Source organism: Mustela putorius, unplaced genomic scaffold (assembly GCF_011764305.1).
Source record: "Mustela putorius furo isolate JIRA1106 unplaced genomic scaffold, ASM1176430v1.1 tig00000640_pilon_pilon_pilon, whole genome shotgun sequence".
In the NCBI taxonomy this organism is placed as follows: domain Eukaryota; kingdom Metazoa; phylum Chordata; class Mammalia; order Carnivora; family Mustelidae; genus Mustela; species Mustela putorius.
In genome coordinates, this window is record NW_025421432.1 from 8,658,342 (window position 1) to 8,946,699 (window position 288,358).

Genomic DNA, 288,358 nt, shown 5'->3' on the forward strand with positions numbered 1-288,358 from the left:
ATTCTGTTATAAATTATACATGTGAAAATTATAAAATGTTATATATTCAAGACTACATTCTGTATATGTTATTAGCACTGAAAATAGATGCCTTTCATCTTCTCAGGTTAATTTTTCAGTTTGTTAAGCATTTCACCAGTGCTATAAGGCTGCTACCCACCTGTCAAAAATATAGTTTTATAAATTGACATCTTTGGATGAGCTCCCTCTGATGACAGAGGATTGCCAAGTTTCTAGCATCGCCTCCCTCCTCCACAAACAGTAATGGCATTATTGTTCCAAGGTGAGATTAAAATGGTATTGTTGCAGTTTGAAATCTAAGTATTCTGTTGAATTCGGTAGCATGTTAAGAAGTAACCTGGTGTGGTAGAAGGCACCTTCCTGCAGAGGCCCAGGCAGGGATGAAAATAAAAACACTTACTAGTTAGATGGCACAAATCATACAATCAGAAAGGAAATGGCTAAAATGCTGATGCCCCACTGCTGCACCAGCTATTACCTGTTCCTAGTAGGCAAGAAAGCCTACTGGGTCCTAACAGAAGGACCAAGGGCATAGAGGGGACTCAGGACAGCAGCTATTTCCCAACCAGTACAGAAAATTACGATATTTTAACAACTAGTATTGATATATTGGTGTCTCTGTCTGCATATCAGCCCAAGTCATACTGATTGGAATTTCTCTCATAGCCAGTTTCTTTCAGTGTGATCCCGGTACAGTTCCTTAACCTCTCTGGGCTTAGTTTCTTCATCTGTTCTAACAGGCTACATTGAAAGAGCTGTAGCTCCCCTGTGTCGTTTTGCAACTCCTATCCAGATTTTCTAGGTGTGTGTTGGATGGACAGACTCTCTAAACCTCTGTGTTCTGGGAAGGAAGATAAACTATGGAACTGGACTAGTAAGGGAATTGCAACTCTGCCCTGGGCTGGATACTGCTTGTGAAATAAAGAAGCCACTTCTACAGGTATCAGCTCTAGAGCCCAAGAGCCATTCCTGAACTCAGGGAGCCTCCTCTGCCAAATCTGGTAGCCACTGGAAATGTTACTAGGGTATGCTACCTCTGCTTTGATCTGCATGTGAAAAATGGATGCCTTACCTTTCCCCCCAAATAACCCAGTTCTGAATTCAGTTCAAATCTTGTACCAATACATCTGAATCTAAGAAGCTAAATCCCACTTGGAGTGCTGGCTACAAAGGAATGAGTAAATTTGTTAGCTTTCTAGTTTCTGCAGTATAAGAAGACAACTGAAAGGCATAAGTGAGTTTTGAAAAATCTAGTCCATGGTGCCTGTCATACAAACTCAGGTCTTTGGGGCCCCAGAGGCAAAGCTCTTATCTAATATATCATCTTCAATGCCTTAACGACCCTATGATGGCTTGTAAGGTATTTGAATTCAAATTTGCAAAATAATGTTGGCCAGAGTTTTCAAACACTTGCAAAACACGACTACATTGTTTATGCTGACAATTTACTGATTATGAATGACTATGACAGATGTAAAATATGAAAAGCAAAGGACTAAAAGAAAAGTTGCTCCAAACACACAAGCTAGAATTTATACCTAGGTTTTCAAAGCCAGATGATTTATTGTTCAGATTATACCCTTTTAAAATACCTAAATTTATTTTACCAAAACTCAATTTCTCTATCATTTTAATAATGGGGTGATATAGTATTTACTTTGGTTAGTTAGCTTGCAAGTAATTTTGTCTGTGATACATTTGAAATAACTTCATGGGTTACGTATCCTTGTAAAGACAATGAGCTATATGGACAGGCTTAAATGAATACGAATTTTTTTATACATATTAACCATGGAACTCACCTCCCTATGTATGAAAGGGTAAAACTATGTTCCAGAAAGAAACTCAAATCACTTTTTTATGCATTTACTCAGGATTATGTTGATTATGCTAAAATTGAAACTCTTATTATATACATAAATTGCCAAGATTTCCTATTAAGTGAATTTCATTCTTTATTGACATAATATAAGCTATAATCAATGGAAGCCATATGTCAGCTGAACAGTGGGATCTTGGCAATATTCACAGCAGTTACTAATGTATTCAATTTACAGAATTGGGTTAAATTTCTGATATAAAACTGTCATTTCTTATTTTAAACATACGTACTATCTAATAATCTTACTGCTTTTAAAGTAGAGCATCAGAAAATCAGGTTGGTTAGGAAAGACTACAGAAAAGAGAGCTAGAAAATATGATCTGTTATCTAGAAATATTATTACTAAGAATCAAAAAGTGATTGGGGTCATTTGTAGATAGTTATAGCCTGGAATTGCTGATGTGCTTTCAAAGGAAGTAGGACTGAACTAGAAAATTTCTCGAGAATTATAAGAGGAATGTTAAGTCTTCACATTTTTCAAATCCAGGATATCCCTCGAGGTAACAGTGGGTATCACAGGGGTTATGGAGGCGGAGTGGGGGTTTGGGATTCAAAGAAGAGTTGTGAGTAATCTGGGTAAGTTTTTATAAAATGTGTGCATGTGTGCAAAATTAATAGCAACAAAATTATTGGGAAAAAAGGAAAAATAATTCTTATTTTATGATAAAATAATTTGTCCTTTCTCCTTTGCCTATCTCTCAGTGTTATACATTACTTTTTATTTTTTTCTGTAATTCCTGCCAAAACACAGGTGATTTAAAACAACTGCACTATTGCTCCACTTTCTCATTTTTTTACAACTGGCCCAACATACTTCATTTTCAGAGACTTTAAGCAAATGGCTTTATTTGCAAGAGTGAGGTAAATTAAAAACCAATTTGGAAGTTATATATAATTTAAGAAATCATGTAAGAAATATGAAAAGGATGGATATACATGACATTAGGGAAATGAAGAGAAAATAATTGACCTTTTAGATCTGCCTATTACTAGAGGAATTTGAATCACGAAGTTGAGAGCTTAAATAGGAGGTTAGCTTAGGTCTCCGTGAATTAAGTCCCTGTGTGTGCTGCTAGGCTATAAATTAATGGAATAAACCCAGAAATGAAATGATAGTTGATTCCCAGGCAATTAGAACAAAAAGGAAAAGCTTATCTTAGACAAATTGAAAAGCTTTCTTTCCTTGTCAACAGCATTCTCAGCAAAAACCTTTTTTTTTTTTTTTTTTTTAATTCGAGTGGGCTGATAGTGGTAACAATGGAAGGCATTTTCTTCAGTAAACCTGATTGGCTGTTAGTTTATTTTTATACCTTTGTCTTCCTGTTTTGATGTTCATGAAAACCCAGTTTTTCCCAGATTGTTGATAATCGTTTCTTAATATGCGTTTGTACATGCCGTGTTCTCACACTGCTTTCGTGAGGAATATATGTGCAGTCTTATCCTGATTTCCATCAAAATGTCAAATTCCTTCAGGAAACTTGCAACAGAGTTTTTATCAAGACTCAGAACAGTACAGAGAAAATTTTTTTTTAAGAGTATGACTTAAAAGCTAAGATCACAGGAAAGCAGATTAGCAAAGTATTGCCATGCTTTGTAAGAAGTTGAAAAGGGCTTCAAGGAAAAATCATGATGTAAATAATCATTTTTTTTAACCCCCTCCCTGAGCCAGGCCCATTTGAACCACTGACCCCAGCACATACATTGTCAAACTTTGTGTTTTCTGCCCAATGTTAGTTTTTCCTGTTTGTATGAAATGCACAGAAAAACCCAACTACTAAGTACTAACTATGATTGCTTTGAACCTAATTGATAAAAGAATTGATATGATTGCTGAATCCTGTACTTCTCATTTTTTATGTAGATAACAGACCAAACTAGAAAGGCATGGAGTATGGTTGATGAGAGCCTGAGCTAAGGGTCAGAATGTTTATATTGTTCCAGGTACTCATATTACAAAGCAGTAAATTTTAGAACTTTAGGACTTTAGGACTCCTGGTAATAATGAGACATAAGTGGAAATCCAATCATGTTTTCTGAGTCTCAAAATTTTTTCCCTTAAAATAGAGGGTTTTGAATTGCAAAAAGCAAGTGACTTTCAACACATGGCCAGCTTTTCACATGATACTTCTAACATTCACTTTGATTTGTATTGCCTTTTTTTTTTTTTTCTATTTCTTTACATAACCAAGAGCCTATAAAAAGCCCCTGAGTTTGCTATGTTTGTGCAGTTGGGTCAAAGGCATTGCAATTGCATGCAGGAGAAATAGCAGTAGGAAAGAATTAAGTCAAAACATATCACTAGGAGAAATAAGGCATATTTCTAATCATATTTCAGCTAAGGTATTTGAAGACTTGAGCTACACAGATGAGCCAATTTTCATCTTGGTCTGTCTTATAAGGAAAGTCTAAATCTTCACCATCACCTCATTCCTGGATCTGATTTTATACCCCACTTCCAACACTTTCTAAATATAATTCAAACCACAGTACAGGATATATATGTGTGGGGATAACTATATAAATATAAATATGTATTTTTATGTATTGTATATAAATTTTTTGAAGTCACATACTGCTGGATACTCTCCAAGAAAACAGAAAATTAAACTACTTGATGAATCATTGTTTTCACATATAAGATTCTTCTATAAGAAGAGATATATTAAGCAAAATTTCCAAAGTGAAGAACACCTAACCCTATATCTTTATATATTTCAAGGTTATGAGTTAAAGCCAACATTGGATCTTGTTTATAATTAAATTATCTCTTCATAACTCAAAAATGAACATTTTAGAAACCAATCTTTGGATCATTCTTTTCTTTGTAAAACAAGACCTATGAGACAGTGATGTATGAGGGGATCTACTAATGCTTAATATGTGAGTCTTGTGTTAAATGGTTTGACTCTTCAAATTATATTATTTGTGGTTGCAATATCAGTCTGGTCTCTCTAAAAAGTCAATTATTTGCCTGTGTTGCCTCAACTGAGTCAAATATGACGATGTGATGATATGATGGTGGGGTTCACAGTAGTGAGACAGAATAGTGAAGACCCAGAACCAGCCGCCAGGCTGGGGGCAGAGAGGCCCACCTGCAGTAAAAAATGGTATTTTATGGGTTTAAATGTTTTGATAGGAAAAATATCTGAAAATATAGAAAGAGTATATGTAGAGTGTGAGAGCAAGAGAAACTAGAACTCCCATATGTCAGAGGAGAAGCTGATTAGCAATTGTTAGTCTACTTCTTCCTCCTAGAAGAACGGGGTACCAGGCAGATGACTCAGAGACTGATGCATCAGGAGAAAGGCAGGGTTAGGGTTAACTCATGAACCATGAGGCAGAGAATGTGATCTTTTTCTTCCCTAAAGATTTTATTTATTTATTTGACACAGAGAGAGAGATCACAAATAGGCAGAGAAGCAGGCAGAGAGAGAGGGGGAAGCAGGCTCCCCGCTTGAGCAAAGAGCCCAATGTGGGGTTCGAGCCCAGGACCCAGAGATCATGACCTGAGCTGAAGGCAGAGGCTTAACCCACTGAGTCACCAGGCGCCCCAGAGAATGTGATCTTGCGGGGATGCCTGGGCAGTTCAGTCAGTTGAGCATCTGCCTTCAGCTTGGGTCATGATCCCAGGATCCTGGGATCGAGTCCTGAATCAGGCTCCCTGATTAACAGGGAGCCCATTTCTCCCTCTGCCTGCCACTCCCTCTGTTCCCTCTCATTCTCTCTCTCTCTAAAATAAAAAAAAAATATTTAAAAGAAAAAAAAAGAATGTGACCTTGGGAAGAATGTGGAAATCCCCTAATATAATTGGAACCCAGAATTAAGGATGAGACCAAATTAGCTGGAGCCAACAACCTGCTGTTAGTTGCTTGTACAGAGAACCTTTATTTGAGTCCTCCTGCCTTGCACTGCCTTTGATAGAAACTAATGTAGGTCTGAACCTAAAATAAGAGTGGCAAAGTTCTAGTTGAGGAGAAAGAAGAAAATCAGAGGATGGGAAATAGTATGACCCAACAATACAAAGGAATGCTAGCACATACACATTTAACTTACAGAAATAAGTTGCTTTGCTTGTCTAAAAAATTGCTTATAGGAAATTTTTTTCATTTTTGTTTGTTTGTTCATTTTCATTGACCCAGTGAAAATAAGGTTGCAAAAGAGAGATAAAGGGCTACTGGAGGCCTTTTCAAAAAACAATTCTGACTATACGTAATTCTTGCTTCACATGCTTTTCTCGAACATAAATTCCATGTGCTCTGTGACTTCATTCTAGTCTACTAATAAACTAAAAGAACAGCCAGGAAAAGTTTCTTTGGTTTCTGGGGGATGCCGCTTCAGGAAAACTAGAGAAACAAAGAACTCTTAGTAGATGTTCTTGGAACCAAGAAGTAACTATTTGTCTTTTCAGCACATACTTATTGAAGCCCAAATATGTGCCACGGGCACTGGGAACACAAAGAAAAGTGACGTAAGCTGCCTGTCTTGAGAAAAGAGTGGTGGGATGAAAAGCTGTGTAACTAGATAATTGCAACACAAAACCATAAAGGCTGCAATAGAGGCGTTAACAATATACAGAGGGAGTTAGTTATAGTAGGTAATGGCTTTTTCTGTCTGTAGTCCAGAAGGCAGGCTATGAGTTTTGAGTTCATTGAAATAAGGAACAGACAAGCATCCTTGACAATAAAAGCACCTTGTATATATGCAGAGCAAATTAGAGTTTTCAAGGCATTTTCAGTCTACCGCTTCATGTGCTACAGAGTCCAATAAGGCAGGTATAGTCCCTATTTTGCAGATGAGTAAACTATCCCTGAGCAGAGAACTGCCTTACCCAAGCCACCCACGGAGGTAAATGGGTGGGCCTGGTACACTGAATATGACTGCCTTCCTAATCAAATTAATTAAGTTTAAGACAGTCTCTCAATAATTTAGCAAAGTAGCATCAAAAGACAGACTCTCCTTTTGACCAGCTTTTAGATAGTCTGCTCTGAATCCCACCCTTTGACCGCCCCCCCCCCCCAAACCTCCGACTGTCAATAATTTAGCAAAGCAGCTAAATAGAGAAAGACTATCGTTTTTGACCAAACTTTAGATAGGCCCCTCTGAATCCTCTTTTTGCCTAAGCCTCGTCCAGAATAGCAAAATACCTGCTTAAATCAGGTTACTGAGAATCCCTCTACCCTTGATATCTGATCAAATTCCTTATCCCGTACCTTTGATATCTGATAATCCCGGCTTCCCTTCAGTAAGAATTCTGTTAAGGCAGGTTAGTTAGCAAGACTCCCCCTGCCCTTGATTTCTCTTAGTAATTTTCCATACACTAACCCCTTCATTCTGCTTGTTGGCTATAAATCCCCAGCTGTCTTTGCTATATTTGGATTTAAGCCTGATTTCTCTCCTCTGTTGCAATAATTTTCTAGTTCTTAACAATTATGCTTAGTGAAATTTTCATGAGATGTTAAACAGCTAACCATCACCTTAAGTTACCTTTCTTACCATATTCTACAATAGAGAGAAAATAGTTGACTTTTAGTAAACCTAGATAGAATAAAAAATATTATAATTAATGCTGATAACTCTGAAGACATGCCTGTTTTAATTAAACCAAAAAACTTCAACTAATTTTCATTTAATGAAGATTACTTACCTGGATTACATGAACTTGAGATGCATTTGGATTAATTTTCTATATTTTCAGAGTATACTTAGTTTGTGAAAACACTTGTTTGTCTTTAAGCCAATTAAATAGAGCTCTTTATAAATTAGTTTTGGCAATGTCATTCAGACGCAGAAAAAAAATCACACATTTGTAATATACATGCATAGACATACATACACATACAGAAGCCAAGAAAGATATTATGGTTTCTGTATTAAAATTTTACCATCTTACTAATATTTGTGGAAGAGATGTTTAACATTTTTCAGAGGCCTAGTTTTCAAAATAGCCTTCCCCCCCCCCCCCCCCCCCCGCTTCTGATAAGATTACCTTAATTTCTGGAGAAGACCAGTTACATCTGAAAAGGCACAGAGAAAGAATGTAAACTCCAACAAGAAGGACTGTTGTTGGCTAAGTCCTGATATTTTACAATACCTGCAAGCCTCCTGAGATGAACAGGGGAGGTCTCGGGATTAGCAAAAAAGATAGGTGGTTTTGAATTGTTTCTAGAGCCACATTTCTGTTCTTGTAAAAACTAGATTTGTAAGACAAGTACCATTGTTTTTAATTCCTCAAAGAATTGGGTTGCAACCTGAATAATACTAAGACATTGCCCCACCCGCCCAATACATTAACCTCAATTTGCCTGTTTAATATATCATGGAGATCTTCAATAAAATGACAATATAAAGATTCCTATGTGCTAGATTTAGAAATGTGTATTTTTGGAATGTCTTTGTAAATCCTTCCACAAAGCCTTCAAAAGCTTTTTCTCCCTTCTAGGTACATAGTTCTATTTTAGTTTTGGGAGGAAGGCCTAAAAACAAGTTCCTATCAGGCTATAAACACCAGTTTCCAATGTGGCCAATTTCTGACCATAGAGTTATTTACAAAAAACCCTTTTTTTAATTATCAGGGAAATGCAAATTAAAACCATAATAAGATATCACTGTACACCTGTTAGAGTGGCTATTATCAAACATAAGAGAAATAGCAAGTGTTAGTGAGTATGGAACAAAAAGGAATCCTTGTGCACTGTTGGTAGGTATGTAAAGTGGTACAACCAATATGGAAAACAGTATGAGGGGTCCTCAAAAAATTAAATATATGATCCAGCAATTCCATTTCTGGGTATCTATCTGAAGAAAATAGAAACACTAACTCAGAAAGATATCTGTAATCCCCTGTTCATTCTGGCATTATTTGTAATAGCCAAGATTTGGAAAAAACCTGTGACCGCTAATGGATAAATGGATAAAGAAGATGTGATGTGGGGGGTGTGTGTAAGAGTGTATGGAATATTACTCAGCCATAAAAAATAATGAAATCTTGCCATATGGGACAGAAGGGATAAATTTTTAGGGCATTATATGAAGTGGAGTAAGATGGAGAAAGACAAATACCAGATGATTTCACTAATATGTGGAATCTAAGAAAAAAAGTTAGCTCACAGATAGAGAGAACATACACTGGTGGTTGCCAGAAGCATGGATTGAGGGGGGATGGGTGAAATGGGTGAAGGGGGTCGAAAAGTATAAATTTCCAGTTACAAAATAAGTCAGGTGTATGTAATGTTCAGCACGGTGACTACAGTTAATAATACTTATTTCAAAGTATTTGAAATAAGTATTATTAACTGTAGTCACCGTGCTGAACATTACATACACCTGACTTATTCACAAGAAGAAAAACTGTAACTAGGCATGGAGATAGATGCTATCCAGATTTACTGCATTGATATTTCCCAATGCAAACAAATACCGAATCAGCAGGGTGTGCACCTGAAGATAATGTAATGTTATGTCAATTATATGTCAATTAAAAAAAAATGTCAGAATTGATACCTCTCCATCATCAAGTGCTTACCATGGAAGAGTTTTTTGCATTTAAGCCTCACAAAAATCATGCAAGGCTGAGATTATTCCCTATTTTTAGGTGATAAAACTGGTTCTCAAAGAGTAACTTGCTCACACTCACTTACCTGGAAATTGAATCCCCTGACTTATCCCAAAGTTTATGATCTTTCCTATACTAACGGAAAAGTGGGATTTAGTCCTTTGTAAAGTCAGATATATAAGATGATAAATGACTGTAGGCTTTAACTGATATAGATATTAAAACTGGGGGTGGGTGGGAGTGGTCTGAAATCGGGTATTGAGAATACTGATGAATTTTTGCTTCTATCTCTCTGACCAGCACCTCCCTTGCTTCACCATGGGAATAAACCTAAAGACAATGACTTGGTCATTGGCCTGTCTCTCCAACTATCCACCAAGGGTGGGTCATGCCATCTATATTGATTTGCCTATATTAAGGAGTCAAAGTAAATTGATCAATATGTTTTCTCTCAAAAAAATTCTTTGGCATATCTTGTTGGGATTTAGCAGAAACAAACAGTAAATAGGCCTGACTGTATTCAACAACCCTACGGAGGCAAGAGGCATTTCTAAAGAAGGTGCAAGGGACACTGCTCTCCAAAGACCCAGAGCCACTTCCAACGCTAACCCAAAGAAAGAAAGATTTAGAGTATGCCCCCGAGAGCGGCTACAATCATTAAGACCCTGGCTGCAGATGGAGTGTAATCCGAATTTCCCTCCCACAGTATTTTGGGGTCGCTAATGGGACGCTTGAGCTGCGGACACACATGAACCTGGAGGTCCCAGTCGGGCAGAAAACCAAAAGTTCTCAGGACACAAAATGAGACAACAAGAAGGCAACAGCTGTCCTTGGGAGAGAAGAAGGATCAACAAGTAATGGGTACCGGAAAGTACTGTCAGTCTGAAAGGAAGGGGCGACAGGACTCTCGACCTTCCTCTCCGGACCTTCTATCTTTGTTACCAGAGACAGAGACCTGCGAGAGCCGACTTGGATCACAATTCTTACCTTGGGCTGGCTTCCGCCGTGTCCCAGGATTCCGTGGGGCCTGGAGCGAGTCTCGTGTGCCAGGGGGTCTTCTCCTGGTCACCAGAAACTGTAGAGGAGGGAAAATAATTTTCCCTCAACCCTTTATAGTGAGTACTTGGCCGAGATCCCTTTCTCTCTAGGGCACCTCATCAATGGTTAGGTTTATCTGGGTTAAAAGTTCTCCACTGTGGACGCTGTAATTCAAGATTGTTTTTGGTAACGTTAACCTGCTTGTTCAGCCTTTAAATGCAATTTTATGCACCTAAGGCCTCACAGCGGGCCCGGCCCAGCTTAAGTCGGACAGGGTCTGACCTGGAGCTGCTCTGGTTTCTAAGGAGGACCCAGTCGGACCCTGGACCTGGTCCGGTTTCCATGTCGGACCCATTCCGGCCCTGGACCGAGTCCGGTTTCCAAGCAGATGCAGTCGGACTCCGCCAGCTTCCGCTCCCAGTCCCGAGAAGGAAACGCTCGGAAGAGTCTGGAAGCTCCTCGTGCAGAAGCTGTGGAGATCCGAGAGGGACTTCCGCTCGGCGTGGCGTCCTGAGGCGGCGGGAAAGCAGTGGACGACGGGGACTCGTCAGGTACGACGTTTGCTTCCTCCCGCGCGCGCGCGCGCGCGCGGTCCCGGGGCGTCTGGGGTCCGTCTTCTTACACGAGTAGCGCTGAAAGATAAACTGAGGCGGGTGGAAAATGTCGCCGAGTCAGGGGTGCCTGGGCGGCACAGTCGGTGAAGCTCAGACTTTTGGTTTCAGTTTAGATGGTGATCGGGGGGTCATGGGGTTGAGCCCCGTGGCTTCAGCTCACTGTGGAGTCGGAGGAAGATGCTCGCTCTCTCTCGATCTCTCTCTGCCCTTCCCCCATCCAGTCTAGCAGATAGAAGGGTGTTCTGAGGGGTCGTAAACATGGTTTTTAGAGGCAGAAGGAAGCAGGCATCACAACAATCACCTGGGCCAAAATTTCGAGTTGGTTATTGTAGATTTACTTCCTTCGGGGAATGTGTGGGGTGGAGGGGGCAGAGTGCATCACTGGTATTGATTAGGTGATTCCTGATTGACTGGTTTAAGGTTCCGTGTCTGGGAGAACAGAAACTAAAATTAAGTCTTGGTTTGGTGACGTGGGGCTTAGCACTGGGCCTCCTGTGTTTAACGGTATCTGAAATTGAAATTCTGCTGAGACTAGAATAATAGAGCGAGAGTAAATATTTTCCTCCCATGAAAACACACTAATTGGTTTTAAGCTTTCTTGAGAGTAGAAATGTCTTCTTTTTAAACTGTATACCCACTAAATATGGTACATTTATATGTTTAATAAATATTTAGCAAACCCATGTGTCTGTATTTGACAGATATTAATTTATATTTGTCTTATTACCAACAATTTTCTTTTCATGAACAGTACATGTCTTGAACAGATAGTCTTAATTAATGATTTGATATTGATTTGGTAAATCCCTAATTATAGTCTTAAAATTATTCGTGACCAATCCATATGGTTCATTTTGTCATACAAATGAAAGGCAACATCCACCTCCTGGAGGGAATGGCCAGACACTAAAAGAGTAAATGGCCAATCCCATTCAGTCTGCTCTTAGGTGTTTCAAACCTGGACTGGAGCATCACATAGGACCTTGGATGGAATAAAAACACTTTTACCTCTGCAGCTTTTTTCTAAGATGTGGTTATTTACTGATGGTAAGCATGTAAGACCTGAGTTCAACTCAAAAATTGAAAAGAAAAAACAATTCACAATTTCCAAAGCAACAACTCTTTAATCTTCTATGTGCATAATAGCTGAAAAGATTTATTTATTTCTCTCTCTGGCTTTAGACCTGTTTTAATAAATGTGGGAAATTACATGAAAAATTGTAGATCTAATGCCTGCCCTGGAGAAGCTTGTAATCTGAAAGTAGAGAGTTAACAAAAATGAAAGATACATAGAAGCAAATCCAGTTTATACTTTATTATTTTTAGAGGCTGCAGGGAGAGCAGAAATTTTCATTATATCTTGCAGTCATAACTTTTGGAAAAAAAAAGTTCAATGCTTTTTATATGTTGCCTGCTTGGTAAGTTCTATGATAAGAGCAGTAAAGAATGTATTTATGAAGTGAATCACAAAGAACTAACAAGTTTAGAGTAGATTTTTGGTTGAGATTTCCAAAAGGAAAATAAAAGAGACAGACACAAACATTACATTGGTGTATTTTTGAGAACCAGGAAATGTACAAGTATTGTTCCCTTGGCAACCTTTGTGTAGCATGGACAGCAGTTTCTCCTGTTTTTATATTGCAATCAAGAACTGGATTGTTTTGTTAATGTGATTATTTTGCGTTTCTTCTCTTTTTTTTTCCTTTCCCTTGTGCTTATTTTACATCAAGATCTAAAATCTGGTTGTTGTTCTTAATTTGTCAGAAGTGCAAATTCTTGAAAGCAAAGTAAGAACTGAAGCAAAATGTAAAGGAAGTTATAAATATTTAAATTCTAGAAAGTGAAATGTGTGTTTGCAAAATCAAATTTTCAGAGGGAGCCCAAAGAGGAACTTCTGAATAATAACAAGAACATTATCCAAATCCTATTATCTAAAAAGGTAGTTAAAATTATAGGCAGCCTAACTATGGGCACATAAACTAAACTGCAAGTAAGCAGAGTCCTGTCTGGTTATAAGATTAAAAAATGCAGTCACTGTGCTTTTGTTGTCAGTAATATCACACGATTAGTCTAATCGGTATTTCTTCCAATGGACTAAAAGTGAAAGTTTACCCACTAAGCTCTTCTTGGCTTTTCTTGCCTCCCTTTGAACTTTTACCTGGGTTCTGGTTATGGCCTTTCTAGTACCTTTGGATCCCATGATTTTTTAATGTCCCATAATTCACAGTTTAGTTAAGCCTTACCACTTTTGTTTTGTTTTGCTTTGCTTTGTTTTCTTTTAACAAAGATCTTGTTCTGCTAAGCACTGCTGGAGAAATTCAGGAGAGCTTGCCAATTGAGTTCTGTGCAATTAGGCCCTCCATGCTGTTATGCTACCCTTTATTCACCATTAACTAACTTCCTAAAGCATTTGCTTCAGCAGTTATTCTAACCGTTTTCAGTTTCCTCTGGCCTCTAACCACACTCTTGTCTTCTTCAGTCCAAGTGAAGACTTTTCACTTGGTTGATAAGACAGACCTTAAGGAGTTACTTTCCAGTCCCATCCTTCTTATCTAAAAATTCTCCGTGAGCTTTTAGCAGATGGTCCCAGCATGGGGCAGGGGGCGGGGGTAGTGAGCATACTCTAAGTAGGTTGGATAATTCTAGGAGGAGGATTAATAAAGAGATTCTTTACAAATGTGGGGGCTGTGTAGTTCCTTGGGGCTAGGAACTTTTAGGCTCAGAGGGACAAACAGCAGTTACTGAGTTTTAAAGAGGGGATCCTATAGATTTGACCACCATAAGTGGAGCAGTGACCTTCACTCGAGGGGTACAGCCAGCTCAACGTGACTCTTGAGAGGGCCAGAACCTGACTTCTCTCTCCTTCCTTCCTCTGATCTTTTGCCTATTCCTTCTATTGTCTGCTAATGACGTCCATGGATCAGCTTGTCAGCACAGACAGCAGGATGGAATTTGGAGGGACAAATGGAAATTATCTAGCAGAGATCTCAACAAATGTTTTTGCTGTGTCTATTATACATTAAAAAATCATTTTAGATTTTATACAAGATAAAGAATTGGTCCTGCCCAAAACTTTTACAGAAGCTTAGAGCCTAGAAGTTAAGAAAGGTATATACATTTCAGTATATAAGCCATGGGTATAAGGCATGTAAACAAACATGTAAAAGTAAAATTCAAGGGGTGTCTGGGTGGCTCAGTGGGTTAAGCCTCAGGTCATGATCTCAGGGTCCTGGGATGGAGCAGGGAGCCTGCTTCTCCCTTTCTCTCTGCCTGCCTCTCTGCCTACTTGTGATCTCTCTCCCTGTCAAATAAATAATAAATTAAAAAATAAAATAAAATAAAAATAAAAGTAAAATTCAAGATGAAGTTTAAGTGTTATACAGTAGCTACATATAAAATTCTGTGGCAGTTGAGGTAGGTGAGAGATTCCTGTTAAATAGGAAAAACAGCAATATTTTCATGTGAGTGGAACCGATAAATGTGAGGAGAATTTACATGTATGGAGATAGAGATATCAAGCAAGGCATATGGGTTAAAGCAGTGATATATGAAAACATGAATACAGAATATATAATGGGTAAGAAAGTTGTGATGTTGGGCAGGGTGCAGAGGCAGTTTTGTGTATGGTTAAGCACTCATGTGAATGAATGCTATCTTTCTTGTGTTTGCTGTATGACACTATCACACTAAGGAGTTAACATTTGTTATACTTTATGTGCAACAGGTGCATGAAACAGATGCTATACCCCCATTTTCTAGGAGAGGAAACTGACTCATAGGGCAAAGTTGAATAATTTCACCAAACTCACATGGACAGAAAGTGGCTATTTGTGAAGATTCATTGACAGAACAACATGTGTTTAAGGCAAACCCAGCAGCTGACACATAGCAGATGTACAGTATATACTAGTGAGCATTTGCCACATGAACCGTCTTGACTTTGACAGCAGTGTTGTAGGAAGTCGAAAGAGAGCTGTGCAAGAAGGGGATATTAGGGTATTAATGGGATAGTGATGGCAGAAATAGATAAAACTAGGTGGGTTTGGGAAATACTGCCCTCAGGTTCATATAGCATGCAACTGGGAAGAAGGTGGGGAATTAGAAAACAAGAGTGAGAGATAAGAAACTTCCTCAATAAACTGTTTTTTGCTTCCTTCTGTTCAGTTTCTCTAGAGGCACCTTCCTGATCTCTTTAGTCATCCACAGGGGGCCTTTCTTCTCTTAGTTCTTTCTTGTTCCCACCTTGTAAAAAAGATAATTACAAACTTTTTTTTTAAATTAATTAACTGACATCTTTTAGAGTCTCAATTCAAATTCTCATTATTAGAATTTACTGAGAATATTGTTATAATCTCCTGAGTGCTTTCTTTACCTCCTATTTCTCTTCTGAAAATTTATCAACTCAATTTTATTCAGATTTTGAAAACATAATCCTTTTCTTTTCCCACTGAAAAGTTTCAATGGCTCTTAGTTAGCTGAAGAATAGGTCAATAACATACAAAATGAAGTATCATGCTACAATTGAAAAAAAAAAAAAAAAGATGAAATAGAGGGTGCTTGAGTGGCCCAGTCAAAACTGAAGAAAATTAACCTGTAGGAAATATATCTACTCCAACATGCCCAAAATACATGTAATACAGGATTTAGAAGTCTTTACAGTGTTAAAAGCTAGAATAATAAATTATAGACATATGAAGAAGGGGTAAGTGCAGTTAAAAGAACTTATTTTTAAACTACAGTGAAATATCTAGACAGATAAATTGCAATCTGATCTGAAATACCATTCTTGATATATAGTAGTTTCATTTGTAATATGTAGATTTCATTCATAAATATGATACTGCTTGATGTTGTGAATATCTCTATTTACTTCCTAGCACACAGCCTTGAAGATGAATTACATGTTTATTAGTTTGTGACATTCTTGTATATTACCTTCTCACTACTCTCTGCTTCCTATATATCATGTTAATACTTCTATTTCTTACTGTCTCTACCTATGGGTAAGGAACACATGATCATGGGAATGGTATTCTAAAGTATTTCAGATTTTTGTTTTTATAACAGAGTAGTAGTTTCTAGGAGCCAAGAACATATGTGAAGCAGAAAAAAATTATCAAATGTCAGCTGATGAATAGGGATTGATGTTCTTAAACTAAAGATTATTAAAATTTAACTCATTACAAACTCACGGGATTCAAGAAGGAGCATATATAGAATATATGTAACACTTATTTGGAAATTATAAGCAATTATGATTTATTATTTCACCAGTCTTATAAATATTGATGAACGATGTGACACTATATCCTATTAATTTGTATATATGAGTATGTCCATTTGGGGGGCCATCTGAAGAACAAGGGGCTCTATCTTTTGCTCTGCATTCCCAGTGCCTTTCATGGTGCCTGCCACATGACAATTTCCCAAATGTTTGTTGAATGAATATTTGCTAGACATACTAGGCATTGGTTAAATTAAATAACCTCAACTTAAGAACATCAGTGTAAGCAGGAAGGCTTTTTCTTATTTTCTAATGGCTATTGATTCATTAGGTGTTATTCTTATAGCATGTATGTTTAAAGACATGTCCTTCAAGAAATCTTCCTTTGAACAAGAATTTTTATACCTACCAGAGTCCTTTGCTTATGACACATGAGGTTTGATACCTTAGAAAAGCACATTCATATTTTTTCATCAATTTTCAAGATAGCCCTCTGGCTTTCACTCAAATTCAGATAATTTGGAGGAGGAAAGATCTGAAAAACCTGTCAAACATAATTATAGAGTGCAGCAGTCCTCCCAGTAATGGGATTGCTTCAGTGGTTATTTTTGAAACATGCCTGTACTCATATACAGAGCTTGAGTTCTTCAAGTATTTCAAGATATTTGCTTTTTATGAACATGGGTGAAAATTTTCCACTTATGTTTTATATTAGATGAGCACAAAGTTACTGACTGAAAGCCAGAACAATGTGAGATTCTAATTATAATCCAAAGACACTCCACATGCATTTAAATGAATGCTGTAACCCTTTCTCCATTGCTTACTGCAATTGTTTTTCCATGTTCCTCCTGAAAAAATACTGCTATCACAGAGAGCTATGTTTGACCAATTCCTTTGTAAAATGAGAGAAAGATGCAGTTGCAAATCATGATTATTTCATGATGTACTCACTAATGTTTTAGTGTCATATCATGATGAATTCATTGTGTTATGTCATTATTTCCAGCTCCAACTTAAATTCCAAGACATACCAGAGCATTAATGACTTTTGCAATAACAGCATGTGCAAAATAGTCCTTATTGAAGGAGGCTACATATTCACAGCATAGTTCTACACTTCTTCCTATCTAAAATTTCTGATTTTCCCCTTCTCTCTCCTTTGTTTTTACATTGTGTTTGCACAAGCTACAGTCCTAAGCTTCAAAGACAGCTTGCCTCCTGATAGGATCACACCTGATTCATTTAAGGGAAGAGACCTGTTGATGCTATTTTTAAATACCTTTAAGACCCTCAGGATAGAGTTCATTATTATATTTTCCAATCATGAAAGTTATTTCACAATGACAATATTATCTCAGATGCCTTTCTTTTCACTTCCATATGGCCTAGAAAATTTGGTGCAGTGCTACACTTCCTGGCTTTTACGAAGGTACACTGCTATTAAAATGCTGCCCCCCCCCTTTTTTTCTATGTGGAGCTTACAGATTTTTAAGTTTTAAAAAGTTTCATTTGTACAAATCGCGTAGTATTATTCAGAAGAATTAGGAAGCAATGTTACAACACTTCAGAAACAAATGAAGGGGTGTACTCTACCTCATTTTATATTTAATACTGTGATTGAGTTACTCTGTATATAAAGAAAATGAAAAACAATTGGAGCATTCTAATACCAATAGTTGCAAGGAAGTTTGGGTGATTGCCTCAAAAATGGTTTGTGTGAGGGGTGCCTGGGTGGCTTAGTGGTTTAAGCCTCTGCCTTCAGCTCGGGTCGTGATCTCAGGGTCCTGGGATCGAGCCCCGCATCGGGCTCTCTGCTCAGCGGGGAGCCTGCTTCCCCCTCTCTCTCTGCCTGCCTCTCTGCCTGCTTGTGATCTCTCTCTATCAAGTAAATGGATAAAAATCTTTAAAAAAAAAAAAAATGGTTTGTGTGAGTGGTAGGCTGTTACTTGGAGAAGTGTATGTTTGAAGGGTAGTGAAGTACCTCCCGATGAGATTTAAACCTGCAGTATATTCTCACAATGTTTCTCACATTACTCAGCTCCTGAGATTAAGGCAATGATGACTTCTGATAAAACATACATGAGTCAGGGAAGGGATACGATCAAGCAATTATGAGTCATTAATATCACTTTCTTTTATTTATTTATCAGATTAGCTAGTCAGGCTGCAGAGAAAGAGCAAAGCAAATAGTGTTCCTTGAGGAGGAAAGGAATTCACAGCACAGCTGAATAGTCAGTTCTTAAGCTCTTTTCATTGTGACAAACTTGATGGATAATGTCCAAAAGCAAAGTGCTGTTGTGTACCCACAACCACAGTTGTGTGCATTTCCCTCCGTATTAGCAGCGATTCCATCCCTCCCTCAGAAAGGTGGCAGAATGTGGTGGTTCTGATCTAAGCTTTGGAATTAGATGGCAGAGTAATTGCACCTTCCTCATGTATTTATCGAGAGCATTAAATGAGTTAATCTCTGTAACACACATAGCACAATTCAGTAAGCCCTCAACCAATACTTGCTATTATTATTATCACCATCATTTTCCATGGAAAGATGTAAATTGGAATGTAGGTCAGAGAGATTAATATGATGTTCATGCAATATCAGTATAATACAGTGTCAGCTGTAAAATGCAATTGCTTTGTAAGTAGTAAATGTGGTGCCAGAATTCAGCAGAAGTAAAGTCTAGTGTAAAATCACATTCAATGCCCTAAGCATCACTGGGTTTTGTGTTGGAATTTCTGAATGAATATTTTTCACTCCTAGAATTCTCTTCCTTTTAAAATTTTGCTTGGTGTTTAAATTTTGGTGTTGGATATAGTATGTTCATACTCATAACATGAAGTCTCTTGAAGAAAAGATAAAGCAAATGTAATCTCATTCCCCTTCCTGCCCTCCCCTGACAATTCTGTCTCTTCAGTTCAGGTGCAAAGTTGGCACAGGGTTTGAGGAAATAGCTGATATCGCCCCCCCACTTTGATGAAGTCCCTGCATGAAAGAGTGATGAGACCTTTAGCCTATAGTTTTGCTAGTCCCTCAACCTTTACATCCACAAACATTCACTCCAAAATTTTCCAAAATAATAACAACATTCAAAAAAAGGAAGACTGTTCAAACACTGAATTATCTGTGAGACTCAGCCAAGTTACACCAGCTGCACTGGCTTGGTTCCTACATCTGGGTTCCAAGGCGGGTAACAACAAAAAAAAAATCTCCATGAACAGTATTTTAAGAATTTTGGCAACATACAGGACAGGGGAATTAAAAGGGATTCTTTGCTGAAAACAGAATTGGTGGAAAACAATTCTGTATGCTCACCATAGTTCACCATGCAATCTAATAGCCAGCCGTTAGGATACAAACAAGTGTGCCCAGAGCTCTGTCCAAAGCTACCATGTCCCTCTGGTAAAAGCCAGCGGGCTCAGCTGCTGAATCCTGGGAATGAGGAACAGTAGTGGGCTTAATAACAATACAAAGCATAAAATGGATTCTCCATATTACTATTCTTTAACCTAAGAGGTAACATTTTCCAATAGCTAGTATGCTTTAGGATATATATACACCTTCAGGGCAACTTGCATTTCTATTATCTCTGAATTTCTTGTCCTTTCTTTTAAATCATTAGGTATGGCTGATTAGTTTCTTTCCTTGGTTCTCTAAAGAACTTTATTTCTTCTTATATTGCTACATTCATTTTGCAAAAAAAGGCAAAGGAGGAACAGTTTAACAGAGCTGCACTCTATTGTATATAAAGAAGACTCTGTCTTTGGAAGTAGACCTAGAGTTATAACACTCAAAATTAATGGTAGATTTAAATATTGAAGAGGAGGAGGTTTGCACAACAGTATGTGGAAGGCTTCGATAGGGTGGCCTAATTTTCTAAATTAGAAAGGACAGATAAGCAGTATTATTCCTAAGTAATTATTACTTAATTCCATTTTAATATGGTGCTGTATCACTCTGTTTTAAGAACAAATTCAGCAGAACTTGACTTTGCCATCAGGAAGATTATAATTTAAAAAGATCAAATAACAGAAAATTGACAAAACAGAATGCTACATGAAGGCATTGCTTAGTGTATTTAAAGCATTTAGAAAGTATGGGACAAAAAAATTTAAGTGTGAAGGTGCATGTCATCTGAGGAGATAATTGTTTGAATCCCATGTGGATGGAAAGGCCTACGAGAGAATGTGAGGAAGGAGAGGTCTTTTTGGCTCAGAAGGACACATGGGATAAATGGCTTATAAAAAGCAGGTAGATTACTTTATTTACTTTTCAATAGATAAAAGTGCTGGAGCCTTATCTAGTATGAACATGGCAACCATTAGATTAAAATGTGATAGTTTGTGGATGGGGTGACTTCAATGAAGTCTTTGTCTCGTTAGCCCAATGGCACAATGAGGAGGGAAAGAAAAGCTCAGAAGTATATTTTTAAAAGGTGTTTTGTAAAGGTTACACAATGAGGTTATGCAACTGCGGCAAAACAAGAAATCATAAATCTGGAATCCAGTCTTGGTTCCAGGTGACATAGCTTAAGAGAAACTTTATTATGATAATGATGAAGATGCTCAAATGTTGACATTTCCCCCACTGACTGTTGCCCAGATTTAAGGGGAATGAGAAGCAGTAAGCCCACAGCTCTGGGGCCTAGCATTTTGCATACTATATGAAGGCTTCTTAAACTTGACTTTATAGCATACCACCAGGAGGGGAGAGGAGGGCATGAGAAAATGCACTTCTATACCATCCTTTTCCTGGATTGACAAATACTTTTTGTGTTACTTGTCTGCTATCACTATAGTAACATGAGATCAAAGAACTATTCTTCTAGTTGGAGATGCATGAACAGCATCTCAGACCAGAGGAGCCTCTAATGCTATTTATTGGCACAAATAACACCTCAGACTAAAGAAATATTTTTCTTTCCTTCCTTCTTTCCTTCCCTTCCCTTTTCTATTCATTCATTCATTCATTCATTCACTCATGCCAGTTCTGAAACCTGGAAATGGCTTTTGAGGTTTGGTTTATCTCAAAATAAATTTGGGTCTTCTGGTCCAATTAGGAATTTGTTTTCTCAATCTAAAGTAATTGGAGTCGTTCAAGCAGCAATTCTAAACACTTCTTCCATGAACATTTTTAGGCCAATCAGAAAGAATCTTTTGCTGTTTTGCTCTTTGAATCCATTTCTGTCCTGGCAGAAGAAATGCACTGTGGTCTGTTTCACTTTTCATTGCCATGAGGCAAAGCAGCCTAATCTTAATGGCATTAAACAAGAATTATTACTGTCATGGCTCAGCTGGTGGATCTCCCTCAGAGTTTCCCATGCAGATGGTATCGGGCTAGACTCATTTTGAGGGCATCCTCTTTTGAATGTCCAGCACTTGGGCTAAGTGAGTTGGAGTTACTTGGGCATCTTTCTTTTTCGGTGCTCTCCATGAAGTCTCTCCATCCTCACAGTTGTAGGATAGTCATGGTGAGTCAGTGCTCCATAGTGTGAGTCCCAAGAGAGAGAGATCCAGACACCAACTCTGTTATCTTCCATCATGACCTTATCTTGGAAGTCAAGCAGTAACACTTCCTCAGTAATGTATTTGTTAGAAGCAAATAAATAAGGTGAACCCATATTCAAAGGGAAGAGAATTAGACTCCATCTTTTGAGAGGAGTGTCAGAGGATTGGTTACCATTTGTTAAAACCTCAGCAGTTTCCATCAGTCTGTGCACCTGCCTGTTCTTCATGGAGACACTAAATCTTTCTCTAGTTCACAATTAACAACCACACTATTTCTTCATCTCCCATTACAAAAATTTTATTAAGCATCTAACTGCAAATGTAAATGTTTTGGAATGTGTAAGACATAGTTCAAAGAGAAATGCATAGGTGCTATTTCTGCTATTTAGAGTTTCACCATCTGTGGCAGACAACACAAAATAAAGCACTGGTCAAAGCCAATAGTCAACATTCAACAAGTATTTACTGAGGAGCTGTTATATGTCAGACACTCTTCTCAGCATAAGGAATACAGAGACGAACAAGACACGTTCATCATTCTGTGCACCTGTAATCTAATCTGTATGATGACTATAATGAAGCATTTAAATTAAAAGGTGTGCACCATTTTACTGAAAATGCTTTCTTCAGGCCCCCTAGCAATTTCCATTCTGCTAAATCAAGTAGAACCCAATAGTCCCTCTTATTAGTCCACTTTACACAGTTGGACACAGTTAACCTTCTTGATATACTTTGTTCAACTGATTTCTGAGCCACTACTTTCTTGATTATCTTCTTATTTCATGACCTCTTTCTTATTGTCCTCTTGCTGCCTCCTTTGTCCCAGGGCTCAGTTCTGGATCCTCATCTCTTCCCTCTCTACATTCTCTACTTACCACCCTGTGGCTTTTAACGTTCTCTACAGGCATACAACTCCCACATTAATTTTTCTAACCCTAACTGTTCTGTTAGCCCCTTAGTCATCTCTCTGACTGCCCACTCAACAAACATTACAGGACAAGTTTAGCAGGTCCAAAACAAAACTTTTGATTTCCAAACCCATTTTTTTCTGTCATTCTTCCCTTGATTTAATGAGACCCTCATCTAACCCTCATGCAAAATGCCTAGAAGTTATCCTTAGTGACTCTCTTTTTCCTTAGTCACCTTATAAAATCTGTTATCAGGTCCTGCTAGCTCTATAGTCAAAATATATATGATAAGGGCACTATTTCTATAGCTACAAGCATCGTCTGCTTACTGTGTGCAGCAACTAGAACATAGCAGTTGCTCAATAAGACTGATTGAAAAATTAATATAAGCGTGAAGTATAAGAATAACTTTAGTAACTTCCACATTTGGACACAGTATTATGGAAAAGGGAAGGCTACAGGAAAAAAATTCCAAGTAAAGCAGGATTATAGAAGACATCTAGTCTCCTTTTGTCAATACCTAAGACCTTGTGAGGAATATTGGCATGGCTACTCATCTAAATCCCAAAAGGAATCTCTCAATACAAACCCTTAATCAAGAATAGTAGACATTCTTCTATGAAACAGCTCATTTCAAAAAGTTATAAGAAAAGCAGGAAAGTTGATGTTAAGAAGTTAACATTGTTTTTTCCTCCTTTGACAAATTTAAAATGACTTTAAGATTTAAACTCCTCTTTTGTCTGACAAATTCAAAATGACTTGAAGATTTAAACTCTTGCGCCATCCTTCCTCATTGTGAATTTCATTTCTGTTAAAAGTTATTTTCCTTCTTTCTTGGGTATTTTGAAGGAACGTTATTTTTACTCTCATTTGCCAGGGAAAAGGCTTTTTTTTTTTTTTTTTTCAAAAAGTAAATATGGTTTTTAGTTTTAAAATATCTTTTTAGAAAATTTTCCTGGAAGCTTAGTATACTGATACTAAAACCAAATATCTTTATGAGTCTTGTTACTTTCACAGGAAATAATAAAACTCCCCCATTTCTTAGAAGCATATGATTTCGTGTCCAATATCCAATATTTTATTTTGAAGGAAATCATGTATCCAGGTTATTTTTATTTCCTGTGTAGTGCTACAGTTTTCAAGCTGTGCTGGTAAGAACTTTCTCTCTTTTTTACTTCTTTTTTTTTTTTTAATTTTCTTTTATGTTTTTGTTATGAGACATTTTGGTATACTTATATTTGCTTTGTTTACCTGGTTGGAGCTTTCAAGAGCACTTTATAAACATGTATTAAAATTAGTTAGAGAGCAAGATTTCACTTAGAAGGGTTCTCTTAATTTGCCTCCCCCAAGTGACCTACTTAAATTGCTTAAAAACAAAAACAAAAACAAAAACAAAAACAAAAACAAAAAAGAAAGAAAAAGTTCTGGGCATGCCTGGCAACTATCTGATTGGAAATACTTCTTTGGGAGTGCCTGTTGGGAAGATTAGTCCTAGGGCAAGTTGCTCAACCTTTCCTGTACCTAATAGCTCCTTTACTTCTTAACCTGAAAAATCTAAATTAAAGAGGGTTAAGAGAGGTGAAGTGAGGTGCGTTAGAGACGACAGAAAGAAACAGGGCATCTGTAAAGCCTCATAGAAAATACACCATTTTATCTGTATTTCCTCTTTCATAGATGGCATAACAAAAGTCATAATAGCACCAGCAACAATAAGTAACATTTGAGTGTTTCTTATCTGCCAGCCACTGAAAAAACACTCTGTGAAGTAGTTACTACTCTATACACATTCTGCAACTAAAGAATCTGAGTTTCAGATTAGGGATATAATTTAATTAAAGGAAACCAACTATTAGGCAGTGCAACTGGAGTTGTAACTCTAGTCTGTTTGACTCCCAACCCCACGGATGCAAATAGAGCCCCCTTCCTTCCTCCCTTTCTTCCCCTCCTCATTGCCCTTTCTCTTGGCTCCAGTGCCAACACCCAACTCCCAGTGGTTTTTCTTTCAGATGTCTGTAGGGGCATAGGCCAGAGTAATTTTGCTATCTAATGGGCTTAGGTAAGCCATCTAAATACAGAATGTGCTAAGGACAGGCCTGGCTACCCAATTATAGTCTCCTTTTAGCTTTGGCTAGAGAGAAATCCCCAGAGCAAGTGTTAAACTTTGTCACCCACGCTACTTCCTTTCTTGGCTAGGAGTCAGACAGAGTGAATTCTGGATCCGGTATAAAGTCGTATTCAGGAAATCATAACTGACACAACCCAAGCACTCAGTGTGTCAGCTTTGAAACTGAGTTCATGATCATTGCCCAATTATTTTGGCTTTGATAGGGTGTAGGCTTGGCTTCAAAATAAACATACCACTTTTTTTTTTTTTGCGCTATATTGGTAATTTATGGCATGCTGCCTTTTAAACAACTTATAAATTAGAAGCTTTTATTTCCAAATTAACCCTCTCCCTGAGATATGTAATGAATTTGCAATTAAAAAAAATCAGTTATGAAATAGTGTCTCTGCCATCAGCCATATCTACATGATAATTCTTTTAAAGAGTGGTATTCTCTTCTGAAAAACATAAAAATAGTTCATTTGGAAAAAAAAATGTTTCAATAACTGTATTTATTTCCCCCAGTCTAGTTTGTTATCACTTGGCATTTTATTAAGAGATGTAAAGTAAATTTCTTGAAAAAGGAAATTTTGATTCTTGATGCTTCTTAAACTAAGTACAGTACTTTGTGATATACTCAATAGTTGCAAAAATAAAGATGGCACAATGTGAATATGTTTAATTTGAAAAGCAACAGATAAAGAAAGACAAAACAACAAATTTTAAAGACTTAATGCCCAAGTTATTATTATTTTTTTAAGATTTTATTTGTTTATTTGACAGAGAGAGACACAGTGAGAGAGGGAATACAAGCAGGGGAGCAGGGGAGGGAGAAGCAGGCTTTCCGCTGAGCAGGGAGTCCAATGCAGGGATCCATCCCAGAATCCCAGGATCATGACCTGAGCCAAAGACAGACACTTAATGACTGAGTCACCCAGGCACCCCAATGCCCAAGTTATTTGAAAACAAAATATCTTGAGAAATACATCATTCTTTAAAAACAAAAAAATTATTTGAGAGAGAGAGAGAGAGAGAGAGAGAGAGCAGGCACAGGGAGAGGGGCAAAAGGAGAGGGAAAGAGAGTCCCAAGCAGACTCTGTGCTGAGAGGGAGCCCGATGTGGGCCTGGTGTCACAGCCCCAAGATCATGACCTGAGCTGAAGCCAAGAGTTGGAGACTTAACTGACTGCACCACCCAGGTGCCGCGAGAACTATGTCATCTTACTATAGTTTACATATTAAGTGTAAACACTATCAGATGTCTCTGTACACATAATTATGCCTTGAAGGATAGGAGGAAATAATATCCACCACTAGTTCTACTCTTCCATGAAACTTTAATGAAATAAATATTGTTGATTCAGTGGTCTCAGTGATCTCTCTTATTTCTAACATCGTAATTTTCCTGATTCTTTACATGCCTGCATTCCTTCTTCATTCCCTAACTGCTAAAAATAAATCAAATCTCTGTTATTACTTTAACTTTGTAATGATCTTACATTTTTCAATTATATAATTTTGCAGTTTAATTTTCTTAATAGTGATCTTTTGCACTGTGAGCTCCATGTGGTCAGTCATCATGTGCATTTTACTTCTCTAGCCACATCTCCAAGGACAGTGTTGACATAGTTGGTACTCAGTGAACACTTGTTGGATAAATTAATCAGTGAAAGAAATAATGTAATTATGATCTGTTTATTTTTCAATTTTTCTTCTAGACAGTGAATACAGTATATTTTAAAAATCAATTCAACAAATATTTAGTGACTACCTACTATATTTCATAGTGTTTAGGTCCTGGATAAAGCAATGAATAAAATCATATGTAGCTCCTGTCCTCCTGGAGCTCATAGGCTTGTGAGTGTGTGGAGACACAGATATTAAAGGAATCTATAAATAAATACATATAGACAGTGACTGAAGCTAAAAGAAAAAGTATAAGGCATTATGTTAGAGAATAGTGGGGTCTCCTTTAGATTGGAGAGTCAAGGTACCTTTTCTTTGGCACATTTCATATAAGTTATTTTTATATTTTTATGCATAATTTATATCTGGCTTATCTAGTATCTGTGTACATAAGAGATTACATTGTATGCTTTCTTTGCCATTTCCAGAGCTCTAAATTCAATGTTGACTATATGGTGATCACTCATTATATCTTTAGTAACTGTTTGGAAATGCATTCTGTTTAAATTCTTTAAAACTTAAGGCATAAATAAGAGGCTAGAGAAGTTTCTACTCATAGACTTCGGTAATAACCAAATTTGGTGAATAATGCAATTCACACACCAAATAAAAGAAATCCAATTCACAAAATGTCATTGTAAAACTGGACCCTTTGGAACCTAAGGATAGCTCCACTGGATTTATTTCAAGTCAGCACATTATAGATTGTCTAAATAAAATGGGTTATTTCCTGTTATTGATGTCTATGAGCTATTAAAAGCACTAACTTTTCCTTTATATTAATGTAAATTGGTTCTTGGAAGTAGAATTTTTTTTTTTTTAATTTTTTATTTTTTATAAACATATATTTTTATCCCCAGGGGTACAGGTCTGTGAATCACCAGGTTTACACACTTCACAGCACTCACCAAATCACATACCCTAACCCAATGTCCATAATCCCACCCCCTTCTCCCAAACCCCCTCCCCCCGGCAACCCTCAGTTTGTTGTGAGATTAAGAGTCACTTATGGTTTTTTTAAAGAGTTTTTTTTTGTTTTGTTTTGTTGTTGTTGTTGTTGTTGTTGTTTTTAGAGAACCGTATTTCAAGGCAGGATTGGTGTAAAGAATTGAAACATTTATTCTATTTTCTTTCCTTCTGTCCTCTCTCATGGGTCCAGCTGAGATTCACTACTAAACCAATACTAGCCCAGACCAATGGTAGACTGAGAGAGATTAAACAGACTGATAAGAAGAGGTGATTGGATGCTGAGAGAATATGGGTAGGGAGTTCAGGGACAAGTTTTCTTGATTAGAGATTGAATTAAAGTTTTTTTCTTCCCCTCTCTTGGGGGGAACACACACAAAGATATACATATATCCATATGTGTATATGTGTATTTCACCACCTCTTCAAGTCATATCCTAGATTCAGGTGCTATGATGCAAGTATCTTTTAAGTAAGTAGCAGATGTAAAATATAACTATTTGCCCTTTATAGTTTGACTGCCCGGAAGTCAAGAAAATTGCATCTCAAATCAGCATCATTAGCTGATCAACAAAGACTGAAGTTGCATAGATTTTGCACATTTTTCTTGAAATTAAATGTATTAGATATTTTTCCCTTTAGAAGGTTTTGGTTGGATAACAATTGTGGTATTCTTGCATATAAATATAATAATGTAAGGTCTACAAAATCCTGTATTCATTGTTAACATATAATTTGTTATTAATGTATTATCTATTAACTGTACTTTCTCCATTAGAAGGATTAGAGTGAAACTATTTCTCTGCGTAGTTTGAACGATTTAAGATGGAAGAAAATTTCCATCCTTAAGGTTGGGAATAGATGTCAACAATTCCAGATAGACTTCCAAACTCAGATGACCTAGTTAATTTTATTTCAGGGCAATGAACAGATGGTGAGTGTTCTCTGTCTATCTGGCATTAACGTACACTCTGTCACCATCAGACTTAACGGTGGCAGATGGCAGTTGTATTAGCAAACATTCAGTTCTCTCCCCTTGATTCTTCCCCTAGGACTGAGGAAGGCCCAGCCATGGCTCACATCTGAGTCATACTGTGGCCACCTCTCCAGTAAGGCCTGAGCAGAGAATGTCAAACCACTGGAAGCCCTCAGTAATGCGGGCTTTCTGGTTCACTCATGGCAACAGGCACAGCTGGGGCCTCTTCAAAGGCTTATGGTAGATATTATGGTCTCAGTGTTAAATCCTGCTGGGGTTCAGTGCCACTCCAGGGCCAGGTTGAGTGTTTCTGTAGGATGAATGGGTTTTTCTGAGCCTCTTGTGGAAAAGTGCCTGGATATATATAAATAATGGGCTCTGGTGAACTCCTCTGGATACAAAAGTAATCAGCCATATTTAGCAGAGTTTTGTCTAGCAACATGAGTCAGTTAACTCCCTTAGCTGATCAGTGGAGCAACAAGGTGTCACTATGAAAAAGAAACTTTTTTTTTTTAAGTAAAATCTTCTTTTTTCCAAATTCAGATGGGACTATGTTACAGATGCACTTATGTATTTGGATTTATACAAAGGAGTCAGTGATTAATTACTGCACATTTAAGATAAAACTAGTGCTTAATTTATGAATTAACTGTCTCTAAAGTCATCATACCAGAGTCAGTTGAGATTGTAAAGATGCTAGCCTAAGAAATAATAGGAAATTTCAGAGAATCTGAAAGATAACCTTTGCTTTCTAGAATTTATAGGACCAAAGAAATAATGCAAAGAAAAGAATATGGTTCAGTGATTTATTAAATCATTTGTTTCTGTTTTACGGGCACATATTTTTCAACATACAAGATGTTAAATACTTAAGTTTTTAAACATTCCCTTTCAATTAAAAGAATATATTTTTAAAGTTTTAAGTACACATAAAAATTAAGAGGAAAATACAGAACTTTGCCTTGTAACCCCTGTTCCCTTGCATGCATAGCTTCCCCCACTGTGAACATTCTTCAGCAGGAATTGAGCACATCATAATCACCCAAAGTTCATAGTTTACGTAGGGTTCACTCTCAGTGATGTATATTCTATGGGTTTGGACAAATGAATGATGACATATATCCATCATTATAGTATCACACAGAATATTGTCCATTGCCTAAAAATTCTCTGTGTTCTGCTTATTCACCCCTCCCTCACTCCTAACCTCTGTCAACCATTGACCTTTTTATGGTCTCTATAGTTTTGCCTTAGAATGTCATGTAGTGGGAATAATACAGTATGTAGCCTTTTCAAATTGGCCTCCTTCACCCTTTTAATTTTGGTAACTTATTCCCAAACTGACTATAGATGTGCAAATTCCAATCAAGAAAAATGTAACTGATAATTTAAATTGCACATATTTTATAATGCAAATTTGCTATCATCAGGGCTGTAAAACATGCCAGAAAAGATATTTTATAATTTATCTCTAAGTTAGGAATTGGTGATACCAAGCATTGATGGTTTATTATTTATTGCTATGTGAAATATGTATTAAAGACAAAATTTTCTTTGATATTTATGGTGATTATTCACTAATTGCTATAAAATGTTTAATAATAAACCCCACATCACTGAAGAGTGATACACAACTACTTTAGCAATACAAATAGTGGTCTCATTGGTTATACTGCTCAGGGTACATTATAGTCTGCATATTAGCTTTCAGGAACTAATAAATAATTGCCTTAAGTGTATTGGCAACATACCAAAATAATTCACTATCTCTGAGCTAAAGTAATTGGGGTACATTGGATATATACTTTAGGGGAGATATTCTAAGATGTTGACTCATAAATATATTAATTAGGGCATAATACATTGAAAGGAATGATAAAATAGAGTCATCTAATCTGATGAATGAATTCTTTATTTCCAGTGATTTAAAAATACCTTTTTAAATTTGACTAGGACACAAGTAATTCTCTCCAGGTTGCTTTTTACATATATTTGACTTGATATTGACCTAGAATATTCTGTTAAGCAGGATTTTTATATGGGATATCTGAAAAACATGAATTTAAAGGAAAATGCAGCTTTGATGATTTCTTAAATATAAATCAGAATGAGCTGCAGTTCCAGTGATTTCTGAATAAGACTATAAATTGTGTATTCTGAAAGCTTTAGAACCATAAGTTCTTGTTTTGCTTTATTTTTTTCTGAATTATCCATACAATTGACTCAGTACTCTGCTTTGATTTGCTATAAAATCTAATTTTATTTATGTTAATCTCACAAGAATGGTGTCAAATGTATTTTTTCTGTTAGCTTTGGACGTGCTTTTGGAATTTATAAATATTTAGATGTGTAGAATCATTGAATTTTAGAGAGGTATAGACTCTGAATTCATTCTAATGTGGTAAATCTCAGAGAGTTGGGGACTTAAACAAGGTCACAAAGGTAAAATGGGACTGTCACTAGAACCTACATCTTTAATAGTCAATGAATAAAGCTATTCTTAGTGTCGGTACAACTAAACATGAAGATGAGTGTCCATAGAATTCCTCTGAATAAAAACTGACAGGTAGAGGCTCAGACTTAGTTATCGACCTCAATTTGCTGCCTGTACATTTACAAAATTTACAAAATTTACAAAATTTTTAATTTACAAAATTTACAAAATTTTTCTGTAGCATCAATAAAATACTGTGGCAAGGAACTTCTGCCATCAGCGTCTTGCAGTTTTTCCTATTATCAGGAAACTCTATTACAAAATAGATATTGTTACTTTAAGCCACTATTTATTCTTATATCATATATAAGATACATATCATTAAGTAGGTCCTTTAGGCTATGAGAGAAAAAGATCCTGGAAAGCATCTTAGAGGTGGAGAAAACTAGGCAGGAGACCTAACTCAAAAGACGGGCTATTGAAGGACAAACTTCACAAACTTTGTAGCTTACCCCAGCTTCTAGCTCAGTAGGTAAGTAGATGAGTAAAATAAATTTTCTAAAGAAGTACTTAACATTCCTGGTACTCTGCTAAGTGCTTTTTGTTATATTATTTCATTTGATTCTTGTAATAATACTTTGAATTAGGGACCGTTATCATATCCATGTTATCAATAACAGAGATTTAGAGAATCTAAGAATTTTTCCTAAGAACATGTGTTTGATTTACAAAGCTAAGATTTCAATCCAAGTCCATCTGAAGCCACAGGTTTTTCTCTTAGCCATAGCCCTACAGTGGTTAAATTTTACAGGCAAGGGGAACAGAATGTAGGAAAGTCATACCATGTAAGGATCTGGTGAGTTCAAAAGGTGAAAATATTTGGGGTATAGGTATGGAACTGGCTGTGAAGCAGTGATTCTTAAATATTCAGGAATTTTGAAAGCTGATTGTTAAATTGTTGATAGGATAAGATCAACTACTGTGGAAGTATTTACACAGAGGTAGGCAAATAATACAAATCAGGGCTTTATTTCCACAGAATTGTTTTTCTAGCACAACGATAGTTCCTAGAATTTTGGTCAGATCACAGGATGTATGAAGGTAGAAATATACCTTAAGGTCAGTTTATAAAGAGCCCTGGTAAATGTAAACATCACCATGGTTTTTGAAACGCACATCAAATTATGTGCCCCTCTCAGGCTCTAACGCTCCACTGGCTGCCAGCTGTCATGAAATGGAAACTCTATACCCTGGAGTGTGGCTTGTGCTTTTTCTTCGGTCTCCCCTCTCCAGTTTCCCTACTCTCCTTTTCACTCTCCATCAAGCTACCATCTCACTAGTCAACTCATTTGGGATTTTTAATAAACAAGCTCTTTCCAAATTTAGTCCTTTACATGAGTTGCTCCCTTTGCCTACTTCTCTAGTTTTTGCATAGATGTATTCTTCAGATCTCAGCTTAAATGTCACTTCCAGAAAGTCTATTCTTGACTTCCAAATCTAAAGTCGCTGCCCAATGCCTCTGTCACATCAGCCCATTTTAACACTCTGCTTAGTACTTAATGGTGTGGCGCAGGGGTTAAATGCCTTGCTTCTGAAGTCAGACTGCTGGAGCTGATTATTACTTCTCCACTTACTAGCTGTGGGACTTTATACAAGTTGCTTATTTCCATGACTCAATTTCCTATTTGAAAAATGGGATGCAATTATTTCCTTTTCATGGGGTTTCTATGGGAATTCATGTGTGTAAAGGAATACAAACCACATGAGAGAAAGAACAGTGACTGTTCCATGATAGCATTAAAAATATTTTCGATAGTATCACTGAGAACTGCATTACTAATGTGTTTTCCAATTTTCTCAACTAGGATATAAGTTCATTGTGAACACGTATCTCATCTGTTCGGTTTGCTTTTAATTATTCCCATCATTGATCCCTGGAACAAGGACCTTGCCCATGGTAGGCAGTGGGGCAGGAAGAGGGTCTATGGGGATGTGATTCAGGCTGTCTTGTTTGTTTGTCTCCTTGGCTTCTCTCAGAATTCTAGGTCCTTCCAAGATCTCTGAACCCAGAACAGTAAAAACAGTGAAGATGTGTGAAACAGTCTATGCGGAGGTAATATGAAAGTGAGAGAATCTACCCTCTCTTCCAAGGAACACAATTCATCTCCAGCCCATGGTGGCTATTTGGGAATACTGACCCAATGCTGTTAGATCTCTTAGAAATGTGGACTTTTTTTTTTTTTTCCGGTGTGAAATCTCCCAAGCTTTAAATATTTACTTCAAAATTTTACAAATGACTTATGGCTGAGCAAATCATATCTGTAGGCTAGACTAGGCCAGGGCCGCCTGTTTACTACCTATTGAAATTGATGTCTCGGTTTCCACTGTAAGAAAAGTGTCCTTGTCCTCTTCCCACTATCTGATACCTTGCTGACAACGTACTTGATGACAAACTCTGTAGCTGCATTTCCTTGACTCTCTCTACTCTGTTGGTATCCTCCAATCACTAAGACACATCCTTCCTCAAATGGTACCTTTTGCTCTGGATTCTATTCCTTGGCTTTAACAGATTATTAACTGGAGAGTTATGTGACTCACACCAAAGCAAGCATGGTATGCCATGGAGGTGAGTATGAAGAAGGTGAGCAGTCTGAGTCTTTTGTTTACAGATTTATTATGGAAAAAAGATATCACCTGAGGAAAGAGACTATCATTTCTCATTTCTCTCCTCCCTCCTTTTTAATTCCTTCTGTTCAATGGTGATATTAGTCGGATCAATATCTTAAGCCCTTAAAGGTTTTAATCTGAATGACTTTTATAAAGTTACGGTAACAGCAATGCCTTCGCAATCTACCTTATTTTCTTCTTTTTTAATTAACATATAATGTATTATTTGTTTCAGGAGTACAGATCTGTGATTCATCAATCTTATATAATACCCAGTGGTCATTGCAACACATTCCCTCCCCAGTGTCCATCACCAAGATACCCTATCCCTCCATCCCCCTACCCTCCAGCAACCCTCAGTTTGTTTCCTATGATTAAAAGTCTCTTATGATTTGTCTCCCTCTCTGGTTTCATCTTGTTTTGTTTTTCCTTCCCTTCCCCTATGATCCTCTGCCTTGTTTCTTAATTCCACACTTCAGTGAGATCATAAAATTGTCTTCTCTGATTGACTTAGTTTGCTTAGCATAGTACCCTCTAATTCCATCCATGTTAATTGCAAATAGCAAGATTTCATTTTTGTTGGCTGCATTATATTCGTGTGTGTGTGTGTGTGTGTGTGTATACATACATACATACCACATCTTCTTTATCCATTCATCTGTTGATAGACATCTGGACTCTTTCCATAGTTTGACTGTTGCAGACATTGCTGCTGTAAATATTGAGGAGTTGTTACCTCCTCGGATCACTACATTTTTATCTTTGGGGTAAATACCCAACTGTGCAACTGCTGGGTCATGGAGTAGCTCTATTTTCAACTTTTTGAGGAACCTCCATTTTCCAGAGTAGCTGCACCAGCTTGCATTCCCACCAACAGTGTAGGAGGGTTCCCCTTTCTCTGCTTCCTTGCTCCCATTTGGTGGGAAGGGAATAATAATAATGTCTTCAACATTTTTTGATTGTATGCTCCCCTGTCTATAAAAATAAATAAATAAATGTGTGTTTTGTCTGAATGTTTGTCAGCTGCCCTCCTCCATCTATATGTTGAAGTCCTAACCCCTAAGTTGATGGTATTAAAAGGCGGGTCCTCTGGGAGGTGATTAGGTCATTAGGACAGAGCCCGCATGAATGGGATTAGTGCTTTGTAAAAGAAGCCAAAGAAGTTTACCTTGCTTCTTTTATCATGTAAGGATCCAACAAAAAGATGGCCATCTAAGAGGAGATTTTACAAGCCAGCCCTTACTAGAAATCAGATCCTTGATCTTGGATTTTCCAGCTCCAGCACTGTGAGAAATAAATGCTTATTGATAATAAGCCATCCAGTTTACTGTATTTTGTTATAGCATCCTGAGCAGACATATATCTCCTGAATTTACATTTGTTTAATATTTTATATGCAATTTAGTATTTAAGTGTATTTACCTCTTAAAATGCACATAAAATATCAATTTATAATAATGAGATAAAAATTATGAGGTAAATCCCATCTCTTTATACTCCACACGGCATTAACAAGTACACTTTTTGTTGTTGTTGTTGTTTTTTTTTTAGATGTATTTTTTAGAGAGAGTTCACAAGCATGGGGAGGAGCAGAGTGAGAGGGAGAGAGACTCTCAAACGGATTCTGTGCTGAGTATGGAGCATGACCAGGGCTCAACCTCAGGACCCTGAAATCATGACCTGAGCGAAAATCACGAGTTGGACCTTGACAATTAACTGAATTTGCCACCCAGGCACTCCACCAAGTATACTTTATGGGGTGGATTCACCTGTAGTCTAAAGACACATCAGCCTCTGAAAGTGATGCTATACCGAACTGGGGAATGAGTGGCTATCCTGATCTACCCTTTTTGTCAGTTTTGTGTTGGAATGCTGTCCAGGATGGAAGTGCCCTGGTATGGACACGGCTTGGAGCTTCCATTCTTCAGCACAGCTGCTGGGAATCTCAGCAGACTCCTTGGGTTAAAGGGCTGGTTGTTGAGGCTTTGTCTCAAAAACCAGGAGCTTATATCTCTCTTCACTTTGAATTTCCTTTCTTCATTTTATTAGGGTTGTACAGATCACCCCAAAACAAAATAAAATGATGGGAGCTATATAGAAGTCTCAATTGGGACTGAAAATGTACATATCAATCCTAAAACACAAAATCTACAGGCACCAGGTAATCATGGGCTCACTGCACCATTTAATTACAATACTTCTCCCATTTCTACCACCCTCTCTGGGAAGAAGGGTGTTTAATTAGTTTTTCTCAGCACTATCAGTGTTTGTCATAGTCTCTGGATTATTGAGTTTATAATCTCTGACCTAAACCATGATGCCAGGAATGAAGTCAGAGGCTACAGTGTCTGAGGCCTCATCTTCCTCTCTCCAAGCTCAAGGACAGATTTATTTTAACAGCTGTTTACTACCTGATCTGAATTACGGGACTTCTGGAAAGGTCAAGGAGAAAGCTAAACAGAACAGCTGTTCCTATCATAGGACCATATTTCTAGGAAGCTGGAAAAACAAAACACTCTATTGTAGAATATCTCAACAGTCATTTTAAGCATGATTTCACTGTGATTGTAAATGAAAGTATCTTCCTTCTTAAAATTCCTTTTTCTGGGAATACAGTTGATAGAGTGAAGCCATTGTATCTTGCAAGATACTCTTTTAAACACTGGCAAAAAGCTAACCTGATTTTTTGAACTTATCAACATCATTTTTTTCCTACTGTCTGTTTCAGTGTTAATCATTGAATATATTATTTGTTTTATGTGCTTTTTGATTGAAAAGCAATGATCAGCAATCACGAGTGGACTCCTGTCTTGTCATTCAAAATGCTGTCCACATTTCTTTATCCTTAGCTCTTTTCAAAGTAAATTTCATTAACTGAAATCATCCTCTTTCTAAAATAGGAAGGCATCCTGACTTGGACAAAGCTAAACTATGCATTCCTCTTACTGAACTGTCGAACCTAATCCTTAATGTCCCCGCTGTTATAGTCTTAATTCCTCACCAACAACTGTGCATGAATGTGCTGTGAGAAGAGACAGCTGGTTGGAGTGTCTCATTTTGACAAATATTATCAATGGTTCAGTGTCAGCCTGGGGAGACACAACAAATGGCATTCCATAGAGGCTACTTTGTGGGCCCGTTAACATTTTAATCAGTGGCTTGGATACTAGAATAAAAATATGCTTAGAATGTCTGTTCATGATGGGAATAGACCAAGTTCCTAAACTGCTCTCTACCTTATAATCTTGCGATAGCTTGGAGAAGCTCTGGGTGATTTTATATGTAAAGAAATGGAAATCCCAACAGTACCAACCTTTGTCACCTACATTGAATAATTTTTTTTTAAGGCAGGCCAGGTTCTCCTATTAGTTTCTACCTACATCCTAGACTGATCCCTTCATCTTCTCTTTGCTTCCATGGGATTGAAGCATCTGATTGTTTTTTCTCATTCCTGGTTGCTGTTGCTTGTGACTCAACCTGGACCCTCACAGCTGTTCTTTCTGATACACTGAAAATGTTAAGGCTTTAACTGCGAACATACAAAGAAATAGAAGGGATTTTTAAAATTCCAAATAATAAGGATTATCAAAAGCTAGAAAAGCTCTTAAAAGTAATACCAATTGGGGCTTCTGGGTGGCTCAGTGGGTTAAAGCCTCTGCTTTCGGCTCAGGTTATGATCCCAGGGTCCTGGGGCAGGGTTCTGGGATCATGCCCCACATCAGGCTCTCTGCTCCGCGGAGAGCCTGCTTCCTCCTCTCTCTCCCTGCCCGCCTCTCTTTGCCTACTTGTGATCTCTGTCTGTCAAATAAATAAATAAAATCTTAAAAAAAAAAAAGTAATACCGGTCATAGCTTTGCTGGTCTACATTAAAATGCAAATGAAGCTAGGTCAAAGAGTCCCTTTCCTGAGTCATTCACTCTGTCTGAATCTAGAGTCTAGACCAAGCCCTGGATCCAAGTTCAGCAGACTCCCATTGGTGCAGTGGGATTGCTAATTCTTTTCAGATTGGGCTTCTGAGTCTTCTCTGTTTATTTTCTCTTTTTCTCTGGCTCTCAAGCCTGTTACCCTTTCATCACAATTATTCTTGGTTTGTTCTCCTCGTCCTTTTTCTTTCTAGCAACTTGAAAGAGAAGGACCATTAAGGACCCCTTCTCTAAACTTTAAGAAGTCTCTACTGACCTAAAAATTAACCTTTTTGCTCTTTGGAGTTCCTGCATTCTCTATCAGTATTTATTTGAAATCAATTTACTAGGAATCGTTGAGGCTCATTCTTTCAGCTCTGAACATGTGAGTAAGCTTAATTCTCTACCGAGACCCCATTAGTTTGCTCCATCCAGAGGTTATCCTTTGTATGTTATCTCTGGTCTCACTCGTTTCCAGAGGGCATAATCCCATACTACCTTGTTTTTGTTTTTGTTTTTTTTTAATCCTACCTTTGATAAACTCAATTACTTTTTTTTTCTTTTTGTTTCTGAGGGAAACATCATTGTGCAGTAGCTGTACATTTATGGATTACTTGAAACACCCTAATTTCAAATTACTGTTAAGATCCTTTGGTTGTTCCTTCTTGATTATGTACATGCCCCTCATTTTGTGTCGTATGTTTTTTTTTCTTCTTGTGTCCTCTTTTCTCCAAAAGGTGGTTTTCCAGGGTCTTATGATTATTTATTTTTTTTATAAGGTCTTATGATTATTTTAAAAAATATTATACATGGTAACCATTACTAGTATTCACAAATACCCAATTCTCCTTCCCATTATACTTTCCAAGCTTCTTTAGTTAGGTGAGAGCAGTAGACTGGCTCTGGCCAATGAAATGTACATGGGTGTGATGTGTGAACATTAAGCTGAGACAATGAAAAACCTCTGAATTTCTCTAATCCGTTTTGTCCCCTATGATGATGACCAGCTATACCCTGGGAAAACGACTCTGTCAGCCTCTCCTTATGATTATAAGGAACAGAACTGCTGTTTTGTTGACTCTCATTGGGCATGTAGTGTGAGGAAGAAATAAACTTGCTGTGTTAGAAACTGATATTTCAGGGCTAATTTGTTACTGAGGTATAGCCCATTCTGATTAATACATTATGTTATGAGCAGGGTCTAGCAATAACAAGCATTACCTCCTCTAGCAGAAGAGGCTCAAGATTCCCTAGAATGTAACTGATGATAAATCCATTTTGATGTTCATAAACTGTGGAAGGAATGATTTATTTTAAATAAGGAATGATTTTTTTTTAAAGATAAGACAACACTTTGGTTTTTTAAACATGGACAAATTCAGAGATGATTTTAGCATCTAGAGGTGCAAATTCTTTGTTTTTGTCTGAAAATTAGATTTCTTTTCAGAGTACAGTTTTCTGTAAAACTATTTTTTAATTCCTACATTGTATTTCTAAAACTTTCTTATCGAAGGAGGCCATCAGATATTTAGAGCTGTAAGAACAGGTCAGCTTCATGATTCCCACACCACTCATGGGATCAACTGTGGCACAGTACAAAGAATTCCAGTGCCATGGATTCCATTATGTCCAGAATCTGTCTTGTGTTTTGCTTTCCAAACCTGCCTTGACCACCTTACTTGTTCATTCCTGAGGCTTTTCTTGATGTCTTGTCTCTGGACTTCACCCTTCAGTTAGACCTAATTTTTCGAAGTTACTTGTTTCTCACACTCTCAGCTGGGACCCGAGCATCAGTCCCACTTTGTTCTTTAGCTAAAAGCTTATTTCCCCTCCCCCATTCTCACACTCACTCTCAACTCCTGGAACTGCTAAGCCCAGGCTCCCCACATTCCCAGGAAAAGAAGTCAGCAACAGGAGGTCAGACAAAAAAGTCTGAAGCTCATACAGGTAGCGATAGAAATTATTTTTGTAGTAATTTTAAGAAATCAGTCTCATTTGCATCAAACTTTTTCACAATCTTAATTATTTCTGGGCTCACTGGTTGTAGTTTACTTCTTAAAGGCACTGTAATCCATCAGTGTGCACGTGTATTGATATTCTGATGGTGATATAGAAAAGAGGGAAGGATCAGGCTGCAAAGTGCTTTATAAAGGACCGTTTCCTTATTTTCCAGATGGGTCAGGGAGGCACAGCTGGAAAGAGAATGTGGATTTTTAGCCAAATCCTGTGCTTTCATTTGTCTTGGCAGCTGCATTCTGAAGAGTGTAAGTCATTAAGAGGACGCAGCACTCTGAGCTGAGGTTTTGTGCAAGGTAGCACTGCAACATAGCGCTGTGAACATCTTAGACACACCTTATGCATTGTCTAGTTTACATAAACCGGTACATAATTCCTACACACAGACCGGGACACTTTATATAAAATGTAGTTCAACATTTCTTACATATCCATCTTAATCAGTATAATTTTGCTGAACTGAATGCTCTCATTTTCAGAGCTTACATGATTATGGCTGCCAATATTATCATAAGAAGAAAAAAATTGATCAAAGTAATTTCCCTGAACATGTAATGACTTGTTCTATCTTCTTTCCTGTCCCAAGTATTGAAAAAAAAAAATCAAGAATTACTATTTTATTATTCACTTATTATTATTAATTACAAGTTACTGATTCTTTACATGTTCTCTTTCTCTGGTCATATACAGTCAGTGATAAATTCTAGCAAAGGCTGCTGATGATTTAAAAAATGTTCACGTTTCATAGCTTAATTCATGTTTCATTAACATTAAAGCATTTCCTGAAATAGGGAATAATTATGCAAAGTGCAGTAGATTTAATGTGATCCAGGATCCAAGACATCCTGTTCTTGCTACAGTTGGGAAGACTGTTAAATTGGAAAGGGGAAGTCTTCTTTTGATAGTCCTCTAGCCTCTGTCTGCTTCTTCTTATCTTTTCCAACTTCTTCATTTTGTTTTCCTTGGTGCTCCTTAGTTGACATTAACCTATTGACTCAGGAAAGATATTGTTATCTCCTTGGTATTTATTTGAAACCTTAATGTATCGGAAATCTTCATTTCAACATAGAATGTTAAGTTGGGGCTGCAGTATCTATGAAATTTTTTGGTACGCAGACCACAAACGTTAAGCATTAAAACTCAATCTTGAAAGGAAGGGAAAAATTTAAAACCATGTTTTAATAATAATGTCAATAACTTAGCTATTTTCATGTATTCCCTCTTTTATTTACAAAGTATGATTATATGTATTTCTCTTTCTGTTACCCAGCTTTTTCTTTTATAATGATTGGAATACTGGAGAAATGAAAGATGTTAAAAAAAGCAAGAAGCTGGGGTGCCTGGGTGGCTCAGGGGGTTAAGCCTCTGCCTTCAACTCAAGTCCTGGTCTCAGGGCCCTGGGATCTAGGCCTGCATCAGGCTCTCTGCTCAGCTTCCCCCTCTCTCTCAGTCTGCCTCTCTCCCTGCTTATAATCTCTCTGTAAAATAAAAAAGATCTTAAAAAAAAAAAAAGGCAAGAAGCTGTATTTGTGTCCTTATAGCTATTGGCATATTCCAGTATCAATGAGATGGTAGAGTTTTAGGAACTATTCTAAGCAATTTTACCCACTTAGGGCATCTAATACTGACTACCAAAAAAAAAAAAAAAATCAGTAAAGTCCATGCTGTTCACTTTTCTTCCTACTCAAAACTAAGAGTTTTTTGTTTTGTTTTTTCTTTTCTACTCAAGACATACAAGATTTAATTAAGAATGACATCTTACACTATGAGACAAACTGTATGTAGTTTCTTAAATAATTCATACATACAGCAGCTAAAATAAAAAGGCAAATGAAAACTGTGAGGGCAAGAAGCACATGCCTCTGTTCATTTTGGACCTTCAACATCCAGCCTGTTTTTTGGAACATGGTAAACAGGAAGTAGATATTTGTAAATTTTAAAATAGATTGGTAATACATTATCAATATATGAGATGGTTCTGGTTTAACTACCAATTCCTCCTCACTGCATCTCTTCGTTGAGAATGGTTCTGGAATCATTAAAGGAATAAGGGTGCTGTTCACCTTAGGGTCAGCCTCTCTTCTGTGGTGCTGGTTCTGCATTATCATACTGGTTTTTTATTTATTCTCCACTCATCTATTTTTGCTTTCATTTCTAGTCCCTGTCACAGTATGAGTCAGGCCACATCTTCTCTCCTTCTCTTTTCTTTTCTCCTTTCTCTTCTCTTCTCTTCTCTTCTCTTCTCTTCTCTTCTCTTCCCTTTTCCTTTCCTTTCCTTTCTTTTCTTCTTTCTTTCTTTCTTTCTTTCTTTCTTTCTTTCTTTCTTTCGGAACACTTCACAAATTTGCATGTCATCCTTGCCCAGGGACCTTGCTAATCTTCTCTGTAACATTCCAATTTTAGTATATGTGCTGTCAAGCAAGCACAGACTGTTTCTTTCTAGATGGGGTGTTTTCATGTATTACTCCTGCTCTCCTAATTGGGAACTAGAGCTTTCATTTGTATGTTGCAATAGCTCAGGCTCCGGTCCTATAATTTTTCTTCATCCATCATCTTCTTCTCTTTTATTCTTTCTCCTCTCTTTCCATTGGCTCTCTTCCCACCAGCATATATTTGATATTTAAACATACTTAAGATGCATCCATTTAAGAACAACTAAGTAAAAGTAAATAAAGTATCTTGACATTTATGCCTTTTAGGTAAGATTTCTTCCTCCTTTTCTTGGCCAGGTCATTTGAAATACCAGTCTACCTGGAATATTTCTCTTTCCTTTGCTCCTGCTCTTTTCAACACAAGGTAATATCTCTTCTGCCTATCACACTTCACAAGAAGTATCCTTTATAAGGCCTTAATTCTCGGGATGATCTCCTGTGATAAGGAAAGAAAATGCTATGATTTTAATTACATTTTAATTAATATTCATGTCCTCATTGACACTGAAACCTCACTTGGTCACATGTTAGGTCAAATGATGGATCCTGAGGGAAGAGTCAGAGCCACACTGTGGAGATGTTTCTGTGTAACTGCTATGTGTTGTAGTTTTCAATTATAATGATGACACTTTTAATCCTTGTATAAGCTCTTAACCTGGCATATTAGTAGTTAAAAACAGTAACAGTCTAACCGGCCACTATGGAAAATATGTTAAAAGTTAAAATCATCAGTATCTATTTAAAATATATATTTACTGGGCACCTGAGTGGCTCAGTTGGTTAAGTGTTTGCCTTTGGCTTAGGTTATGATCCCAGAGTTCAGGGATCAAGCCCCGCATCAGGCTTCCTGCTCAGGGGGTTCTCATTCTCCCTCTCCTTCAGCCCCCCACCGCTCCTTCTCTCTCTCTTGCTTACTCTTTCTCAAATAAATAGGTAAAATCTTTATTTAATAAAATCTATACTTACAACAACTACCATAAAGATGAAGTTTATCCTCCATGCCTTGAAATAATTGTTAATATTAGCAAAATATTAATAATAGCTATTAATATCAGCAGGGTCTTCAAAATACATTAACTCATTCATACTTTTTTCTATTTTTTGTATTGTATAATACACACAATCCATTGGAACAATAGAATGTGCATATAATCTATAAATAAGTGATTATACATACATGGTTGGTTTGTGTTCAAATTGTGTTCCCTTATGGAGTATGCAATCAAAAAACAGATCACTGTATTATATTGCTTTACCTATTTATGGTAGATGGTAATTGGTAATTACCCAATTAATTTTGGGTAATGAAACAATCTGTATGTTTCACTGGGTAATTACAATATGCATAAGCATACTAAATGTCCTGAAATGCCCTTCAGTAAGTATAGTTTTCATTTTACTGTGTTTACAAAGCATCTCCCAAACTTACTTGTTCAGAGACAGTTCTTTTGTTTTGGTGGCACCACTCTTAAAATGCTTTGGATTAGGGTTTCACAGATTGAGAAATATTGATTGCTGATTTAAAAAAATGTCTATGATGCATTTTTCACTGAGAAAAGAAGATTCCAAGCCAATATGAATTGTATGATTTGATTTAACATTATATGGACATATAAAGATCTTAGTTGACATATATACTAAGATGCAAGAAGTACTAGATGATGAATTTATTAATGATTCTTTGTTTTACCATTTGATCAGCATAGCAATGCTTCGATTCTGTCTCTTTCACTGTCTATGTGCCTGTGGTAAAATTATTTAAAATCTTTGTGTTCTAATTTCAATCATAAAATATGTTTTAAGTCTTTTACTTGGAATAAGCTGTACTATCTGTTCTAATATTATTTATATCAGCAGGTACTTAATGTGTGAGATAAGCACAATGAAAGTGACTTGTTTATATGATTTAAAGCATTTTTTTAAAAAAAAACCTTCAGAATTCAGATATATTAAAATTGAAATAAAACTTACTATGACAGGTGCCTGGTTGGCTCAGTGGGTTAAAGCCTCCGTCTTTGGCTCAGGCCATGATCTCAGGGTCCTGGAATCAAGCCCCGCATCGGGTTCTCTGCTCGACGGGCAGCCTGCTTCCCTCTCTCTCTGCTTGTCTCTCTGCCTATTTGTAATCTCTGTCTGTCAAATAAATAAATAAAATCTTTTAAACAAAAACAAAACAAAACAAAACAAAACTTACTACATCATTCAGACCCATGATCCCTTCAGTATAGCAAGGTTTCTAACCTGGGACCACAATGGGACAAGCAACAATGTCAAAGTGCTTATCATGATCCTTGCTGTTGATGTTAAAGTCCAAGAATGTGACCTGAATCTTTTCCCTTAATAATTCTTTATTCATAAATGTAATCTTCTTTTTTCTCTGATTTTTTTTTTTTGTATATTGCCTTAGTGTGGCAAACCTTATTTGAAGCTGTTCATATTTTTACTTTTTACTACTTCTTAGGAGGTTACAAATCCTCTGAATTCCTTACATAATAAATTAGATATTAATTATTTGTATTTATTTTAACTATGTCTATAGGAGTGTTGCAACACTGACTCTGTCTTTGGCCCTCCATCTTGTTCTTCCCTCTGGTGCACAGGGACGCCAATTTAGATAACTGCCTTGTGACCTTACCATCATGCCCCTCACTCCAGTCCCATGGGGATTAAGGTCTGGTTGGGGACACAGAATATGGGACAGAGAACAGCAGCCAACAATAGCTGCATAATGCCCTGGGTTGTCCCTCCATCTGCCTACCTGCCCAATTGCTCCTGCCAGTAAGTTTTCCTGAGTAAGACTATGTAAATGATGTGGAGTGGCTTACTTTGTTCTTTGGTATTAAAGTGCCCTTCTCAGTCTGGAGGATACATTACTGACCCTCCAACACTTTGTACCAATGTCTTACTCAAGCTTTGTGCTTTGAGCACCCAATAGGACAGCTGATCATGTATTTTGTTGCCATATTTATAAAGTGACACATTGGTTGAAGGGCTTTAGAGCATACTGTGTGTATAATCCAAGAATGAATCAGTCTCAGAAGAATCTTTTTGGAGTAACTATGAATCAGATTTGTTTAGGATTTGCTTCTGGAGTATTCTGTGCTCTAAAGTACCTGAAAGACTACTTTGCCTTCTGAGCCTTTATACTGTAGAACAGTGCCTAATTACATGAAGAAAAATGAGAATAAAAACCGCAGTGCAGCCTTTAACTTGATTTATGTATTGCTTTAACTTTCTTTCTATATTGCTAAACATATGCTGTTATTATCATGAACACTAAATCCCAAATCTCTTTCCCTTACAGTTAAAAAATAGTCATTCTTAATTTGGAATATTTTCTAGTCTGGTTTCTTGTTCTGAAGGTGACAGCTTAGAAGGAGTGGACTCTTCAGAAGCACTCATCTTTGGTTTATACTTTAAATCACAGTTTTTCAACCCTGCTATTATTGATACTTGGAGCTGCATAATTCTCAGTGGGGAGCATTGTTCCATGCATTTTTGAAAATTCAGCAGCATCCCTGGCCTCTACCCACTCAATGCCAGTAGCAAGCCCTCTTTGCCACCAACTGTGATAACAAAAAATGTCTCCAGTTATAAAAAATCATCTCCAGTTGAGAAGCACTGCTTTAAATATCGACATTATTTCTTTCTTTTGTACATTTGGGATAAAACAGATTGAACATTTGATGTCTAGTGGGGGGGGTCTCTGAAAGAAACACGTGTTTTCCCCTCTGAGTTGTTTTAGAAAAGACTTTTAATAATTTTCGTTTAATGTGTAAATCTAATCCTAGAGACCAGAGAAAAGGGTCTCGGTATAGATATAGGAGTTATTTATTCAAGGCTTCATACCAGATATGAATATATCATAAGACGTATTTCTTTTAATGTCTTCCTTATTTGTGTAATGATTGGCCCCAGTCATTCCCAAATGAAGATATTATCATTTGGATTTGATCGTGTTGTGTCTGGGACCAAGTGTTTTTCTGAACTGTTAGTATGCATACTACTTGTCGATAGTTTATAGATGTTTTATTCAGTTTGTTCTTCCAGAAGAAAACTAAACTCAACACCCAAAAAACAAATAATCAAGTCAAGAAATGGGCAGAAGACATGAACAGACACTTCTCTAAAGAAGACATATAAATGGCTAACAGACACATGAAGAAAGTTCGACATCGTTAGCCATCAGGGAAATTCAAACCACATTGAGATACCACCTTATACCAGTTAGAATGGTCAAAATTAACAAGGCATAAACAACAAATGTTGGGGAGGCTGTGGAGAAACAGGAACCTTCTTATGCTATTGGTGGGAATGCAAGTTGGTGCAGCCACTTTGAAAAACAGTGTGGAGTTTCCTCAAAAAGTTAAAAATAGAGCTACCCCATGACCCAGCAATTACACCACTGGGTATTTACCCCAAAGATACAGATGTAGTGAAAAGAAGGGTCATATGTACCTCAGTGTTCATAGCAGCAATGTCCACAATAGCCGAATTGTGGAAGGAACTGAGATGCCCTTCACTGGAAGAATGGATAAAGATGTGGTCCATATGGACAATGGAATATTACTCAGCCACCAGAAAGGATGAATACCCAATATTTGCAGTAGCATGGATGGAACTGGAGGAGATTATGCTAAGTGAAATAAGTCAAACGGAGAAAGACAATTATCATATGGTTTCACTTATTCATGGAATATAAGGAATATCATGGAGGACATTAGGAGAAGGAAGAGGAAAATGAAGGGGGGGAAATCAAAGGGGAGATGAACCATGAGAGACTGTGGACTCCAGGAATCAAACGGAGGGTTTTGGCAGGGCACGGGGGAGATGGGTGAACCTGATGATGGGTATTAAGAAGGGCATGTATTGTATGGAGCACTGGGTATTATATACAAACAATGAATCATGGAACACTACATCAAAAACTTGTGTACTCTATGGTGACTAACATAACATAATAAAAAATCATGATAAAAATCATAATAAAGGAAAGAAAACTACCATAGACTGGGTGGCTTAAACAACAGAAATTTATTTTTCACAGTTCTGGAGGCTGGGAATTCAAGATCAAGATGTAGGCAGGTTCCGTTTCTGGTGAGAGCTCCTTACTGGTTATGTCCTCACATGGCAGAGAAGTGGAAAGTGGAGAGGGGGAGAGAGAACATACAAGCAAACTCCTGTTCCTTCTTTTACTTTCTATAAGAGAACAAATCCTATCATGAAGACTCCACCCTCATGGTCTAATTACCTCCCAAAGACTCCATCTCTGTATACCACCCATTGGGAATTAGTGTTTTAACATACGGATTTTAGAGGGATACAGACACTCAGTCCATAGCAATGGGAGAATTTCATTATATGAAAAAGCTGAAAGACTGATACTTTCTTCTGAATCCTTATAAAACACAAGAAAGAGGGGTGCCTGGGTGGCTCAGTGGGTTAAAGCCTCTGCCTTCAGCTCAGGTCATGATCCCAGAGTCCTGGGATCGAACCCTGCATCGGGTTGTCTGCTCAGCATAGAGCCTGCTTCCTCATCTTTCTGCTTGCTTGTGATCTTTGTCAAATAAATAAATAAAATCTTTAAAAAAATAAAAAAAAAACAAGAAAGAAAAGTTAAAATATTAAGAGAATAAAAGTAAAGTATAACTGTGAAAATACAAATATATAAAATGAGATAATTAGGTTTCACTATAGTCTCTTCACTTTACCTTGAAAGGATTACAGTATAAACTGAACATTTATCCTTCTTAGAAAGATTTAAAAACTTAAAATTGTTTTAAACATCACCCTTACCGGGACAGCAAAGGACTTCAAATGTAGTTTTCTACCACAGGAAAATCATTTCAATTACATAGATCAGCAATATATAAGAGAGGAATTTGAAATAGAAAAGTGACATCAGACATTGAGATAAATGGCTTTAATCTCATAAATGATTTTTAAAGAAATAACCCCCATATGTAAATTCAAAAACAGAGTGAATACATGTCAATTCACTTTCTTTAAAAATCGCATAGAAAGGGGCGCCTGGGTGGCTCAGTAGGTTAAAGCCTCCGCTTTCGGCTCAGGTCATGATCCCAGGGTCCTGGGATCGAGCCCTGCATCAGGCTCTCTGCTCAGCGGGGAGCCTGCTTCCTCCTCTCTCTGAAAGCCTCTCTGCCTACTTGTGATCTCTGTCTGTCAAATAAATAAATAAAATCTTTAAAAAAAATCGCATAGAAGATAAGCCTGAATCAATCTTTTTTTTTTTTTAAGATTTATTTATTTATTTGACAGAGAGAGATAGCAAGTAGGAAGAGAGGCAGGAAGAGGAGGGGGGAGCAGGCTCCCCGCTGAGCCGAGAGCCCGACACGGGGCTCAATCCCAGGACCCTGGGATCATGACGTGAGCTGAAGGCAGAGGGCTGACCCACTGAGCCATCCAGGCGGCCCAAGCCTGATCAATCTTATTTGTTTCTCCTAGACAGGGTTTTTCAATATTGACCCTATTGACTAGATAAATCTTTGTTGTGGGAGCTGTCCTGTGCAATGCGGGATGTTTAGCAGCATCTCTAGCCTCTACCCACCACCCAGTAGCAATGCTTGCACAGTTGGGACAATCTGAACTACTTCTAAACGCTGCCATATATCCCCTGGAGAGATAAATCTCCCCAGCTGAGAACCATCCTATAGAAGAATAAAGCAAGACTATACCTGTGAATCCTCATAAAAAGAAGGAAAAGAGAAAGGAAAGAATGAAAGAAGGAAGAAAGAAAGAAAGAAAGACCAACAATCTTTTGAGCCTCTTGGTGCTTTACTTGACACCTTTTGTTATTACAGAGAAACACACTTAGAGATAATAGGGATTTAAAACAGCAGCAGACAAAAGTACATCATTTCAGTGTAATTGAGGAGAAACTAAACCCTTGCAATGGTCTCAGTAGGACAGATAACAGTTGAAAAGTGAATCTTTAGCAACTTATGTGCTTTTGAATGAATGGGAAAAAGCACTCTTATCATTGTGACTGCTACTTATATGACTTCTGCACAGTTGGAGGGTTTATTTTAGGCAACTATAAATATGATTTAAATGCAAACTCTATTATGAGCCAAATGTATTCACTAAGGTTTGGACCAATCAATTTCTATTTGATGCTCTAAAAGGAATAGCTAGGACACATACTAAAATAACCCCATCACTCCAGTACAACAGAAACTAAATGAGTCAACCTGTTCCCTTTGTTGTTTAACTATAGCAATTCCAAATAAAGTTGTAGCTTGTATATGCTGCTGTTTGCTAGTTCCACCGTTTCATCTTTTTCTGAGTTACTGTGATGTCAAACCTCCCACTCAGACCCCTGTGAATATCTACAGATACCATTATTTTATCTCAGCTAAAGCAACATCAGGTCAGTGGCTCCGAGATAAAAGGCAGGAACAAAGGAAGTACAACTGACAACAAGACTGTGGGGGGTCTCTGCTAACAATGGAAGTTCTAGAGGTGGCAGTCACTAAAGGCCCAAGCTCCTGGCTCTTCTAGAATGGAGACAAAGCTAACCTAAATAGAATAGAACCTCTGTGTCTGATTCCAAGGAACCCAAATAGGAAAACTGATGCCAAATCTCTTGTTTTGTTTCTGAGTGGTCTTTCCCCTACATTCAAGCATTCCAGCCAATGAAATTTTTATCTAGTTAAAAATATCTGTTTGGTCATTGTGAAGTCAAGAGAATACTTTTTCCTTTAAAAGCGTGGAATTTTCCCAGAACACTTCTTCTGACTCAGGTAGTTACAATAAAGAAGTTATTTGCTAGATCCTTCCAGATGTTAAAGGCTGACCAGTTACCTGGGCCCGAGTTAACTCTCTCAAAGGGAGACATAGCATTTTCAGTCTGACCTATAGATGAATGGCTGACCTGCTGGAAGCATTTTGTTACTTGTGCTGTGCACCACAAATTATAGTTCATGGTTTCAGGGCACTGTTTGGAAACTGTTACAATATATAATCTTGTTTAATTGATTTTTGTGAGCACAGATACTGTTAATCAATACACTGTAAGTAATGCATATTTATGGCATTGTTTGTTTTGTTTCAGTGCACACTGTCATTCTTAGGCCCATGTGGAAGAAAGCACTATGACTGCAAGCTAAAAATGTACCATGTCATTAAAGCAGGCAGAATCAAAAGCATTGATCTGTGTGCCCGGGGACAGAAAGGAAAGAGGGCAAGTTGAGCATAAACCAGGAAGTGGTCTTAAATAAAATATGAGAACCAACTAAAAAGCCGGTAACAATCTACTTGTAAAATTGTTAGGACTAGTAAAAGTTCTGCAAATGACCATTCATATACAAATATACAACAAATTAATATAGTTCCTACATACTAGTACAAATTCATTGTAAAATGAATGACAGATAATATCTTATAATTATTATCTTAAAAAGAAGCATGTGCGACCTGTAATGTGAAAACCAAACCAAACCAAACCACTAACAAAAACTCAGGTATATGCAAAATAAAATACATTAATGTAGAGATATGCCACACTCTGGATGAGGAAAAGCAATTAATGCACATATTTAATGCAATCCTGGTTAAAATATCAGTGACATTTTCTTTTTAAATCTTGACAAGGTGATTTCAAAATTCATCATAATAAAAAGTGGAAAAGAGCTAAGAACAATGATAAAGAACAATGTTGAACAAGATTAGCTCTCCCAGATACTAAAACATACTCTGAAACTATAATTATTAAATCAGTAGAGAAAATGTGCACAATTAGTCTAACTAAAAATAAATTCTGTTATATAATTTAATACATAATAAACTGGAAACATTAATCAGTGAGACAAGGATTAATTATTCAGTAGAAGGAGATGGCATAATTTGTTAGGATTTTGGAAAAATGTTAGATCTTCTCAAAACAACAAAACTGTAGATTATTTTAAGTTTTAATGTAAAAATTCAGACTAGAGAGAGACAGAAGAAATTACCTTGGCAAGAGATATGTAAAGCATCTGTTAAAATGGATGTTTACAAATAGTTTTAATAAAATGGAAAATGATTTTTATAACATGAAAAAACAGGGTCAAATTTTACATATAAAATAAAACTTTGGTTTTGTTTCGTTAGCACAACATGCAGAAACAAATTGAAACATTTATTTTTCTATAACTGATATCATGTTCCTGGCACTCCATTATGGCAAGAAATTACAACCTTGCCAATTAAACATAATTCAGTTTCTTAGGGCTTAAAAGTTTAAAAGCTCCTTTACGTCATTGTAGAGCCTTCAGTCCTGATCAGGCCTTTCTCATTTCCTTTAAAAATCAGGCTCTCTTTCCCTGGTTCTTCCTCAGTAGTGCTTGGGTATAGAGGAAGGCTTAAATATGCTCTGGTCTCAGAGAGAAGGAATTTGATCCATCTGCTATCTGTGTTTCTCTGCTGGTCTCAGCTGCAGGTGGGTAGATTTCTCTTAATCCAGTGGCCTGCATTGGTTATATGTTTACTTTTTATAGCCTCTGAGAATTTAGAACATGTTATAATGGCAGATATTTCAGAATTCTGACTTGCAGTAGTTTCTGATCTCAAGGTCATCACATTATGAGACTTCTTTTCCCCAAGTCCAGGCGTCTGGTACACCACTGTCTCTGCTCTTATGTACTGGACTTCTGGAAACTTCTGGCATTCCTTCTTGTTCCACTAATTATAGAGAACTAGAAGTCCTATCGTAGACCCACATGCTGTATGTTCTTAGCCATTTTTAATTTGCTGTTGGAGTTTCTCCTCATTGCTATAATACTAGGTTAATCATGAGGCTCTACAAGAAGCTTGCAATTTTTGTGAGATAGACCTTGCATGTTCCTATGCAAGGAAAACTTAATAGACATAAACATCTGTCTTGATGTTTCTATCACCTATTGCAACTTTCCTCCGTATTTTGATCACAAGGCAGAGCACCTGGATTCTCACAACCTATAATCCTGCCATTCCCTCTCTCTCTCACTTCTTTCTATGTAAAGCTACTATACGTACCATATGTTATGCCGTGTATTTTATACTCCCAAACTATAGTGAAAAGGAAAAACTGCAGTCAGAGCCACAAATTTTGTTTGGCATATCTTAAAGAAGATTTTTATTATTTATTAGTTTATTTTCTTTTACAAGAGAGCATAAATATGGAGTCTTTTATCTCACAAGAACTTTATGAAAGCCAGATTTGAGACACAAACCTGAGCAGTTAAAATTTTTAATATTCTAGGTAACATTTTCTCTCCCTCCCTGAAGTGATAAATACCATTAGTTCAATGTATAGAGAGAATCAGAAAAGTATAATTAAGATAAAGAGTGAAAGTACATTGTTAATGGTTTCAAAATTTTATCCCCAATGCATTGTGTATAAAATTGAATAGAAAACTTGTGATTTTAAAATACTGGAGTAGGCAGCTCTACCTCTTTCTCTTCTTGGGGATTACCCTAAACAATAAAAAGAAAGAAAAACAAAAAAGGCAGTCTCCATCTTTGATAAAATTAGAAAGCATATTAACACAAAGCACTATATGAGAGGATGAATTTCCAAATACCACAAATGTTAATCAGAGGTGCAGACTTCAGGGCAGGCTGGAAGAGCACTTGTAGAGCAAAGTAGAAGAGACCTCCAAGAGAAGAAAACCATCTAATCCTTATTTTTTTTTTTAACAATGGGAATAAGGTGTGTATAGTTAGGAGCCTCCCCTCTACTTAGTTGGAGTTCAAGAAGAAGAGCTGCCCAGTGCAGATGTACAAGACATGACTATGTTCCGGAAGTAAATGGAGGCTGTGCAACAGAAGTGAGTAGTGCTTACTTTCAGTCAAGAAGAAACCAAGTCCCTCGCCCACGTAAGCTTTTTGCGATGAGGGACTTCACATGAACCAGGAAAAGTTCCTCCTTGTCTGGAACATGACTCAACTTTTCTCTGACTCTTCACTGAAAGCTGAATAATAATTAAAGAAATAAGTTCTATGCAACAATATTATAAAAAGGATAAAATGAAGAGAAAACCCTTTATTGGAGAAGAGTCATCAGGAAAATAGTCATATTTAAAAGATAAAATTGGTCACCAGAAGTATCACCATAAAGTCTAGTAAGTTAATGAATTAATATATCCTTATTAACAAAACCTCAAAGCAAAACATAAGATCCCGGAGAAAAAAATCTGATAAAATAATAGGAGATGAAATTGGAGTATGTCAAAAGGGAGGAGAAAAATAAGCCACTGAAGAAATGAAGTCCACATTGGTAATATGGAGCATAGGATTGAGAAAAGCAAAAAAACAAAACAAATAAAAAGCAAAGATAATTGACTTTCGCCTTGAGCACACAGCAAACTAGATACCGTTCAAAGCTCTTTACCTGCTACTTACTTTGATGACAAATAAACTTTAAAAAATATAGTTTTACCACATTTTGAGTTCTGTGTTAATTAGAACCTATAGGAAACATATTGAAACAGAATTAAGGGTGAAATGATTCCCTGGAAGTGAAATGATTCCCTTCTATGAAAGATAAAAACAAGAAGGGTGAAAAATGGGTTGAAGGTCTTTAGATCTGATGCTTTGAGAAGAGAGTGGGGAGGACATAAAAGAGTCAGAGAGAGCCTCAGACCATGACACAGAGGAGTAAGTCTCAGCCAAACCAGTGGGGACTTCGGAACAAACAGGAGTCCTGCTTGAGGAATCCTGTATTGGGCAGAAATGATTAAACCTAGTATCCCTTCTGTGCTGTCTTGGATAAGAATGGCTTGGAAAAATCATAGCCTCAACTTGAAAGCTGAGGCTGATCCTAAATGCATTGAGGCTGATACTGTTCTCCTAACTGCATTCCTTATAGCAGAATAGTAAATTCTTTTTTTTTTTTTTTTTTTTGGTGGGTGGGGGGAGATCTGACAGGTACAACTAGACAGCTGCTGTAGTTCACCTCTTCAGTCATATTAATACACTTCTTCATACAAATTTTTGGAAGGAGATCTCATCAAGGTTCTGGTGGGACTCTCTTTTTTGGGGGGAAATGTGGAAGAGAGAGGTTAGTGAAATGAACTAACACCATTTATTCTAGATTCCTTTTGTCCTCAGCTGACACCTCTGCCACTCTTGGTGGCTTACCTAGTGGTATGTCCCAAACCTGCTTTTCCAAGTCTGAGTTCCTGGTAACTACACTGTTCTTAGGTGGGACTGCCGCATTTGTGCAGTCACAAGTGAGCAAGGGAGTACCAAAAAATGTCCAAGTTGATCACTTGAGTCCACATATGTGTTTCCAAACCCCGTCTTGTCCTTCCGATTAGGGTCAATTACCACTGTATATATGGTGACTCCTCTTTTCACCTGCCAGTTTCTGTACAAAAGGACTCCTAAGTGCAGGTGGACAGCCATAACTAGTAGTTCCAATGGGATCTTTTTTTTTTTCTTCTGGAGAGGTCACCCCCCCTTTAGAATTAGGACCTCGAATCCTGCAGGGGCAGTACGTGCAAAATCATATGGTATGCCATTGAGAATGATGGTGAGTGGCATCATATTTTTTTCCAGTTTTTGGTACCTAGCTGATATATACGTTCTATCAGAGCAATAGCATCACATAGAGTTCTCTGATTCAGAGATGCACACTGCATGTATGCACACTGTATGCACACTGCATGCTGGGAGGTAGTTTCCCATCCTTGCAGAGTATTGCCCCTTCAGGTACACCATCTTAGGTGTAGCCCCAGTAGTCTGTTCTAATACTTTTAGCAGGATGGCAGCTTCCAGATAGGAGGGGGTGGCATGCAGACAGTTTATCCCGTTGTAGTGGTCTCACTCCTTTATCGCCTTTGCTGTCAAGTGGTCCCCATATTCGCATCACATTCCACTTCTGTGGGAACAGGAACTCTATAAGCCCCAAAGATAGTGCTGGCTGAGGTTCTGTGGGCAAGAAAGGCAAACACATACTCAGAATAAGTCACTGGTCCTTCCAAGATACAGGGTCCAGTAGAATTAATTTTCTACCAAATGATCTCCTGGAGAAATAATACCTTATCAGGGCCTCAGCATTGGTCTTTGTTGTTGAAAAGTCAGACATTCAAAGGCAGCCATTACTATTTGGCCTTAGTAGTATGAGTGTATGTTGTTGTACTCATGCACAACCTCCATCACTGCACTGTTCCCTATTGTGTCAGATTGGGAGAGGTCAGTGACAAAGACTCTAATGTCATCTTACCAAGTTATTTTGTCTGATTTCTGATAAATGTTAATTGTGCCTCTTCTCATATGTTAATCCATCATCCAGATACTATCTCCTAGAGGTACTTGCATTCAATTATCTATTCTTTTTTCTTACAGGATCCTGACTAGTCAGTCAGGTCATTAGTCATTTCATATTGTGCTTGAGTCTATATATATTTACATCTCAGAGCCCTTCTCTTCATATACAAAGAGGATGACTTGGTGTTCCAATGTACAGCTCTGTCTGCTAAGAAGATATTATTTTGCCACTATCTTTTGAGGCCACCAATGGATTTCAACCACATACTGAGCCTACCTATTCTTTTCTTTCAGAGTCATAGCTCCCTACTGTCATAGGTGAAACCTAAGGGAGTGGTGCTAAGACAACTGTGACAGGTCATATGGGGGCTTGGGTTATCTGTTATGGAAGATGATCATGCATCCTGGTATTTATTTTTATCCTAATTGTACTATTTATACCTTATAAAGGTTGCTGCTTGGCTTTCTGAACTTAATGGCTTGGTAGTTTGAACGGAAACAGGCTCATGATCGCAGTTCCAGATGCATGGTCACTGAGAATCCTGTAGTCAAGGGTTTTTCTCCACCAGGGCCCAGTAGCTTACTAACAGCTGTTTTAAGAAGGTGTATTAATTCTCTGCTGCACATAGAATGGCCTTGCTTTACAACTTCAGGGTCCGCATAATGATTTTCCCACTGTGGCTTGGGATAAACTCTGCATTGCATCCTTTTCCACCACTGACAACTTTAACACTGTAGGGTCTTCTGGATGTCGTGGCCCAGCATGTAATTGATTGCGTCATATCCTGGACCTGCTACAGAGCCCTTTTGTACTCAAGATCCACTCAAAATCGATAGTCTTTCATGTCACCCATCTTATGAGCTGGAGGAGCAGTCTGAGATGTGTAATATATCTTCTTCAGAATGCAAAAAGACATCAAGCATCAGACTTGCTTCTTTTCAATATAAGATGCAAGATGCAGCAATTTATCTTTTATTCAAGAGGGGTTGTCCTGACACACATCTGACCTCTATACCTCTAAATGCTTTGCTGAAATCATAAGTTTCTCTGCATCTCTATAGAAATTTATCTTCCATTATCTGGAGAGCATGTGTCTTTCCACATTCTCTGCATGCTAGCCACCAATTAGTGATGCTGCCCAATAAATACGATGTTATTTCTATGATGGAAAAATGTGAAATTCTGTGGGATGTCCAAATATCTATGAACTATGTCATAACAAAGACCAGGAGAATTAACATATCCCTGGAGCAAAATTATGGATGGTTATTGTTGTCCATTACATTTTAGTGCAGTCTGTTTATGATATTCTTTTTAAATTGAGATAGAGTAGAATACAGTCACCATTGATTTAATGGCCATATATCATATATATGTGTTTGCTAGGGCTGCTATAACAAATAACGATGGACTGGGTGAGTTAGGGAACAGAAATTTATTTTTTCACAGTTCTTGAGGCTGGAAGTCCAAGATCAATGTGACAAGTTTAGTTTCTTTTGAGGCCTCTCTCCTTGGTATGCAGATGGCTACAGCTTGCTGTGTCCTCACATAGTCTTTTCTCTATGAATGCACATGTCTGTGCATGTCCTAATCTCCTAATCTCCTCTTCTTTTTTTTTTTTGAATTATTAATTTTTTATTTTTTATAAACATATATTTTTATCCCCAGGGGTACAGGTCTGTGAATCACCAGGTTTACACACTTCACAGCACTCACCAAAGCACATACCCTCCCCAATGTCCATAATCCCACCCCCTTCTCCCAAACCCCCTCCCCCCAGCAACCCTCAGTTTGTTTTGTGAGCTAATCTCCTCTTCTTTTAAGGACATTCATCATTTGGATTAGGGCCACTCTTATGATCGTATTTAACTTAATTACCTCTTTAAAGACCCTATCTCCAAATATCGTCTCATAGGCTCTGGAGGTTGGGGCTTTAACATATGAATTTATAGGGACACCATTTAGGCCATAAGACCATGTATCTGAAGTCATATTATTCTGTTATAATAAAAATTCCATGCTTCATATGGTATGATTAGGGTTACTACTGATCAAGTCAGCTTGCTGTGGTCTAAAATCATTCTCCAGGGTCCCTATAGTTTCTGTAAGGGGTATATCTTTTGAGGTGTGGTAATTTTTAATTCCCTATTAATTCATTGGCCAGGATAGGGATGTAGTTTTCGAGGCTTCCATTTGGCTCCTCTCCCTGTTAGATTTTACCCTACCAGTGTGTGTTAAATCCAGTATAGGGCTTAACTCAATCCACTGTGCATTAAATCCACAGTTAATGTTAAATCTTGAGTTAAATGTTAACTCAACATCCAAATATATTGATCACAATATTACATTAAGGAATAGCAGAAGTGAACAATGGTATGTCAGCAGACCCAACAGACTCAGTGTAAGTCAGATTTTGACCAGGACTCCATTTACTACTGCCCCTCACATACCTCTTGCTAACAATGGAGCCCTACTAATGCTTCCAGTCTCCAGATATCAGGGTCAACTCCAACGACAGAATTAATAGTCTTTGAACAGTTTAAGAATTCCCTTTTTCCCACTGTATAACATCCAAATAAATAGATTGACTAAGATGTCTCCAAATTGATGAAGATTTAAATAACATAATGTATCCTAAGCCATGTATGTAAAAGAAATGCATATGTAGATACATTAAGGTTGAAACTACAGAACATCAAAAATAGAGAAAATATTTTAATAACGACTAAAGAGAAAAAGACAAGATCATCTATAAATGAACAAAAATCAGTATGAAAACAAACTTCTCAACAGGAACAATGGAATGTGGTGGATTCAAAGCCCTGCAGTAAAATAACTTGTCAACCTAATTTTTGTATCTAACTGGACTCTTTTGAGCATGGGGGTGAAATGTATTAGATTAATAAGTGGAGAAAAATTGCCATGAACAGACCTTCAATAAAAGAGGTATTGAAGTGGTATTTCAAAAAAAGAAAGTGGCCCAAAAAATAAAAAGAGATCAGAAAGAAATAATTAAGCAAAGAAATTAGTAAAGATGTGAGTAAACCTAAGTGAAAATGGATAATCTTAGGTAAAATGAATCATGTCTAATATGTAAGCTAAAAATAAGCAAAATAAAGCTAAAACATTAGATAACGTAAAAGTTAGGGATGTGATACTAATTTAAACAGAATCTATTCAGGTTGTATATAAAGTTTGTATCTTTCTCAGTCTCTTCCAGGTTATAAGAACAAAAGATTTTTAAACATGGACTTAAATAATGTCATACTATGATTTAATACATTTAATTTCTTGTATTGTTCAGAGAATGCATTTTCATTTTAAACATACAGAGAACATAAAAATATTATTGTTTTCTTAGCCAAAACCACATTTCCCATTGTATCTCCATATCATAAATAATAGAAGAAACAATTTCACCAATTAACATCAAATTAATAGTTAAATTTTTAACATGAAATTTTCTCTGAGTAACTATTGGGGTAAAAGTGAAAACGAGGACACAGGAAAGTACAAATTAAGTAAGGTCATCACACTCATAGATGTTTTTCGTACCTTTTTGTGCTCTTTGTGGGATAATTTTGATATAATCATTTAAACAAATCATTACTAAGATGTTATAATTGACATTCTGTACAATTCACCTACTTAACCTATAATGTAGTTACTTCCAGTATATATTTACAGAGTTGTGCAACCACTACTACAATTTAAGTTTAGGAGATTTCCATCATCCCATCAAGAATATCCTTTACAATCTTTCTCCAGGCCCTCCCATTCCCAAGCCCTAGACAACTATTAATCAGGTTCCTTTTTTCTCTCTATAGATTAATTTTTTGGACATTTCAGCCCATAAGTGAAACCGTATCATATGTAGTACAAATGTCTATCCAACACTTTGCCTACTTTAAAATTGAGTTATTTTTGTTGTTGATTTCTAAACATTCTTTATATTCTGAGCACAGTCTCTGTCAAAAACTTACAAATATTTTTACTATTCTACCATTTTTTGATAATGTTTTATGAAATTAAAAAGTTTTTTGTTTTAATTTTGATGGAGTCCAATTAGCCTTTTTTTTTCTTTTATAACTTTTGCTTTTGGTGTCATTAAATGAACCATTACATAATCCAAGTTATGAAGATTTATTCCTGTGTTTCTCTCTAAGAGTTTTAGTTTTAGCCTTCCATTTCAGTCTGTGATCAAATTTGAGTTAATTTTTGAGTTAATGTAGAGATCCAATTTTACTGTTTTACATATGGGTGTCCAGTTGTCCCTGAACTATTTGATGAAAAGACTCTTCTTTTCCCCATTGAATTGTCCTGACGCCCTTTTAAAATATCATTAGACCATAAATGTATGAGTTTAGTTCTGAATCTTAATCTTATTATGTTGAACAGTCTGTCTGCTCTTACACCACTACCATACTTGCTTGATTAATGTAACTTTAAAGTAAGTTTTGAAATTCAGAAATGTGGTTCCTCCAACTTTGATCTTTTTTTCCAACATTATTTTTATATTTATGGTTATTATGTCTTCTTGGATAACAGCTCTTTTGCTGTTATAGAATACTTCTTCTTTTGGCTTAAAGTGGATTTTATATTATTTATTATATTATTTATCTTTTTTGGTTTTCTTGTTTCTTATTTTTTTATCTTTTAAAATTTAAATTCAGTTAATTAACATATAGTGTATTATTAATTTTAGAGGTAGAGTTCAGTGATTCATCAGTCTTATATAATACAGTGCTCATTACATCACGTTCCCTGCTTAATGTCTGTCACCCAGTTACCGCATCCCCCACTACCTGCCCTCCAGGAACTCTCCATTTGTTTCCTGTGATTAAAAGTCTCTTATGGTTTATCTGCCTTTCTGATTTCATTTTGTTTTCTTTTTCTCTCCCTTCCCTTTTGATCTTCTGTTTTGTTTCTTAAATTCCACATATTAGTGAGATCATAAATTGTCTTTCTCTGATTGACTTATTTTGCTTAGCATAATACCCCCTACTTTCATCCACATCATTGCAGGTAGTAAGATTTCATATATTTGATGGCTGAGTAGTATTCCATTGCATATATATATACCACATCTTTTCCACTCGTCTATTGATGGACATCTGGGCTCTTCCCATAGTTTGGCTCCTGTAAACATTGCTGCTATGAATATTGGGGTGCATGTGCCCCTTCAGATCACTATATTTGTATCTTTGGGTGTATACCTAGTGGTGCAGTTGCTGAGTCGTGAGGTAGCTCTATTTTCAACTTTTTGAGGAACCAAAAAACCATACTGTTTTCCAGAGTGACTGCACCAGCTTGCATTCCCATCAACAGTGTAAGAGGGTGTCCTTTTCTCCATATCCTCATCAATATCTGTCATTTCTTTACTCATTAATATTAGCCATTCTGACTAGTGTGAGGTCGTATCTCATTGGCATCCCTGATGCCAAGTGATATGGAGCACTTTTTCATGTGTCTGTTGGCCATTTTTATGTCTTCTTTGGAGAAATGTCTATTTATGTCTTCTGCCCATTTCTTGACTGGATTATTTGTTCTTTGGATGTTGAGTTTGATAAGTTCTTCATAGCCCTTTATCTGATATGTCATTTTCAAATATCTTCTTCCATTTTGTTGGTTGTCTTTTGGCTTTGTTGACTGTTTCCTTTGCTATGCAGAAGTCTTTTTTGTTGATGAAGTCCCCATAAGTTCATTTTTGCCTTTGTTCCCTTGCCTTTGGGAAGATGTGTCTAGCAAGCAGTTGCTGTGGCTGGGGTTGAAGAGGTTGCTGCCTGTGTTCTTCTTCAGGATTTTGATGGATTCCTGTCTCACATTTAGGTCTTTCATCCATTTTGAGTCTTTTTATGTATGGTGTAAAGAAATGGTCCAGTGTCATTCTTCTGCACATGACTGTCCAGTTTCCCTAATACCACTTATTGAAGAGACTGTCTTTATTTCCATTGGATATTCTTTCCTGATTTGTCAAAGATTAGTTAAGAGTTCAGACTCCATATCTGGGTTCTCTCTTCTGTTCCATTGATCTATGTGTCTGTTTTTGTGCCAGTACCATACTGTCTTGATGATCACAACTTTGTAACACAGCTTGAAGTCCAGATTTGTGATGCCTCCAGCTTTGGTTTTCTTTTTCAACATTTCTTTGGCTACTTGGGGTCTTTTCTAGTTCTATACAAATTTTAGGATGATTTGTTCCAGCTCTGTGAAAAAAGTAGATGGTATTTTGATAGGGATTGCATTGAATGTATAGATTACTCTAGGTAACATAGGCAATTTAACAATATTTGTTCTTCCAATCCAAGAGCATAGAACATCTTTTCAATTATTTTGTCTTCTTCAATTTCTTTCATGAGTGTTCTACAGTTTCTGAGTATAGATCCTTTGCCTCCTTGGTTAGGTTTAATCCTAGGTATCTTATGGGTTTTGGTGCAACTTTAAATGGTATAGGTTCCTTAATTTCTCTTTCTTCTGTCTTATTTTTAGTGACTAGAAACGCAACTGATTTCTGTGCATTAGTTTTATATCCTACCACATTGCTGAATTCCTGTGTGAGTTCTAGCAATTTTGGGGTGGAGTCTTTTGGGTTTTCCACATAGATTGTCATGTTATCTGCAAAGAGTTAGAGTTTCACTTCTTCTTTGCTGATCCAGATGCCTTTTATTTCTTTTTGATGTCTGATGGCTGAGTCTAGGACTTCTAGTACTATGCTGAATAACAGTGGTGATAGTGACATCCTTGCTGTGTTCCTGACCTTAGGGGAAAAGTTTTTCTCCACTGAGAATTATATTTGCTGTGGGCTCTTATGGTATTGAAGTGTGTTCCTTCTATCCCTACACTGAAGACTTTTAATCAAGAAAGGATGCTGTTGGGGTACCTGGGTGACTCAGTCGTTAAGTATCTGCTTTTGGGTTTGGTCATGACCCCAAGATCCTGGATTGAGGCCCACATCAAGCACCCTGCTCAGGAAGAAGCCTGCCTCTCCTTCTCTCTCCCACTTGCTCTGTTTGTGTTCCCTCTCTCACTGTTTCTGTCTCTTTGTCAATTAAATAAATAAAATCTTAAAAAAAAAAAAAGAAAGGATGCTGTACTTTGTCAAATGCGTTTTCTGCACCTATCGAGAGGATCATATGGTTTTTGTCCTTTCTTTTATTTATGTTTTGTATCACACTGATTGATTTGCAGATATTGAACCACACTTGCAGCCCAGGAATAAATTACACTTGGTCGTGATGAATGATCCTTTTAATGTACTGTTGGATCCTATTGGCTAGTATCTTGGTGAGAATTTTTGCATCCATGTTCATCAGGGATATTGGTCTGTAATTCCCCTTTTAGGTGGGGTCTTTGTTTGGATTTGGGATCAGGGTAATGCTGTCATCATAGAAAGAGTTTTGAAATTTTCCTTACATTTTTCTTTTTTTAAATAGCTTCAGATGAATGGTTGTTAATTCTTCTTCAAATGTTTGGTAGCAGTCCCTTGGGAAGCCATCTGACCCTGGACTCATTTGTTGGGAGATCTGTGCTTACCTTGTTGGCTATAGGTCTTTTCAGGTTTTCTATTTCTTCTGTTACAGTTTTGGTAGTCTGTAGCCCTCTAGGAATGCATCCATTTCTTCCAGATTGTCTAATTTGTTGGCATATAGTTGCTATATGTTCTTATAATTGTTTGTATTTTTTTGGTGTTGGTTGTGATCTCTCCTCTTTCCTTTATGATTTTATTAATTTGGGTTCTTTCTCTTTTCTCTTTGGTAAGTCTGGCCAAGGGTTTATTGATCTTATTAATCCTTTGAAAGAATCTAGTTTGATCATTTGAAAGCTTCTAGTTTAATTGATCTGTTCTACTGTTCTTTTGGTTTCTATCTCATTGATTTCTGCTCTGATCTTTCTTAATTTCCTTCTCATGTTGTGTTTAGGCTTTATTTGCTTTAATCTCCAGCTCCTTTAGGAGTCAGATTGTGTATTTAAGACCTTTCTTGTTTCTTGAGAAAGGCTTATATTGCTATATGTTTCTCCCTCTTAGGACTGTCTTTGCTACATTCCAAAGTTTTGAACAATTGTGTTTTCATTTTCACTTGTTTCCATGAATTTTTAAAATTATTTTTAAATTTCCTGTTTGACCCATTCATTCTTTAGTAAGATGCTCTGTAACCTCCATGTATTTTGAGTTCTTTCCAAATTTCCTTCTGTGATTGAGTTCCAATTTCAAAGCACTGTGGTCTGGAAAATATGCAGGGAATGATCTCGGTCTTTTGGTACTGGATCAGGACCTGATTTGTGACCAGAATGTAATCTGTTTTGGAGAATTTTCCATATGCACTCCAGAAGAATGTGTATTCTGTTGCTTTAAGGTGGAATGCTCTGAATATATCTGTGAAGTCCATCTAGTCCAGTGTGTCATTCAAAGCCATGTTTCCTTGTTGATCTTCTGCTAGATGATCTGTCCATTACAGTGAGTAGGGTGTTAAAACCCCCTACTATTATTATATTATTATCACTGTGTTTCTTTAACTTTGTTATTAACTGGTTTATATAATTGTTTGTTCCCATGTTAAGACATACACATTTACAATTTTTAGATTTTCTTGTTGGATAGACCCTTCAGTTATGATACAGTGTCCTTCGTCATCTCTTACTACAGTCTTTGGTTTAAAATCTAATATTTCTGATATGAGGGTTGCTACCCCAGCTTTCTTTTGATGTCCATTAGCATGACAAATGGTTTTCCACCCTCTCACTTTCAATCTAGAGGTGTTTGGGTCTAAAATGAGTCTTTTACAGACAGCTTATTAATAGGTCTTGTTGTTTTTTTGTTTGTTAGGTTTTTTATTTTTTGTTTGTTTGTTTGTTTTTTCCCCCAATCTAATACCTTGTGTCTTTTTTTTTTTTACCCTTTACAGACTTTATTTCGTATCTTTCTTTTTTTTTTAAAATTAAATTTATTTATTTTCAGCATAACAGTATTCATTATTTTGCACCACACCCAGTGCTCCATGCAATCTGTGCCCTCTATAATACCCACCCCCTGGTACCCCAACCTCCCACCCCCCCACCACTTCATTCCCCTCAGATTGTTTTTCAGAGTCCATAGTCTCTCATGGTTCACCTCCCCTTCCAATTTCCCCCAACTCCCTTCTCCTCTCCAACTCCCCATGTCCTCCATGATATTTGTTTTGCTCCACAAGTAAGTGAAACCATATGAAAATTGACTCTCTCTGCTTGACTTATTTCACTCAGCATAATCTTTTCCAGTCCCATCCATGTTACTACAAAAGTTGGGTATTCATCCTTTCTGATGGAGGCATAATACTCCATAGTGTATATGCATCACATCTTCCTTATCCATTCATCTGTTGAAGGGCAGAAAGATTCCCTTCTTCACAGCACTCACCAAAGCACATACCCTCCCCAATGTCCATAATCCCACCCCCTTCTCCCAAATCCCCTCCCCTCAGGAACCCTCAGTTTGTTTTGTGAGATTAAGAGTCACTTATGGCTTGTCTCCCTCCCATCCCATCTTGTTTCATTTATTCTTCTCCTACCCACTTAAGCCCCCATGTTGCATCACCACTTCCTCATATCAGGGAGATCATATGATAGTTGTCTTTCTCTGCTTGACTTATTTCACTAAGCATGATATGCTCTAGTTCCATCCATGTTGTCGCAAATGGCAAGATTTCATTTCTTTTGATGGCTGCATAGTATTCCATTGTGTATATATACCACATCTTCATGATCCATTCATCTGTTGATGGACATCTAGGTTCTTTCCATAGTTTGGCTATTGTGGACATTGCTGCTATAAATATTCGGTTGCACATGCCCCTTTGGATCACTACGTTTGTATCTTTAGGGTAAATACCCAATAGTGCAATTGCTGGGTCATAGGGAAGTTCTATTTTCAACATTTTGAGGAACCTCCATGCTGTTTTCCAGAGTGGCTGCACCAGCTTGCATTCCCACCAACAGTGTAGGAGGGTTCCCCTTTCTCCGCATCCTCGCCAGCATCTGTCATTTCCTGACTTGTTGATTTTAGCCATTCTGACTGGTGTGAGGTGATATCTCATTGTGGTTTTGATTGATATTTCCCTGATGCCGAGTGATATGGAGCACTTTTTCATGTGTCTGTTGGCCATCTGGATGTCTTCTTTGCAGAAATGTCTGTTCATGTCCTCTGCCCATTTCTTGACTGGATTATTTGTTCCTTGGGTGTTGAGTTTGCGAAGTTCTTTATAGATTCTGGACACTAGTCCTTTATCTGATATGTCGTTTGCGAATATCTTCTCCCATTCTGTCAGTTGTCTTTTGATTTTGTTAACTGTTTCCTTTGCTGTGCAAAAGCTTTCGATCTTGATGAAATCCCAATAGTTCATTTTTGCCCTTACTTCCCTTGCCTTTGGCGTTGTTCCTAGGAAGATGTTGCTGCAGCTGAGGTCGAAGAGGTTGCTGCCTGTGTTCTCCTCAAGGATTTTGATGGATTCCTTTCACACATTGAGGTCCTTCATCCATTTTGAGTCTATTTTTGTGTGTGGTGTAAGGAAATGGTCCAATTTCATTTTTCTGCATGTGGCTGTCCAATTTTCCCAACACCATTTATTGAAGAGGCTGTCTTTTTTCCATTGGACATTCTTTCCTGCTTTGTCGAAGATGAGTTGACTGTAGAGTTGAGGGTCTATTTCTGGGCTCTCTATTCTGTTCCATTGATCTATGTGCCTGTTTTTGTGCCAGTACCATGCTGTCTTGATGATGACAGCTTTGTAATAGAGTTTGAAGTCCGGAATTGTGATGCCACCAACGTTGGCTTTCTTTTTCAATATCCCTTTGGCTATTCGAGGTCTTTTCTGGTTCCATATAAATTTTAGAATTATTTGTTCCATTTCTTTGAAAAAGATGGATGGTACTTTGATAGGAATTGCATTAAATGTGTAGATTACTTTAGGTAGCATAGACATTTTCACAATATTTATTCTTCCAATCCAGGAGCATGGAACATTTTTCCATTTCTTTGTGTCTTCCTCAATTTCTTTCATGAGTACTTTATAGTTTTCTGAGTATAGATTCTGTGCCTCTTTGGTTAGGTTTATTCCTAGGTATCTTATGGTTTTGGGTGCAATTGTAAATGGGATTGACTCCTTAATTTCTCTTTCTTCTGTCCTGCTGTTGGTGTAGAGAAATGCAACTGATTTCTGTGCATTGATTTTATATCCTGACACTTTACTGAATTCCTGTATAAGTTCTAGCAGTTTTGGAGGGGAGTCTTTTGGGTTTTCCCCATATAGTATCATATCATCTGGGAAGGGTGATAATTTGACTTCTTCTTTGCCGATTTGGATGCCTTTAATTTCCTTTTGTTGTCTGATTGCTGAGGCTAGGACCTCTAGTACTATGTTGAATAGCAGTGGTGATAATGGACATCCCTGCCGTGTTCCTGACCTTAGCGGAAAAGCTTTCAGTTTTTCTCCATTGAGAATGATATTTGTGGTGGGTTTTTCATAGATGGCTTTGATGATATTGAGGTATGTGCACTCTATCCCTACACTTTGAAGAGTTTTGATCAGGAAGGGATGCTGTACGTCAAATGCTTTTTCAGCATCTATTGAGAGTATCATATGGTTCTTGTTCTTTCTTTTATTGATGTATTGTATCACATTGACTGATTTGCGGATGTTGAACCAACCTTGCAGCCCTGGAATAAATCCCACTTGGTCGTGGTGAATAATCCTTTTAATGTACTGTTGAATCCTATTGGCTAGTATTTTGTTGAGTATTTTCGCATCTGTGTTCATCAAGGATATTGGTCTATAGCTCTCTTTTTTGATGGGATCCTTGTCTGGTTTTGGGATCAAGGTGATGCTGGCCTCATAAAATGAGTTTGGAAGTTTTCCTTCCATTGCTATTTTTTGGAACAATTTCAGGAGAATAGGAATTAGTTCTTCTTTAAATGTTTGGTAGAATTCCCCTGGGAAGCCGTCTGGCCCTGGGCTTTTGTTTGTTTGGAGATTTTTAATGACTGTTTCAATCTCCTTACTGGTTATGGGTCTATTCACGCTTTCTATTTCTTCCTGGTTCAGTTGTGGTAGTTTATATGTTTCTAGGAATGCATCCATTTCTTCCAGATTGTCAAATTTATTGGTGTAGAGTTGCTCATAGTATGTTCTTATAATAGTTTGTATTTCTTTGGTGTTAGTTGTGATCTCTCCTCTTTCATTCATGATTTTATTTATTTGGGTCTTTTCTCTTTTCTTTTTGATAAGTCGGGCCAGGGGTTTATCAATTTTATTAATTCTTTCAAAGAACCAGCTCCTAGTTTCGTTGATTTGTTCTATTGTTTTTTTGGTTTCTATTTCATTGATTTCTGCTCTGATCTTTATGATTTCTCTTCTCCTGATGGGCTTAGGGTTTCTTTCTTGTTCTTTCTCCAGCTCCTTTAGGTGTAGGGTTAGGTTGTGTACCTGAGACCTTTCTTGTTTCTTGAGAAAGGCTTGTACCGCTATATATTTTCCTCTCAGGACTGCCTTTGTTGTGTCCCTCAGATTTTGAACCATTGTATTTTCATTATCATTTGTTTCCATGATTTTTTTCAATTCTTCTTTAATTTCCCGGTTGACCCATTCATTCTTTAGAAGGATGCTGTTTAGTCTCCATTTATTTGGGTTCTTTCCAAACTTCCTTTTGTGGTTGAGTTCTAGCTTTAGAGCATTGTGGTCTGAAAATATGCAGGGAATGATCCCAATCTTTGGATACCGGTTGAGTCCTGATTTAGGACCGAGGATGTGATCTATTCTGGAGAATGTTCCATGTGCACTAGAGAAGAATGTGTATTCTGTTGCTTTGGGATGAAATGTTCTGAATATATCTGTGATGTCCATCTGGTCCAGTGTGTCGTTTAAGGCCTTTATTTCCTTGCTGATCTTTTGCTTGGATGATCTGTCCATTTCAGTGAGGGAGTCCCCTACTATTATTGTATTATTGTTGATGTGTTTCTTTGATTTTGTTATTAATTGGTTTATATAGTTGGCTGCTCCCACGTTGGGGGCATAGATATTTAAAATTGTTAGATCTTCTTGTTGGACAGACCCTTTGAGTATGATATAGTGTCCTTCCTCATCTCTTATTATAGTCTTTGGCTTAAAATCTAATTGATCTGATATAAGGATTGCCACTCCTGCTTTCTTCTGATGTCCATTAGCATAGTAAATTCTTTTCCACCCCCTCACTTTAAATCCGGAGGTGTCTTCAGGCTTAAAATGAGTTTCTTGGAGGCAACATATAGATGGGTTTTGTTTTTTTATCCATTCTGATACCCTGTGTCTTTTGACAGGGGCATTTAGCCCATTAACATTCAGGGTAACTATTGAGAGATATGAATTTAGTGCCATTGTATTGCCTGTAAGGTGACTGTTACTGTATATGGTCTCTGTTCCTTTCTGATCTACCACTTGTAGGCTCTCTCTTTGCTTAGAGGACCCCTTTCAATATTTCCTGTAGAGCTGGTTTGGTGTTTTCAAATTCTTTCAGTTTTTGTTTGTCCTGGAAGCTTTTAATCTCTCCTTCTATTTTCAATGATAGCCTAGCTGGATATAGTATTCTTGGCTGCATGTTTTTCTCGTTTAGTGCTCTGAAAATATCATGCCAGCTCTTTCTGGCCTGCCAGGTCTCTGTGGATAAGTCAGCTGCCAACCTAATATTTTTACCATTGTATGTTACAGACTTCTTTTCCCGGGCTGCTTTCAGAATTTTCTCTTTGTCACTGAGACTTGTAAATTTTACTATTAGGTGACGGGGTGTAGGTCTATTCTTATTGATTTTGAGGGGCGTTCTCTGAACCTCCTGAATTTTGATGCTCGTTCCCTTTGCCATATTGGGGAAAGTCTCCCCAATAATTCTCTCCAGTATACCTTCTGCTCCCCTCTCTCTTTCTTCTTCTTCTGGAATCCCAATTATTCTAATGTTGTTTCGTCTTATGGTGTCACTTATCTCTCGAATTCTCCCCTCGTGGTCCAGTAGCTGTTTGTCCCTCTTTTGCTCAGCTTCTTTATTCTCTGTCATTTGGTCTTCTATATCACTAATTCTTTCTCTGCCTCATTTATCCTAGCAGTGAGAGCCTCCATTTTTGATTGCACCTCATTAATAGCTTTTTTTATTTCAACTTGGTTAGATTTTAGTTCTTTTATTTCTCCAGAAAGGGCTTTTATATCTCTCGAGAGGGTTTCTCTAATATCTTCCATGCCTTTTTTGAGCCCGGCTAGAATCTTGAGAATTGTCATTCTGAACTCTAGATCTGACATATTACCAATGTCTGTATTGATTAGGTCCCTAGCCTTCGGTACTGCCTCTTGTTCTTTTTTTTGTGTTGAATTTTTCCGCCTTGTCATTTTGTCCAGATAAGAGTATATGAAGGAGCAAGTAAAATACTAAAAGGGTGGCAACAACCCCAGGAAAACATGCTTTAACCAAATTAGAAGAGTTCCCAGATCGTGAAGGGGGAGAAAGGGGATAAAAAGAGGTTCAAAAAGGAAGAAAGAAAAAAAAAGAAAAACGAAAAAAAAAAGAAAAGAAAAGAATTAAAAAAAATAAAACAAATAAGAAAAATAAAAAAAGAAAAAATATATAATTAGATAAACTAGTTTAAAAACGTTAAAAAAGAAAAAGGTAAAAGTTAAAAAAAAATTTAACCAGAAAGCGAGAAAAAAAAAAAAACAAAAAATGAAAAAGAAAAAAATTAAATTAACTGCAAGACTAAAAAAAATCAGAGGGAAAAAGCCATGAGTTCCGTGCTTTGCTTTCTCCTCCTCTGGAATTCTGCTGCTCTCCTTGGTATTGAAACCGCATTCCTTGGTAGGTGAACTTGGTGTCGGCTGGATTTCTTGTTGATCTTCTGGGGGAGGGGCCTGTAGTAGTGATTCTCAAGTGTCTTTGCCCCAGGCGGAATTGCACTGCCCTTATCAGGGGCCCGGGTGAGTAATCCGCTCGGGTTTGCTTTCAGGAGCTTTTGTTCCCTGAGCGCTTTCCGTAGAGTTCCGGAGGCGGGAATACAAATGGCGGCCTCCTGGTCTCCGGCCCGGAGGAGCCGAGAGCCCAGGGCCCCACTCCTCAGTGCACCCTCAGAGAACAGTGCCCAGTTACTCCCGTCTGCCTGACCTCCGGCCGCGCTCCGAGTTCACAGAGCCTGCGACCGGTTCAAGGTAACGCCGAGCTGTGAGCTTACTGTCGGCTCTGTCTCTGTAGCTGGCTTTCCCGTTCCAATACCCGCAAGCTCTGCGACACTCAGACACCCCCGATCCTTCTGTGACCCTGCGGGACCTGAGGCCACGCTGTCCCCGCGTGGGCTTCACCCTTGGTATCCTCTGGAGCGATGTCCCTCAGCGGAACAGACTTTTAAAAGTCCTGATTTTGTGCGTTGCTCCGCCGCTTGCCGGGAGCCGGCCCCTCCCCCCCGGGGTCTATATTCCCGTTGCTTTGGATTCACTTCTCCGCCGGTCCTACCTTTCAGAAAGTGGTTGTTTTTCTGTTTCCAGAATTGCTGTTCTTCTTCTCTTCGATCTGCCGATGGATTTTCAGGTGTTTGCAATCTTTACATAAGCTATCTAGCTGATCTCCGGCTAGCTGAAGTAGTCTCAGCCTGCTACTTCTCCGCCATCTTGACTCCTCCCTCACCTTGTGTCTTTGACTGGAGATTTTAGTCCATTTACATTCAGAGTAACTATTGAACGATATGAATTTAGTGCCATTGTATTACCTGTGAATTCACTGTTTCTGTAAATTGTCTCTGTATCTTTCTGGTATATGTTACTTTTGAGCTCTCTCTTCAATTCAAGATCTCCTTTAATTTTCTGCAGGGTTGGTTTAGTGTTCACAGATTCTTTTAGTTTCTGTTTGTCCTGGAAGCTTTTTATTTCTCCTTCTATTTTGAATGACAGCCTTGCTAGATGAAGTATTCTTGCCTGCATATTTTTCTCACTCAGCACCTTGAATATATCATGCCAATCTTTTCTGGCCTGCCAGGACTCTGTGGATAGGTCTGCTGCCTGTCTAATTTTTCTACCCTTGTATGTTACAGACCTCCTGTCCTGAGTTGCTTTCAGGATTTTCTCTTTGTCTCTTGAGGTTTACAAGCTTCTCTATTATAAGTTTAGGTTTTGACCTATTTTTATTGATTTTGAGGGGGATTCTCTGTACCTCCTGGATTTGAATGCCTGTTTTCTTCCCCATATTAAGGAAATCTCAGCTATAATTTGCTCCAGTATACTTTCTGCCCCTATCTCTCTTTCCTCTTCTCCTGGAGTCCCAGTTATTCCAATATAGTTTTGTTTATCGTGTCACTTATCTCTCAAATTCTCCCTTCATGATCCAGTAGTTGTTTATCTCTTTTTCTCATCCTCTTTTTTCCTCTATCATTTTGTTTCTTATGTCACTAATTCTGCTTCATTTATCCTAGTCATTAGAGCCTTCTTTTTTTTATTGCATCTCATTAATAGCTTTTTTGATTTTGACTTGATTATAGTTCTTTTATTTCTCCATAAAGGGATTCTCTAGTACCTTCTATGCTTTATTCAAGCCCAGGTAGTATCTTTATAATCATTATTTTGATCTCTAGTTCTGGCATCTTATTTATAACCATATTGATTACATCCCTGACAATCAGTACTGCCTCTTGTTCTCTTTTCCGAGGGTAAGTTTTTCTGTCTTGTCATTCTTGCAGAAAGTGGTTGCTTTTCTATTTGTAGAATTGCAGCAATTCTTTTCTTAGCTCTCCTGTTCAGTTTGCAGGTGTTCTCAATTATTTGATAGCTGTCTAGCTGAATGCCTGGGACCAGACAAAACTAAGGCCTCCTACTTTTCTGCCATCTCAGATTCCTCTCCCTATAATACTTCTTTTTATCCTTGGACATTTTTCTGTCCTGAAATTAGCTTTATGAAATTAATATAACTATTCAGCTTTCTTTTGATCAAAGTTAGCACTCTTATATTCATTATTTTTTTCTTTGCTTTTCCTTCCCTCCCCATTCCCTTTTCTTTCTTTTCAGATTTTAATTAAGCATTTTATATGATAAGGTTTTATCTCCTCTTGTATTGCATTATGCTTCTTTTAAAATATTTAATTGTTTCCCAAGAGTTTGTAATATACATTCACAAATAGTATTAACTTCAAATACTACTACACTGTTTCACATTTAATGCAAGTATCTTATCATAGTGTATTACCAGTTCTTTCCTGCCATCATGTATGACATTGTGGTCATTCGTTTTATTTATCTATGTTATTAATCACCCCATCCCTGGTTACTATTTTTACTTTGAACAGTTATATTTTGCACTAGTTAAGAATAAACAATAAATGCTTGATTATTTAGACATTGTTTCCTTTAGTTCTTTGAACATAGTTACAGTTGTTAGTGAAGTCTTTGTTTAACCTACTAGTTGTGTCCCTCAAAGACAGTTTTATTATAAGCTTGTTCTTTGAACTGTATATGGGTTGCACTTTCTCTGTCTTTATTTTGTAATTTTTGTTACAAAGTGGACATTTTATTTTTATTTTTTTTTTAATTTTTATTTATTTGACAGAGAGAGCACAAGCAGGAGGAGTGAAAGGGGAAAAGGGGAAGCAGACTCCTTACTGAGCAAGGAACCCAAGGTGTAGGGTTCAATCCCAGGACCCTGAGATCATGACCTGAACTGAAGGCAGCTGCTTTAGCCAATTGAGCCACCCAGTTATCCCCAAAGTGGACATTTTATTTTATTTTTTTAAATTTTTTATTTTTTTTTCAAAGTGGACATTTTATATAACATACTGTGGTAACACTGGTTATTGTTCCCATTGGGACTAATGTTATGTTGCTTTTGCCTTGTCATTTATTAGCTCCTGTCACATATGAGCTCCTGTCTTCCTTGGCTTTCCTTTTGGTCATGGAACCTTTATCCTATAGGTGATCTAGGGTAGGTATGGAGGTATGGTCAGGGCCCCCATTTTCCTGGACTTTTTTTTTTTTTTTGTCTGAAGTAGAGCTTCTTTTATAATAAGTAGGGTCTGGGTGGGTGTGGAAACAGAGTTTTAGTTTTCTTAGCTGTTCCCACATCAAATAGAGTTTTGGAGTTAGGAGGCCTGAGAAATACCAGTGAAGCTATGGCCTTAGACCTAGAAGTGGAGGGAGAGTGGACTTCTTAGTTCCATGTGCCAAGAGTAAAGTTTCCATAATCTGAGCTGGTATAGGTTATGGGGAAAGGGAGGAAATAATGGCTTAAATGTCATAGAGTCTCACTGTTCTTACCAAGATTTAATATATTTCCTTGAGTGATATTTCTCTACTTTTTGTGTGCTAGTGCGACAATATCCAGAGACTACCTTTTCATGGTTTTTTAAAAATATTCTCTCCAGTTAAATAGTTGTTTTATAGGGCAGAGGATCTGTCAAGCTCCCCACTCTATTACAAATTTGGATGTTTTCTAACTACTTCTTTTCCAGGTTACTAATCTGTTTTGTTTTATTTAGTTTGATATTAAACCTGTGTATTTATTTCATAATTTCAGTTATTATAATTTCTATTTCTAGAAGGGTTCTCCCCAGAAGAACTTTCTGGGCTGAAGAAAATACTCTATAGACTGTACTGCTTATTGCAATAACCTTCTACTCTATGTGACTACTGAGCTCTTAAAATATGTAGTGTAACAAAGGAATTGACTTTTCTTGTCTTTCTTTCTTTCTTTCTTTTTTGTCTTAGAAAGGAATGGACTTATAAATTTTATTAAAAAAATCTTTTTTTTTTTTGGTCTTAGAAAGGAATGGACTTTAAATTTTATTTAACTTCAGTTTAAGTTTAAATGGCCACAATTGGCTGCAGTTAACGTATTACAGAGCAGAGTTCTAGAATTGTCCTTATTTTTTAAAAAATGGATTCCAGTTCTCTGCTGAAATTCTTAATCTACTTCTCTATTTTATTCAATATGTTACAGTAATTTTATTTTGTTTCTGTAAGATTTTATTTATTTAGAGAGAGAGCGTGTGGGGTAGGGGAGTGAGAAGAGGGGGGCAGAGGGAGAAGGCAAGAGAATTTCAAGCAGACACTCCACCCATCACAGAGCCCTATGTAAGGGCTCAATCTCATGATCCCAACAAGGACCTGAGCTGAAATCAAGAGTTGTATGCTCAACCGACTGAGCCACCAAGGAGCCCCTATTATAGTAATTTTGAAAATTGTCTAAATTATCTGTTGGTCTCTTTCTTTTCCTAAGGTTTTCTTTATTTCTTATATATTAGTCCTCTTTTTTATCATGATGGGGAACTTTTTATTAGACTTATTAAATTAGAATTGTAGACATAAAATTGTAGAAGATCTAGATGATATTATCCTCTTGTAACAATACTGGCTATTTTATTTGGGAGACAGATTTCTGCATTTAGTACAAAGACATTGGTTTTATAATTGGCTATATCATTTGCTAACTTGGTGGCCTCAAGCTTATCATGCAGCAACTCTGAACCTCAGTTTCTCATGTGAAAATAGCCCTAAATTCAACTTTCTTAAAGCAAAGTTGTAGATGTAAATAATCACTTTCTGAAAATTTTGTGAAGTCTACAAGGTAATATGAAGATGAAATTCCTATTAATAATCCATTTATTCTGCATATAGTCATCAATATTTTTATAGGTTCTTAAAAATAGAAACAGGATTTTGTTAGGTAGAAATTGTTCTTGCTGTTACAAACAAGTTACTGTGTGTTGACACTGTTTTTGAGTAGTCCATGATAGAGAAAGGCAGTGAATGGCAATGAATGGTTACAAAATCAGCTATTAATTAATGGCCTTATAATTGCAAAGTGGGAACAAATTTAAAACTCCTTTTAGTTTGTACTCTCTCATGCTATTTCTTAATAATAGGAAAGAATTTGAATGTTCCCAGAATCCTAGGCCAAGTCAAGTTTTCTGATACACCCTGAAATTTCAAGTTATCATGAGAAACTTTGGTAGAACCAATCACACCATTTTTGTTTATTTTCAGAAAGTTAAAGTGAGATTCTTTTTCAATGGGTATCCACATTTCCTTACTCCAAGCATTCCAGTGTAGCACAATAGAAGGATTTTCTTATCTTGCATTTTATTAAGAAGGAAAAAAATCCCTTGTACTTAAAGCATCTTCTTCCTGTAAACACAATAATTAGCTTCCTATAATGCCAAATAATTTCTAAATATCTGGATAAGATTAGGAAATTTGTTTTGCCAAACTTATGAGTCATTCTTCCCTTTTATTTCATTTTCTACACTTAAACCAAGAATTTCTTATTACCCACTCAAAAACTTTTGCATTTCTGCCCTAAATTCCAGTAATCCTTGGAATGCTTTGACACCATGTAGTATCTGAATAGATCAGTCTTACCTATGGTATATAAAAGTTTTTACTGTAGAATGATTTTTATTTAAAAAAACTTTTTTTTTTCAAAATCAAGTACCTATCATGTTTTTTTTCAACTTGATTCTGACAAATAACTGATACTGACCATCCATTGTTCTTCGAAAGAAAAATGATTCCCTATTAGACAGACTGCCAAGTTAAAAATATTTTAAAAATCTGTTTAAAGGCTCATTTCCTTTCCTATCTTCTCCACAATGTGTTTAACGTACTTGATTTGGGCAATAACACCCAGTAGTCAGGGAAGACAGAAACAGCTACCTTGATTACTCCCTTGGCATGCTTATGCATGAATGGAGACTTGATGCATGAACAAAAACACTTCAAGGTCACACTCTTGATCTCCCTCCAGTTTTTTCCCCCCTCTTAAAATTAAACTATGATGCTTCCTCTCTTAACAAAAAAGCAATTGAGATATCAAAACATGATGTTTTCACAAAGCTTAACCCAAACAGCTATGTATAGATAAAGTTCAGCAGCGGGGCAGTGGTTCTAACATCGGATAAATATACCAACTATCTCAGGCAGCTTCTCTCTTAACAGCTGTTTAATTACTTCTCTTCATTAATTGCAGCTTCAGAAAAACCAAAGAAAACATGCACACCCAAAACCCTAAAGCCAGCAACCTATTTATTACGGCATGCCTTTGTGTTACTACTTTTCATCATGACACCTATCAGAGAAATATATAAAACAAATGCTTGGACATTACAAATATCCTAGCAATAAATTTGAGTTAATATACACTCTCTAACTATAGTTACTGCAACTGGAAAGACTCATTTCTCTCAGCTATTATTTCTAATGCTGCTAAAGAGATGCATTTGGGGAAACATTTATCAGAAGCACTAAATCAGCATTACAGATATATGCCAAGGGACCAGATGAAGCTATAATTGCAACCAATTTGTTTTTCAGATGAGGTTTTTGTTTTTGTTTTTTCAGAATTGATGGATAGCCATATTTTTAAAGATAATATGTTATCTGTCATGGATTAACTCAGGAGAGTGATACAAATATACTCTAAAGCAGGAAGACATGTTGGTGAGAACAGGTGTATATAAATATATATAGGAAAAAATGAAATAATAAAAAGGTCTAGTTCATGCTTTAGACTTACATAATAGCCCTTCAAAGTGGCATACTGGTACAAGTGCTAGGCTCATACTCAGGAGGCCTGGATAATGAGGATGTGTCTTAAACCAGGGCCTCTTAACCTCGTATGATTGACATTTGGGGATGGGTAATTCTTTGTGTGAAGGGCTGTTCTCTGTATTCTAGGATGTTTAGCATAGCATATAGAACAGCATAGTGTATAGAATAGCACTGGCTTCTACCCACTAGATGCCAGTAGCAGCCACCCTGAATTGTGACCATCAAAAATATTTTCAGACAGCCAGATAATCTCTGAGAGAAAATTACCAGTTGGTAAGAACCATGGGAGTTAAAGAAGGCAAGGGGATAAAAACTCTTTGGTCCATTTGAAATTATATGATAATATCTCATCTCAGAAAATTGTGGATTTTTGTAAGCCACCCATCTATTTCCTGATGACTCTTTTATCTATAGAAATACCCCAAGCCTCAAATCTCTAAATTAATGCTCTCTTGACTTACAGGAAGTCCAAGTTTTTATTTCCTTTTTACAGACTTCCTGAGTAATTTCTTGGAGGGCTGAAATTTCTAAGAGTGCTTAGATAGGCAGAATTCTGACAGATACAAGTCTCCTTGTGGTTCCAGCATCTTTCTGTTCCAGTTTCCATTCTCCCTGACCTTTGTTGCTCAGGGGTTGTTGCTCACGTGATAGCTAGTGTTGCCAGAGATATTCTCAGTTTTCAATATTTTCTTCCTCTGGCCATAAATAAAACAAAACAAGAAAAAGTTTTATTTTCTTTATATGACTAGTCTTTTCAAATATTTTTTCATAGCAGGCAGGTTGGGTCCCTGGTAGATTCTTTATTCTATGTCCTTCACTTTCTTAGAGTTAATAGGCCTCCAAGGGGCAATGTTAAGGAGATAGTGAATCCTAGTCTCGTACTCTCCCTGGAAACATTGCTCTTTGCAACACAGGTCCTACTGCTTTCTTGTATACTCTATCAGACTTACTTTTACTTGACTATTGTCCCGTAGAGTCCTATGTTCCACACAAAGCAAGATCTATTATGGGAAATTGATTTCTGTGCCGTAGAACATTCCAGGGCAGTTAAGATGTGGACTGATCAACTTATGAATGGTTAGAAGATGGCTCTGCTCAGGAGCAGAGAAGGAGGCACCATAGGTTAATGAGGTTTAGTTTCCAATTCCATTTAATAGAATTTTATATCTGATAGAGCTTCAAATATTCTGTTATGTATTTTTATTTTATAGCTGGTAACTATTATTTTTTCAATAGTTTTGATGCAAATTATAGATATGGCTATTATCCCCTAATTAATCTATGAGTTTTATAATAAAATTGGTTTTTAGCTTGACATATTTCTAAATTTATCTAACAAAATATTTGGGTGAAATGTTGAAAAATGTAGACAGTTGTGTAATAGTGTAACATTAACTAAAATTCATGTTTGTCAAAACTGTGCCCTTATTTTGAATGGTTTCATAGTAACTGAGATATTGTGCAAATGGTGGACACAATTCTGATATGCTTGTGGTTCAGTTAGCACAGGATGGAGAAAAGTGAGGACTGCCTTATTAAATAAGAATAATGATGGAATACTTGTCTGGCACATATTCAACATGTGATAAAGCATTTGAAATGAAATACATTAGTCCTACATAAGAATGAAGTTCTGATACAGAGGAAAAATTATAGAGAGGCATCTCAGTAAAAATTTACGTTTAGTGTATTAAACACAGATTTTTATTATTGGTCTTGGATTATACATTTTGTCATCATTAATTCCACAGAAAACCTTCTTTTATCTTAACCATTTAATCAATTAATACATTTATTGATGCATTATATAATAGATACCTATGACAATGCTCAAGCCAAGAATGAGAACAGTACAACAGTATAATACCTTACCATAGGTACTGTTTGAACTTGTCTTTTCACTTACCATTATATTATTATTATTACCATATTGTTAATAATGTATGTAGCTATACTTCATTTACTTTTCCTACTATATAATTTCTTCTTTGTGAAAAAGAGCAGTTTATTTGCTCATTCTCTAGTTGATGAACATGATTGCTATCATTTATTTTTCTTTACTGTTAAGAACACAGGAAGCTGTGAATTCTCCTACACACTCATCCAGGTTGCACATATGTAACATAATAGTTTATTGTAAAGCTGAGGTTCTTTAATTATTTATGGTTGGTTTCTGTATGCATTATGATTTAAGGATTTGATTTTATTCTTTTATTCCATTTGGAACTAATATACACTGCTGCAACTCCTATGGAAAACAGAATGGAGCTTCCTCAAAAAGTTGAGGGTAGAACTACCATGTGATCTCGCAGTGCCATTTCTGGGTATGTATCCAAAGGCAATGAAAACAAGATCTAAAAGAGCTACCTGTACATCTGTGTTCTTTACAGCATTATTCACAATGGCCAGCATATGGAAATAACTTAAGTGTTCATCTCTCTCTCTCTCTCTTTATACACACACACACACACACACACACAGACGTGTGTGTGTATTCATCATATACATAGGAATATTATTCAGCTGTAGAAAAGAAGAAATTTTTAACATTTGTACTGACATGGATGTACTTTAAGGGCATTTTACTAAGTGGAATAAGCCTGACAGGACAGATACTACATGGTATCATTTACAAACAGAATCTTAAAAAACAACAACAACAACAACAACCAACAACATAAAGGTCAAACACATAGTAACAGAGTAGAAAAATGGTTTTCAGGGGAGTGAGGAAAATAGAGTCTGATAAGAGGTTATTAACTTTCAGCTATAAGATGAATAATTAGATGAGAATCTAATGTAAAAGATGGTGACTATAACTGATAACACTGTATTGTATAATTGAAATTTGCTAAGAGAATAGAAATGAAATGTTCTCACCCCTCCCCCCAAAAAAGATGTAAAATCATGGATGTGTAAACTAAATGGGAGGAATCCTTTCGCAATATATACATACAAAAATAAGATCACTGCATGTACAGTTTAAATATCTCACAAGTTTATATGTTAATTATACCTTAATAAAACTGAAAAAGTGCATATAATAGAAAAAACCTTATTTGTAAGACTTAAAAGATACAAGAGAACAACTAAGAAGGAAGATTCTAAAACATCAATAAACCTATCTTTGGGTAACTTCCCCTCAAATTTCACTTTCTGCAATGAGAATTTAGAAAAACAAATATTGCATACTATTTAAAATGACAATGAGAGAGGATAATGGAAAAATGATCTACGTGAACTTTACCTGCTTCCCTTTTGCTACTACTCCTACTCCACCTGCTTCTCTTGAACTTAGGAGCTATTAAGTCTAACATCTAGCCAAAGGCAAGTGAACTCCTTCCTAGCTGGTAGCTTTCTGATCTAGCATCTTCCCCAGTAGATAACTGGTATAGCACTCTCCCCTAAGCCAATAGAAGAGCTCAGATAGCAGTGTCTACAGAGCCAGCACACTATTGAGATTCATGGACCCTTGGGAGCAAATTCTACATTGGTCCTACATGTCAAAGCCTTCTCTCCTTGATCTTCAAGATATTAACGTAGGAGTTGATGAGCAGGTAAGCTGAGGTCTTCCTGCTCCTGAGTCTAAGTTAATATGAAGTGGCTAGAAGCAGGGAAGTCTCTTGGTATGTGCGTAGAAAATAGCAGCTTGACTTCTACAACATTGCTTGACCATGCATGCAGGGAACAGTTACTCTGACATCAGTGTGTCCACTTAGAGTTCACCAGCACTCACACTTGAACCCTAGCATGTCGAAGAAAAGTCACAAATTCTCCACTTCTCTGGGTGGTAAATTTTGAGGGGTGAGCTTTCCCTAGGTGTTGTAATTTAACATTTTGAGGGGCTATGTTGTAAACCTTGTTAATTCAGAGGTGAAGGTTAGCAAGCTCCTACCTTGGACTTAGACTTACCCTGTGTTAAAACTGACATTTTCATCTCCATATATTTGGCTCCTGGTTAAAACTCCCAACTCGTTCTCATTGGAAAGAGAAGGAAGAGGAAGGGAGTATTACTTATAAACCCTAACAATGGCTCTGTTAATAGTTTCATAAAATTAGAAATACATTTCTAAATAAAATTAAAAAATAAATTCTAGTTAAGAAACACTCCCAGGGTTGCCTGGGTGGCTCAGTGGGTTAAGCCTCTGCCTTTGGCTCAGGTCATGATCTCAGGGTCCTGAGATCGAGCTCCGCATTGGGCTCTCTGCTTGGCGGGGAGCCTGTTTCCCCCTCTCTCTCTCACCTGCCTCTTTGCCTACTTGTGATCTCTGTCAAATAAATAGATAAAATCTTTAAAAATAAAAGAAAAGAAAAGAAAGAAACACACTCCTGGGGTGCTTGGGTGACTCAGTCCGTTAAGCGTCTGCCTTCAGCTCAGGTCATGATCCCACCGTCTTGGTATCAAGACCCACATCGGGCTCCCTGCTCAGCACGAGGCCTGCTTCTCCCTCTCCCAACCTCCTGCTTGTGTCCCCTCTCTCGCTGTGTCTCTCTCCGTCAAATAAATAAAATCTTAAAAAAAGAAAAAGAAAAAGAAAGAAACAAAAAAGAAACACACTCCCAGATAACCCTTAGATCAAAGGAAAATTGCAAACTCCCCATAAGAAACAGTACTTAAGCCCATGAGAAAGAGTGAAAGCAATACTCAGAAACATTTATGGCCTTAATTATTAGAGAAGAAAAATATAACAAAATAACTCAGTAATCACCCAAAGAATTCAGAAAAGATAAACAAAATATTTAGGAGGAAACCAGTAAGTGGGTGTGGCCATCTTTTGTTTTTCTGTTTCCTTACCTTTCCTGTGAAATCCCTTTATATCATGTCCTCTTCCTCTATTCACTAAGCTGCTTTAAAATCTACTCTGGGATTGGAGTACAGGGTAGTACACGGTAGGAGTAGAACTAAGGGGCAAGACAAGTTGTATGATTTTATCTTGTGTTGGCTTGTGTGTCTATGTTCAAAGAGTGGCTTTTTCTCTTGAGGGGCACTCTGTAGGTTTTCTCCACCTGTAACTGGGGATATTCCATCTTGGGTAGTCAAGGTGACACCAACTCACACTATGGCTCCTCATGGCCATTTTCTCAGTTCAAGTCCCTTGACTCCTCCTTTTAAAATACTTCAAATTTGTGTTTCTGACCAGAGACCCCATTCATCCATTCATTCCATTCATTTAGCTTCCAGGAAATACATGTATATATATATATATATATATATATATATATATATATATATACACATATATATGTATATATCTGGCTCCCTATACCATCATGATAGCTTCCTCATTTGGTCTTAAGCAAAGGGAAAACACTTGTTTCCTTCCAATGGAACACTTGTAATACCCATCATTATTGTCTCTTTAAATATTTACTACATTCTTAGCCTTCTTATAGATAGTGGATGCAGATAATGGATTAATGTTTATTGAACCAGTTTTTGATACCTCCGTTTTAAGTCCTGCACAAGAAAACTGCCACTTTGATTTAGAATGTGAGGGTAGCACCTACTGTTCTTAGAGCTGCAGCCTCGGCCAAAACTGTAAGCAGGAAGAGTCCCATGTGAACAGTATGCAAGGAATTGGAATAGAATTGGAATAGATTATTTTCAGAAGAACATATTGAAAATTTCAACGAAGTATGAAAAGATGTTCAAACCCATGAGTAATATAATGTGTTGTTATATTATACTATTCATACTTTTAAAATTTAACAGGTGTGATTAACACTTATAAGGATATCCTCATGTCTTGCTGATGGAATTGTGAATTCTGTATCTCTTCTGAAAAGCAATCTGAAACTTATATTAAAAATGTTTTAAAAACTTATATCCCTATTGACCCAGCAGTTCTACTTTGGCTTTATATCTTTTTGTCCTATAAAAACGAAACTGCTGATGTGTATATACATTATCATGATAAATGATATGATACAAATTGATCATATATATACCATCAAGGATGTGTATTCCAGCATTGTTCAGGATGGCAAGGATATAAAATAACAATAATTAATAAATAAAAAATTAACTAGCAATAATGGAAAGGCCCTTAATAGAAGAATGAATGGTTGAATACATTTAAAGTGCATTGTATACCTGAAACTAATAGAACACTGTATGTTATACTGGAATTTTAAAAATTAAAAGAATTCACAATAAATAAACAAATAAAATACTTTTCAACTCTTAAGAATAGTAAATTAAAACTATACTAATTCCAGGGAACCTGGCTGGTTCAGTCAGTAGCATGTGCGACTTTTGATCTCAGGGTTGTGAATTTGAGCCCCACGTTGGGTATAGAGATAACTTAATGAAATCTTGAGAAATATATATATACTAATTCCCTTGTTGGTATTCACCATGGGTAATTATTTAGCAAGAAAAAGCAAGATCCAGAAAAATGTACATAATATGATCACAGTTTTTTGAAAAAAAATGTGTACCTTTATTTTTATTTATTTTATTTTATATTACTTTTTTAGAGGTGGGGGAGGGGCAGAGGGAGAGAGAGAATCCCAAGTGGGCTCCATGCTCAGCACTGAGTCCGATGTGGGGCTTGATCCCATAACCCCGAGCCAAAATCAAGAGTCAGACACTCAAACAACTGAGTGACCTAGGTGCCCCCAAATTTGTACCTTTAAATGTATTTTGCATTTATGTGTGTGTATAGGAAGTACATTATTATGAGAGCATGGAAATAAATTATAAAGAATATATGGGTTACTTGGGGTTGTTGAGGAGGGGGATGGCATTAGTAGATCAAGGGGATAGAAAGTTGGAGGAGGCAAATGAGAGAGAAATACACGTATCTGAATCACATTTATGAATGTATATACATTTTATATGTGTATGCAATAAATTAAGGCAATAAAAGAAAAATAATAGCACAGATCTTTGAATTTCAATAGGAAAACAGACAACTGAAATCCTCGGAAGAAGTTGAGAGAAAACTTGTCAGCTCATATTCTCATGCAGAAATTGAACTTCCATCATTCTTGTCATTGGAAAAGAATTAATAATATAATAAACTGAGTTCAAGCACAGTCAATATGAAATTTAATCACTAGGCATAATTGAAGATACAAAAATCAAGTCATGAAACATAAACTGTTAACTTCAATTTTGAATCTTTCTAAGGCTCAAAACTTTCCAAAATAAATTACCTGTAGCAGAGGATTTGTTTGTTCACAACTATGAAGCCAAAACTAAAAAGCAAGAAACAAACAAAAAAACCCACTTGAATTAATCAATTCTTGAAGCCTTAGTGTTTTCTTTCTCATGGCATCAGCTTTTTGATAACAACATTGCTGGTGATTAGTTGATTTCTGAATCCTGACCAAACTCAAGGGACATAAAAAACAAACAGGATATTCTTATTTCTATAGACAGAAAGTCTTGCTCTAAATAAGTGGTTCTCAAAGTGTGGTCCAGGTACCCTTGGGAATCCACAAGTGTGTATCTAAAGAGGCACACAAGGTGTGCCTTTAATAATACTACTGAGTCATCATTTGTCCTTTCATCTTCATTTTCTTATAAGAATTTCACCAAGTTTTCCAGAGGGTACAGGATATTTGATATCACAATAAATGAAATTCAGAAGCAGATACTGGAATTTAACTGTTTTCTTTTATTTTAAATATAGTTTCTTTTCCTTAAGATCATTTATGTTAACTTGTAATGGGTTTACAAGGGTTTAGTATTACATGTAATAATTATTAATAATTTTAGCATTAATATTAGTGTGATAAATAACTGTCATTAGATATAAATAACATAAACACAAACAATTTGGGATCCCAATATTTTTTGAGTGTAGAAAGGACCCTGAAACAAAATGTTAGAAAAGTACTACTCAGAAGCTGGAGTGTTAAGATTTCCCCTTTTGCACAAGACTGTCACCATTTTGGAGGGAATGTTTTATGAATGGAAAAAGTGGGAATGCAAAGTATAGTTAGATTTATATGCCATTCACATAATATAAAAGCAGTGAAAAATAGTCAACTTCATTCATAAAAAAAAGACATCAAAATAAGATAGCAATGCAATAGACTGCCATTTTTTTTTTCAACTATAAGATTGGTACTCTTATACACTATTTTTGGAAATGTAAAGTAGTCTAACTTTTGGGGAAGAATGCCTACCAAAATACAATAGTTTTTGTACTTTAACTGAACTATGCTCCTTTTCTTTATGCCACCTATAAATGTGTTAATGTTTTTTGTTTCCTTTTTTTAATTCAAGTGTAATTAACATACAGTTTATATAAGTTTCAGATATATAATAAAATGATTCAGAAATTCTATACATTTATCAGTACTCATAAAGATAATTGCACAATTCTTAAAAAAAATTTAAAGGTTTTGTTTTATTTTTAAATTTTTTATTGTGTTAGTCACCATACAGTACATCATTAGTTTTTGATGTAGTGTTCCAAGATTCATTGTTAATATATAACACTAATGCTGCATACAATATGTGCCCTCCTTAATACCCATCACCGGGCCAACCTATCCCCCCACCCACCTCCCCTCTAAAATCCTCTATTTGTTTCTTAGAGTCCAGAGTCTTATGGTTCATCTCCTCCACCGATTTTCCCCCCTTCATTTTTCCCTTCCTTCTCCTAATGTCCTCCATGATATTTCTTATGTTCCACAAGGAAGTGAAACCGTATGATAATTGACTTCCTCTGCTTGACTTATTTCACTCGGTAAAATCTCCAGTCCTGTCCATGTTGATGCAAAAGTTGGGTATTCATCATTTCTGATGGTTGAATAATATTCCATTGTATATATGGACCACATCTTCTTTATCCATTCGTCTGTTGAAGGGCAACTTGGCTCTTTCCACAGTTAAGCTATTGTGGACCTTGCTGCTATGAACATTGGGGTGCATATGACCCTTATTTTCACTACATCTGTATCTTTGGGGTAAATATCCAGTTAGTGCAGTTGCTGGGTGATAGGGTAGCTCTAGTTTTAACTTTTTGAGGAACCTCCACACTGTTTTTCAAAATGGCTGCACCAACTTGCATTCCCACCAATAGCATAAGAGGGTTCCCCTTTCTTCATAGCCTCTCCAGCATCTGTTGTTTCTTGCCTTGTTAATTTTTACTATTCCAACTGGTGTAAGGTGGTATCTCAATGTAGTTTAATCCCCTTTATGTCACCCATTTTCCCCACCCAACTCCCCTCTGGCAACCAGAATCTTAAATATAGATAACAAACTGGTTTATTTGTTAATATTGACTCAAATTTGTAATAATTGTCACAACCATATTCAGTGAAGCACTGTTTGTAAACTACTCCCCACAAAAAGGGAAAAATTGAAGTGTTCATAAATAGAAGAAATGTACAATAAGTTATGGAATATACATTGAAATACTGTGAACACAATTGGTTATATATTGTAGAATCCAGTATACAACTATTATGATTATTGTATTTCAGATATTTAAGTAAGTTCTAGAACAGTATGAGTAGTACCTACTACATATGTTTTTAGAGAATAAGTATAGGACATCTGGGTGACTTAGTCAGCTAAGCGTCTGCCTTTGGTTCAGGTCATGATCCCAGGGTCCTGGGATCAAATTCCCGCATTGGTCTCCTTGCTCAGCAGGGAGCCTGCTTCTCCCTCTGCCTGCAGCTCCCCCTGCTTGTGTGCTCTCTCACTCTCACTGACAAATAAATAAGTAAAATCTTTTTAAAAAAGAATAAGTATATGTACAGATTTTAGTATGTGAATAATGTGTGTGCAGGGAGTATGAAGGTAATACTGGCATATATGTGTTTGTGTAACTATATTCAAGAAAGATACTCAGTAATTATTAATGATATCTAGCAGTGATAAAGATCGGATCATAGGGGCTTTTCAATTTTTAGTTCCTGTTTATCTATCTTTTTTGAATTTTTAAAACTCAAAACCATGCATTTAAAAAAATTTTTAAAAATCTGTATTTCTCAAAAAATATTAATTTAGTGATTATTTTCTTTTAGGAGTTTGTCTTCAGGTAAACTCAATTATACTGGACATAAAGAGCTTCTTGAAAGGGCATGAAAGGCAACACAGGTGAGTTTTTCCTATGATAAAATTAAATTCCAACCACTAGGCATTTTTAAACATGTGCTGAATTCACAGCCAGTACTGTATGCAGAGACTTGAAAATGACCTAATATGGATTCTGTCGATCTGTCAATTTGCCAGTATGAACTCAGGTATTCTTTTTTTTTTTTTTTTAAATGAGAGAGAGAGAGCATGAGAAAGTAGAAGTCAGAGGGAGAAGCAGACTCCCTGCTGAGCACTCCCCCTATGTGGGACTTGATACTGGGATTCCAGGATCATGACCTGAGCCAAAGGCAGTTGCTTAACCAACTGAGCCATCTGGGTGACCCCATGAACTCAGGTATTCTTAATCTAGGTCTGCAGCAAGAACAGGATAAGGTTGAAGAAATCGGGATTCATAGGAGCTTGGAAAATTAGGTGGAAGAAAAGCCCTAGCAAAAACTTTCCCTGAAGGAGTTAATTAATATTTCATGGTTCTGACAGGGACAGAAGTGACAAGCAGGAGTGGGAAATGAAGAAGACAGGAAAAGATGCAGCAACTTCATATCAGTGACAATAACCACATTTTCTCTGTCTAGAAACTAAGGCTTAATGTGTATTGAGAGCTCACCCAAGGCTATGACCAAAAAATTAATAGATATTATAAAATGGCAGTATAATATGATCTCATATTATAGCTGTGAAGCATATTATATGATATTATGTATATTACTATTGTACAATATCATATATCATTATATCATCTTCAGCATAGAGTGTTACCAAGAGACAAATGTAAATCGATAATATCAGATTATTACAGTTTTCAATCCACACAAGCTGTTATTACTCTCCACAACCTTTTCAGGAAAATGTAACTCCTTTTGAGAAAAAGAAAGGAACTGAAAGGTGGAGACTTTTTCAAGGTCTGATAGCTAAGAAATGGTAGAACCATGTCCCGGGTTTCAAAGTTCTTAAAAATTTTACTACATATTTTATTTTTAGATACCATACCCTTTTATAGCTTATACAGAACAGAAACAGATCCCCTGTTTTATCCACTGAACTTGCACAACAGCTTCAAATTCCATAGTTAACATCCAGTCACATTTTAATATTGTTTATTTATGGTCTCATTTGTTAGGAGCTCTTGGCCATCACCAACAAATATTTACTGAGCACCTGTTGGGTCCAGGGCACGGTGTTACAAACCATGGATATAAATTGAAATGGAAAATGATCTATGCTTTAAAGAGGCTCACAATTGATTCATGAGACAGGAAACATATATAAAATAATTATGGTATCATATGGCATACTAAGACAAGTGCTGAATAAAACACAGTCAGAAAATGATGAAGTTGAAAGAAATGTCACTTTTATCAACCTTTGTGGTCTTACACAACTTGCTTATTGTTTTCCTAGCTTCAGTTTTCTTATCCACAAAATGGGTTTGTTGTGAGAATTTAATCAGAAGGTACATATAAATCACTTAGTGCCTGACATATAGAGAGCATTAATATTTCTTCCTTCCCTTCTCTGTTTCTTTGCTTTTTTCCTGAAATCTCAGACTAAATAATATGAAAGGTCTCAGCCTTTGAGGAAAGTACAGAGAAGTAGAAACTCATGGGGAAGAAGTTTGTGACATGGGGAAGGTAAGAAGTGAATATATTTTTAATATCAAATTTATAATATAGTTAACATTTAAGAGAATGACCCTATTTATATAAAATTCTATGAATATATTCTATTTTATATGAGAGTTTATGAATATTATGTGGGTCTTGAGAATGTTTAAAAAGTAGCATCTCTCTTCTCTACCTTCTTTTATTTTGGCTCTGAACAAAGTGAGAAATTGGAAAACAAAATGAAACAAAACCCAGCGGGACAGATGATGGCCATTAGGATGGCCATTGTTACTGAGAAAGACTGAGTTGAAAAAAATTAGTTCAGTGTAATAGCCCAATGGGCTTGCTCCCTAACCTCTCCTAGAATATAGACTTACCTCACTTCCTCATGGTTGTGCTGCACCGGGCAGAGCAGCCCCCACTGCAAGGGCAGCACCTCTAGCGCTGAGCTTATGTTCTAGCTGAAAAAAAGCAAGAGCCAAGTTTTGTGTTGGTTGCGAAATGCAGAGAGGTGAAGAGGGGTAAGGGCTGGGATAGGCTTACCTTATTCAGTCTTCTTCCAGACTCACCAGTCATAGAACTACCTCTGCCTCAATGAGTGGGATTGCAAAGGGAGTGAAGGGACAGCAAGAAGACAGTAAGATTTTAGGATATTCTTCTCAACAAACCTCAGGGTGGGGCAGGAAGTAGGTACATTCACACATGTCCTGGAACATCTACCCATGAATACACTCTGAAGACTGCAAGAAGCAAAACCAAGAACTTGTGTGGGAACAACCAGCTAATCTTTTCTGCCAAGGAGCTGATGATCTAGGATGATGCAAGAAAAATCATATAAGCCATAAAGTGAGAATATTAGGTACCAAGTAACTCTCATAAATATAATTTTTCATTCTTGAACCTGTACCAGCCTGTTGGATAGCTTAATAGCCATGGATTTTTGGGTGTTTCTTTGGTGTGGGGGGAGGGCAGGATGTGGTAAAAAAAAATTAAAGCACAATATTTAGACTAGAGTTCAGCTCAGAATTATTGGAAACTTTTTAGTATCGCTGCTGTTTTTGAAGTTTTAAAAATTAATGTATGACATACAGAAAAGTGCATGAACATAAATATTCAGCTCAATAAATTTCCATGAGGAGAACAACCTTCTAACTCTCACCAAAGTCAAGAAAGAATATATGTGGAGGCCTCTTCCTGTTCCCACCCATGCCCCAGATACTTCTACCCTGACTTCTAGCTGAATTTTTTTTTTCAATACTGTATTTGTCATAGTTGTTCCTACTATTTCTTCATTTTCATGCTGGATAGTATTCACTGGATGGATATGCCACAGTTATATCATTTTATTCGTAGTTGATGTACTTTGGGGAAAGTTCCAAATTGGAGTTAAAGATAGTTCTGTACGTTCTTGTGTGCATCTGGTTATAGGTGTGTGTACTTGATTTTATAGATTTCAAATGAGTCATGATAGTGGTTGTGCAAAGTTATTTCACATGCTCAGCACATTTTGTATTACATCTTTTAATTTAATCATTCTATTGTATGTATAATGGTATTATAGTATTTAATTGTGGGGTTAATTTCCATTGTTCTAGTGACTAAAACGATTGAGCACATTTTCGAAAGTTTATTCTCCATTGGGTGTCATCTTTTCTACGTTGATGGTTGAGCTCCCTTGTCCATCTCACCCACCTCCAGCTGTGTGCACTTTCTACTTGATTATACAAAGAACATGCAAAGACTGGGTATAAGCCCTCTCTCAGTCATATTTCTTCTTTTACTCTGATACTTACTTTCTTTCATTCTAATTGCAGCTTTAATAAATTCCTTCATTTTAATATAGTTTATTTTCCTTTATTACTAATGAATCTTTATGGTTAATGATTTTTATACCATGCTTAAGAAATATTTCACTATAAATCTGCACTGCACTAGGAATTAGTTTTTGTGTATGATAAAAAAAAAATTAGGGCTTTTTTTCTTGTGGATTCAATTGATCCAACACCATTTATTATAAAGGTAGTTTTTTTCCCAAGAGAAATGGTTTGCACAAAACCATGCATGTGAATGTTTATATGAGCTTTATCCATAATCTCCCCAAACTGGAAACAACCCAGTTGTCTTTCAAGAGATAATAAAAAAGACTATGGCACGTACCTGCAATATAAAACTACTCATCAATAAAGGTAATGAATTATTGATAAATACAGCAACACTGGATTAATCTCAAATCCATTTTGCTATAAGAAAGCCAAACACAAAAGGCAACATTACTGTATGGTTCTATTTATATGATATTCTGGCATATTATCAGTTGCATTATAAAGGAAAAACTATAGGAATAAAAATGTGTTGGTGGTTACCAGAGTACCAGGTGGTTACCAGGGTGCCATACAAAAATTAGTTTGCATTGGTGTATGGTGCTGTGCCCCAGATAGAGAGCACATGGTGTAGAAGCAGGAGTGGCTTCACTTATTTTCACTCACAATGACCCAGAGAACTTGGTTGTTTCATTTACATAAAGTCTAGTCTCTGCAGAGATAAAATGTTCTGTTTCCTAAAGGGGACATATCCAACCAGTGGACATATTAATAGTACTATTTAACTATAAAGCTGCCTAAAATCCTCTTATATACAGGGCTCAGCAAGCAGCTTGGCCTGGGTAATCAATCTGATCATCAGGAGGAGATAGGACCCTGTTACTCAATGGGAGGAGGAATTTGGATCTGGAATTTACTTGAGCATCTCTTGATATTTCCTTGCTCAACTGTGCTGGTAAATAGACAAGTACAACCCTCCTGGTCTGAGAAAGGCCATGGTGATCAAGAGTCCCTACACATAAGGATAAGGATCTAGGCCAGATCACCTGATAAACCACTAAGACCAGAATTTGAAGGTGAAAGGAACACAGAATGGAGGGGAAAATAAGGGTAGGTAGATTATCAGCTGCAGCCTAAAAACCAGCTGCAGTGGCCAGAACTAAATTTGGTCCGTGTAGACTTCTCCCTCTTAAATATCTTCCAGAAAAGGAGATTCACTGGCATCTGGAGTAGCTTCTCTCTGAGTGTATATGAAATAAGAGATCATAGGGATTCAAGGAGTGACCTTTGATGAGCACAGACGTGGCCCAGCCAGATCCTGCTAACTGTAAGACTTTTGTCAGTAAATGGACTTCAGATTGGAACCTTGTAAGCTATAGGGATCCATTTTTCCCAAGATCAAGATCAAGGTGGTCTACATCTAATAACTGATCCAGGCGAGAGTAGAAAGTCCTAGTCCTTTTAGCAAAAAATGGGCAACTGTCTTGGGCCACTTAAGCTTTAGAGCTCTCTATGAGCTGGTACTACTGGCAGCCTTACTTAATCTGCTTCTTTCCCTTTTCTTCCATGTTTCTTGGTCTCAAGGCTACTTCTAATAAACTTCCTGCGTGCTATACTCTGCTGCCTGTAAACCCAATCTACAACACATGGCAACTACCTCAAAGCCTCTACAAAACTCTTGAGCATCTATTATGCACTAGAAAACAAATCTTTTTTCAGTCCAACCCCATCATCCTGTAAAGTTCACTCTATTCCCAGGATGTCATCCTGAGACCCTCAGAAGAAGATGGGAGCTATTGGTTATACTTTGTATGGACCCTCTGTAAGGTCCTGTTTTCTTCTCTAAAGTGTGATGTGAAATCATATAGTGAGTTTTTATTCATAAAATGCCTAAATTATTATAATGGAGATTGTCTTCTCTAAGACTTCCCCTCTGAAGAAATCTATGTATACCATTAGTAAGTTACCTATCACCTTTTTCTTACTGCAAATAAGTCAGGTGCTTTATAGGTTTCTGAAACCTAGCTTACATCTCAGGAAAAATAACTTTAGTGGCTTTGAAACTAATTCTAAAAAGTTCAAATTATGTGAATTTATTCCTTTTATGTTTTATGTCCAGGCTGGAATTGGCTAGTTCTTCATAATAGAGGTAATATAAACATCTCTTTTCAAAATGGTGGTACTTGTTGTCTCTTCTCATCTCAGGTTGCCTGATATTATGGATTAGGAGGAGTTTTGCTGTATCCCATTCCTATCTTATTCAACTTATCACTGAATTTATTGGGACTATTTCTAGATTTATGCATACTTCATCTTTTTTTTTTTAAATTAGATGCATGCAGAGCTCAAGTTTGATTTTTACATTAGCAGGAATATAGCTTAGTATGTTAATAGGCTGTAAGCCTTGAAGAGAAATGAGTAATACAAAACAAGTTTAAAAAGCATTTTACACCAATTAAAATGGCTAACATGGGCGGGGGGAAGCCCTGAAAATACCAAATTCTGGTAAGAATGTAGAGCAATGGAAACTCATTCATTGCTGGTGGGGATGCAAAATGGTACAGCCACTTTGAAGAACAGTTTGTGTTCCTTACATAGTTAAAGTCATCTTACCATATGGTCTAGGCGTCACATTCCTAGGTATTTACCCAAATAAACTGAAAATTTAGTTACACCCAACAGTTTATACACAAATGTTTATAGCAGCTTTATTCATAGTTGTACTACCTTAGAAACAACCAAGTTGTCCTTCAAAAGGTGAACGGATAAACAAACTATGGTACATCTACATATGAAGTTTTATTCAGTGATAAATAGAGATACTCTGTTATGCCACAAAAAGATATATAGGAACCTTGAATGCATTTTGCTTAGTGAAAGAAACCAGTCTGGAAAGGCTACATACTGTACAAGTCTAAGTCTAAGAATTCTATAAATTCAATTTAGTTTTTTTACATTCAGTTTCTACTTCAATTTTTGGTAAAATATCCTTGATTTGATTAGAAAGTGTTATAGATCTGGTGTAGGGACAAGAAGAGTTTTAACTTATAGGAATTGCTATGGGTGGCAGGGAAAGAAAAGGGACTATTGGTTAAGTGGAATATAAAAACAGAAGTTCTAAGATAGGCATGGCAAATGGAGCAGGAAGCATCAGTCAAGCCAACATTGAGAAGAAGTCAGTGTGAAACTGGCAATATTATAATTATTTAAAATAGAGGTGTCGTTTTTGAGAAATACACAACATTCCTCTATCAAGACAAGGGGATATCTTTTAATCGAGTCAGGGGGCTAAGAATATATGTATAAAGATACATAAGAAAATCCTCAGTTTTAGACTAATTAATGACAATTTTGTGACTTCAAGTTTTAAGAAAAGGATGGGTTTGCTCTAGAGAATTATATCCTGGAGAGAGGTGAATAGAGAGAAAGGGGCTTTGTATCCTAAAGCACTGCTTTTCCCAAACCATACTCCAACTTCAGAGAAAAGTAAATACACACCCGTGGAGCTTGAGGGCAGAATCCAAGAAGCTATCAATGTGAGAAAAATATTTGAAGTCTTCTCTTTCATTTTAATAATTCATTTGATTTTTTCAGTCTATAATATATTTCTCATTGTCTTAGTGTAAGAAAACTGTGCCACAGTGGTCAGTACTGAGTAAAATAGACACTCTGGAAAGATGTGTCCAGTTTGCCCTGCAGTTTCATACACTCTTTTAGACCATGGCTCTAGGCTATGAACACCACAATTTGAGAATAATTTGCCTAAAATCCCTGAATTGCACTATACTCCAGAATCTCTGTGAGGTGAAGGAGACTTGTGGTTCCAGTGCTTATTAGCTCTTGAATCTTCCACAGTAACACTATTTCATATCTGTAAAGTGCTAAAACCTACAAATTCTTTTGCAAGGCTATAAGGCCAGGCCCAAGTCACTTTAACTCTGTGGGGAAGCTGAATCTGAGAGTTATAAAATCCTAGCTTTCTCATTTTAAAATTAAGACTCTTTTGACTCTTACTAGTTCATGGAGATCCAATTTTAAAGTTATTTTCTATGGATGAGTCAAAGTGACATTTTCTAGTAGAAAAAAACTTTAGAAAACTAGTATTAAGATTTGAGTTTTATTCCTAGGTCTATCATTTAATAACTATACAACCTTGGACCAATAACAATGTTTCTGAGAGCAAGTTTCTCATCTGCAAAAGTCAGAGCTATCTCCTGCCTTATTCACTCACAGGGAACTTGGGAAGGTGAAATGAAGTAATGGGTAAAGAAGTGCTTTTCTAAAACTCATTCCACCATACAGCATTGCCCTAAATCCCCTGTTTCTAGAGTTTTATTATTTTTCAAGGCAATTTTGTAAAATTGCTTTCTGGAATACTCATATTCATAAATTGCCCTATGACTGGTTAGATACCAGAGGCCTCTCTCTCCTTAGGAAAAGAATTCTGATTGCTTACTATTTCCTCCTTTTTTCTTGTTTTCATAGTTTGTGCTTTGCAGCAATGCTGCTGGCCAGGAAGATAAGATATAGGACCAACTCTTCATTTTCCAAATGTTGCAGAAATGGTAACATATAATAAGCAGTAAGGCAGAGAGTCTAAAATCATGTTATGTTTGGCTTTAAAACTTCATTCATACTTGAACGTGAATGAAGATATCACTTCTATACTGGGAATTCTCTAAAACAATAAAGAAAAATCATAATGAACTTGTTATCCACATTTCTATTGCTATATTTCTTAGTTTTTTCCTCTGTCCCTTGTATTGAAACAATAAATGATTTTCTGTCATCTATTTGACTGATACAAATAATTTCACTAAGATAGAGTTGTCTTCTTTAGCATTTTGGGTTTTTTACTCCTAACACAGAGGTAATAGCTATTTTTAATGTTATCTGTTGAATTGATTGTTTTATTAAAATAAATATTCTATTATACTGAACAAGTTATGTAAGTAGCAGTATAAGTAACTAATAAATATTTGAAAGCAAGATCTATGGATAATTCATGATTTTTGAGTAATCCATAATTCACTCACACACAATAAAAACTATTTTTTATTAACTGATCTTAATAAGATCAGTTATATATTAAAAAACAGAGGTTATACAGAAATCCTTTAAGAATTAGAAGTTAGAGTTTTCATTAACTTTCATCTTTATGTATAATGAGGTAATCTTTTTATTTAAACACATAGTCATGCCACTACTTCTCACTACTGTTACTACTAAGTAATAAGTAAATGTTATATAATGCATATGTATGGGAACTTTTTTTTAAAAATAAGATCTATTCATTCATTTTAGAGAGAGTGTGTGTGAGTGGGGGGAGGGACAGAGAGAGAGAAATACTTCAGCAGACTTCTTGCATAGCATGGAGCCTGATGTGGGGCTCAGTCCCATGACCCATGAGATCATGAACTGAGACAAAACCAAGAGTAGGAAACCCAACTGATTGAGTCACACAGGTGACCCAGAATCTGTTTTTAATCTTTTATTACAAAGCAGAATTTCATGTAATGGGCATTAATTTTCAGTGGAAAACATATTTCATAACTTTCCATATGAAAATTTTTAATTACTGGTGTGTTAAGAAGAAATATTTGTTTATTTGGCTTATTCTTTCCTAAATTTCTATTCTACTCTGACATCAAAATAAGGTTCTTAAAGGGTCAGCTCTGATGTAAGAATTAGTGCCAGTTCTATATCAATTTCATAAGTTAATTTTTGAGTATTAGGATTATATTCTGCAATTTCTAATTCTTTGTGCTATTCTTTTCTGAAAGGCCTTCCTGTGAAACCCAAAGATTAAAACCTTACTTGATATATAGTACTCTTTCAACATCCCTTTTCATCAGAACTGGGCTTTCCAAACCAAGATGAGAAGACCGTTGATATTGAATCCCTTTTTCCTGAGTATAATTCACACAACTGTAACCTCACTGTATTAGTTATCAGTTGGCTTTGTAACAAAATACCAGTCAAAATGATACTCTTTTCCTTGAGTACTTAACAACTTAATGCAAAAAAACATGGCTCGTCTCATGTAAGTCAGGAAATTGGGAGCAGCTTTGATGAATGGTTCTGATTTAGGATCTGTGGTAGGTAGAATTCTAAGACGGCCCTCATGATTCCTGCACCCTTATATTCATACCTGTATACAATCCCTTTTGAATCTACAGAATGTGGCAAAAGTGAAGGGAATTTGAAGATGTAATTAAAGTTTCTAATTTGTTGACTTTAAGTTCCTCAGGTGGAGATTATCCTAGATGGGCATAACTATTTAGGTGAACCAAAAGAGGATCCAGAGATCAGAGAGGCTTTTTTTTCTGGACTTGAAGGAGAAAGTCACTAATAAGTCTATAGATGCAAAGAAATTAATTCTGTCAACCAGTAGCTTGGGAAAGTATCCTGAGCTCTAGAAAGAAATCCAGTTTAGCTTAATTCGTTTGGGGAAACCCTTAGCAGAAGACCCTCCTAAGCTGTGCCTGGGCTTGGATGCATGGCTTTGATCTAGCTGGGCTACATCCACAGAAACTGAGATAAGGAAAACATTGTTTTAAGTCACTTAAGTGTGTGGAACTTGGTACATAGCAAGAGGAAACTGATAGAGGGTTTTAGTTGAAGTTGTAGGAAAACATCAGCTGGGGATGAAGAGATCTGAAGTCTTGACTGGGATTGATGGAGTCGCTTTCAAAGTGGCCCATTGGCATGGCTGGTGGCAGAAGGCCTCAGAGACCTCTGCCAGATAAACCTCTCCACTGGGCTGCTTGAGTATCCTTAGGACCTTTAGGACCTGAGAGCTCACTTCCACCTTCCCAGAACTCATCTGCTATCACTGGTTTCTTTGAGAATGGGTAAACAGAGAGAGGCAGAGAGAGAGGCAGAGAGAGAGAGACAGAGACAGATAAGCAGACAAAGAGACAGAGACAAAGAAACATGGAGAGATAGGCACACACAGACAGAGATAAAGACAGAGAGATGGGGAGACAGAGATTGAATATACACAAGATAGAAGCTGAAATCTTTTTATAACCTGATCTTGTAAGTGATCCCCTTCCTTTGCAGTTCTTTTTGCTGGAAGTGAATAACCAAACTTATCCCACACTAAAAAGGGGGGAACTAAGCTCCAATTCTCAAAAGAAGGAGTATCAAAGAATTTTTTGACATATCTTTAAAAGCCATCAAACTCATATTTAGCTTTTTGGCTCCTTGGGTTTATATTGGTGTTATATGCCATTGTATATGCAGTATATTGGTTATACCACCATTTTAGCAGTATATTTTGATTTCTAAAATTAGTAAGGTTGAGGTCTGGCAAAAAAAAAAAATTCATAATTCAGAGACTTTATTCCCTATTCATTTTAAAGTTATGGTTTCTGCATATTCATAGGACATGGCAACTTTTTTCTTTCTTCCTTGTATTTTCTTTAGATTAACTTGGCCCAAGTAGGTTATAAAGTGATGTTCCCATTTCAAATGACTCACTTGACAGAGAAGTCAGTTTCACCTTCCAGTGAGATTGCAGATTGATCAGGGCTTCAAGGGGTAGGTAGAGTTAGGAATCAGAGTTATTTCATAATTTTTCTAGCGGTAGGAATCAAAATCTTATATTTAAAAAAAGCTGGGTGATACATAAATTAGTGACTAAACTTTACTATGTCTGTCAGTTTTCACAGAAGGGAATCTATACACATTAAAATATATTATAAAAATATTTATTGGGTAAAAGTAAAACATAGTACCCAAGTGAAGAATTTGCTATTTTAATTTTTCTAAACCATGTTTTCATATTACAATATTTTCTGACCCTCAGAGTTCAAGGAATGTGATATTACCAAAAAAAAAAAAAAAAAGTCTTTTTTTTTTTCCCCATCAGTGATTTCCATCACTTTATCTCTGGAATATAAAACAGTCTCATTTCAATGCTAAATGTTGGAATTTGGGAATGCCTATTCATCTTCAAATACTAGTTTGTTTTCCTTATATGCATTCAGAAAATAATTTAGTACCTAATATTTAATAAGTCCCTACTCTAGGTAAGGCCGTATAAAAGATACTGGTGATAATTATATGATATACATAGTTACTTCCTTCAAGAACAACTTGATCTACTTATGTGAAAACCAGGGAAAGGTTGGTGCAGGGAATTAGCACATGACATGAGTCTCAGAAGCAGAGAAAATATAAGTAAATCAATGCTGGAAGAGCATTCGGGCAGAAGGAAAACAATGCACAAGTTGAGGAAGAAGAAAGGAAGAAATTCAGAAATTGTCGGGGATAAGGACATGTGACTGAAGTGCCAGTAAATATTAGCTCAGAGTAAGTTCTCCAGATATCACAAAAAAAGCATTTTTTCTTTTGTTTTGATAATGCTTATTTTGAAAGTCAAAGAAATAGCATTAATGTCCTCACTTTTCAATAGAGCCTGGGTTACTGTGCTATTTTATGAGGAAGGGCTAGTTCACAGCCTGATAAGATATTATATTAATAGAGAGCCAAATAAAATAGAAACTACTGACTGCATACCAAATTGAATAAGAGTTGTTGATATTCAGTTTAGATAAACATCTTCATTATGCTGTAAACATCTTTCTTGGATAGCCTAATACACTTACTACTGTTAAGCTCAGATGCTTGCTTGATGGTCACACTTGTCTGTCATTTCTCTGAACTACTTGTATTTTATTCATTTACTCACTCACCAGTTACTTAGCCAGTGTTTATGAAATGCTGGGTTCTGTTCTTTGCTCGGTAGATATAGCAGTGACTAAAACAAAGCTCTTAACCTCATGATGCTTAAAATCTAGTGGAGACAAGAGACAAAAACAAATAAATATATCATACATATTTATATGCATATACACACATTTTCCAAGGAATAATTTAAGCATTTAAAAGGAGGGGATAGAATGGTTGATTAAGTCAGATATTATTTTCTTTTTTTTTTTTTAAGATATTATTTTATATACAGGTGTCAAAGAAGTCCTCATTATGAAGGTGGCATTTGGTCAGAATCCTGAGTTAAGAAATCAAAGTAGAAAGAAAAGCAAGTTCAAAACCTCTGATGTAAGAAGATACTTGGCCTAGTAGAGAAATAACAAGCTGGTGGGACTGGAGTGAAGTAAGTCTCAGCCAAGAGTAATAGAAAAAGAAGTCAGGGAGGTCATGCCTGGGTGGCTCAGTCAGTTAAAGAGTCTAGCTCTTGGTTTGAGCTCACCCCATGATCTCAGGGGTCATGACCTCAGGGTTGTGAGATTGAGCCCCGCATTCAGCGCAGAGTGTGCGTGAGAGTCTCTCCCTCTTCTTCTGCCCTTTCCCTGCTCGCCCCCTCTCAAAATAAATAAATACATAATTTTTTTTTAAAGGAACAGGAAAGGACAGAAAAGAAAAGAAGAAAGAAAAAAGTTAAGGGAGGTAATGATGGCCAGATATCCAAGGGCCTTGTTTGTAGGACACTGCAATGAATTGGGTATTTACTTTGAGAGAGAGGGAAACCCACTAAAGGGTTTTAGGCAGAGGAGTGGCATAATACCTCATTTTAAAAGAATCACCTACATATTCTATCTGCTTTGTTGAGACTAAGACACAAAGGACAAAGCTAGAAGTCTAATTAAGAAGCAGACACTTGGTTATGCTTAGCTTGGCTTATGGTGTTAGACGTGGATGTTAGGGTCAGTTGGATTCTGGGAATATTGTAATGGTAGAAGGGGGGAAGTTCAGGCTGGAAATACAGATTTGGGAGTTGCCACTGTATAGATGGTATTTTATGGCATAAATATGCAATGTGACACCTAGGGAATAAATGTGGGTAGCAAAAAAAGAGGTCTAGGACTAGATTATTTTTGGCCTTCACCATAATCAATGCTTTTAGGAATATCTAAAGCAAAGTTTCCTTTCTTTTTGAACTTTAGAGCACCTGGAGTACCAGTAGGCAGAAGTAATAATGATGTTTTAATGAGTATCCTTAAATCAGGAAACTTTAGTGGTCTTCAACCTTTTCAACTTCTTGATAAGATAATGTGCTAGATAGTTTGCTATTTAGCATCATACCACATCCTCACAGAATTGCATTTCTCAGAATCACCTTCCCTGAATAGAGTCTACCAGGTAGAAGCACTCAGTTGAGGCAGAAGGGAAGGAAAAGCAATGATTCTGGAGGCATTAGGTTAAACTCTTAGGGGAACAATTGACTTAATTAAGGTTTGCAGCACTTTCAGGGGGTCTTCTCGAATCACTGCTTTAGTGCAGTAGGCACTGATCAAGTTGTTTGTTTAATTTCTATTCCATATATTATAAATTTGCTATAAGGTTAGTTGAACTGGTAAAAGCCTCTAAAACTAGTTCATAATATGATATAGTACTTTTCATAAGCAAAAAATCACTCAAACTTGGCTATCAAATTAGGCTATCAAAACACAAGTTGTGTATTTTTATCATAGTCATGAGAAGAAAAGAGCTGGAAATAAATACAGCAAATTTAAAATTTTTTGTGTGTCTATGTAATTTTTGAATTTATTTTTATACTGGAAAAACTAGTATATTTTGTTTTAAATAAATTTTATTTTAAAATAAATATTTATAAGAAAAATATCCAAGATATCATTTTGAAAACCTATTTTTACTAGATAAAATAACTTTTAAGAAACATACTTGCAAATAAAAATAGGTATGTTTAAGGCAGATGAGGGTATTTTTATTTCTACTCTATGCTATTTAGAATGCCTTTTAAAATATATAATTTACATCATCAATTTGTATTCTCTTCTTGAAGAAAGAATCTATTAAGGAAAGTTTACATCCCTCTTGAATCTCACTTATGAAAAATGAGCAAAATCTGAAAAGTGAGATTTTGCCAAAAGGTGAAATGATTGCGATAAAGACAAAGTAAGGTCAGGATGAAATCTAAAGTATGGTTCTCCCACCTCACCCACTTATCTCATTAATGTAACCAAATTCTTAGAAGCAGTGAGTACTGAAGGGGGCCTGGCTGTCCCACTATGGCAGAGAATTATGCTGTTTCTATTAGCATTCATCACACCTACTCTAAATTGACATTCCTTTGAGATCTTTACTGAGAGAAATGGACCTTTTTTTTTTTTAAGATTTTATTTATTTGTCAGAGAGAGAGAGGGAGAGAGAGCGAGCACAGGCAGACAGAATGGCAGGCAGAGACAGAGGGAGAAGCAGGCTCCCTGCCGAGCAAGGAGCCGGATGTGGGACTTGATCCCAGGATGCTGGGATCATGACCTGAGCCGAAGGCAGCTGCTTAACCAAGTAAGCCACCCAGGCGTCCCAAGAAATGGACTTTTAAGGCCTCTTTTGACATATTAGTTTATAAAGTGGTGAAATGTAAGCCTCTGTTATTCATCTCCCTTTTAAAAGTAAACAAAGGGAGTAGACATAAAATCTGCTCTTGAAGCTACATTCTGAACATCATCTATATCTCATCCCTAAATATAGCCTTCCTCAGGAAAGGAGCTCAACCACTCTCTCAAACACTCCTTGGATATTTGCATGTAGTATTTCAGGCTAATTTAGGAAGAGCAGGTAGTTGTTTCCATCACTACCATGAAACATTTTTTATCAGCCCCTCAATGAGAACACTGAATGGTAGTGTGGGAGTCTGAGAGACTTAGGATTAAAAGCAAGCCTCCCAGTCACCATAGGAATACTGTGATCAGTGTGGTATCTAAATCTCAGTTCCTTCATTTATAAAATGGTGTTGAAATACTTCTTTATAGAGTTGTTGAGATGACTAGAAATCATACATACAAAGAAAGCCACAGTGTCTAGGACATTTATGTGCTTGGTGAATCACTGCTGTTTTTCTTCTAGTTATTATTTTAATAGTTTATAGGAGGCAGATGCAATGCTCAGTGATGAAATTGCCTTCTGAGAAAGGTGGCTTGTTAACTAATTAATTTGGAATTGTCAAAAGACTGTGGACCCCAGGAAACAAACTGAGGGTTTCAGAAGGGAGAGGGGTTGGGGGGGGTGGTAACAGGGTGATGGGTATTAAGGAAGGCACATGTTGTGATGAGCACTGGGTGTTATACTTAACTATTGTATCATTGAACACTACATCAAAAACTAATGATGTCCTATACAGTGGCTAACTGAATGTGATTTAAAAAAAAATAAATAAACATCTAACGTTACCAAGTGAAAAAAAAAGAGGAGATTAAGCAAGTCAAGTAGGTTGGGTAAAGATACAATGATCTACCAAATTCTCAGTATAAAACTACTTATTGGTGTGGTAGTACGAAGAGTTTCTAATCTAGAAACAGAAGAGGTGGGTGTGTGATAATAAAATATGTAAAGTTATCCCTTCTTTGTGGGCCACAATTAGAATACCATTCCAGACTTCTCTTGACTTCATCCTTTGTACTCAACTGCCTATTGAGTATCTTCATTTGAATGTGGTATACATTCCTCAAACTCAACAAACTGGAGTAATGCTCTACCCTTAAATATTTTCTTCTCCTGCATTCTCTATCTTGTTTTATGACAGTTCCTACTCAGTAATTCAGATGAAAAGTAAGGAAGTCATTTATCTTCATTCTTACCCCTCTTTTACCCCATCAGCCATTACATCCAGAGACAATTACCTTCTAAATATTTATTAAGTCTACCTACTTCTTTCTGATTCTTCTAATACTACTGAATTTAACTCACCAACATCTTTTACCTGAACTACAACAATAATAATATCTTAATAGTTCTGCTTTCTCTCATCTTACTCCAAAATATTTTTTAAAAAATATTTCAGTTATAGTGTTTTTCTCTTATTTCCAAATCCATTTGATTATGTGCCTCTCCCATTTCCAAGTCTTCCATGGTTTCTAACACTTCTGTGATAACATCTAAAATTTCAAAACAGCCTTAAAAGGACCTGCCTATTAAGCCTACTGTAATTGTGAACCAGTTCTCCCACCTTTATTAAACTCAGAAGCTTTAACGTACTATTTCTTATGCCTGAATCTTCACTCCTTTCAGTTGTCCTGCTAATTCACACTTATCTTTCAGAGGTCAGCACAACTGTTACATTCTCACTGTTAAAGCAATTAAACAAGGAGGCCATTAGACTAAGGTGGCACTAATAGCTTGACACCTAAGTAAGCAGACCAAACCCTAAACCAGAGTAAATTCCTTCAAATGCTTCAAGGTTAAGAAATCTAAACCAATTACAAATGGCAAAATAAGTTTTCCCAAATAAATCAGCCTTCTAAGCGGTAACCAATCAAATGATGTCCTTGCTTTGTTTCTACATCTTCTCTATAAAGACCTTTTCCCTAGCTCCTATTGGCAGAGTGTTTCTAACCACTTTCAGTTTGGTACTGCCCAGTTGGAATTAATGTTTGCTCAAATAAGCTTTTGAAAAATTTTAATGTGCATCAGTTTACTTTTTAATGTCTCCAAAGCCTTCTCTGATCCTGCAGGCAGGAATAGACTCCCCTGTAATATGCTGTCATAATTACATATTACTTTTGTGGCATTTATCAGAATAACAATAATTCTTCCCTCAATTATTTATTTGCAGTAGCCATCCAGTTAGACTATAGGCTTCTTGGTAGCAGTCAAATTTTTAGTTCTTGGTCTCTGGATGATGCATTATCTGTTGTTGATAAACTTAAATAATACTTGACAAATGCATAAATACAAAGCATGAAAGGTGCAGGATAGAACCTAGTTTTGCATCTCAGGACACAGTTGAGTCTAAGGAATAATTCTACCCCTGCAGGTAAGCCCTTAAATATTATTTTGGCAAGCTTATTTAACACTGAGGATTTCTTTTCTTATGCTTCTTATTGAGTATGGAATCAGAAGAAATTACATTACTCTATAGCTGAGATGTTGGTCTTGTCACTGGGTGTCAAATTAAGGACAAGGTTTAGCTACATGTAACAAATAATTTTAGGAACAGTGGTTTAATCAACACAGCTATTGTGTTATTCCCTCAAAGGAAGAAATTCAGGCAGCCTGATGTCTTCAGGATGTCAGGGTTGATTTTTTTTTTTTTTTTTTTTTTTTTTGGCTTTTCTCTGCTCAAGATAGCTACTGGAGCTCTGGCCTATACACTGGCAGGCAGGAAGGGAGGAAATGTGCCAAGAGCAAGTGGATACATGTCGTATTTACAGCGCTTTTCTAGAAATTCCTCCCAATAAATTCACTTACACATTTTTGTCCATAAAGATCATTACATGACTACCTATGTCAGCACAGGAATCTGAGAAGTGCTTTATAGGTGGAAACTTTGCTGAAAACCAACAAAATCAGTGTTCTGTTAAATATGAAGAAAAGTCTAGTTACTTGAGATGTTACTGGCAGATTCTGTCTAACTTGAAAACACCAAGTTTGAGTTCATCAGAAATCAGAGGATAAAAATAAAGACTTTTCAAGATGTTTATTAACATTAGTGAAGATTAAGTATATTAAAAATGCATTATTGAGCTCTCTGTAAATGATAGGTACAAAATAACAGCCTCAATATCCAAATACTGTGAAATATAAGGTAATGTCAGCTAACAGATGTTTATAGGTTTGTTTAAAACTCAAATCCACTGGCATGTGTTATCCAAAATTGAAATAATCTTTACTATCAAAATGGAACCTAATATTTAACTCTAGATATTGTCTTGATTTTTGTGTTCTGTGTATAGACAGGTATGTTTCTAGTACAACTTAAGTTGGAGGTTGGTTTCTGGAAAATTAATGACCTCAGACTTCTGAAATTCTGAGGGAATTATGTGAAATCATAGAGATAGGAATTCATTTGATTTAAATTTGATTATGTAATTATATCTAATTAGTGCATGCTAATTACCATCTATCTCAAATTCTCTGGGGCACAGTAGAAGAAGAGACTCTTCCTTGACCTTAAAGAACTAAAAATCTTTCTACAAGTAGAGTCAACTAGAAAATAACAGTTTCTTATGAATCTTGTGTATGGGTGTGTTTGTGTGCCTATGCAATATATTCTGTGGCAGTCCCAAGACAGGGTAGGCTTCTATATTTGAACAATGAGAATCTATAAATCTCATCAGAGAAGAAAGGTAAGATTTTTTTATTTTCTCTCTTCTATGTTTATTGCAAAACTTTGTAAATCTTGGAATCCTCACTTTCTGGTTTGAAAACCCCATGAAGCAGAGAAATCAGTTACTACTTGTTCTTGGATCTTCAAGGTGAAATATACCCTTAATCTGTGTTTACAGACTTTTTAATTAAAATGCTCCATGACTTTAATCTTATGCCAAAGTTTTGTGGAGATTTATTTTTCTCATAAAATTTGGATTATTTTTCTGTCAGTCAAATAGTATAGTATGTTTTTATTCAGTAGTTTGCCTCATTATATCTCACTTCTCTAGCTTTATCCCGCTTTTCACATTTATCTTTCTCCCTTATCCTTCTTTTCTAAGTTACTAGAGGAAAATGATTTTGATATTTCTGACAGGAAGTGATAAAATTATTATTACGGGTATTTTTTTACTAATGAACTCCATCTTACAAGTTAAAGAAAAATGTCCATAGAATTATTAACTTCATTATATTCTTGATAGATTTTTTTAGGAGATATTGGGTAGAATGCTAAGAAATTTTAGATGATTACCAAGGGCAGATTTATCATTTTTGACTGTCTCCCTCTTCCATGGTATAATTCCACTATTCCAATAATTCCACTAAATGTCTGAATGTGCCTTTTAATTTAAAGCAAGTGTTCAGCCCTTTGATTCACAAGTTTGCACTCAACTAAAGAACATCTCAGGGTGTTCTCTGTGCGCTGGTTATAATGGCTTAATGGAGCTACGCATTGCTTAGCAGAAGTCAAAGCTTCTGAGGAAGAGAAGTAGAAAGGACTACTTTGCTAGACACAAATACAATACTGACACCGACAACTGAAAACACAATACAGTATCAGTATTGGAAATACTATTTAGAATTGGAAGTACAGTCCCCATTCCATACACTGTGCCTTAACTACTCAATAATGGCCCTAATAGTGTGTATGAATGTTCTCTGCTATACCTGGCAAAGTCTCCATCCTTGAGGTGTTGCTATTCTATAGGAGAATAGAGGCTTAGGGCTATGTTGGAAAAATTGGGGCATTGGTATTAAACAAAGAGATGTAGCTGAGTCAAAAGAAAAGAGCAATTTAAAAGAAGCAAAGAAACTACTAAAAAGCACAATGATTTTGGGATAGGATGGGATTTTGAAATATGGAAAATGAAGACTGAATTAGATCACTGTGTCATAACAAGCTTAACATGGACTTGTTTGGGATGGGGTTAAATCTGTGTATTTTTGTGTATTGGAGAGAAAATAGAAGTTCTCTTGCTCCCTTAGATCTTTTAACTTAAGCTGAATTAGTGAAGTAATAATAGGTTACCATATATTCTTTCAATGAGAAGCATCCCGTGACAGTGGGTAAAAGGTTAATTGTAGGACACCTGGTGGCTCAGTGGGTTAAGCCTCTGCCCTCAGGGTCCTGGGATTGGGTCCCACATCGGGCTCTCTGCTCAGCAGGGAGCCTGCTTCCCCCCACCCCCTCCTGCCTCTCTGCCTACTTGTGATCTCTCTGTGTCAAATAAGTAAATAAAATATTTTTTTTTTTAAAAAAGGTTAATTGGTAGATAGGCATTCAACATTAAAATTAAACACACACACATGGGGCACCTGGGTGGCTCAGTTGGTTAAGCAGCTGCCTTCGGCTCAGGTCATGATCCCAGAATCCTGGGATCGAGTCCCACATCGGGCTTCCTACTCCTTGGGAAACCAGCTTCTCCCTCTGCCTGCTGCTCCTGCTTGTACTCTTACTCTCTGTGTCAAATAAATAAATAAAATCTTTAAAACACACACACACACCCCACACACATAACACACACATGGATATTTAACAATTCGCAAATGCCTGAGCGTTTTTTATGGCGCTAAAGTTTTTGAATGCTGAGGTAGGGGAAAACAAAACCAACCAAAGCAAAAAAACAAGGTTCTCATCCTCATGGAGTTTATGTCAGAGAACATGAACAGGAAGACAATAATACAAATAACTCTTTCATTGCATTCATAAGAGGTGCCATGTAGGAAAAACACAGAGGACTTTTAGTTTCAAAACACTTGAAACTAAAAAGTGAGGAACTTAATTTAGTCAGCAATGGAAGGAGCAGATTTAAATCTATAGAAACATATTTTCCTTATGATCTAGAGTGTTTGGGTGCAGTGGAGGGAGTGAGTAAATGGGTGGGGAAAGAGGGAGCAGCAGTCTGGTGCCCAGAGCCAAAGGAGGAAACAACTTTGTTCACAATAGACATCCTTAGCAAAGCTAAAGTATAGTGACATCAGCGTCTACATATTTTCCATGATTTCTAAAAATATGATCAACTCATTAATGGATAAACACTACAACATACACATTTTTAAAAAGTTAATGGGTCATTTGTGTTCTAGCCATGGGATTGGGTTAGGGCTATTACATTTAGATGCAGGTTTCTCTTATTTCCTGTGCCTCATACTGTTGAGAAAATACTATCCAAAAGAAAGGCCACATATTCTGTCTCTATCCCAACCATTTATTTACTGCTCTGCTTTATCATTATTATTAATCAAAATGTTTGCAACTGTGAACTGTCCTAGTTTTTATTTTTAGGTTTTTGTTTTTGCTAAGTCCACATATAAAGAAAACATACAATTATTTTTGATGATCATCCCCCCCTTCCATTACAGCAATAATTTCCTAAAATGATGGTGTTATTGATTGCCCAGCTATAATCTGTATACCAGAAATGCTTAATACGATCTTGTCATTCATAGTCTATTTAATGGTAAACAGGGGATTTATAGTCTGTCAAATTTAATGACCAGAAGAACCAATAAAATATGATAGGGAAGACTTCCCACTCTTTAGGAATGGAATAGTTTGATCAGCACAAATGATAGCCTGTCAGAAAATCCCTGTGGTGGTGAAAAAGAAGAAAAATATAGTTATATATTTCTGCTCAAGAAGGAAAATGTTCATGATGTCCACATGCAAAATAGAATGCTATGAATTAGGAAATCATTATTCTGAAGTCCCTTGTTTTCTGGGTTAGGATTTCTCAAAACTGAATTTTCATTATTCTGATTGGGGTTAGAAATCTATATAACCAATCTATGTAACCAAATCAATATAACCAACCAGGCTAGTCTAAAATCACTCCATTGATGGATCTATCACTTCTTTCCCAGACTTTGAATCCCACAAATGTAGGCTCTGTGATTGCAGGACAATGGTGCTGAGGGATACAGGAGATGGCAATGAAGTGGAATCCTTCTTCCAGTTTGCATTGTTGCCCTTCCTTAGACAATCCCCCTCCCCCTACACACATATTGATAGTGACACCACAACCCCAGCAGCAATCCTAAACCCATATCTTGGGCTTAGATCATTGATTACCTGGGTAGTGGTTCTCAAAGTGTTCATGAAAATTATTTGGAGTAACCGGAAAATTTCTGCCGTCTAGAAATTGTGATTCTGTGGTCATAGTTGTACCTAGTTGCTGATATTCTTTACTTCTTCTTCTTCTTTTCTTTTCCTAGTGACTACTGGTGAATCTGATGCAGATGGCCAACACCATGCTTTATGGTACTCTGCATTCAGTCTGAAGTTAAACACTAGGTAGTCATTGTGCTGCTTGGTTTCACACTCTGATTCTGCCACACATGAGCTTCAAGGTGATCCTGGCCTATCACATAAGGTCATTCATTGTGAAGATAAAATAGAAAAATCTTACAAAGATTTCAAGACCATCTGGCATTTAAGATACTCCATGTGTTTGCTAGTTTTGTTTTGCCAATTTTGTTGTTGCAGCTTCAATTAGTAACCACATCTTCAAATTAGCTTAATAATTACAGGAGACTATATTGTAAAAAATCAGTGGTACCCATGGAACCCAGAACATTATAGTACAGTCATGCATCATTGATAAAATAGCAAAATCAAGAGCTGGAAAATCTACCAAAGTGGCCTCTGTCTTAATTGTTCATGGAAACCAGAGCTTCTCAACCTTATTTCTCTCTGTATGCCTCTCTTTGTTGATTATCTTTATTTCTTCCAAGGCATGGTAAATTATAGCCAGGACATACTTCCTGGGTTTACATTAATTCTCCTACCTGTAAGAAACCAAACAAGCCCTATTTAGTCCCTTTTTCCTATTCCTAAAAGATTCTAATTGATTCTTTTTAGGCCTGTTTATTACCATTGGTTCAGCTGGCTATGAAGTGGTATACAGACTCTGGAATGAAAACAGCTTCTAGTATCTAACTGCATGTATGGAGGCAGTTCTAAAATAGGGAAAGCCATGAGCTGGGCAAGTACCTTTAAAAGTATCTGCCACAAGGGTTCCCAGTATTACCACAGTTAGGAATAATTCAAGATTTCTGTAAAATACACTGTGAGTTCTCTTCATTTATTGATTTTTTAAAAAAATTTCAGCATAATAGTATTCATTATTTTTTCACCACACCCAGTGCTCCATGCAATCCGTGCCCTCTATAATACCCACCACCTGGTACCCCAACCTCCCACCCCCTTCCCCGCCACTTCAAATTTCTGGGAGACAGCCCAATTATTATTTGGATGTTGCTAGATTTCTGAAAGTTAATATTGAATGGTTTATCACTGGATGAAATCTAAGCATCAGTCCTAGGGAAAATTGTATAGGGAACACATTTATCAATAATGATCTTCCCTTTATGAAGATTTCTGTGCCTATTTTTTTTTCCTGATGAGTCATATTCTTGCTTGTCTCTTTTAAAGAAAAGGGGTAACACTTGGCTTGTATTTTAGTGTGTTACCTTCAGTGATATTTATATTTAAAAGTATCACAGGTTAGGAGTACAAACTTTAACAAAAAGAAATGAGTCAACAATAATGGCAAATTCAGGCAACTGTGGGAAAGATATTTTGAGTACTGAGCCTTTTTGGCACCCCACAAATAATGCTGAGGAGATAAACTACTGAATACTATGTTTCTGGTTAGCTCTGCCTATTAGTGGAATTCAATTTATTTACGTGTGCAGACTGTTTGTTGTTGAACCCAATCACTGAGTCATAGCAATGACTGAAAGTTACATCCTTAGTATAGCATGGATCTTTGCCATATACCTGACCTGCATCTGAACTTCAAATTTGGCGTAAAGCCAGGCTGTGATGGTCACAGAACAAAGCCCATCATCTCTGGTGTGACTGACCTTTCACGGTTTCCTCTGGAGCAGCAACTCTCTGGAAATGAATGGACCAGACAACTCAATATTTTATTTATTCCTACAACTTAGGCATCTAATGTTTTATACACATTTTCATATTTTAAACATCTTGTGTGATGTTCCTCTAGATAAACACTTAAAAATAAAATATATATTGGCATAAAAAAAGCTGTTGGTTTTGTTTTACTTTCACTCATTACCACTATGACTCAGGGTATAGCTACTCATTTGAACCATACAAAATTGCTGATGTATGGTCATTTGGATCTCCAAAAATGGCTATTTCATGTGCTTCAATCTAAGTACTTGTAATACCTATTCTGGAAATAAAGTCTATCAGCAAGGTATTCATATTAAATTAGGGGAAAAAAGATATAACATTAAGCTTATAATGTGAAACCAAAAATGTTTTTTAAATTATGATTATGAATAGAAAAATTATCAGAAGGAAGTATGAAAATTGATCACTGGATGCCTGTGGGTGGTAATTAAGACTATGGGATATTTTATTTTATTTACTATTATATCATACATACATATTACATTATGTAATAACTTACTATTTTTGTGGTTATTGAAATAGCACAGGTTGTTTTTGGAAATCTTGGAAAATAAGAAAAATGATAAAGAAGGAGACTATTATGCAGAAATTTTTGTGATGACTTTTTACCTTATCCATTCTTGTTGTTAAAAAGAGCATTGTTGATAAATTTTTACTTACCTCTTTTTTCTTACTGATAAAGATGAACATTTTTAGATGTGTTTATTGATTATTTGTTTTAATGAATCCTTTTCTGTATTATTCCTGGAGGCCTGGGTCCGTTGTTCCTTCCAAGAATAACCTAAGTGTTAGAAAACAGGGAGGACCTTTGATTTGCTGTTGGTTCTAATTTAGCTACAGTGATACTATCACTATCAAAACTAAGAATTTTTCAGAAAGATACAGAAGTAGGCACTCTATACTTTTAACAATAGGGCAAATGAAACAAGACAGCTAACCAAGAGGGAAATATCAAGCACAGAAATGCAAGAAAGTGCTGGAAGTATTTGAAGATGTTAGTTGTAGTATTAAAGATCATAACTATGATCAGAAGACAGAAATTTAGAAAACAGGCATATAGTAAGTTGTACACATATTTTATAAATCTATTACCCTGCTATGGCTCAAACTGGTCTGACTTTCCATGGAATTCACAGAACTTCAGGGGTGGGGATTGGAGGACCATGGGCTATTTTTTTCTTTATATTTTTTATTTTCTTCTCCAAATCATCCCTGATCTCCAACAGGTGACAGTGATCTTGAAAATCAAATGGAATTTAGGTTTGTGCTTACTTCCAACACATTAAGAATCATTGCTATGTGAATAAACGTGAAGATATCAGAGTACTTGGCAAAACATACTTCTTTTTTTATGTACAGATTTTTTTTTTAAGATTTTATTTATTTATTTGACAGACAGAAATCACAAGTAGGCAGAGAGGCAGGCTGAAAGAGAGAGAGGAAGAAGCAGGCTCCCTGCCGAGCAGAGAGCCCAATGCGGGACTCGATCCGAGGACCCTGGGATCATGACCCGAGCTGAAGGCATCGGCTTAACCCACTGAGCCACCCAGGCGCCCCTATGTACAGATTTTTTTAAATTTAATTTTTTTTCAGTGTTCCAAGATTCATTGTTTATGCATGACACCCAGTGCTCTATGCAATACATGGTTCATCACCCCCTCCAATTTCCCTCAATTCACTTTTCCTTTCCTTCTCCTATTTTCCTCCATGTTATTCCTTATGCTCCACAAGGAAGTGAAACCATATGATTATTGACTTTCTCTGCTTGACTTATTTCACTCAGCATAATCTCCTCCAGTCCCATTCATGTTGATACAAAAATTGGCTATTCATCCTTTCTGATGGAGGCATAATATTCCATTGTATATATGGACCATATCTTCTTTATCCATTTGTCTTTTGAAGGGCATCTTGCCTCTGCACAGCAAAGGAAACAGTAAACAAAACAAAGAAGCAACCCACGAAATAGAAGATATTTCCAAATGACACTACAGACAAAGAGCTGGTATTCAGGATCTATAAAGAACTACTCAAACCTCAACACTCAAAAAAACTTATCACGTCAAAAAATGGGCAGAAGACATGAAGAGACACTTGTCCAATGAAGACATACAAATAGCTAGCAGACAGGTGAAAAAATGTTCACTATCATTAGCCATCAGGGAGATTCAAATCAAAACCACATTGAGGGGCGCTTGGGTGGCTCAGTGGGTTAAAGCCTCTGCTTTCAGCTCAGGTCATGATCCCAGGGTCCTGGGATCGAGCCCCAGGGTCCTGGCTCTCTGCTCCGTGGGGAGCCTGCTTCCTCCTCTCTCTCTGCCTGCCTCTCTGCCTACTTGGGATCTCTCTCTGTCAAATAAATAAATAAAATCTTAAAAAACAAAAAACAAAACAAAAAAACAAACCACATTGAGATACCATCCTACACCAGTTAGAATGGCCAAAATTAACAAGACAGGAAACAACAAGTGTTGATGATGTTGAGAAAGGGGAACCCTCTTACACTGTTGGTGGGAATGCAAGTTGCTGCAGCCACTTTGGAAAACAGTATGGAGATTTCTTAAGAAATTAAAAAGAGAGCTACCCTCTTACCCTGCAATTGCATTATTAGGTATTTACCCCAGAGATACAGATGTAGTGAAAAGAAGGGCCATATGTACCCCAATGTTCATAGCAGCAATGGCCACAATCGCCAAACTGTGGAAAGAGCCAAGCTGCCCTTCAGCAAAACGTATTTCTAAAATAAATCTCATAAATGCAAATTCTGTAAAATAGTTTTGACCTTGAATTTTTAGTTATGTAATTTTGATGACATTGGTCTGTTATTTTATGGTCGAAAACCTTACCATACTAGAGAGGAGAGCCTCCACAGAACCCAGATTTGTATTAAAACAATTGCTTTTCATTAACTGAAACCTTGTCTTTACTCTATCTTCCCAATTCCTCCATGTTTATAATAAAAGTCAAATTTTCTAAGTTAAGAATACATATAATTTGAGACTATATTATAAATGGGAAAAAAGTTGAATCTCTTTAATGTCATGGTTTGAATCAAATTTGGTTTCCAAATGTGGAATTTAATTAAGTCACCCTTTAATTACTTTAAGAAACTTCTTAATGAAAAGTTTACAGCTATTCATAGTCCGCAGATTGCAACCATCTTCTAGAAAATGCACTCTTTCCTCCCTTCCACTCTCCTTCCCTCCTGATTTTTTTTTCCTTCCACATGAAAGAAAGGGACAATTCACCAAAACAGTTCATTTTATTCCACAGGAGCAATGGACTTCATTTGTAGTAGACACTGCTAGTAAATAAAGATAATTTAAATGTCATCATTTTATTGATTTTCTCACTCTCTAATTAGGAGGACAATTGATCTTTAATCTTTTTTGTGAACCACATTTCAGTGAAATCAATTTTGGTTTACATAAGATATTCAGCTCAGAAAGTCTGTTGAATAAAGAGAAGCTTAGGGAAAACTGTCACCAGGCATCTACTGCTAAAGCATGCAAGTCAGAAATTTATTTTTCTTTACTGTTCCTTTACAGAAGGCCAGCTAGTACATGTAGGAGGGCCACAAAACAAAAATCATTAGTTTTTCTGAGCTATTGTTCTATGATCTGGTATGTGTTTTATTTTGTTTGTTGAAGGAATTTTTTAATCTTTGAACGTTTAAATCAGGATACTCAGGTAAAAGCAATGTCAGGTTCAGGTTAGCAAGGTGAGGGAGGTGAGACATACACAATAGGTTAATGAAATAGCCAGACACAGAAGGCTTTTAAAGAAAAAAAGGTTGCATTATTTCAAATGTAGAAGTTACTACTATACCAAGAGAGAGTGACAGCTTTATATTATCCTCAAATAGAAGGGATTATTAAGATATAGTAAGGTGATTACCTTTGGAGAGTAAACATTAAGTCCTTTTGATAAGTTTATTTATATACTAAAACTTTGTTTTCTGAATGAAGAGAGACTATTACTAGTTTAAGCTGATAGTATGACTCATAAAATACAATCATTTTTTATCAATAGCAGAATTTTTTTTAGGTAATTAGTTCTAAATACATACTTTAAAGAAAAGACATTTAAAATAGCTTTTATTAGCTCTTAATTTCTTTTTGAAGCTACCAATTGAACCATGATTTATTATATGATCTTACTTGATTTATCCTTATGTTTATGACTCTGGGAATTAATTCATATGTCAGTATCTCAATCTATTTTTCACTGTCCCCATAAGGAGCTTTGGTAAGACATTTTTTTTTCTTAATCATCTCCACCTGTATTAGTTCTTTACGGCTTCTGTATCAGAATACCAGAGACTGGGTGGTTTATAAACAACAGAGATTTATGTCTTGCAATTTTGGAGGCTGAAAATTCCGAGGTCAAAGCACCACATATTTGGTGTCTGGTGAAGATCCACTTCCTGGCTCATAGATAGCTGTAATCTCACATTGTAGAAGGGTGAGTGGGGTCTCTAGGTCTCAAAAGCACTAATCCCATTCATGAAGACTCTACCCTAATGATCTAATTACCTCCCAGAGGCCCCACCTTTGAATATCATTCCAAATAGAGATTGGGCATTTCAATATATGAACTTTGGGAGGACATAAACATTCAGTCTTTAGCACCATCCAATAAAGTTAACACTAGTTGTACTTTATATCTGTTTATGTACTGTATCTATATCTGTGCTTTACAATGAAAAGACTAAGTTTTATTTTAGCCCCAAAGAACTAAGTTTTGCTTTTTTGAGGGAGATATTGTTCCCATTGAGAATGCATGATATACATATATGCTTGCTAAACTCAAAAATCTCTCTGTTGTGAAATACCTTCAGTGGACTGTCAAATTCATTTGTTTTGTTTGTTTGTTTGTTTAGCTTCCCTTTAAGGGAATTTAAGGTGTGCTTATACAGGAAACCCAAGTACTTTGAGTAGTAAGCATAAATATAGTCTCAGTGTTGTATATCTTTCAATTTAGAAATGCAAGTGCATACTAATTTCCCAGGTTCTGCATCTCTCTTCTCTTCAAAGTCAGGCATATTTAAATTTGCTCCTGTGTCCCTAAAACCAATCCTAGCCTCAAGCAATAGTACATAAGCAGTTTTACATCAACATCTTATGGCTCAGCATGGAATCACATGTGCTACTCTTTAACTCTGCTGCAGTGTTCCAGATTTGGCTCCTGGATCATTGCTTAGTTCCAAGTCTGTTGGGTACTGTTCTTATTATTCTATTTTTGCCTTAGTCATTTTTCTTGAGTTTATATACTATAGTGAACACTCTCTCTTCTCTAATTATGTCCTATATTGTTATTCCTATTGTTTTCTTCTGTTTCTTCTTTTCAACTCTGTCTGCATTGTATCACTATTGTATCACCATTGCCCCTAAGTTGGATAGCAGCCCCAGATGTCTAGCCTCACAATAATAACATGTCGGAATAAAAATTATTTTTATAATTATAGTGACGATAAGTAGTTCTTGGTGTAGGTGTTGTGTTGTGATGCCTTGAAAAAGTCAGAGGGATCTACAGATCCTAAAGGCAGAGCTAAGTAAGTCATAAAGATGCAATGAATGAATTTTTCTTTATCTACCTTAGTACCTTCTACCTAATATTTTGGCATTTGCTGTGAAAAATGTAACAAATGGTCAGAAAAATTTCCTAAAACTGAATAGTGCTAATTCCTTAAGAGATTAACTTAATATTTGCTTAAGAAAAATTAATTGATTCAGCATAATCTCCTCCAGTCCCATCAATTTTGATACAAAAGTTGGACATTCATCCTTTCTGATGGCTGAGTAATACTCCATTGTACATATGGGCCACATCTTCTTTATCCATTCATCTGTTGAAGGACATATCAGCTCTTTCCACAGCCTGGCCATTGTGGACATTGCTGTTATGAACATTGGGGTGCATATGGCCCTTCTTTTCACTACATCTGTATCGCTGGGGGCAAATGCCCAGTAGTGCAATTGCTGGGTCATAGGGTCGCTCTTTTTTAAAATTTTTTGAGGAACTGCCTCACTGTTTTCCAAAGTAGCTGCAGCAACTTGCATTCCCACCAACAGTATAAGAGGGTTCCCCTTTCTCCACAACCTCTCCAACATTTGTTGTTTCTTGCCTTGTTAATTTTGGCCATTCTAACTGGTGTAAGGTGGTATCTCAATGTGGTTTTGATTTGAATCTCCCTGATGGCTAATGATAGTGAACATTTTTTCATTTTTCCATGTGTTTGCTAGCCATTTGTATGTCTTCTTTGGAGAAGTGTCTGTTCATGTCTTCTGCCCATTTTTTGACTTCATTATCTGCTTTCTGGTGTTGAGTTTGAGGAGTTCTTTATAGATCTTGGATATCAGCCCTTTGTCATCAGTGTCACTTGTGAATATCTTCTCCCATTCCTGAGTGAAATAAGTCAAACAGAGAAAGTCAATTATCATATGGTTTCACTTACTTGTGGAACATAAGGAATAACATGGTGGATATTAGAAGGAAAGGAAAAGTGAAGGGGGGGAAATCTGAGGGGGAGAAAAATCATGAGAGACTCTGAGAAATAGGAGTTTCATGAGTGGACTCTGAGAAACAAACCAAAGGTTTTAGAGGGAGGGTGTCAGGGGGTTGCGTGAGCCTGGTAGTGAGTATTAAGGAGGGCACATATTGCATGGAGCACTGGGTGTTATATGTACATAATGAATCTTGGAACACTACATCAGAAACTAATAATGTATTGTATGGTGACAAACAAAACACAATTAAAAAAAATGAATTGACTAGATCTTTTAGGTGGGGGAAACCTTACATGGCTGACAAATGAGGAATTATCTCAAAAGAATTTGAAGAAAGGCTTGTGTATTTGTTTCTGTAGCATCTAGGTTGAGTTCTACATCTCAGATAACTTTTCTAATAAAAAGTGCTTGAAACTTTTATTAAATTGATGCATACTTTGAAATTGTGTCTTCTACCTTTTAAGTCAATCTTTGTTTTTCCTTGATTTAATGGTTTAGTATAAAAATGAATGACATCATCACTAGCCATCAGGGAGATTCAAATTAAAACCACATTGAGATATCATCTTACACCAGTTAGAATGGCCAAAATTAGCAAGACAGGAAACAACGTGTGTTGGAGAGGATGTGGAGAAAGGGGAACCCTCTTACACTGTTGGTAGGAATGCAAGTTGGTACAGCCACTTTGAAGAACAGTGTGGAGATTCATTAAGAAATTAAAAATAGAGCTTCCTGGGGCGCCTGGGTGGCTCAGTGGGTTAAGCCTCTGCCTTCAGCTCAGGTCATGATCTCGGGGTCCTGGGATCGAGCCCCGTATGGGGCTCTCTGCTCAGCAGGGAGCCTGCTTCCTCCTCTCTCTCTGCCTGCCTCTCTGCCTACTTGTGATCTCTCTCTGTCAAATAAATAAATAAAATCTTAAAAAAAATATAGAGAGCTTCCCTATGACCTTGCAATTGCACTACTAGGTATTTACCCCCAAAATACAGATGTAGTGAAAAGAAGGGCCATCTGTACCCCAATGTTTATAGCAGCAATGACCATGGTTGCCAAACTGTGGAAAGAACCAAGGTGCCCTTCAACGGACGAATGGATAAGGAAGATGTGGTCCATATACACTATGGAGTATTATGCCTCCATCAGAAAGGATGAATACCCAACTTTTGTAGCAACATGGACAGGACTGGAAGAGATTATGCTGCGTGAAATAAGTCAAGCAGAGAGAGTCAATTATCATATGATTTTACTTATTTGTGGAACATAACAAATAACATGGAGGACATAGGGAGATGGAGAGGAGAAGAGAGTTGAGGGAAATTGAGGGGAGATGAACCATGAGAGACAATGGACTCTGAAAAACAACCTGAGGTTTTTGAAGGGGTGGGGGATGGGAGGTTGGGGGAGCCAGGTGGTGGGTATTATGGAGGACACGTATTGCATGGAGCACTGGGTATGGTGCATAGATAATGTATCCTGTTACGCTGAAAAGAAATTTTTAAAAAATTCCTTAAAAAAATGAATGAAATTGGGAAAAGCACTCATGAACATAAAAAAAAAATTTAAAAAGGTCTAAAAAAATCATGTAACAAATTAAGCAACAGCTTTAAATATGGTGCTGTATTGCCTGCATTTTTGTTCATATCACTCTTTGATGTGGGTTTTAAAATTGGTGAAGGGCTTTGTCTGATATTGGTAGTGTGGTTGGGGAAATACAGGGGAGGACATTTTGTGTTGTTAAGTCAGTTAGTAAGTAAATCACTTCTCTGTTCATATGAAGCACTATCTTTTGAAATTTGTTTAGTGTTTGCTTTTTTTAGCTGCCCTGATCAAATGGACATAAACTGTTACTGGTATCTTGATTCTTCGTATCTTCATGATTTAAAATATAATGCAAATGCGATTTCTGATAATGGTTTTTCTTGAATAAAATTCTCTGTGATTCTTAGAAGCACATCTGGGCATACTACGCTGGTTTTCTCTTGTCTCAGGTCCAGAACACCCTGTCCTGAAATAGTCAAAATGATGACTGTTTATGAGGTGATCTTTCTTCTAGATTAAAGTGAAATATGTGAATTCATTGTAGATGATAAGGAATTTATCTGTTATGAGTATCTAATAATTTTTAAGGATTTATTATATTTAGGTGTGTTCTTAATCTTTGGGGACTGTTAAAGGTTGAATATATTATAATGTAAAGGTACTATTCATGTTTATGCTACGTTCCTGCATTTAGCCTCTTCCACAGGGACTTGCTTCACCTATAAAACCTGTTTGTATTATCTACAAAGTCTTTCAGTAGCCGTGCTGACTAATCCTGTTTGTGATTTACTAAATATGATATTTTACCAGATCCAAGAGTTACTACTTTATATACTATGACCCAGTATGAATCAGAAGATCAAATTTCTTCTTGGAATTTTTTAATAAAAATATATAGAACAATGAATACTGTTACACTGAAAATAAATTTAGAATAAATAAATAAATAATTTAAAAAAATATATATGGAGAAGTATCAGCTAATCAGTTGAATGACTGAAGTATCAAAAAAAAATTATGAGGGTCCTGGAACAATGAACAAGTAGAAGAATGAAAGCAGGAACATAATCTACATTGCCCTATCCTAGTGATGTGTAGAGAGCCTCACACATAATACATGATCAATTAATATCTGGTGTTTAGGAAAAATCAGATATGCTAGATGAATAAGACCATGTGACCCATAGAAGGTATGGGGAGACAAAATTATTCTTTTCTTTAAGCACTTTGCATAGTTTTTCAGTTTTTTGCACCTAAAAGAGACTTATGAAAATAATGCAGCAAACCAGGTCCCAATATATTAAGGAAAATTGGCCATCTCACTGCAAAAAAGAATAAATTAGCAAAATAATTTTTTCAGGTAAAGAACTCCATAATTTGTGTTAAACAGAATACACACAAAAAAAATTAAGTGTGCTTTAAGATCATTTTGAGGAATTCTCCAGAAAGGAATCAGAAAGACATAAAGAGAAAAAAGGTTGAGACAGAAGTTGAAATATGGCGAATGGATGTAGAAGAGTCAGAATCTATTTAGTAGGAGCCTAAGAAGGAAAGAGAAGAAAAAAAAAAAAACACATGTATGAAAAATCTGAATGAATGATGGAGAAGTATTTTCCAGAAGTACAGAGAAACACGAAATTTCAGATTGAAATGGGTCAAAGTAGCAGGTAGGATCAGTAAATAAATCTCAGTCTTCGATCCGTAAAGTTAAATTTAAAAGCATCAACAACAAGAAAGAAAAAATTATCCAGGGATAAGAGAAGCTGTGTAGATTGCACTTTGGAACTTCTCACTTAGGGTTGATTACAGGACTTTACTCTCAATCAAAAATGGTTAGCCATTGGGGTGTTAAGGCATCTTCAAGCTGCATATGCAGATATGCCAGTGAGTGTCTGAATACATTGCACACTGTGATGTCAAAGAAACCTTGAGGCAGAAAGTGAGAGATATGTAGTGCAGTGGAGGTAAGCTACTGTTTAGTTTTACCTGTAAATAACTTGCTTTCACTGTAATGATTGAAGTAGGAAGTAGACTGAGAAGATGTTATGAAGGTGTACTCGAGGTAGAAGAAGAATTAATTCAGGAGAATTCAGGGTTAAGTCTCTTACTCTCTCTTCCAATTTATCTATTGTAATTTTCTCCTGCACATCAATCACTCTAGCTATACTGACTCCTTGTTATCTCTCATATTTCCTCTTCCCTCAAATATCTGAGTGCCTCACTTCCTTGTTTTCTTTAGATTTTTGCTCAAATGTCACAGTCTTGGAAAGGCTGATCACCTTGTTAAAACAATAATATCTCCTTCCCTCAACATGCCATAACCATCTTTTCTTACTTTATTTCTCTCTATAGCAATGATTACTCCTGACATACTATATTTCTGAATTTATTTATCTTTTACCTAGAACAGTGCATGTATTAGCAAATATTTGTTGAACAGTGAGTAAATACATAATAAAGTCTGTAAGACAGTAGAAGAAAATTTATTTGTATAATGGAATGTAGACAAGGATAAACAAAATAAATTAAAAAATGTATATAAAATAAAAGCTTGCAAAAATAAGCACTAATAGAAGGGTAACTATAATAAATGTAAATGAGTTAGGATTATTGAATAAATGAAAATGACCCATATGTTGGATTAAATATGATTAAATAAAAATAGATGGACAATAGGTTGAGGAAGTGAGTACAAGTCAGATTACCCAGTAGATCTCAAGGTCTTTGTAGCTGGTTTCCATGATGAGAAGAGGACCCAGAAATAGGCAGAGTGGATTGAAGGTTGTAAATAATCCAGAAAGGCACCCTTCAGATGCTGGGTGAAGAAGCCGAAGATAGGCCACAGCCACTCTGGTTGATCTCTCCTTATTGGTAGAAGTTCTCAGAGCAGTGCCTGAGACAAAATCACTTGGGTCATAAAAACTCACCTGACTAAATCAGATAGAACATGGGTCATATTCTGACTTTATCAGTTATTCTTTGATTTTTGTACGTGGTACTTCATTTCTCTAGGTATCCATGGTCTCATCTGTAAAGGGATTGGTTATGAGGATTAAACAAGATATTGGTAAAAAAAATATGATTAAGTAATATATCTTTATAAGAAATCCATTTAAAACAAAAGAACTCTCAAACATTGAACATAAATTGGTGGAAAATGAAATACTAGAAAAGTATAAGTAAGTGGTAAGCCAGTGTAACAATTTTAACATCTAGAAATTGAATGTAAGTAAAAAAATGATGATGGAAAAATTGTTATAACCATTAGGGATAGTATAAACTCCAACTATGTAAAATAATTGACAGAACTTAACTGTAATTTTTTTCTCCTATGTTATTTTATCAAAGCAACCAGAGTAATGTTGAGTAATATTAATATTTATATATTTTTCTGACATTTATTGGAATGCATTAACACCTGAAAAGCATATAGATTTCATCTTACATGTACCTGGGATCACTAGGGGAAAATAATGTAATTAGCTATATTTGATCACCTTGATTTTTTAAGGGTAAAACTATTAGGTTTGAGAAAGCTAAATTAGCTTATTGAAAGAATGAATACTTCATTTAATTAAGAAAAGTTTAATAATCTATTGAAAGAATCATATTTCTTTTACCTTCTAACTCATTAAGGTAATAATTATTCTAATATTTAAACTTCTTTATTTTGTATTTACTGTATTTGTGCACAGTGTAATATTTTTGTAATGTGTTGATGAATTTGAGGTGCTGGTATTTTAGTATCTGTATACATATGTGAGATTTGGCTCTAATCTTTTGGAGATATGTTGTGGACTGAGTATTTATGTCTGTCAAAATTCATATGTTAAGGGGTGCCTGGGTGGCTCAGTTGGTTAAGCATTTGACTCTTGCTTTCAGCTAGGGCTGTGATCTCAGGGTCATGGGATGGAGCCCCATATCTGGCTCTGTGCTGAGCATGGTACCTGTTGCAGATTCTCTCCCTCCTTCTCTTTCTGCCCCCACCCATCACCCCCTCTTCATAACAAACAAACAAAAAATCATGAGTTGAAATCCAAATCCAACTGTTTGATGATATTAGGAGCTGGGGCATTTAGGAGGTAATTAAGTAATGATGGTGGAGGCTACATGAATGGGATTAGTGCCTTTCTTTATAAGAAGATACATGAGAGAGATTTAGCTGTCCATAGTGTGAGGATACAAAGAGAAAAGAACCAGTCAGGAAAAGTGCTCTCACCAGACAGTGGGTCTTCCTGTGACTTGATCCTGGACTTCCCAGCCTCCAAAACTCTTAAGACATAAATGTTGTTTAAGCCACCTGCTCCACGGTGGCTTTGTTATAGCAGCTTGAATTGACTAAGACAAGGGGGACAGATTTTGAATCCATGAATATGTTAAGGTCATGGAATGAAATTGGGTAATTTTCCATTTTTGTCAAGTTTAAGCATTGAAAAAAAATTTTAAAAAGTCCCTAAATCATGCAGTCCCCATGCCTTTTTTGGAAATAGTTTTTGACAGCAATCCTAATTTTATATTTGAATCAATTACTTTCCCTAGAAAATTGTCTATTTTAGTCACAGTTTAAAAATAAAATATTTCATATAATATTGTCCTCAGTTTAAAATACCCCTTTATTCATACTTACACTATTTCATAAATCTTCTAAAAAGTAAATTGACAATATTTGAGCCAGGTATTGAAAGATGAGTTGGAGCTATGTAAGAGAAAGGTCATAATTGGAAGAAATGTAGATGTTCTATATTTGCAAAATCCCTTCTCATCAGAAACTCAAAACATTTAAAAATACTAAAAAACAAAAACAAAAACAAAACAAAAACTCAAGTTGATTAAATTCTGTTTAAAGAATTAAATCTTTTGGGGGGCACTAATACGTGTTCTCCAGTAAGGATTCCTCTGGATATTTGGGAAAATGTGGATTTTCATAGTACATTTTGTTTTAGGCATAATCTGGCACCTAATCAACCTGAACCCATGACTATATTTTCTTACTTGACAGAAGAGTCTTTGCAGATGTGATTAAGTAAAGGACCTTGGGATGGAAAAATGTTTTTAGATTATCTACATAGGTATTACTTAATCACATGAGTCCTTCAGGGAGAAGAAATGTAGAAGAGTAGGTTAAGAAATGTGAAGTGAGAAGGACTTGACCCACTGTTACCAGCTTTGAAAATGAAGGAAAGTGGCTGTGAGCCAGAAGAATATGGGCAGCCTCTAGAAGTTGGAAATTACCCTTCGCTAACAGCTAGCAAGAAAGCAGGGACCTCAGTTCTACAAATGCAAGGAAATAGATTCTCTCCTAGAGCCTCCAAAAAGAAATACAGCCATACTGAAATCTTGATTTTAGCTCTGTGAGACTCATGGTTGGATTTTTGACCTACAGAATTGTTAGGTAATACATTTGTTTTGCTTTAACCCACTAGATAGTGGTAATTTGTTATAGCAGCAATAGAAAACTAGCACAGCTTTAATACTAAGAGAATCAGGATAAAAAAGTAATGATTCACTTAGAAAGCTGTGGGTTTTTTCTTTTTAATAAGTAGAAGTTTTAGCACATGCATGTATGAACGTGCACACACACACACACACAAACTTGGTTTCTGTTTTGGCTTGTTTTATCTAAACCTGCATACAGTGCGGTGGATATTTAATAAATGCTCATCAAAGCATAACTGAATGAAAATCTATATATGGTGCATCAAATAGTATTTGGCCATCATTGTTTCTTTAGAGCTATATCTTACACTGAACAGTCAATATAAAATATTCTGTTAAATGATAACATTATATTTTAGTTTTGTCAAGAAAACATTTAGAATTTATATACATTGTATATTTTAAATTTCCTTTCTTGTCAGATTTTATAATCAAAGAAATATCTTCTCCTGTTCCACAATTTGACATCTGTTCTTCTAGATTACCTATTTTTCTTAAAATTCTAATCTTTATCTTTAATCTTCAGGTGCATAAAAGATGTGCTGTATTGGGTTAGTGGTTCCAATTCTTTTTTTCAATTCCAGTTCTTTACCCATTTTTACTGGACAGCTAAGATAGATGGTGTATAGTCACATCTCAGCAGACTCTAAGCCTAGGGTGGGTGATGACCGAAGAAGACAGGTTTATTGGGGAAGGGTATGTACTGTGAGTCCAGGAGTGGCAGTCTGGACAAAGCATCTGCTGGTGTAATCTACATGCATCAAGCTTTTATAGTGTAGCAACTTAGACTAGCAACTATCCCTAGCCTCTCCCTCCTTGCTTGGCCCGTGTTCCAAGGAATGAATGCCTGCCATCTTCACATTCTTCATTACAAGTGAGATGTTACAAGTTGGCCACTCCCATAGCCCTTGCCCTTGAATGCTGAACAACCCATTCTTCTACATATTCTGCTTAATGAGAATATAGACGAAGGACAGGATCTCTACATTCTCAAGATAGTGATGTTATAACAGGGACATTCAGGGTATACTTGCACAAACCAGCCTTCCATCATGTATCATACAATGGGGAGAGTTAAAAATTTAAGGTTACTAAATGGAGTCTTTGACACTATATTTACCTGCAATAGTGAGCATGTCACACCAAATTCCTTATTTTAAAATCAGAATTTAAAAGCCTGGTTAGTGTGGTAATTGCTTTGGTACATCCTCTTACCTTCTCATTTAATAAGAAAAAAAAATTGATGCTGCTGAAATTACTATTTGGCCATTTCAATATGTAGGAGCTAGATGAAGTGAAACAGAAGTCACTGAAAAGAATTGGAGTAAGACATTGTGTTAAAGTAAAAATTATTCTCTGCCTCTTCTAATGTTCAACAAAATCCTCATTTGAAATAATTGCTCCAGCATGCTATTAAAAGCTGTGCTTCAATCAGAATTTCTGCCAAATTACTTTGGAAAAGTCCTGAACTTTGGGGAACTATTTGGTACAAGTGGGATGTATTCTAGCTAACCTGAAACAGGGTTGAGCAAGACCTCACAGTCTTTTGAATTCTCTAATATTTGGGGACTCTGACTTCAGTTTGGTGTAGGCTTCTAAGTCAACCCAGTCTGGATTTAAGTTCATTGAGATCAGCCTTTAAGGAAGACAAGTCACATGTTGGTTCTGCTATGTTAGCCATTTTATTGTTAAATTTTTTGACCACATGTGCTAATTTTTCTACAGCAGCCAGTCTTAAAAACAAAACAAAACAAAACAAAACAAAACAAAAAAACACAAGCAAGCAATCAACCAACCAACCAACCAAAATCTCCTTCTTAGCCTATATGTCCTAATCATTTTTCTAGAGTTTAAGTGCACCTACTTTATTTGCAGATGTTAATGACATATTCCAACTTTTGTGGGGAATCAAGCTAAGAAAGGAGTATTGCTGTGGGTCAGAGCCAGTCAAGATCAAGCATACTGTGAAGCAATAGAGTTGCTTGGACTACTGTTCTTATCTCTCCTCAGAATTTGCTACTTTGGCATTGTTCTGTTTTTGTATTTTTCTTTAAGAGAGAAAGAAAGAGATACACTCTTTTTTTCTCTATCTCTTACTCCTCTACGGTTAGAGTGTTAAGACAGCTTATTTGGTTACTTTCCTGGTCCTGGAAAGACCAAACATGTGGATCCTTTAGATTTTAGGAAATGGTTTTTCTTTTCCTTGTTTTTTCCCTCTCCCATTGGGGTTGCCATCTTTCTTAGCTTCTCTTAACATCTATGAAGAGCTGGAGAGCCAAAATAAAGAGACTGGTTTGGGGAGAAAAAAGAATTCCCATAGTCTAAGGTTTTAGGCAGGAGACAAAAAGTACTGTACCCACGGGTTCTTTCTGAAGCTAGGGGTTTCATATTATAATAATAAATAACATGCATCTGCTTTTGAATAGCTCCCTGCCAAACTTGAGCAGTAGAATATAGATGTAGATGTAGATGTTGTACCAGATCAACATGACTAAGAAGAGGGAAATAAAATGTTCATCCTAAATATTATAAACGTAACAAACACCTTGACACTTAACTAACAGCTGAGCATATAGAAGGTCAGATGTCTGGAGAAAACATACCTGAAGGTTTGTTTGTTTGTTTGTTTGTTTTTTCAATTTCAGTGGGCTTGACACTATAGAGTTTTTAAAGAAAGTCATTCATTTCTTATAGATCAGTGGTGTAACTATAAGGTTAATCTGTTCTATCTTAATACTCTTTTTTTTCTAAAATTTTTTTCTTTCCTATTATACATGTAACAAATGGTATATATAACTCTGAATCAACTTTGGAAAAAAAACTGGAAGGCTGATGACATTCCTGTTAGTTTTTACCTCCACCTAATTGTCTGGTATTCTCATGACATTCTGCATGCTACAACATCTCCCAGAGAAGTTGTTACAGTATGGTAACCCATGTGGAATTAAGGCTGGGTAGCATAGACATTTTTGGTGGTGGATATTCCATAAGTGAACCAAGCATGTAGCCATTTTCACCATGAATGAACATTACTCATCTTCTATATGAAAACAGAAATGTACTGAATGTTGATTGAGCTCTTTATTTTGTCTAAAATAATGCAACCTTTTTACTGTGGAAATCAGCTATCTCTGATAGAAATTTACTGTTCCAGGTCAGTTCAATCTTTTTTATTTTTTTAAGTTAGAAGTTATTTTGTTCATCTTTGTACAAATTATTTACTAAACATGTGTAATTTCTTACAATTTCTTTTAATTTCCACTATTTAATGGTTGAATTGTTTGTATGTTTCAGGAAAAAAAGAGCTCAGAAGTAGAAAAGCAGAAGAAAATGCCAATGTAATTTTTCTGTTTACCAAAAGCAGTTTTCCTAAAATATCTTTCTCAAATATCTGACAAGTAGTACCAAAAAAATTTCCTGCTTAATTGCTTGTCAGTTTTCATGTATTTATCTTGAACATAAACTGATTTTCCTACAGAAATAATCCTGAGCTTATCAGTAACTGCTAATGGATTTTTTTTTTAATGTGGTGAGAAAGCATCTCATTCAAATTGAAGACTTATGTTCAACAATGGTGTATCATCATGAGACAGTCTTTGTGTGTAACCCACTGTGCTGGACAGTGCAAGTCCTCTGTGTATGTGGTTTTCAGGAATGATAAAGGGAGGAGGGGTGGTTTTTTCTGGAGAGGAAGAATAGGAAGAAGAAGCCTATATCAATTTGAGATTTAGAGAAAATAAGAATTTAGGCTTAATGACTAAAATCCAAGACTGGAACCTGGCAATTATGAGCTGGAAGGTATTCATGCAATTTATGAGTAACCCTATTTTTGGCTGAAACATAATTCAAAGGAATCACTCAATGCTTGAAAGAAAGCCCAGGTATATTGGCACAGTCACTAAAAAACAACATTTCTATAAAGCTTCCAGCAGCTCTTTATTACTGAAAGGAATATAAGTGGAAAATCACCCTCACTTGGGGCTTCAAAGATAGCCACCTACAGACATTATATTTTCTTGTGTTAAAAAGATGAAATCATAGTCCTTTTTAAATTTTTCCTATAAGATTTGTTAAAGAACAGCTTAATAACTTGTATTTTTCTTATGAATTAACTATTTCTAATGTGTGCTTAGAGTTTTCATGTAAAGATTTTTCTGACGATCACAATAAAGCTACTCTAACTTTGCAATTCTTTAAAATTCAGGAAGAGGCTGTTTGAATTGAAACATCATGCCTTTAGTCCTTGCTAAGCATCTCTCTGACATGCAAAGTAATCAAGACATTCTGGTGAAACCAGTTCCCTCATCAGGGTTGAGCATGATTGATGGTGATGTGAGGCTGCTTTGCTCATGGAATTTCAAGGACCTATGACATGTTTATGCTAAATGGTGTGGTCACTCTAATCTCATAAGAATCTGACTCCCAGTGCTGTGAGTGGGGCATAAAACTGGTATTTGATAACTTTTTATTAAAGCAATAAATGAATGAATCTATGAAAGGATGAATGAATTAATAAATATGGAAATGTTGTGGGGTCATAAATCCTTAATCCCAGTCAGGTGTCTTTAAAATATGTGGGCTCTGTCATGAGAGTTACTATTGGATAAGAAAATCCAGGGTAATTTCAGCAAATACATAGTATAAAAGCTGTCATTCCCTGAGATGGTTAATCTGTCAGGATACTCTTTAAAATCAAAGCAATTTTGGAACATTATTTCTCAATACAGTTTTCCAGGCAGCCACTACGAATCAATAAGAGTTGGCACAAGAAAGTCAAATGTTTATCTTTGAAGGTATAAACAAATTAGTACAACCCTAACACTATTGTTAAAGAGAGAGAGAGACTCCTATTGTTTTATCTCTCTAGTAGTACATTTTCTACTACCCCCACTTTGTTTTATTCATTATTTACTCAGATTGTCAAAAGGTGGCTGAAAAATTCCATTAGATTTTATGTTTATGGAGAAATAATAATGTACTAGGAGATATTAGGTACTATTATCTTTGTCTTAGTGGTCTTTAACTGGGCCAATTACATAGGAATCCTTTGAGAATCTTGTTAAAATGTAGATTCAGACTCAATAGATTTGAGGAAGGAAATAAGCATCTGAATTTCTAGCAAGAGCATTATCAGATGATGCCAATCTTTTTTAAAAATATTTTATTTATTTTAGAAAGAGAGATCATGCGAGCTGTGAACAGAGCAGGGAGGAGGAGCAGAGGGAGAGTGAGAAGCAGACTCTGTGTTGAGTATGGAGCTAGATGTGGGATTCAATCTCACAACCCTGAGATCATGCCCTGAGCAGAAATTGAGAGTCAGACACTTAACTGAAGGAACCACCCTGGTGCCCGAGGTGATGCCATTCTTGCTGGTTGGTCCTCAGACCACTTTACTTTCAGTAGTAGGAAAAATAATTGATTTTCAACCTTGGCTATACATTGAAATAATTGGGGAGCTTTAAAAATATTGAGACCTAGGTCCTTTGTCAGAGATGCTGACTTAATGGGACTGTGGTATGGACTGTGGTATGGACATTTGGATATTTGTAAACTCAGATAATTGTAATATGCAGCCAAAGTTGAGAATCATCACACCAAGCTATATAAGCTCTACATCTGGTGCTTAATTTAGGCTAATAATAAAAATGAATTGATTTCATGGAACTCACCTCAAAACACATTTTGCCCCCTCCCAGCCTCACTCATTTTGATTTGGTCTGTAATCTCACTTTTGTCTGTAATCTATTTCCTAATTTGCACTTATGGTCTCCCATTTGATTTGTTTTATAATGAAGCCTAGACTTTTCTCAGAATACTTTGGCTTAGCTTTCTCTTTTCCTATTAGGGTCCTTGGCTCTCTCTAATACAAATCCTTTGCTTACCTTTTGGCCTCATGTAAAATTGTAAGTACCATGGGTTTGTAGATGTAAAACTGTAAGGAGGTCAGAAAGCATTCTGAACCTTGAGAGCTTAGAGACTGCAGCTTAAAAATAAGAATTAGATGATTTTCATTTCCTAAATAATCACAAAATTATACAGGTGGAAGAAAACCTAAAGATCATCTGGCTCAGTACCCTTGTGACAGAAACATCACCTGTTGACTCCTAATGAGCAATACTCTTGTATAGTCTCGCCTTGAAAGAGGTGCAAACTTTGACTTATTTCTAAGCAGTAGAGTGTGGAGAGCCATGCAGCAGAAGCTGGGAGTCACGTACTAGGCGAGGCTTGAGGAGAAGGGCAGATGAATGTTTATGTGGGAGCGCTCCAGGGAACGCACAACCTGTACTGAAGTATCGGGACTAGTATAAGATTAACCAGGGACCATGGGAACGGCACATGGGAACGGCACAAAAACAGAGTGAACAATAAGTTTCGGGGGCTCACGTCAGTAGGCACGAGCTCCCCGCATGATCTGGATTGAAGTCATCTGTATCCCTTCTGATTGGATGTTATAGTAGTTGTGTTATGTGGTGATTGGTTACTTTCTATCCACTGTATCCTATAACTTGGGGCTGTAATCGATGTTCGGGGTCCCGGGGCTGAAGATTGAATAAAAAAGTTTGCCACCCACCTCGTCTGCGGGTCGTTCTTGCGGGTCGAGAGCGACAGTAGAGTATGAGAAAAGTGATGGAAAATCACTCCCATGATTACTTTTAATTATATAAGACTCCGTTTTAGTAGACCAGAGAGAGAGATTTTCCTGTTTTCCTTGAGAAGCCTCTACCCATGTTGTTTATTGAGTATGGAGAGGTCCACATGGTGACGAACTATGGGCAAACTCTGAACAGCCTCCAGTCAACAGCCAATATAAAGATGGGTCCCTTTGTCATTCTAGCACAAGAAAATCAATTCTACTATCAACCTGAATAAACTTAAAACCAGATTCTTCCCTAGTCAAGAACACAGTCCAGATAACACCTTCGTTGCTGCCTAGTGAGAGTGTTGTACAGAAAAGCTAACTAAACTGTGATGAGATTTTTGACCTATGAAAATTATGAGATAATAAATGTTTGTAAAATTTTGTTATACATCAATACACTAACACAATACTAATTTTACAGATAAGGAAATAAAGATCTGGAGCTTATATGACTTATGAACACTATTCTTAAAATTAGCTGCAGAGCTGATCATAAACTTAAGACATATAGCTCTCACTTTGAATTTCTCTCTCTCTCTCTCTGCCTCTTTTTCCCCCTTTTCTGTTTATTTTTCTTTCTTTAAAAAAACATCTTTTTAGAGCAGCTTTAGGTTCACAGCAAAATTGAAGAGAAGGTACAGAGATTTCCCATATCCCCTCTTCCTCCACACATGCATAACCTCCCCCTTACAATTGATGGACCTATATTTACCCATCATAATGGCTCAAAGTCTATAGTTTGTATTTCAAATTACTTTTGGTGTTATACATTCTTTGGGTTTGTACACATGCATAATGGCATTTCTCTTCTTTTTAATATAATGAATGAATAGCCAAATGTGGAAGAACAGTTACATTGATTCTAAGCAAAATACATAAGATATGGAGGAATAGGAGACCTAAAGTTCATCTGGTCCCAGGAATTCAGTTAGATACTTATCAAGCCATTCTGAACACCTGACAAACTCAACAGGAGATTGAAGAAAAGAATGGCAGCAATTCTATGAACAGAAAAGCAACCACTTGCAGGAAGTGTATATTTTTCTAGGGTGATTCTTACCCTATTAGAATTTTGCTCTCTCATTTGTCTATTCTGCTCTGGACAAAATGACAAAATGGGAAAACTCACCTCAAAAAAAGAGAGCAAGAGGCCCTACTGACTGCCAGGGAGTTAATCAGTACAGACATCAGTAAGATGTCAGAACTAGAGTTAAGAATGACGATTATAAAGATAATAGCTGGGCTTGAAAAAAAGCATAGAAGATACTAGAGAATCCCTATCTGGGGAAATAAAAGAAATAAAATCAGACCAAGTAAAAACCAAAGAGGCTATTAATGAGGTGCCATTAAAAAAAAAATGGAGGCTCTAACTGTTAGGATAAATAAGGTAGAAGAGAGATAAATAAGGCCATAACTTAGTGATATAGAAGACCAAGTGATGGAGAATACAGAAGGTAAGAAAAAGATAAACAACTACAAGGGGAGAATTTGAGAGATAAGTAATACAAAAAGACAAAGTAACATTAGAATAATTGGGATCCCAGAAGAAGCGGGGGAGGCAGAAGGTATATTGGAGCAAATTACAGCAGAGAATTTCTCTAATTTGGGGAAAGAAACAGGCATCAAAATCCAGGAAGCACGGAGAAACCCCCTCAAAGTCAATAAAAATAAGTCAACACCCCGACATCTAATAGTAAAACTTAAAAGTCTTAGAGACAAAGAGAAAATCCTGAAAGCAATAGGGAACAAGAGGTCTATAACCTACAGTGGTAGAAACATTAGACTGGAAGCAGACCTATTCACAGAGATCTGGCAGGCCAGAAAGGACTGGCATAATCTATTCAGATCACTAAATGGGAAAAATATGCAGCCAAGAATACTATATATCTAGGCTCTCATTGTAAATAGAAGGGGAGAGAAAAAGCTTCCAGGACAAACAAAAAGAATTTGAAAACACCAAACCATCCCTAAGGGAATTTTGAAAGGGGTCTTCTAAGTGAAAAGAGAGCCTAAAAGTAACATAGATAAGAAAGGAACAGAGACAATATGTAGTAACAGTCACCTACAGGTAATACAATGGCACTAAATTCATATCCTTCAGTAGTTATCCTGAATGTAAATGGGCTAAATGCCCCAACCAAAATACACAGGGTATTAGATTGTATACAAAATAAGACCCATCAATATGCTCTATACAAGAGACTTATTTTAGACCCAGAGTTACCTCCAGATTGATGGGATGGAAAACTATTTACCATGCTAATGGACATCAGAAGAAAGCTGGGTTGGCAATCCTTTTATCAGATGAATTAGATTTTAAACCAAAGACTATAGTAAGGGATGAGGAAGGACACTATATCATTCTTAAAGGGTCTATCCAACAAGAAGATCTAACAATCTTAAATACCTATGCCCCTAACATAAGTCAGTTATATAAGCCAGTCAGTTATATAAGTTACATAAGCAGTCAGTTATATAAGCCAATTAATAACAAAATCAAAGAACCACATTGACAATAATACAATAATAGTAGGGGACTTCAATTACCCACACCTCCAAAGTGGACAGATCATATAAGCAAAAAATCAACAAGGAGATAAAGGCTTGAAATGACACACTGGACCAGATGGACTTCACAGATATATTCAGAACATTCCATCCCAAAGCAACAGAATATATATTCTTCTCTAGTGTACATGGAGCACTCTCCAGAACAGATCATATCCTGGGTGACAAATCAGGTCTCAATTGGTACCAAAATATTGGGATCATTCCCTGCATATTTTCAGACCACAGTGCTTTGATACTAGATCTCAATCACAAGCAGAAAGTTGGAATGAACTCAAATAAATGGAGGTTGAAGAGCATCCTACTAAAGAATGAATGAGTCAACCAGGAAATTAAAGAAGAATTTTAAAAATTCATGAAATATATGAAAATGAAAACATAATTGTTCAGATTTTTGGGGATGCAGCAAAGGCAGTCCTAAGAGGAAAGTGTATAGAAATATAAGCCTTTCTCAAACAAGAAAGGTCTCAAATACACAGCCTAACCCTACACCTAAAGGAGCTGGAAAAAGAAGAGCAAATGAAGCCTAAACCCAGCAGAAGAGAAATAATAAAGATCAGAGCATAAGCCAATGAAATAGAAACCAAAAGTACAATAGAAGAACAGATCAACAAAACTAAGAGGTGGTTCTTTGAAAGAATCAATAAGATTGACAAACCCCTGGGCAGACTTATCAAAAAGAGAAAAGACCCAAATAAATAAAATCATGAAGGAAAGAGGAGAGATCACAACCAACACCAAAGAAATACAAACAATTACAAGAACATATTTTGAGCAACTGTATGCCAGCAAATTAAACAGTCTGGAAGAAATGGATGCATTCGTGGAGAAGTATAAACTACCAAAACTGAACCAGGAAGAAATAGAAAACCTGAAGAGACCCATAACCAGCAAGGAAATTGGAGCAGTAATAAAAAAATCTACCAACAAACAAGAGTCTAGGCCACGTGTCTTGTCAGGGGAATTCTACCAAACAGTTAAAGAATTAATATCTGTTCTCCTGAAACTGTTTCAAGAAATAGAAATGAAAGGAAAACTTCAAACTCATTTTATGAGGCCAGCATTACCTTGATTCCCAAACCAGGCAAAGACCCCATCAAAAAGGAGAATTACAGACCAGGATCCCTGACGAATATGGAGGCAAAAATTCTCACCAAAATACTAGCCAGTAGAATCCAATGGTACATTAAAAGGATTATTCAAAACAGCCAAGTGGGATTTATTCCTGGGCTGCAAGGTTAGGTTCAATATCCACAAATCAATCAATGTGATACAATACATTAATGAAAGAATAAGAACCATATGATACTCTCAATAGATGCAGAAAAAGCATTTGACAAAGCACAGCATCTCTTCTTGATTAAAACTCTTCATAGTGTAGGGATAGAGGGTACATACCTCAATATCATAAAAGCCATCTATGAAAAACCCATGGTGAATATCATTCTCAATGAGGAAAAACTGAAAGCTTGTCCCCTAAGGTCAGGAACATGACAGGGATATCCACTATCGCCACTGCTATTCAACATACTACTAGAAGTCCTAGCCTCAGCAGTCAGACAACAAGAAGAAATAAAAGGCATCTGAATAGGCGAAGAAGAAGTCAAACTCTCACTCTTTGCAGATGATATGATACTTTATGTGGAAAACCTAAAAGAACCCCCCCCCAAAAAAAAACCCTGCTATAACTCATACAGTAATTCAGTAAAGTGTCAGGATATAAAATCAAGGAAATTAAGTAGTTGACCCCATTTATAATTGCACCCCAAACCATAAGATACCTATGAATAAATCTAACTAAAGAGGCAAAGAATCTGTACTCAGAAAACTATAGAATACTCATGAAAGGAATTTGAGGAAGACACAAAGAAATGGAAAAATGTTCCATGCTCATGGATTGAAAGAACAAATATTGTGAAAATGTCTATGCTGCCTAGAGGAATCAACACATTTAATGCAATACCTATCAAGATACCATCAACTTTTTTCAAAGAAATGGAACAAATAGGGCACTTGAGTGTCTCAGTGGGTTAAGCCTCTGCTTTCAGCTCAGGTCATTGTCTCAGGGTACTGGGATCAAGCCCTGCATTCAGGGTCCCTGCTCAGTGGGGAGCCTGCTCTCCCCCTGTCTCTGCCTGCCTCTCTGCCTACTTGTGATCTCTCTCTGTGTCAAATAAGTAAAATATTAAAAAAAAAAAGGAACAAATAATCCTAAAATTTGTATGGTACCAGAAAAGACCACGAATAGCCAGAGGAATGTTGAAAAAGAAAATCAAAGCTGGTGGCATCACAATTCTGGACTTCAAGCTTTATTACAAAGCTGTATTCTTCAAGACAGTATGACACTGGCACAGAAACAGACACATAGATCAGTGGAACAGAATAGAAAACTCAGAAATGGATCCTCAACTCTATGGTCAACTAATCATTAACAAGTCAGGAAAGACTGTCCAATGGAAAAAAAAAAAGTCTCCTAAAGACTGTACTCAGAGGTAAAGAAGGACACTACATCATTCTTAAAGGGTCTATCCACCAAGAAGATCTAACAATTGTAAATATTTATGCCCTCAATATGGGAGTAGCCAACTACATAACCCAACTGTTAATAAAAATAAAGAGTCTTACTAATGTATGAATACATTAATAGTAGGGGATCTTAACACACCACTCTCAGTAATAGATCACCTAAATAGAAAATCAATAAAGAAACAAGAGCTTTGAATGACACATTGGAGCAGATGGTTCTCATAGATATATAGAGAATAGTCCACCCTAAAACAACAGAATACTCTTTCTTCTTGAGCACACATGGAACTTTCTTCAGAATACACCACATACTGGGTCACAAATTGGGGCTCTGATACCAAAAGATTGAGATTATTCCTTGCATATTCTCAGACCACAATGCTTTGACACTGGAATTTAACCACAGGAAAAAGTTTGGAAGGAATTCAAACACTTAGAAGCAAAAGACCATCCTGCTTAAGAATGTTTGGATCAACCAGGAAATTCTAGAACTTAAACAATTCATGGAAACCTATGAGAATGAAGACACATTGGTCCAAATGGGATATGGCAAAGGCGGTCCTAAGGGAGAAATACATAGCCATCCAAGCCTTACTCAAAAAAATTTAAAAAATCCAGAATACACCAGCTCTCTTTACACCTTAAAGAACTGGAAAATCAACAAATTAAGCCAACCCCATGCACAAGAAGGGAAATAATCAAGTTTAGAGCAGAGATTATTGAGATAGAAACTAGAGATATAGTAGAACACATCAATGAAGCTAGAAGCTGGTTCTTTGAAAGAATCAATAAGATCAATAAACCACTGGCCAAAATAATACATAAGAAAAGAGAGAGGACCCAAACTAATAAAATTATGAATAAAAGTGGAGAGATCACCATTAATCCCAAGAAATAGAGTCATCAGAAATTATTATGAACAGTTATATGTCAATAAATTAAGCAACCTAGAAGAAATACTCCATAGTATATATGGGCCATATCTTCTTTATCCATTCATCATCTTCTTTATCCATTCGCCCATTGAAGGACATCTTGGTTCTAGCCATAGTTTGGCGACTGTGGCCATTGCTGCTATGAACATTGGGGTACAGGTGGCCCTGCATTTCACTACTTCTGTATCTTTGGGATAAATACCCAGTAGTGCAATTGCAGGGTGATGGGGTAGCTCTATTTTTAATTTCTTAAGGAATCTCCACACTGTTTTCCAAAGTGGCTGCACCAACTTGCATTCCCACCAACAGTGTAAGAAGGTTCCTTTTTCTCCACATCCTCTCCAACACTTGTTGTTTCTTGTCTTGTTAATTTTGGCCATTCTAACTGGCATAAGGTGGTATTTCATTGTGGTTTTGATTTGAATCTCCCTAATAGATAATGATGGTGAGCAGTTTTTCATGTGTCTGTTAGCCATTTGTATGTCTTCTTTGGAGAAGTGTCTGTTCATGTCTTCCTGCCCATTTTTTGACTTGATTATCTGTTTTTTGGGTGTTGAGTTTGAGGAGTTCTTTATAGATCTTGGATATCAGCCCTTTGTAGTGTCATTGTGAATATCTTCTCCTATTTAATGGGTTGCCTTTGTGTTTTGTTGACTGTTTTCTTTGCTGTGCAGAAGCTTTTGATCTTGATGAAGTCCCAAATGTTCATTTTCACTTTTGTTTCCTTTGCCTTGGAGACATGCCTTGAAAGAAGTTGTCACAGATGTTGAAGAGATTACTACCTATGTTCTCCTCTAGGATTTTGATAGATTTCTGCCCATGTTGAGGTCTTTTATCCATTTCAAGTTTATCATCATGTATGGTATAAGATAATGGTCAAGTTTCATTCTTCTATATATAGCTGTCCAATTTTTCCAGCACCATTTATTGAAGAGACTGTCTTTTTTCTACTGGATATTTTTTCCTGCTTTGTTACAAGTTTTTATTTGTGCTCATTATGCTCATAACAAGTGCCCTCTACCCATCTAGCCTATCTCCCATCCACTGCCTTCCCTCAGTTTGTTCTCTAAGTGTCTCTTACAGTTTGTTTCCCTCTCTCTTTTTCCTTTTTCCCCTCTTCCATATGTTCATCTGTTCTGTTTCTTAAATTCCACATATGAGTGAAATCTTATGGTATTTGTCTTTTTCTGAGTGAATTATTTCACTTAGCATAACATTTTCTGGCTCCATCCATGTCTGTGAATGGCAAGAGTTCATTCTTTTTTATGGCTGAGTAATATTCCATAGTGTATTTATACCACATCTTTTTTATCCATTCATACATCAGTGGACACTTGGGGTCTCTCCATAGTTTGGTTATTGTTGATAAAACTCCTGTGAACATTGGAGTGCATGTACCCCTTCAAATCTGCATTTTTGTATTTTTTGGGTAAATACCTAGTAGTGTAGTTGCTGGATTTTAGGGTAGTTTCATTTTTAACTTTTTGAGGAAATTTCATACTGTTTTCCAGAGTGGCTGAACCAGTTTGCATTCCCACCAACAGTGCAAGAGGGCTCCCCTTTCTCCACATCCTTGCCAACATCTGTTGTTTCATGATTTGTTAATTGTTGCCATTCTGACAGGTGTAAGGTAGTATCTCATCCTGGTTTTGACTTGTATTTACCTGATGATGAGTGATGTTGAGCATGTTTTCATTTGTCTGTTATCCATCTATATCTCTTCTTTAGAAAATTGTCTGTTCTTGTCTTCTGCCCATTTTTTTATAACTTTTTTTTAAATATTTTATTTATTTATTTGACAGACAGAGATCACAAGTAGGCAGAGAGGCAGGCAGAGAGAGAGAGAGAGGAGGAAGCAGGCTCCCTGCTGAGCAGAGAGCCCGATGCAGGACTCGATCCCAGGACCCTGAGATCATGACCTGAGCTGAAGGCAGCGGCTTAACCCACTGAGCCACCCAGGTGCCCTCTTCTGCCCATTTTTTAACTGGATTATTTGTTGCTTGAGTGTTGGGCTTGGTAAGTTCTTTATAGATTTTGGATACTAACCCTTTATCAGATATGTCATTTGTAAATATCTTCTCCCATTCTGTAGACTGCCTTTTAGTTTTGTCTATTGTTTCCTTCACTGTGAGAGGCTTTTTATCTTGATGAAGTCCCCATAGTTCATTTTTGCTTTTGTTTCCCTTGCTTCCAGTGATGTGTTTAGTAAAAAGTTGCTATGGCTGAGGTTAAAGCGGTTGCTGCCTGTGTTCTCGTCTAAGATTCTGATGATTTTCTGTCTCACATTTAGGTCTTTCATCCATTTTGAATTTATTTTTGTACATGGTATAAAAATGTAGTCCAGTTTCATCCTTCTGAATGTTAAGATTTGGCAAACTTTAAAATTAAAAACATTTTCATTTTTTAAGTGTAATATATATTTTCATGATTGTCAGAAAAATACCCACTAAAAGTAATTTTCACAGTAATTTGAGTAAGCAAAAACATTATTTCCCTATTTTCTTAAACTCTGATATTCGGTGCAGTTTAAGGAACAAATTCAATTCTCAGTAAGGGGCAGGTGTATTAGTCATTGGAATTGCAGAACTAAATTAGGTACAAATTCCCTCAAAGAGCCCACTGTCAAGTTCATATCTTCCTACATACTGGCATCATGAACAGAGAGAAAAATAACAGTTATCATAGGTATTTGGTTCATATGATTGTGGCGAGCGTATGTCAACTGCCCGATTGGTGTTTAGTATAATGTTAGGTTCTCTTGAATGTAAAAGGAAACTGAAATGCATTGTCCTTGGATCTTAAGCACCTTATCATGGGCTTTGAAATAGTATAAAAAATAGAGGAATTGTAATTTTTTTTATCCCTGGTAAAATAATCACATTTCCTCATTCCCCCTTTAATTCTTAAGTATGACAAACTAGAAATGAATCATGCACAATGAAACTTAAGGAGATTATCACCCTCACATTTATGTAAGGGACAGGGTGTCATACTGGAAAAAGCACAAATTTTACTTAGATTTAGATAGATCTAAATCTGGTCGTATAACTTTTACATGAATTTGGGAAAGTCATTTAACTCCTCCAAGTATTGAATGTGTGCTTTGCAGAGTTATGATAATCAAGTCAGATTTTAGGTACCTTGCAGCTTGGCACCCATCAGATACTAAAGATAATATTTTTGGACATGAACAGAGTCTTCACATTTAACCATACTTTACTATTTAATAATTGAAGCTTTACCAGTTACATGGTTAACCATCTAAAGACTGTATTTACAAGCTTCTCTTGCAATTAGTTGTAATACTATGAATAGCTGTAGTCTGGACAATGAAACAAAATAGAAGTTACTGATGCAACTTATACATAGTCCTTAAACGGGAAGAGGACTTGCCTCCCTCCTCTTCTCTTTCTCTCTCTCTCAATAGGCTGAAATGTGAGTTTGATAATAAGCCGTATTCAATTTGGAGCAAACTAGGAGTAGCAGAGAAACAAAAATGGAACAGTGTCTGAGTTTCTGATACCTTCAATCTACTCTACAATCAGTGGACTATCTACTCAGACTGTTTTGGGGAGGAAGAAATAAATTACTCTTGGTGAGAAAAAAAGAATCAACTATACTGTTGAGTCTCAATATAGAAGTTTAGCCTTGAATCTTTATCAGTATATTTGTCTAGCTGACTGACTAATACATCATTCCGTATATATTGCCTAAGTCCCACTTTTTTTTGCAACACTTTATAAAATGATAGTACTACATTACATTCACTTTTAGTCCTCATTTATGTAATTTCAGAATCAAGTACATTTCAAGATCCTTTGTTTTTTCCTCTTAAGTATTTCTTAAATTCCCCATAAGGTTTCTCACAGTGCTAGTACATTAATCAAGCTGGCTGACATCGGTTCTGGGACTTTGTTCATCTCTCTTTATGTTTTCTGGTATACCCTAAGGAACTGAAAGCCCCTTTCCTTGAACTGATTCCTAATTATTGCAATGTAAAAAGATGAGTTGGATTCCTTATTTCATATATTGTCCTTTGTCAGGGAGGGGGGGGGTCACATCTCCATCATTTTCTTCCCAGAGCTTACCTCAACTATTAGGGTGACTAGGTTGGGATCACTGGAGTTAAAACTACCAGTGATTTTTTTCTTCTTTTATCATATTGATTTATTTCATAAGAATGAGTTCTATCTCTGTGACCTCATTCTATTCCTGGAAATTATATTTCTAGAGCTTCCTTATCCTCTCATCCGAGTTCACTCTGTGATTACCAACCACATTTGGTGATATGTTTCAAATAATTTTCTCAAACAAAAAAAAACTAGTAAGTGAATTAAACATATATCCTAAAAAATCTAAATCATCTGAAAGAAGGCTAGATATCTAAACAATTGGCATAGAGGATGGATAAAGAATTTTAATATTTATAGAGAAGCAGAATTTAGTTCCAAGAAGTCTGTATCCCACCTTATAGAATGTAAATATCTTGTAGTTTAGGTTATTAAATCTTTTTTTTTTAAAGATTTTTTATTTATTTATTTGACAGAGAGAAATCACAAGTAGATGGAGAGGCAGGCAGAGAGAGAGGAAGGGAAGCAGGCTCCCCACTTAGCAGAGAGCCCGATGCGGGACTCGATCCCAGGACGCTGAGATCATGACCTGAGCCGAAGGCAGCGGCTTAACCCACTGAGCCACCCAGGCGCCCTAGGTTATTAAATCTTAATGATAATCTATTTTTCTCTGTTTTAAACTTTTAATTATTTTTTAGTTTTTATTTTTTGTTTTAAACTTTTTAGTAGATATTTTAAAATGAGAGAAGTAGATCTGATTTTACTAATACAGGATTCTTTGCCTCAAAACAAAGCATTAACTTTTAAGAAAATTTGGAAAAAAAAAACTGAATGATTTCCAGTTACATATTCTATAAAATCCAGATCTTTGATTTCCTAAAAGAGAATTGGTTCGAATGTGTGCTCATATAAAATGTAAAAATTCTAATATGGAATCACTTGAGTTTTGTGAATGAAAAGTGTGATGAAAGAGAGAAGAGAGGGCTGCATATATTTTAAATAGAATTCTTTTTATTAAAACTTTCTGGAAAGCCTTTACTAAACCTCAGTTCGTTTTCTTGTTCTCAAAATACAGGAAAGCAGCTAACTGAAGGAAAACAATGTGAAACCATTTTTAGAATACAAAGGGAGTAAATAATAAAATATACACATATATGCACACATGTATGTGTGTCTTGTCTGCATACACATGCATGTACACTCACACACACATGTATGCATGGAATCAAAGGTCATTGCCAAATAGCCTTAGTTCTACTGATAGTAGCTACATTTTCCAGGCATAGCAGCTATTTGGTCAACATCAGTAAATATCGTGAAGAATTTCGTTCACAGTCTATATTCCTTACCTCTTTTCATGTAGAAAGAGGGCAAGCTTTATGGGGAAAGCTAGTTAATGGACTACTATATTTTGTAAGATCTCGTTATGCAAATTTGGAAATGGTTTGGCTGAGAACCATCCGGTGGTTGTTTTACTTTTAAAAAAAGACATAGTCATGAGCTATGACCTACAGATTTGGATCTCTTGAAGGTGGAAAACTTAGAGTCACCCAAGTAGTAAGTGTTTTGGCCAAGTAACCCACAACTAAAAATTCTTCAGTGAATTTTCAAGTTTATACATAACACTATTAAATGAAAAAGTAGCTTTCCTGTTGACTCCAGCCACAAAGCACATATTCCTGGCCAAACATTAACAGCTAAACTGACAATGCCAAAATAAAGGGAGGAGGAAGCAGGGAGAGGAAGGAAATAATCATTTATATGAATTGGAAATACAAAATGTTCCAAGCGAAAATGAGCTACATTTTGAAAGTATTTTTTCAATGTCAAAATGTTGTCTAAAGGTTCAAAAAAAAAAATGGAAAACACTTTTTACTTACAGACATAATTAGACTCAAATATTCCACCCATTAGCATTGTATTTCCCCACAATGCTCTCTATGTTTATTACTAATTATTCTCTACTGCTCTTTGTGTCCAGTTGACTACATGTATAATAACATCGGCATAAGCATGTAACGAATATAATCATTGGTTTTCCCCTAATATATTTTTATGAAGAATAAAAAGTCCCTCAGAAGCTAGGTTTCATTGATTTCATGAAATGCTGTTTTACCCACCATCCACTGTCTAGACCAGCCCTTTTGCTTCTTTGTTATAATTATATCAACATGCCTACAATGATACCATGGAATTACAGCATGCAGAAGTATTTCCAGGATTAACAGAAAAAATTGGAATGTGGCCAGTAGTAGTAAATGTATTTTATTGAATAAAAATTTTAAGAAAAATTGATAGTATGTTCTATGTGCCAGCTATATAGAATTATTCACATTTTCCTGAGTAAGCCATATTCTCTATGCTTTCATATATCCATTGAATGGGACCTTTTCTTTACCATAAATTTTTTCTTTCCCTTTATATTCCTGAGGAACTCCTAAGAATTGTTTTTGTTACATATTCCCTAATATGTAACAAAACGTGCTTTTCTAGTAATTTTTGTATGACTCTTTTATAGTGCTTGTTATACTGTATTCTTTTTTTCCCCCATTTGTTTTATTAGAGTAAAAACATCTCAATGTCATATAATCTGTTTTATTTGCCTAGGATTTTGCTAGTATAGTAGTATAGTAATGATCCAAATATTAGCAAATCTTTAATGTAGTAAGAATAATTTACACAATGTTTAGAATTACAAAAAGTTACTTTTCACGTATTATCTCATGTAATCTTTTAGCAACCCAGTAAGATAGCTCTGTGTTAACCAGATATGTGATGAACTAGAACAATGTAGTATTTAGTGCAGTTAAATAGCATAGTAATAATTCCTGAACTTGGCAACTGATCAAACTCACCAGAAAAGATTTCTTAGAAATTAAAGGCTGTGTTTTGTTTTGTTTTATTTTGTTTTGCTCTTACAAAGAAAGCTCAATGGCCATTCTCAGATATGTAACTATATCTATATCTTTACATATATATCAATACCTACTTTTTTGGATATATTTAGAGTTTATATTACCATAGGTGGAGTGCTGCTTCCAAGCTACATGCATTTAAAGTTTTGATAGATGTTGCAATTGGCTTCCAAAATTTTGAATTGATTTGCATTCACACCAAGGAAAATTGAGAGTTACTGATTCATCATGTGTTTGCCTACATAGGTAATTTCCAGCTTTAATCTTGGACCATCCTGGTTGTGAAAATTGGCATCTTATTTCTGTTATACTTGAGTTTCTTTAATTATGAGTGAGGTTGAGCATCTCTTCATGTATTTTTTGGCCATTGTGTATATGCACATGTGTGTGCCATCTGTTCATATTCTTGATCCATTTTTTTCTTTCATATTGTTAGTCTTTTCTATATTTTTTGTAACAGCTCTGGTATAGTAAGGGACTTAGTCCTTTTACTTGACTTATGAATATTGCTGTTATCTTGGAAGAGTGGTTTAAACATACAGGGCATAACACCTCCCCTCTTCCCTATAGCCTTGACCTATTGAATATTTATAAATAAGAACTAAGAATCTAAAGTTTTGGAAAAGTTCCCCAGATTGTTCTGTAGCCGACCTATAGATAGTGTTTGAAAACTATTGACTTACGTAGCAAGCATGAAATAGTTAATTACAAAAACCTGTGGTGCTAGAGAAGCTATTTTTAATAGTAACATGCAAGGAAGAATCATGGAAACCATGACTCTACCCAACTGGGAATCTTTTTCTCAAGGGTGTTAATCTGGAAGTCATTTTTCCTGACAAAAGGATCATGGCTATAAAAACTCCTCTTGACATCATAGCATGGTAGAAATATAGAAACTTTCCAAGAAATAGAGCTATAAATCTATTTCGGGGGTATCTCAGAAAAGATATTTTGTAGAGCATTTGGAAGAAGCAAGTAGTCTGTGCAATGACATGGGCCAAATGGAGATGCAAAGGCTGAGAATTATTCATAAATGAAAATAAGACCCGATCAGCAATAACTAATGATAAAAGGGGCATAATTATTCTTGACGAGAGATACTGCAGAGAGCTATGCCAATTCTTTAATGATGAAGGATTGATTATCATATAGTTTTATACCTGTCATATTATAGTAGTAGTGGTAGTAGTAGTAAGTAGTAGCAGCAGCTAACATTTTAAACATTTTTCTAAATATTTTATGTGTGCTATGTGACTTAGTCCCTATGAAGTAGCCACTATCATAATTTTTTTTACATAAAACAATTGAGTTTTTTTTTAATATTTTATTTATTTTTCTGACAGAGAGAGTGAGATCACAAGCAGGCAGAGAGGCAGGCAGAGAGAGCGGGGAAGCAGGCCTCCCGCTGAGCAGAGAGCCTGATGTAGGGCCCAACCCCAGGATACCAAGATCATGACCAACTGGAGCTACCTACCGGCAGAGGCCCAACCCACTGAGCCACCCAGGTACCCCTAAAACAATTGAATTTTAAAGGGGTTAAGTAGTTTGACTGAGGCTGTTCAGATGGTAGGTGGCGAAGGTAGGCTTTAAGGAGTACAGCTCAAGAGTCCATACTCATAACTGCCATGGTTCACTTCTTATACTTTACAGCTCATTTTTTATTGAGTAAGGAGACTGGCTTGAAGTTAACATTCTAAACACTGGGTCTAGACTCTAGGAAATACCCCGTTTTTTTTCCTCTTTCATATTTTCACATTAGCCCATAAACAAGAAAATTGCCATCAATCTTCCAGGCTATTGAGAAAATATAGGAAGGCAGAGTCTGTCTTTTTCTGTTTTCTTACTTGCTCCTCTCCCTAGAGGTAGTTGCTTATTCAAGTTCCTTATCTGTGTTAAAAAATTATGACTCATGTAGCATCCTTGTAAATGTACTCCCCCCCCCACCCCGTACTGTTTACTCTCTCCCAGACTATTGCGGGCTTATAACTTTCCCAATCCCCATAAAATAAGGGAGAGAACTGGGCTTCAACCTAGGAGACCCAAGGAGGTTTCACCTCACTCTGCTCCATGTTCTCTGCCTGGGCCTAAATCTTACTTTGTAATCTTATCCCTCTGGAACACTTGCGTGGTTTTGCAATTGGTTGGACTTGGTGGGAGATCCTATAGGAATGATTACAGCCTCCCATTATAAGATATTGTTCACTAGGTGGTTATCTTTTAGAATAAGAATAAGGTTTAACATTTGAAGAACAACAAATCATCCCATAGGAAGATCGGTAGAGTTCATTTGGTTGTAGTGGTACACTGTAGTGCCCAGTGGTCAGACTAGATTTACAGGCACCTGTTGGTTTATAGGTTTTGACTTTTGGGTTGCAAGGGTACAGGTTTTTTGTTTTTTAAATTAAAGATTTTTTTTTATTTATTTGACAGAGAGATATCACAAGTAGGCAGAGAGAGAGGAAGGGAAGCAGGCTCCCTGCTGAGCAGAGATTCCAATGTGGGGTTTGATCCCATGACCCTAAGATCAAGACCTTAGCCGAAGGCATAGGCTTAACCCACTGAGCCACCCAGGCAACCTAGGGGTTCAGCTTTTAATATGACCTCAGTCAAGGTTATGTTTAGCAAGAAAACTCATTTCAGGGTTAAGAAAGCTTTGTTGAGAACATTGAATAGGAGAGATCTGGTTTGAAGCAGAGAGATATATTTTGTCACTTTAGAAATCTTTCTTAGTAAGTTTTGTGTAGAATACTGGTTTTATTTCTCCAGGACTTGCTATTGCCAGCCCTGGCAATGAAAGCCAGAGACAAATAATGAGCAGACTTTGCATTGGTATCTAGTCTTCTAGGTTGCTTATCTGTTCATCTTCTTGCAACCTGTTTGTAAGCCAAGGTGAAGATAACTATGGACTCTAAAATTAGACTTTGGAATGACAAAAGAGCAGTGAAGTAATGTTATGCAAGCTTATAAGAATTAACTGGAGAGGAAGAGACAAGTTTTCAGGACAAAAAAGTAGAGCAAACGTCTCATTGGTCTCTGAAAGCATAGGCTCTTACCTGCAGTGATAACTCTTGCATCCAGCAAGAAGCCTTAGGAAAATTATTACATTTCTTGAGTAAGCAAATAATATATATTGCAGTTAAGAAAATAAGTCAAAGCACATATGGTCAAAAATGCTCAAACTAGACCAAAGAAATGTGTAGGAATTAGGTGAGAATACCTGCTTAGATACTGCTCAGTGCCCTTATGAGGGAAGCTCTATGGTAATAATCAGTATATATAATACTAAAAATCTAAAAATAATTTGTGATCATAATGAGGGTAGAGGTAGAAGATACAGCAGTTACAAAATTTAAGAATTTAGCTTTTTAAAAAATGTTTTGTTACTGTGGAGTGCTTGCTTTTAGATGGAATTTAGGGTCAGTTTAACTTAGAGGATTGGAAATGCAAGGCTTAAAGGTATATTTGGAAGTGATGTTTTGCACGTGTGGGGAGACAGTGATGCAAGAAAGAAGCCTCAAAAAATACTGGAGAGTGGGGGTACCACCATTACAGACACCTGGATAGTTCAAAGAGATAAGAGAGGGTCAAATGGACAGAAGCACGTCTCAATACATTTCTGTACTGAATATGGGGAATAACGTCATGAAAAATTTCCCAAATATGGTCACATTTCCAGATTGTAGATAACAAACCTGTGGCTGAAATAAAGGTTTCTCTTTCTTTAATGCTTTCTTTGTTCTGTCTCTACCCTGGCTTTGTCTTATATCAGAAATATGTGCCTGGATTAGACTATATATGGATTCTGAAAAATGATTTTGTGATGGGCTAACCTGCATAGCCTAGATTGTTTATGCATTCTAAATTTTGTATGAGGCATACTGATGCTGTCATGCATCCTCTTTGCCGCTGGAATCATCTGGAAAAGTGAGCCATATAAAAGAGCCAAGGTTTTGTTCAACATTGAAGCTCCAAAGGTTCTACTTCCCATTCCTGCGGTGGGTGTTGGGAGGGTATAGAGATAGCCCACAGTGTAATACTGATAAAAGGAGTTATGATTCTATTCCAGCCCCCAAAATAAAACTTTTCACTAGTAATGTGGTTTTATCTTCATTTAGTTCTTTTTTTGTATATTTTTCAATAGAATGGCACTCAGGATTAGAAGGATTAGTGAGTCATTCTCAAGTAACACTTTTACTATCATTTAAAAATCCATCAAGAGCCAGAAGCAAAATAACATAAATTGTATGCTTCCATTTATACAAATTGTCTAGAAAGAACAGATCTATAGAGATAGAAGACAGATTAGTGGTTGTCTCGAGCTGAGGGTGAGACTGGAAATGACTGCAAATGGGCACAAGGTTTCTTTTTGGAGTCATGGAAATGTTCAAAAAGTAGTCGGTGGTGGTGGTTGCACAACTCTGTAAATTCACTATGAATCATTGAACAGTAAACCTAAAATAAGTGAATTACGTAGTTTGTAAATAAAGCTGCTTTAAAAATAATAAAAATATACAAAAACCAGGAACTCATCTAGTAGTATTATAGATGAATATCTGAGCCAGGGGAATCCCGGATGAAAACTGTTGGTAAAATGCTGGTTTCTAAGACAGGCCAGAAAAGCAGCATTCTTTGGCAAAGATTTTTCTTGAATGAGTGTTGTCCACATTACTCCAGCATTCATTATAAAAAAGTCCAAAACCAAGAAGTATAGAAAAAGAAAGGTTTTACCTTTCTTTTCTGTGCCACAGCAAAGGCAAAATACAGAACACTCCTGGACTATGTAAATACCTCTTGATAAATAGTACCGGACTTTTTCAGTTGGATTTTATGACAAAAATTTTTGAGCATATGTGCTTTGACTTATTTTCTTAACTGCAATATATATTATTTGCTTACTCAAGAAATGTAATCATTTTCCTAAGGCTTCTTGCTGGATGCAAGAGTTATCATTGCAGGTAAAATTCTATAAGCCCTTCAGGAAAATCAGTCTGGACAGCACTGTGCTCCACACATCCCTGTTCATAGGCAGCATCAAACCTGTTTTTCAATGAGGCGGTCTCCATGCAAATTGGTAACTATTATCTACCCAAATGTATAGAACATTTTGATCTGGAGTTTTAAAGCACAGTTGAATAAAAAGGAAAAAAATAACTGGTGATTTTATGAGTAGGTAAAAATTTGAGTTAATGAAGTTTGCTTCTGCTTTGTAATGATTTTAACTTCATTGAATTAAGAGGAAGTGGGGTTTTGCCTGCATTCTACAGATGGCAAAGCAACAGTAGTATCAGTCTGTGGGGGTTAAAAACATGAGTTGGATCCTGGTTTATTAAAAGACAGCAGGTTTTATTCTTCAGTGTTATATTTAAGAATAAAACAACAACAACAAAAACCCACATGGGAACTTTGATTAGTCAGATTCTTGTCACTGTGTTTAAATGCAGGTTGCATGGGTCAGATAGAAAGCCCAGAAAGGTAGTTATGCAATCAAGGGAGTTTTTTGGTGCATGCACCGGAATTGTTTCCAAGGGTAGGAATACAGTGGCAATCTGTGCCACAAGGCAGGGACATTCAGAGAACTGTTGGGCAAGGAGCTGATGGAATGAATCCTATGAAAGCTGAAAACTGTCCCTTGAACTGCAGAGCTCCCACCTGACAGAGTGTAGAGCACACACTGAGCATGGGGACAGATTTTAGAATTATATAGTCATCCAGGAATATAAAATTTGCTTCCTTTATGAATTTGTCATTAATTATTGTCACTGCTGTTGTTGTTTTTCAATGTCAAAAATGATGTTGCTGTTTTCAACTCCATAAATGAAGAGCTGTGTCCTCCCAAAATATTCTCCCAATATGTGTGTGTGTGTGTGCCTGTGTGCATATGTGTGTCTTATAAATGGTCTTATTTCTGCATGTTGGTTTTTAATATATACAATATAAAATTCAGTGATAGGAAAGGGTGGTTTTAAAGAAGACTCCAGATTGAGTGCTGTGAAGTGTGTAAACCTGGTGATTCACAGACCTGTACCCCTCGGGATAAAAATATATGTTTATAAAAAATAAAAAAAAAAAGAAGAAGACTCCAGATTATTTCTTTATCACTATATTTAACATTTGAGTAATTTAAAACCTAACTTAAAAAGATGAATTTTATTTATTGTTTTTCTTATGGCATGTATAAAACATTTTGAAATCCTCTGTGAAAAAGTGTTCTCCAACTGTTGCATGTGATACAGCTATATCTGGCTAGAGTTTTTCTATCACCCAGATTTTCTCTTTTGGTGTTTTTAACTGCATAGGTGCCTAATCAATCACATTTCTCAAACTTACTTGATGCCTGCCACACACCCTTTCAAATCATAGATGAGAATTCAGGCTTCATTCTTCAGGATTCAGGAAAAGTGCTGAGGTTCAATACTCCAAGTCTGCATTCTAAACCTACTTGTCCACTTGAATAAGTCTCCTTTTCCTGGTTATTTCATTGAGTAGTTATTTAGGTTATGTACTTGCCTTACATTTCCACTTTCATGCAGTGTATTATGTATTTCCTGTGAATTTATCCTCTGTGGTTAGAGAATTCCAAGCCAATCAGATTATCTGATCAATCTTCCAGAATTGCATCTGGGTTCAGAACTTTGAGCATTAGCTTTTTTTTTTTTTTTTTTTTTTTAAACGGGGGAGCTGTTTGGAAAGACAATACAGCTAGAGAGCAAAATGGCAGGGAAAAAATAATGAGCCTAGAAATATATCTACTGATACACTAGAAGTAATCCACTGAGACAGAACATTAACTAGGGGATCTGATCTTCCTACAGACCCTGATAAAAATAATATGGTTTATGAGGCAAAACTGCTATGAATACCACTTCACTGATATATTCCAGGCTATAATTAATGCTTCCTATAACATCTGGGAGGTACCACAAAGTGAGCAAATACAACTTTGGCAATACTTGGAAGTCCTGTCAAAAGAAGCATCAGCAAAAACAAAACAAAACAAAAATGTAGCATCAGAGATCTTTGTCTATAGTAATGAACATACCATACCAAATGATTATTAATGAGCAGGCCACTGAATTCATTCAGACATTGGAGAGATTATCAGAATTAAACCTCAAGATCAGAGAACAGTATGAAAATATGGCCACAGTGGGGCAGGAAGAAGGAAAGCAGCTAAGTTGTTGAATGAGATGAATCAGTTACTAAATACTTCTCATCTTAGTAAAAATAGACTTGATATTTAATTCTAAAGTCTGAGACTGAATTTTAAAGTTATTACATGTTGACTGTTTCCCACTATCACCTTTACCATGTGGAAACCCACACCTGCAGCTGTAGAAACTTAATGTAAACCAGAAGCATTGAGTCATTCCTGAATTAATCCCTATTCTTTCTTTTCTCTCTCTTTCCTTCAGTGATGGCTTCCATGACAGTTTTGCTTTGTGTCTAGTTTACCATCTGGACTTGGCTTTGCTTTCAGTTAAATTTCTTCAGGTCTAGAGCCTTGGCTTCTAGATTTGCTTTTGGACATGTTGCTAGTTTGTATCTGATGTTAATTTTGTCTGTGGGTTTGGCTAGGCATCATGCAGTGCTATCCCTAGTCTTCTCTGATTTATAGCATGTTTAGGCAGTTCTTCCCTATATTGTCCTGCCTCTTAGGAAGTGAAATCAGTCACATATTTTAGTCTGTAGGTGAGCCTACAGAGAGACATCTAATGACCATTCCCCACCCTCAGCCCTGTCCCCACACTTGCTGTGCATGAAGAAAAGTAGGGGACTGCAGGAGTAATAATAATAACTAACGTTTACTGAGTACTGACTTTATGCCAGATATCACCTTGTTTAAGTTTCAATAATAAGAATTCTTATTAGGGTCTCCTATTCCATAGTTTTAGAATTTCGGTTCTGCCAGATCTTTGGAGATGTTCCTCTGGAATCAAGGATTTCACAGAGTATGAAATGGAATAGGGAAGAAAATTGCCTGGGAGATGGGACAGCAGTCTTAGCATGTATAGATGTCTAAACTATGCTGGGAATTTCACACATACACAAAATTGTTTCCCTATATATTTGCATTTTCAGTTCCTGATTAGCAATCTGCCTTTCATAGGATCATTCATCCTTTTTATGTGTTTGATATAAACTAATTATGAAATGTTTAATCATTTATGTCACTCTCAGGAAGTTGTGAGTGGTAATAAGTAGATCTCCTTCTGTTTGCTTTAAGCATGTTTAGTATGATAAGTAGCATTTTTTGAAACTGTGTATCATAGTGGATTCAGGTTATCTAAATTTGGAATCAGAAGCTGAAAAGACTGAAATTGTTTTGAAAAGAAAAGACTAGGAGGGTTGAGGCATGCACTAGAGGACTAGAGGTAGAGGAGTTCTGGAGGGTCACTGGCTCAGAAAAGTGGTTTCAAACAACTGTGTATTAGCGAAGTGTGTCGAAGTAACATGCATGCTGTATATATTTCTCATCTGTATTTTCTTTGAAATCCTGAATAAATGATAAATTGCTCACAGTTGCTTTAGTCTGAGTGGATTTTCTACAATAAATGAAAATCCCTGTTTGGTTTTTTCAAGGATCAGCATGGACTGAAAATATTTTACTAGTGGTCAACTCGAGATATGGATTTAGAGCCTCGGGAATTAGTGAAATCTTTCAGTAAGAGGGTAGTAGTTAATGTCAGTGATGAACTTCCTTGATGAATGGTGGTATGTAGAGGATAGAGAAGAGGAGAGGTGAAGAAAGGTCTCCTAGTAGAGACCTGCACACTCTTTGCAATAAAGAGTAAAGAATTCTTTCTAATCATATATTTAAATCTACTTATTTTGGTTTCAATATATGAGTTAAACAGTACCCAGGAGCTTTTCTTTACTCCATTTTAGCTCCACATACACCAAAAGTATTTACACAATGAACAGAAGTCATTGCCTACTGTGATATTATGGTATAAAAATAAATGTGTATTTGATGTTTGTTCCTGGAACCTAGCACAGAATTTCTAAGACCGTTGGAATCTTTGGAGTCTAGAGTATCTACTTGAATGCTAATGAGATGACTAGTGGCTGGGTCCCTAGACAGCTTCAGAATTGGGGCTGCCCAGAAAGATAAAGGCATGATTAGAGGGTTAGAACTCTCGGCTCCACCCACCAACCTCTGGGGAGGGGAGAGGGATTGGAGATTGACATATTCACCAATTGCCAATGTTTTAATCTTGCCAATGATTTAATCCTGCCAATGATTTAATCCTAAATAATGAAGGCTCCATAGCAACCCTAAAAAATGGGATTTTGTGAGCTTCCATGTCAGTGAATGTATTCATGTGCTGGGAAAGTGGTGTACCCCAACTCCATGAGGACAGAAGCTCCTATACTCAGGACTCGTCCAGATCGTACCCAATGTATCTTTTCAGCTGGGTGTTAATTTATATCCTTTGTAATATCCTTTATTATAAACTTGTAAATGTCAATACATATTTTCCTGAGTTCTGTGAGGCATTATAGCAAATTATCAAAATTGAGGAGGGTTTTGCAAGGACTCCTAATTTATAGACAGTTGGTCCGAAGTACAAGTGACAACATGGAATGTGTACCAGGCTTGTAAAGTGGGGGCAGTCTTCTGGGACTGAGCCCTTAACCTGTTAGGTCTGCAGTAACTCTGGGTAGTGTCATAACTGAATTATAGGATATCCAGCTGGTGTTCAGAGAGTTGGAGAACTGGTGTGGGAAAAAAGCCCACACATACGGTGATGGAAAAGTGAGTACCTTAATAAGATTTCATTTACCCTGCAATAAGTAGGCTTTCAGTGATTTCAAGTGGGTATATAAAATTCTTCCTAAATTCTCTAATAACATTCTTTTTGGTATGTTGTGGTATTCCTAGCAGTAGGTACTTGCCTTCTTGTTGTTTGGCCAGGTAAGAGAAACAATTTAGAGCAGCAATTAAGAGAGTATTAAATAATCTACTAGTTTACTATAAAAGTTTTTTTTTTTTTAAGTTTACAAGTTCTTGAATAAGAAATAGTAAAGGGATATGTGTGTGTGTGTGTGTGTGAGAGAGAGAGAGAGAGACAGTATAGTGGATAAATATATAGGTATGTATTTGGAATTAAGCCTTTTAATATATAACATGCTATAATATATATGATATATATATGACTTTATATATATATAAAATCATATATAATGTAATATACTTTAATCCAAACTGTTGTTAAGTTTATGAAGTAATGCCCTCTGAGGATGTCAGACAACACAGTATAGTTTAAAAATGAATCTGTAGAACAATGGTCCACATTTGTGATACATGGAGCTATTCTTTATACAGTATTAATAATATTTCACAACAAAAACAGCTGTGTGTGTGTGTGTGTGTGTCCTAGACAATACAAGTATGGTGGAGCCTGGTCAAGACATAGAGTTTTTAAGAATTAACAGAATAATTTGCTGGCCTCATTATACTAGAAGATTGAAGTGTAATTGTTGAAGGCAAGGTCCTAGAGGTGAACTATCTGGGTTTTAACTCTGACCCTTCCATCTACTAGCTGAGTGGAGACTGGCCTTGGGAAGTTACTTGACTTGTTCTTTAGTTTCTGAATAGGTAAAATGAAGATAATATTTTAATGTACCTCACAGAGTTTTCTGAGAAGCTTACATGATTCACTGTATGTAAAAGCACTTTGCATGGTAACACCATAAGTACACAGTAAATGCTATCTGCTATTATCTGTTCTCCAGGGTAGTGAGACCTAAAAATACCCGCTATTGTTCTGAGATGCTGCTTTTAGAGACATCTCAGCTCTATATATCAAAGATTGTACTGAGCTCATTAATGAGGAAACCATTCAAGTGTAAAAACTGCTTCAACAGAAAATGAAAGACTATCACAGACAGACAATAAAGAATGCTGAAAAAAAATTGTTGTTTGAAAGAAAACAGACCAGTATACTGGGGGTGTAATCAAGTACAACTTCAAAAGACAATACCTGTTCCATTTGTATGGATGATAACCATTTGCTTTACCATAAGCCTTCTATAAGCTAACTTGTATCTTCACAATGAAGAAGACATTCTATCAAAGACAGTGATAGAATGCGATAACCCCATGAGGCTTTTCTAGAAAATATCCAGTTTCCAGTGATAGGACATTGTTATGGATTGTATCATGTTCCTTCCCCACCATTCATATTTGAAATTCCTAGCCGACCCCCCCGGTACCTCAAAATATGACCTTATTTGGTGATGGAATATTTACATGAGTAATTAAATGAAAATGAGGTCATTAGGGTGAGTCCTAATACAATATGACTGGTGCCCTCACAAGAAGAGGAAATTTGGGCACAAACACATACAGAGGGAAGACGTAGTGAGGACACAGGGAGAAGACAGTCACTCACAAGCCAAGGAGAGAGGCCTGGAATAGATCTCTCCTCATGGCCTTCAAAAGCAACTAAACCTCCCTCTTTCAGATTTCTAGCCTCCAGAACTATGAGACAAAGTCCCACATCAGGCTCCCTGCTGGGTGTTGAGCCTGCTGAAGATTCTTTCTCTTTTTACTTCTGCCCCTTCCCCACTCTCTCCCTCTCTAAAAAAAATAATAATAATAGTCAGTCATAACAATAACATAAGGCAAAGCATGGTAGTGGCAAATGCCACTATATATATATAAGGGACCAGTATGTTTGCATATAAGATTAGTATATTGCTGAAAGTGATCCAAAATGATTATTACAGTCTATTTCTAATTTACTTCAATAATATTTATTTATCCAATAATTGCTAAACACTGTTCTACAGACTTTCACATATTTTATTTGATCATGTCTCCATCCCTGAGAGGTAGAAGAGTTTTATCCAGGTTTTCCAAAAGAAAGTCTGAAACTTAGGAAAATTAAAGAGCTTTGGCTAAATAAAGAAATTTAACAGATGATAAAGCCAAATTGTTAACTTTAATATGTCAACTTTAATTTCTACCACTTGGCCTTATGTTGAAATCAGCACAAGCAAGTTAGGCAACAACATTTGCTTAAATATACACAATACCTGTGCTCTTAGTCTAGATTTTTACTGCATCAAATCTAGGTTAGGAGTGTCTGAAAGTATCTCACAAATTTACTGAGTCTTGGTTTTGGGCTTGGTGCTAGTCCCATGTGTGGATAAATGAAGGCTGATGGGACCTTTAAAACTGTTCTGATTTTTCATTATGCTACCTCTGAGTTTTAGATGCCATATTGTCCTTTCTTATAAGTAAAATTTGGAGAACTTTGTTATAAATAATCCTTAAATATTAGAGTTCTGTGCATGGTGGTGGAAGCAGGTTCTTAAGCAAGTCAAGAGAGGGACCAAGTTGATATCTTACATTGATGGTTATGCTATATACTGAAAAATATTGGAGACACTGTCAAGGAAGACAGCAACTGCAATCCAAGAAAATATTGGAATTCAGAATGGATCTGTGGGTTCTACTCCTACAGACCATCGTTTGCAATACTTGAATAGGAAGTATGGGGAAAGAACCATTCCAAACTTGGTTATTTACAAGTTTCATTGCTATTACCACTGGTACCTCCCAAATCAGGAATTTAGCTTTGTAAACTTCTTTTTTAAATCTTAATTGTTCTGTGGCTTATTAGGATACTCAGGTCCTATTATATATTCTCTAATTTTCTTAATAGTATGAACTGAGTCAAATTTATGAAGGTCTAAATCTACCTTTTCCAGAGATTAGTCTCAAATGCTTAATTCTTTTTTTTTTTTTTCTGCTTTGCTTTTCTCCTAGGCCCTCTAAACTGTTCTGTTCATCCTTGCCCAGCTGCATGTGAAAGTGAATGCCAATTTTGGTTATTTGCATCGATAGGAATGCATTATATAATTTTTGAGGTCTGAGGAGAAGCCATAGGGAAATCAGAACAAGTTGAAAGTGTCAGGGCAGGTCTTTGGAGATCAGGCAGAAATGCCAAGGCCAAGTGAAATTATGGGAACAACTTGTTAAACTATGATAACAACACAAAGGAAGTGCTCTTAAGTGACCTCAAGCAAGAGCCTTAAAGGTTTTGCAAACCAGTGGAATAAAGGGCATGACACTGAGGAGGGGTCAGAACTGAACTAGATTCCTCAAATAGGGCTCATGATTCTCTGTATACAATTCTGGTGCATAAATATAGAGATAGTGTGGGGAAAACAAATTGCCTCTGTAGATGCAAAGGGCTTGAAAACTATCCAGCACAATTCAAAATTATAAGGTAGAGTAGAAAGAATAAGATTAGAGCCAAAACACTCAGATTAAAATCCCAGATCTGCCTCTTGCTAGCTGTATTCCTAAAAGCCAGATTACAACTCTGAGATACAGTTTTTGTCATTTTGATAAAATGGACATTTTATGCCAAGTAGTTTAAACAATGAGCTCATAGGTTGTTTTAGAATAAAATGAGATAATTTAAACAAAAATATTTTAAGTATCTTGCACATTTGGTTTTTATTATTAATCAAAATAATTTGAATATATGACATCAAAGTATTTGGCAATGTACTTTTTTAGACTAAATAAATTTAGATTTGTTACTATTAATAATAAAATCATTAACTAAACCAGTACCCCTTTCCTTTTTTATTCCAAATATAAAACAAACAGAACATAAAAACAGAATGGTATGCTCCGATTCACTGAATTTTCTGATCATGTTAGAAACAACTTCAGTCAAAAAAATGCACATACTCATTTCTTTTTTTTAATGTAGTTGACACTGTATATATAAATTCCTGCCTTGTACTGAGTTTAGTGATTGAAAATGGAGCTAATATATATTGAAAGCTGTGCTTGGCACTGTTCTGGTACCTTACTGTCTATATATCTAATCCTACTCTGACCTATAACATCTAACATAGTTCTCATCCTTTTATTTTCAGTGTAGATGCTGAAGGGTTAAACAACTGGCCTGGAAAGACCTAGCCCTAAGACCTAGCCCTAAGATGTGCTTTAAGTAGGATAAGAATGGGGAGGTTGAAAAAAAGCAAGATTAATAAACATTAAAGAGGGCAATACCACATTTCCAAGTACTGTATTAGTGATCTCAGTGATCTTGAAATCAAACTTTAATAACAACCAGAAATGCATAATAATAAAATTATGCAATGAATTAAGAGAAGACAGAATGTAAATGACCATATTATTGAAATAATCAATAATTTATTATTGAATCACACATTGTTAAAGGAAAATATGACTGTATAATGCATTGTTGCTAGAAGTCAAGGGAAAATTAGTATGTCCTCTAAAGAGTAGACAATAGAAAAAACAGCAATTTCTCCCAAGTGTGTTAGTTTGAGAGAGTACTTGGATGAAGACAATGATTCTCATGGCAGTAAGGTTGAGGCAGCAGAGGGGCATTACCACAGAAGGCATTCTTTCATATCAGAGTATCCTAAGGATATTTAATATAGGTGCCTTTTCTTTCTGATTCTCCCTTCTCTCTCATCCTTTTCTTCTGCCCTTCCACTTTAGAGGCTACACTGGAAGTAATGACAAGTCTGCTACTATAGTACTGACCCGCTATGTCCAGGCAATGTGTCAGGCTCTTTCATATTATACAAATCAATGCCTTTGAGGCCCACCCCACCCCAAACAAAGTCGTTCTTATCAGGTGTGACATAGAGTACCTCAGAGAAGCCAAGGTCAAAGGCCAAACTTTTTTGGGGAGAGAGGCCAAATTCTTTATTATATACTGATCATACTGGTCAAAATTCATTTTAAATATTCTGATTGCTGGTCTTTCTGTATGGAAAACTCTTCTTCTAGCTCCTCCTATTTCTGTCATACGTGCATCTTTCATGCTGTAGCTCCAACCTCAGCTCTCAGGAAGGGCATTCTTTGCCTGCCGTTATATAAAGAAGATTCCTCCACCCTACCTCATGTATGTTGTCATTATGGCACCACCAGTTCATTTCCTTCATACCAATTATTTGTCTCCTTATTGATTGTCAGAATTGTGACTAAAATGTAAGCACAACAGGGGCAGAGATTTGTCTTTTGTTTTCTATCAGTCTCCTATAATTAGAACAGTATTAAAGCACCTATTATTGCTCTGTATATTGTTATTAGAAAAGTGCTTATTATAATGTAATGAAAAGCAGAGACTTGGCACCTGGGTGGCTAGCCGTTTAAGTGTCTGTCTTCTGTTCAGGTCATGATCCTGGGGTCCTGGTATTGAGCCACAAGTCTGAGTAGGGCTCCTTGCTCAGCAGGGAGTCTGCTTCTCCTTCTCCCTCTGCCTCTCCTCATCTCTCTCTCAAATAAGTAAAATCTTTAAAGAAAACAGAAAAGCAGAAAACAAGGAGTTTCTTGAGTTTGAATCTCAGTGTTTCTAGCTATATGACCTATTTGAAATCTCTGTGCCTTAGTTTCTTTATCCATAAAATGGGAATAACAGTGACGAATATCTTGTAAGATTTAGGTGAATTTATATATATATATATATATAGTATTTTTTAAAGTCCCTGGTAAATAATTAGCATTTTAATGTATGAATGAAAAAATGGTGTTTAAAAAAATTTTTTAGGGCACCTGGGTGGCTCAATGGGTTAAAGCCTCTGCCTTCGGCTCAGGTCATGATCTCAGGCTCCTGGCATTGAGCCCCACATCAGGCGCTCTGCTTAACAGGGAGCCTGCTTCCCCACCCCTCTCTGCCTGCCTCTCTGCCTACTTGTGATCTCCATCTGTCAAATAAATAAATAAAATCTTAAAAAAATAAAAATAAAAAAATTATTTATCCACATGCAAAAGAATAAATTATACCATATTCAAAAAGTAACTCAAAATTTTTATATTTGGAATTCAAGATCTGAATGTATGTGTGTGTGTGTGTGTGTATACACATCTCCCATTGGACTCATATACTCATAGTGCCCACTTGGGATACCTTGAGCATCAGCCGTAAGGATAATAACTGAAATTAATTAAATATAAATAAAATTTAAATCCATGAGTTTATATTGATACTCAAAAATTTACAAAAATGTAAGAAAGTATATCATTAGTCATCTTTAGAAAATGCAAATGAATCAGATTATTTTGATGATTGGTGAACAAAGGAAAAGTGTTTCTGAAATTTCTCTAATCAGGTTGTCCTATAAAGTTACAGAATTGAAGGATAAAAAATGAGTTTTTGATCTAATTGTAAATATGCTTTCTAAATGTGTATCTTATAGGAACATGATTAAAAAGAAAGAAAAAACAGTAAGATACTCCCATAACCAGTGTATAATAATACCTAGTGCAGTAAACATTAGCTCATCTTGTCTTTTCTCTTTTTTTCTCAAATTATTGTTTTGCTATAAAACACAAGGAATTAATTAAGATTAAATATGGCATAGGGAAAATATTCTTGAAGCAGTAGCCAAAGACTGTGTGTTCTATTTTCACTCAGCTGCACGTTATATGACTTTGGTCAAGTCATTAATTCTTGAGCTTCAATGATCTGCTGATAACATAGAGATAATGTTCTTTTCTTTAGTTGCCTCATCGTTTAGTTGTGAGAAATAAAATCATATTTGTGAAAGCTCATTGCAGAACTATATAGATGGCTTTTAACTGGCAGGTCATTTTTGCTTTTTAGCATTTATTAAAGTGTTTATTTAGGGTTTATTTATAAGACCTAAGTCTTACTGTGTCTTTGCAAGGTAGGAAAACCACAAAATGTGGCATTTAAAGCCAACCATAGGACACTAACCTGTACTTTTTAGGAAATAATCATTCAAAAGTTGCCATTGATCAATTACAGTTGTGAATTTTACCAAAAGAGGGAGAACTATAATGGAAGAACATCAACTACCCATTTTAATAGACTTTATCATCATGGGGATACTTAAATTTAAGAAGAGTAGATCAGGACTAATTTCCATTTTTCTGACCGCATGAATAGAAACCTATTTATCATTATATTTTTTAGCATTTATTTTCGATTGGTTATCTCTGCCTAAGTACATCATTTGCAGGAGGTAAACAACTTACAAAATAGGGTAAAAAGGAAAAGCTTGTTAAATACTATAGATGAGAACATTCCTATGGAAATGTGAAAGTTAATGAATCCTGTTTGGCAATTGCAGAGATAAAGTGAACAAAAGCATCATCCATAATGACTAATACCATGTTTCAGGTACTGTATATAAAGCAATTTCCACGCAATTAGCTGTGTTCTCTTTCATTTAGTAGGTACCCTCCTGAGTTAAAGCAACTTTATTTCTAACGTTATTGTCAAAGATCCATTAGAGTTTCTGATTAAAAAGTACCTCCAGGTTGAAACATGGTAGTTAAGATTTCAGCTTGAGATAATTTTCTTTCTTTGAGTCTTTTAAACCTCAGTGATATAAATTATGTGGCTTTAAAATGTTGCATGGGTTCAAACACCTTTCAGAACTCATTAATAAGTTCCAAAATGAAAATAGTTTGTTTCTTAATATATACTTAGCAAACATACTAGACAATTTTGTACAGTCTTAACTCTTGGAGCAGCAAAAGCAGGTTTTGTCCTAACATGACAAGAATACAAATCTTTACGATCTTGATTTTAAAGATAAGTAAAACTGTTAAGTTCCCTCTTTTCCCCTGAAGTACCTTTTCTTTGCCTTTCTAACCAATATCAGCAGCAAACCTATCCTTGGCCTTGGATCAAAATGCCTGGCATCAGTGATGGATGCTGTCAGACAGCAAAGATGGAGAGCTTTGCAGCTTGTGTTGGCAGTAAGTATGCTGTGTGTGTGGGTGTGTGGGCAGGGTTGCACCCTGAGTAGGACCACCACCTTCCTCTCCCATCCTCTCTTTGTCTCCTCTCTCTTAGCAAGTGTTCAGGTCTTTTTTGATGAAGGTATTTTAGGTTTTTGTTTTTGTTTTTGTTTTGTTTTGTTCCTTTCCCCTAGAAGGGGATAAACAGGTTATTATTTAAGACTCTTTCAACCTGGACTATTTTTAATACAAAAAGACAGCCTCACCCAAACCAATTTCCAACTCTTTGTATCATGTAAAAGGCAATTGCTTTAAAAGTTTTACATATTTGAATCATTACATTAAGATTTTGAAGCATTATTTTTAATTTTAAGTAGAAAGTCTCTTAAGTTGTTCTTCGAGTAACCAACTGCTGCTTAACTCACAGGCAAAGTTGTATTTACCAGGGTGATACCTTCTTACAAAAGTTTTCACTTGCATTTTCATTTACATTTTCAAAGTATCTGCATCACTAAGAGTTTATAGGACCCCTACATTTCAACTTTGTAGGCTATCTGGTTGAAAGATTTAGAGACAAAGGTGTAAGAAATATAGGTCTAGTAGCAAACCTATATTTTAAAATATACTTTCTCTCGCTATAAAAGGTCTAAATTTTTTTTTATTTTGAAGTAAACCACTAAATTAATGTACATGTATTTATATTAAAAAATGTAATTTTCAGTATGTTTCTAAATGATGCTACGTATATTATCTCTTTTATTTAATTCACACTATCATTTACATCATTTTTATGAGCTCAGTTCAATTTTATATATTTTGGGGAGGACTTTGTGTATGTTATGTACTTTTCTGGAGGTGTTATGATCAGTAAGATAGGAGCTCACAGTCCAGTGAGTAGACCAAAGCTTAGTATTCTCAAACATTTCTTTAAAAAGATAGAAACCAATATATCTGTATATATTAAGTGACTAGGTAATAAAACAAATCAAGTTGAGAGTTGAAATGAGTCTTTATTCTTCATGTGAAAATTTTGAAGCAATATTTATGCTTAATGAAATCATAACTTAGGATGGCTCTAACTTAGGATGATCTGATTTTGATGTCATATTCAAGAATTTAATAGCAAGATCCACATCAAGGAGCATTTTTCCTTTGTTTCCTTATAGGAGTTCTATTGTTTCAGATCCTCATTAAGTCTTTAATTCTTCTATTATAGATTTTATTTATGTATGTATGTATTTTTGACAGAGAGAGAGCATGAAAGCAGGGGAGTGGTTCAGGAAAAGAGAGAGGGAATCTCAAGCAAACTCCATACTGAGCATGTAGCCCCGTGCAGAACTGGATTCCACAACCCTGATATCATGATCTGAGCTAAAATCAAGAGCTGGATGCTTAACTGACTAAGGTGTCTTTAATCTTTAATCTATTTTACTTAAGGTCATTTTTGTGAATTTTATAAAATAGGCACTAAGTTTCATTCTTTGGCATGTAGATATTTAATTTTCCCAGTGCCATTTAATGAAGAGAGTATTCTTTTTCCATTGTGTATTCTTGGTGCCCTTATCAAAAATTAGTTGACCATATATGGATTTATTTCTGGGTTCTATATTGTATTCTCTTTATCTATATGTCTATCTCTATGCCAGAACTATACTGTTTAGATTATTACAGCATTCTAACATAGTTTAAAATCCAGAAGGAATAATGCCTTCAGCTTTGCTCTTCTTTGTCAAGATTGCTTTGGCTTTTCCAAATTTTTTTATGATTCTGTGCAGGCATTATTTCTCTATTACTCTGAGAAGTGCCACTGGAATTTTTAGGGAATGCTTTGAATCTGTAGGTCTACTTGAGGAATACAAATATTTTTGCAGTATTTCTATGAACATGGAGTGTCTTTCCATTTATTTGTCTTTAATTTATTTTTTCAATGTCTTATAGTTTTAATGTACAGAGTTTTTACCTCTGTAGTTTGATTTATTTCTACGTATTTTATTTTTGATGTTTTCTAAATGGTATTGTTTTCTTTCTTTTCAGATATTTAATTGTTAGTATATACAAAGACAACTGATTATTGTAAATTGATTTTGTATCCTGCAGTTGTATTGAATCTTTTATCAGTTCAAACAGTATTTTGGTAGAGTCTTTAAGGTTTTCTGTATATCAGATGACATCATTAACCAACAGAGACAATTCTTGCTTTTCAATTGGGTGACTTTTTGTTTCCTTTTCTTGCCTAATTGTTCTGGGTAGGACTTCCAGTACTATGTTGAGTAAGAGTGGTGAGAATGGGCACTCTTGTCTTGTTCCTGATATTAGGGAGAACTTTTTTTTTTTTTTTTAAAGATTTTATTTATTTATTTGACAGAGAGAAATCACAAGTAGATGGAGAGGCAGGCAGAGAGAGAGAGAGAAGGAAGCAGGCTCCCTGCCAAGCAGAGAGCCCGATCCGGGACTCAATCCCAGGACCCTGAGATCATGACCTGAGCCGAAGGCAGCGGCTTAACCCACTGAGCCACCCAGGCGCCCCTAGGGAGAACTTTTAAAGCATTCCTCATTGAGAATGATGTTAGCTGTGAGCTTGTCACTACAGCTTTTGTTATGTTGAGCTACATTTTTCCTATGCTTAATGACCGAGAGTTTTTAATGATGAAAGCGTATTGTATTTTGTAAAATGCTTTTTCTGCATCTCTTGAGGTTATCCTACACTTTTAATTCTTCATTCATTTAATATGGTACATTACTTTTATTGTTTGATATGTTGTTGATAGGTATGTTGGTAAATCCTACATGATCATGGTGTCTGATCCTTTTTATGTGCTTTCAAATTCTATGCTAGTATTTTGTTGAGGATTTTTGCATCTATATTTACCTGAGATAATAGCTTATAATTTTATTTTCTTATAGTGTTCTTATCTGGCTTTTTTAGGAGGGTAATAATGCTGACCTCATAAAATAAGTTTGGAAGTATTTCCTTCTCTTCAATTTTTTGGAAGAGTCTGGAAAGGATTGTCACCAGAACATTTTTAAATGTTTGGTAGAATTCACCTAGGGACTCATCTGGTCTTGGGCTTTTTCATTCTTAGTTATTATTGATCTGTTCAGATTTTCTATTTATTCATGATTCACTCTTGGTGGGTTGTAGGTTTCTAGGAATTTATCCATTTCTTTTAGGTTTCTAACTTATTGTCAGGTAATTGTTGATAGTCTCTTATGATCATTTGTATTTGTGGATATAATTTCTGTATCTTTTCTTTAATATTAATTTTATCTACTTGAGCTAGAGGATTATATGTTAATCTTAATTTTGTTGATCTTTTTGACTCTTAATTTTGTTGATCTTTCCTATTGTTTTTCTAGTCTCTATTTCATTTACTTCTGCTCTGGCCATTGTTATTTCCTTCATCATGTTAACTTTGGACTTAATTTGTTTTTTCTACTTTCTTGATAAGTAAAATAAGGTTCTTTTTGAGGTATTTCTTTTTTCTTAATGTAGGCAGTTATCACTATAAACTTCCCTTTCAGAACTGCTTTTGCTGTATCCTATAAGTTTTGGAATGTTGTGATCCTATTTCTGTTGTCTTAATATGTTTTTTTTTTTTTTTTAAAGATTTTATTTATTTGCCAGAGATAGAGAGAGAGAGTACACAAAAGCAGGCAGAGAGGCAGGCAGAGGCAGCGAGAGAAGCAGGCTCCCCGCCGAGCAAGGAGCCCGATGTGGGACTCGATCCCAGGACCATGGAATCATGACCTGAGCCGAAGGCAGCGGCTTAACCAACTGAGCCACCCAGGCGTCCCTCTTAATATGTTTTTTACTTCCATTTGGTTTTTATTCTTTCAGTCACTGGTTGTTCAGGAGTGTGCTTTTTAATTTTAAAGTATTTGTGATTTTCCACATTTTCAATTTCCCAGTTTTGGGGTTGATTACTAGATGTTTGTTAGTTTCATTTAGTTGTGTCATGTCTGCCTGACTCTTCAAGAACCATTTAGCCTTGTGTTTGTATCTGTGCATTCAAGGAAGCTGATATCTCTTTTAGTGTTTACAGACTGGTTTTAACAAGTTAATATTTCTTCTGTCAGGTCCCAGGCTGATGGTATTATTTCTAATCACAGTAGAACAGGGTTGGAGCCAGTCACATAGCTGATCCTTGGTCCACACATGGGCTCTGTGTTTGGCAGGCTTGCTACCAGGGGTTTGGATTGGTATAGATTTTGTCTGGTCTGTGGGTGGATAGGATACCTTTCAAAACCTTGGTTGGTAGGGATGACACCGGGACAATGGTATGCTTTGAGGTTTACAGACAGTGGGCTTTTACCAGGTACATGAATATGTGCAGCTCCTTCTGGATCTCTAGCCCAGGAGGGCTTCTGATATGTCACAGGGAAAGTCCTTGGGTGGGTGGAACTGGCCCTGACCACAGCTGAGAAGGACTAGAACAGAGTCACAATGTGGCTTCAGAAACTGAAAGTCTAAAAGTCTATCCCTTAAGCCTTGGATAGATATGCCCCCCTTCCAGGTTCTGAGTGGGTAGGACTGCTCCTAGGCATAGCTGGGTGGGTTGGGGTTGGCCTACTTTAGGATTCACAGGTGACTGCTGTCAGTGTGCATTCTTCCTTCAGAGACACATTAGGATTTGTCTTCTTTTGGGTCCTGGAGAAGTGTGGCTGAGGGGTGGGAGCTGAGTTATAGGACTGCTTCAAGATGTGAATCAAGGATGCCCAGGTGGCTCAGTTAAGTGTCTGCCTTTGGCTCAAGTCATGATCCCAGGGTTCTGGGATTGGGTCCTGCATGAGGCTCCTTGCTCAGCGGGGAGCCCACTTCTCCCTCTGCCTGCCCCTCTTCCTGTTTTTGCTCTCTCTCTCTGAAAAATACATAAATAAAATCTTAAAAAAATAAAAAAGTTTGTATCAGACGGAGATCTATGGGTTTGCCTCCAAGGGCATGGTTGGGCTGGTCAGGCATTTCTCCATTTACTGTCCTGGGTCATCTTCCCCTTAGCTCTTAACATTTTTCTAACCCTGAAAAAAATTGTCTGTATACTGTCATATACCTTTGGATCCTCAGTGACTTTAGAAAAAAATAAATGTTATGATTTATTTTATAAGCACATGGAGATCAATAGAGAGTACAGATTCTATGTTTGGTTCTACAAAGTTATTTTGAAAAAATTGGTTGAAGTCCTGACATGGTGCTTAAAATGTCAAAGAATATATATTTTCACTTTTTACAGGGATTGCCAATGCCAAGATAGAATCCAGGGGATAATATATGTCTGTGTCTGAGTCTGATATAGATTCTCTATGCCCGACATCTGAAAATAAAAAAAACTTTAAATGTCACATCCTTTTCTTGATCAATCTGAAGAAAATCAATTTCAGAAAAAGATAGCTTATAGTAGTCTATAAAATCTTAGGAAGAACTGGCAGCTATGTCACAGTTTGTCACAAGATTCTTCGAATTGGAAAAGTAAATTCAGCATATTTCTCTGCTGAAAACTTAATCGCAAAAACCTATGTGAGTCTGGTCTGAGAGAGAATGTGTACATGTGCCTTCTTTCAATGAGAATAGAGTGGCTTATTGTAGTATCCTTTCTGGCCACTAATAGTAAGAATATAACTAACAAAAGATTCCAAGAGATTGATGACACCGGGAAAGTCACTAATTTACACATATTTTTGCTTCTACCACCTATTCAATAAGCAGTGACAGACTTTGGAAATGTGTAATTATTAAGATTTAAAAAAACATATTAAGCATGCTTGTTTGTTTTACTTATTAAAAAAGGTGTTTTACTTATTAAAACAACTAAAATAGGTACTCTTCTTAGGGATCTAGACATTAGTTTAAGACCACCAGTCAGGTAACTGCATGTCCCAATTCTCTGGCATGGTTCAAGTTTATACCTGTAATCCTGTCATAAATATTAATAATGCCACAATTTGGATAATCAGACAAATCATGTAATTGTTACCCTTGACTCTCCTGAGCAAGGGGAGTATTGAGATAAAAATTTTACTTTTATTTATTTCATTTTTAAAAAATATTTTATTTATTCATTTGAGAGAGAGAACACACACACAGTCAGAGAGGAAGAGGGAGAAGAGGGAGAAGCAGACTCCCTGCTGAACTGGGACCCTGACATGGGGCTGATTCCAGGACCTAGCAATCATGACCTGAGCCAAAGGCAGATGCTTAACCATCTGAGCCACCCAGGCACCCTGAGGTAAAAATTTTAAATGCAAGTCAGTAGAACTCTAATAATAAAAATCCATCCTAAATTAGAATAATGGTATAAAGCATATTTAAAATGATAGCATAAATCTATTTAAAAAAAGTCTGATTAACAAAACTGATTACAGCAAAATCAATATACACTCAAAAATCCAACTATCAGGACCCCTGGGAGCATGCTTCTCCCTTTCCCTCTGCCCCTTCCCCCAACCCACTTGTGCATGCTGTCTCTCTCAAATAAATAAATGAAATCTTTGAAAAATATTCATCTATTAAATTAAAGACAAAGGTACAAAGTAGACTATAATTCAAAATTATATAGTATTAAGGAGGGCACATATTGTGATAAGCACTGGGTGTTATATGAAACTAATGAATTGCTGAACACTACATCAAAAACTAATAATGTACTTATGCTGGTTAGTTGAACATAATAATAATTTTTAAAAAAGAAGTATTCATGAATAAAATATATCCTTTGTAGCAATTTTTAAAAATAGAGTTATATGCTGCCTTACAGTTCATTTGTCCATCTTTTTGAATCTTGCAGTTTGAGCAGTAATGTTAGATAGAATATCTAGTATCTGGACTTGGTGGATATATCATATCCAGGATAATTCTGGGAGGATATTAAAAGTCAATTGATTGTACAAAACTTATTGAAATCAGATTCTGTTTTATCATAGAACTTCCTCCAGGTACCTACTATCATATCAGAGCCATGGAAGTTTTATGTAGGAACTTCCATAAAGAGTTCATGGGAAATGTCATTTAATGAAAATGCACATTTTTTATCATGTGCTAGACCAGTTATCCTCATCTTAGCTGCACATCTGAATCATCTGTAGAGTTAAAAATAAAATCTGGCTGCCTGAGTTTAATTCTTAGGCAACCTAACTCACCTGGTCAAACACAAGATTTTGGGGGTTTAAAGAGTTTTACAAGCAATTCTGTTAAAAGGCTTCTTTTTAGAACATTGCTCTATGGCTTTGGTTTTGACTCCTAAATTTCTGTGTGGTCTTCTGCTTTGGTGAGCAAGGCTGGACTGTTCATAGCCTTTAACTGAAGGCAGGGTTAGAGGCAAACCGTGTCGTCTGACAGTTCCCTTCTTCTTAAGTCCGTGCCCAAGTCTTGACCTTCAGGGTATTATGTAATACTATAACTGTAGATGAAAGATGATAACAAATAGTACAAAAAGAGAAAGTTCTTTCTTTAATGAAAAAAAAAGGAGAGATTCAGTAACTTTCTTTCTTTCTTTCTTTTAAATATTTTTCTTTCTTGAAACACTACCATGGTCTAATTAACCTTCTTAAGGTGGAGGCTTCATTTTTATAAACTGCTAAAGCGTATGAGAAAAGAGGAGGCCCAAGAGAACAGGCCTCAAAAAAGAAAAGAAAGATAAATGATCTAAGAAAAAAGCAAGAGAAGCTCCTCTTTGCCTTCAGTATAATTCTCTTTATAACATCTGTTAATTTTCCAACATCTTATATTTCAGTGCTATTTTATTAGGAACTACATAGAAAATATTGTTACTTATAGTAAAAGCTTTCTGAGTTTAGAGTGACATTTTACTGGTCACATTTTTGAGAAGCCTATCAAATTAAATACTTAGCAGATAATATGATTCAGATAAAGAACAAAAAAAAGACAAATGAAAAAATATAATTTATTAAAATTGCAAAATAATTCACCCAAGTTTTAGTGAAACATTATAAATCCCATGACTTTAAAAATTTGCTAATATAGAGGAATAGTTTCTGGCCTCTCAAAACAATCTAGAGGCTTTCTGTTTTCTAGTGAGATTATTTATTTGATGGTCAGTGTAAACAGAAAATTTACAAAGTAGATGACCATTTAAAAGAAAATGTAAAACCTTTAAGTTTATTCTTTGATACTTTTGAATGCCAGAAAGAAATTCCAACACCTGCATTTAAAGAACATTGTAGTCTTTAGAAAGAATAGTTTACTATTCATAAATGTAGAAGCAAATTTAATTCTAAGAAATAGTAGGTGTATTGAATTCTGCCAGCCAGATAGTAGAAGCATTTATAATAGTAAGAAGTCTATTGTTGGCATATTGTCAATACTAATTGACTGGGCAAAAGCAAAATATATTCAATGATATGAAAAATTTAAGAAATTGTCAAAGAACTTTCAAGAACACAGAATTAGGAAGTTTGTTTTGAATTGTATTGAAAAATTTCAATAAGTATTTTTGACACCCTGTAGGAATGTGCATTTTAGCCAATGCAAAAATACAGTGTGGATTTAAAATACTTTGGATGAAATTCTTCTAGGATTATAGATAATCTTTAAAAATGCATCATTAAATGGCAAGATGCTCAAAGCAGGCTAAAACAATAATAGATTGATTCTTGGACTTAGAATCTTTGAAATTTTTGCGCAAATGTTAACACACACACACAAGAATGTAAGGACTTCAAGTTTTATTTTTTTCCTTCAGTGATATAAGCCAAATAATTTCCTTAATGTGCTGTAGTCAATGTGTGGGTGGAAAGTTGGTTAACAGAATGTACTGTTCTAGTCTTAGCTTTATATTTTCAATGGATTGAATGTAACACATTTCAATTAGGCTTATAAAAACTAAATTTATATTACTCAATAACATTTTTGAGGTGATAATGCTACAAAACTAAGAGAAAGAGTGAGAGAGAAAATAAAGAAGAAATTCCTTTTGCTTTTATCTTGCTCTTCCTGTTACCTCTCTTTTTAACGTTAGTATTTCTGTTTACCTGATTTGGACTCCATTTTTGTATAAATATGGAACAAGGTAGTTGCATGTAGAGGAAAAAGGATTGAAGAGAAGAGAAGACATTCAGAGAAATACTAAGGCAAAATGAATCCAAAAGATTTATGGAATATGATAGAGACAAAAGCAAAAAGTGTAACCTCCTGCTAAATAAACCAAATTTCCCCTAATCCTCCCTCAGAAAACAAACCTTAGTTTTGAGTCTTCCCAAAGCCAACCTGAGTCAAGGACTGAAGCATGATGTCTACTGAGGAGCTGACCTCAGGAAGCACATGTGAGGGAGTGGGGAGGATGAGAAGAAAGGGATAAAAGTCATTGCAAAGTGCAGTGATGTCAAGATGATCACTGAGAAACTATGTGGAGTACACTTTAGGATTGTCCCTTTGGAGGCTGAGGAGGGCTCGAATATTGACCCCCTCGAGTGCACCTTGTAACAAGCTCCTACAGTGTCAGAGACATGCTACAGGTGGAAGAGCAAAGAGGCACTGAGGTGGGTTGGTTTCAGCAAGGAAAAAGTTGTTTGCCATAGCTTCAGGTGAACTCAGATGTGGGCAAAGGAAGATAGGATAGCATTCTCAGAACTCAGAAACTACCAAATATTCAGCATAAGCATTGGGAGAAAATGACAGATTTTGTGAAGACATGTAACATCAGAGAATCTGTTGAATTCTAACTATACGTAATTTAATTTGTTTTATGCTTTAAATATTTCTGGAAATAGTTGAAATGAGAAACAATGCCCATGAACAATAATCCAGAAAGCCTTTTATTTAGATTCAGGTGTTAAATATTTAATCAGAAAAAAGTATTAAGTATCTATACCTACTATGATTTAGGCTCAGTTAATGACCCTTGGTATGAGAGAGCAAAAGACATGTAAAATGACTGTCAATAAACAACAACAGCAAATTAAGATGTCCAGAGAAAGAGCTGTAGAAGGCCTGAGGACAGAATCACAGAGACCTTCATGAAAAGTTTGGGAGGGAGAGAACTTTGTGTTTGGTTTTGAAAGATATATAGATGTTTCCTACAAAAGAACCAGAAAACAATGTTAGAAATTACTACGTAGTACATGATAAACAATGACAATTCCAGAAAGAATAATTAATTTGGAAAATATTATTTTTTTTCTCTTTTCTTCATTTTTTTTAGTTACTAAATGAAGCCTTTTGGTTTTTTTATATAATTCCTAAGATTAGATTAAATTTATTCTTACATAATTCATATTTGGGGCCTTTAAAAATTGTTTTTTTGTGGTAAGTAATAGCTGGAACAAATGATAACTAATGATTTAAAAAAAACATTTATTATATGTATATACTCAGATGTTTATAATGAAGTGTTCTGTTTATTTATCAAGTGATTATCATAGGTTTTCTAAGCATAAGGTAAGCATTGAAAGTAGTGGTTATAAAGCAGTCTTTAATTTCTAATTTACTAAAAGCTTTTAAAAATCAAAATGGATGTTTAATTTTATTATTTGCTTTTCTGCAATCCTTAGAGATGAACATTTTTTTCCTTATTTAAATAATTTAATGTCCAAAAAAGTACTAATGGATTTCCTAATGTTGAACTGTCTTTGTGTTCCTGGAAAAATCACTCATCATGCTGTATTACTTTAATATATTCTGTGATTGAGTTACTAATAATTTATTTAGAATAAATACATTTACATTTATAAGTCAATGTGTCCTATAGTTTATTCTTTTGTAAGCTATTTTAATCAGGTTTTAGTAACAAAGTCACATCAACTAAACAAACTAGGAAATTTCTACTATTTTATATTCTCTAGAAGTTTATTTAACATGATAATAATCTATTCTTTAGAAGTTCTAAAGAGTATGCCCATCTATTTGGGCCAGTGTGTTTTGTGATATAGTTTATATGGTTTCTACACTATTCTATCATTTAAAAATAAAGTTCTATTCTTTTTGCCATAGAGACCTTTTTTTTTTTATTTTTCTACTAATTTTTCAAACTATAACTTATTGAGCCTGTATTATTTCCTAGGATTATTGATTTATGTACTTTACCTAGTTTTATCCTTAGACATTCATTGTAGAATAGGTATTAATATCCCTTGTTTTTCATTCATGGAAACTGCAGCTTCGTAAGGTTGAATCACCAAATGTCCTAGTGTCCTAGTTCTTTATTAGACTAAACTTCCGAAAACACAATATCCTCTGCGTCTCTGTGTCCTTTGCCTCTTGCATAGTTCCAGACAGATTGCATACACCTAATACTTACTTGTAGGAATGAATACAGCCTGCTTTTAGCTAACCCAAAGGTCTTTCCATGAGCTACCCGGTCATGAAGTATTGCTGCTTCTGCTTCTTATAATCCTAATTGTATCAACGTAAAACCAAACCAAGTTATTATGTTTGAGTTCAGAAAAGTTCAAGAGCACAAGTTTTATATTTGTTTTGTTAGTTAACTTTACCTAAGTCTAATTTATTTATAATGTAAGGCATACATTTTTACTATAGAGCTGGATTTGTTGTGACAAATGTATAACTCCATGTAATCTCTACTGGTGTCAAGATATACAATATTTCCATCAAACAGGAAGATTACCACTGGATAGTCCTCATCCTCATCCTCATTACTCGGCAACCACTGAACTACTTTCTGCCATTAACTATATATATATAATATATATATATATAACATATAATTATATATATAAACATGCTATATATAATAGCATTAACTATTTCAGAATGTCATCTCAACAAAATCATACAAAAATATTCTTTTTTTTGTATTCATCTTTCAATTAGGATAATGTTTATAACATCAGTCCATGTTGTCCTCAGTAGTTAGTTGCTTTGTATTGATGGGTAGTATGGCCACTTTGTGAGTTAACTACAATTTCTTTATACATTCCCTTGTTGATGGACAATTGAGTTGTTTCCAGTTTGAAGCCAATATAAATAAAATTGCTATGCACGTTGATGCTCATGAGCTTTTATGGGACTAATTTTTTATTTTTCTTGAATAAATAATAAGGAGTAGTTTTGCCTTGTTTTCTATCTTAAAGGGAATGCATTCAGTAGTTCACCATTAAGTACAATGTTAGCTTGTAGGTTTTTATTTCTAGTTTTCTGAAAGTTTTTATCATGAATAGATACTGATTTTTAAAAATTTTCTCTGCATCTACTGAGATGATAAAATTATGTTTATCTTATATTTTGTTAATATAGTAGTTTATGTTGATGTTAGAATGTTTGTTATAATGTTAAGCCGACCTTGCATTCCTGGGTAAGTTCTATTGATGTATTTTCCTACTTATGTATTGCTCCCTTTTTCTCTGGTGCCTTTTCCCAGACTCCAACTGCTTCAGCAGTACCAAATACTGGGATATGCCTCCTCATTTCAATAGCTCCTTGTCCTTTGCTTGGTTTCTAACTTCTCTTGCAGTCATTAGGAAATGTCTCTGTATAAAAATCCAGGGTAGTTACTAAACTAATCACCTTGAATTTCCTTTGAGGGATTCAGTGTTCTGCTGCCTGTTGCTCAATGGCCACAAAAAATTACCTCAATACTTCATACCTACTTAGAATTGTGTGTGGAAGGAAGGCTAATAGTCCATTAGTAGTTACTATCTTATGGCCAATAATGGAGGCAGAAGCATGTATACATTTATTTTATTTGGCTTAGAGGGAATGAATCAACAGAATAAAATGCTTCATCAGCTTCAGAAATTATATCTGGGTTATATATGATTAGAGAAAAAGTACTCAGGGGAAGTTAGAAGGGGGAAGAAAAACTATAATTTTTGTGAATTTATTATAAATTTTAGGAATACACAGAAGTAATTTATGAATTTTTATTTTATTTTACATTACCCATATTTTATGACTTTATGTATAATCAAAAACGTACTTCACAAAACTTGACCTAAATATAAAGCCTATCCATATTTTTATATATCAAAATGATGAAGACAGGATTTTTAGTAAGTATGTGAAAGCTCTTCTTTTTCTTATCTTGTGTTTCAGGAAACAGAGAAGTTATAATCCATGAAAAAAAAAGCATAGCCAAATGTATTCTGAATTGAGCCCTTAATGTCCACCTTAATCTTCTGAGAGATCAGGCCCTGTAATTATACTTCATCTGAAAAAAAAAAAGGACAAAGATTTGCTTTATAATTTTTCTTTACTCATAAGCTTTCTTCTTAAAGGCAAATGTTTCTCATACATTTTATTTCATTTTTTTTCTTTTGAGGAGAGAATTTTTCTTTTCTGAGCATATTTATTGAATTTTCATATCCAAGTATAATAGATTACTCTTATTTAAGTTGATAAAGTTAGTGTTTCTTAACTTTCTCACTTCTTGAGATACACCTTTTTCTTTCCTTTTACCTGTGAGACACACACACACACACAATGTATACACCTTCATAAATACTTCATTTTCATATATTACAGTATTTACAAATTAAATATTTATATGAAAATCATGACTTTACCCTAAAGCTCTTATACTTAGAGATTATTTTGTGTAGCCTTTGACTCTGTAACCACTTTGATGAATGTTTTGTTGGACTTAACTTTCTATTTACCTGGTTTATTAAAGTGGTACACCACTAGTCTTTCTTATTAAAATTTTCTTCTATTTGAATTTGTAATGTGACACATCTGTTAATTGTTAGTGTGTCTCATATAGTAATTTTTTCAGGATGAATTTGTGGACTCCATGATTTATGAAGATTTACATATTTTAGATTGTATTTTTATTGCTATTCTGTATAAATTCCAACTTGGTTGGCATTAAAATTTAGTTTTTAGACTTTCACCTTGAAAATTTCTGTTAATAGTGAAAAAAGTCTGATGCAGACTGGATTAATTGTTCCTTTATAAGTATCCAGTTTTCTTATTAGCAATAATCCTTGGATTTTTTAATCAAAGGGATAGGTGTTATGAATGAAAGTAGTATATTTTTAAGTGGTCATGACTACACTATTTCAGGATACAAAGGTGTGATAAACCACAGATTAATTTTATCAATCCAGTCTAGTGGCTTAGAGATGATAAAACTTTCCTCTGGATTTTATAAGATTATTATTTAATAATCTTAACTATTGGCATTGCAAATTTTCATAATTTTTCTGGGAATTCTTAGATTTTTAAGAGTACTGAGAAGACTTTGAGTCTTTTAGCCATAGGACATTTAAATTGTAGCTATGACAGCTATTGTCAAACTCTTCCTTTAAACAGAAGAAGTTTCTTTGTGGTCCAAAACTTTTCAGTCACCAACTACAAAGGTTATCATTATATTCCCAGAACTTCAGTGAGTTTTCCTATTATTTAAATTCCATATAAAGAGAATCATTAAGTATTTACTCTTTGATGTACATTTTTTGCACTCTTGTGTCCGTGAGATTCACCCTGGTCATTGTATATAGCAGTATATAAAATACGTATGTTTATTTTGATGTCTAGAGCTCTGTTGGATAAATATACCACCACCTGTTTATGGATTTTCATATAGGTAGATATTTGAATTTTTTCTAGTTCAGAGAATAATTATGAATGAAAAGTCTATGAATATTATTTATTTTTATTTTTTATAAACATATATTTTTATCCCCAGGGGTACAGGTCTGTGAATCACCAGGTTTACACACTTCACAGCACTCACCAAAGCACATACCCTCCCCAACACCCCCTTCTCCCAAACCCCCTCCCCCCAGCAACCCTCAGTTTGTTTTGTGAGATTAAGAGTCACTTATGGTTTGTCTCCCTCCCAATCCCATCTTGTTTCATTGATTTTTCTCCTACCCACTTAAGCCCCCATGTTGCATCACCACTTCCTCATATCAGGGAGATCATATGATAGTTGTCTTTCTCTGCTTGACTTCTTTTGCTAAGCATGATACGCTCTAGTTCCATCCATGTTGTCGCAAATGGCAAGATTTCATTTCTTTTGATGGCTGCATAGTATTCCATTGTGTATATATACCACATCTTCTTGATCCATTCATCTGTTGATGGACATCTAGGTTCTTTCCATAGTTTGGCTATTGTGGACATTGCTGCTATAAACATTCGAGTACACGTGCCCCTTTGGATCACTACGTTTGTATCTTTAGGGTAAATGCCCAATAGTGCAATTGCTGGGTCATAGGGCAGTTCTATTTTCAACATTTTGAGGAACCTCCATGTTGTTTTCCAGAGTGGCTGCACCAGCTTGCATTCCCACCAACAGTGTAGGAGGGTTCCCCTTTCTCCGCATCCTCGCCAGCATCTGTCATTTCCTGACTTGTTGATTTTAGCCATTCTGACTGGTGTGAGGTGATATCTCATTGTGGTTTTGATTTGTATTTCCCTGATGCCGAGTGATATGGAGCACTTTTTCATGTGTCTGTTGGCCATCTGGATGTCTTCTTTGCAGAAATGTCTGTTCATGTCCTCTGCCCATTTCTTGATTGGATTATTTGTTCTTTGGGTGTTGAGTTTGCTAAGTTCTTTATAGATTCTGGGAAAAGTCTATAAATATTATTGAAGAAGTATATAGAACAATTTTTCTTCCATTCTCCACCTATATAGAATTGCTGTGTCATAGAGTAGACATGTGTTTACCTAAATTAAAAACTACATAATAGTTAGCCAAGTTGGATGTACTATTGTGTACATCCGTCAACAATGAATGAGGATTTTTCCCCATCCATAATAGTCTTTTTAATTAATTTTGGAAGTTCTAACAGGTGTCTGGTGGTTTTTTAATGGTTTTAAATTTAATTTCCCTTATGATTAATGACATCGAGTGTCTTTTCTTATGCTTAGTTGTCATTTATATAGCTTCTTTCAGTGAAGAATATTTGCCCATTTTAAATTTTTTTATTACTGTGTTTTGAGTTTCTTTACATAGTCTGGATAGAAGTATTTTATCAGTTATGTGATTTTTAAATATTTTATCCATTTGTATCTTTCAAAGAGAAGAATATCTTAACTTTGATGAGATCCAATTCATCAAATTTTTCTTTTATAGATCATACTTTTGATGTGATATCTTAGGTTTTCTTCTTATGCTGTATATTTTTAGGTTCCACATTTGGTCTAATTGTCCACCTTAAGTTAATTTTCATATAGCATGCAAGATCCGGATCACAGTTCTTTTTTTTTTTTTTTTTTTTTTTTTTTACATATTAATATCCAATTGTCCCAATACTTTGGTGAAAAGACAATACTTCCCCCGGTAAATTTTATTTATATCCTTCTCAAAAATAAGATGACTATGTATGTATGATTTATTTCTGGACTTTATTCTGCCTGGGAACATTTATCTATCTCTACATGATTATGACACTGTTTTATCTACTGTCACTTTATAATAAGTCTTGAAGTCAGGTCATTTGAGCTCTTCAATTTTATTCTTCTTAAAAAGTTGTTTGGCTATCAGTTCCTCTGCATTTCCCCATGAATTTTAAAGTGAACTTTCCAGTCTCTATGAAAACAAACAAACTTCCTCAAATTTTACTTTGGGATCTCATTAAATCTACATGTCAGTTAGCAGAGCACATCTCCCCTCTTACCAATATTTAGTCTTCTGTAGACATGGTCCATCCCTCCATTTAGAACCTCTTATTCTTCCAAAAGACTTTAATAGTATTCACTATTCAGATCTTCCAAATTTTATCTAAATTGATCGATATTTCACATTTTAACAAATTTATTAGGATATAATGTATATACCATGTAACTCCTTCCTTAAAGTACATAGTTCTGTGGGTTGATTTTAATTGATGGTGTTCTTCAAAGCATGCAAGTTTTGCACTAGCAAAGTGCAATTTATCTATTTATTTTTAGTTGCTTATAATTTTGGTGCATATAGAAGAAAACATTGTCTAATCAAAAATCGTGAAGGTATATATCTATGTTTTCTTCAGGGGCTGTATGGTTTTAGCTTTGACTTATAAGGCTTTTTTGTTCTCTGGATTAATTTTTGTAATTGTGAAGTTCGGGTTGAACTTCCTTCTTTTGTGTGTGGATATCCAGTTGTCCTAACACCATTTATTAGAAAGAACATGAATATTAAGAATAAATATTACACCTTTATGGAAAGAAATGGTCCATGTTTTCCATAGTTGTGAAAAAATCAGTGAATTCCTGCCTGAATGCGTCAGGCACTGTTAAACCTTGGAATGGACTGATGATTAAGAAAGACATGTTACTTTCCTTGTGGAATTCATGGTATAGTTCTACAAAGGAGTGCTATGTGTTATTACTGAATATTTTTTAAATATATACTGAAAATTAGAAATAAAATATGTTAACACTGCCATATATGTATGTTTAATATTAATTTCAGGATTCTTTTATCAGTTTTTGAGATGAATAAATTTTGTAAGATCTGATAAAGTTCATGTTGCGGAACACAAAATTTAATGTTTTTATGATTATGATTCCTTTAACTTAACAAAATGTTTCATAAGAGCAAAAGAATATCCCCAAAAGCCTTGTGAGATTATTTTAGGACTGTGAATAGCTTGTTTTCCCCCCTGGAGAAACAGGAAATTATGTCTGCCCAAGAGTAAACAAACTCCACAAGGCAATTTAAATTTGGTCTGAAACTAAGAATCCACAAGATTTGGGTTGGTTCTAAACATAGAGAAACATTATTTCTTCCTTCCTCATTATTATCCTGACTAGCCCCCTGCTGCTACACGATTACCAACCACAATCAAATGCTTTGTTCAACCTAATTTTAAATTATTCAACTTCCAAAGGATTGTAATTTATTAAAAAAAAACAAATTGTATTGTTTCCTAGTCTATATCAATGAAATTATATTAACTCAGTCACAGTTCTGTATATAAAGACTAGATGATACACAGAAGGAAAGGACTTTTTTTTTTTTTAACTTAAATGATACTCCATGTTGGAAAAAAACACCTCTCCAACTGAAAAGATGAAAAGCAATATAAGAGTAAATGGAACATGGAGAACTTGGAGAAGAGTCAGAGGCCACCCATTAAAAAAGCATCTGTCTGGAATGGTTTAGTTATCCACATGCCGACAGAGCGGGTCTGGGCCAAAGAGTTCCATGAGGTCTTTTGCAGCTCAGATGGGCAATGATTTTCTAAATCCATGTTGGAACTTGAGATTGAGTGAAACTGAAATAACCAGAATCCCATTATAATTTGATTTGGGATTGGCATTTCTCCCCATAGCAGACTCACTATGGTCATTTCTTTAACCTTGCAATAACTCAACTCTGCATTTTACATGTTTGACCTTTTGCACTCCACTACAAAATGATGGAAGGATTTGTACTATGTAGTAATATAAATACATGTGGAAACTAGAGCTTGTAGATAAACTTCCCAGAAACTGTGTTAATCTGACTCAAGGATATGAAAATGAAACATGGCTGAGTAGTAACTGCCAGACACAAACAGTGAGACACAAAGGGCTGGGATCCTCATACTCTTCCCCCAACATTCCTTATCTTGGTTAGGTGAAGCTATCAACATGAGATCCTGAGTGAGAAACCTCTTCTCTGCTTCCAAACAATGACTTGATCTCTTTAAAGTTCCTAATAAGAGGGCTCTCTCTTGTTACTCTTTGACCTCTGCCACAGTTCAATTACTAGGCATCTTTCATCGGTGCTAGTGCTACGTACTCTTCTAGGAGTTATAAAACCTTAGACACATAACAAATAATACAAGTTAAGTAGTAAGTAGTACTTACTTAAGTACTACTTAACTGCTACCTCAAGCCTGACACAGATAGCTTCTATTTTGAATTGGAGATTTATTATTCCCATGAATGCTTTCATACTCTTTATATATGTACATGTCTGTGTGTGCCTGTGTGTGTGCTCGGATGTGTAGCACACTTATGTAGGCTTGCCATTTTACTTTCTGTATCTTATGTTTATTGCTCAACATTTCTTGGGAGTTATCTATATTTATTTTTGAAATTTTATTTTGTTTATTTTCATAGCTATTTGTATTAAATTGTGTGATTATATCACAATATATCCATTCTTTTGTTGATGAGACAATTAGATTTTTTTCTAGTTATTCCTATTATAAATATGTCTGCTATGGCCATTCTTTTACTTGACTTCTTGGGTAACTACATGAGTTCTTTAGTTTATGTATCTGGGGGTGGATTGTGGATAAAGGGATACCATATCTTTTTTTTTTTTTTTTAAAGATTTTATTTATTTATTTGACAGAGAGAAATCACAAGTAGACGGAGAGGCAGGTAGAGAGAGAGGAAGGGAAGCAGGCTCCCTGCTGAGCAGAGAGCCCCATGCGGGACTCGATCCCAGGACGCTGAGATCATGACCTGAGCCGAAGGCAGCGGCTTAACCCACTGAGCCACCCAGGCACCCCGGGATACCATATCTTTAGCTAATATTCTCTCAAGGGGTTGCAACTTTTTCACCTCTCCTAGCAGTCTATGAATACCTTTTGCTTTATGTCCTCTACAACATTAGGTATTGTTGACTATTGGAAGGAGTAACAAAGAGAGCTTGACCTGAAAGCTAGACCAAAGCAATCAGAGTCTCCTCACCCTCTCCCTTGTCCTTGGAATGTAAGCTCTACACACTATTCCTACATTGGGAGACGCTTTCTAGAACACAGTGTTTAAAGAACAATGTGTTGTCGAGATCGTCTAGACAGTATATGCTACTAAACCCCATTAAAATGCTGTATAAACTTTTAAGATTCTGGAAAGCAGGTGCAAAGATTAGTAGTCTTGTGAGAATCCAAGATAAGTCTTGTATATGAGTTCCCTTGCTTATTAAAGCTGCCGCTTACCCATCTGGAATGGTCTGCTTCTTGCTTCTGTCTCTCCTCTCCCCATTATATGAGGACTGGTTTCAGATTTAATCTAGGAAACTCCAATATTTGTGAACCAATGCTGACTTCTTAATTAAAATATTGAAATATTAAGTTAATTAGCACCTGGATTTTGATTTGTATTTTCTTGATTTTAAGTGAGATAAAATCTCTTTAAACATTTTTTTCTGGATTTATGAACAGGAGCTCACAATTATCCATTTTTCCTTTGGATGCAACTGGAGAGGGTAAAACCAGACATGAAACAATGATAAACTCCAATATCCAGTCAGGAAAACTTCCATAACTCTGGATCTTCAATTGTTAAAATAATGTTTGTAAAATCATGTTTTATGCTCTAGTGCTTCAAATTATGTTGTTATGCTTTTGTCATACTATGTGGTTGATTCTTCTAGCCTACAAAAGGAAAGAAATAATGATAGATTTCTTAAGGGAGAACAAATGAGTGTGTTGTTAACTATAAAAAATAATATTGGGGCGCCTGGGTGGCTCAGTGAGTTAAGCCTCTGCCTTTGGCTCAGGTCATGATCCCAGGGTCCTGGGATAGAGCCCCTATTGGGCTCAGCGGGGAGCCTACTTCCTCCTCTCTCTCTGCCTGCCTCTCTGCCTACTTGTGATCTCTGTCTGTCAAATAAATAAATAAAATCTTTAAAAAAATAATATTTAAGAGGCTCCGTAAAGAACAAAATTTATTGTGTATTTTGCATTGTATGTATATATATGCTCTTTTTAGAGATTTCTAAGCAGGTTACAAATGTAATGTAGTTTCATAGAATCAACATTGAAATAGTTCAGCTGCATATGAAATAGAGTTAAATTTTCAGCAAATTAAGATTGCACACAAAGAATGATAGTCCTATATAAATATGTAAATAGCTTATAAAAATACATTTATAGTATTGTCTATTGTTCTGTATTATATTGTGTAAGCTCTTTATGTCTATAGACTATAGAGCCGCATTTTTAAAAAAATTTTTTAGAGCCACAATTTTTAAATATATACATTATTTACACTTTTTAGCTTCTGACTACAATGGATAATGATTGTTGAATCTTCTAATCTTGAATTGGTCTGTTCCTCACTCTGCATATATCACCATATATTCCCTCCATAATAATATGAAACTAACAACTATGATAAGTTTAAAGATGTTTTTGTATTTTTAGACATAAGCATAATCTAGTGATGTGGGCCTTTGTCATCCTGTCAATGAATGTAACAACAGGTTTAAATTATGCAGGGAATTTATGGTGATATAAATTCTTGTTTGCAGATAGATACCAGGTCCATTATTTAGAGAGGTAAAGTGAATTCTCTTGTATAATGTATTATTCAAGCATTATCAGTTACTAACATCCAGCTCTTTGCTAACATGTACTTAAAAGAAATATACAGTATTTGACAACATTAGCCACGAAATTGGCTATGGATTATCAAATATGGATTATCATTATCTCAAGGCAATAGATGATGAGGTATGAAGACAGTTTCTTGTGTGACAGATTGAACTTTGATATTACAAAATGCAGGCTGCCAGAGAGAAAACAATAATGTAAGAGATCAGTGCAGGGAACTTAGTTGATAATTAAAATGTGCAAGAGGATTTGGTATACATATGTGTTGTGAAGTGATTATCTTAATCAAGTTAATTAATGAATCACCTCGTATAGTTATCTCTCTCCATGTATTTCTCTCTCTCTACTCTTTCTCTCATATTGAGAATGCTCAAGATCTACTCTCAACAGATTTCAAGTATATAATGCTGTATTAGTAATTATAGGCTGCATGCTGTACGTTAGATCCTCAGAATGAATTTATCTTCTAACTGAAAGTTTATATCCTTGGCCTATATCTATTTCTCCCACTCTCCAGGTCCTGTAGCTTCTATTTCTATGAGATGAGCCTTTTTTTTTTTTTTTAAAGATTCAACTTATAAGTGATACCGTATGGTATCTGTCTTTTTCTGTCTGGCATATTTCATTGAATGTAATGTCCTCTAGTTTCATACATGTTGTGGCAAATAGCAGGATTTCCTTCTGAATAATATCCCATTATAACATTCCTACATACCATATTTTCTTTGTCCATTTATTCATCAGTGGACATTTAGATTGTTTCTGACCAATGAAACAGAGGAGAGAGCCCAGAAATAAATGCACTTAATATATGGTGAACCAGCCTTTGACACAAAGGGGAAAGGTAGGCACTTCAATGAACAGGGTTGGGAAAACTGGATATCCATAATCTAAAGAATGAAACTAAAGACCCCTGTCTTACACTACTAACAAAAATTAACTCAAAATGGATTTAGAGATTTAAATGTAAGACTTGAAACTTTTAAAACTAAAGGAAAGCATAGGAAAAATGTTCTTGACATTGGTCTTTTTTTTTTTTAAGATATTATTTATTTATTTGACAGACAGAGATCACAGGTCACAGAGAGGCAGGCAGAGAGAGAGGAAGGGAAGCAGGATCCCTGCTGAGCAGAGAGCCTGATGCAGGGCTCGATCCCAAGACCATGGGATCATGACCTAAGCCAAAGGCAGAGGCTTAAAGAGCCACCCCGGTGCCCCTTGACATTGGTCTTAAAAATGAGCTTTTGAATATGATGCCAAAAGCGTAGTTAACAAAAAGTAATATAAACAAGTGGGACTACATAGTTTCTTCACAGCAAAAGAGACCATCAACAAAATGAAAAGGCAAACTATGGGATCGGAGAAAATATTTACAAATCATTTATCAGATGAAGGGGTAACATCCAAAACATACAAGGAACAAGGACAACTCAATAGCAAAATGGCAAATAATCCAGTTAAAAAATAGAGAAACTGAATAGAGGTTTTTCCAGAGAAGACATGTGGATGGCCAACAGGTACATGAAAAGTTGCTCAACATCAGGGAAATGCAAATCAAAATGAGAGGTATCACCTCTCACCTCTTAGAATGGATATTATAAAAAAGATGAGATAGCAAGTGTTGCTGATGGTGTGGAGGAGAGAGAACTTTTGTGCTTTCTAATTGGGAATTTGTGAATGTGCAGCCATCATGGAGAAGAGAATGGAGTTCCTTAAAAAATAAAAAAATCAAACTCATAGTAATATCTAGTTTAAGAAACCCAGTCCTTTGAAGACTTTCTTAAAAACTGGCCTAGTAATACATAGTTTAAAGTTTCTTAGGATGGGTCCTGAGCATTATTTAGTTTAGGGACACACTTGTAAGAATGTTCTGGTGTCTTGATTATTATCAGATATTTTCAGTCTGTCTCTTGGGAACATAAACTTTTTCCAGCCCTGTAAGTCCTGGAAGGATTTCAACTACTCCTTCCAGGTAAGCTTTTATTGTTTGGTTTTGTTGTTATTGTTGTCATTGTTGTTGTTGTTATTATTTTCCTGGCCTTAAATATTTCCTCTCAAATGTGCAAAGACGTATATACCATTAATGAATTGTTGAGATGATTCTGCCCATTTCTGTAGCTCTGTCTCTGAAGCCCCCTTGTTTTAGACACGTTGACCCCTCTGAATTGTGATTTTTCTCTCAACAGCAAGCTGTTTGCTCTACTTCTTCTTGTCCTGCATCCTGATTATTTCATATAAGCAATAAGCTGGTGCAGTCATGTGGATCATCTTATTTGTTTCTGTTCTCTGAGGGATCACAGCCCTGAACTATCTGTTGTCTAATATATGAAACCAGTGTTTTATAGACTTAGCCCATTTTTAAGAATGTTTAATATTTTTTTCAAAATTTTCAAAATTTTAAATCAAGGACTGTTGCTCCATCTTGGTTGAAAATGAAAATTGTCTGTTTGTGATCTTTTTACTATTCCTGTTTTGGTTGAGGAATTATTTTTCTGAAACTTGACATATTAGTGAAATTCCATATGATTAATCTGAAGCCTATGTGTTTGTCTGATTAAAGAGGAGAAACATATCTGAGGAGTAGAATTTGGAAGAATAAAATGTTAATAATTTTTTTTAAGTTTCCACATTCTTTGGTCTTTTGCTTATTTCTCACATCAATAAGAATAAACTATTTTATAGACTAAATGTTTGTGTCCCCTCCTCCACAAAATTCCTATGTTGCAGTATTAACCCCAAGTGTGGTGGTATTTGGAGATGTGGCCTCTGGAAAGTAACTTGGGTTAGATTACTAGATCATGAGGGTGCTGCTATCATGATGAGATGACAGTTTTTATAAGAAGAGACACTTCTCCAAAGAAGACATACAAATGGCTAACAGACACATCAAAAAATTAGCCATCAAGGAAATTCAAATCAAAACCACATTGAGATACCACCTTATACTAGTTAGAATGGCCAAAATTAACAAGGCAGAAAATAACAAATGTTGGAGAGGATCTGGAGAAAGGGGAACCCTCTTACACTGTTGATGGGACTGCAAGTTGGTACAGCCACTTGGGAAAACAGTATGGAGGTTTCTCAAAATGTTAAAAATAGAGCTACCCTATGACCCAGCAATTGCTCTACTGGGTATTTACCCCCAAAGATACAGGTGTATTGAAAAGAAGGGGAACGTGCACGCAACATTCACAGCAGCAATGTCCACAATAGTGAAACTGTGGAAGGAGCTGATGGCTCCTGATGGCTGAAGTAATATTCCTCTCTCTCTGCTGGCTTCTTTGCCTACTCGTGATCTCTGTCTGTCAAATAAATAAATAAAATCTTTTAAAAATAAAAAATTTAAAAAAAGAACTCACAGAGAGAAGAGATAATGTGTGTGAACTACTACACACAATTTGATTCTGAGTATATGTTAATAGATACTATTTCTATTTCTATTTTTATTTTTTGTAGGCTCCATGCCCAGCCTGGAGCTCAACACAGGGCCTGAACTCATGACTCTGAGATCAAGACCTGAACTGAGATCAAGAGTCAGATGCTTAATGGACAGCTATCCAAGTGTGTCCCAATACTATTTTTATTTTTATAAAATACATATAATTAGTTCTATTTTTGGTATTTTATACTTTCAAAAATGTTCTCATTGGAAGTTCTTCAGTGTGTGTGTTTGTATGTGCATATTCATGTCTGTATGTGTGTGCATGTCTGTATAATATTTGTCTCTAGAAACATATCATTTAGGGGCACCTGGGTAGATCATTGGTTAAGTTGCTGCCTTCAGTTCAGGTCATGATTCCAGGGTCCTGGAATTGAGTGCCACATTGGGCTCCCTGCTCGGCAGAGAGCCTGCTTCTCTCTCCCTCCGCATGCTGCTCTGCTTACTTGTGCTGTTTCTCTGTCAAATAAATAAATAAAATCTTTAAAAAATGAAAAAGAAAGAAAGGAACAAACAAACAAACATACATACATACCATTTCTTGTTTTCTCAGAGATGCAATTGAAAAATGAATTTTATTTCAATGATCTGGTTCAGTCTGGTAAGAAAACTAATAATAAATGATAATCTTATTTAAAGATCACAGGGGTAAGCCAGTTGGAGTTGTTCTGCAGTTTCAATCAGAAGTCTTTGTTGAACCAGTGCATGAGTCCACACTAGTCCAAAAAGTGGGAAAAAAATCACATTGAAGTTGTGTTCCTTCTAGCAGCAGAGTCATTGGGATAGAAGAGGGAAGGGGATACTTTTCAAATGGCAAGAATTTTTGTTTAAATTGAAACAAGTGGAAATTTCCCCTGTATCAATCTTAATTTATGGAGGACTGTCCTGCAAAAATGATGAACTACCATTATTTCTAATGACAGAAATCATCAAAATTTCAAGTTCAGCCAACAGGACCAAGAATAGCAACCATATATTGGTTTTCTAAGTTTTAACAGTCAATTAAATTTATGGTTTGCAGCTGTTTAGAGTAGCTCTCTTAAACTAATGCAACAGTAAGTCAGAACATACAGTAGTTCTTCTAGGAGCATCATTTGTTTTACATTAACCTTTTACTTTGAGATAATTGTAGTGCAGTGGAAAGGAATAATACAGAGAAATCTCATGTAGTCCTTACCATGCTTCCCCTAATACTGGTATCTTCCAAAACCATAGCATCAGAACCAGTATATAGACAGCAATGCAGTCATGCTCCAGAACATTTTCGTTAGTGTGAAGCTCCCCCATGTTGGTCTTTAAGAGCCACACTTCTTTCCAATGCCCACCCCTCCTTAGCCTCTGGAAACCAGTAATCCATTTCCGATTATTATAATTTTGTCATTTCAAGAATTGTACATCAGTGGAATTATACTAAAGTATGTAACCCTTAAGGCTTGGCATTTTTGACTCAGCATGATTCTCTGGAGGTTTGTCCAGGTTGTTGCTTGTATCAACAGTTCATTCCATTTTATTGTTGAATGGTCCTCCATGGTATGGGGGGGATCATGGTTCATTTAACCATTCCCTCGTTGAGGGACATCTGGATCATTTTAAGGTTTGGACTGTTATGAAAAAAAAAGTTGCTATAAACATTTGTGTTAGGTTTTTGTATGAACTTGTTTTTATTTCTCTGAGATAAATGCCCAGAAGTGCAATTATATAGGTCATATGGCAATTGCATGTTTTGTTTTGTTTTTTTTTTTAAGAAACCAAGAAAGAGTTTTCCATAGTGGCTATCATTTTACACTCCCACTAGCAATGAATAAATGATTCAGTCTCTCTGCCTTCTGGCCAGCATTTGGGGTTTTCACTATTTTTTGTTTTAATCGTTGTGAATATTTAAGTAGTGTTTACTCATTGCATTTTTAATTTGCATTTCCCTAATGACTAATGATGCTTTTCATTTACTTCTCTACCATATGAACATTTCTTATGGTAAAATATCTTTTTATGTCTTTGGTCTATTTTCCAGTTGGATTGTTTGATTTTTTTTCTTTTTACTGCTTGGTTTTTAGAGTTCTTATATATTCCGGATACCATTCCTTTGTCAGGTATGTCTTTGCACATACTTTCTCCTCCTCTGTAACTTACCTTTGCAGCCCCGTGATAGGGCCATTCTCATCAAAAGTTTTTAATTTTGGTGATATCCAATTTATCAAATTTTAATTTTTATGTTTTAATGCTTTGGTGTCAAGTCTAAGAATTCTTTCAATAGATCTTGATTCCAAAAATTTTTCTCCATTTTTTTCCCCCAGGTTTTATGTTTTATAGCTTAGACTAAACATTTAAGTTTGTCATCCTTTTGGAATTTATTGATTTCTGTAGATTTGTTTTAAAATTGCTGGTAGATATCTATTCTTTTGAGTACTATTTGTTGAAAAGATGATTGAACTTCCATGGTTGAATTTATTTTTTGTCTTTGTCATATGTAAGTTGGGTATATCTGGGTGGATCTATTCTGTTTCATTAATCTATGTGTCTATCCTTTCATCAATACAAAGCAGTCTTGATTATGGAAGCTGTGTATAATAGGTCTTCAAATCAGATAGGGTAGTTCCTCCTACTTTATTTTTCTTTATCAACACTGTTTTAGTTCCTTTGGCTTTCTGTATAAGTTTTAACATAATCTTGTATATCATTTTGGAGAGAACTAATATCTTTATTATGTTGAATCTTCCAATTCTTGAACATGGTATGTCTCTGTTTATATCTTTTTTTTGTAATTTCTTTCATCAGTATTGTATAGTTTTTCAGCATACAAATATTGTACATATTTTGTATGTTTAAAATTTTTTTAAGATTTTATTTATCTATTTGACAGAGATCACAAGTAAGTAGAGAGGCAGGCGGGGGGGGGGTGAGGAGGGGAAGCAGGCTCCCCACTGAGCAGAGAGCCCAATGTGGGACTGGATCCCAAGACCCTGGGATCATGACCTGAGCCAAAGGCAGCGGCTTAACCCACTGAGCCAGCCAGGCGCCCCTATTTAATTTTTTTTTAAGATTTTATTTATTTATTTGACAGAGAGAGATCACAAGTAGGCAGAGAGGCAGGCAGAGAGGGGTGGGGGAAGCTGACACCCTGCTGAGCAAAGACCCCGATGCAGGGCTCAATCCAAGGATCCTGGGATCATGACCTGAGGGGAAGGCAAAGGCTTAACCCACTGAGTCACCCAGGCTCCCTTTTATTTTGTATATTTAGATGTAACTTTGTATGTGTGTATATTTGTTTTTGTAAATTTTTTTTGTAATTTTAATTTAATTGCTCACATATTCATTTCTAATAATAGCAATACAATTGACTTTTTTATGTTCATCTTAAATCCTCTGACCCTGCTGAACTTATTTATTAGTTCTAGGAGGATTTTCTAGATTCCTCGGAATTTCCAATGTAGAAAACCATGGTATCTGCAAATAGACAATTTCATTTTTTTCCTTTCCATCTGTATATGGAATAAAATTCTATCCTTTTCATATAACTAATTGTTTTGGCTTGACCTAGTGATATCATTTGTGCTCTCTTCTCCCCTTCCTCCAGCTCCGTCTGCTTTTTCTATGTCATAAGTAAGGTATGTGCCATTTCAATATATAGAGCAATAAGAAATATAGTAATTAGTTCCAAAATGCTTCTCAAGAGAGAAATTCAGATGATCTACCGGGTTTTTAAATACAAACTTGGTATTGAATAAATATGCACTTTGGAAAAAATTTACCAAGGCAATATGAGATCTGTTATAGCTATTGACAATGCACATCAATACATAGTTCTAACAGAGAATTGGGGTTAGATAGTAAAACATGTTTACATTCTCACTGGTTCTTTTCCTCTTATGAATCCTGAATCCAAACCTGGTGGCTGATAAATAGGGAGTGGAAGAAAAGAGATGTAAATTAATGACAATTGCAGAATTATTCAAGGGAAGTGACAGGTTAGTAAGATTGGAGCTATACTTAAAGAACAAAAACTATGAGTGCCAAGATCATAAAATAGTTTTCATAGTAATATATGTTCTACAAATTGCATAGCATTTCAAAAATTACAAAGTATTTTTAAAATTATTTCGCAATCATGCTTGTTAAAATTCGGTATGTCTTTTAAGTTCTTTTTAAGAAGAAAGAAAGGCTCAGAGATGAGGGTGAATTTGCCCAACTTTAAACCAATAGGGAAGTGAACTTTTGATTCTAGGTCTAGAACTCATTCAGTTGGGCCATAATAGCCTCTATAGTAAAGGAAGGCTCTGGAGCTCTACAGAAACCACCAAAATAAACAAATAAAAATATAGCTTCTTGTCCTTATACCATCCAAATTCTCACATTATGCAGATGCTCAATTTTCTGTATATGTTTTATTTATTTGTTTTTGATTCCTCAGTAACTCCAATTTTAGTATAAGGATAATAGTAATGAAACACATAGTGAAGCTATGAATCATTAAATACATAATTGAAAAGTCTTATGTAAATACCACTTCTTAAGGAAATTTTTAATATTTGGAATCACTTGCTCTCATAAAGAGGCCATATAATTTTGTGTAATATAGCTAATTCTTCACAATTTAAAGGTGCAGTTGAACAACAAAGTTTCTTTTCTTTTTAAGATTTAATTTATTTATTTTAGAGAGAGTGTGCGCACACACAAAGGGGGAGGAGCAGAAGGAGAGAAAGAGGGACAAGGAGACTCCTGGCTGAGCAAAAGCCCTTTGTGGGGCTCCATCTCATGGCCCTGAGATCATCACCCAAGCCAAGGTCAAGAGTGGGAAGCTCAACCGACTAAGCCACATAGGGCTCAGCAAAGTTTCTATAGTTAAGTGGTTTTGAAACTTGACTGATAGATTTTTTTTTTCTGAATAAACTCTAAGTGTTGCCCATTTTGCTAGTCAATTAAATTTTAAGAGAGTAAAAAAACAGTTCAGCAGACATTGAATGCTAAATTTACCATGTTTCGTGAAAGTTTTTTTTTTCTTCTTTCCCCATATGGTAACCAATATGTTATAAATCAAACCATATTAACGAACACCTTCAAATGAAAAGAACACAACTAAGTAATCTAAACTCTGATAAATTTTAAAAGAAGTTCTTTTTAAAAATGTTTTTGAATTTCAATAGGAGAAATAATAAGCTCTGACAATAATTAATTTTAAAAAAGGAACAGACAATGAATCATGGAATACTACATCAAAAACTACTGATATACTGTATAATGGTGACTAATATAAAAAAATAAATAAAATTTAAAAAGGCACATTGTACTTTTTTTCTCCCAAAAATAATCTTAAATTACAATAGCAAATTAACAAAATAAAGTTTATTTTAAGATTATACTTATCTGCTTTCCTTTCTGATTTCCCATCCCAGCCATTTTTATTTCATAAATTACTTCTCAGTCAGGAGAATCAATGTAAATATCAATTTCTTTCTTATCTGTGATCAAATTATTCATTCATTAACATTTTATATAGATTCTAGTTGGATTTGATAATAAATACTTGAGAAAAATTGAAGAAAGGAAAAATATGCTCATTAATTTATACCAAAGAAATAAACCCTTAATGACAAATAAATCTGCCCTTTGAACACTTAGGCATTTTAAGGTACCCCCCGTATTGAACCATTCATTTGAGAGTACAAAACAGTCTCAAAGCTAGAGAGGTGTTTTAAAAAATAACTCTTCATAATCATACTGTAGATTTTTTTAAATGGAGGTTTAAAACTCAGTTGGACTTTATTTTTTTTTAAGGTTTCTATTTACTTATTTGACAGAGAGAGATCACAAGTAGGCAGAGAGAGAGGAAGGGAAGCAGGCTCCCTGCCGAGTTGAGAGCCTGATGTGGGGCTCAAATGTTTGTTAATTGTGGATTGGTTAAATCCATTATGGAACATCCTTATGATAGAATATCATGAAGACTTTAATAATTGGAAAGGTAGTATCTATGCCAATGTCACTAAGGTAATAATAGCAAAACAGAATGTGCAAGATGATGTGATTTAAGTTTACAAACATCTACCTACTTTTCAATCAATCTACTGACCTGTTTACTATCTACCTGTAAGTAATGTGTGAAACAACAACAACAAAAACCTACATCCCTGAAGGAAATACACCAAGCTGTTCACAGCAGTTATTTATATAGGTGAGGGGACAGGTTGTAGGAATCTATGAAGGAAAAGAAGCTTAAAGGACTTTTCGTTTCTACTTCATCTACTTAAGGACAATTTGAATACTTTATGACTAGTAAGCACTGCTTTTATAATCAGAATTTTTTATTTTAGAAAAGAAACAGAATAGATATGTTTTTGTACCTTTGTGAGAATTAGTTTCATTTCTAGCGCCTGTAATCCTGATGTCTGAATCAACTCTGTTTTTAAATGTTTCTAACATCTGGAAACTATTGGGATGCTCTTTTTTACTGTTATAAATAATATTAAACAATATGTTATTCTGAATGCAATATGAGGTAGTAAGAGGAATCAGAGCCACATGAATTTGATATATTTATTGCCTGTTTTCAAAGGTGTATCAGGGGAGCACTAAGACAGTTGAGATAGGGAACTCTTTGTGAAGAGGTTAAATTACTCTCAACAGAAAAGAAGCAAGCATGGCTTTTTCTGATGGAATTATGGAGGAGAGATATGATTAAGTAAACATCAGGATTTACTCTCTCTTCAAAGGCAATGTGCCAGGCCTACTTAATTTAATTGGCAAGGTATCTGGCACAATGATATGTTTTCATAATTGTGTATGGGGGATCCCAATCAGTGAATTAGTTGATGCTTTTCTTTATTTAGCACTTCTGCCTCAGATAGTTTTACTTACAGTCCAGAAGACTTTTCTAAGCTCTGTTTTTAGAAAATTATGGGAGTTTAACATTGAAAATGATTAATGTTATTCACTTTCTTTTGTTCTAGATATGATGACAGCATTTTCACTCATCACTTCTGCAGGCTTTCTCAGAGACTATAACAGGCCTTCTCCACAATTTCCTGACCCTACATTTCTCTGTTTGGTCGGTCCTCTACTCTTGAATCCTTTACTCCTTTCTTCTCCTGACAATATTGACATGATCCCCATCTGAGTTGGAGGACAACCCACATGCTATTCCAAAGTGTGATATAAGCAGAATTTCTCTTTAGTGCTCCGTCCCCACAAAGAGCATCTTCAAAGGGTCATCTTTCCTTTCCTTCCCCCAAGCTCATTAACTGTAGAATTTTATTTTTAAATAAAGTGAAGATTATTGAAGTATGAAACTTTATGAAATTATTGAGTTCTTAAAGTCAATCACGTAAGAGAGAAACATAAAAAGTTGTTTAAAAAAACACGTTTTTGGGGCGCCTGGGTGGCTCAGTGGGTTAAGCCGCTGCCTTCAGCTCAGGTCATGATCCCAGGGTCCTGGGATCGAGTCCCGCATTGGGCTCTCTGCTCAGCGGGGAGCCTGCTTCCCTCTCTCTCTCTGACTGCCTCTCTGTCTACTTGTGAGCTCTCTCTGTCAAATAAATACAAAAATAAAATCTTTAAAAAAAAAAACCAAAACACGTTTTTATGTACAAAGTCAAGTTCAAAAAACCGAGGGCAAATCTTTGGGAGATCACTAGAAGCAAGCTGTCAGAGGGTTTCTTGGCTTTCAAATTCTTTGTTTATACATTCACCTATTCTCTTTACTCAACTTCCCATACTGAAAGATCAATTCCATATGTTTGAGATCTTAAATATATGCTTATATCCTCTGCCAAGTTCACAGGAGTACCTATACTTTCAAGTCATGTTGAAGACCCTCTGATCCATTTTTTTGTTTTATACTTTCATTTTCTTCCATTGGATTAGACAATAGTTCTCTTCGAGAAAGGCTTTGACAGATACATTTTCAATGCAAAAGTAGTAGCTTTTTATGATGTATAAGTCAGTCACTTCCTCAGGTTGAACTTCTTTACTCTTCAGAGTTTTGGACATTTCCATAGTCTAATTGTTTTTGCCTGGAGTATGCCAGGCAATGTCTCTGAACCTAATAACTTCTCATTTTAAGGCTGCATCTTTAATAATCTTTTAAAAGATGTTTAAATTGGTAGTTAAATTACAACCTTAAGTTAAATTACAATCTTATGTGATTCCGTAGTGCAAATAATTCAACTGCATTGATTGGTGGCACATGACCAATTGCATGTACATGCGGAGAATCACTTAGGGTATTGTCTGATACTCAGCAAACAATTCAAAACTGTAACTGTGACATGAAGCTGTCATTGAAGATTTGAGCTCATTGTAATTTAGAATTTTGTTTAATATGTCAAAGAAACTAGGAGGACCAAAATGATTTGAATTAAATTGCTTCATATAGAATAATGCCAACAATAAATTCAATATGTAAGAAATTTATCTATACTGTGAAATATGTGGCTATTTATTTTGGTAGGTTCATCAAGCGTAAAATAGAGCTAGGATGAATATAGTTTTTATCTTGACATCAATATGGTCTTCTAGAATAGGAGACCCTGTTTTTTTGTTTTTTCTTTTCCCTTTTCTTTGTCCTCCCAGTTTCTCCCCCACCTTTTTAATTTAAATTCAATTAATTAATGTGTAACGTATTATTTGTTTCAGGGGAATGGGTCTGTGATTCATCAGTCTCATATAATACCCAGTGCTCATTACAACACAAAACCTCCCTAATGTACATCACCCAGTTACCCCATCCCTCCATCCCTCTTCCCTCCAGCAACTCTCAGTTTGTTTCCTACAATTAAGAGTCTCTTACAGTTTTAGGAGACCCTGTTTTATTGGAGGAACTGTGCTGATCTCTTTCTGCAGCTGATATCATGAATTGACAATGGAAGTAAACTATTCTGAAAATGAGTACCATACAAAGGCAGGTTATGTAGTGGTCCAGAGAACTGAATATGGAGCTAACTCCCTGATTTCAAATTCCAGCTCTATCTTATCAGCTGTGTATCTTTCAACAGATTGTTCAAATTTCCATGCCTTAGTTTCCTCATTTGTAAACTGGGAATAATAGTACAAATTCATTGAGGTGTTGGTAGGACTAAAAGAATAAAAAAGTCTCTGGATCAGTGCTTACACATAGAAAACACTATATGAATGTTAGCTACTATTATGGTTTGTCTAGCTGGTTTACTTCCTCTCACAAATGCATACATACAGTTGAAAAGTGGTATTCATCTAATCACTTTTATCTACTATCTACTGGGTAACAAAAAACCTCGGATTCACACTTGGCACCTGCTTATTTTTCACTCACATACCCAGTGTATCACCAAGTCCGAACAACAACACTTTTTTTGATCAATGAACTCTTAAATATGTCTCCTTCTCTTTATTACCATCAAAAATCATCCCTGTCCCAGCCACTATCATATCTCACCTAGATACCTGGACTAACATGTTAACTTATCTTCCAGAATCCAGTTTGTCTTGTCATATTTATCCTCTACACTGAAGCCAGAGTTACCCTTTCAAAATGAAAACCATCTCATACCCCCAAGGCCATCTTTTATTTTTCCATAATGGCTTCCAATTACCCCAAGGATGAAGATCTTAATCTTTGACACTGTCTTTGAGGTCTTGCATGGCTCTACTTCAGATTCATTTCAAAACTTCTTTTTCCTGTACTCCAGACATCCCAGACTTTCAGTTCCCCAAATTACACATGTGTTTTCCTGCCCGAACCCATTCAAACATGCTGTTTCCCCTCCAGAAGAAATTTCTTCTACCTGCCATCTGTATCACCTTCATGTAGATGATCAGTTGTAGCGATACTAAGATCAACCATCCTCAATATGTTCCCCATCCCAATTAGAGTCAGAAGTCTTTGTTCATTTCTCAAAGAATCTTATTTGTTTCCTTCTTAACACTTGTATTAGGTTGTAAATTGATGTTTCTTAATGCAATTATTTAATTAGTACCTTGTATCTTTAATGCAAATTCAGTGAAAATAAGGATTTTATCAATTTCCCTCACTATTTTATCTCCAGACTTTGGCACACATTGTGAACTATAGTGACAGACTGAGTAAATACTGAACTGTAGTGTGTTGTCTTGAATGATGTATTATACCTGGGGTAAGGAGACCTCCATTCTCATTTGATATCTTCTGTTGTTTGGTGCATGATCTTTTCAGGAGACTTAACTTCTATATATTCACTTATTCTGTAACTTTGGGCAAGTTACTTGATTTTTATTGAGATCATTTTTTTCATCTTGTGCAAAAAGACTAACATTGCCTATTTTTCAGTTATCATGGATAAAAAATGAGATGATATACATGAAAGTGCTATATAAAAACATTGGGGTTTTACAGAATATAAATTATTAACACAATTAAGGCATGGCTCTGCCCTAGATTGTCCCAACCAGAGGTAGTTCAATACTCATCAAAGCTTGATGACATTATTTTCCTGAAGAGTTTTTAAAAATCTTTGTAACATTTCTCTATAATAGATATTGAATGTAAGCCAGTACCTCTGGTAATTGTAACCTAGAATAATAACACTCATACTACAAAATTTGAGAGTTCAGAAGATAATATAGATTTTAAAAATAGTCAAATAGCTTTAATAATATATGTCAACTGGGTATTTTCCTTAGTGAGCAGTGCTAGAAGTAGATAGTCAATACTAAATTAGGTGAAATGGACAATATATAGCTGACACTATTTTTATAAGCCTATAAGTATGTAATTTATTATGCTCACCACATGTATATGGTATGGTCTATCAATAATTACCAAATGAATTCACATTTCTATTATCATTATTTTTGTTTTGAACATAATATTCTGTTTATATATCTGATGTCTAGGCTATTGCTTATTAGGATTTTATCCTGAAGTCTAACTAATTCTGGCAACATGCTGATGTTCCAAAGGCATGTAAAGATAAGTTATATAGAACAAAAAAGCCATTAGGTAATAGGAAAATATCAATGTGAACATAATGTATTATTTTATGAATCACCAATAGATACCAATTCCTTTAATAACATTAACTACAATGTTGATTGCTCAGGATTTCTTAATGAGAAAGGGATTTGTAATTTATGTATTAAAAATTTGTAAAAATAAAATTGGTCTAAACAGATGATTTTCCTGGCATATTCTCCACTTAGTGATTGCCAGATTCTGAATCATATAGATTAAAAGTCAGAACAGAAATTAGAAAGACAAGGGAAAAAAATAAAGCTGAGTAGCATTATCTAAAAGCTGATCCTCAGATTGATTATGAAATATACCAAGAGGGATGAAAGGAAGATTAAAGGGAACTCCAGACATTTTCCTATATCTTCAAAAATGCAAAATCTAAATTAGAGTCTCACAAATTGAGTTTATTTGGCATTTGGAAAAGCTCCCTTTCACAGAAAAAGAAAGCAGGAAAAGATCTGTTAAACAAGAAGACAAAATAAAATAGTTTCCTTTGGTTTTGCTAATTCAGTGGAGCATAATTATAGAAAGTTACTTGATGAAAACACAAAACAATATTTGCAGCAAAACTAAACTCCAAATAAAAGAGCTTCAGAGAAAATCAATCATGACTTTGATTAGATACTTGCAAAAAGAAGTTATAGCAGAACTTGGGAAATATATTTTTATGATAGAAGTACATCTTATTCTAATTTCTCTTTTCTCTGTCATGTCACATACATTCTCTACTTAATAAAGTTGTTCTTGATAATGAGAATTTGGAGGATGGTGAAAAGTATGAAGCAATTTTTATATTTGAGATTCAGAGAGACTATTTTTTTCTAAGCAAATTTTAAGAAAAAATGGATGGTTCTACTTAACCCTCATTAAAATATTGATTTAGTTGCAAAGATGGACTGTGTCTTGGTTATGGGTAATATTAGGTTAAGTTTAAAAAGCAAAATGGTTATTGTGGACATTGCTGCTATAAACATTCGGGTGCACGTGCCCCTTTGGATCACTACGTTTGTATCTTTAGGGTAAATACCCAGTAGCCAAACTATGGAAAGAACCTAGATGTCCATCAACAGATGAATGGATCAAGAAGATGTGGTATATATACACAATGGAATACTATGCAGCCTTCAAAAGAAATGAAATCTTGCCATTTGCGACAACATGGATGGAACTAGAGCGTATCATGCTTAGCGAAAGAAGTCAAGCAGAGAAAGACAACTATCATATGATCTCCCTGATATGAGGAAGTGGTGATGCAATATGGGGGCTTAAGTGGGTAGAAGAAGAATCAATGAAACAAGATGGAATTGGGAGGGAGATAAACCATAAGTGACTCTTAATCTCACAAAACAAACTGAGGGTTGTTGGGGGGAGGGAGGTTGGGAGAAGGGGGTGGGATTATGGACATTGGGGAGGGTATGTGCTTTGGTGAGTGCTGTGAAGTGTGTAAACCTGGTGATTCACAGACCTGTACCCCTGGGGATAAAAATATATGTTTATAAAAAATAAAAAATTTTTAAAAAATAAATAAATAAATAAATAAAAGCAAAATGGTGGGTGCCTGGGTGGCTCAGTTGATTAAGCAACTTACTTCAGCTCAGGTCATGATCCCAGAATCCTGGGATCAAGTCCCGCATTGGGCTCCCAGCTCCATAGGGAGTCTGTTTCTCTCTCTGACCTTTTCCCTCCTTATGCTCTCTCATTCTCTTTATCTCTCTCAAATAATAAAAATAAGATCTTAAAAAAAAAAAAAAGCAAAATGGTATGATATAGTCTCTACTTATTTCCCCACACTGGTTTTATTAATTTATTTTATTGGTTATTTATTTTTACTCTTAGCTTCCATGCATCTTTTATTTAATTCCAGGACTATATAGTCATAATAATCAAATTCATCTTGCACTTCAATTCTTTCATTTCACTTTGGCATCAATTTCTTCCATCACTAGGCTGTACCACTCCTTTCAATCCCTGCCTAAGGAAACTTACAGCAGAATATCTGGGAAAACTTGTGAAAGTTCTTCACGCTGTAACGACATAAGACTGGTCCCAGAAGCCTTAGCGGATCACACTGAAATTCAGGAAAGTAATCCATCCAGCTCATGCCGCACCTCATGCATTTCTGGAACAGCACACAGAGAGTTTTAGATGAGGATATTTATATCTTTGCCAATAGAAAGTTTCCATATCTGGATGCTTAATGTGGAACTTTTTCAAAACGAAACACTGAGAACCCTCTACAATAAATATTAATTAATATACTGCTGAGACCAGTAGTATATGGACTAGTTTGAGCTGTAGAAGAATTTGGGAACAAACTGTCAATTGGAGACACACTTAAGTAAATAAGCAACTAAGACAATCTGAAATAAGACGAAAATGCTACAGTTTGTTTCTGTTTTTAAATAAGGGATATTATTAAACATTGTTTATTACAGCTTAAGTAATACATTTTCTTTAATACAGAAGTTTATCTTTGACTTATTTTGCTATATTTTAAATCTGTAAATTGGTTTTATATAGTTTTGATTAAGATAGTAAATTATATGTGATTTATTTTGAAGTGTGAGCTTCGTTTCTCACAACTCGTTAAGTGTTTTGTTTTTTTAAGTTTATAGAGAGAGAAAGAATCTCAAACAGACTCCCCATTGAGTGTGGAGCCGTGTGGCTGGATCTCCACCCTGAGATCATGACCTGAGCCTGAATCAAGAGTGAAACATTCAACTGACTAAGCCACCCAGATGCCCCACAACTAATTAGTTTTTGAGTTAAAAGAATTCTGTTACTTTTAAGAGAAGCACCTTGAACCAAGAAGGTCCTAATCTCTATTTGTAACCACCCTTCTGTTACTCTGAGGAAGACATCTAATAAACAGATCCACAGGTTGAATTTGCCTGAACAGATCCTTCCCTATGCATATGTGTCTTCCACGTCAGGGTAAAGTGCCTCTTACGTTCTGAACAGGAAATTCAGAACAGCAGGCCCACCCAGTTTCTGAATCTTTTATTTCTCTAATTCTCTAGTAATCATTCATTCTTTCCTCTTTATCTCTGACATTTTAGTTTTCATTTATTTTTAAGTATTATTATTCAGGCTGAAGAAATGGCATTACATTCAGAGTTTTTAGAAATAATTAAATAAGTTTACTACTTCTCCTATTAAAACAATGATCATAAAAATTATACAGCATGAAAACAAAACTTTGGCAAAAGCCACTCAACTCTTGGATGACAGAAGGCAATAAACCCAAAAAATATGTATAGTTAACATGGGGACTGTATTTATTCACCAGAAACAAAGGTATGCTTAGTAGCATCACATGATGAAGATTATGAAGTCTAAGTTTGATTGGAGACTTTTTTAGACAAATAAGTATGCTATCTAAGTAATTTTGTTTATTATATAACTATTATGAGTATTACTATTAATACTACCAATATTACTATTTCTATTACCATTGTCACTTCTACTACTGCAACTACAACCTTTATTATCACTACTATTGCCTTTTACAATCATTCCTATTCCTATTGCTACTGCTACTACTACCACTGCTAGTACTACTACCATGGCTGCTAATACTATGATTGCTACTATTATTATTACTATTATATACTGGTTCTCAGTGAGCTCTTATTATATACTAAGTGCATGACACTCCATTTTGTATGAAATATATTATTAGCCCTTAGGACAAACATATGATCTATTTATTTTTATTCTTGCTTTTTATGATGAGAAAAGTAAAGGCAGAGGAAGTAGCAACATATCAATTTCACAAGACAGTAGGCTAGGGAGAATGAACCCAGATCAAGGTCTGCAACATTCTAGATCCTGTGTGCCTATCACTATGTTCTGATGCATCCCATGATGAGTTTCATGACCAGAAACATTTACCTTTATCGCCACCAATCAGCTTATACAGGCAAGCTTTAATATGTGAATCACGAAATGTAATTGCTGCAAAATATATTTATTCTTCAGAAGAAAAACATTAGTTTGCATGAATATAAACTTTATTATGAATCACATTTCTTTTATTGCAGTAAAAAAAATAGAGAATATGAGATCTACCCTCCAAACAAATTTCTGAGTGTGCAGTGCAGTATTGTTAACTATAAGCAAAATGTACAGCAGATTTCTAGAACTTTTCATTTTGCATAATTGAAACTTTATTGCCTTTAAACGGTAACTTCCCATTTCCCCTGTCTACAGGCTCCAGAAATCACCATTCTGCTTTCTGCTTCTATGAGTTTGACTATTTTAATTACCTCATGTCAGTGGAAGCATGAAGCAGTACTTGTCTCTTTGAGACTGGATTATTTCACTTAGATTGATGGTCTCAAGGTTCACTCATGTTTTAGCGTATGACAGGATTTCCTTCTTCTTAAAAGGCTATATCATTTTATATTGTGTTTCTTTAGCCATTCATCTGTCAATAGACAGTTGCTTCTACCTATTAGCTATTACAAATAATGCTACAGTGAACCTGAGCATACAAATATCTCTTTGGGATATTGATTTCTATTCTTTTGTGTAAATACCCAGAAATAGGATTTCTAGATCTTATAGTAGCTCTCATTTTAATTTTTTTGAGGAACTTTTGTATTATTTCCAATAGTGGCTGCACTATTTAACATTCCCACCAACAGAACATAAGATTTTCAATTTTTCTATATCCTTGCCAACATTTGTTATTGTCTGGGGTTTGTTTTTGTTTTGCAGCGAACATTCTAACATGAGAGGTAATATCTTGATGCAAATTAATGTGCATTTCTCTGATGGTTGTGATGTTGAACATCTTTTCATGTACCTACTGGCTATTTATATTTCTTCTTTCAAGAATTGCATACTAAGTAATGTATAATACTATCAGAAAATATTTTAATAAATAAATAGTATGCATTCATATATGTGTGCATATCATAAACACGCTATAGATATCAGTGACTTCTGCAAATTGAGTACCAAAATATTCCCTCCATCCTAACTTATTTTAAAATTTTCATTATTTTTTGTCAGGGCTTGAAAATTCTAACTAATAAGATTACTATATATATGTGTGTGTATATATGTATGTATGCATGTGTGTGTGTGCATATATATATATATGATGTTTGAATTTTGTACATCAGTTAGTTATTTGAGAAAGTATATAAAAACATCAAATAATCATATGAGTCCTAGATTTTTTGGAAAACTTTGAGTAAGAATAAAATTATTATTTCCAAATTCACAGAATCTATATTTGGACCTTGGGGTAATATCTAATTAAATTGTTTATTTTAACAATCAATATTTATAATGATAATTTAAGGAATCCAATTTTTTAACCCAGAAATTAGTCTTTACTGAACTCACCAATTAAAAAAAAAATAATGGAGTGAACTTCAAGTAGAAAATCATTAACATTCTAATAGAACATATATTTATAAATATGTCTGAATAAACAAGTCAAATATACCAAATAATTGAAACAAAGCAAAGCTCTTGGTGAAACCATCAGAATTTCTGTTGGGAATTGAAAACATTTGCATCAGTTTTGTTTTTTTTTTATAGACTTTTTTAATTTATTTGACAGACAGAGATCACAAGTAGGCGGAGAGGCAGGCAGAGAGAGGAGGAAGCAGGCTCCCCGCCAAGCAGAGAGCCCGATGCAGGGCTCCATCCCAGGACCCTGGGATCACAACCTGAGCCTAAGGCAGAGGTTTTAACCCACTGCATCAGTTTCCATGAAAAATGTAACTAAATAAAATCTTGGTGTATGTGTCAGCTCAAATACCCTGCAATATAGAATAAAATCACAGGAAAAAAGACAGAATAGTATGAAAATCCTTAGTGGTTCAAAGACTATAAAATACCAGGTTAGAACTTCAAAACTCAGGTTGACTTAATCCAAGAAATTTCTAAATTGTTTCGGATGGCTAGACAGTATAAGACTTTAATACACATTAATAAATGACTCATTTATGCCTGAGATGTATCTCACTGGCACTTTTATATTCCTTCCTATCCATAACATGCCTCATTCTTCTGGGCATCTGTGGGCTAGGCATATGTACAACCCAAAGAAACTAATTTAACATTGTATTACTATTTTTGTGTATGTATACAGACATACTTGTTACGAGTGTATGTGCCCATGCAGACCCATACCTATTCACATTTATTCATCAGAAAACAGATCATGAAGGAAAGTGATGTTCAGTTTATCAGAGTGTGGGTTTTTGATCAAATAGACTTTAGTTTTAACTTCAATTTTTCTCCTTACTAGCTTTGACAAGTTAATTTACCCCTCTGAGTCTTAGTTAACTTAAACATGTAATGGAATTGATAATCTTACTTTTAGACTTGTTACAGAAAGCAAATAAAATAGTATTAAGAACACTGCCTTTTCTTTGCACATGGTAGGGCTTAATACTAATAATTGTAAATATGAAATGATAACATTTAAGTATTAACTAAATTAATATAATATGTTAGAAGTAAATATTTATGGTCTGAATATATATTTTACCTTTTACACTATTGAAGTGTATTGAAGAAGTAGTAACACATATATTAAAACATTCTATTTATTGCTTTTTATAAATTGCAAAAATAGTGCTATAATGCATGATTGGGTTGACTAAAAATACAGTGGTCAGTAAAGAAAAACTTAAATTTCTTTTCTCTAGCCCCCCTCAAAACTCCTGAACTAACAGTTAATTTAGGTTCCTTCTTGTTTAGGCAAATATATGTATAAACATGCACTTATTTGTTTTGTTTTGGTTTGGGGTTTTTTTGCTTCCTTTTTAAATAATAAGTGCACATTATAGATGTTACTCTCTTATTTTCTCTCCAGGTCAACGTAAGGATTTAGCTCACTCTTTTTAATTGCTACATAATATTTCATTTTGTGTTTATTTTATAATTCAGCTAACTGTATTTATAGACATTCCACTTACATATTTATCTTGAAGAAAATGGATTATATAAAGAATAATGTCAAAATTATGTGTAAAAGTCAAATAAGCAGACATTTAGTCATAAACGTGAATTAAAGAAGTTATTGCTAATTTATTTCCTATAGACTAATAACTTAAGGATATATTAAATAAAACACCTTATACAGTTTTATGACATGAGAAAAATTACCAGATTATATATTCTGGATACTGTTATCTCCCACAGATAAAATGTCTTGAAAGAGTCTGAAGAAAATATATTATTGGCAAAAAGTTGTTGACATAGAAAGAAACTGTAATGTCCTAAATGGTATCAATTATGAGTCTGAAACAAGTTGATAAGTTGATTGGGGGGAAAAAAGTATTGATTAGACCTTCAGAGCATACGTGTGGATTTCCCATTACTAAATGCATGAGTTTGAGTTGGGGTGTCAGTAAATAAACAATCTAATTAGAAAGTGACTTATCCTGAGGTGTCTTGTTCATTCCTCTAGTGTTAGCTTACAGTATGCTTCAGCTGTGTTCCAATATTGCTGAAATTACTCTCTAATTTGTACACCTTTCTCTGAGAAAAAGAAGAAGGCATTTCCACAGGTTTGTGGAAGTGGTGAGGAACAGAGAATTATACAACATCCCAGGAACTCTAGTCAAACAAGGCAGTTAAAAGGGACTTTGCTACCATGAATAGGAAATATTTATCTATGCGTGTGTGTGTGTGTGTGTGTGTGTGTGTGGCAGTTTGAGGTATATTCTTTCCTTTCCTCTGCTCTCTTTATCTCTTTTTGTTCTTTTTGTTACCTTGCTTTACCCATTCTCTTCCTCTGCAACAATTTATTTTTTTCCCTCTTTCTTAACCTGATTTTTTGCTTTGTCCTGTTTATACTTATTTCTATCCAGGAGAACTTCCACTATTTCCACCTTTGAATAGTGTCAGAAAATGGCTGACTCCAGAGGTGAGGTCAATTAAATTAGCAAGTGAATTGTCTGCTTCTAAGGGAGGATGCATTTCCCTGAAGGACCTCTAGGTGTCTGACCTGTGCACAATTTCCACATTTGTGTCACTTACACTGGGCACCAAAGCACACAATTTCAAGTGAACATTTCCCTTTTGAAAGGATATATTTTCATTCATAACACTCATCCACTGGTCAAAGTTCTTTTCCTTCTGAGACAGACAACAGGCCAAAAATGTTTTGTCACGAGTCTGCCATTGCGCTTAAAATGCCATTGGATATACTGGAGGAATGCATTTCAAATCAAATCATGAGATTACTCACATAAAATAGCAGCTGTTTTTGACTTACTTCACAATATTACATAAATAAAACAGTTCTAGCAGCTGGAAGAACAAAACAGTCTTTGATAACACTCTAATTATTTATTATGACTGCTTTGATGTAGCATTTATATGAACACAGTTGTATTTTTAAAAGCCAGAAAGAAATTAAAAGTAAACAAAAGAATTGCACTTCTGACCAACTTTTTTGCCTTGAGGTTATTATAATCGGGCAGCTGCTAGATATTTGTTCATATTCTTTCAGTTCCTTCATTCTGCCTTCCCTATCAGATGTGCACAAAATTACTAGGATGTTTAAAATAACAAGACAGAGAGAAAATGTCATTGTTTTTCTTTCAGTAGAAATAAAATAAAACAAGCAAAAACAAACTAAATGTTAAAGCATGTCAATTATGAAATTATCCTCCTACCCTTATTGTTTACATTGTATAAATTCATAGTGGATATTTTCACCAAGCATTATCCTTGCTGAGTGTCTTTAAGTTAAACGTTCTTTAATATTGGGACATAAGTGGGAAAATAAAATAAGATCCTAGTAATGGAAGAAATGTGCTCAACCACTTAGTTTCCTTTGGATGAAATCCTTACAAGTAAGAAACCCTAAATATGGGAATGAATTCTGACAGTTTTTACCACTTGCATATGGAAAATAGACATAATTGAAGAAATAATTGAAGAAGAAATGTGTGGTTACTGATGGCTTAAGATGATGTGTGTGTGCCTAACACTATTCTGTTTTATATTAGTATATATGACTGAAGATGGAGGTTTCTCAAAGCCTAGTATTCTCATTTCAACACTTGGTTGCAGGTAATTTATTAAAATGGGCTTAATAGAAAGTTGGACATTTCAGAGAAATATAAAGTCACTATCCCTGTGCCTGGTGAAACAGGTATTTAAAGAGAAAGAGTATTCTTCATGTGTCTACATTAGCAAACATCTGGACTGGAGAATGGAACTCTAAGGAGGTTAGAGCTCTAGTTATTTGTACCGGCAGACCAAAGAGAGAAACTGTGGGTCCCAAAATGGCAATTGAGGGGAGGATAGATTCATGAGGCAGTCACATGACTCAGAGTCACATGACTAGATTCTCTAATAGTCAACACAGGGAGAGAAGGATAGAGAGGATGGAAGAGAACAGGGTAACTGCAGAAATGAGAAGGAAAACCCAAAGTGATCTCCTCACTGTTCCTCAACACCCCATCCAGGCTTTTCATTCTTTCATTGCTGCTCTTTATATCAACTTTCCCCTGCCCCTACTTTTGTCATACTTTCTCTTGTGTCTGAAATGCATATCTTCCACTCTTGAAAAGCAAAGCCTTCACTACCCTCTTGGTCCAAATGATTTCTTGTTGTTTAACAGCATCTCTGGTCTCTACTTATTAGAAACCAGTTGTAACTCCCTTCCCTTGAGTTGTGGTCTCAAACATAGCCAAATGTCCCTAGTAGTTTGGGAGGCAAAATCATCCTGATTGAGAACCACTATTCTAATTTGCTGCCTCTGGCATTGATTTGTCATTTAATATATGCTGACTTGAACTGAATTCTATAGATACTTATTGATTATTTCCTGAATTAGCTGCTAAGGATGCAAAAATAAATTAAAAATAAGCAAAACGTGTTTTCAATATTGAAGTAGATTACTAAGTATCTTAGTGTGTGCATACCTTACGCTTCTTAGAGAAAAATAAAGAAGACAACAGACATTGCCTGAACTTTCCCTGTATATCCAACTCTCTGAGTGTTTTTACATATATTAAATCATTTAATTCTTACAGTTGATGGAGTCAGATGATTAGTACCTTATATTTCCTATCCTCTATTCTTTTTTTCATCATGCAGTATTTTGTTTGTTACTTAAGGGATATTTTTTGCTTGGTTGATGGAAAAAGAAAGGGTCTATACCTGGGAGTCTACTACTCTTTGACATGTGTGTGTATTTCTTTAAAAAAAATATTTTTTAAACCACCATTTCCCCTTTTCTGAAGGAATGGTAGCATTTAACAACACCCTTATAAATGTATGGTGGCTATTTGTAAACTATTTTTAGGTTTTTGGAAACAAAAGCTCTCAAAAACACCTCATGCTTGTGTTTTGTCCAGAGAAAGTTCTTCATTGGAATAAAAAAAGTTCTGGCAAATTTGAATAGTTATAATATCTTCTTCAATTGCTTTCTTCTGTCACATCAAATAAGATTTACTTCTTATTCGATTATTTGCATTTTCCAAAACAGGCATCTCATAACTTTGAAATTAAAGCAAAGTTTGGAGATGTGCGGAGAATGCAGCTGAGAGTCTAGAACTGGAAGAGCTGCATAAACGGAGATTAAAGTGGGAGTAAAAGGGGTGGACGGAGCCCTGACCATTGCCTGGAGACCTGATAGAGGCCAGAGCTGAGGCTGCTGCCTTGAAGCCTCTCTTATCTGCAGTACATAGAGGTTACACGGAGATACCGGAGCAGCAGCTGTGCTAGGAGAGTGGGTGGCTTGTAAATGAAGTCAGCACTTTGACTTGCTGCTTTATTGGTGTTTTGAGACAGGGCAGTAGCTGCACAATGTTTAAATGGGTCCTAATTGTAATTGCCTTGACATTTGCCTAGTAGATACCCCTTGGGATGTGGGAGGATATTTCCTCCCTAAGCAAGACTGATCATAATGTTCCTTCCAAAATGTATGGCTCATTGTGCTGATCCTACCACATGTTTTGAATTATGCTGCATCATTGTTCAGGTGAGAAGGAGCAGAATTTATCTATCACTTATGAAATGGAAGTGCCCCCACCAAAGTATGCTTATGAAAAGACTTGCTTGTGTTTCTATAAAAATATAGACATCTGGGTTCTAACCTTAATCTGCAGAATCAGAATTTCCAGGGAAGAGACTTAGCAAAACAATTATAAGCAAATAAGCAATTTATTTATCAGGTTTAATAGGTGATTCCTACTAGAATTAAAAAAATATATATTAGTGGAAGTAGAACTGTAAAACAAATCTTAATGAATGGCTTTAGAACTTTTTCATCTCTACTTTTACCTACTCATTACTGACCTGTAATTCAGAGCTTAGCTTTGCTATACTCCAGTCAGTGCTATAAAAAGATTACACCATTGTACGTGTTACATATAAATGCTGTCCATGCCATTAATTATTCATATCATCTCTTATACATGCATATAATATACATATTATATACTATTATAAATTAAAGGGAGAAAGGAAACAGTAGTAACTTTCAGGTTTAATGTAAAAATGTTTTGAAGAAGAAACAATTGGAGACTGGAAAAGCCTTTGGGCATAGGCCTTGATATCAGGCAGGGGTTCAGATTTTGTTCTATTCACTCATGGACTAGCTATTATTGTTATTGTTAGTATTATTTTGTCTTGGTTGAGGAGAAAATAAGCTACTTAGGTAATGATTGTTCACAGTTCACAGCTAATATCTAGACAACTAGAATATCTGAAAAACTTGCAACCCTGCAACCTCTTTTCGCAAATAGGGAGAGAAGGAAAGATAAAAGGAGAAAATAAAGACAAAAAGACCTCTTTAGGTTATTTTGACAGAAAAGAACAGAACAGAAACCAACAGAAAATTTGACACAAGGTAAGATCAAGAAATTCACAGACAGCACCAATGGGCAGTGGATTTACGGAGAGACCCTCAACCTTATGGAAATGAGGGAAATGCAAATTGAAACAATAATGACATAGCTTTTCACATCTAGCTGACTGCCAAAAATTTGAAAAGACTTATTTCTGGTGGGTTGCTTGTTGATAGAATCATTTTGGAAAGCAATTTGGGAATATCTAATAAAGTTGAAGAAGTGTGTGTCCTTCCCAGCAATTCCACTCCTTTTTTATAGACCCCCACATCAGTGCTTCTCCAAGTCAAATGTGCTTCTGGATCACCTGGGTATATTTTTCCAAAGCAGAAGTGCATCCCATCTTAGGTCTGAAGCGGGGCCTGAGACCTGAATTTCTAACAAGCTCGCCATCAGCGCTGGTGCTGCTCATGGACAAACAAGCCATAGTTAGAGGCTCTCTTGCTGTGTGCACAAAAGGAGTTGTACAAGGAAGGTTATTGTGATATTTTTTTTTAAAGATTTTATTTATCGATTTGACAGACAGAGATCACAAGTAGACAGAGAGGCAAGTACAGAGAGAGAGGAGGAAGCAGGCTCCCTGCTGAGCAGAGAGCCCGAGGTGGGGCTCGATCCCAGGACCCTGAGATGATGACCTGAGCTGAAGGCAGAGGCTTAACCCACTGAGCCACCCAGGTGCCCCGGTTATTGTGATATTAATTATAAGTGTAAGAAATGGGAATTATACATATTTTTAATAAGGGTTTGAAAACATGTATGGGAATGATATCCCCCAGCTTCAGAAATGGTTTTATTTGCAGAGTGACTAAAAAGGATTAGATGAAAAGAGACATTCAGGAGGCATGTGTGCACATGTGTGTGTGTGTGTGTGTGTGTGTGTGTGTGTGTGTGTATGTCTGTGTTAAAGCTTATTCAGTGGGAAAACATGTAGCCCTTCCTAGGATACATGTTGATAAATGGTTCATCAAAAAATTGGATGAATATGAGAAAGTTGTAGCTCACTCCATGACACGAAGGCCAGTGTGCCTTGTTCTTTGTCCCTGACGACTTAAACATGTGTTTGAATGTCAGTATTAGGTTCTGTCATCTGAGATGTGATATAGTAGAGGGGGCTAAAGAAAGTCCCATCCACATATTGTCTCCAAAATCCAGTTTTAGTGTCCACTATTTGCTTGGTCTTTAGCAAATCATCTAGACTTGCAGAAGCACAGTTTTTTTCCATCTTTAATTTAGGAAATCACAATACCTACCATCTTAGCAACATGACAGACAATGTTTGTAAAATGGCTGACACTCAGTAAACATTCAATAGAAAGGCAAAGTAACACACTTAAGAAATGAGACAATTACAAAAAAAGAAATAAGACAATTTTTAGGGGCAGAACATAATTTTAAAGTGGTGAATAAAGAGTAAGGTACAAATGCTTCTCTTGCCTACATCAGCATGGTTAGTAGGGAGAGAATAAAAACCCCAGGATGCATTGCCAAATCAAACTAACCCAAGGGTTTTGTACACATTAGATATAAAATCATGGCATTTTTTTTTAAGGGATAAGATGACTTTCTCCCACATTTAAATACTCATAGAAAGTGGATGAATCTGTGTGAGGCAAGCGCTTGCAAGGAGCACAAATGAGAGCTGGTGGGTGTCTAAGGCATAAAGTGGGCTAATTCCAAGAAGAAGATAGCTTTTTCTTCAAATCACTATCTCTTTGGACGGAGTCTTATCCATTCCCTGTTAATATACTTAAGCGTTCACAAAGTATATTGAAGAGAGGGAAAGATGCTCATACTGGAGAGAATTATCTGCTGAATGTGTCCACTGTAAATCTATTTAAAATTCATTTCTCTGCATGGGTACAAGGTGGGGTCAAGGTGATGGAAAGTCTCTCTCCCTCTCTTTCATATCCTAACCATTAAAAACAACATCAAAACAAACACGTCAACAGAACAGTCCTAGGGCTGGAAGCAGAGAAATAATTTGTGAGCCCTCGAAAAAAGTTTTAGAATTTTTGTTGAATAACAAAAGTCTCCCATGAAGAAAGACTCTTTTGTTTTTCCTTTCTTCCATGCAGTCCATGCTTATGGTGAATCATCGGAACCAGATTCTGCTAATGTAATGCTACATAAAATAAAGCACATATGTGAAATCCATCTCAGCATTCTCTAGCTCATGGGGGCAATACAATACTTGGATTTATTCCCTGGTGGAGGTCCGCTCTGGAATGCATTATCCGTTCATAGGCTTCTCTGTGCTTGACTTCACTTTCAGTATCACACTTTGAGTACCCATAGGCCTCTGTGCCTCAGGACACTCCATGGAACCAAGTACCTTTTGGAACTTTTGCTAAGCACAGAAACCAATTGCAAAAGCTCCAAATCCTCTTCCCCCTTTGCCACATTGCTTCTACAAAATTTACATTACCGGGTCAGATTCAATTAGTAAATGTAAATTTCTTTATTGAAAATGATTGTTCAATTTCAGAATACATGTGGCTCAAAGAACAGAAGTATCAGAGTTTGAGCTAATTTGGCTTTCCTTAACTCTCCTACAAGAGATTGAAATTCATGGGAGCAGGGAGGGGATCCCACAGGAAATCTTCCCTTTATGTTAACCTGATCGCCTAGATCAGCTTGATGTACATTCGGCAAGGATCTTCTTCTTCAAGATTTTCTCTCTGAAAATTCTGCTCTTCCACCACAAATATTTCACCTCATTCCCAGGGAGATGCTGTGATTTTTGCAACATCTCTGTAGCTCACAAGGCAAGTAACATCAGCACCTGATGTGAAAACATACATTACATTGAAACTCCCATTTTAGTTTTCCATTAGTGAGATCTACAGGCCCGTATGTTACCTGAACCCAAGGGTTCTTCAGCTTTAACATGGCTAAGAGTCACACTGAGGACTTGTTATAAATACATTTTGCTAAGCTCAGTCCCAGAGTTTCTGATTCAGTAGGTCTAGCATAAGATGGAAAAGCTTTCATTTCTGGCTAGTTTCTGGTGCTGCTGGGACCTGGGACACACTGAGAACTGCTGCTTTAATGTAAGCATATCTACCAAGGACAGTTTCTGTATTGGTTGAGAGCTCAGACTCTGGTTTGTTTGTTTGTTTTTAAAGATTTTATTTATTTGACAGAGAAACAGACAGCAAGAGAGGGAACACAAGCAAAAGGAGTGGGAGAGGGAGAAACGGGTTTCCCATTGAGCAGGGAGCCCGATGCAGGGCTCAATCCCAGGACCCCAGGATCATGACCTGAGCCGAAGCAGCTTAGGACTGAGCCACCAGGCGCCCCAACTCTCTGGTTTATATTCTAGAGCTCCAGCTTATCAGCTATGTGATACAGGCCAAGTTACTGACCTGTGTTTCAGTTCCCTATCTCTAAAAGAAGGAAACCATAGTATCTTCTACAGAGAATTATTACAAGGATGAGGATTAAATGAGATCATAGGTGTAAAGCACTTGGAACAATGCCTGGCACAATACTGACTCAACCAATACTGAGATATGACTCCATTTTCATGTAGCAGGACACTTCTCCTACCCTTTGAAATCAGCGTACTACTTTTTGTGTGTGTGGATTTTCTGCCTCGTCTATCAGGGGGACTTCCATCTTCATAAAACTGCAATACTGGCTTTATTTTAGAAAAATTTCAAGCTTACAGGACATTGTAAAAACGAATATGGCAAAGACTCATAAATATAGGTACCATGCAACTTTATTGAATGTTAGCATTTGGCCACATTTATACAGAGGGGGCTGTTCTGATTTTAGTGTTCATTATTATCACACATAATTCATGCCATTACTATACATGTACATATATGTCAACATGATATATTCTTTTGCCAATTGGCACAGTTTTATATAATTGGTATTAAGCTATACACATATATCTTCAACCTTGTTATTCACAAAATTTGGTTTTTGAGTATTTGTGCTATTACAAATGATTTATCACATTATGTGAAAATGACACAATTCCCTTATCTATCCCTTTTAGTTTAGGGGATTTTATTTTTCCCTTTTATTATAAAAAATTGCAAGCATTCTCTCTCTCTCTGTGTATACATATATATATATATATGTATGTGTGTATGTATTTGAAATTTGTGTATCTAGATTGTAAATGCTGAGTTGAAGAGCATACACATCTAATTTACTAGATTATGCCAGATTGCTCTTCAAAGTAGTTCTTTCAATTTATACTCATAACATCAATGTATGAGTCTCCATTGCTCACATTCTTACCAATCTTTGGTATTTTTACCTTTTATTATTATTCTTACTGATCAAATTGGTGAAAGGCAGTCTTACTATTATTACCGTTATATTTAATATACCCTCTCTAGGTGTCTAGAAAGAGGATTTCAAGTTATGCAATGTATGGATTGCTCCTAGATTTAGAATCTCTATAACTACATTAATGGATATTCTCTTTTTGAGGGTATAGACACTCATTTTGTCTAAATACACTAGATTTAAAGAATCTTTTTAGTAGCAAGGTTATAGGGAGTGGGTAGTATTTTTTCTGATTTTTGCTACCAAATATGTGCACGCTCATGCTCTCTCTCTCTCTCTCTCTCTCTATATATATATATATATATATATATATATATATATATATTAGAGTTGATTCTCATAGAATTTGCATTAAATAGAGAAGAAACAGATCCTGTTACTTATGGCTAACAAACTTCAAGGTTGAGGGACTTGACAAGAGTTACCCACTGATTAAATTGAGCTGGCTGGCCAGCTAAGAAGTTACCCATTTCTTGAGCATCAGTTGAGATAACTAAACCTGTCTTTTAGCTGGAGGCCACTGGCCCCAGATAGCCACCTGGCACAGTCCCTTGCTTCCTTTAAACCTTTGCTCATATTCATGACCTTCCCCTGACAACACTGCTTCCATGTGGATGTGTGCATATGTTTATTGCTGACAGTGTCCTTAATGCTTTTATATGAATACCAGATATCCATGTATAATTGCAAATATCTTCAGAAAAGATGTTGTTTTTAAAACAAATATTAAGTTACTATATTCACTAGAGTGGTTTTTAATTTGAAAACCCTTCATATGTAATAATTCTCTGTATAAAGAAAAAATGTCCACCCTTCTTATGTAAGTTAATTACTTATTAGAAAAAAATTAGCATTTAGTATATATTTTACTCACATGATCAAATTTTATCAATAGAAGGATCAAAGGGTAGCTGTGCACACATCAACTAGAATTGGTAAAATTATAAAAAGCAAAAAAATAGAAAAAATTAGTATAGTGATATATGGATAAACCACTAAGCTTAAACTATGTATATGTAAAAAATGGTCCTGTACAAGGACACATTTATGGAGAACTGTGGAAAGCTCACAAATCATGGGTGCTCAAAGAGTAGGTGGCACTTTCTATAGTAACTTCCACGTGAGGTCTTGTGTAAATCATTTGACTTCTACTCTATGCATGGGCAATTAAATACAGCGGAAAAGGAAAACGTCAGAAACAAAATTATCTTCCAAGTCACTGCAGAGTTTTATTAACAGGTGGGACTCACTTAGTAAAACTCATTCACTGAGACTATATATATTGAGACTATATGTTTGTTTGTCTCTGTGTGTGTCTGTGTGTTTTACCTCATAGGTACTAAAATATACTTTCTTTTCCTATCATAGTTCAGAATGCTTCTCTTTTGATTTAGGACTCATTAATTCTAACATAATTTTTGATATCTTTCTCCCTGGCTGTTATTTACCATGGTGGACTTTAGGATCTGGGTTCTGTTTTCTATCCCTTGATATATTGCAATTCTTGAGTAAAAGTCCTCATGCAGTGAAGAGAAGTGGTTAAAAATGGATGATGGTTCTCTTCCTTGTCCTTGATTTGCCAATTAAAGAAAAAGACACTGTATCTTTTCTTCTGCTCCAATCCCCGATATTCTGCAGCCACTTTTCTATCACCTTAATATACTCAGGTACACCCCTGGGTCATGATAAGCTCCATTACTGCCACTTTGACACTTTTATGTGCTGCTGGAAATGTTTCTCCTTAATTTCACAGTTCAGTGCCACTCTTTGGATTTGGGACTTTGAAATTTTCTCTCCAGTTTATTTTCTGAAATACTTTTTTACTTTCCATCCACAATAACTTCATAAAACTGCCACCACCTCTAAAATCAATCTTCTTCTCTTAAACACATTTCTGACATTGTACTTGGCTCTTAAATTCCTTTTCTTTGTTTAATAGTTTCATCAATGTTTAGGGAAGACTTTGTGGATTCCTAGGTAGTATGAGATTTTTCATCTTCACCATCTTAATTCTGGTAACAAAAGTGGCAGGTTTCCTGAAAATTGAAGAGGACCACCTATCATGAATATATACAACAAGTTCTTAGGAAAATTAATGTTTTTTAAATCCTCTGCTCAAGACAGTGACCCTGAGGTAGATGCCAGGATTTCAGGTATCCTTTTCATCACTCCAGGCTCCTCTAGATTCCTCTGTTACTCAGTTTTATGAACAAATCTCTTAACATGTGACAGTCTCATCTCAGTAATAATGATGCTCAAGTTTCTTCTTCAAGTGTCCATGTGGTATCGAGTAAATCCGTCATGTTTTTGAAGTTCATCTTAGGGATCAATATTGTGATTCACAGTAATGGGGCAGATTCAGAAATTGAACTCACTCTTCAGCTATACAAGGGAAAATGAGCATCCTTGTTTTTGTAATTGATCTAAGCTTTCAAGAGCCTCTATGTCTTCTTGGGAAGTAGAGGGAAGTGAAGGCAGCTTCAGTGAAGAGCAGAGGGGAGATAACATTCTAAACAAGGCAATCTGTGGCATTTCTCTTCAGTTTTAAATAGTCTCTTGAGCATGACTCATTCTCTTTTTGAGAAAACCTGTCTCTCATATCGCCTCCTCTGTTCCCTGTATTGTTCCAAGATGGTGTCTAGGTATGTAGGTTGGTTTCAAGATTTAAAAAAAAAAAACATCAGCTCTGTGGTAAGCAAAATAATGGGCCCTCCCAGAAAACCCACACCCTGATACTCAGAACCCGTGAATATATTAAGTTGCAATGTAAGGGGGGGGGCGGTTAAAGTTGCAGCTGGAATTATGTTCGCTAATCAAGCTGATTTTGAAATAGGAAGATTATCCGGGACTATCTGGGTGGGCCCAATGTAATCACAAGTGTCCTTATAAGTAAAAGAGAGGCAGGAGAGTCATGTTAGAGTGATGCAGGATGAAAAAAGCTAAAGTTGGAAAGGGACCATGAGCCAAAGAATGCAGGCAGTCTCTAGAAGCTAGAATAGGGACGGAAATAGATTCTCATCTAAACTTCCAGAGTAATGTAGCCCTGCCAATACCTTGATTTTAGCCCGGTGAGACCCACTTCAGACATCTGGTCTCCAAAACTATAGGATAATAAGCTTGTGTTGTTTAAACCATTAAGTTTGTAGCCATTCATTAACAGCAACAATGGGAGAATCATTCAGGGTCTATGTGGTATCTTCTTGGTCTCTGTGGCTCTTTGTGGCAAATCTAGGCTGACTAATGGCCACTAGGGTACACAACTAGTTCTGTCTGGCCTTTCTAAGCATCATGCTTGCTCTTATTATGAAAGTCTGTGGTGTCCACTGTTTGTCTCTGACACAGAGTCCCTGCATGTTTGTCTCTGTGTCCCAATCTCAAGACCTCTACTTTGTCTTACTGAAGCATGACATGTTTAAGCCACATGCAGACTGTAGAGATCAGGTTGTGATGCTTCATGCTCATCTATCTAAACAGCTCTCTTGGCTGAGGTGGGCCATCAACCCTTGGGTCTGGGCTGTGCCACCCTACATGTGGCCCACTGCTTAAAGGGGAAAATTAAGCAGATGGTCTTTGTGTTCTAGGTTTCCAATCAATCTATCTGACATGCTAAGGGAGGTCAGGAACATAGTTTTAACTGCCTGCTTCCCAAATCACTGTCTTGTTTCTCATTCTCACACTGCTCAGAGCTAGAAGAAATGTGCTTCCCTCACCAACCTTTCTTTTTGTCATGTTCTGCATTCCTTCTGTCTCTAGTTTTTAGGTAGTAAAATCCACGCTGTAGTGGGCAAGCTTGAGTATTGTTATGTTAAGGCAGTTAAAATAACTTAGATTCTCTCTCAACATAGTCTGATTTTCAAAAGTATTGTTTTGATATTGGCTGAAGAAATTTGACTCCAGGTCCCAAAACTAGAATTTTCCTACTTCTTTCACTTTGCATATATGTTGCATAATTCTGATTCTTCAAAGAGGCAAATATATGCTTCCAGAATATTATTGATGAGAAGGGCCAAATTCAAGAAAATTAAAAGAGAAAAGCCATTGAATATTATTCCTACCACACCAAAAAATGTTGAATTTTTTTGGTGTTAAATATGCTAATTATTTTAAAAAGATTATATAAATGTGAGAAATAATAGCGAGGTCTATTACTTAAAATGCTCACATGTACTTAAAATGTATATTGATTATTGTGCTTGTTATTAATCTTTAAATAAATTAAACCACATGCTTCAGGTTTGAATTAAGAAATTCAAGAAAGCTTATTAAAATTTGGATTCCAAATGTGCTGTTTATTATACCAAACTGAATATTCTGAGACACATTTTGTAGGGTACTTGATTAAATTGCATTTGTGGAATGGTGGAGCTAGTGCAGACCATAAGAAATAACTTAATACATTCCCTTGAATTCCCAAATACCATTTACAGACCTATTTAAAATACAGCCTCGATTCTTTAGACATCACTACCATCCCCTCAATGTTAGGATTTTTCTAAGCAAATGAAAGCTTGTTTTTTTCTGTCACTTGTTTCTCTCCCATAATGTAGCTACTGGCAATTAAAGATCATTTCGTCCCTGCTTTTTCTCTCTATTGTCTTCCTCTGTAGAAGAAATTACTTTTTTTTTCCCTTGGAAATTAAGAATCAAATGCATCTAATAATGCAGAAAGACTATATGACAACAATAATTGCCTCTCAAGCTTAATTATATTAAATGGTCCTTTTGTCAACAGTCATTACTTAGTACCAGAAGCAAAATAAAGTAGATTATTGACAGTCTCAGAACAATCCTGACTTCTCTACATGATCACCATGAACGATACCACATAAACCTATGGCTTTTTAAATTAATTTCCATGTTCTTATTTTTGCTGCTTTATTTCCATCAACCTCCAGACCTATATTTAACTTCGTATGAGATATCCCTACCCATCTTACTGCAAGTTCTGTATGTCCCAATCAACACTAATATTTTCATTCATTTTGCCTCTCGAATATTCTCCCTTTTCTGGTTTTTGATATCATAGGTAATGGTTACTATCTATCTCACTGACCATTCAAGCAAAAACCTCGGTAATCACTGTGGCAGTATCCTTGGATTCATGCTAAGACCCCCCCACACAAGGGAAAGCACAGCCAAGATCAGCAAAACTAACTCGTGGCAGCCTGTGCCGTGGATGCAGACATGTGGGCAAAGCCGTCTGAGGTGAGCCATCTCCCAGTGAGCTTGCCGATCTAAGAGTTAAGTAAGTGCTATTGTTGAAAACCACTAAGATGTGGGTGTCTACAATGCAGCAGTAAATAACTAATACAACCATTTTGCTCTTTTCTGACACACATTCCTCTTCCCTAAACTGGTTCCCCGTTAGGTTGTGCTGGAGAGAGAAAATCAGGTTAGAGGAGAAAAAAGTGGCCTGCTACTTCCTGCTTTGTCCCTGCTTTCTGTCGATTCCTCTCATGCTTCTTCAGCCCAGCAGGATGGGGTGTATTTGTGTTCTGTATCCAATAAGTTACAGAGTTCTCATTCAACCTGTGCTGGTTATTTGAATCTGTCCTTTTTTCCTCTATTCCTGGCCACTGTCTTGTTCAAAATCTTATTTATTTTTTTCTTTCTAAGATATTTTTAGATACCCGTCACAAATATCTCCACTTGTGGTTATTTCCATTCTGTTGAATCCTCTATAATAATCTAAGTGGTAGTGTAATGTAATGGTTAATATTATCAAATTCTGGACTTGAATCCCAGCTTTGTTACTTGGGAACGCTATTATTAGGAGCATTACATAACCCCTCCAGCCTCAGTTTTTTAATGTGTGGAATTGGTATAACAATAGTACCTACCTCGTAGAATATTCAAGCACTTTCTGAATTAGAACAGTTTCTCCCATTAGGAGACACTCAGTGAACATACTTTCATCACATCATTGAGTGTAGGTATCTTTCTGTGGAATATGTTTTGAATAAAATGTTACCCAAAGGGTTCCGTAACCAATATGGCTGAAATGGGTTTCAACCATAAGTCTAGAAACCATTGCTAAAATACCACTTCTTGAGGAAAATTGTAGTACTGAACTACGTACTTCCGGTTGGTGCTGGGAAAGCAGTAAACTGGTTTTAAATGCTGCTCCTGGAAGGAGCTCATCCTGCTGGGCTGAAGAACCATGAGGGGAATCAACAGAAGCAGGGAGAAAGCAGGAAGTAGCAGGCTTCTTTTTTCTCCTCTTACCTGATTTTCTCTCTCTAGCACAACCTAATGGGCAGCCAGTGTAGGGAAGAGGAACACGTGTCACAGAGCAGAGTACAGGATGGTCGGTTTAGAATTGAGAGACAACAGATAGATAATTTATACAGTACAAAGAATATGTCTCAAATATTCTCTTTAATCCTAAGTATGAAATTGAGAAGATATACAAAGCATTAGTTAACCATTCTGTAAGTGCTAAAAGATAAATACTAAGACATTGACAAAGAAGTCCCAAAATGTTTTGAAAAAAAAATTACTGTGTTACACTTGCCCTTATGTAATGATGAACAGTGAATATATTTGGTACCAGAAATTGAATATTCCTATGAAAGCACTTAAAACCCTTTCCAGTAAAAAATCAGTCATCAGAATTTCAGAAAATTGATTATGCAGCAGAATAAGTTTTAAGAAATCAATTTTTGTGAATTGATATAGTTAGTCTTCAATAACTATTTACCATGCTCATCATTTTTATGGTAATCATTATTATTGTTAATTACAGAAGACAGTCCAGGTGCACTGGGATAACATGAATACATATAATGTTGACTTGGTCAGTCTTCATCTATTTTTCTGTATCAATATCTTCATGGTTTTGGCTCTACTAGAAGTGACTGCTTAAGTTTTTTAGTAAACAGTAATGAAAAACTCTCAGTTCATGTCACTGTTTCCCTGAAGATTTTCCTGAAACTCTTTGGGAAAGTTAATTATTCCCTCTTCTGAATCTCCACCCTGTATATGTTTTTGTGACAGCCCTCATAGCATAGCACTAGAGCTTTAGGGATGTTGTTTCTTACCTCTTTTTTAAGTTGTTGGATTTTTAAAAGCAACAATGTCTTATTTTTCTTTTTATCTCTAGGTAGAAGCATCATGACTTAAGCATAGTAGAAACTACATTTTTAAAGGCTATTTTAATCTAAGCAGTCTTCAAAAGTTTAGCAAGTGGTTGTCTTTATATAATGTGCATTATCAGTCTAAAATAAGAGTCTGCATATTGTAGCCTTCGCATGGGCCAAATCTAGCTACCTGCTGCTTTTGTAAATCAAGTTGCATTGAAACATAGCCACACTTCATTCATTTAAGCAGTGTCCATGGTGGCTTTCAAGCTAAAATGGACTAACTTAGTAGCAAAAAAGTCTTTTATGGCCCTCAAAACCTAAAATATTTATTATCTTGCCTATTACAAGAAAAGTTTGCCTCCACAGACCTATGATTATAAAGGTATTATTAATATCAGGTTTTTTTCCTCCTAGAAGCCTGGAACTTGCTGGAAAATAGTAATTCTGGGAAATCAAGATCCACTTTTCAAACATTAATCACCATTAGAAGATAAATAATTCCATATCTTCATAGATCTTCTCTCCCATTAACTTAAACTACCTCCACTCATGTTTTCCTTTCCACATATCTTTCTACCCATATAGAAGTGCTTTCATTTTTATCTTATATCCAATTAATATGATCCAATTTTCTAGCTCATAGATTACTATTATTTAAATCAAAACTAATTTGAGCCACCTTTATCCCTCTCCTCCAGTGGGTCAGCACTCCTATAATAATCTCAGATCTCCAGGATATTTACTTACATCATTATATCCTCATCAATCAACCTCATGAATGGAGCTAGAACCCACAAGGAAGGTAGAAGTTCCCCCAGGCACTATCCGAAGCACTACTGTCCCAGAATCAGTCACCACCCTGGTATGTTACCAAAATGATGTAAGCAGCAGTTATCTAGCTAATCTAAAGTGATTCTGTACTCACTACTGTCATCTTAATTGCCATTGAATGTGAAACCAATTAAACAACCTGAGAATTAGCCCTATGTATAAGTCACACCTTGCCTCTTCCCATTAACTATGCCCATCTCCTCATGGTGGGGACTCCTTAACTAAGCTCTATGGCCCAGCATTTTAATCTAAAACACTTAGTTGACCCTAAGTGTCTGGCCTTATTTTTAAACAGTGGACAATGAAGGAAAAGAGGGCCTGTCCTCCAGCTCATTATGGCCGGTAATATGCCTGGATTCACAAATCTTGGTTCTTTCCTTAGAGTCACATACTGTCTTTTCCTTCTCAGCAAACTCATGGTTCTGTAATGGCCATGTCAGTAAAGGTGTGCAGATTTATCCATGTACTTGACCATTGTTTCTCTGCTTTTATAAAATTTAGTCTTTGAGAGTCATAATTTGAGATTCTGTATTTTCTTCATTGACTTGTCTTTTGGGAGATTTTTGCTTTTGTTTTCTTCCAGGTGGTCTTATTCAAGACCAATCTCAATCCATCAGAACTACTCTAGAAACCTTAACTCCCCAAAGCAAGGAATTTTTAAAATCTTTTTTGTTTATTTAAGATCCATCATCATCCCTTTTGCAGTTTTATCTTTTCAACAGCTTTTAGAGTCTTACATAATATTTGGTAAAAGATGGAATTCCCACTGTTCAGCAAGAACACTGCTTTATTATACTCTTTCCTAGGACAGAATGCCAATTTTATGTGCTGAAAAGAACAAAGGTGATTTCTCCCCAAAGAAACTGCTCCAAATTAACTTGTTCTCTTGATCTCTCAATATAGCAGGAACTACAAATTTAAAATGCAATTCTCTGTAACAACAATCACCAAAAATATATATGCTCTGTTGTTTCAAGAGCACTGCTATATAAAGAAATTGAAGCATAATTCAGCAAAAAAAAAAAAAAAAAAAGGTTCCAAAGATTGAAAGAAATGTCCCTCTATATACAAATATATTTAAAATTAACTCACTGGATTTGGACAAATGTTTAGTAATTGGTTTGGATCAGCACATTTTTCTAATCCAATAATTCTATGGACTTGGCTCTTTTTAATCATTCATTCTTTGGCAATCTCTTGCAGTTTCTTTCTTTACTCCTATCTAAGGTTTGTTGAATTATTTCTCCAAGTTCCACACTCAGCTTAATATTTCAAATATGTAATTCTTTTTTTAATATTTTTTTTATTTTAAGAAACTACTTGAAAAGTATCTTAATTAATTTAGAATTTTAACTGCCTACTTTTCCTCACCATTAAGTGGTTTGTTATAGGCTCAGATAGAATTCTGTTGGAATTGGGAAAAGAAAATGCAAATGGAAGTGTACATGCTCTGTCTGGTGGATTCTGTTGGCAGAAATAGATCTGGAGAGTAAAGAGCTGTTGCTGCCTAGAAACAGATTGAAATTGCATTATAAAAAGGTCTAGATTGTATGTTTTCCAGTACATTTATTTTCCCCACATTATCTCTTATAAAATGAAGTACTTTGTATTATCCAAGGATGTCACCTTCTAAAAACCCCATGAAGAAATGCTTCAAGGTGTATTAGTCTTTTCTCTAAGACCTTGAGCTTTTATTACTACCCCAAGCCAGGCACATTAAGATTAGTTTTTCTCCATCCTTTTCATATTTTGACAATTTTCTTTCTTTCTTTTATTTTAAAGATTTTATTTACTTATTTTAGAGAGAGAGAGAAAATGAGAGAGAGAGCATGAGAGGAGAGAGGTCAGCGGGAGAAGCAGACTCCCTGTTGAGCAGGAGCCTGATGTGGGACTCGATCCCGGGACTCTATGGTCATGACCTGAGCTGAAGGCAGTTGCTTAGACAACTGAGCCACCCAGGTGCCCTTGACAATTTTCTTAGTCTTAAAGGCATGAGAAATAGGCCATCCACTTTTATGATGTTTGACATCATAAAATCATGACATCATGTCACACAATCTTTTTAGATTTCAGTTTCCTTTTCAATTGAGTGAAAGGATTTGGTAACCAATGATTTTTTGTGCAATTGATTCCCTAATAAAATCTGGTATACCTCTAAATTAAATGATTCTATAAGAATTAAAAGATGTTGAAACTTCTTACTTATCACTGAAGAGCCTAATGGTATATGCTAACCAAAACATATGTAGCAAAAATGACAACTCCTGAAGAGTGTAACCTTACCCTTGCTTTGGAGGAAATTTATAACAGCACAGGTAAAATGCAGATAGTCACTGGGCAAGAAAGCAAATCTGAACAGATGCTGTATAAATATCATCAAGCTCCGAGGGGATAAAACAGAGAAAACCCGTGAAGCAAACAAAGCTGTATGGTCCAACACTGAAAAAAGAAAAGAAAAGGAAAAAGAAACTACATAAAATTGTAATGTTAAGGAAAACTAATGGGGAATATGTTGAACCATCACATAGATATTAGAAGATAATGACAGATGTGTTGATGGAATATGAGCCTAGGGACAAGGAGTAGTCAGCCAGGTCCTGGTCTAGATTTCTTCTTTCACATAGTAGAAAGAAATGAGCTGTTTTTGAATTTTTCCTGAGTGCCGTGAATTGTGCTTGATGCTTTCATACATATTACTGCATTCAATTTTCAGACCAACTATAGAATACAGGTTGAATTTCTGTTTTATAGAAAAGAAAATCCGAGGCCCAATTAAGCATTTGAGGAACATTGGGAAGGTCTTACTACTAATTAAAAAAAAAATGGTTAAGAATTTGAATCCCAAGTTTGTTGGATCTCTAAACTTATTTATTTCCTACTCAATAACTTTTGTAATAATGAAGATGTTTTCTCTGTATTCAGGGTAAGTTGCATTTTTCCAAATTAGCAAAGTAAAATACTCAGTTCTGAGATATACATTGTTTTTTACATTTTAACATAAATTTTTATCTGTCTTAATGATTGCGTATTATAGTTTAGGAATCTTAAATTTCTTCATGGCACATGGGACAACTTTTTTTTTTTTCATAGTGTTCTAAGTTTATTGAAGTTTGGTAATGTTTATGTTCTTAGAATTGAGTTCAAAGTAAACAGCATTTTTTTAAATGTAGGAAGTCATGAAAACTAAGGTATTTGCCTCTGTCTTCATAGAAAAATAAGGACTACAGAATCTGTGTTCCTATTCTGTTGCCTGATACTTACCAGCAATGGCAATGTCCTTACATGAATGGGATGCTTGACCAAAGGAAACAGAAAGTACGATGGATCAAATTAAGTTTAGCCTTGTACTAAATTATGACTCCTCACCAAAGTGTTTTGGTTTTAGGTAAGACAAAATGATTAAGTTTCCCTCTGTGGGATTTGAGAATGGCCATGCTTGCTTACATTAAATGGTGAAGGGAAATACATAAAATCATATTTTTCTTCAATAAATTATACTTTCCTTTTCACGAGAAGAGTCTGCTTTTAAACTTACTATAATGTAGGTTGAGTTAATCCTACATGCCAACTGAATTATCTGTATTACCTAATTACCGGGTCTTCTGTGAACATTTAATAAAGATTATATTGACTCAAAGTAGAAATTTTTGAAGATTCTTTTCCTCAGGTCAGTAGGTAAATAGAAGCATACTATATATAACATTGACCTGCACACCATTAACTTTAGAATAATGAGGAAAAACAGTAAAATCAACACTGTAACATATTGAGTGCTTTTAATATGTACATGGTCCTATGGTAAAATGTTATATTTATACTAATTCCTCTCAATCCTGAATAGTCAATATCCATTTTACAAAGAGGGAACCAAGACTTAGAGAATTTAAGTATCTTGCGAAGTTCCCTCTCTCATTCCTGCATGATTTATTAGGAATCCTTGAGGAACCAGTCACTGTAATGGGCACTTCATAAGGTATACGTAGCATGTGTCTGATAGCCAGGAGTCTAGCCAGGTCTATTTCACAGCACTGCTATGTTTAAACTCTGAATATGGAGATGTTTATCATTTGGGAGTAATTTACTTGGTAGTAATTACAACACTAACACCAGCTTATAAAGTTTTGGTTGTAATTAAAGCAAACTATGGCCAGGATCCTAAAATACCTACCATATCAGATAGGCCCTTCATTGACATGCAAGAAATACTCTAATTTAGTAATGGCTACTGTAACCCCATCATAACGACTAGCTAAGGCTTTTGGTCCAATACTTGTCTGATCATCTTTTTAGTGAATCTCCATTTTGCTTATCCCTTATGTCAGAGTTTGCTTTTGGTATTTTTTTTTTACATAACGAGGAAGCCTTGGCTTGTGTTGATGCCAAATTATGAGGCTCATACTTCCATATAGGCTGTTCTTATCTTTTTGTAACCCAGTACATTTATTTAGTTTTATAGTTATTCAAGGATTATGCTGTCCTTTTAAAGAGATCAACTGCATACTAGAAAGGCAGTACATAAATATTTTTGGGTCACTTTTCCAAGCCTATCAGCTGCTTCTGTGAATCTACCTGAATATGTAAAATGGGGGGTCTATTAGTTATTTCTGTGACATTAAACAACTCCCCAGTGGTAGTGGCTTGCAACAGTAAGTATTGGACTGCACGTCAAAGGTAGGTCAGCAGGACCTGGCTGAACATGGTTGGGCTTTGTTTAGTTCTGGTCCACATGTCTTATATCTGGGACCCTGACTAAAGGAACAGCCACTATATGAACATGCTGTTCTTAAGTTAGATGGTGGAAGCAAAAGAGTCACCAGCAGAAACAACTGGCTCAGAATGGTGTATGGTCACTTCCCACATGTCCAAACCCCAAAGCAATGGGGTAAAGTGATATACATCACTTACAGTGAATCAGAACAATGTTAGAGTAGGAAGGAAAAACAATGAAGAAATAACACAATCTACCACAGGCAATTTAACTAGTAAAGACCTTTCACTAATATCTCTGTTATTGCCCAGAAACCAATATAGTGTTGTGAATTCGATTTTCTCCAAAATTTTAAAATTCTCTAAACCAAGAAATCATTGTTTGTGTTTTATTTTCTATCTTAAATTTTACTTGTTTTGGAATGTGCCTATGCCCCAATAATGTAATAAATTTAGTCAGATCCACAAATTACTTGATGTCAAAAATACATCATTGAAGCATCTGAAAAGTCAGTACTACGAAACTATTTTCTTCAAGGCCTTCAGGTCTTTCTTTGCCCACAGGTAAATAGTAATTTGAAACAAAATGTCCTTTCCCTCCCTTGTTCCCAATGAGAATGTAAATTTCCAATATTTACATAGAGACACTTGTGGAAGAACCAGTGTTTTAAATTTATAGAGATTGGAAAGCTAAAATTTTCTCTTTCCCAAGTTCCCTTATGGAAAAGTTTTGGCCAATGAAATATAAGTGACATCTGCTGGAAGGAACTTTCATGAAAGATTTTTTAAAAAAGAAAACTCAGCTAAAATAGCCTCTTTGGCCCATATCCCTGCCAGTCATATGCTGCAATGCCTAGAGCTAAAAGATGAGCAAGCAGGAAGACAGAGGGGTCTTGTTCCTGATGACACTGGAAAACCATAACACTGGTCACCCACTGCTATCTCAAGATTTTATTTGGCATGTCTCCTCCCATGCTATAGTTAGAACTGGACAGGAGCAATATCATTAGTGCTTCGACAGAATCTTGGTTTCTTCAGAAGCTCCAACCTGAGAAATCTTCCTCCTGCATCTTACGTTGCTACTTCACCTCCAAGAACCCTGTCCCACTTTTCCATCCTTCTAAGTGACTATCAAAACCTATAAGACATCCAGAGTTCCAGCTGCACAACAAAGAAATTTAGAATTGTAATAAACCCTCAATCCCCCATGACCACTGCAACAAATTTCAACCTTTGCCCTTTCCTTGTTTTGCCATGGCAAAAGAAAACATTCACTGCTCTATTAATTAAGACTTCACTTGCTAATGTGTTATTTCCCATTCTTTCCTTTTTTGTGCAAATAGCCAGACTATTATCTATGGCTTCTTATGTTGGTTGGGGTCATATTACCATTTCTGAACAAAGAGTTGGGAATGGAAATGATGTGTGTCACTTTCTGGCTTGGGTTTAAAGCATGTAATTGCTACTGTGAGACCCTTTAAGCTTTCTCTCTTCCTTCTGGCATGACAATTGGCTATATCATTTACTTGAACTCCTAAATGACTGTGATAAGCACAGCTCTCCATATCAATCTTTGATTGTCATGAAATATGAGAGGGAAATAAATCTTTATTTTTTTAAGCCATTATAGTGGGGGTGGTTTGTTATGGGACCATGATGTCATCATTTGGAATGATTCAAGTCCAATCAAGGGAGCTTCAGCACAAGGGGATATCTGGGTATCAAGAAGAGTTGGAACCAAGAATTGAGTGCTGCAGTTATCAACAATAGCCAAACTATGGAGAGAGCCCAAATGTCTATCAACTAATGAGGATATAAAGAAGAACTGTTGTGTTTGTGTGTGTGTGTGTGTGTGTGTGTATTACTCAGCCATCAAAAAGAATTAAATCTTGCCATTTGCAATGATGTGGATGGAGCTAGAATCTATTATGCTAAGTGAAATAAGTCAATCAGAGAAAGACAAATACCATATGATCACATTCATATGTGGAATTTAAGAAAGAAAATAGATGAACATATGGGAGAGATGGAAACAAACCATAAGAGACTCTTAATGATAGAAAACAAACTGGGGGTTGATGGAGGAGGGTGGGTGGGGGATGGGCTAGGTGGATGATGGGTATTAAAGAGGGCACTTGTGGTGAGTACTGGATGTTATATGTAAGTGATGAATCACTAAATTCTACTCCTGAAACCAACTGTCCTATATGTTAACTTAGTAAAATTTAAATTAAAACAAACAAAACAAAACAAAAAACAAAAACACCTGAGTGCTGTAGAACTCTCCCTCTTGACCATAATTTTCTTTATCTATTTAGCATTATTTCTTCTCATTGAAAACTTATGCTCTTCACATGGGGAGAAATACAACCTTTGGTCCTCTAAAAAGTCAGCTCACATTTTCAGTGAACAGGGGAATAATGACAGACACTTTATCTGGTCTCAAATTCAAAACTCTTAGGAAATGTGTCTGATTGGACCTTGAGTAACCTTTAAGTAACTATATTTGGGTAAATGGGGTCAAGGAAGAACATGACACAGATCTGTGGGAATGGAATAGAGGAGGAAATAGTCCCAGGAAAAGAGAGGGTTGTCAGATTAGTAGTTCATAAATGTTAAAGTGTAGTATATATGTGTGTGTGTGCTTATGTGTGTGTATGTATGTATGTATATGTGTGTGTGTGTGTGTGTGTGTGTATTTAGTCAAATAAATTTGTTCAGCAAGAATTTATAGTATTCTTCCATTAGTCTACATAAAATTGTAAAATTCTTTAATATGGAATGTGATATATCAAATAAAAATGAGCAAAATAGTTAAAGATAAATGAATGGTGCTAGAGATATATATTCATAGGCAACATTAAAAATATGTATGCAATTTGTAAGATACATGAAACACATTAATTTGTTATATGGTTCTTGTTAGTATATTAACTAACATGTGCTTAACTCGGTGCTAGTTTATTATTTACTAATATATATTAGTTCAACAATTAATATATATTATTTAACAATAAATTAAATATAATTAATATATATTAATTCAAGCTCTTTGCTTGAGCTTATCACACTGCATTGTAAGTGGTTTTTCTACTTACTGTTTTCCTTGAGACTGTGTGGCTGTTACATGTGACAGGTCTTATTTCTTACTATATACCAATGTACAAATTAAGAACCTAGAAAAAAAATCTTACTATAGGACTATCTTAATCTTTCCTTTCAATCAGGAAATATCCAGTTTCAAAGCTGAAATCATATTCATATTGCAGATTCAGTTTTTTTTTCTGAGTTTAAGGACTTGAATCTTAGAAGGCTGCTCAGTTTGACATTTTGTCTTTTCATGAAACAGTGCATATGAAAACATATAAAAGCCATTTTAAATTTAGACAGCATTATAGAAGCAAAATCAAGTTTTAATTAGTGTCACTAATTGAAAGCAGGAAACAGCATAGATAATCTTTAAAAATTACAATAACTTGGCTTGGGAATTCACATCAACCACACATACTGAATTTTTTAAGGCTGAGTTTGGCTGTGAATGACAGAAAAACTCAAGTAACAGTGTCTTAAGTAAAACAGAAATTATTTTCTCTCACCCGACACAGTCTGGAGGTAGGTGGTCCAGAGACAGATGGGATGACTGTCCATGGTATCTGGCTCCCAGGCCCTTTGTTAGCCTGTTATGTAGAGCCTCCATTCCTAAGTTCATTTCATCTTCCATTCTTGGCCATTGCCATTGCCATTTATTTGCGTTGTACCAGACAGAAAGAAAGAAAGAAAAAAAAAAGGATAAGGGTGCTTTGTCTCCTTTTAAGAGCACTGTCTTGAACTTGCACATAGTTTTTATTTATTTGTCATTGGCAAGCAGTTAGTGTTTTAGCCAAAACTCCCAGCAAAGGAGTGTGGGAAATGTGAAATTTGTTCCAGGTGGTTATTCACCCAACTGAAAACCAAGGGCTCTGTCATATAGAACAGGGAGAGGAAAAAACATTTTGAAGCAACTAGCAGTCTCTACAAAATAGCTAGTATATTCCCTGACCAGCTTGAGTTCTGCCTATTTCCATAATGGGCTCACATCTCATATGCCATATTTCAGCTTTACTCTGGCTTGTTCCCATAATGAATCATACCTAGTATATACCTGTGTCTACAACTTGATTCCTGTGCCAGTGATATTATATCACATTCCTGCAAAGGTGGGACTGAGGGCAAATGTTCTTTCAGGATATTCTCATTTCATTAAAAACCAAGTTTTACTCTACACTTAATGAACAGGGTCACTGTGGACAGTTGTGTAGGCTGTGCACACAGTCCAAAAACAATAAGGGGCTAAAATCTCAAGGGAAGGAGTATCTTTTTGTAGTTCAAATGCTTAGAAAGTTAATCTGATTTCAATTCTTACCTCAATTCTCCACCCAAATGGAATGTCTTTTTCTAATTTGGGTAATTGGACTACATGTGCTGGTTGCAACTTTAGTTAGGTGGGATTATTCATATCCATTTAGGAACCAAAATGATTTTCCCAAATATGGGTTTAAGAACATGAATTCCTTGGAAATATTGAGAGTGTAAGATGAGAAAGCATGCTTCATAGTAAAAAAGTAGGTCAAGCAATGTTAAGAGCTTTCTTTGTTATTAACAAGACTTTTAAGAATCTTATGTTAATCCATGCTCCAGAATCTTCAAGGAGGATATTCTTATATGAAATAATTGACAAGACAGTCATTTCTTTGTACTGCATCTTTCAGGACATTGTAGTAAAATACCGATTTGGTGCAATGTTTCTGAAACATGGCTGGAGAAAAAATAAGCTACCCTTCCATATCCCCAAATTTACTTAATTTGGATTCTCCAGATGAAGGTCTTGGCAACCTGTAGTTTTAACAAGCAACCAGATCACTCTTGTCATTAAGCAAATTTTGGAAATACTGATACATAGAAATATTTTTTCGTTAGTCATACACCAGAATCACCTGGGAAGCTTTTTCAAATACGTATTTACTTTGTCCCTTCCAAATTTATGAATCAGAGTGAGGTGTGCTTTCTCAACCATCCTTTCTTACACTAACTCATAGTTAAGAACCATTGTTTTAGACCCAAGTTTTTTATTCTTCATATGTCGCTACTTAGTTATACACCAAAGTATGCACACATGGATGTTTTCTTTCTTGGGATCATTCCTTTCCATTTATCAGGTTCTCCCTGGCATTAACTACTTCTTTCATGGCAAATGGGAAGAGGACTCCTAGCCATGCTTTATCTCAGGGCAGAGTTGACAGTAGTAAGAGGAAAACCTTTGACTGTGGAATATAATCTAACCAGCAGATAAAATATTGGAGAATAATGAAAAACTGATTGCTTAAGCATGGGACATTTTTTATGGCTCATATGCTTTAAATGCATACAATTGGCATGAACAGGGTGGCCCATTTTTAAAAAAAGAGCAACTGAATTAAGTAGATTCCCTTGCGTAAAATGCTGCCTGCGTGATCTGTATTCCAGATGTTTCCATGGTAAATGTTTTCTTAATGTGAAATCCAGCCATAAAAAGCACCTGGGTAGTAGACAGCTCTTCCAGACACAAATCATCTTTTTTTTTTTATTCCAAAGATTTATAGAAAGAAAAAACTGCATTTATCTTAAACACAAGCAAGGATGAGCCTACTTCATATTCATATAAAAATATAAAGTGACAAAAATGTTTATTTAAGCATCAATCTTAATATGTAAAGAGCTCCATTCATGTCTGTAAACAACACAAGTGTATATACTTTCTATGAGGTCTGCAGAACTGTTTGGCAAACATATTTGGAACATTTGTTTTCAGTATTAATTTTTCTGCATGGATTCTGGCTGAGAACACAGGAATAAAAGATAATAAAACTCCTGAGGTTTTTGAGCCAAACAATCCGGGTTTGAGTCCTCCACCACTTATCAACTATGTAAACTTGGGCATTTTATTTAATCTGTTTTTATTATCCTTTTTTGTAAAGTATGGGTTAGAATAGTACCTCAGAAGATTGTTATGAGGATTAACTGTGTTTACACACATAAACACTTAGAACTTTGGGGGTCCATAATAAATGTTCAGCGAAGATTAGGGTCAATAAAGTAAATTATCTCGATTGGAATTTTCTTCAAAACTAAATGAATGAAAACTCTTATTTTGATCTTGACATTTCACTTTGTTAGGGAAAAAAAAATTGGTTCACAAAGGCCTCCTTGGACAAAAGCCCTAAGTAGGAAATGAAGTGATAAATCATAAACCCATGCCCACCTTAAATATAGTACTGAATCATTAATAGAAATACTTATCAATTTATTTAATTTGTTGAAATATATCAGGGGAAAAATAGCTAGTATTTGCCATATAGTTCAATCACAAAAGATTGACAGAGAGATTGGGTGCTAGGGATGTCATTGGCCCAAGAATTTGAGGGAAAGGCAAAGGAGAAACACATGGGGGGGACTGGAGGGTGGAAGAATAAAGAGAAAGGGGGAGGTGAGAGAAGCAAGAGAAAAGTTTGTAGAGGCGTTGGCAGGGAAAAAGATATGCTACCAGTTGGGTACAACTTTGTGCCAGCTGTACACAGTGCCATGGATATTTCTCATGAAAATGTAATAAGAACTTCCCCTCAATTATCATTAGGATGATATTTGCTTTAAGAAGAAGGTACCATATTTTAAATGCTTTGCTCATTTGTGACTCCAGATGGGCAAGTCATTCTAAAAGGCATTTACATAAACATTAATGGGTGGTGAAAGCTCTGTGGATAGCTCAAATTTGGGGCTAAACTTTTTTTTTTCCCCTTCAAAAACAGATGTCTTTTAGTTGTCATTGTATCAAATTAGAGGAAGAAGGCCAGAAATACATAACTACACATTACATTTCTTCACACCTTTGCATTTTCCTCAAATAAACCTTCGGTTTCATGGCAGCTATGGATTTTTTATTGGTTTTCTTTTCAACATGAAATAGACATGCATACTTGCTCTTAAACTATTTTCTTCAAAAGAAAAACATTCTTTTTGTTCAAAGTGTAAAAGAAAGAAAATGTCATCTAGAGATTTTTACAAGTGATTATTAATGCTTTGAAGTTAAAATATTCAGATCAACACTTGATGAAGTTTAAATTGCAGGCAGTCTTCTAATAATTCTATGAAAGTGAGAAAGCTAATTTATATTTAATTGCTATCAAAATCAAGTTTCCTGTAAAGCATACTCATATCTTATTTTAAATATATTTTTAAAATGTTTAAAATAGTAGATCTCATTATAGTATCTTGAAGAGAGCAAAATCCTAAATACAGCCCACCCAGATGCTTTTACATTCCCATGGCAGACACTCTGTTTCTATAAAGATGTTTGGACATTCTGGATAGAGGCATTCCAGCAAAGTTACAATGATTTATCATATAAAATGCACTATAATTCCCATTGATGTATACTTTATGTAAAAGAGAAACTACCTTCCCATGGCAAAAAACTAGAAATAGTAAAATCTTTGAGAAGGAAGGAATTAAAATGGCAGCCTTGCCCCTGTGATGCTGAAATATTTACATAGTGTAGCTGTACTTTTTACATTATATCTCAGTTGATGATTTCTCCAACTTATGTAAGTAGTAAGGATTTCAAGTCATGGGGAGATTTTCTTCTCATCATTTGTGATTATAAAGAGTACTTGGACATTTTGTCAATAAGTGGCTTCAATGAATATATGACATATTTTAGTGCAAAAAGTCCTCTGATAATTCATGACTATTAAAATAAATTGGCATCCTATTTTAATTTGGTCACTTTGAGACTTTGTATATTGAATTTATGTTAAATGAGTTGGAGAGACAAATTTCCTGATCCCAGACTCAGCTCTGCACAGAGTATGCTCTAAGGCTGCCTTCCTGAGCTTTCTGAGGAACTTCATGGGGAATAACAGAGCATCCACCTTGGGAAACAGGAAGTTAGAGTTGTGAGGTCCTTTCATGTTGCTGGTGGCAGCTACTACCTCTCCTCCTGACACACTCTGGAGCCTATCTGCGTGGGTTAAAATCTTGATTTATCTTGATTTTGTTTCTTACTTAGCTATGTAACCTGGGCTCTGGGGTTCATTTTTTTTCATTTGTAAAGTGGGGTAATAACTGTACCTGCCTAATAAATACCAAGAAAATAAAAGAATAGAGATTCTATAAAGCTTGGAAAATAAGAAAGGCATAAATGTTAGTTAATATTATCATCATAAATAATATTAAAATAAGAACCTCGTTGAGAAGTCATGCCATATACTTGCCTCCCTTCTGCTCACCAGCATGGATTCATGAGTGCCCATTCCCCATCCAGTTAGCTCTTTTCCTAGGAGCCTTTTTTGATCACCTTTTTGAAATTTTATTCTACACCTCATGTATCCCAACTTCTGCCACAGCACTCACTGCTTTTTTTCTGAGTTTCTCAAGTTTGCCTATGACGTTTTCCTTGGGTCCAACTTTTAGAATATTGATACTGACTGAGGTCTCACCTTGCCTGGATTTGCCACACCCTTGCTTAGACTAGACTCAGCGTTGCTTCATCCCAAGCACTTCTTTTTTGTCCTAAAGTAATTACAGGGCAAACTCCTTCTTTTCTGAAGTCTTCCTTCTTCTACTCAGAGCATCACATGAGGTGAGAGACAGCATGAGGCAACATATTATTTTGACCTATCTTCTTTTGTGTTGGGACAAAAACCTTATACGCCTCCTCAAATACTCTGAGAGTTTAAAATTCTCCATCTTTTCGGCATAATACTCATACTATCATCACTCTTCTCTTGGTCTGGGGTAAAACCCCTCAATGCATAGCACAGTTTTTGGCTTCTTAGTAACAAAGGGGCTGGACATGCAGCCCAGTTGTTTAGGAGTTGTATCTTGACAAATGAGAAGTGAAAGGTAAAAGGAAATTAAACAGATACATTTCTCTTTCTTACTGCATTTGATGGACTAGTCTGAGTGGCAGTTCTTCCAGCCCTTCTGGAGAAGAACCACATGCTGAGCAGAGATCTGCAGAGAGATCCTTTTTGTCCTTTCCCAGCTTGTCATGAAGCCGAAGCCATTGCTGGCACAATGACATGTCACACTGCACTGCTTTCCATATTCCCTTTTTCCACTTTGATTTCTTTTCCTCTTACCTTCACCTCCCTGTGCTGTATAGTGCAAACATACCGACACCAAATAAATCTTCGTCTCTGCTTTCTAAAGGAGCCGGCTAAGACTCTCTTGATGGCTTTCTAGAATAAATTTTTATTTTTATTTTTTGGCAGAGAAGCTTAGCATTGAGATTTTTTCTTCCCATCTAACTCGAGTGGGTGTTTGTTGGGGATTAGGGGTAAGATGCCCAATACTCCAATTCTGTCTGAATCAACTGGCAAGAACATGGCTTTCTTCCAACTTTAACTTTTATATGTCTTTTTTCCTGTGTGACTTATTCCCATTGCCCTGTCCCTCATCATTTGAATAATGGATTCTGTTATGATGTTTTGAGATGTGATATCCCCCCTTGGGTGTAGGGAAAGAGTAAGAGCCCTTCATTGCAGAAACACAGTCCCTTCTCCAGTAGGTCCATCTCATGTCCTCTCCACACTGAAACCAGAGTCTAACAGTTACTTGTAGTCATTCTGTAGTTCAGCTTCTAAACAATCATCTGTTGCGCATTAGTTAGATCTGTCGGTTATCCATCTACTTTTTCTACCACTCTATACCTCACTCAATAATGTACACCTCATCTTTCAGACTGGTAAAAATGAGAATTATATATATAAGGTTCTATAAAAATAACTGATTAATGTAGTCTGCACACCTAACCTTTTAGTCTTTCTATAGAATACTGCACACACATAACTCATCTTTGTACAATTATCTTATTTTCCATTAAAAACAGAGACAGCATACTGGTTAAGAGCTTAATTTCTCATCTCAGATTTTGATATAAGTCTGCACTATTTTATTGGCTCTTTGTGTGATTTGGGGCAGGTATCTTAACTTCTCTAGCCTCAGATGTCATAATCTGAAAAAAAGTTATAAGGATATGTTCTTCTTCATGAAGTTGTTTACGAATTAAAGAGAAAATTTATGTCTTCTAAATGCTTATCAAGCATCTGTTATATATCTAGAATTCTTCTAGTCCTTGGGCATAAAGACACAATATCCATAAAATAATTATTTTCATTGACTGGCTCAAAGTAAACAATAAATGTTACTTATGTTATTATTAACATCATCTTTTACTATCCCAAATGACTTTTATTTCACTATACCATCTAGTTCATTGTTAGGTGCTGCCCTCTATTAATAGAGACTTTTTTTTTAGCAATACCAAAGTAAAACCTTGGAGAATCAGTATCTTATATCATTCTCTTTTGTTGTTCTTTGTGTTTTTCATGATGTACATATGTATCTGATTTCCAGGTCAGAGAATTTTCTTTCATGATTTTTTTTAATTTCAAGAAATATAGTAAGGCATGATTATAAGTGCTAGTCCATCTTTTTAATTAAACACATCCTTTATTGTGTGCCTATTATGTTCTGGGCACAGTTTTTTGTGTGTGGGAGGTCTCAGGGAACAAAAATTAAAACAAATGACATCCCTCATAAAGGTTGCATTTTAATAGAGGGGCACAGGTAATAAAAATAAGCATAATGAATAAATGTATGTTATATGTCCAAACCTATTGATTGTACCTCCCTAGGAAAAAAATTATAAATATACCTATGTATATCTGCTATTTAAAAATTATATCCAAAAATAATAATAAAAATAAAAAATTATATCCAAGTACCACTTTACTAAGAGATATTAAATTTTATATTAAAAAGAAAAGATAAAAGTAATTATTAGTTGAAGATCTATTTTTTTCTCTTATAATCAATGTGTTATCTTTCACACTGTCTCTGGTTTGCACATCTTGCTTTAAAGATTAATTTGTTAGCGAGTGAAGATAAATGAAATATTTCTTTAATGATAAAAAGGATTAGTTGACAGAAAAAAATGACAGGCCAATTCTTAGCATGAAATACATGATATTTATGTGATTTAGGAACAATACTATCATAAACAATACCAAACAAAAGTATTGCAGAAGTTAGTGATTCTAGGTATTTTGAGTGATGGTCTGCCTGTTTCTGAAACCAATGTAATTTTTAAAAATAAACTGCTAAAATTTTACAACCCTAGTTTCACAGTTCTAAAGTTCATGTAAATAGATTCATACTCTGCATTTCATTTTGTATATTTTTGTTCCATTAATGGAAAATAAATCTGATTTTACTTTATATGAATATCTTCCCTGAGAAGTAGAGTGTGGTGCAGTATTGACTGTCAGAATCACCTATATTTAAACTACTGTGATGAGATTTTTTGCCAATGCATTTATCACCATTTGTGGAAGTGGCAGTTTTAAATATCAAAATGCCTCTGAAGTGACATGACCATATTAATCTCAAATTTATGAGACCTGCAACAAAAATCCATGTGAATCTCAAAAGCTATTTTATCGTACACTTAACCCAATGTCTTGCACTAAATATTTGAAGAAGTAAAGAAAGGATAAGTGAAGACTGTTACTCATTCACATAAATCACATCCAATTATCAGGGAGAATAATGTTGGTTCTATCTCAGAATTTATCCAGGATCAGATCTCTTCTCACCACCTCTGTCAACAATACATCTTGCCAAAACTAGGAGGAAAAAAAACAAAAAACAAAACCAGAATCTTAACTATTCTGTCTTTATCTGCTCTACCCCTAATCTCAACCGTGTCACTTTTATGATCCTTTAGAAACAAAGTGGATCAAATCATGCTTGCTCCAAATTTTCCAGTGGTTCTTTCCTGTCTTAGCACATAAGCCATATCCTGGAAGAAATGTAGAGGGTCATATATGATCTGATGATCTGGTCCACATTCCTTCTTTGTTCTCATTGCTTCCATTCCCCACCCCTTCCCCCACTATACTCATTCAATTTCTCCCCCGGTGATCTTGCTGTTACTTGAACTTATCAAGTGCAATCTTATTTCATGGTTCCCAAATTTCTATATTTTGCTTGTTTGCCTTAGATATCTGTATGGCCCACTATCTCTCTTCCTTTATATCTCCACCCAGGTGCCTTCTCAACCACTTTGCTTCAAACCATCAGTCTCTAACTTCTACCCAGCTTTATTCTTGAGAGATTCATCAAGATATGACTTACTATATATATGCATGTACATTAAGTATATGTGCATAGTTATTGTCATTTATTGTTCATTTTCATTATGTTCAGTGTAATTCTCCAAGGTTTACAGAATATTCCTCTTAGACAAATATAAAACGAACACATTCCAAAAATGTTATCTTATTTGTTGTTGTTGTTGTTAATAAGACAATCAGTATATTGTAAAAATATATTTAAGAACACTAGGGGAAACCAGGCACTTCACAAAGAAATGCCAGTATAGGATTACTGGGTTATATACAGAACTGATTAATGCCTTACAGAGAAATAAAATATAACCTTTGGCATTATCTATCCCACTGGACAGAAATTATTTGATCCCTACTGGACAAAATTTACAAATTAACCTCTGCTCCAACAGAGTTATAAAATAGCTCAGTTGATGGTGATTCAAGTTCAGAACTTTACTGAAAGGACTTTCAGTAATCAATTTTGCCAATTTCCAAGTTGCAAATAAATTTTTTGACACATACAAGGTCAGACAATTTAATTTATTTTGCTGCTGTATTTTCAGATCCTTCAACAGTAATGAGCAGGTAGTATTCTTTGATCTTAGTTTAGGTACTCCACGAAGCAGATCTTGAGGCAAGGATTTAAATGCCTGTAGTTTGGGAAATCCAGAAAAAATAGTAAGAAATGAAGTGAGAAAGGGAACAAAGAAAGCTGAAAAGAGCATGGCATCAGGCAAGTTTTCAACCTGGAAAATGGGAACTGAGTCCCATGGTACAACATAAAAGATAGGGCAGAACATACTGAACAATGAAGGTATTCCAACCTAACAATGAACTACATGGGTTATTTATTTACTAACTCTGTCATATGTTGGCGCAGTTCCAAGAAAGTTAACTCTGTCTAGATTTTCCTGTGTGAAGGCTGAATATGCTTCTTGGGCAAAACAAAAACAAAATTAAAACAAAAAATAAAATAACAAGAAAACAAAATTAAACAAAAACAAAATCAAAACGCTTTTCCAGGGGTGCCTGGGTGGCTCAGTGGGTTAAGCCGCTGCCTTTGGCTCAGGCCATGATCTCAGGGTCCTGGGATCGAATACCACATTGGGCTCTCTGCTTAGCAGGGAGCCTGCTTCCCTCTCTCTCTCTGCCTGCCTCTCTGTCTACTTGTGATCTCTCTCTGTCAAATAAATAAATAAAATCTTTTTAAAAAAAATGCTTTCCAGTAAAAAAGACAGATATTTCCAGTAAGCAGCCTTTAGAAAGTGAGTCCCAAGATGAAAGGGATATTGGCATATCTGTTGCGGTGCTCCAAGAAAAAACAAACAAGCAAACGACCAAAAAACCAAAAAACTGTTAATTGAGGCACCTGGGTAACTGAATCAGTTAAGCACGGACTCTTGGTTTCTGCTCAGGTCATTATTTCAAGGTCATGAGATCAAGCCCCACCTGGGGCTCCAGGTACAGTGTGGAATCTGCTTGAGAGTCTCTCTTTCCCTCGCTCTCTGCCTCTCCCCTGACTCCACTCCTGTGCTCTTTTTCTAAAATAAATAAATTAAATCACTTTTTAAAAAAGTGTTGATTGAATAAATAAATGAATGAAACGTTTCCAAAGATCTTGTAAGTTGCATTTTTAGCCTAGTAGGCCCCTATAGAATAAAAGAGGCAAAGTAAATGCACAGGAAATTATATGAAGATCTTGGAAACATATCAGCTTTTCTATCTAGGTGGTAAAGCAGGAAAAAAAGATAGGATTTTGTATCAGGCAGACTAGGTTTCATTATGTCATCTAGCTATATAACCTTTATCAGGTGACTTAACTTCTGTAAATTTTTATTTTTCTCACCTCTAAAAACGGGATAATTGATCTCAATTCTCTAATTATGAAAGCATCACCAAAGTTCAAATATGTAATTATCCCCAGGATAGAAATACACCTAACAAAAGCTGACTCTTTAAAATGTTAACAAATCTAAATAGAAAATATGACAAGCTGAATGTGTTGGTCAGTCGTAGACTTTGAACATTAATGGTCTAATTGACAAGCCTGTCCTTTAGTAGAGAAGATTAACTCAAACCACATTAGATGATGAACATTTCCAAAAATCATCCAACTTACTTCTTTGGTTTGGCAAAAGACTCAGTCATTATATTTCTGATTATAACTATCTTCCAATGCATATATGCTTCTGATGAAAAGCTGTGTCCTATCAATAAGAGTATTTTGTTCCTAGGGAAAGCTATAAGTTTCATACATTAATAATTTTAAAAACTGAAATGTTTGTTTGTTTGTTTGTGTGACTCAGTGAGACTTAGGAATATACAGTGTTGAGGATAAGAGCTGAACTTTGTTAAGTGCCATCCTGCAAGGACTTTTAGGAGACCAACGACCACTTTGCCTTGTGCTTCATTTAAAACTTCAACAATAAATAGATGCAGTGCCCAAGAAATGAGACATTCTCCCAATTTAGGAAGGAATGGATGGAGAAGATATATACAGAGCCCAAGGAAAAGATGTAGGAAAAACACCCACATCATTTCACCTGATATGAGACAATTTATACTCAGTAATCTGGACTTTTATGTTTTGGAGGGAAGCTGAAGAGGAAGGGAGAGCAATCATAATCACCCAGAAGAATTTCTAGTAGCAAAGGAGGACCCCCTCAGGGTATCTTCAGAAAAGAAGAATGAGAGGAGAAGGACACCCAGAATATTAGTTGCAGATTCTGTTCCCAGAGAAGAATGAATTGAGGTGAAGTTATTACTTAAATATAATGATGACAGGTATACATTCTCAAATATTCAAGATTTTATAACATGATAAATCCTTGAGCTCTTCCTGAAAAATTGAATAAACAAAAGAGAAATAAAACAACAAACTATAGACTGGCCATAGTCATGATCTAATGAACAGTCATGATCTAATGATCTAATATTAATGATCTAATGTAACAGGGACACTGGATCCACTTGAGCAGAGTGGCAAGTGTGTATCAAAGTACAGGCAAATATGGAAAATAAGTACAATAAATGTTGAGATTTAAAAATCATAACATAGGGGCTCAGTGGGTTAAGCCTCTGCCTTAGGCTCAGGTCATGATCTCAGGGTACTGGGATCGAGCCCCGCATGGGGGTCTCTGCTCAGCGGGACCCTGCTTCCCCCTCTCTCTCTGCCTGCCTCTCTGCCTACTTGTGATCTTTCTCTCTCAGTCAAATAAATTAATAAAATCTTTAAACATCATAATATAAAACCAAAACTTAGCATATAGGGCTAGTGAAGGGAAGAAGGGTAAAGATAAAAATTTCTGGTAAGGCTTAGCAGGATATAGCTGTTACCCAAAGTGGAAGACTCAAGAAATACAGGGTAAGCTTGCTACTTAAAACTGTCAACCAAACATGTGGTTGAAAACTCTATTCCTCATGGGGGTGATGGCTGTCATATTTTCCAAAAAAAAAAAAAGCAAAACCAAATGTAGAAATATTTTACATGTATATACATAAAGTTTTTATACTTTCACATTTTACATTTTATACATATAAAGTTTTAAAGGTAACTACTATAAAATGGAAAAAAATAAAATGGAAAAAAATCGATTGTGTAACAATTCACATTGCCATTAGAAAAATCACACAGCTCCAGAGGTAGAGACTTTTGTCTGTTTGCTTAACTTTTATTCCAGCGCTTAAATTAGTGCCACCCACAAATAGTACACACGTAATAAATATTTAATTAATGAATTAATAAGCAAGATGAAACAGGGTCAATTCAGTTAGCACAATATAGAAATTGAACTATTAAAGTAAGAAAATATAAAATAACATGCTAAAATTAAAGGTCAAGAAACATATTTTATAACAAGATATGGAAATGGGATAAACTTGCTTCCTAAAATTAGTCTCAGAGTGAGTCAAAAGCCAAAACCTAAGGATACTCTGTCCCATTAAGCAGGTATATAAAACAAAATAAAATAAAAATGCTAAAAACATAAAAAGAAAACAAGGTAATAGCTTAAATATTGGGAGGGAGGTGAGGAAAAGAAGGAGCATTAAAAATGATTCAACATGCCATTATTGTATTTGCTGCTTTTTAACCTAAGCAACTTGGGGGATCATAGTATTATATATTTAGAAGGGAAGATGACCTACCTTGATGTTCTAGAATTATCAGCACTTAATTTTCTACCACTTTGCCAAAATTCCTTTAAGGGCTATGTTTCTATGAAAGAATAATTTCTTGTAAGGTAGACTTTTTTTTTTTCTTCACAAATTCTTTTCATCTATCTCTATCTCCATGACATAGTCTACAAATGTGAATTCTGTGGCGTCTCATTCTGTACCAAAGACAAGTGCACAATTTACACATCACTAAAGAAAGTACTTCTGTTCAATAAGTAGGAGTTGAATATTAAGAGGTGAGGATTGTTCTAGGCACAGGTAGTGGTAACACAAAAGGGCATGGTCACTGAGGAACTCATAAACTGTCAGGAGAGGAGAGCTGACATGCAAATGAATCTGTCCAATGAGTAAATGTGGGGTGTTAGTGGGCATAGAGTCCAGAGCGATAAGAAGAAGGGATCTTGTGACAGCATAGGCATGTTGGGGACCAAGGCTCTTCTCAGAAATTATTACTCCTGAGCTGCCAAAAACTATACAGAGAAAGAGAAACAGACTGAAACAGAAGGAGTAGGAAACAGGGAGAAGGGGAAAGGAAGAGCGAGCCTGTCTAAAGAGAAACTGGGTTATTATAAGCCAATAAGGACTTTAGTGACGTCATAGGTCATAACATTTAAAATGACCAAAGCACTACTTGTTATTATTACTATTTTGCCACGAGAAAAAGAAGAAATTTAGATGAAGTGTGCCATTCTCTTGATAGTTTTAAAAAATTAGAAACATACATAGAAGTATTACATAGAAGTTTTTCTATACATAGAAGTTACCCTAAAATAAAGCATCAAGACAATGAAAATCCACTCACCTAGTGTTTTCTCCCATTCTGTGTTTAGAAGCACACACACACACACAGTATAGAATAAGAAAGACTCAGCACAAAACAGAGGGAAGGTCATTGGACTTGGTTGCATATTGGATGCCTTACTGAGACTAGCATTTTTTTTTAAATGTTTTTTTTTATTTCTTTTTACTGTTCTAAAATTCATTGTTTATGCACCACACACAGTGCTTCATGCAATGCGTGCCCTCCTTAACACCCCCACCCCCCTTCCCTCCAAAACCTGATTTGTTTCTCAGAGTCCACAGTCTCTCATGGTTTGTCTCCCCCTCCAATTTCCCCCCACTCGCTTCTCCTCTCCATCTCCCCATGCCCTCTGTGTTATTCCTTATGCTTCACAAGTAAGTGAAACCTTATGATAATTGACTCTCTCTGCTTAACTCATTTCACTCAGTGTAATCTCTTCCAGTCCTGTCCATGTTGATACAAAAGTTGGGTATTCATCCTTTCTGATGGAGGCTTAATACTCCATAGTATATATGGACCATATCTTCTTTATCCATTCATCCGTTGAAGGGCCTCTTGGTTCTGTCTACCATTTGGCGACTGTGCCATTGCTACATTTTTAATATTGTGCCCTATCTAAGCTGCCTTTAACTTTCTTCAACTATCATATAGCTTTTATTTGATCTTGATGCATTTTACCCCCCTATCCTGTCAGGTATGCTCTGATAAAATGTAACTAAGAATTTCTATCTCCTCCTGTTGTTTTTTTCTTTTCTGAGAATAGTGTTAACTCTTTAAAACCAGGCAAAACAAAGCTTTATTTTAATAATTTATACTGTTCAAGATTTAGCTATTCAAAACATTGTTGAAAATTACAATACAGAGGAAATATTGAATATTTATTTTTTAAATTGTTTTTGCTCTTATAGGTCCTTTGCTTTTCCACATGAATTTTAGAATCAGCCTTCCATGTTGCACCAAAAAACAAAAAACAAAAACAAACAACAAAAAAACCTACTAAGACTTTTATTGGAATTGTGTTAAATCTACAGATCAACTTATAAATAATTGATTTATTAATAATAATATATATATCGCCATTTATTTAGATTTTTTTAACCTTCTTTCACCAATGCTTTGTGCTTTTAAGTATAGAAGTCTTGCCTGACTCTTACTGAATTCATCCTTAAGTATTTAATTCATTTGGTACTATATGAATGGTATTATTTATTTAATTTCAATTTATGAATGCTTATTTATAATAAATAGAAACACAATAATTTTTATATGTTAATCATGTGACCTGCAAACTTACTGAACTCACTTATTAGTTCTAATAGCTTTTATGGATTCCATCAGATTTTATACAAAGATTATATATTACTAAGTTTTTTATATTAATCCAGTATAGTTTACATACAGTGTTATATTAGTTTCAGGTATACAATGTAGCAATTCAACACTTTTTTCATACATTGCTCAGTGCTTCTTATGATAAGTGTACTCCTAATCCTCTTCACTTACTTCATCCATCTCCCACCCACCTCCCCTCTGGTACCATCATTTTGTTCTCTGGTTTGTTTCTTGGTTTGTCTTTCTCTCTTTTTTTCTTTGTTCATTTGTTTTGTTTCTTAAACTCCACATGTGAGTGAAGTCATATGGTATTTGTCTCTTTGGCTGACTTATTTTACTTAGCATTTTACTCTTTTTTTTTTTAAGATTTTATTTATTTATTTGACAGAGAGAGATCACAAGTGGGCAGAGAGGCAGGCAGAGAGAGAGAGGAGGAAGCAGGCTCTCCACTGAGCAGAGAGCCCCATGCGGGGCTCGATCCCAGGACCCTGAGATCATGACCAGAGCCGAAGGCAGAGGCTTTAACCCACTGAGCCACACAGGCACCCAGCATTTTACTCTTTAGCTGCATCCATGTTGTTGAAAATGACAAGATTTCATTCTTTTTTATGGCTGAATAATATCCCAACATATTTACACACATACACACATATATGCACCACATCTTCTTGATTCATCTATGGATGGACAGTTGGGCTGCTTCCATAGTTTGGCTATTATAAACAATGTTGCAATAAACGTAGGAGTGCATATTAGTGTTCTTGTATTCTTTGGGTAAATGCCCAGTAGTACTATTACTGAATCATAGGTAGTTCTATTTTTAATTTTGTAAGGAACTTGTGTACCACTTTCCATGGTAGCTTCACCATTTTACCTTCCCACCAACAGTGCATTTAGGGTTCCTTTTTCTGCACATCCTCACCAACACTCATTGCTTCTTGTGTTTTTTATTTTAGCCATTCTGATAGATGTGAGGTGATAGCTCATTATAATTTTGATTTATATTCCCCTGATGATGAGTGATGTTGAGCATTTTTTTCATGTGTCTGCTGGCTATTTGTATATCTTCTTTGGAGAAATGTTTGTTCATGTCTTCTGCCCACTTTTAATTGGATTATTTGCTCTTGGGGGTGTTGAGTAATACATACATTATTATGTTGTATGTAAATAAAGATAGTCTTACTTCTTCCTTTTTAATGTGGATGACATTTATTTCTTTTCCTTGTTTCATTGCAAATCTCCCATCCAATTTTGAATAGATGTGGTGGGATCAGATACTTTCTGATCTTATGGGGAAAGTATCCAATTTTTTACCATTATGTATCATTCTAGCTGTAGGTTATTCATAGGTGCCTGTTATCAGATTGACACTGAGACAGTTCTTTTACATTCCTACTTTGCTGAGTTTCTAAACAGAATAGATGTTGGAATTTGTTAAATGTTTTTCTGTGTCTATTCAGATGATCGTGTTTTATTTCCTTACTATTGTAACAAAATATGTTGATTCATTTTGAATGTTAAATCAATCTTGCATTTCTGGAATGAATACCACTTGGTCATAGTATGTCAGTTGTATATACTGTTGGATTTGATTAGCAAAAGCTTTATGGGCTGGCTGGGTGACTCCATCAGTTAAGTGTCTGCCTTAGGCTCAGGTCATGATCCCAGGGTAATGGGATTGAGTTCTGCATCAGGCTTCTTGCTCAGCAGGGACCCTGCTTCTCCTTCTGACTTCTGCCCACCACCCCCCCACCCGCTTGTGTTCTCTCTCTCTCTCTCTCTGACAAATAAATAAATAAAATCTTAAAAAAAAAAACCACAAAAAACAAAAATGAAAACAAAAAACAACTTTGTTTAGTATTGGTTATTGGTATGTTGTGTTTTTATTTTCATTCAATTCAAGATAGTTTTCAATTTTCCGGGTTTTTTTTTCTCCTCTGACCTATTGGCTGTATAGAATTGTTTTAGATTACAAATAATTAGGAATTTCAAAATATTATTTATTGATGTCTAATTTAATTCTGTTTTCCTTTATGATCTAGAGCTAAATTTGCCATATAAAATGCACAATGTCTGGTCAGTTTGAATTTTAAATAAACATTGAATAATTATGTAGTATATGTTTCAAGTATAACATGGAACCTAGTTATACTAAAAACATTATTTGAGGGCTGCCTGAGTGACGCAGTTGGTTAAGCATCTGACTCTTGGTTTTGGCTCCAGTCAGGATCTCGGGGTTATGAATCTTCTTGGAACTCTCTCTCCCTCTGCCCCTTCTGCTTGTGCACTCTTTCTCTCTCTCTGTCTCTCAAAATAAATACATCTTTAAAAAATAAAAAAGTAAATAAAAACATTAATTGATAAAGCATATGAAAAGACAGGCCACAGACTGAGAGAAAATATTTGCAAAAGACACTTCCAATAGAGAACTGTTATCTAAAATAAAAAATTCTCAAAACTCAATAGTAAGAAAAAAGAAAGTCATAAAATCAATGAAAAAAAGGCTGAAGACTTTAACAGACACTTCACCAAAGAAGATATACAGATGCCAAATCAGTATATGAAAAAATATTCCACATCCTATGTCATTAGAGAAGTATAAATTAAAACAATCATGACGTACTAATACATATCCATTAGCATGTTCAAAATTCAGAACAGTTAACGCCAAATGCTTATGATGATGTGGAGGCTGCAGAAACATATTCACTGTTGCTGAGAATGCAAAATGGTCCAGACACTATGAGAGACAATTTGGTGGTTTCTTATACAACTATACTTTTTTTTTTAAGTAAATTTTTAGAGTTGGGCAAGCATCATCACAATCTAATTTTCAAGAACTGTACATATTCTTATCAGTCATACTTCTTGGTAGTTACCTGTAAGAGTTAAGAATTTATGTCTACACAACAACCTGTACAAGGATGTTTAGAGCAGCTTTACTCATCATTGCCAAACCTAGAAGCAACCAAGATTTCCTCCAGTAGGTGATAAATAAACAGTGGTGCATCCAAACAATGGAACATTATTCAAAGCTAGGAAGAAATGAAATATCAAGCCATGAAAGGACATAGAAGAACCTTCAATGCATATCGCTAAGTAAAAGAATCTAATCTGAATAGCCTACGACTATATGATTCCAAATATGTCACATTCTAGAAAAGGCAAAACTGTGGAGATGGTAGAGAGACCGGTGGTTCTCAAGGGTTAGTGGTGAGGAAGAGATAAATACGTGGAACACAGAATTTTTAAGGCAGTGAATATATTCTGGATTGTATTATGGTAGGTACATGTCATTATACATTTATCTAAACCCATAGAATGTAGGACACCTAGAGTGAACAGTAAGGGAAACTAGGTACTTGGGGTGATATGATGTATCCACGTGGGTTCAGGAACTGAAAAAACGTACCACTCTGGTGGCAGATGTTGATCATAGAAGAGGCGGTGCATGTGTGGGTGCAGGGAACATATGGGATATCTCTGTAACTTTCTTCCAGTTTTGCTGTGAACCTAAAACTACTTGAAAAAATGAAGTCTTTAATAAAAAATAAATATCATTTGATGTTTATCTGAAATTCAAATATAAGTGTGTGTCCCTTTTTTGCTGTTGTTAAACTGGCAACTATCTACCTATGGTTTATCTTGGTAAATGTTCCGTATATATTTGAAAACAACAACATATTCTGTTATTGTTGAATGTAGTGTTCCCTAAAAATTTATCAAGTTAAGTTTGGGTAATAGTGTTCTTCAGTCTGCCATATCCTTGCTGATTTTCTGCCTGCTTATTCTATCAACAATTAAAAGAGGTATTGAAACTCTTATTATGTTTGTGAATTTGTGTATTTCTCCTTGAAGTTATATCAGTTTTGCTTCAAGTATTTGAAGCTTGGTTATAAGTGCATAAGTCTATAAAATTGTTTATTGGTTCTTCTTGATGACTTGACCCCTTTATCAGTATGAAATGAGATTCTTTTTTCTGAGTGATATTCTTTATTTTGATCTACTTTGATAGTATTAATATGACTTTGCCAGTTTTCTTTTGATGAGTTTTAGCATGGCATATTTTTTCTTTATTCTTTTATCCTATTTGAATCTTCATATTTAAATTGAGTTTCCTATAGCCTATAATTGGGTTTTGTCTGTTTATCTCCAATATGCCTATTTCTTCCTTTTAATAGGGGGTCTATTTACATTTGACATGATTATTAGTAGGATTAGATACAAATCTATAACTGTGATATTTGTTTCTGTTTATTTCACCTGTTCTTCATTGTTGATTTTTTTCTAATTTTCCTACCATATTTAGTATAGTTTATGATCCATTTTATGTGTATGGATTTATTACTTAAAACTCTTTGTTTTGTTACTATGGTGATTATTTTAATAATTTGCATCTTTAATTTATCACTGTTTACCTGCATATGAGTAAAGTAGTATGCTTTTATCATTGCCCTCCCTCAGAGATTTTTACCTTTATATACAATATAAACTCTATGCAATATTGTTATTATGTTTGTTTCACGTGAACTGGAAGCCCTCTGGAGATAGTCACCATGTCTCCTGTGCTTCCTATTCAATATCCCTTGCCTAGTATACAAGTCTATATAAAATAATTACCTATGAATGTTTTAAGCATGAAAGAATAAATAAGAATGAAAAGACAGCATTTTTAATTAGTATTGTTTTTGTATTCTTCCTCATAATACACTCTGAAGGGTTTTAAGGACATATCTTTTGTAACCTATAGAATGCAGTGACAAGAACTACTTTAATACTCTTGTTTAAGTCTTTCATTTATGTCAATTCTGGATACATTTTGATTGACTGATTTTTCTCCTCATTATGGTTTATATTTTCTTGCTTCTTTGCATATCTGGAAAACTTTACTTTGTTTGATGCCACATGGTTTTGTCTTCCTATATAAGGGGACCTTCAAACAGCATTAGAGTTACAAGTACTAGCCCCCTGCACAGTCAAAAACCCGTGTGTAACTTTTAGCTCCTCCAAAACTTAACTACTAATACCATACTGTTGACCAAAACTCTTACCAATAATATAAATAGCCAATTAACACATATTTTGTATATGTATGTTATATACACTATCCTTAGAATAAACAAAGGTAAAGAAAAGAAAATCATAAGAAATAGAATATACATTTATAATACTGTCTTGTAAAAAAAAATTAGCATATAAGTGGACCCATATAGTCCAAGCCCATGCTGTCGGCCCAAGGGTCAGGTATATATTATGAAGCTTTATACTGGGACACATTTGGGTTACATGTTAACCATTTGATATTTTTCGGTGGGACCAGAACAACATTTAATCTAGTGGTAATTATCTCTAATTTCTGAAGTAAAACCCTTTTAAGTATTCTAATCAATGGACATTAATTACAAAGTTTTCCCTTACAGCTTTTTGGAACATGCTTTGTTCCTTATATGAGCCCCGTGTTACTGTTTCCTCTAATTCTTTTGGATGATACTTTCCTTTGCTAAGGTAGCCTCCTCAAATTCAGGCACTGATCATTACTCTGCAGATTACTTGAGTGAACTCTCTTTTGATCTCCAGAATTCTCTCTGTCAAGCTCTTTCTTTTCTAGCACTCTGTTCTGTGAACTCTAGCTTCTTGGGTTTCCTTGGACCCGTCACTCTGTTGCTTTCAATGCAACCATATCTGCCCAGTGAATTCCCTCTCTCTGAGCCACTGCTTGGCAACTCTCAAGCCAGGAATCTGGGGCAACTGTGGAGCTCCCTTCAATTGTCTTATCTTGTGCATGTTCTGACATAATGGTGTCATCTAATATATGTCAGTCAATAATTGCTTTTTTACTCAATAATGTAACTAACAATACTTTCCATGTTGGTATATGTGGAACTAATTCATAATTTTTTGGTGACTACATAATATCATTCATAATTTGAGTATCATATGGTTTTTTGCCATTCGTCTTTTTGATGAACATTTTTTTCTTAATATTTTGCTGTTGTAAGCTCTGTGTGATGAATGCCCATATATATGCTTTCCTATGTAATGATGTGGGTATTTCTCTAGGACAGGTAATGCGTGTCATTCAAATTTTATAGGGTCAAATTGCTTTCTGTAGCTGTCCCAATTACACTGTTCCAACAAAATACAGAAGGTATCATTTCTTCACACCTCTATCCCCAATTAATATAATAAAGGATTATTGAAACAGTTAAAATTATGCATAAAATATCGTGTTTATTTTCTCTACAATGAAACATATGTCCACCTCCTTGCCCATTTCCAATCAGGATGTTTGTCTTATTATTGTTTTCAAAAGAATAGATCCGATATAACTCTACATTTCTAAATGTGCATGTATGATAATTGTTTTATACTGCAAATATTTTCATTCAGGGTTTCACTTTTTGTGTCTAATTTAAGGTTTTTCTGACTTGAACTTCATAAACATATAACATATTTTCTCCCAATATGTTTTGGGTTAAGATTTATACATTTAAGTTTTGCATATACCTATTCTTGTTTTTGTAAAAGGTGTGAGCTAGGACCCTAAATTCTCCCCCCCCAAACATATGGGCAGTCTTCCCAACAAAATCAATTGAACAAGAGGAATTGATTGAACAAGAGGAATTGACTGAACAACAATCAATTTAAAGGATTTTAAAACGGATGTGAAATGCCCCCTTTCTTTATGCAATATCCTCATAGACACAGCCATAAGTTCGAAGGTTTTCCCTGATGTTCTCTCAGTTTATCCTAGCAGTGGCACCATTGGATAATATTGCTGCCTCCCTTTTCTTTGTGAAGAAACATGCTCAGAATTATTTGCTTAAGTTTAAAAAGCCCTCCTGACACCGAACAAGCATTCAAGTTCCCGTTTTTGAACTCCAAATCCTATGCTCTATTCCTCACTCTAAGGTCACGTCCAGTTTATTTTTCTGATTTCTTGGCTCAGTGTGATTTTTAAATAGCTTCCAGCTCTAGACAGATGGTTCTACTTTCCCCTTCTGAAAGAACCTAATATCAGATAATGTCCGATCTCAGATAACTCAGGTATTTGACATGTCAAAAACTCTACATTTCCCTTTAGATTCTACCCTGCCCAATCTTTAGGGCATGGAGATACAAACACAAATCAATATGCTCAGTTCCCAGGAGTATACATAAAAAATTAAATAATAATAACTCAGAGGGTTCTTATTTTATGTACAATGTGAACTCCTTTCCTTTTCTATAAGGGTTTATAGAGCTTGAAAGATACAGCTAAAGGAAGTTGGAAGGAAGAATAAAGCTGTTTAGCTACCTCCTAAGACCACAGTCCCAGAAGCTTTTTATCTTTAATGAACATGACCCATGAATGATAGTGCATCACCATCAATTTTCCCCCATATGTGGCTGATGAGTATGTGAAATGGGGGTTCATTAAAAATAAAAGCAAAGCAATTAGAAGGACTGCAAAACAGAGATCAACACCCATTATCAGACAGAGGAAATGGTATGCTAAAAAAAGTATTAGCTTTGCAACTAGTTTCAATCTACTGCAGGCTATGAAATGATAATCTCTGCTTATTTTTTTTTCTAGTAAATGTCATCTGTGTCATTTCTGTTTACAGATGAGTGGGTTTCAATCTTGAAATGCTTATTCTCTGCCTCTGGGAAAGCAATATTGTCTGCATTTGTATTCTGAACTAGACTAAGGGAAAAAGCATTGAAACAGGGAATTACTCCATGTATCTGACTGGATTGCAGCTTTGGGAACTGCAAAGAAGGTTTCATGCTAGTAGAGAAAGAGTGAGCAAGCGAGAGAGATTATATACTCCTCTACTGTGGTAGAAAGGTAACATACAAGACATAAAATGCATGGGTGAATGATTTTCAGCACCACTTTGTACCTTTTGATCTCAACTGCCGTCCTAATATATTGAGTAGAATGTCCAAGCTTTGGATCCAGATATGGAAATACTTGTTATTGTGCATTTTTTGGAGCTAGATTTTTAAAGTTCACCTATGAAATATACAGTACTATATAGGTGAATTTGTACAGAAGGAAAATGGATCACAATTATATTATTGAGATATATTTAACTATTGCAAAAACAGTTCTCTCCTACTAAATTGGAGCATAAGACACAAGATAATGCTAGCAATCATAATGACAAGCATCTTGATATTAATAAGAAATTAGAATTGTGGCAAATAAATGAAGATACACACCTAACCTGAAGTTTTCTTAGCTTGCAAAACCCAACCTATGGCTAAAGAGTTGAAAGTTTGTCGAATCTAGACCGATTATTTGCTTACATGTCTTTTGTGGGTGGACTTCGGATAATAGCATGGAGTATGCATTTGCAGAAGAAAGCAATTCTCTTTTCGACTAATGAATAATCCATCTCACTTTAAAATATATTTAAACTACACAAGAAAGAAAAAAATAAACTTATTTGTGGTATTAGATTTCAGAAATTAATTCTATTAATAATGTGGTAAAATTCCCTTAAGTTTATATAGTTATTATTTTGAGTTTCTTGGATAACTGTTTACAGTGATAAATCTTGTTAATTATACCTTCTTTTATGATATAAATATTTGCATGTCAGTATAATGTTTTGTAAACCACAAGTATTTCTTTTGTAAAGACATAAATCATAAATATTTTAATGGAGTAGTTTCTATCTGGAGGCTCTACTAGGGTTTTATCTAGTCCTTTTTTTGGAAATTGATTTCCACTATATTTGCTGCAATTGTTTGTGGTGTACGCTATGGACTTTCTTCTGACAAAATGAAACTGAGGTCAGTTTTATAGGTCATTCCTGAGGTCTCTTCTCACACAAACTCAGGAACCTCCACAGCTGGAGAAATAGAGTGATAGGAGAGTTCATGCTTAGACCTTTCAAAATAACAACAACAACAAAAAAGATAGCAGGGACCCTAGTGTTGAAAGCCAAACTTTTTATTTTCAGAGTCATGGTTTTTCAGAGAATAAATAATTCAAAACAAACAAACAAACAAACAAACAAAAACAAAGCCCCAAACACGAACAGTAACATGTAGTTTCCACATCATAGTATACAAGCTGCCCAGGTGTGTGCAAGCAGGGCCCAGGGTGCATGCCACTTCATACCGAAGTTCTATGTCCCTTTCACATTAGGATTTTCACATTCTATAGGTTTTGATCCAATCTTAATTTTAGTTTTAACCTAACTCTCCCTCCAGGGAAGAGTGGGATTGGTTCACAGGATCATTTTCCTTGGACCATTCACCTTCAGAGAAGGCTGTATCCTCCCAACAGGAACATAAACCCTTTCAGGGCATAAAGATGTGATACAGAATTCCATTCTCATGGTAATCATCTGATACATGAAAAGTAATGTTATTGAACTGAATGACATTTCTGACATGAGAAACTTGAATCAAGGCTGCATCTATATGCACCCCAAAATTGAAGAAACAGGGATTAATTGAACAAAAAACATTCCATGGACACTTCCCCTTGAATTACCAAGGACAAGTCCCCTTGAATTCTGTTACATTGTGAGTGCCCAACCAGAAGAAAATTATAATTGTCTGAATGGAAAACTTCTTCATTAAATGATGTAGTATAATTGTGAATTTGTTGGATTTTTAAAAAATGTGTATATCCATAAAACTACTGATGTGTCTAAAAGTATCTCCACTTATTTTTTTTTCAGAAGAAAAATTTTATATACAATTTAGTTTCTCTTTTTTAAAACACATGAATGTTAAGCAGATTCATGTTTACAATTCTCATTTTGTGTATCTAAATATAAAAAAATTAAGCTTTAATACTGCCATGCATTGGATAGTTGGATATGTCATATTGAAGATTGCTTTTGTTAAACTGTTTTTAACACAGTGATTACTAACTTTACATCTTTTCTATAGAAAAATGCATTTTAGTTTGAAAATAAAATAAAATTTAAAGTTCAGAAGTCTAGCATCCTGAAACATCACTTATTAATCATTATTATTGAAACTATGGAGAGAAAAACAGAGTGGCAGAACCTATGTTGAAATGTACAGAAATTGGAAAATGGAGCTGCTGACTTACAAAACCTTCTAGAGCACCAGGAATTAATACTTAGGAAACCTTTTGAAGTCTCTTTACTATTTCTTTGAGGATGAGCAGATTTAGCAGTGAAATGTCCCAAACTGAATATTTGTGTTCTCCTTATCCACCAAACCTGTTTCTTCTCCATGTTTACCATCACAGCTAGAGTTAGCACCTCTGCAATTTGACAGGCATTCCAGGCACTTTCCTCTCCTTTCCTTCACACAGCCAGACATCAATCTTACTACTATTCTTTTCACCAGGCATTAGATCCATCCACTCCTCCATAGCCTCCAAATCACTTCACTTGAGCAGGCTATCTAAATTACTACAAACCTCAAGCCTCCAATATTTACTTTGTAAAATGCAGTCAGAACTTTTCTCTAACATGCAATCATGATCATGTCCTCCTGCTTAAAACCATTAGGCAGGTAACAATGCTCCGAAAATAATACTCAGACTTTATGGCATGGCTTATAGGATGAAGCTTTATCATGCTTTTTCTGCCCTGAATTCAGCCACCAACCTCCCTCCTTCATTCATTACTGTTTGACTCAACTCTTACACCATTTCTGAACTTCTTGCGTCTTCTAGAATTACACAAACTTTTATACTCCTGGGCATTTGCACATGCTTTTCTCTGCCAGAAAAACTCGTAGTCCTGCCATAAAAATTCTTATTTCTTATTTTTGATTACTGAATTTGTATTCATGCTTTAGACTAGTGGATTTTAAACACATTTGGAGGCATGATTCATCATATATATATGTATATATATATGTGTATATATATATACATATATATATATATACATATTTTTTTTCCTTTGAAGCCCTAAGCTCTCTCACACACAACACAATTGGAAAAAAAATGTTTCATGAAAAAATACTCACACATTTTGTATGCCATGCAATCTATAGTTTATATTTTCTTCTACTCTTCTTGCTTTGCTAAATTAATTTTTATAGACTCCAATTTGAAAAACATGACTTAAGATCATTTACTTTAGGAAGTCTTTCTTGATTCTTTTGAACTAACTTGATGCAATGCTCTGTGATACTAGTGGATCTTGGACTCCCATATTATAGTCCTAGACATATTTGGGGTTATGACTTGTTTAACTGTCTACCTTTGCTAAAGATGGAGCATAGGGAGGCTAGCCACAGTGCTATCCTGCTAACATCAAGCATTCAACACTGAGTACAGCACCTGCCATCCAACTGCTTAAAAAATTGAAATTGAGTTATAACAGATTGAAAAGCAAAATCTGGTCTGTTTTAATTACTCACACTTAAAAAGTTTTTTTTTTTTTTTAATCCTAACTAAAACACTGAGGAGTAAGTGATTTCAAGTATGTCTTCAAAAAAACCAAAGAGGTATAAGAAAGTTTTAATGAAAAAGTTGAAAATTGTAGTAATGAGGAAAAGAGAAATATGTCTTTTTGGCAGTCCTAGGGAGGGCTATATTTCTTCTTGTTTATACTGTTATATATCAGTTATAAACTGAAAAATGCCAGCTTGCACTGGAAGGATATCCTGAGAGAAGCATATTATCTCTAGCTATTGTTCTGATGGAATGTGTCCCAAGAGAAATAAGGCATGTACTTTAACATTTAAAACTTAAAACAATTAGTCTTTCTTTCTGTACAAACATTTCAAAAAAAGCTACATTCCCAATATATGAGTCAGAGGTGATCATAAGTTTGCTTACTTTTTACTCTGAGTGTGAGAAGTATTACTCTTTACCCAACTTCAGTCTATGTTTTGGTATGATTTGCCAAGATTTTTCATACACATTTGTGACCTTTATTTAGTTATTTCTAACTCCTTAAATTTTTACAGTGAATTGATTAAACTTAGAAAAAAAGGTTGGGGATATCTTCAGTATGATTTTTTGGAATATCTGTTTTTTTGGTAAAAATATGTTCTAATCATTTTCATTAGTGTAAGCACTGATTTATGGGAAATTTAATTCATATGTTTCTACTTCACATATCATCAAAATATTGTTGCAAAAGAACTTTAAAAACAGCTGTTTCCTCTCCAAATAATGAATTCAGGCTTTGGATAACCTATTTTTTGCTTTATGTTCTTTGCCAAACACCAAGCACACGGGCAGATGAATCAGTGTGCCAAAAAGGATGCAGTCCTACACTCTATTTTTCTTAAGATTGCAATGCACAATATAAGTGATATTAATGAAAATCTATTTTCACATATAAAGGAATCATTTGAGAAGGCCAAACAAACATGGAAAATTTTAAGTGAAATTCTTTAACTTTAGCTAAGTAATAATTATACCATCTACATCACTTAAGATAACCTCTGCCTCAAGAAATGAAAGCCTTACTGAAATTTGCTTAAACCACAGGGAATATATTATCTCCCATAACAGAAACCCAGAGATAAATTGGGGCATTTGATGGTGATGTATGGTATGTGATTTCTTTCTCTTAGTTCTGCTGTCTTCCTTCTTCAGGCTGGGAGCAAGATAGAGACAGAAGTTTCTTCTATGATAATGCCCAGAAAAGAAGATCACTTGTTATGCATCTCTTTTAGCAGGGAGGGGAACTTGTCTAAACCCCTCTACCCCAGCAAAATTTTCCTCAAATCACATTGGTCAAAATTGGGTAGCACGTTCTTTGTAAACCAAAAGCTGTCAAGGGGAATGAGAGATTATGGTCTTCAGACCAATAAGACTTATACTTTGGTTAAAGATGAAGGAGTCTTTCTCTAAGGCTCTGGCCAGTTCATGAAGAGTAGATATCTGAACGAAACTGGAGATTTGGGGCAAGGAATATTAGGAATAAATGCTGGGTAATCAAAAAACAACAACAAAAAAATAGATAGGATGCCAGCAGTCTTGTTTATTCCTCATATATAAATATGTTAGTCTAATGAGTATCAGTAAGGGTTCAAGTCATTAATACTCACTACATACTGTTTTTTGTAAGATGCCATAAGTTTCATTAAGTTAAAAATATCATCTTTATCATGATGATGATGATGATGATTTTAAAGAAATTAAGGAAATTATTAGCTTCATGTGTTTTTCTTTTTCCTGAATCCTCTAGGCAGCTTTCTTGGCCTATGGATAATCAGTTGCAAGAGAGAAAAAAGAATAATTGAGTTAAGCTGAGAAAATAATTGGTGAAAGTACTCGAAGTCTATGTCAGAAGTTCAGATTTTATTGAAGAGCCACTATTAAGCTTGATTTGTAGTGGGTATAGAGTTGTGAAATAGGGAATTTTATTAACTAAACATCAGAATAAGATGATTCTTGCCACTTTCTTCAGCAGAACAACACTTATCTTGTCTGTTCCACCCATATGAATCTATCTTTAGGTTCAATTATTGATTTTCATCTTCTAATAAGAAAGTGAGAACTTTCAGAAAGTGACCTGATTCCGCTTTCCCTCTCTCACTGTCTTGGATAAAAAGGAAACTGAAAGTATAAAATGAGAGGGTGGTTTTCAGGTTACTGGAATATTCTTCCTGTCCTATTAGAGTTTTTAGATATTTTAAATGTTAAAGCAATAACAACATGTTTCTTCAAAAAAAAAGGTAAATATGAGTTTCTTCCACATCATTAATTAGTTCTTTGATGGAAACTAAAGTCCATAAAAGGGGGGGGGGGCTTTTTAAAATTGGAGAGACTGTTCATCTGTGAAATGTGGGGATTTGATTAAATAATCACAGCTCTCTTTCAGGTGTAAAATTTGATGATTCCATTTGAGTAGGCATATTTAAAAGCAAGGAAGAATATTATGCATTTTCACATCTAGCACTTTTATTCTACTGGAAAAGCTTTTCGAGTCAATTTTTAAATTTACTTTACCAAATGATTCATGCTTTACATTAAAAAAAATTGATCTAGTCTAGTTGGTTTGAGCGAATTAAAGCTTCACCTAAGAAATGGGGAAAAAATAACTGCTATTTTCAAATTCATAAATTTTATTCCAATATCCAAAAGAACCAAGTAATAGTTATATCTGATTAATTATACTTACAATGACATATAGAAAGGTACATGTTTAGCACATGATTAATATTTATTATATTTTAAAACAAAAAAATATAAAGCATATTAAGTGAAAGTTACTATCCATATTTATAGCCTCATGGTCTTAGCATGGTTTCTTTGTGTGTGTGAGTCTGTGTATATGCAAGCACATGTTTGTGTTTTAAACAGGGCTTTTGAAAAAGTAATTATGAATTATTCAGTTTTATTTATTTATTTTGTACCTCTTCCTTTTATTTTTCACTGTTAATTAATGGTAAATTCAAGTCAAAATGACTAACATATTTTCAGGTATGCCAAAGGTAACTAAGCATAGAGAACTCTAGTCACCAAAGTTCACCAATCCAGCATTATTGTACAGCCACTGAAAGTGAACAGAAGAAATGTTTTGACCTGAGGTATTTTTTCCCCCTACTTTACCCAAGTAAACCCTTATCATCTTCAGATTTTTCATCATGAATTTGTTCCTAAAGATTTACTCTTACTGGAGTAAGCTTAGAGGAAGCTTAACTTCCTCTAAAAAATATCTTACAGAATAATTTCCTCCTTCTAGCATTTACTTCTCTGCTCATATAATTATTTGAATATCTGTTTCACTCACTAACTGTAAGCTTCTGAAGACAACCACTATGCCTACTATGATTATTATTGAACACACATTACCTACTATACAGCGTAATATAAAATAAATGCCCCCCCATACACACACATTTGGAATGAGGGAGTAAAAAGTAAACAAAACCAGAATATTTTGTGCTGGTCTTCACAAAAACAATCTGAAGTAGTTGGTACATTCTTTACCTTGTAAAGCTATAGTAAACTATTTTCTTACATTGACATTTTTAATGTTTTACTAGTTTTAATGCCAAGCACAAATAAATGCTGGATGAATGTAGTATAAAATAAATCTATCAGCATAATAGTCTATAAATAAACAAAACTAATAATTACTCACTTCATCTTTCCCTTTTCACATTCCATTTTATCTCTTTCCTCACTTACCCATTGGGTTGATTTGATCTTGATTATCTCTTTAATGCATCCATCTCCTGCTTTTCCGGTTGCTACATTTCTAATCTGGACTCAAAACAAGAATAAGCTATCTGATCTCTGTGTCTCATTTCTTCCTTATCCATCGATTACTTCTTAATGATGCTGAAATTACTTTCCTAACACATATATCTCTTCAATATTTTTTCTTGTTTTACCTACAATTCACCATGAAGTTCATATTTGGAATGGTTTAAAAGACAATCATAATTTAAACATCTACTGTCCTCATTTTTTCAAGTTTAATATCCTTTATTTATACCCACAGCTCTTCATCCTGCCATAACTGTTCTCCATTGCCCCTCTTTGTTCACAGTATAAATGACTTCTTATCCCTTAATGCTCTATTATATTTCCTCATGGAAGAGTATTTTTAAGGCAGCGAATGACAGGTACAATGAAGTAAAAACCAAGTGACATGGGTTTTAATTTCAGACTCTATCTTTGTGTTTGAATCTTGGAAGATTGATTCTTCGTGTAATCTGAAACCAACTTTTTTCTTATGTAAAATGGATACTTAAAAACAAAAACATAGTTACACTTTCTTTCTCTAATATGCTTCAGTGAGAAAGAATCACACCCTTCTGTTTCTGAGGTTTTTATTCAATATCTCTTTTAAGTTTTTGTTACATATGTATTTTAAAGACATTTCTTTTTCTGACTTCACTGGATACATTATGAAGGAAATTTATATCTCACACTTGTTTAACTTTTAATCACATGAGACACATACCAGATATTTAATAAATTATTGTTCAGTTACAGAATGAACATTAAATATTTGTATAATCAAAATATCAATATATATTGATACATGATAAGAGTAGCCAAAATATTTGATTGACAAATCCTAAATTCACTTATAATTACTTTAGAATGTATATTTTTATGAATTACAAATACTTTTTTTTTTAAAGATTATATTTATTTATTTGAGAGAGAGAGACAGTGAGAGAGAGCATGAGTGAGGAGAAGGTCAGAGGGAGAAGCAGACTCCCCATGGAGCTGGGAGCCCGATGTGGGATTCGATCCTGGGACTCCGGGATCATGACCTGAGCCAAAGGCAGTCGTCCAACCAACTGAGCCACCCAGGCATCCCGAATTACAAATACTTTTTATGAGTTGCAAACATTTAGGGCCATAAAATATGGCTTCCGTAGTAGGTATCTGTTCTGCAAATATCAACTCTAACGTCTTTCAAAAATTTTTGAAAAGTATATTTTAAAACTTATCCATATACTATTTTTTGAAGACACATATTGTCCTGCTAATAATATTCTACAATACCTTTTTGGGCTTCATGAAATGATATATTGCTTGATTTTATAATTAATACAATTTAAAATAGTCTCTAACATAATACAATGTAGCTTTCAAATTACAAAAAATAGTGCCCAGAGGATTCTGTGTGCTCCAACATAAATGGAATTATAAGAGATGCAATAACTATGATTGTTCTGCAAATTAGAAAGAGCAAAAATATCACAAACTCAAGAAATGGCATTGTAAATGGTCATTTCTTTTTCCATTTAGACCTTCAGGGGACAAATTAAATGCAAGATCTAGACTAATTTTACAATGGCTACCATCTATTATTTTTACTGCCAGGGGAAAAGAAAAAAACATGATTGGATTTGGCTGAACATCTACAGCCATACTGGGTATAATAATAACAATAATAAATGTTTCCCTCTGAACTGAAGTTGTGCTAATTATTGAACAGTGCTCTAAATCACAGTATTGTCTCCTATACTGATATTTCCATACCATAAATTATTTTCTCTGACTTTTGTTTGGACATCAAGGCCAGTAAGATTTTACAGTCAATTATAACATATATTATTCTAATATATGTTATTGCCAGATTACACTGGTGAATTTCTAAACTGGCCTGTACCAGCACCTTAGGTCCTTACTGTTGACTAGGCTTACAAATATAAACCAAGCAGTGTACAGGGAAAAACAGGACAAAAGAAGAAACATAACATTTCTGACAAATGTCAGTTTCTGGTTTCAGTTTTTCCTCCTTCTCCTTATATATCTATCATTGGACTCTATTACCCACTCCTGTATCCTAATGGTCAGCGCCCACCCCCCATTTTTCTTAACCTAAATCAACTTGCCTTCTGTTACTTGTAGCCAGTCCTAATATATTCTCTGTATCTGTTTTTAAAAGGATTAGAAATAATATGTTTAAAATGTTTGAATGGTGTTTTGCACAGGTAGATATTCTTTCTTAACAATTTTAATTGTCTATATTTTAGAATGTCTATTGAGTTTATGAAACTATTTCGTGAAAATGTAGACTAGAATGTAGACTAGAATTCCATCTGGGTGTCTGTTCTGAAATTGCCAGTGGTAAAACAGACTACTGGTTGCCAGAGATACCATGACACCTCAAAATTGGCATTAAAATATTTGTAGGGAAACATGGCAACATCTCTGGTTTTCCCCAATTACCCTTCTCTTCTTGGGTACTATGTCTTTCTCTCAGTTTTATGTTGCTGCTAAGAGACTTTATGAGATAAGGACGATAATTGTTTTATTTTGTATGTTTCCCTTTGCAGTGTGTGAAATTGAAAACGAAACCTTAGGATCTCAGAGTTTTAGCAATAAGACAGGGATGGTACTTGAGTGTGGTGACTCTCCAAGAGGTGCTTCACAACTCTTGAAACCTAAAGAATTATAGGTCCCCAAAAAGTCTATACAATAGCAAGTAAGCATACAATGTATTTACAGGTAGACAACCAAAAATTGTTAAAATATTGACTTAGTTAAGTATTTTTTAGGCAACTACTATATAGCCCGTATTCTCTTAGAAAATTCAGTTTTAAATATGAATATCAAAGGCATTGAAGGACCTCATGATCTAATGGGAAAGCAGATCATAAAGTTGGCTAGAAATGCAATGCAACAATTCTATAAGAGTTCTAGACAATGGGTAGTGAGAATACGTATAAAAAGGAATCAATTCTGGCAGTAAACAATAAGTTGATTTTTAAATGTAAGAATTATACTTTCCTTACTTACTACTCCTTAATTTATGCTTAGAGTCTCCCTCTAGAATTCCTGTTTGTTGGAATACAGTGATACTTTCTGTATTGGACAGATGCCTATATATAGATAAATAACAAAAGTATAAGCTAAGAGTCTTGAAAGTTGTCATGGAAGAGACGTAATTGGATTTGAGTGTACAGGAGTTACTATTTTTAATATAAATATCTTGTAAAACGTTTTAACTCTTTAAACTATATGCATAAATAACTTTGATAAAAATACAAATAAATTTTTTTAATAGGAGAGAGAGTCAGAGAATGAGAATTGAGGAGTGAAGTAGCAAATCAGAAGAGGTAACAGGTAGAAAACAAAAGAAGTAAACACCATCATTGGTTAAATTCAAAATGTTGAAAATATTGACTTCCCATAGGGAATTATTTTTTTATTATTTATTTATTTATTTATTATATTTATAAAAGAAAGGTAATCTCAGAAAGCTATAGGACTCAGGTTGGATTTGCACTACATTCCTCCCATCCAAGTACTAACCTGGCCCGACCCTGCTTAGACCCAGGCCCGAGATCAAACGAGATTGGGCGTGTTCAGGGTGGTATGGCCGTAGACTGCACTACATTTCTATAACCAAAATACATTAAGATTTTAATGGATATAAGTCATAAGTCATCTGAGGTTGAGATTTTTTAAAAAATTGAAGCCATTTGTTAAAGATTGAAAGTCTGATTGTACTTTTTATTACTCTTTTTTTTTGTTTTTTTTTTTTTTTTTTAGTTAAAACCAAGATATCTAGAAGCCAGAAAGAAACTTATGGTAAATAAAACACAAATTGAAGTAAAGCAATTATACTAATTCAACCTGGTTCTGTGACTTTTTTTTTCTTAAGTGCATTTTATCCCATTTAAAACCATAAGGAAAATTATTTTTGACACTTGTACCTATTCAGTGAACCTAATTTATCAAGCTATGCAAGATTTTTCTATAGGAAAAAATGTACAAAGAATTATAAATTAATTCTGCCCAAGAAATAAATGCAAAATACCAAATTAATTAAATAGTTTGTGGCCAAAAATTAATGCAACATGAAAAATATTTATGTGGCACATTTGGATAAAATAATTTCGTTAAGATCAACATATTGTCTCTTGAAAATAATTTAGCTCACCATCAAAGTTGATATTTTTGTTGTTTTTGTATAAATAATACATCTAGTTTATACTCATGCATTAATTTTCTTTTCATATCCTGACACATAAAACATAAAACATACTGGAAAATCTAATAATCTCTTTTCTAATAACATGGATTGATTAGAGGTAAAATGTCTATTAAAATGAGCAAAATAGCTTTATTTTTTTTGGTGGTTTTAGTATCTTCCTTACATCTGTTTTTTGGGGTTGTTTTGTTTGTTTTTTAAGAATCATTGCTTATTTCCTGTTTATATATATCATGGATAATTCACAGGTACTTTAAGAATTAAGAAGTTATTTTTATACGATTCATGGATAATTATTTTTTTAATTACTATAAAGACAATTTGTCTAATAAAAGAATGCTAATAAATTAAAAGGTGAAACAATCTTAATGTTACTCTTTCACCCCTTTGTCTTACTGGTGATAAGGACAATAAAGATAGAGCTAACAGATTGTGTCTAAAGTGGGCAAACCATAGGGTGTTCTCCATGATTTTTGAAACCTAGTACCAGCCCCTGGAGGGTTGGTGGAAACTGAGATCTGCTTTTAACCAACAGCATATGCCAAGTTCATTGGATATCAATCCTATAACTACATTAAGTTATATTGCAAAGGTGAAGGGGTTTTTCAAATATAATTATATTGCAAAGGTGAAGGGGTTTTCAGATGTCTTTGAATAATCAAAGAATTTATCCTGGGTGGGCTTCACCTAATCAGGTGAATCCTATTAAAAAGCAGGCCTAGACTTTCCTTGAAGGTAAGGATTCCGAATTGGAGAGATTTCTCTGTGGTTCTGAAGAAGTAATCCGCCAGGAATTTTACAGTCTCAGGGTAATGAGTTCTGCTCAAACCTCCAAGCCTGGAGCCTGATCCTTTCTAGTCCAGCCTACTGATATGGGCACAGAGCAGCTGACACCTTGACAGACCCTGAGCAGAGGAGCCCACCAAGCTGTGCCCAGACTTCAGGCCTAGTGACACCATGAAATAATAAAATGAGTGTTGCTTTAAGCTGCCAGGTTTTTGGTAATTTGTTACACAGCATGTAAAACTAATACAAAGTCTCTTACACAAAAACTTCTAAAAAAAACCCAGATGTCCTCACATTTCCAAAGCAACCCTCAGTTTTTAAAATGAACTATTTTAATGTTTCATCCAACCCTCACTATAATGTCAAAACAATATATTTTTGCTGCTAGGCAACTACTTTCTTCCATAATTTCTGCTAAGAAATGTTCAATGTTTTTTAGCTCTTTCTCATTCTTTAATGCATGCTAAGGGAAAAGATACAGAGGGGAAAAAAAAGATGAAGCTATGGGCAGGACCTACCTCCATGGTTTCCATTCACGTTTTTTTCCATAGACTAGATAATTTTTTTTTTTTATTTTTCTGTTGCTATTCACCTCATATTTGAAGCACATCCTGCATACCATTTCATTTTGATTTTTACTCTGTTTCTGTCATGCCAGTCAGACTGTAATGGAGAGGAATAAATAATATAACATTTTACTACTTGCAGATATACGTGTATTCCCATCCATCAATCAGTGCTAGGACATCCCAGGCAGGTTGGTATACCGGTTAATCAGACTGACATGATTTTGAACATTATTATTTCTAGCCACATGACCTTGGAAAATTGTTAAGATTCTTTGAACCTCTGTTTTCCTATTCATAAAATGGGGATAAAATGTCTTTATCATGTTGGCATTTTGATTAAAATTCACAAAATATTTAACAGTGCACCTGCCATATATTAAGAGCTCAATGTATAGTAACCATTTCTGAATATTGACTGTTTAATAGGCACTAAACTTGGCTCCCTCCTTCCTCCTCTTTCTGATCTCCCAGTAAGCATGCACACTTAATTATCACAGTGATTATCATAGTAAGGATGCAAGATAAACTCCTTGTTTCTGTTAGAGAAAGGAAGAAATTAAATCTAAGAAAATTAAGGGCTTTCCCAAGCTTACATAAATAGTGAAGATCACAACTAAGAAATAAACTGAAGGCCTTGAATTCCATTTTCTCTCAGTTTTCATTTCAACTGTCACATCTGTGTCCTTTTAACATCCTGAGGCTATACCACTGAAACCATCTATTTCCAAAAAATATTCAGTTCTAAAAAAGTAAAAATAAAAATAAGAAAGAAAGTTTATATTCTAGGAAAACTTTAAACCCCAAAGTAACTTATAGACCTAAAATAAATATATTTGGGACCATAAATATAGCCACCTATTATTGGGTCAATTTAGAAATACAGTAAGTGAACTGAAAAGGCTAATTCAAATCATGAAGTCATCTAAAGTTTATTGGGGATTAATGTATCAGCACAGTATATATATATATATATATATATATATATATATACATACATACTTGATATATATGTGTGTGTGTGAGTATATATATATATATATATATATATATATATAAACAATATTTATTACACATTTATAAATATAAATTCCTTAATAAGATAGTCCTGAGGAAAAGAAACATGAGACAAAGAACATTGGAAATTCACTGTCTTTTGGCTTTTTAAGTGTTCATTTTAATTCCATTTAGTTAACATACATTGTTATATTAGCTTTAGGTGTACAATTTGGTAATTCAAGAATTCCATACATCACCCAGTTCTCATTATGACAAGTGTACTCCTTAATCTCCGTCACCTATTAATTTATTTCTTATTCCCATCATCCCACCCACCATCCCATCAATTGTCTGTTTCTTGATTTGCCTTTCTTTCTTTTTTTTCCTTTGCTGATTTGTTTCTTAAATCCCACATATAAGTGAAAGCATATGTATTTATCTTTCTCTGACTTATTTGTTTTCTTTAGCATTGTAGTCTGTAGCTCCATCCATGTTGTAAATGTAAAGATTTCATTCTTTTTTATAGCTGACATATATATATATATATATATATATATATGTGTGTGTGTGTGTGTGTGTATAACACATATATATATATGTAAATCTTCTTTATCGATTCATCTATTGATAGACATGGGCTGTTTCCATATCTTGACTATTGGAAGTAATGCTGCTATAAACATAGGGGTGCATGTATCCCTTTGAATTGGTGTTTTTGTAATCTTTGGGTAAATACCAAATAGTTTGATTGCTATATCATTGGGAAGTTCTATCTTTAACTTTTTGAGGAACTTCCATACTGTTTTCCAGAGTGGTTGCACCAGTTTGCACTCCCACCAACAAGGCAGGAGAGTTCCTTTCGCTCTACATCCTTGGAAACACCTGTTATTTCTTGTGTTGTTGATTTTAGCCATTTTGACAAGTATGAGGTTATATCTCATTGTAGTTTTGATGAAATTCACTACTTTTTTTGAAGATTTTATTTATTTATTGACAGAGAGAAATCACAAGTAGATGGAGAGGCAGGCAGAGAGAGAGAAAGGGAAGCAGGCTCCCCGCTGAGCAGAGAGCCCAATGCGGGACTCAATCCCAGGACCCTGAGATCATGACCTGAGCCGAAGGCAGTGGCTTAACCTACTGAGCTACCCAGGTGCCCCGAAATTCACTATTTTTAACAGACTTTATTTTTTAGAGAAATTTTAGGTTCACAGTAAAATTGTGTGGAATGTGCAGAGAGTTCCTACATACCCCCAGCCCTGAAAAACTCCTCCACTATCAGAGTGGTACTCATATTTTACAATTGATGAACCTATGTTGACACATTCTTATCACCTGAAGTCCATAGTTTACATGGGCTTCATTCTTGATGTTGTACACTTTATAAATATTAAGAAATATTTAATTACATGTATGGTATCATACAGAATAGTTTCACTACCCTAAAATTTGTCTATACTCTACCTATTCATCCCTTTCTTCAAACCCTAGAAACTACTCATCTTTTACTGTCTTCACAGTTTTGTCTTTTTCAGATGTCACATAGATGAGCTTATATAGTATGTAGATTTTTCAGATTCTTTCACTTAGAAATATACATTTAAGTTTATATCTTTTTAATAGCTTGATGGCTTATTTCTTTTTAGCATTAAATACTGATACATTGTTTGGATATACCACAGTTTATTTATACATTCCATCTGGGTTATTTCTAAGTATTGACAATTATGAATAAAGCTACTATAAGCATCATGTGCAAGTTTTATGTGGACATAAGTTTTCAACTCTTTTGGGTAAATAACACAGAATGCAACTTCTGGATCATAGGTTAAGAGTACATTTAGTTTTTAAGGAACCACCAAACTGTCATCCAAAGTGACTGTACAATTTGAACTCCAATCAATAATGCATGAGAGTTCCTCTTGCTCCACACCTTCACCAGCATTTGGTGTTGTCAATATTCTGGAATTTGGCCATTTTAATAGGTGTATAGTGGTATCTTATTGTTGTTTTAATTTGTAGTTCTGTAATGACATATGATATTGAACATCTTTACCATCTGAATGTCTTTTGGTGAGATATCTGTTTAGGTATTATTTTACCTATTTTCTAATCAGTGTGTTCAGTTTTCTTCTTGCTGAATTTTAAGATGCATTTGTATATTTTGGATAATAGTCTTTTATCATATATGTCTTGCACATATTTTATGCCAGTCTGCAGCTTCTTTTCTCCTCTGTCTCTTCACAGTGTCATTTTAAATTTCAATGAAGTTCAGCTTTACAATTATTTACTTTTTCATGAATCATGCCTATAGTGTTGTATCCAGAAAGGCATCATAATACCCAGGGTCACTAGGTTTTCACCTGTGTTATCTTTGATGAGTCACTTTGAGTTAATTTTTGTGAAAGATGTAAAGTCTACATCTAGATCCACTTTTTGCATGTGGATATCCACTCATTTCAACACTATTTGTTAAAGAGACTATCATTTCTCCATTGGATTGCCTTTCCTCTTATGTCAAAGAATTGTTGACTGTATTTATCAGGATCTATTCCTGGCTCTCTGTTCTATTTCATTGATCCATTTGTCTATTCTTTCACCAATACCACATTGTCTTTAATACTGTAGCCAATTTTATTAATCATAGTAAAATCGTGAATGTGTGCTGTAAGTCACCTGACTTTCTTTATTAACGACAAATACTGAGTTGGCTATTCTGGTTTTTTTGCCTATCCACATAAATTTTAGATTCAGTTTGTCAATATCTACAATTATTTACTGAAGTTTTATTTGAGACTGTTGGTAAGAACTGGCACCTTTACAATATTAAGTCTTCCAATTCATGACTGTAGGATTTCTGTCTACTTAGATATTTTTTTCCTTCACCAGAATTTTATAGTTTTTAAATACATCTTGTGCATATTTTACCAAATTTATTCCTAAGTATTTAATTTTAGGGGCACTGGTGTAAAAATGGAAATGTGTCTTTAGTTTTAAATTCCATTTGTTCTTTGTTAGTATATAGGAAAGCGATTGACTCTTGAATAATAACTTTGTGTTCTGCAGCCTTCTTATAATTATTTAGTTCCAGGAGTTAGTTTGTTTTTGTCAGTTCTTTTAGATTTTCTACATGGAAGATCATATCACCTGTGAACAAAGACAGTGTTCTTTCTTCCTTTCCAATCTGCATACCTCATATTTCCTTTTCTTATCTTATTGCATAAGCTAGAACTTCTAGTACAATATTGAAAAACTATGACAAAAGGGGACACTCTTACATTGTTCCTGATCTTAGGAAAACTTAGAGTTTCTTACCATTAAGTATGATGTTCACTATAAATGTTTTGTAGATGCTCTTTATTCAGTTGAGGAAATTCCCCTCTATTCATAGTATGCTCAAAATTTTTATTACATATGGCTGTATTTTGTTCAATACTTTCTTTGCATCTTTTGATAAGATCATGTGATTTCTCTTCTTTATTTGTTTATGTGATGGATTACATTAATTGATTTCCCAAACGTCGAACAGCTTATATATCTATGATAAATTGCATCTGGTTATGGTGTATAATTATTTTTATACATTGTTGGATTCAATTTACTAATATTATATTAAGGATTTTTGCATCTATGTCATGAGAAATGTTGATCCATAGTTTTCTTTTCTTGTAATGTCTTTTTCTGGTTTGGGTATTATGTTAATGTGGCTTTCATAGAGTGAGTTAGACAGTATTTCATCTGCTTCTGTCTTCTGGAAGAAATTGCAGAGAGAGAATTGATCCACTTTTTTTCTTAAATTTTTGGTACAATTCACCAGTGAACACATGCAGGCTCAGTGTTTTCTATTTTGTGTTAATCGTTGCCTAAATTTCTTTAGTAGACATAGGCCTATTTAGATTGTCTATGGCATTTTATGTGAATTTTGTGATACACTTTTACAATTAACTTATATCCATTTTTAAATAACACTATACCACCTCACAGGTAGTACAAGTACTTATAATAATAAATTATACCTAATTTCTTCCCATCCCTTTCATTACTGCTGTCATTCATTGTACTTATGTATAAGCAAGTATCTATCTATCTCTCTATCTCTAGATATCACAAATCCAAAGTCTAGTTCTTTGAACCAAAAGACTAATCCTGACTTTTCTTTTGAGTCTCATGACATTACCTTCTTGTCACATAAAATGAATAATGTTCATAAATTGACTTAGATAGTTGTACGTTTTCAGGTTAAAAAATTAAGTCAGGGGTGCTTGGGTGGCTCAGTGGGTTAAGCCTCTGCCTTCAGCTCAGGTCATGATCTCAGGGTCCTGGAATGGAGCCCCACCTCGGGCTTTCTGCTTAGCAGGGAGCTTCCCCCACTTTCTCTGCCTGCCTCTCTATCTATTTGTGATCTCTCTCTTTCTCTGTCTGTCAAATAAATAAAATAGATCTTAAAAAAAAAAAAAAGCAGTGCTTCTAAAAAAAAAATTTAAGACAGACTGACTTAAATGCATTATGTACAGGATTAAGACTTTTTTTGGCATCTTTGTTGTGGGCCAGAAAAACTTGACATATTGAACTTTCAAAAGGTATTACCTATAAGTAAAGTAATTAAAATACATCTCTACAGATTTTCAGAAATGACCAAAAACATTGTAATTTTCAAGTTAACAATTTGAGCAGTTATTTTATATCAGTCATAATATCCTGGTTCCTGAAAAAGGTCTTTGTCTCTATAAATTCATTGAGAAATGTGGCCTTCAAACATAGCCTTCAAACATTGCAAAACAGAGTATTATCTAGTGCCCAAAGGCAGTAATCTATAGTATATAATTTAGTACGCAAAGCTACAAATACAAATGCTATAAAAGTTCAGAAACAAAAGAAATCAGGGAGAAATTTTGGAGCTTAAAAGAAGAATGAATTGTGTTAGCATACATAGTGATGGAAGAAAAAAAAAAAACACGTTTTAAGCAAAACTCCATCAATAGGAAGGAGCACAGACAAAACACAGAAATAGAAATGAATGGGATATTTGTAGAAAAAAGTTATTAGACTGGAAGAGTAATTCCGAAGCTTAATTGGAGATATATTTATAGAGAAACTGAGGGAAGTTTGTAGAGATCCTCAGAAGCTGGCTAAGGCTCTTGGTTTAAATTTTTTTGCAGCCAGAATCCAAGCTCAGCTCATGGGCTTACTTCCTAAAATGGTTAGTAAAGGAGAGGCAGTTTTCATTGGCATCAAATTTCCTAGTGGGATGGTCGGTGTCTGGATTGCCCCTAAAGGAAATTAGGCTTCACTGAAGACCAGGGAATAGATGGTAGACAGGTAATAATTAACAACCATCCTTCAAGTGACATTCTGCTTATATGCTTTTCAAGTGCTAGCTTTTTAAAAGCTGTTATTTTCAATAGAAAAAAATGGATTAATTATTAAAAGCAAAAAATCTGAACTGTTAGCCTGCAATCTGATGAAATGCTCAAGATAATGAGGGATATTTATAATAACTCCAAATCATTGGTGATTATTAGAGTTATGACATTATTCATAATGAAAACAGTACCACAACATGACAGTTGGCCAATTAGATGTAAGCCTCTGTAGTCAGTCTATGAAAGCCTAGGTAGTTCTTAGATCTTTCTTTAAAATACAGTCTGAGGGCACCTGGGTGGCTCAGTGGGTTAAAGCCTCTGCCTTCGGCTCCTGTCATGATCCCAGGGTCCTGGGATAGAGCCCTGCATTTCTACTCAGCACGGAGCCTGCTTCCTCCTCTCTCCTTCTGCCTGCCTGGTTGCCTATTGAGATCTCTGTTTGTCAAATAAATAAAATCTTTAAAAAAATAAAATAAAATAAAATACAGTCTGTATTATTGTGGGAAAGAAAATGGGCCTAAACACTTCTTTTTTTCTCTTTTGATAATTTAATGTTAAAATAAAAAATTAATTATTCAAATATTTTAGAAAAACTACTAGATATTGTTCAAATTAAACCTGCACAACACTCTGGGAAAGGAACAACAACAATAAAAAAAAAAAAAACATAAGCGGGTAATGCATGTTGCCAGAAGCTTCTTCCAAATTCTCTTTAGGAATTACCTTAGAAAGTGAAGCTTTTAATTAGAAGAGGTGGGGATAAAGGGTTAGTTAAATTTTAGGTTGACAAAAAAGAAGCCAAATGTAAGATATTCCTTTATCCATTGACATACTAAAATAATATGTTTTACTTAAGGTGTGAGTGATGTATATTATAATATGTTAATAGTTACAATTTGATCAATGCCTTTTTTGGGGGGGGGGTCATTAAGAGGATGTGACCACCAGTTGACCCACAAGCTGGACCCAAGCATTGGGAAGCTCCTCACCCACTCCCCTGTTCGGGGCAATGTTTGTTCAGTTCAGTGGGAGTTGTGTTCAAGGACGCAGCCTTGAGAGAGCAAATGTGTTATTGAGGCTATCTTTTTAAGATATGTGACTAAAATCAGGTAAGGCTTCTTTACAAACTTTAAAGATTCTAGTGGGTGGAGTGGGGGAGGGTGGAATTTAGTCACGTCACAGACACTGAAGAGAATTCTTGAGTATTTAGGTCCTCTTATTACACCTGCCATTTACAAACCTGGAGTGGTTTGTAAACTCTTTCTTTAGTCTCTCCTTGCCCTCCCTGTTGGGGGGCTAATTTCAGATTTCAACCAGGAAGCCCCCTAGGTTTCCAACTAATAGTTAGAAGGAGAAAATAGGGCTTCATAATAGAAGAAGAATATAGGGATTTTGCAACATTATTGATCACTGATTGCAGTATTTATAAGGATATTTTCTATGATGATAAACCTATTGCCCAATCCCTTAATGGTCAAATGAGGGGTTCAGAGAGGTTCTCTGGAGTTAGATTTGTGGACTTGAAGTCCTCTGCAATGTATTAGCTGAGAAAAGTTAGAAATGTACTTAACTACTTTGTGAAGAATGAGAAATTTCCTGAGATCCAAAATTAAATTGTAAAGAGTTTTTGTTATCATTATTTTGTTTTTAATTTTTGTGTATGTATGGGGGGGCAGTGTTAAATGAGATAAAACAGGTGAAATGTTAAGCACAATGCCCAGCATAAAAAGTGTTAAAAGTTATACTTATTACCATTGAAACATATATTTCAACAGTCTTTAAATTTATCAGTTTGACTAGTATAAGTTAGGAAAAGGTATACAGATAAATAGTCACAAGGGGCCACATATATCACAATCAAAGTAGAGGAAATGCTTGTCTGCCCAGCACCTCATCTGGCAAACCTTAGAGGCATTGCAAGTTACTTCATCATTCCCTAGCATACCTCTTATCCAAAGATTTCCCTGTTGCTTTTCTCAGGCTGTCATTTAGATGACAAAGTGATAGATTTCAAGGAAGCAATTGTTTGAATATATATCTTTTCTAGGCATATTTGTAAGGAAATGGAGGTGAACAGGAAATTTAAATTTTGATTTACTTTATACAACTATGCTTGGAAAAGGTCATGGTCAGAGTTTTCAAATTTTCTTTAATGAAGAAAATATTTCTTTTTTTTTTTTTTTAAATTGTGTTATGTTAGTCACCAAACAGTACATTTCTCAGGACAAATAGTAAAGAACTAGATATGAGAATTAATTCATTGTTTATCTTAATGACATGAGTAATTAATTTATTTTCTTTCACCTTTACACCATTCTTTACCAACAACTATAAGGTAAATATTTTTTATCATACTTGGCAAAATTGTGGCAATGAAATAAAGTTGGGTGGTTGAATACACTGGTATAGCCTTCAAGACTATGAGTTGCCTGATTCTCTTTATGTGTAATGATAATTAAAACTCCAATGATACAGTATAAACCATCAATCCACATTCATCACTAAAAAAAAAAAAATCCCTAAGGCAAAAAAAAAAAAAAAAAAAAAAAAAAAAAAAAATCAAACCAGTCAGTGAATTGGAGACATTTTTAGTTTGTTATGCTACATAAGCAATAGCGTGTCAAGCCACCTCATTTGCATAATTCTAGACATCTCTCTTCAGTAAATACCCTGACAAACTTAAAAAAATTAAATGTTTCATTATTTGCTATATATGAGAGTCTGGTTTCACAAAGTAGTATAAAATCAAGACAGAGAGAAGAAATTCTCTGAATGTTGGACTTTGTAGGCCATGTCAGCACTCTTCAGTTAAATCCTTCTTTTCTTTCCCCAGAATGAATACACTGGAAGTCACAGCATCACATCTAAGGCTAAAAAAGGAAAAGTAGAATATGTTGTTTCGCTTTTGCAAGTAAGTAAAATATTTTCTATTAATATAAACTCCTGTAACTCCATTGTTTTCTAGGCTTACTAATATTTTAGACTTCCTAACTCCTGATGCTGTGTTTTAATTGCATTCCCTTGAGCACCCAGTGTATGATGACGCAGGGTCTTCACCATACTGGGGATAGCTCAGTGTCACCATTTCCTTCTGAGAGTTCCTCGGAGTGTTATGTCACATGTACTCGGGAGCTTCCCCATATACCGTCCTCCTCTGAACTCTCCTATAAGACTACCTGCCATTACCTCTAAAACTAATGCAACTGCCATTCCTATACATACCACTGTTGTCTACTGTGAGCACTGTGGAATCAATTGCAGCCCCCTTTAACATTTGAAATCAAGCAAAGAAGTGGTTTACCTATCTTTTCATGGTCCAATTAACTTCAGAGTCAACATTCAAGAATACTTTTCTAAATCTTCAGGAATAATGGATAAGGGAAAAGCAGGAGAGCACTCAGGAAAATTCCCATTGCTATAGGCAGTTACACTCAAAGAATACAGGTTCATTCTCAGCATCCCCTATAGGGTAATACTTTTTTGAGTCTCTCACCTACTCTTGTGGACCAGGGACAAGCTCTTTTACCATGGAGGATGCACCAAAAATTCTTCATCTTTTGTTTCCAGATGTAAGGCCACAAGACCCAGACAGAAAAATGCAAAATAAAGCTTTTCCAGAATATTTTTCCAGAATTAAGTCTAACAACCCTGTCCTAACTTCTTATGCAAAGTAAAAGTGTCTTAGAATATTTGACAGTATTAGACTCATTGTCATGCAAAGAAATCCCACTGCCCACGAATAAGGTGAAATTTTTTATTTCTTACATAATATAGCATCAGGAAGTAAAAGGATGTCATTAATGCGTCAATGGCCCACTAATGTGAAGCACATCATTTCTGTGACTTTTTTAGTTGCTTTTCCATAGTAGCTTGATAGCTATCTCAGATACAGAAACACACCTACATTTAAAGCAGAAAGATATGGTGAATGGAGACCCTCTGTTTCTTCTATTAGGAGAGCAAACACATCTCCAGAAGACCTATCCAGCACACTTCTACTTGTGTCCTGTTGCCCCCAAATGTGCCATATGACCATCTCTAGTTGGAGAAAATGGAAAATCACAGTAAAGAAAAAAAAAGTGTTGGGCATGAGTGTTGAATTAGACAACAATGTATGCAAAAAATAATAGTACATGGAGAACATCAGTAGTCTGGTGCAGTGAGATTGCACACTGCCAAACCCAGGATTCCAGTCTCATTTAGCATCTTCTGTCAAGATGAGGGGAAGATGATGCCTACCATCCTTTCTATAGTTTTGAATTTTTACCTCATGATCTAAGCAACTACTTAAATAAGAACTCATGTACCTACACACAGGATTCTACACGAGTAAAAGCATAATTTTCCAGAAAAATAAAATCTAAATTTACAATTTTAAGAAACACATTTTTTAAATGGGGGAACATAATCTGCAGACACATACCTCTGACTACAAAGAAAATTGTTTCTTTTATGTTGCCAAGAATGGATTAGCTCCTTAGTGCTACATTTTTACAAACACTGCCATTTCAAAAAGAATGTTTGCAGCTTTATAACTAAAAGCTACATTAAGATGATTTTAACAACATAGGAGAGCAGCCTTCTCGAGAGTTGAATTTATATATATCTCTCTCTCTTTTGGCACCAAAACTTTTAATATGAGCTAGAATACCTGTTTACTATTTATTTTGTTTCTGTCTATCATGGTTTTAAAGACTGATGCTAAATTTCAGGGAGAAAGCCAAGTTGTATTATGAAATAAAACTCAGATTTAGATTCCTTTTAAAGTTCAAAAAGAAGACTTAAAAATTTTAAGTCTTAGAATATACTCTTTTAATCCAATCTGCCTAAACCACTGTGGAGTACATGTTAATGTTTCCTAGGTTGAGGGAAATTTCAGAAGACTTTAAGCACACCATAAGATGTTTCCAAAGTAAGCCTAACACCAGAGACTTTGAGTAGAGTTGGTAGCTCTACCTTTGCCTGAAGATCAGATGGGAAAGAAAAGCATATGTTAGGATAAGTGTTCAGATAAAATAAACAGAAGGAGAATATAAATATGAAGGATATGAGAGGGAAAAAGCAAGAGAAGAGGAGGGGAGATGGAGGTAAGGCTGGGTGGACAGCAGGAAAGCAATTGCCTTTCTTTTGGGGAAATAGGATGTACTCTCTCCTAGTATTGTACAAAGGATTAAAGACGAGAAGCCCTTCACACTCAGACATGACCAGGGTCTATAAGGACGCAAGCTCCAAGGCTATGGGAAGATGGTAGTGTGTGGAGCAGTGATAAGTGATGAAAAATTGCCAAACAAAATACAAGGCTTCTGTTTAACAGCACTGTGGAATGGAACAGGAGATTTTGAGAGTAGCGTGTAGTAGCTGGGACATAAAGTCGAACATGAGAGAAGTGACCGCGGAGGCAGCAGTATCTCTCACACCTGAGCAGTGTTTGCATAACTGATGATACAGCAAGCAGGCCATATTAAATGGATGAGGTTGGAATGGGTAATGGTTAAGCTGGAATTGAACCATGATGCTGAGAAGAGCTCATTATGATGCCACTGCCTAGCAGAGTCATTATTTTACTTGTTTGTTCATCTGTATTCCAGTTAGAGGGAAACAACTGGTGTGCATCCACACAATTGTGACTTTTATGGCAGTGCATATTTCTCAAGGGCTTGTTGTAATATTCATTCTGTTGTGTGGAAGATGAAAGAGGGAATGATGTTTGTAGCTTCAGTGATGAGAGATGTTTTCAAACAGCAAAAGGTACACCACGTGCACTTAATCACATTGGAAAATTTGGGAGAAATGGCATTTAATAGAGAAAAGAGTGTGTAATGCTGTAGGGCTATTGCTGCTCCACTGCTGGTGGGGTAGAGAATTTGCCGAAGGCATGTGGGAAACAAGGTCATAAAGGTGTGTGACAATGGACAGAAATCAGTCACATGATGCCAGTTGAGTAATCTGCAGTAGCAGTGGGTCTGAAGACTAAAACAATCACCATGTCAAGGATTATGGAACCCACATCTGAATGGGTGAATACATTCGATCTTGAGCTTTCTGGTATACATTTCATTTTATTGTACATTTATTATACATTTCATTTATATGAATGTTACTGTAATGTTATTTTTTAACCTATAAATATAGTATTACTGGTATGGAATTCAGTGAGGATGTAAAATGACTAATTCTTCAAATAATTTGCATTACCTCTTTCACCATAAATAAATTATTACACATTACTAAATATTTCTGTAGATGAAAACAGAACAAAGCTAATAGAGGCAATAGTCAGGCGTTTTTCAGAAGGAAGTTTTCTAGAACATTAGGGGGGAAAAAGAAAGAAAAGATTCTATGTCTGGAAACTAAAAGCCTTAACATGTTTTTTTGTTTGTATGTTTGTTTAGGAAAAATGAATAAAAGAAGTATCATCTTGAAACGTGTCTGAAAATTTTAAATTTCAAAAATTAGAAAAGAATTCTGAAAGTATCCAGGCAAAGAAAATAAATTATCCCCCAAGGAACTAAAATCAGGTTAGTAAGAGACTTCAGTAAAACAGTAAATTTCATAACACAGAAAATTAACATCTATAGAGCTTTAAAGGGGAAAATATTGTAACCTAGTAACTCTGTAGCTATACAAATTACTTTTTTCTTAAAAATTAGAAAGTTTGAATTGGGCAAATTATAGAAAAAAAGAACTGGTAGTGAATGTAGAGAATATTAAACATGAAACGATAAATTGCTAAAAGTGTATACTACTGTGAGAAACTGCTGATGATAAAGCCAGGTGTGACCATTCATTTATTTATTCAGTGGCAATATGTCAAATACCTGCTATGAGCTGGATACTCCAAACAAAGCATTCAGTTTCATTCCTGACAGTTATTACACCAGGGGCAGGGTAAAACTGAAGCCCCAGATTCCAAATTCTAATGTCTAAAATTTATAAATTAAATTACTTTGAAAAATATACCTTCATAATAAAATTCAAAAAATATGTGGCCAATCGTTTTTACTTGACTTAAAATCAGCAATGTATAAAATATAATTGAATTTAATTATTCTTTTTAAATTTATTTTAATTCAGTTAGCTAAATATAGCACATCATTGGGTTTTGATGTGGTGTTCAGTGATTCATTAGTTGTGTATAACACCCAGTGCTCATCACATCCCGTGCCATCCTTACTAATTCTTGCATTATATTTTGATGCTGTGTGTTTGAACCAATGATGTTTGATTTATGGGTACATAATTCATAGGTTATTATACATTTGTTCAATGACATTCATTTTCTTGTCTCTATTATAACAAAATCAATAATTATATTCTTGCTACCAATTTCCACATAATTTGCATTCTATTCATAATAATGCCAAATTAACCTTTCTTGACTCTTCATAGTTCTTTGACAATTTTTTAATTAATTTAGAGGAACTATGGACTGTTGACATAGAGGCAACTGAATTTATGAATAAAACTCTCAAAGAAAGCCTGGACATGAACCACAAATTTTACATACTGTTTTTAAACATTGAAATGAACTTGCATAAAATAAATTATTTTGAAATAGTAATTTTAGCACATAAACTATTATCACTTAGATACAAAATTTTTATGGCCCCATAAAACAACATCTAGATCTAAAACCCAGTTCAAGTGATAGGTATTATGTTCCATGCATGTTGTATCTGGAACAATATATGTTCTATTTTAAGAATAGTATGACTTGTTCAAATATTGCAAAAGAGTCCTCAGGTACCATGAACAAATACTGAGAGTATCACATTAATTCTTGAGTACCTCCAGGTCTGTAAATTAAAAGAGAAGGAAGCAAGAATAATCAACACTATTGTAAAATGATACTTTATTCAAAAGTATATTGCATTCATATAATCTGAGAAGTAATTTTATGAGTTAATTAATCTGATTAATTATGAGGTAGCTAATTGTTCTCTACCTTAAGATTTTCATCACTCAAATTTTCCCTGTGTTTCAAAGCAATGTCTATCACTGATAAAAGGAGCAACAAAACCCAGACATCTTTACAGTATTGGAAGACAGTTGTCTTTTTCTCAAGAACATAGGGCAAGAAGTATGAAGCAGCATTCTTTCTGGGTCTTACACTGTGTTAGTCATGACAGTGTAAATTGGGCGCTATGGATTACATAGCATTAGTATTGAATGTCAGATCCCAGGTGTTGAGACCTGTAAAGGATCTGAGATTTTGTCCTACTTATTCACTAGTAAGTTAGCCTTCCACAGTTACATGGATGCTTACGGAATCTTGAGTCCTCCACAACTTACAGCACAGCAAGCAACAAGAACTCCATATTCTCTTATCCCACAGGGATGACGAGGAATATCTCAGGTGGATGCTATGCACACAGTGGGATACAGCTGAAGAACCCCAAGTTTAGGAAAATCCCTTCTTATAAAGGACTAGGTGCTACCAAACCTGCAACGTTTGCCCTGGAGGAAAACACTACCTTTATTACCCTGATTAAGAAACCCCCCTCTAGTAGCCCTGAACAAAATGAAGCCTTATTTCACAGAGTTTATATTCCAGTGGTAGAGGCTAGTTATTAAAAATAACTATCTATCAATCATCTATCTTTCTATATATGACATGATAAAAACTATGTAAATATATATATTATGCCTTTATATATAAAATATATATATTTATAATATCTAAATGTATAAAATAGGGTAGGGAAATAGAAGTGGGCACAGGCTGGGGGAACAGAGTGAGGGGCTATATTAGGAAGGGTGAAGAGGAAAGCTTTCCCTGAGAAGGACGCCCCTGAGCAGAGACCTAAATAAATGATAGAGAGGGCTATGTAGGTCATCTGAAAGAAAAATGTTCCATAAAGAAGAAATAGTGTATATAAAGTCTGAAGTCAGGGGGCTGCATGCTGTTGCCTGAAGAATAGTAAAGGGCTCAATTTGTCTGAGATGGATGGGGAAAGAAAAAAAGAAAAAGGAAAGAAGGAAGGAAGAAAGAAGGAAGAAAGGAGGAAAGAAAGAAAGAGAGAGAAAGAAAAAAGAGAGAAAGAACGAGAAAGAAAGAAAGAGGAATAGGTCGGCACTAAGAGGTGGATTAAGGCAGTTTATGAAGGGTCTTACATACCATGGAAAATTCTTTTAATTTTAGTCTGAATGAAATGGGAAAACCTTGGAGAGCTTTGAGTGATGTGATCTGACTCGTGGTTTTAAATGCCTACTCCCACAGCTTTGTGCAGGGGTAGGAGGTGGCAAGACAAGGGTGGAAAAAGAGCGATTTAGGGAGAGTAATAGTCAAAGCCTTATGTGACAGTAGTAATGGTAAAGATTTTGGATACAAGTTGAAATTAGAGCCTCCAGCATTTACTGATGGATTGGATATGGGATATGAGCAAGAGAGAGAGGGACAACGATGAGTCCAAAGATTTTGAATGTAACACCTAGGAGAATGTTTGGAGGACTCTGTGGAGAAACTTTGAAGAAAAAAAAGTCCAAGTGCTGATTTTTTGTCATGTCATGTTTGAGCTATCATTTGTTATCCAGGAAGAGACTTTGCTAAGGAGCTAGTAAACAACAAAAACTCCTACCTCTTCCAAACAGGGTAGGTAAGAATAATTATAAATTGTAATTTATAAGGCAATAATAAATTGTCTTAATAACAGAAAGTAGAAGGTACTTCAAGAGTAATCCCAGGTTTGAAATTTACATTCCCAGAAAATTTAAGAAATAGGCTTTTGAAATAAGTACATACTTAGGATAATACTCATTTCTTGTGTTTGTTCTGAGAGTTAGGAAATCCACAAGTTGCGGATTCTTACTGTGAGTTCTAGGGAGCACCATGGAACACAAGCCACTAAGGCATGCATATAAATTCATATACATTTTTAGACATACATGCTTGTGGAAAGTTACATGCATCAGTCAACCATGTAACATTGCTTTAAAAGGTATACTTTGGTGATTTTTTTCTGTAAAGCAAGCAGTGCTCTGAAAAGTGAATGGTGATCATGTATTTGGTACACAAAAATGTTATACTTTACAGTTAAAGGGATGAGTTCTCATCTGTATTAAGTGCTATATTTGCAGTGCAGCAGTGTGATAATTTCTAAGATTACTTCTATGTTTTAAACAAATATAGGTGTGAGGAAACAGCAGGGAACTACTCTAAGGATTTAAGCTCCTCTTCTGGCTTTGCAGAATCAAGGCTTTTTTTTTTTTTTTTTTTAATCTAAATCTTTGGAAAGGACCAGGAAACTCATTACGGTGGGCTGTTTTTAAGTCAAATGTAATCGCAACTTAACTTTTTCTTTTTTTCTGTTAAAATTTTCTGTCTCTAAAATACCATCAGAACAGAAGTCCTTATTGATGGTGTTACCTCTCTATAGATCTAGATAGATCTAGATAGATACATACAGATATATGAAATGAAACTTATGTGAAGGAAAGGTCATATTCAAGAATTTGCCACAAAGTTTGGCCTAAACATTAAGCTCTGCGTTTCAGGAGATCAGACATTAATTATCAGTGCCTCAAGAGATAAGTCAAGATGCAACCTTTATAGAATGCCAGAATTTACCATTTGTATATTAGTCATTCTTCATCAGTGCATTTACATATAGGTGACGCAACCATGATCAAGACAGGAGGTCTGCCTGCTTTCAATATATCCAGTGGGGTGATAAGCAAGGAAACAGAAAAATGCAATTCACCAGGGATTAAGTGCTAAATTTGTGGCAGAGTTTGGGCACTTAATTCAATCTTGTTCATCAGAAAAATTTTCCCAGAGGAATGACATCTGCACTGAGCCTTGAATGGTGTAGCAGTTAGTCTGGTAAAGAGGAGAGTGAGGTAGGTCAGACAGGCATAAAGTCATGCTTGGGAAGTCCTTCCTTTGATATTATTATGACTTCCTCCTTCTGATAATTTAATTCCTCTCACATTTGTTCACCCTAATTCATTCTAGTTTCTCTCCTATCTTGTTGCCCTGTTTTATATATTTCAGAGTACTTAGTTGAAACGAAGTTCTTTATCTATAATTTATCTGCCATTTCTTCCTACTAGAATATAAACTGTAACTGGTCTTTTTTTAAAGTTTTTATTTTAATTCTAGTGAGTTAACATAAGGTGTTGTATTAACTTCAGGTGCACAATATAGTATCTTAACACTTCCATACAGTCCCCGGTGCTCAACACTGCCCTTCTTAATCCCCATCACCTAGTTGATCCGTCACCCCACCAACCTCCCCTCTGGTAACCATCTGTTTGTTCCCTATGGCTAAGAGTACCTTGTCTTTTTTTTTTTTTTAATCATCATTGTATGTGTATTGGCTAAAACAAGTCTGACGATTATTGGTTCTCCCTATTTATTAGGTGAATAAACAAATAGAGAATCAAAGGTGAAGAAGAATTTAGTTCTCTCTTGGAGAAAATCAACCAGTCATACTAGGTTATCGCAGAAGGCAGATGGACCAAGGTATAGAGTCCTTCAAGTACAAATAATTAATTTTGATATGAATAATTCTTTAATCATTGAAGATACATATTTTCTTTCTTTTTTTTTTAAGATTTTATTTATTTATTTAACAGACAGAGATCACAAGTAGGCAGAGAGGCAGGCAGAGAGAGAGGAGGAAGAAGAGAGCCTGATGCGGGGCTGGATCCCAGGACCCTGGGATCATGACCTGAGCCAAAGGCAGAGGCTTTAACTCACTGAGCCACCCGGGCTTCCCACATATTTTCTTTCTTTCTTGAAGTTATATTGTTGGTTACAATGGAGCCTGAGAAGAAGAATGTGACTGGAGCAGGGACCATCAATCATAAAGGAAAACAAGAGTGGGACACATTCCACTGAAAGTGAGACCCTTAGATTAGGAAAACTAGCATGTTTGTATAACATAATCAGTATGATTTACAATGCCCCATAATCAGAATTCTGTGATTTTACAACTATTCACCTCTAAGTCTGTTGCTTCCTCTGTTGCATTCTTCTTTATACTGCTCAAAAATCTTTTATTTTGAGATTTTAGCAGTCTGTCTTGCCACAAAGCCATTTCCTCTGTAACACTCTCTTTTTAGACCTCCGGAGGCAAAAGAGAACACTCCTTTTTCAGTTGTTTTATACCTAGTTCAACACATAACAACATGGGTAACACCTCACCATGTCGGACACCATCTCCCAGCATTGGTCTGTAATTTTATGTTTTCATAGTTCTACCATTGCAGTTCCTTCTCAGTGTATACATAGTTGATAAACATTGACAAAATGGATTAGAACACAGCTGCTATACATTCTCCAGAGGTTTTTTAGTTAAAGGTAAGCAGAATATGTGTCATGATTCTAATAATACGAATACCCAACAGCTATATAGTTTCTGTAATGTAGGGATATGAGAATCTCTACAGGGAATGTGTATTTTGGTTCAAATAATGAACCGTGAAACCTGGCAGGAAAGGATCATTAAAGACTCTGTCCAATACCTTCTTTTCATAGATGTGGAAACAGGTCATAACTATATTCAATAGGCCAAGACTCCAGGGATCCTGACTTTCTGATCAGTGGTCTTCCCATTCGACTTGATCAAATTATGTATATAAATTACCCCCAAGGCTAAAAAAAAAAAAAAAAATTAATAATTTGACCCAGTTTGATTTTTTTTTCACATTCCAATTATGTTCTTTAGCTTAAGTTGATAAAGGTCATTGTCTTTAGATGTCTTATTTAAGTTTTACAACCACAAAACTTTCATTGTCATTTTGGTACAATTATGACATACTAAATTTACTGGGAGAGTTATGACATTGGCCAATATGCTGTCTCAAAAATCCATCAAAATTTAATTTCATATTTTTAAACTATTCTACTAGGCATAATTAGAAGGAGATTAAAAAACAAAAAGCACATTGCAAAGAAGCTTGAAAGATCCAAAATAACCTACTGTTAATTATGTTAAAAATACCAAACATTTGTTAGTATCTCATTAACATCTTATGGAAAGGAGAACAAGCTTTATTTGCTGTAGGATGAAAGAATTTTTAAAATTATATATATAAAAATATATACATATATATATGTATATATTTATATATATATATATTTGACACCTTTAAAATAACAAATATTGGTCCTAATTAAAATCTTGCCACTATGATCTTTAAATGTTACCAAGTCTTAAGTGGAGTAATGCTCTATGGTCCATGCCCTCTTCTGCTTAGGTCTTAGAAAAGATTGATTTCACAATAAGGCCTTAAACTAATACAACTCAAAAACTTAGGTCTGTTGGACAATCATGGTATGGGGTTAATTTCTTTAATGTCTCATTTAAAATTCTCTTGTACTCATTTAGTTTCTTAGATGTGTTTCAGTCCATTCAAGGATAAAACTTGTCATGCTAGAGCTAACGTATAAGAAAAAAATAAATATTTTAAGAATAATTTCTCTGCGGAAACCTTAACTAAGTATTGGTAATCAAAGCAATTGAAGAGTGAAAGGAAATAAGAAGAAAATCTGTTCTTTAGGGGCACCTGGGTGGCTCAGTGGGTTAAGCCTCCCCCTTTGGCTCAGGTCATGATCTCAGGGTCCTGGGATCAAGCTCTGCATCAGGCTCTCTACTCAGCAGGGAGCCTGCTTCCCCCACTCTCCCTGCCTGCTGCTCTGCTTACTTGTGATCTCTCTCTGTGTCAAATAAATTTAAAAAAATCTTAAAAAAAGAAAAAAAGAAAATCTGTTCTTACTATCTGAGAATAATAATGGTCAGCATAATTGATACTAAAAAGAGAGCATAGCCACTAAAAAGTACTTGTTTGTCTGATTGTGATCTTTTGAGATCACAATTTTCTACTCTCTTCAAATATACAGAACTTACATAGCTTTTTTTCCTCTCCCTCTTTTGAAAGAGTGATTTATGACTATCTCCTTAATTTTCAGTCATATGTAAATCCTGAATTTATTTATAGTCTAAGCTATAATTGATAAAGTAGGATACAAATTCCACAAAAGAATATGTATATATATATACATGTATGTATGTATATATATATATATATATATAAAATATAATTTTTCTCTAATTTATTCACTCATTCATTTGTTCATTCTCTACAGAGTTCCGCAAAGGATTTAAAATTGCTGATTTTCCTCCATTGTCTTATTATGTCTACTCATATTCTGATTTCTGCAGTAGTTTTTCTTCAAACTCAAGAAAATATTTTCAAACTAAAAACAATTTTGGTGCCTAATTGTCTGACAGTTTGGTCAGCTCATATTCTTTTTTTTTTCTTTTAAGATTTTATGTTTCTATTTGACAGAAAGAGAACAAGCAAGGGGAGCAGCAGGCTTCCTGCTGAGCAAGTAGCCTTATGTGGGGCTATGTCTCAGCACCCTGGGTTCATGACCTGAGCCGAAGGCAGACGCTTAACCAACTGAGCAATCCAGGCACCTGGTCAATTCATATTCTGCTCACATATTTAGGTGAATATATAGAAAGTAAAAACCAGAATTTAATTAATATTTTTTTATTGATTTACTCAATATTAAAGTTAATATAAATGTTATCCCTTTTATGTGATCTCTTTTCTCCTCTAGAAACCCATGAGCCAAAATATGTACTGTGTTCCAACATGGGGGCTTAAGTGGGTAGGAGAAGAATAAATGAAACAAGATGGGATTGGGAGGGAGACAAACCATAAGTGACTCTTAATCTCACAAAACAAACTGAGGGTTGCTGGGGGGAGGGGGTTTGGGAGAAGGGGTGGGATTATGGACATTGGGGAGGGTATGTGCTTTGGTGAGTGCTGTGAAGTGTGTAAACCTGGTGATTCACAGACCTGTACCCCTGGGGATAAAAATATATGTTTATAAAAAATAAAAAATTAATAAAAAAAATATGTACTGTGTTCCAAGAAAAGTTTATCAATCAAGCAGTATTACAAAATTTAAATATTATAAAAGTTTTAACTTTGGGTGGCTATCCAAGCATAATCATTGTGTCTTCAAATTCTCTAGCATTCTGTAGCTATCCTTCCTTTTATATTTAGGTAAAATAATTTGTGAAGTCTTTTACTTAATATTGTAGTGAGTCCAACATTCTTTCCAGTATTCCCATGGATATTAGGAAGATATTTGCTCCTATATATTGCTTCTTAGTAGTTAGTTATTCAGACTGCCTTGTAACTGGGTATGTGAGTTCTTCCAGATATCTTTGGTTTTCTCTCTCTCTCTCTCCCTCTTTTTTTTTTAATAGTGTTATTATGATGCACTTCATATACTATACAATTCTTCCATTTCTTGGCTGTCTGTTGACAAAACACACACACATACACACACAAACATAAGAACAAGCTCCTTTTCTTCCTAAGGTGCAATTTCTTTGGGTACAATAGACAGTTACAGTATTCAGTACTGTACTGTATTCAGTACAGTTAAGTACTGAATAATTTAAAGTCAAATATAAGGGAAACTTTTCCTAAAGACCTGTGGGTATATCTCCTATAGAAGAATCCAGAGTATTAGGCTCCAATTTTCTAGAGTCCTGGCTTGTCGCCCTATTGAGGCACACTCCTTCAGAGTCTTAGTTCAAAGAACAATAGACAAAAACGTTGGCATTAGTGATTTTCTTTACTGTCTTCCTTCCTGTGAAATTCCAAGGCAGAGCTCAAGATCAAAGAATCCATAGAAAAGAAAGTACAAGATTTACTCTTCCTCTTATACAGTTTTGTTCTTTCACCTCCCAGTAGTACAAGTAAGGTTTAATTGTGCTGTGTTGGATGATTGTGCCAACTATTTCAAAAGCCTTGAATAAAGCTACATTTTTCGCTTTCCATTTGGAAAACAGAATTTTGAGTTTAATATTTGGTTACTGTTTATCAAAGTGCTCCAAAGATGACCTGCATTAGAATTTCAGGAGAATTTTTAAGAGATTGATCCCTCTGTTCCAACACAAAATGTAAATCATCAGAACCCCTGTGGATTTTGCATTTTATACAATTGAGCTCCACAGATAATTCTCACATATAACAAATTTGGCCTAATTTATTTATTCTCATTCTTCCTAAACAATTGAAAATTTTCAATTTATGACCTTAACTTCAAATATATGGCTTTATTCACGTTCCTTTAATATCACTGGGTAGTGCTCTCATTGCCGATATTTTCTGTATATTCTGTGTTTCTGATTTTTTGTCTTCAAATCATTTTTACTTTGAAAGAAAACACAGTTAAAATATGTTTTTGCCTCATTTTTAAGATGTAAAGCAAACCCATTTCTGGAATGTCACCTGATGACTATTGGACAATTTCTGTATTATTTCACCTTTAATTTAATTTTAATATTCTTTGAATCATTTTATTAATCTATAAATAATATTTATTGAATATTCCCATTAACTTTTATGTTCTTGAAGTATTTTACATGTCATTTTTTCAATAATATTTTTAGTAAAAATTTTATTTATTTATTATTGGGGGCATTTGTGTCTTGTGCTCCACTCGTATGACTTTTTCTACATAAAAAAAATTAGAAAAAGAAGTAATATTCTCATTCCACTTATTGAAACTTGTGATATTATATTACACAGGCAAACTACTAGCAAATGAATAGAAAATACTAAATTCATATGAACAAATTACAGATGATTAATGTATTTTACAAAGAACATAGCTCGTTCTATTGTGCAAGGAGAATAATAGTGAATTTATATAAAAGAGAAAAAATTATAAAAATAGAACTTCATATTTCACTATGTGCTTTGAAAGAGTGGACAGATGAATTTTAGCATAAGAAAACTACTAATCAGTCTTTTGAAATCCAGTTGCTTGAGTTAAGTATTTCATTGAATTTTACCTCAGTCTCTCTCTCTCTATAGATATATGCAAAGAGATCTAGCCACTTGTCTGAATTTAAATATAACACCTACTTACAACTCAGAAAATGCATTTTTTGTATTTATGTTCTATCTCCTCAACTAAATTGTAAGCCCTTGGGTGGGAATAGAGAAGGGGCCTCAGGCTTGAATTCTGGAGTCCACCTGGCTAGGTTTGATAACTTTGGTGCTATGGAACTGTGTATCCTCAGAAAAGCAATTTATCT

General features: G+C 35.4%; 1 protein-coding gene and 1 non-coding gene across 2 annotated transcripts; both read right to left on the reverse strand.

Annotated features, from left to right (window-relative positions):
- Positions 1-10,080: 10,080 nt before the first annotated feature.
- On the reverse strand, positions 10,081-199,049 carry LOC123392858. The gene is made up of 4 exons (XM_045082988.1): positions 198,935-199,049; positions 10,776-11,036; positions 10,443-10,530; positions 10,081-10,243 (listed from the first exon to the last, which is right to left on the reverse strand). Exons 1-4 carry the CDS (start codon positions 199,047-199,049, stop codon positions 10,081-10,083), a joined length of 627 nt encoding a protein of 208 aa, XP_044938923.1.
- On the reverse strand, positions 41,818-41,923 carry LOC123392867. Its single transcript, XR_006607553.1, has one exon. It is a non-coding gene; the product is annotated as a U6 spliceosomal RNA (small nuclear RNA).
- Positions 199,050-288,358: the final 89,309 nt, after the last annotated feature.

Coding starts and splice junctions, on each gene's coding strand:
- LOC123392858 (XM_045082988.1), bottom strand. CDS start 199,049: ATGAGCTGGATGGATTACTTTCCTGAATTTCAGTGTGATCCGCTAAGG. Junction 11,037..198,934: donor GTTTTCCCAGATATTCTGCT/GTAAGTTTCCTT, acceptor GTACCTGACGAG/TCCCCGTCGTCCACTGCTTT. Junction 10,244..10,442: donor ACGGCGGAAGCCAGCCCAAG/GTAAGAATTGTG, acceptor TTGTGTCCTGAG/AACTTTTGGTTTTCTGCCCG.